The following is a 271,412-nucleotide window of genomic DNA, read 5'->3' as shown; positions in this document are numbered from 1 at the left end:
TCAGTCCTAAACAATTGATCAGACCATCCTGATCACTTTGAAATACTAAAAGTCCCAAAAATGAACTTTAGATACCATGTACATCCGTCCCTATCCTTTATTGACAATAGAGTAAGAAATCTATCAGGCCCTGTTCTTATTTTTTTATAAATGGACCAGATATTGACTCAATCTAATATAAATTCGTTATGGACAGACCAGGTCCAATCCAATATGTCATATTAGTCCATCCAGTCCATCCAAATTCAATATGTCTCCGTCCAAATGGATTTTGATTTGAATGGAGTCCAACCCAAAACCGGTCCATTGACACCCCCAGCCACAATTAGCCTCATAACAAACGTATAGCATGGTTTTGGTAGGAATGGATGGTTCTGCTCCATACACACTCATTTGAGTGCTTGATAATTCTAAATTAAGCAAGCGATCCCCATTACTGCTATTATAGGGGTAAAACGGTGAAAGAAAGACCAACTCAACTGGTCATTTGTTTTGCTTCTCAATATACAAATGAGTATGCTTAGTTACAATAGAAATTCAAATTTCAAAACATTAAGACTAGGATTACAATGTAGAGGCTAAACTGAAACTCTATTGAATCCTTGATTTACCTGATAAGGCAGCTATGCATGCTTATCTCTTAGGCTTACATGGTTCATCTCTAACATCCCCCTTCAAGTGCAATGGAGGTGGTCTAACCATAAGCTCTTTGGAGAGATCTTGAAAACATGAAAAGGGCGATGACTTGATAAAGATATTAGCTAGTTGCTTTGTGGTGGATATGTGTCGAACCATAAGAGAATCATTGTGACAACTTTTTGGCGAATGAAATGAATGTCAATCTCAATATGCTTAGTACGAGCATGTTGAATTGAATTTAGGGACAAATATGTTGTGCTGAGATTATCACACCAGAGAGTGGGCCTTTGGGAGGGAGGGAAACCCAGTTGTTGGAGTGACATACAAATCCAAAGAAGTTCAAAAGTCATGGAAGCTAAACTCTGATACTTCAAGTCAGTACTAGATCTAGCCACAGTAGGTTGTTTATGTGAGTTCTAGAGGAAATAAGATTTGGACCCAAAAAGATACAATAACCACCTTGAGATCTCGATCCATGAGGAAACTAGCCTAATCTACGTGAGAGAACGCATCAACAACAACAGAGGAGGAAGGACGAAAATTGATGTCACGGTTAATTGTCCCCTTGAGATAGCATAATATGTGCTTGACAATGGCCTAATGAATTGATGAGGGAGCCTTCATGAATTGACAAACCTTGTGGACGGAAAAAGATATTTTGGGCCTAGTGAGTATAATGTATTGGAGAGTACAAACAATGCTATGACAAGTGGATGGGTTTGAAAGTGGTTCAGAAAATGTGGCATCCGACCAAGTGGAAGTAGGCATAGGAGTTCAGAAAGATTTCACCTCATGCATTTGAGTGCATAGCAACAAGTCTTGAATGTACCTATGCTGACAGAGATGCATTCCAGATTTGTCACAATGAAGCTCAACGCCCAGAAAGTAATGAGTTGGGCCAAAGTCTCACGAAACAAAGTGAGATGATATTAATAAATAAGATAACTAATGGCAGTTGTGTCAAACCTTGTAAGAAGTATGTCATCGGCTTATACCAAGATAATAAGAACTGTAGAGCCATCACATTTAATGATTAAGGAGGTATCAGCTCTAGATTCATGGAAGACAATTGTAAGAGAAAAACATGAAGAGCGCGTATACGAGGCCCATAAAGAGACTTGTTGAGCTGGCATATATAGCGAGGATGACGAGGATCCACAAAGCTAACAGGTTGGTACATGTACACTTCCTCTTTAAGAAGTTCATGAACAAAAGCATTGCTGACGTCTAATTGACATACAATCCAATTGAGAGACATGTCTAAGGAGAGAACTATCTAGATTGTAGTGGCTATTACAACTAAGCTGAAAGTTTCATCAAAATCCAAACCAGCATATTGACTATAGTACTAGGCGTGCCTTAAAGCACTCAATGGAGCCATCAAGACACTTCTTAATGCTTTTTCTAAGTGGAGGGGGAAATAGAGACTAAGTATCATTTTGTAGTAGTGCCTTATATTCCTCAAACATTGCAAGAACCCATCTAAGACCCTTATGGGCTTGTGTATAGCATGTGGGCTCAGATTCTTCAAGCATACAAGTATGTATTGGCATAATGTGGATTCGATTTGAAGTTGTCACGTTGAGATTAATTTACGACCACCACGAGTGACGGTAGTTGGTGGTACCTCTGCAAGAGGCAATGAAGAATGTGTAGAAGCTGGTGTCTAGGAATCATGGCTTAGAAAAATAATTAGAGAAGCACCAACTGGTAAAAGAGGAGGTGCAGCAGAATCAATACGAGAGGCTCTAGACTCAGCAAATGGAAAATTATTTTCGTCAAATATCACATTGTGTGAGATATAAATTCTACCTGTGGGTATAGAACCTACATCCTTTGTGATATGTGCTAAAACCCAAATATACACACTCTAAAGATCGACAATTCAACTTAGTAGGAGCTATTGGCCATAAATTTGGATAACACGCACACCCAAAAGTACGAAGCAAGGTATTGTAATGCTATGGAGGACCTCATATGGAAAGTGCATACTTATAATTGATGACAGTAACCTACTAATGAGGAATGTAGCAACTACAAAGGCAATGAATGTCATTTATCAGTTGATTGTCTATGAGTAATATTTAGGGGTGTAAACGGTATTCGAAAATCTGATTTCGAATTTGATATTCGACATAATCGAATCAAATTTGGATAATTTGAATATTTAATTGGTTGAATTTAGAATTTGAATTCGGATATTACCTGATTCAATTCAAAAAATATCCAAATTTGATCGATTATTTAATTCTTATATATAATATATAAAATATTTTATATAATTTATATATAATAATTAAGTTATACAAATAATTTATATATTTATATACTTTATATCAATAAAATATTTATTTTATATATTTATTAATTATCTAAAACTATTAATTAATCGAATTCAAATTCAGATATCAAATTTTTTAGTCGAATTCGAATTCAGATATCGGATTTTTTAATCGGATTCGAATTCGGATATTACCTAATCCCTATACACCGCTAGTAATATTGGAAGCACGAAATAGAGATAATAATGGCGAATAATCTATGCCCTCAACACTTTGAAAGGTTTTCATCTTACAACTAAAAAAAGTTCTCATTACGAGCCTTGAAATTGATAAAAATGGAGGGAACTTGAGACTTATTTGTCATGGATGCAACCAAATAAACTTGTTGACTGCCTGCATCAATAAGCAATACATAGTAATGATACCCTTCAACTGTAGGAATTGGGACTGGTCCCCATACATCAAAGCAGATTAATTCAAGAGGCCCATTAATAGAAGAAGCGCTATATAAAATGGTAGACTATTGCTGTTTCCCATTGGACAAGAGCTACAAAAATGAAAATCATTACTAGAAAAAACTTGTGAAGTAACTCATAAACCGGGATGACCTAAGCATGGGTGTCATGTGATCTGGGAGGTGCATTCACCGGTCATGGTTGTACTTATTTGAATTGATAGACTTATCTGAAGTGGTGTTCAATTGGTAAATTCCATCCTTAACCGGACCTTTCATAAGAGGGTTCCCCGTCATATAGTCCTGAACATAGAAACCACTAAAACAAAAGTAGCACTGTTGTCTCTACAAAATTGAATCACTAATTAGGTACTCTTAGAATATATTGTTAAGAAAAAGAGAACTAGTAAATGTATGAAGAACTAAGGCTGCATTTGGAAGGAGTGTAAATGCAAAATTGCAGTGTGTAAAATTGTATTTCACCGGTTCAGAAAAATGTATAATGTTTTGTTTTTGCATGCTTGATTTATGTTCTTCATGTTTGGCACAAGATACAAAACAACGGTGTGTGCTTTTGCTACCATTTGGATACTTCAAGCGATGTAAAAATACTTTGTAGACTTGTGTCACCCGGTTTTGAAAATTAATTGACCGTTCGGTGACAACCGTTTGAAAATTAATCTCACCTGCCTTTCTCACAAAGCCCACCAACCGGAGTTCATTGATTGATCAGAGGATACCATTGATTGACCAGCCACAATCTCTCATCTGTCCTACATGCAAATGAGACATCTGCATCTTTTGCCACATATGCAGAGGCCAGCTTTATAATAAATATTAAGCTGGTCATTGGCCCAATAACCTATGTTGCTCAATGACCAGCTTATATCCCAATTTGTATGAATATCACTGAAATTTATTGAAATTCCACAGAAATTTCACTAAAATTCACTGAAATTTTAGATAAAAATTCATTGAAATTTCACATAAAAAAGGTACTGAAATTCCACACCCAAAAAAAAAAAATCTACTGAAATTGCACATAAAAATTAACTGAAATTCCACAAAAATATTCACTGAAATTTATACAGAAAAATCAACTGAAATTCAAGATATACAAGTATTTTATAGACTTGTATGAAAGCTTACATTGGACCACACGAGATAGTCAAACCACTGGAACTGAGAATTGGTAAATACTCCAAATAAATATCTTAGTATAGGCATTTTATTTATTAAATTATGCTTTTTTTTGTTAAGAGTCATTTTATATTTTCTCTCTTTACCCTGTACCCGATTTCCGGTATCTCATGATTTCAACAACTTCTTGACCAAAGCCTTCTCACAATTGTTAAAAAATGAGTAATGATTTTGTTAGCTATTCATTTATTGTTCAGCTACTCACTTCATCAATGCATCTCAAAACAGAGATGAATGCTACAACTTTTTATACCTTATTCAAGTGAAGATCATTTTATCCTTTTAACAGGTAGTACCTTAAGTTAAAAATCTTCAATTTTTAAGGTAGCTATTTTTTGGGATTAATTGTTGCTTGATCTAATGGTAAAACATTGAAAATATTGGGCTGAAAAGCATATGAATGGGGGTTCCAGATTTAAGGGCAGCAACTTTGTGAGAAAAAAGAAGGAAGAGAACAAAAAATAAACACTACTTGCTTGGTTGGTTAAGTAGTGTTTATTTACTAGTTTTAATTGTTGGAATGAACAAATTCAACTGGGGCCGAAGAAAGGCATGGGTCTAGATCTATTGTTTTAATTAGGGTCAGAGAAGATCATTGCTATAGTATTCCCCTGTCAATGAGAATTCGAGCTTTTATAGATAAGAATATTAAGAAAATAAAGGTTAGGGAGATGAGGAAGGTGTTATATCGGAGGGATGGGTAATATTCTTGGGCTATAATACAGAGGGGTGAGGGTTGCAGAAAAGAAAAAGTATAGTAATAATAATTATTATAATAGTAATAATTTAACTTTCAAATTTGGTCATGTCTAATCTGTATCAAGTATGATTAGAAATTAATTTAACCTTCAAATTTGGTCTAATTCAATTTCTGAAGTTGGATTAAAAATGCCAGCTACTAAATCAGGTTTGGCCACTTATTTCTAACCCTCCTATTACATCAGAATTAAATGATCCAGCCCAGACATCCGCTAGACATTGACATTTGACCCCCAACATGATAATGAGGAATGGATTGGTGTGGGTCTCATGTAGACTTTTGATGTTAATAACTGGAGTCAGTTATACATGAATTAAGAAAAGAATCACATCTTTTGTCTGACCCACTATGTAAAGCTGAATCTACGTAGTGTACTCCCCATATTTGTGACTTCAATACCACATACCCTAGATTGAGAGTCCTATGTTTATTTACAAAACAGATCTTTCATCCATTAAAATAGTTTTATTTTCTTGTTTATTGCAAGTTGAACTACTTACCTGGTTAAAGGTTTCTATAGTTGGTATTTAACAAGCGCTTGACCTCAATTAATGTGTCGAGTTCTCAGCTCACTTCGCTAAAAGCCGTTAATCGTTAAAATTGAGTTTGCTAGTTTTTCTTTACCATTTTTTATATAAAATAAATAAGATGAAAAACAATAAGTGCTTAAAATAATAAAGCGGGGTCCCTCTTAACATAATATAATTCTCAAAAACCAAGAAATGCATACAGGCGCCAAAAAGGATAAACATATAGATTTCAAGGGGGGAGGGGGAATAAAACACCAACCTGGCTCCACGCTGACTAGCCCGCGGCCCTATCCAGCCCAGCACCTCAACTTGCACCCGCACCAACCTTACTATACCTGGCCAATCTGCGATTCAACCTGGCTCCGTGTCCACCGTGGCACCTCAACCGGCACCCACACCAACCTTATTAGCTGGTGGCCCAAACTGCCTAGTCTGCAGTCTGACCTGGCTTTGTGCCCACCGTGGAATTGCAATCCACACCCATATCGTCCTGACTAGCCCATGGCCCGACCTCTCTACCCCGTTCAATCCACAGCTCGACCTGGTTTTATCTTAATATATTGAAAATAATAAACAAGGTAAAATGGAATTTATCGGTAATCGCTTTCTAAATTGAAAACTTGTGAATCTATTGTATTGTAGAACTAAGTCGTTCTACTTAGTCACTCTCCTTAAAACTGTATTTACCATCTACGATGCAGTCGAGTAATTGTAAATTGATCGTCAAGATAAGACAGTCCATAAGTCACTGATAGATGTACACTTGCACATACACACGTACATGCACACGCATCTACACCCCACCCCGCCCTAGCTCGGCCCAGCGCGCATGTGAAAACACTCAAATGATCAGACCGTCTGTAGTAGATTCTCAGTTCGGCCGTCTATAATAGATTTAAACACAAGCACTTGAGGCACCAACCGTAAACTACTTTGGTGCTGTTGTCATCAATCTACGGCCCAGCCCACGGGTTAACACTCAAATGTTCAGACCGCAGACGACTCCATTTGCAGTGTGACTAAACCCACTGACATCGTTAATCTCATATCTTAGTGTAAATGATGAACCTGTTATACTGACAAGACATTTCTTTTTCATTTCTCTTTGAGGTGCAGTATGAGACTAATTTCTTTTATTAATTCTTGCTTAGCTTAACCAAACCTTTACCTATTGAGATTAGAATTATCATAATTCATAGTGTCCACTTTTTCCAAATTTATTGAATGAAAGCAATCCATGTCTAATAAAATTCTTGTTCTTTACTTGCACTCAACAAAATCATTTTATTTGAGAACTTGTGCTCATTCATTTCGAAGTCGGAAGTCACAATTTAAACTTAAACTCTAGACCATATCTTACTCGCTATAGAAATTTAAATCTATAATTGACGTCGAATGCTTTGTAGAATATATATTTTATTGCTCTATCAAATGTGGCAAATAGAATATATCAACAAGCAAATTTAGCCCACCCAGAAATTTCCTTTAAATCACCCTTATTCCGCGACCACCCAGCCCGCAAACCCGCCTATTTAGCCCACTATGGCCCTCCTGCTCAATCTGTGGACCCACTCCAGCCATGTCCAACCCACAGCCCAACCCATCCCGTGACCCAGCCCAATCTAGCCCCCAGTAGCCCTGCCCAAATTTCCCTTACCACCACCACCTAGCCTAGCCCACACAGCCACTGCAGCTCCACCAGCACATGACATCGCCACTTAGCCTAGCCTGAGATCGGCTTCAATCAGTGCAAGGCCCGTTTGAAAGGTGTTTGAACAGTCTTTACAGCCTTGCATTAAGAATATCTCCCTACTTCTATATTTTATTTCATGGAAAAATATTCCCAATGTAAGACTATAATGGGTGTTAGAACAGGTTCTGCACGGACTGAATCCGGTTTCAGCCTAGATAGCACCCACGGCTTTGACCCAAGCTTGCGCCTGCACCCGCGGTTCTACCTGCCCATTGCACTTCCACCCATCTTAGCTTGTGACTGCACCTGCGGTTCTGCCTGCCTGCAGCACTACCACCCACTCTAACTCGTGCCCTGGTCACATCGCAGCCCACACATTCCTATAGCCTATACCCGCAGCTCTGGCTGCCCGTGGCATTACCTAACCCACACCTTTTCTTTGCATTATACTGATAACATTTTTAGTACCAGTTGTTCTTATTTTGTCTGTTTCCCCTGCGTTATCTTAGTAATAACATGTTAAGGCACTTTTATATAATCTTCTGTGGAACAACTTATAATTTTATCTTTAACAAATAAATTATTTTTCTCTTTAATATCATATTTGCTTTCATTATATTCTGAAACACATCAACGTTACTCATTGGTAATTAGAATTGTTCTAAGTTTTTTCCCTTTACACAAATTATTCCTGTACATACTATGTTTTAAAACTTAAATTTTAGCCCATTACAAATTCATTTTCATAAATATACAAGTTCAACTTCAAGTCCAATACAGTTTTAAATTTTAACACCATAACAAAGCGTTTAATATTCAAGCTTACTATTCTAAACACAAATCAGTAGTTTCTACATCACAATTCATTATTATTATTTTTTATTTATTTTTTTTTATAAATTCCACTATTTTTGTTAATTTTGTATAATATATAATTAATATTATTTTTTATTAATGTAGATCATTTGATCACATGTTGTATATGAGATGCATGAATCTGAACAAAGTGTGGATTTAACCACAATAGACCTTGCAAAACGCCTATAGGGTTGTGTAGTTTAGGGGGTGTTCTAAAGTGTAGATGGGAAATTGGGTGGTCTACACCATTGTGACAGGGACCAATCCACACTACACCCCATGTCCATAGTTATTCTGAACTATAAGCAGATTGTGTCGATTTGTCCAATCCACACCCATAGTGGCGTGGCAACACCTTTTGATTCTATGTAAGTCATATACAATTTATGAAGTGATCTACACAATCAATCATAAATGTCTAATTTTTATAATTTATATGGTAAATAAATAGGAAAAAGGCATCGGTAACTAAATATAAATCAATAAATATTAATTTTAACAAAAATAATAATAAAATAATTTAAAAAATAAAAACTATTATTTTATTAAAAATATTAAACAATTAATATTTTAAGCAAAGAATAACAAATTATTATAAGTATAGCATCAAATTATTTATGCAAACTAATCAAAAGTAACAAAAACGCTATGGTAAAACAACACAGTGGTGGGGAAGAGAGCTTTAGGCAGTGGAGAAGAACTTCAATTATAATATAGTAGGGTAAGAAAAAGTTGTGATGTATCATCTTATCAATAACAAATTCTGAAATAATCATGGACCGAACTCAACCACGAGATAAATGCATGGATGACATATTATGCACCAATCTCATCCATACCATACACATTGCTTGGTCACCATCCACCAGATGACCATTGTTTTGAACACCACCAATCTACCCATTTTTGTCTACAATGCAGAACAACTCCTATGTTGTGTGGCATGGTGTGGACTCATGCGGTGCAGATGAAAACACATCACCCAGTTTTTCATCTACACTACAAAACACCTCCAACTCTCTATTTAGCAATAAAAATGGTGGTGGCTATTTTGTGGAATAAAGAACTTAAAAACTTAGTGATTATTTTCTTGAGATGAAACTCTCTGTCTGTTCAGTATTTGTGTTTAGCTGGTTTGACATGTATTACATCATTATTTTTAATTTAAGAAATAAAATAAATAAACCACAAACATGAGAAGAGAGAGAGGGATCCATGTAAACATTGAGTTTATTTTGTCTCTTTGAATTGAGTACAGCCCTAGAATAAAAACTGAGTTTATTTTGTCATCATGACTCGTCAGTTTGTAAAATGAGGGGAAGCCTCAGAAAACAAGCATAAAAAGATCACAAGAAGATAAGAACAGAATTCCACGCTGATGTGTACAAGATATGATGCTTAGGATGGAGACACGGAGATTTTAACAACATCAAGAGACTTCTTGCCTTCATGACCCTTCCCAAAGAAATTTTTCATGTATTCTTCAACCAGAAACTCTCCGTAGTGAGCCACCCCATCCTTCTCTACCACTTGAGGTAGCGGCTTGATCTTCTTCGTTGGCAGGGGGAACACAAATACTGGGATTGACACTCGTGATTCTGCGTTTGTAGTCCGCACTCGATGTTCTGCACTCTTGTATCTTCCATTGCTTAAGATCTAAGAGAAGAATCAAAGACAACCATGTTAATTAATTAAGAATTTAATAAAAAACAGAGACACAGAGAGAGAGAGAAAGATTTACCTCTAAGGTATCCCCAACGTTGATGACCAGTGCTCCCGGGGTGGGTGGAATTTCTACCCATTCTCCCTTCTTTCTACCAAGTCTATCATCTTCCACCTTCACATACAGACCACCAATCCCATCTTGCAGCAATACAGTAAGGATGCCCATGTCGGAGTGGCGCCCAACTCCAACTGTGAGCTCAGGATTTGGACACTTTGGGTAGAAATTCATGTTGACCATCCTTGTGCCAATATATGCCTCAGTCTCTGTATGGTCCACTGTCACTCCAAGCCTTTTAAGCAATACTTCCAGTATCCTTTTCACCATCTTGGTTGATGCCTTGAGGTACTCAAGTGCAACTTCCCTGCAGATATAGAGATCGATTTCATGACGATGAGAATGATAAATCACTAACAAATGAAAGGGTAAAATATAGAGATGGACCATGTTTTAGGGGGTTTAGTGACAATTAGGTCCCCAAAATAAAGAACTACCTGTACTCAAATTTCAGCACTCTAATAGCATTCAATCAGTTTTGAACTTTTACGAAACCAATGTGCCCTCTTTCTTCTTGCATCTCTAAAACCCAACTTCTCAACTTTTCCTATATTCTTCTTTTTTTCCTTTTTTTTGGGCCTTTCTTGTCATTTGTCTCATTTTCTCTGATACACTCTCATAGATCAGTACTTAGGCTTGAGGAATTTGAAAAGGGATAATAGCATAAAAGGGCAATTTTGGTGTTTAATACTAATAAAAGTTATATTTTTAAAGAAATTTCAAAAATAGGTTAATTTTTTAAAAACAATATCAATAAAGGGCAAAAACACTATTCATCATCTTCTTCTTGCCATTTGTTCACCAGCGCCACCATCCGCCGCTACCACCCACCGCCGCCTCCGCCCATCTCTGTCTTCGCCTTTGGCAACGTTACGGAAGTGGCCGGAGGTAGAGGTGGCGGCAGTGGCGCTGGTGATCATTTCTCTGCCCAACACTGCCACCTCCGCCCACCTCCGCCTCCGCTTCCGATAACATTGTCGGAGGTGGGTGAAGATAGAGGTGGCAGCGGCGGCACTGGGCAGAAGAATGACCACCAGTGCTGCCTTCACTACCTCTGCCTCCGGCCACCCCCGACAACATTGCCAGAGGCGGAGGTGGAGATGGATGGAGGCGGCGGCGGATGGCGGCACTAGTGAACAAATGGCAAGAAGAAGATGATGAACAGTATCTTTGCCCTTTATTGATATTATTTTTAAAAAGTTAACATATTTTTAAAATTTATTAAAAATATTATTTCTATTGATATTAAACCCCAAAAGTTGCCCTTATACCCATTTGAAAATATAGGATAGCTCCTGTTAGACGGTTACAAATGAATGAAAGCTCCAGGACCTAATTTCACTATCCCCATAATACAGAATAGTTATCTGTGTTTTATCATATTGACGAGGTAAGATAATTAAGCTTACTTGCATTCCTCAGGCCAGAAGTTCAGAGCATCTTCATCGCCGCTGTAAGTCATGCTTATATAATCCTTCCACTCTAAAGCTTTCTCCGCCTCCGGTACAAAGCTGGTTCCATATTTCACGAACGGGCTTGGGCTTGCTCCTTTGAGATAAACAGCCTTCCTTTCAGGCGGCTGATTAAAGAACCGATGTGCTGCAACCTTGAGCTGCTCCAGCAATTCAACCTGCACACCATGGTTGATCACTTGGAAGAACCCAAGCGTCTCGGCAGACTGTCCTAGAAGCTCCACCACCTGATCATGGTTAGGCCCCTCGAGCTCCGACAGGTCAATGGGAGAAACTAGGGATGGTGGATATGATGGGTCTATGCCTTGTTTGACGATTCGTTCTTGTGGTGGTTGGATGTATTGATCAGGTACCGTGGTTATGCCGGAGTCCACCATGCCTTTCACTCCGTTGCCTTATCGAACTACGAAGTTGAACAGTTCGTTTCCAATATTCTCGAAGCTCGGAGCCATTATCTATACGGCTGTACCACGAGAGTGTATATTCCTTTGTCTGATTGATTCTATCGATGCAGGTTTCCTGCCAAGGATCCCAACTTTTGTAGTGGCTTCTGCTCATCAGCTTGTTAGCTATGTATAGATTATATTAGAAATAGAGAGAGATGACTTTGGACTTGAACAGTATATAAGAAAATGATATGCAACATTTTGTGATTGTCATGATGGGGCAGTTGATAATCTTAAAACTAGGAAATTAAGGAAAGCCAAATAAAATATTGGAGTGGAACTGTGCAAGTATGGAGAGAGATCTTATCTTCTCTTGTGGTTAGAGCTGGATCTGGTGAGCTCGTCTTACTTGGTTGTTGATTAAGGTAGTAATTTTGACGCCAACCCATTTTACCCACCCACTTAAAAGCCATCATACTAACCTACTAGATTAGTGAGTCAATATGAGTCGAGTCACCCATTTGAATATAGGGAAAAGGGTTTTGATAGTACCCATTTGGTCGTAACCACTAACTCATTGTCTCGTCAGAAACTCAAATTGAAATACCAGTAGTCTAAGAAACAGAATTTTTGGTAGAAAATAAAAAGACACAATCAATGAGTAAATAAGCAATTAACAAGTTAATAAATAAATTAACAAATGCATAAGAAAATAGATGAATTAATTGAAGTAATGGAGTCTTGGTAATAAATCAAACATAATCTTGGGTTTTGTAGGAATGAGGTTATTAAAATATAATTTATTAGGGATTAAACGATGTTGAAGTATTGATCAAGATTTGAAGCAACTGTCCTTCTCTTCCTTCTCCTCCTCCTTAACTCCCCTTCTTATTTTTCTCATTGTTGGTCAATCTCAATTACCATATGTCCTATTCTTCCTCCTCCCTGATTCCCTCTTCTTCTTATTCTTCTCATTGCTGGTAAATCAAGAAACAGGGATGTGACCACCGAAATAGGGGTGGAATGTATGCATTTTCTACAAAAATTTCTATCAATTTTCTGCTTTTATGCAAACCTAGACTGACATAGAGAGTCTAATGTTTCTTCTTGTTGTATTTTCTGCAATTTTTATCATATTCTACTATCTATCTATCTATCTATCCATATATACATACTAGGAATGACTCCTGTACTCAGGGCCACTAATATGAACTACTTTAAAATTTAAACTTTTTTAAATCATTTATATTAAAAATTTTGATAGATTTTTATTTGATTTAAGAGATTAACCATTTTTTTTCCAGTATGTGACCCCATTATGGGAATATGAGGCAGTCACACATATGTATCATTTTGGTTTTTACTTTTTTTTGTTTTATATGATAATATTATTTTATTTGAGTTTTTTTTTAAAGATTTTATTTGAGTTTCACTATTTGTCTAATAATTACATTTATATTTGAAATTCAAATAAAACTAACTATTGAAATCGGAAACTATAGACTGAAGTGGTAGTGGTTGTAGATAACGAGTCCGGATCTCCTGCCCATGAGAACTCTGCCCATATTTATCGGTGCCATACATGGAGAACATCTCATCTTCTACATAGTATTATGTATAGGGAGATGTTTCCAATTCACAGGGGGTAGGGTAGTGTATTGTGGGTTGGCATGGGCAGGTGATCGGACTTGTAGATAATCACTTCTACATTTTTTGCATTTTTTTAGGAATATGAGAATGAGAGCTTCCCTCTTGTCATGTATTTCTAAAGAACTATGTATGACCACTATTTTAGAGTGCCACATGTCTGAGTTAAAAACTTCATGTACTTTTTTCCAAAAGTTGAAATTGACATGTCTGAATGGTGGACTTCTGAGATGCTTTTTTCAAAAAGTTGAAATTGACATGCTTGAGGACCTTTAATATATATATACATATATATATATATATATATATATATATATATATATGGTAATGATAAAACATGGAATCTGAAGAATTTTTAGCAATTAAAATCCACCCGTTAATTTTGATAAATTCCACATGATTAATTAACATGTTTATGATTATATAGATAGATAATTAGATAGATAGAGACAGAGATATGGTTGATGTGCGTACAAATGCAGAATTCCAACCTAACAGGCATGAGGATTGAAAAAGTCGCATAGACAGAGAGAGAAAGATGACAAAGAATGAAGACCAAACAAATATGATGTGAAAGTTTCTTCTCTTCCAATATATCGTTGGTTGATTTTTCTCCTGTTTGAACAGTTGAGATACCATCTACATCTATCATTAAGAGATAGAGATCGACTATGTAGAGAAATTGAGAAATTAAGACCACATCTCACAGGAGCCCAGATCTACTGTCGCTTAGTAACCAATCACAAGTGAACAAACTACTTTTCAATAAGCTGGTTTATAGGCCCCGTGTATAATATGGTTTTCAAAAGCGGTTCCCTTTTCTCCAAAAATCGGATTTTTCCTTAAAATCGTTGATTTTGATCAACGAATCACTCAATCGGGTGATTAATCATTTGAACCATTTAAACGGTTTTGATTGTTTTTATTTTTAATTTTTTTATTTTTTATTAGAATGGCCGGGCATTTGGTTCAAACAGTCAGACCGTTCGACCCGGTAACCAGACCCTCGACTGGTTCGGTCACTGGGTCGGTTTTAACAACGATGATGTATAATGTTCAGTGAGGATGGGTTAGGTATACTTTAATTTCCTGATTTGTTTCTGTTTTTTTATACTTTTCTGGCGCGTTGGTTGATGTCTCGATGATGTCAAAAATTTTCCAACTCTTGGATACCTCAAAATACCACATTGCCTTTTATTTTTTTTTAATTTTTAGGGTAAATTGCTGAAACATCCCCTCACCATTGCTGAAATCCTTCCAATTATGCCAATTGCCCCTAAACTTTTTGACACTATTGCAAGAAAAGCCCCTCTGTTGGAATCCTCTAATTATAAGCCCAAATTAAAATGTGTAAAGTTACTATTGAGGTATTGAGGTTGGTTTGTAGAGAAAACAAAACAAAATAAAGAATGTAAAGTTGCAGCTTTACATTTGAATGATTAATATGAATGGCAAATTTAGAAAAAAAATTAATTTCAGAAAAAAAAAGAGATTAGAATAGTTTGGGTTAGAGATTCATATTAAGAGAAAATTTGGGAAATAAACATTTTGGTCAAAAGTAATGGGTATTTTGGACATTTTCATGCCTATTTTTAGAGGATTCTAACAGAGGGGGAATACTTGCAATTGTGATAGAAAGTTTAGGAAAGGTGATTGCAATTACCAAACTTTAGGGGACGTTTCGGGCAACAACCAAAAACTTTAGGAGAGGTTTTAACAATTTAACATTTTTATTCTTAGTTAGAAGGTTTAAAATTTTGATAAGATACGCCAGATACAGGGCATATCGTATCGTATCTTTGAAAAAACAGATATGGGATACGCATGGACATCAAACGTTTTGTCTTTTTCATACATATCGGACCTATATCGGAGGCGTATCGGGGTGTATTGGGGGCGTATCGACGAAAAAAATATGACCAAAAACTAAAAAAATTAAAAGGGAAAAGCAAACTTCTTTTTCCGAAAATAAGCATTTTTTCACCCCCCCCCCCCAAACGACTCTAAAACTCCAAACTTCATTCCTAGAGTGCTAGATTTGCAAAAGTTTGCAAGAAACAAGTGTGAATCGTTAATTTTTTTTTAAGATTTTTTTTTTAATTTTGAAAAAATATGGCAAAAATAAGTATTTTTTTCAATTTTTTATAATATCTTTTGATTTCTTTTTTCAACATTTTTTAACTGCCGTTGACCCAGACGGTCAGACCGTTCGGCCCGAGAACCATCCAGGCAACCGGTTTTGTTTTACCCCAAACCCAAAATCTGGTAAAAAAATGTTGAAAAAGTCAACAAACCATTGACCCAAGTGGTCGAACCGTCGACCCGTTTAATGGTTTTTGACTGTTTTTTTTTTATTTTTAATTATTTTTTAATTTTGTGTTAGAACGAACCGTCCATTCGAACCAGACGGTTAGACCGTCAACTCGAAAACCGGTGGCTAGAATGGTTCCGTTTTTGGGTTGTTTTTTTAAAATGTTGTTTTTTTTTCTTGTATGTTTAAATTTATGTTGATCTACATTTCTTACATTCAAAATCACAATTTTTTTTTTTTTGTGTTATCAGTAGATTTATGGAACTTTCATGAAGATATTTGGGGAAAATATAAATTAACAAAAAATTTGAAAATGTAATTTTTTCTCTACCTATAAAGACTAAATATGTTTTAGATGTATGGATTTATCTATCATATCCATGGACCAATTGAATTTTTTTTCTTTAATAACTACTTTTTGAATAATTATATAATGTTTATTTATTTTTTATAATTTTTGGAAATAATTAATAAATATTTATTAATTATATTTTCACATAGATGTTGTGCTAATGCATGTTTTATTTTGGATAGGAGAATTGGGTTTTTCCCATCCCATAAAACATTAAAACTTAAAAATTATAATTTATAAATTATAGTTAAGCATAGGATTTTTAATGAAGTTATAATTAACTACAATATATTTCTTTATAAAACCATTAAAATATATTAATTTAATATATATACATCTCATTCAGGTCTTATACTTAGTGTTGTTGATGTATTTTCATGATTTATTAAAGTATTTATAGTGTTTCCAAGCATATTTATATGTATCTTAATTTTTCTCTGATACACATGCGTATCCAAAACATATCCCAATATATCTCTTAAAAGTGCCTTTCTAATAGTACACTTGACATTTCCAATATTTTGAACCTTGCTTAGATAAGATAAACTATCCCATCTATAAGAGTTGGAATCTCTTTCCAACAAAATATGTTCTAACCCACTAGGCCCACCATGTATTTGATGGGTGGTGTCAAATTGTATTGATAGGGTATTGGAACGTATTTTGTTGGGAGGTCATCCGGACACCTTCCACACAATGGGTGTTTGGATTTTTACTGGTTTTTCACTTTCACAAATAAGGGAAAACATTAGCGGTTGGGAAAGTTCATGGCAAATTGGCATAACACATTAATCAATTGTTTGTCTTTTTGTTCAAAAGCAAAGAACGGTTGAAAGATTGTTGATGATATATTACATATTTAATTTATTTCATATGTGAATTCGTTATTGGATTGATAACTAATTGAAAACAACCAAATGGAGTGCACCATTCATTGGATGAATTATTCCAGCTCGTGATTGGAATTTTTGCGTTTACCAAAAAACAAAAAGATTGGAATTTCTGCTATGCCATGTCTGAATGAAGGATCGGCTCTTGAAAACAAGCATAAGACCTGCTTAGCTATCAATATGAACCACTTTGTTACATTTGTGAGGAATAAAATCAAACTTGACAGATTGAAATCCATGCGAGAGTCAACAATGGATGCTCTGATCTTCCAAGGAGGCTCCATGGTGTCCAACAATTGAGAGAGAGAGACTTTTCATGGGATAAAAAACTAAGAAACCCGTGCACCTTGCATGGGCATTATCTAAATATTTTTTTTTACTTTTTATTAATGATGGATTGCCTGAGAGAGGGAAATTTTTTATAGGTATTTAATTTAGTATTTTACAATCAACAAAGAGACTAATTGATCAATAATGATGGTTGTTAAATGATACTATTTTGTGGAGTAATAACGATGATGTATCTATCATTCTTGACGTCGTTAATGTCTTATAATGACGATTTTTTCTAAGCAGTTGCTAATAACGTAATTTCTTGTAGTGCTGATAAATGTTTATAATACAACAATCTGATTGGAGCTAAGGGCATTGAGAGGACTGAGTAATGCAAAATTGTGTCGGGAAATGGTATAAAATCACATTACTGTACTACTATATGAAAATAATGATAATGTCTAATGTTTAATGTGAATATAGATGCAGGAAGCCATTGTATAGATCAAAACATATACAAGGAAAAATGGGATGCCGATAGATGCAAAAACAACAAGGGCAACGGTTGTTTATCGAAATAGTAAATACACACACATATACAATGTTAATTATATGATTCAGTATGAAAACCTTGCATTAGCCTCCCAATAATTACATGTTGGTTTTGTATGAACAATTAGGAAATTTGGCAGCACAATGGGCCACATTTCCGCTACTTCTGGGGAAGAGGCCAGGCATGGCTGTCCTTCTGCAAAAGAATGATTCAGAGTATGAGAAATGAAGAAAAGCCCTGTGGAAGCATCCATGGTACATGGATCCCAAGATCCATTGACCAATATAATATCTTCATACACGTCAAGTAGGTTAATTAAGTTCATCTCCTGGCTTGGAGGCTGCTGGTCTAATGGATCAGCAAATTGAAGCTTGTAGTATTGGTTGGCTCTTCTAAGAACAACCAATGGGACCAGTTTATCAATTTTGTAGATTGCAGCATTTCTGGTATCCCAAATGGCTTGGATGATAGAAATGAAATATTTTCAAAATGATTTAATTTCGGATAAAGCATGTATGGATTCAAATTATTCCAAATCAAAATTAAGATAGTCATTGGCTTAAATCAATTAAACAATTCCTTTAGATATTGTTGCTTGGAAACCCTTTGTCAGAAAAACCCATTAAGAATGAACATCCTCTAATGCTTGTCTTCTCAAGAGATGCAAAGCATCTCAATAAATAACTAGATATCCATTGGCTTAAATCAATCAAAATAAATGCTTGCTTGGAAATATTTGCATTATTGGTTGGTTACAGTTCCATAATTCCCCTTTGGAATATCTACTGAAATAGAGTAGGTCCACTATACCTACACATTGGTTTCAAGTACTTCCCTACTTAAATCTTATTAAACTAAGCATAGAATACCAAATAAGAAAAAGAAAATGCAAGAATGGTGAGTACTAAGACTAACATTTTGAGATAAGACAACAAAAAATTCAGAAACCCTGAGTAGCTTTTCATCTCGTGTACTCAAATTCTAACCTCAATTTTATTTTAAAGATCTATTACTTTCACTACACCCAAGCTCAGATTCAACTCCAAGTCAATATGAGTCTTATAATAGCTCAATATAGCACACAAAGAGGATGAGGAATGAGTCAAAACCAAAATATTTTGATTGATTTTGTGCAGTTTCATGAAAATGAAGATTGTTATTTGAATAAGGGAGTGCACGTTAATGCTGGTTTGACCCACAAAATTAGTAAAAGAAAACCTAGGAATCAGCACCTAGGGTTCTCTAGGTGCTGATAGCTTCTTGAAGGAGTCAGCACCATCAAGAAAACTAGAATAACTTACAATATTAGAAGTAACTAAGACACTCAACCTTTATTACCTGATGTTGAAAAGAAATGATGAAAAAATGTGTCAAATGAGTCAAACCAACGTATTTTGATGAGCTTTTCATGGAAATGTAGTTCTTAATGAGGCACTAACTGTTAAACAATTTTGTATGCCCTTAACTTCAATCAGAATGATGTACTTTATGAGTTTATTGTAAATGAATAAAAGTGCATATTTGATTCATTTTCCCTTGGTATGTTTCTGTGTAATACCCTTAAACTGGACACTTAATGAGACTCGTATTAGTTTAGCATATTCACAGCCAGTGGGTACGTCTGGGGAGACCTATCCTGACAAGGCTGACACTGTGGTACCACCAAGTCGGTTGGGGTGGCATGTTTCAGCTACCAAGGTGAGACCCTAGGCACATATAGTGTAGGATTAATTGAATCTATGAACTGGACCAGATTTCTAGTATTGCCCTGAACCTTGGAGATTGATGGGCAAAACAGGAAAATTACACCCGACCCCTAGACTCAATTATGATACTGCACTAGGTGTTAGATTGGGCTGTCTTTGATATACAAATCTGTGAGATCCTTAGCGGGGGTCAAAACCTGGGTATGTTGGGACAGTCCGAGAATTCATCTGAGTGGGTGATCATAGTGACAAGATCAGTCCCTTTGTCGGACAAAGGTAATGATCGGGGATGCACTCTCATTGATGGAAACCAAGACTATCGGTAGCCGATTTCAATCGTTGAGATTTGTTTTGCAAAATATATTTTATATGAGAAATAAAAGTATATATATTATGGTTTCGAAATGATTTGCAAAAGGTTTTAATTCCCGGGATCCATGTAAGTGGAGAGTGCAACACTGTTCCTTGCAGCCGAGGGAGAGGTCATCTCTTGTCGAGCAGTGTTTGATCATTATGGGCTGAGAGGTTAAGTGTAAGACCATTGAGGATAATACCTTATGGGTTAATCTTGCATCTGCCCACAATCCCTGGGTATTATAAGGTGGCTTGACCCAAGGACCACTTAGGGTAAGTGCTGGGCCCATAGAGCCCATAAGATGGGTTTCAGGGGGTGCACTGTCCATAACAGTGTATTCGGCAAGGCCTTGTAACAAAGGCTGGGCTAAACCCATGTGGATGATGTGTAGATCAATGTTTGGGTCCACGCCATACAAGAAAGCTCAACCGGGCAGCAGTTTGAAAGGCTAAGTGAGTACATAACCTTAAATGGGCCTTAAGCCCATTTCGAACTGGGCTGATTTGATCAGTCAATTAATAAGGGGTGAATTCTGAGATGGATCAGCTGATAGGATTGATCATAGGCCCTATCCACTTAGAGAGTCCAAGATCTAAATGAGATTTAGATTTGGAAGCCTCCTAATTAGATTAGGAAATGGCTGATCTGATCTGTAGATAAGATAAGGGTTATCCCTTATCACTTAAAGGGACTTCTAATCCAAATATGATTTGGATCAGAAACTCCTAATGGGATTAGGAGCTGATCCCTTCAAGATTATGAAAGGAGAAAGGGGCGGCAACTATTATTGATTGATGTTCAATTCTCTTCAGAGCAAAAATCACAAGAAGAGAGAATTCTGCACCCTGCGAATACTCTCTTTCCGCCTCCTTCCTGCAGCCGCCACCTCCAGTAGTTCGATCTCCTACTCTCTATAGGAGTAATCAAGATTTGATCTTGATACCAATATTTTGGGGAAAAGATTGATTGGAGCTGTATTCACAAGCCATCATGTTGATTCTTGCAAAAGGTCAAGTTCTTTTGGAAGAACATTGTTGATTCTGCTCCATCCTGCACTGCACCATCTTCAGTGGGAGCAGATTTTGGATCCTTCCTTGGGCGTGAACACCTCCATTAGGAGATACTGTTTCTCTGTATCAGATACATCCTTCCTCCTACTCCTTTTGGTTCAGATCTGGTTTGGTTAACGGTTCAAGATTGATCATTGAAAAATATGTTTTTCTAAAATAGGGAATTCGATTCCCTGCAAAGATGGGAGAAATTTTTTGAAATTCGCCCAGTCCATTCCGCAACTTTTGGGCGTCCTTGTGATAGATATCATATCCCTTCAGTGGTATCAGAGCTATGGTTCAAATCTTGAACCAATTTTCTTCATATCTAAACCTGCGCAAATGGGCAGAAGGCGTTCTACCCGATTTGCGCAGATATGGGTTTTGGGAAATTAGTTCCCAAAATTGATGGGCAAATAATTTGAAATTAATTTTATATAAATCTGATTATTGATTAGAATAGTACTTTATGATTTTCTTGATTTATGGGTTGTTCATACAAAAGGAGATCGAATTCTTGGTTTGCACAGAGAACCTGCAAGATTTGCAGTTTCTTGATTTATTCATTACATTTGGTCTGTAAATAATTTTTTTTTTATTTTTAGACTCAATGTATTAGGTATTCGGTCTGATGTAATTATAATAGAAATTAGGTTTTCTATTTCTATTTAATTTTGGATCGAAGATGGCGGCGCATGGAAGGAGATTTCGCAGATGGGACATTCGCTACCTATGATTTGTAGTTTGTGAAACTGCAATCTATGATCTAACCTCTGTTTTGCATGATGGATTGTGCGAATAGCCCTGATTGACTGATTCTTGTTTTTGTTTTATCAATTCTTTAGTTTCAAATTATTTTCTTGAATTAAAGATTTAATTAAAGATCAAACCCTAGACCCATTCGAACCAAGATTGGTTCAAACTGTTTGGACCGAATCTAGGGTTTAATCAAGGCTGAAAGTCAGCCCTGATTTTCCCACTAATGGGCCTAAGGATTGATATTTAATTAAATGGTTAATTCGGCCCAAACTAAAAGGCCCGGTTTTAAATAGTTAAAACTGCTAAAAGCCCACTTAACACATAAAGCTATATGGGCTGAACCATTCGATCCATATACCTAGATAATATTAATGGTTAATATTATGGATTTAAAATGGGCTTCAAATGGGCCTTACAGATGAAAGGCCCAGTTTTAAATAGTTAAAACTGCTAAAAGCCCACTTAACACATAAAGCTATATGGGCTGAACCATTCGACCCATATACCTAGATAATATTAATGGTTAATATTATGGATTTAAAATGGGCTTCAAATGGGCTTTATAGATGATTAATTGATTGGATCAATTTATCCCTGCATGAGATGTATGGATGTGTGATGTGCTACGTACATGGGCCATAAGTGCTTGGCCCATTACCAATCGACAGTGGCTCTTGCGCACACCTCATCAGTGGATGACCTCCCTCAGTGGTGGGCCCCACACCTCATCAAAAAGTTGTGTGCAGAATCCTAGCCGATTAAGGCCCACCGAAATCTAACTTTATGAAAGTCAGTGGGAGCCACTTTGGTTTGACCTAAATCAAACTATGGTGTAATTAACTGTTCCCTCCAGCTAATATGAGTGCATCTGATAGGGAGATTCATATGATGAACTCTCTAAAGGCCTTCCATCATTAGCATGAGGATGGGTCCTTCAGTAATGAGGAAACGCACCAGAAAATGGGCTATCCATTTGCTGTTTGGTTTGTCTGAGTGTTTCATAAGATGATAGGGGCGTCATAGACCGATGTGGGAGGGGCTTCACCATAAAATGAGAACTCTCTCACGGTACCTTGACGTTCACAAATATGATGGGTAAGCACTCACTAGACAGAAAGGTTTACCTGAAAACGGCTTTGAACCTCGTTTGACAGAGGCCGAAGGGAAAACTCATGTGATGAGTGGATGTGAACCTTCACAGAAAGGTGGTGGGGTTATGCAACTGAAACAGTTGGCTCCATGCACTCTATGTGATTTCCCACATTTCCAGAGACAACCCGTAGTCTCCGTCACTGAGAAATGAGGGAAATCTCAGAGATGAATAAATGGAAATGGAACGTAGGTTAAAATCCATATCTATGTAATGAACATGAATCAAATTAAATTGTGGAATGATGTTTGCTCTTTTATCAGAAAATAACAAACAGATCATTTGCAAAGCTTCTTGACAACAACAAGCTTAAGGGCCCAAACTATGCCGACTGGTACAGGAACCTTATGCTGGTCCTAGCTTCTGAAAAGATAAACAAAGTGGCAAAGAATCCTGCCCCAGAGCGTCCAGGCGATAGGGCTTCTGAGGCTCGAAGGAGAGACTATCAGGAATGGGAGGAGAAAAACTCCCTTGCCCGGTGTTACATCATTGCCTCCTTGGACAACCCGATACAAAAGCAGTTCGATCAGATCGAGCTTACCAATGACATATTGGACAGTCTCAGGATGATGTATGAAGAGCAGAATCGTTCTACTCGACAAAAGGTCTTGAAACAGTTCATGACCGCACAAATGACCAAGGGCCAACAAGTTCATGACTATTGTCTTCGAATGATGGGATACATCAACGAATTGGAGGCTCTTGGATCCGGGTTGGACCTTGCAACCCAAATAGATGCTATCCTTAATTATTTGCCTCCTTCCTTTAATCTGTTCATTATGAACTATAACATGAACAAGTTGAATGTCAACTTGCAAGAGCTCAGCAATATGTTGCAAAGAGCTAAAGAATTGATTAGAAAGGATGAGCCTGTAGCTATGCTTGTTGAAGCTAGCAAGATAGGCAAGAGAAAGAGGAAGGCAAAGAAGCCTAAGAAGAAAGCCACTAAGGGTAAGAAGCAGAAGAAAGACAAAGCACCGGATGCCTGTCAGTTCTGCAAGAAGACCGGCCACTGGAAAAGGAACTGTCCTGCCTACCTGGAATCCAAGAAAGGTAATTTCGAAACTTGTGTTATAGAAACCAATCTGTTGGTGGTTTCTGCATCCTAGTGTATTGACTCCGGGGCTTCAACTCATGCGTGTAATTCACTGCAGGGGTTCAAGGTAAGCAGAATGCTGAGTGAAGGAGAAGTCACACTCTATTTGGAGACTACTGCAACTCTTGCAGCCGTGGCCATAGGAACCGTGGAGTTACTTTTTAGAGAAGGAACTATTGTATTGAGAGATTGTCTTTATATACAAAATTTAAGGAGAAATTTGATTTCTGTCTCAAAACTGTGTGCAAATGGTTATTCTATCTTCTTTTGTAATACAATTACTATTAAAAGAAATAACAGATTCATCGCATACGGGGAACTAGAGAACGGTCTCTATGTTCTACATCCTTCTCTAGAAACTAACATAACCGAAACTACGTCGGCTGAAATCCCCAAGAAGAGAGCCCGTGATACAGTTAATCCCACGTGTCTGTGGCATTACCGACTTGGCCACATCGATGTTGATGGAATCACAAGGTTAGTAAAGGATGGTCCTTTGGATTTTTTAACTGTAGAAGATCTTCCCATCTGTGAGCCTTGCCTACAAGGCTAGATGACGAAACGGCCATTTAACGGTAAGTCTGAAAGATGTACAGACACACTTGACCTAATACATACTGATGTATGCGGTCCCCTAAGTGTTAGGACACGAAATCAACACGTGTATTTCATCACCTTCACAGATGACTTTTCACGATATGGTTACGCATACCTAATGAGACACAAGTCTAAATCCTTTGAAAAGTTCAAAGAATTTAGACAAGAGGTCGAGAAACAGTTAGGGAGAGAAATTAAATCCATTCGATCAGATCGAGGTGGTGAGTATCTCTCTAACGAATTCATGGACTATTTAAAGGACAATAGGATAGTATCACAATTAGATCCTCCTGCTACACCACAACTTAACGGTGTTTCAGAGAGGAGGAATAGGACCTTATTGGATATGGTCCGGTCGCTTCTCATACACTCAGAGTTACCCACATCCTTTTGGGGTTACGCATTAGAGACTGCGATTTACGTGCTAAATCGAGTTTCAACCAAATTGGTTCCGAATACTCCATATGAACTTTGGACTAGAAAGAAACCAAGTGTCAAACACTTGAAGATTTGGGGTTGTCCAGCACACGTTAAAAGAACGAGTGCAGACAAGTTGGAATCAAAGACCAGTCATTGCCTGTTTGTAGGCTACCCAAAAGGCTCTGTAGGTTACCTATTCTATGACCCAAGTGAGCATAAAGTGTTCTGCAGTCGAAATGCACAATTCTTGGAAACCGATTTCATCTTAGACACCCATCGTCAGGAAATTGTTCTTAATGAGGAGAGCTCAGGAACAATGGGAGATGTCCCACAAGTTCCAGGTAGTGACCAACCTAGAAGATCCACTCGGGTATCCAAGCCACCAGTCCGTTATGGTTATGACCAGGATAGTTACCTGGTGGAAACCTTGACTAGTGAGGGGAATCCCGTGCCTTATGCGGAAGCTATGTTGGACATAAATTCCCAGAAGTGGGTGGAGGCCATGAGAGCAGAGATGGACTCAATGGAGACCAATGGAGTCTGGATTCTAGTAGATCCACCCTCCGGGGTGAAAGCAATTGGTTGCAAATGGATTTACAAGAGGAAGAAAGGCCTTGATGGTAAGGTTGAGACCTTCAAAGCTCATCTTGGGGCGAAAGGGTACACTTAGAAAGAAGGCATCGATTGTGAGGAAACATTTTTGCCTGTGGCCATGCTTAAATCCATTAGGATCCTGCTAGCTGCAGTAGCATACCATGATTATGAGATTTGGCAGATGGATGTCAAAACTGTTCCTGAATGGAGATCTTACTAAAGATATCTGTATGCAGCAACCGCAAGGCTTCATTGCTGCAGGTTAGGAAAACATGGTTTATAAACTTAATGGATCCATTTATGGAATTAAGCAAGCTTCTAGAAGTTGGAACATCCATTTTGACTCTGCTGTCAAATCGTTTGACTTCGAGTAGAATCCGGATGAACCATGTGTCTACAGGAAGTACAGTGAAGATAAGGTTACCTTCATGGTTCTATATGTAGATGGCATTCTACTCATTGGGAATGATGTGGGAATGTTAACTACGGTGAAAATATGGCTTTCACAGCAATTCTCCATGAAAGATCTTGGAGAAGCCTCCTATATACTGGGTCTTCGACTCTATAGAGATAGATCGAAGCGGATAATAGGATTATCCCAATCGGCTTACATTGACAAAATAGTCAAAAGATACAGTATGGAGAATTCCAAGAAAGGAAATGTTCCTTTCAGGCACGGAGTCACTCTCTCCAAGAATATGTCTTCCAAGATTTCTAAGGAGATTGATGGCATGAAAAACGTTTCCTATGCCTCTTCCGTAGGAAGCATCATGTATGTCATGCTGTGCACTCGTCCTGACATTGCTCAGGCAGTGAGTGTGGTAAGCAGATTTTAGGCCAACCCAGGGCAGGAGCACTGGACTGTTATGAAAAACATACTTAAGTACCTTCGAAGGACAAAAGAGTTTTGTCTAGTATTCGATGGTAGCTCACTACAGATCCAAGGGTATACAAATGCCGATTTCCAGTCGGATCCAGATGATAGAAAGTCTACACCTGGATATGTTTTCACAATAGGATCGTGTGCTGTTTGCTGGAAAAGCAACAAACAGGGGTCCACTGCAGACTCCACGACCGAGGCCGAGTACATTGCCGCAAGTGAGGCTGCCAAAGAAGCCGTGTGGATGAAGAAGTTCGTTCACGAGTTGGGAGTAGTTCCATCTAGCACATCACCCATCCCATTGTTGTTTGACAACAATGGAGCCATTGCTCAGGCTAAGGAGCCACGAGCCCACTCGAAGTCGAAGTACATCGAGAGAAAGTACCACGTACTGCGAGAGATTGTTGGTAGAGGGGACGTCCTAATTCAGAAGGTAGCATCAGCAGAAATTGTAGCAGACCCATTGACGAAGCCACTATCACAGAAAGTGTTTGAGAAAAACATGGAAAGCATGGGACTCCGACTTGTACCTGATTGGACCTAAGTGCAAGTGGGAGCTGTTAGACAGTTTTATATGCCCTTAGCTTCAATCAGAATGATGCAATTTATAAGTTTGTTGTAAATGAATAAAAGTGGATATTTGATTCATGTTCCCTTGGTATGTTTTTGTGTAATACCCTTAAACTGGACACTTAATAAGACTCGTGCTAGTTTAGAATGTTCACAGCCAGTGGGTCGGTTTGGGGAGACCTATCTTGACAAGGCTAACACCATGGTGCCACCAAGTCGGTTGGGGTGGCCTGTCTCAACTGCCAGGGTGAGAACCTAGGCACATACAGTGTAGGATTAATTGAATCTATGAACTGGATCAGATTTCCAGTATCGCCCTGGACCTTGGAGATTGATGGGCAAAACAGGAAAGTTACACCCAACCCCTAGACTCGATTATGATACTACACTAGGTGTCGAATTGGGCTGTCTTTGATATACCAATCAGTGAGATCCTTAGCGGGGGTCAAAACCTGGGTATGTTGGGACAGTCTGAGAATTCATCTGAGTGGGTGATCATAGTGACAGGATCAGCCCCTTTGTCGGACAAAGGTAATGATCGGGGATGCACTCTCATTGATGGAAACCAAGACTGCCGGCAGTCGATTTCAATCGTTGAGATTTGTTTTGCAAAATATATTTTATATGGGATATAAAAGTATATATATTATGGTTTTGAAATGACTTGCAAAAGGTTTTAATTCCCGGGATCCATGTAAGCGGAGAGTGCAACACTGTTCCTTGCAGCCGAGGGAGAGGTCCTCTCTTGTCGGGCAGTGTTTGATCATTATGGGCTGAGAGGTTAAGTGTAAGACCATTGAGGATAATACCTGATGGGCTAATCTTGCACCTGCCCACAGTCCCTGGGTGTTATAAGGTGGTTTGGACCAGGGACCACTTAGGGTAAGTGCTGGGCCCATAGAGCCCATAAGATGGGTTTCAGGGGGTGCATTGTCTATAACAGTGTATTCAGCCAGGCCTTGTAACAAAGGCTAAGCTGAACCCATTCGACTGATGTGTAGATCAATGTTTGGGTCCTACGCCATACAAGGAAGCCCAACCGGGCAGCAGTTTGGAAGGCTAAGTGAGTACATAACCTTAAATGGGCCTTAAGCCCATTTCGAATTGGGCTGATTTGATCAGTCAATTAAAAAGGGGGCGAATTCTGAGATGGATCAACTGATAGGATTGGGCCTAGACCCTATACAGTTAGAGAGTCCAAGATATAAATGAGATTTAGATCTGGAAGCCTCCTAATTAGATTAAGAGATGGCTGATCTTATCTGCAGATAAGATAAGGGTTATCCCTTATCACTTAAAGGGATTTCTAATCCAAATATGATTTGGATCAGAAACTCCTAATGGGATTAGGAGCTAGTCCCTTCAAGATTATGAAAGGAGAAAGGGGCGGCAACTATCTTGGTTTTGGGTATTGTTGATAGCTGGCTTATAGACGCCATGTATAGTAGTGTTCGGTCGGGATATACTTTAATTTTCTGATTTGATTTTATTTTCTTTTTCTTTTTTATAAGTACTTTTCCTCTTGGTTGATGTCTTGGTGATGTCGAAATTTCTCCCACACTTGGATACCTCCAAAGCCCACTTTGTTTTTTTTTTTTTTTTTTTTTCTTGCGTAGAAACAAACCGTCCCTTTCACATAGAAAAAAAACTTCAGCGGTTGGTAAAGTTATTGGCAAGTTGCCCCTCTTAGTATGGTGCCCCATGGTTTTTAAAACCGGCCCGGAGATCAAACCGGTAAGGGGTTTGGTTACCGGGTCAATAAAAATATCTAAAAAAACTAAAAAAAATAAAAACCAGTCAAAACTGTTTGAACAGTTCGAATGATTAACTGCTCGGATCAACAGTTTTAAAGGAAAATCCGATTTTAGAGATAATCGGAACCGGTCACCTGACCGATTACCGGTTTTTCCGGTCCGACGATTGGTCCGGTCCGGTTTGAAAACTATATTGGTATACAGTACTTTTTCAGATCTCCTTCTTCCTATTGCCATTTATATCGATATCCATTTAGTGTTTTCTTAATCGTTCTTTCTTTCTCCCATTGTTTTGTCATGGAGGATGAGGAACTCCTCCGAAATCCTTCGGGATTGATTTTATCACGTACTCCAAAAGTAGTAAAGGCATCTGAAGAAGATACTCTTCCATCTGAAGATGGTCAGAACGAAAATGTAGGAAAAGAAAGAGAAAGTAGGTAAATCTTTACAAACTTTATATAGATTTTCTTGTCTTTCCCTTTCTTTGTTTACCTTTTTCTTTAAATCAAACATAACTTTAGACTGCATTTGTTTGAAGTATAAATTCAAATTTTACATAATAAATGAACCGATTTTGTGAGGGATGGAAATTGGGACCGATTGATTTTGAAAATTTACACCGATCATGTTTAATTTTCTTGGTGTAAATTTTCAAACTGGGTCTCGACGGATGTTGGGTCTCGATGGAAAAAGGTGAACGGCCATTGATACGCTGCGGAGGCTCACGGGTGCGGCGATCGGTACGGCACCTCACATGAGCTACGTGAGAGTGGATCGCACACGAAACGCAGTCTTGCATCTTCCTCTCCCTGGTCCAGCGCTCCATACTCGTTGACTTTCTTCGATCCCAGAACACCCCTCAACTTCGTGCTGCTCCCTCCGTCTCGTCGCAATGGGGAACTACTTCCTCTTCTCTGCCCCTGATATCAATCCCTTCTTCCTCTTATCCGCATGGCACCAATTCAGAGTGTTGCCCATCATCCCCACTTCCCTCACAATCATAATCTTTCTCTTCTTCTTCTTTATTGTGGTCGTTGCATTAGTCAAAATCGAAATCGATGGGCAGATTGATGCATGGGATATGAAACCTGCGTGATGCCGGACAGTGCGGCCTTTTGAAGTGGAAGAGCGGCGTCTTGTCGGAGGAGAGCTCCTGCTCACCCTAACGAATGGAGTCGCGAGCGGCGGTGTTGCGTAAGCTCTTGATGTAGTTGGGCAGGATGCGGAGGTCCATCATAAGCCCTCGTTGGACAAATGCGGAGGTCCAGATGCAATACCGTTGCAGAGCAGTTGCAGAGGTCCATCTTCGCCATTTTCAACTGGGTTTCGGTAGATGCGGTGGTCCAGACGCAATACCGTTGCAGAGGTCTGTCTTCGCCATTTTCAACTGGGTTTTGGAGGTGTCAGAAAAGCAGTAGCAGTTGCAGAGGTAACCGTTGGACAAATGGGTCTTATCAATGAAGCGAACGAGGAGAGAACGGGTCTTACCGATGTAAAGACATGTAGCTAGAGACACGAGTAACCGTTGGACAAAGATATGCAGTTGGAAACGCGAGTAACCGTTGGACAGAGGAAGGTATATTCATCACTAATTTTCGATGAATAATATACTGACAAGAATAAAATTTTGTAAAAAGTACCAATCAGCCTAAATCAAAATTTGTTAGGCCCAAAGTAGGGGTTGAAATTCAGAACTGTGCATCGTATGTGTCCGTACTTTTCCGTAAAATTTTATATCGATTGATGTGACATATTAACACCTCTGTCAAATGCCTGTAAAATCGAATCGAGGTATAAAATGTACCTTGATTTGATTTTATACCTCTACCAAACGCAGTCTTAAGGATTTTTTTTCTTGGGCTGAAATTTTATTTGTCTTTTAAGTATTTGTGTTTAGCTGGTTTAACATGTGTGACATCATTATTTTTAATTTAAGAAATAAAATAAATAAACCACAGACATGAGAAAACAAGCACTGAATTTATTCTGTCTCTTTTGAATTGAGAAGATGAGCAGTTCACTGACTTACACTGGATTTATTTTGTCGTCATGAGTTTGTATATAAAATGAGGGGAAGCCTCAGAAAACAAGCACAAAAAGATCACAAGAAGATAAATTCAGAATTAACGGTGGTGTGTATAAGATATGATGCTTAGGATGGAGACATGGTGATTTTAACAAAATCAAGAGACTTCTTGCCTTCATGACCCTTCCCAAAGAAAATTTTCATGTATTCTTCAACCAGAAACTCTCCGTAGTGAGCCACCCCATCCTTCTCTACCACTTGAGGTAGCGGCTTGATCTTCGTCGTTGGCAGGGGGAACACAAATACTGGGATTGACACTCGTGATTCTGCGTTTGTAGTCCGCACTCGATGTTCTGCACTCTTGTATCTTCCATTGCTTAAGATCTAAAAGAAGAATCAAAGACAACCATGTTAATTAATTAAGAATTTAATAAAAACAGAGACAGAGAGAGAGAGAGAGAAAGATTTACCTCTAAGGTATCCCCAACGTTGATGACCAGTGCTCCCGGGGTGGGTGGAATTTCTACCCATTCTCCCTTCTTTCTACCAAGTCTAACATCTTCCACCTTCACATACAGACCACCAATCCCATCTTGCAGCAATACAGTAAGGATGCCCATGTCGGAGTGGCGCCCAACACCAACTGTGAGCTCAGGATTTGGACACTTCGGGTAGAAATTCATGTTGACCATCCTTGTGCCAATATATGCCTCAGTCTCTGTATGGTCCACTGTTACTCCAAGCCTTTTAAGCAATACTTCCAGTATCCTTTTCACCATCTTGGTTGATGCCTTGAGGTACTCAAGTGCAACTTCCCTGCAGATATCAGTTCGATTTCATGACGATAAGAATGATAAATCACTAACAAATGAAAGGGTAAAATATAGAGATCGACCATGTTTTTGAGGGTTTAGTGATAATTAGGTCCCCAAAATAAAGAACTACCTGTACTCCCAAATTTCAGCACTCTAATAGCATTCAATCAGTTTTGAACTTTTATGAAACCATTGTGCCCTCTTTTTTCTTGCATCTCTAAAGCCTACTGTTAAGTGAGGTCCTTGAACAGGTTTTATTCTCTAACGTGCCTCCTCACACGATAGTCCATCGGGCTTGAAGCTTAGGGGTGACGAAAACCGAACACTAAACCTCTTTGTCAAAGTGGTTCTAATAGATCCTGTTAGGCTGTTACAAATGAATGAAAGCTCCAGGACCTAATTTCACTATCCCCAAAGTACAGAATAGTTATATGTGTTTTACCCTATTTCATGTTTATCATATTGACGAGGCAAGATAATTAAGCTTACTTGCATTCCTCAGGCCAGAAGTTCAGAGCATCTTCATCGCCGCTGTAAGTCATGCTTATATAATCCTTCCACTCTAAAGCTTTCTCCGCCTCCGGTACAAAGCTGGTTCCATATTTCACGAACGGGCTTGGGCTTGCTCCTTTGAGATAAACAGCCTTCCTTTCAGGCGGCTGATTAAAGAACCGATGTGCTGCATCCTTGAGCTGCTCCAGCAATTCAACCTGCACACCATGGTTGATCACTTGGAAGAACCCAAGCGTCTCGGCAGACTGTCCAAGAAGTTCCACCACCTGATAATGGTTAGGCCCCTCGAGCTCGGACAGGTCAATGGGTGAAACTAGAGATGGTGGATATGATGGGTCTATGTCTTGTTTGACGATTCGTTCTTGTGGTGGTTGGATGTATTGATCAGGTACCGTGGTTATGCCGGAATCCACCATGCCTTTCACTCCGTTGCCTTCTCGAACTACGAAGTTGAACAGTTCGTTTCCAATATTCTCGAAGCTCGGAGCCATTATCTGTACCACGAGAGTGTATTAATTCCTTTGTCTGATTGATGCTAGCGGTGAAGGTTTCCTGCCAAGGATACCAACTTTTATATAGTGGCTTCTGCTCATCAGCTTGTTAGCTACACTTTTGACTAGGTTGTCTTGATGGGTTGTTAGATTATTTTAAAACCAGGAAATTCCGGAAAGCCAAATATATTTTTTTCTTTAATAAAACCAATATAATATTATAGGGCAGAAGCATGGAGAGAGAGAACTTATCTTCTCGTAGTTGATGATTTGCTCTTTTTTTTTTTTTTTTTGTCTTTTGATAGCTTAAGGACAACACTTCCGAATGGGCTTTTCATTAGCTATGTATGGATGGTTAATGTGGCTCCATGGTGACCTCGTCATTGTTTCTTTCTTTTGTATTTTTGCTTGGTTAGGTAGTCGTTGATGAAGTGGTAATTTTGACCCCACTCATCCAACCCAACCATACTCATGACCTACTTTAGTAACGAGTCAAAATGAGTGAGTCACCCATTTGGGTCAGGTGAAAACGGTTTTCGATGGTACCCATTGGGTTGTAACAATTAACTCATCTTCTCATCGTTTAGGATTAAAAATTCAAACGTTATTTGAAAAAACTTCTTTAACAATAGGGGTGCATTCGAACCGAGCCAAGTTGAATACCTTGGCTATTCGAGCATGGCTTATCGGAATAGTATTAAGCTTGAGCTTGATTCGAGATAGAGACTTGAGTTCGAGCTTGACTCGGTTCATAGCTCGCAAGTTCGAGCTCAGCTCGATTATAAACTAAGTTTTTTTTGGAAAATAAAAATTATATGTATAAAATTATTTTTTTTATTTTTCAAAAAAAATTAAGAATTATAAAAATCATTTACTATTATACATAAAAAATTATTTATTTTATTATATATATAATAAAATTAGTTATTATATATTTATATATGTATATATGTATATATATAATAAAAATTATTTATTTAATACTAGACTCGCAAGCCCCATGAATTATACTTCACTGGACTCGAAGCCTGATTATTTTCTATTTATAAAGAAAAAAATTCCAACCTGAACCCGGCCTGGCCCGGCCCCTGAACAGATCTAAATAGGATGACTGGTTATAGAGTTTCCAAAGCAAACTATGCCATTTGTTATGCAGTTGTATGCATTTTCTACAATAATTTCTATCAATGTTCTGCTTTTATGCAAACCTAGATTGACATGGAAAATCTAATATTTCTTCTAGGATGTGCATAATTCATGGCTTGAGAAAACTGCGTGCAAATGCATAATTCCAACCTAGCTAACAAAGCGGCATGAGGATGGAGAAAATCGCACAGGAGGCGAGGCGTGAGGCGTGAGACTAACTGTTCTTTCCTTTCCATGCATGTATATGGTTGGTTGATTTTTCTCTTTTCAATTTGAATGCCTCAGTCCAGAGATGACTACATTTTCTTCTGTCTAAAACAACGACGTGTTCATCTGTGATTGGTTACATAACTTTCTTCTAATTCCAAATATATGATTTTGGGTATTGTTGATAGCCAATTATATAAAAAACATTATCTAGATCCAATCGGACCCCAGGTTTTTGGGTATTGTTGATAACTGGCTTATAGACGCCATACATGGTGTTCAGTCGGGATATACTCTGATTTGATTTTCTTTTCTATAAGTACTTTTTGAGTTGTTGATTGATGTCTTGATGACGTTGAAATTTCTCCCAACTCTTGGATACCTCCGAAGCCAACTTTGTTTTTTTTTTTCTTTTTATTATTTCTTGGGTAGAAAAAACCGGATTTTTTAACTGATTTTTCACTTTAACATAGAAGAAAAAACTTAGGCGGTTGGTAAAAGTTATTGAAAAAGAATGGTTGGAGGATTGGTGATAGATATAGACATATTTAATTTATTTTATATATGAATTTATTAATTACTTAATTAATTAATTGAAAACAACCAAATGGAATAGATTATTATTTGTTGAATTATTCCAACTCGTGGTTGGAATTTTACTTGAGACATATGGGCCACTTTGTTACATTTGGGAGGAATAAGATCAAACTTGACGGTTTGAAATCCATGCACCAACATGCGAAAGTCAACAATGGATGATGCCCTGAATCTGAACTTCCAAGGAGGCTTCATGGTGTCTAACTGTCCATTGAGAAGATGTTGCTTAGTCGTGCATAACCTTTTATTATAATCCATTGCAATTGCCAAATCTCTAGCCAATAGTAGTGCTCGAAAGTGTTAGAGCCTCGTCTTTTTAACTTTCTTGGCCCTTCCCATAAACGATTGACTCCCATGAATCTGTGACGCATGGTTAACCCTAATTCAAGCCCCCCATGGACTCTTGTAGGGCACCATCAATATTGCTGTGAGCCCTAAGGCTTACACCACTAACTAATGGTACCTGCTTATAAAAATGTGTTCTTGGTTCTGTTTACCATGGTTTTTAAAACCGATTTAGAGATCTAACCGATCAGGGGTCCGGTTATCGGGTCAATTGGTTCAACCGTTTGAACTGAATGTTTGGCCTATAATGACAAAAAAATTAAAAAAATTAAAAAATAAAAAATGGTCAAAACCGTTTGAATGGTTCAAACAGTTAATCACCTGGTTTAGCGGTTTGTTGAACAAAATCAACGGTTTTGGGGAAAAACAAAACCGGTCACCTAACCAGTTCCCGGTTTTTCTGACCCAACTGTCCCATCCAGTTCGGTTTTGAAAACTATGCTGTTTACACTGGTCTCAGCCCTAAGTCAAAAGAGAAAGAGAAGAAGGATATGACAAAGTTTAAATTTTTGTTATATATCGGCCCATATCAATTGATACAGATCATATTGATGGATCATCGATACGCAAAATATAAGGAATTTCAGGGTAAGACCTGTTTTAGGGAGTAACCAAACCTTTAACCGACCCCTGAACATATTTTGAAAAAAAAAAAAAAAAAAAACAAAAGAAATATAAGTGTTGATACAAAGTCTGATACATCTAATTTGGCGTATCGGACTGTATCGAAGCTTTGAACGTTGAGTATGGGTATATACGAATTTGATTTGAATCCGACAGATCTATAAACCTTTATTTTATATTCAAATTCAATTAGATCAAATTTATCGAATATACCAAACAAAATGAAAGTGTAAAGAGGGTTTTAGAATCTTATTCATTGAAATTTGTAGAAAGAAAATAACGCTCAAAAACTGAAATTGGTTATCGTTCTAACATTTGGCATTCCATTTTGGCGATTTAAGGTCTAAGAACTAAAATAAGAAGAAAAAGAGAAAAATGAATGAGTAAAATCGAGGGAAGTCTGAAAGTTAAAATCTGATCGGCATTTGAGATTAGATTTGCTTCTATTTGAAAGAAAAAAAAAGTAGAATGATGTGCCGCTCTTTTGCTTCTTGTTTCTTTTTTTTCTTTTTGCAGACGTTTTGACAAAGGGGTTACTTTCTCTTGGATGTGGTATTAGTTTTCGATACCAGTGGGTGTTGCTTTACGTTTTTGTTGCCCATGGTTAAGTCTGATTGTGGTTTTCCGGCAGAAGCAATTCATGGTCAGTTTTATATGCAGTTCTCTGACGAATGCCATTTTGGAAAACAATTACAGTATCTGGCATCGGTTGTAATGTTTGGGGCTCTGTCCTCTTCTACTGATCTACACCAACCATGCTATTATTGGCTCTTTGCAATCTCTTTTAAAAACCTCTAATGTCTTTTCTTCGCCGTTTGTGATGGGTGGAGTTGTGTTGTTCTACTTCTATTGATGATTTTTTCACCTTTATTAGATTTCAGAAGTTCATTTGTTTTCCTACATCCATTTATATATTTTGTTCTTCTTGAGAAATTGTATTTGGGTTCTGATTGATTTTGTTGGAAATTCTACGTACTTGTATCAATTTCTTAAATGAATGAAATATGGTTTTAGCCTTAAAAAAAAAGGAATAAGTAATTACGACGGTAAGCAAGTAATAGGTTATCATAGGTATCAATTAAAAATTTATTAAATGTACAATTTTAGGTTGTATCTTACGTTAAGTTACAATTAAGTTACTGAGAACAAAAATGGAACCTAGTGCATAAGCGTCTAAGTAAAATACTAATATGGTAATATGTTAATATGTAATATATAATAAATTATGTTGTACATATGGTATTGAATTGAATGGGATTTTTCAAATTGAATCAAGGGTGATTCAAATTCGATACAAATAGATGGAATTTCAATTTGATAGTCATAAGGCTGGTTGAAATTCGATAAAATCAAATCGGATTCGAATTCAAATTGAAACAAAGTTCAATCCATTTGCATCTCTATATGGGTCATATTACTTGAATTGAAACAAAAGAGACAAGACACCTTTCAATAAAATAAGGTATAAAGACTAAAACGCCCTTGATTGCTGATTTTAAAATTCTCCTTTAAGCTAATCAATATATGTTATATAGTCCCCAGTTTGTTACATATGTAATCTATTCCTTGTTAATCACTCCTCCCTAACTTAACCCTTTTGTAAACAAAACTACCAATTAACTTCCACAGCCCACATGTGTTGAACTTATCACTCCACTAAGGACCTTCTCTCTTATAAAGTGATAATCAACCTCTAGTTGCTTTATTCTCTTATGGAAGACTTTATTAGGTGAAATGTGGATCATACTTTGGTTATCACAATACAATTTCATAGGGTTATTAATTAAGTACCCAATCTCTTATAGGAAGTCTTTCAACCACACTATCTCACAAGTAGTATGTGCTATGGCCCTATATTTACCTTCAACATTAAAATTCACTATAACTATTTGTTTCTTACACTTTCACGTCAATAAATTTCCTCCAAGAAAGGCACATACTCGTAATGCATATTCTATCAAATATTAAGCCTACCCAATTTACATCTGTGTAGCATTCTATTTCAAGGCTTCCTCTTAACTTGTACAATAATCGACAGTTAGAGCACTCTCTAAGTATTGCATAATTTGGAGGATTGCATCCCAATAAGGAACCCAAGGGTTCTGCATAAACCATAAAACCACACCAACTACAAAGAGATATCTGGCTGGGTAATAATTAGATCGTTCAACTAACCCACCAACCTTCTATATCTACCAAGATCATCAAATAACTCACTTGCATTAGTACTTAATTTGACATTTGGTTCCATGGGTGTTTTAGGTAATTTGGCACTTAACAATTTTGTCTCCTGTAACTACTCAAAAGCATACTTCATTTGGCACAAATTGATACCATGCTTTGACTTTACAACATCTATTCCCAATAAATACTTCAATTTACCAAGATCTTTTTTTTGAAAATGATTTTGCAGAAAGGCATCCAATTTATTAATTCCCAACCGATCATTGCTAATTATAACAATGCCATCTACATATACTACCAATAAAATCTTTCCAGCTTTAGAGTCATACTTGAATACCGAGTGATCAACCTAGCATTACCTCGTACAAATCTCTTTTACTACTTCATTGAATCTACCAAAATCAAGCATGTAAAGATTGTTTCAATCCATAAATTGCATTCTTAAGTCTACAACATAAGAAGATCACAACATGGTTGTTTATCTATATAAACTTCCTCAAGAAAATCACAACATAAGAAGGCATTTTTTATGTCTAGATAAAATAGGGGCCAGTCATACATAGCTGTTAAAGACAACAAAACAAGAATGGGAAATTGTCTAAAACCTACCATGAGTTTTTAGCATTTCTCTTATACTCACCACAACTTTTCAAAATGTCTAAAACTCACAATATCACTAACTTGACGTTAAATAGACTAATAGGTGTGAATATATTACTATTTTAAAATTCATAGTAAAATATAAAATATATACAAAATAAATTAACAGGTGTTTTAGACATGAAAAATAGGAAAAAGAATCGGAGAAGTACGAACAAGCCCAATGCAGATTTTTAATTTTCACTACAGAGCTATAAACATTCAAAATGACAACAACCCACACTCTATGCACCACCGTCTGCTAGTGAATTGGCATCAATTCCGAGTTGGCACCTACCCTAATAGTACTTTGTGCCTATGAATTCTGACCCTAGGTTGAACCGTCTTTCTCCAAAAAAAATTCAAAAAAATATTTTCAAATATAAAATACATAAAAACATAGAAATTACAAAAAAAATATAAAATTTCTAGAAATTGCAAACAAAATAAAAAATTATTTTCAAATTATAGAAATTACAAAAATTTAAAAACAAAATCAGAAAATAAAAATTATAGAAAAAACACAAAAAATTATAGAAAAACAGAAAAAATACAAATAAATAAAAAAATATATATACAGGAAAATTTATAGATTATAGAAAATACAAAATGTAAAAAAACAAAAATTATAAAAAAAAGATTGGAAATTATAACAAAATACTAAAAATGCAAAAAGAAAAAAGAAAATTGAAAACTAAAAAGACCATTTTTCCTCTAACTCGCCATTCAAAGGTAATTTGATCATGAAAATTGTTCTTTATGCTGTCATGAATACCTCTATTAAGAAGCATTAACAGTGCACTAACAAAAGGTGAGTTCATAGACTTACCGACTATATGATTTTAGATGATATAAAGGCATAAAACACCTCTGTTAAGAAGCATTCAATGAACAATTAATAAACCTTAGATGTAAAACACTATCTGATTTTAAATGGTATAAAGATGTTTTATTGTCTAAAGTTCATAGACTTATCGACTCCAGATAAAATTACTAGAATGAACAATTTATCTTTGACCTTCCTCCAATATTTGCTAAGAAGGTTAGAAATCACCTTCGAAACATAGGAGGCAGTAGAATGCTATATCCTTGTTATACCTATGGATATCTGGTCCAAGTAATTAAGTAAGCTAGACTAGATTTATGTAATGATTTATGCCTAAAAAGGCAAATTAAGAAAGAGAGAACTGACTCTAAAAGAGATTTAGGAGATTCCTATTACCAGTTTGGAATGGCCCCTGAGCCATCCCATTCTAAATCGGTACGCAGAAAGAAAAAATCAAAATTTTATAAAATGAAAGAAGAGAAGAAAACCAAGAAACCAAATTTCTCTAAAAGAAGAGAAAACAAAAGCCCCCTTGTTTCAAGTGTGGTAAAAAGGGACATTACACTAATAAGTGTTTTAAAAATACAAAAAAAGATTAATAAATTAGGAGAATCTGAAGAAGAAGATGTATCTGAGAGAAAATCTTCAACCTCTTCAAAAGAATGTTGCGCCAATGAGATATGCACTTGTAAAAATGAGACAAATACAGATGAAGAAGAATAAGGGGAAATAAATGTATTAACCCTGGATGAAGAACACCTCTTAATGATTCTAGATGAGATTCCTGATGAGGAATCAAAGAAAAGGCATTTGCTTATGGCCCTCCAAAACAAAGAAAAGGAAAATAAAGAAAAATCTAAAAGGCCATTCGAAGTAAAAAATATAATCTCATATAGTGAGATTATGAGAAAAGCTCAAGCAGGAACCTCTGAGCCCCCTTCTCTGAATGACTTTAGACAAGAGGTTAATGAGCTCAAAAAAGAAATCAAAACTCTAAAAGCCAGGGTTGATCAGTTGGAAGCTAAAAAATTCTAGACAGAATAGTCTAAAAAATCCTCTAAATTAGAATCCGTCGAATATATTAGAGATAACAAAGAGTTTATAGACTCTATTGAAGAGATCAAGTACCAAAAATGGTACTCAAAAGTCACCATTAGAATTAAATACTTCAATTTTTCAGTAATCGCCTTCATCGATTCAGGCGCAGACATAAATTAAATTAGAGAAGGTACAATACCTTCTAAGTATTTCGAGAAAACATCTCAACAGGTAAATGCTGCAGATGGAATAAAAATGGGGATAAAATATAAAATCCCTATAACCCATATCTACAATCAGGAAACATGCTTAAAATCTACCTTCCTTGTGGTTAAAGATTTAAAGCAAGAAGTGATTTTAGGAACACCTTTCCTATTATCAATTTTACCCTGCCAAATAGATTCAATAGGAATTACCACCACTATAGGTGAAATATCAGTCACTTATAAATTTTGTCAAAAACCAAAAGTATCCACAACAAACACCCTAAAAGAAAGTCTAAAGGGTAAAGTCAAAATTATCTCTAAACTACAAACAAAGATAAAAGAAAAGCAACTCATTAAGTCGCTAAATGAGCTAAAGACCCAACTGGAAATTGAAAATTTCCAAACAAAAATAGAAAAGGAGATATGCGTTGAAACTCCTAGCGCATTCTGGCATAGGAAAAAGCACATGGTTAATCTTCCATATGAAGAAGGTTTTAGCGAAGCCAAAATCCCAACAAAGGCCAGACCAATCCAAATGAATAGTAGATTATTAGAAATTTGTAAAAAACAAATCTAAGAATTATTAGATAAAGGTCTAATTAGACCAAGTCTCCATGGAGTTGTCCAGCATTCTATGTTGAGAATGCCACAGAAATAGAAAATGGAGTTCCTAGGCTTATAATAAACTATAATCTGTTAAATAAAGCTTTAAGATGGATTAGGTACCCAATTCCTAATAAGCAGGACTTAATAAATCGTTTATACGATGCAAAAATATTTTTCAAATTTGACCTAAAATCAGGTTATTGGCAAATCATAATAGAGGAAAAGGATAAATATAAAACCGCTTTTACAGTTCCTTTTGGGCATTATGAATGGAATTTTATGCCTTTTGGCTTAAAAAATGCCCCTTTAATATTTCAAAGAATTATGAATGAAATTTTGCACCCCATATACTCAATTTATAATAGTGTATATAGATGATGTATTAATTTATTTCCCATCACTAAAATCTCATTGTAAACACTTAAATATATTTTTAAAGGTGATGAAAGAAAACGGATTAGCAATATCCACCAGGAAAATGAAACTCTTTAAAACAGAATTTAGATTTTTAGGATATCAAATATCTACAGAAAGATAGCACCTATTCAAAGAGTGATAGAATCAGCTGATAAATTTCCTGACGAAATCAAAGTAAAACCCAACTCCAAAGATTCTTAGGTAGTCTAAATTATGTGGTAGACTATTATAAAGATTTGGATAAAAATTGCCAATTATTACAAAAAAAGACTTAGAAAGAATCCCCCTGAATGGAATGAGCAATTCACTAAAATAATGAAAAGAATAAAACAAAGGGTAAAAACCCTTCCTTGCTTGAATATTCCTCACCCTAAAATCCCAAAGATAGTAGAAACAGATGCCAGTGAACAAGGGTATGGGGGGATTTTGAAGCAAAATAGAGAAGGGAATGATGGAATTATTCATTTTACCTCTGCAACCTAGAATACTACCCAACAAAAATATTCCATTGTCAAAAAAGAAATGCTCGACATTGTCCTTTGCATCACTAAATTTCAAAGTGATTTGATAAACCAACATTTTACCTTACAAATTGATAGTAAATCAACAAAAGAAATTTTAGAAAAAGATGTTAAAAACCTAGTTTCAAAGCAAATTTTTGCCTGATGGCAAACGATTTTATTAGTTTTTTATTTTGATATTAAATATATTAAAGGTTCTGATAATGCTCTACCAGACTTTCCAACCAGGGAATTCCTTCAAGGTAATCTCATTAAAGATGGTCAGAAAAAGACCAAGTCTTCCAATAAGTCCTAATTCAAGGCAATCCAGACGGGCTAATGAGTCCAATCCGAGATCTTATCAGATCAGGTCGAGTTTTGGGACTAATCAATCCCCCTCTGTCTCCCTTAATCAGGGATCCATCTCCAGTTCTTGACGAGTCTAATTCCAACCAATATATCTCCAATTCATTAGAGTTCGTAGTAATAGTCTCTCGCGAAGAAGCTTCCTCCGTCTCTGCTCATGTCAAACCAGAATGGGCTTTGCAGCACTTGGCCCTCACAATCCTCGGCGGGCATTATTTCACAATTTGTGGCCTAATTAAAGACCAAAAATATTATGAGGAAATCCTTCTGCATATAGGCTAGACAAGGATTCAACATTATTTTAGAGACACAAACAAGACCGAACTAACTTATTCAAAGCTAGTAATAGTAAAATTTATGACAAAGACAACCTGGGGTGATTCCAGCAAGCCTAGATTCATCATCAAGCCTATTGATAGAAGACCTAGAATGTTCAACTACTGGGATTATCAAGACGCCTGGTATAATGGTTCATAAAATTTTCAAAAGATTTCTAAGGTCCATATCCCGATTGGGCCTATGTTTGGTGGACTACTTGGGGAGCATCAAACGATATATTTCCTTGTCTAAAACTCGCTGACAAATATAGAGATTTTGAAAAAGGAAGATCATATTTGGAATTCAATCATGTTAAACAATTTGAACTCTTTAAAATATTTCGTCTCCCTTGGATTCTAAAATGGAGTTACCATTTAGAATAAGCCAGTTTTGTCTTATTTGGATCCTTGAAATAAATGTTTAATTCTTGCGGATCTGGTATGTAGGAGAATTTCTTAATAAAACTTTTTATTTTTATTTTGCCCACAGACTATGAAATGATGCCCATCAAGGATTGAGAGGGATAATTGTTGTAGGGCTCCTTTCGGGTTTACGTGAGAGGAGACGGAGGCGGCTTCTTCGTGAGAGATTGTGACAACGAACTCTAATGAATTAGAAATATATTGGCTTAAATTAGCCTCTTTCATGACTGGGGATGGATCCCTAATTAAGGGAGATAACAAGGGGGACCGATTAGTCCTTGAGCTTGATCCGGTCTGATTAGATCTCAGATTGAACTCATTAGTTCCTCTTGAATGCCTTGAATTAGACTTATTGGAAGACGTGGCCTTCTATCGGTCATCTTGAATTAGATAACCTTGCAAGAATTCCCTGGTTAGAAAGTCTGGCAGAGTATTTTCAGATCCTTTAATATATTTAATTTTGAAATCAAATACCGATAAAATAGCCTGCCATCTAGCAAAAATCTATTTTAAAACTAGGTTTTTGACATCCTTTTCCAAAATTTCCTTGGCAGATTTGCAATCAATTTGTAGAGTAAAATGCTGATTTATCAAATCACTTTAAAATTTAGTGATGCAAGGAACTATGCTAAGCATTTATTTTTTGACATTAGAATATTTTTTCTAGGTGTCATTCTAGGTTCTAGAAGTAAATCAAACAATTTCATCTTTCCCGTCTCTTTTCTGCTTTAGGATCCCTCCATATCCTAATTCACTGGCATCGGTTTCTACTATTTTAGGGATTTTTGGGTGAGGAATGTTGAGACATGGAAGGGTTTTTACTCTTTGCTTGATTCTTTTCACTGTTTGAGTAAACTGCTCATTCCATTCTAGGGGGTTCTTCTTAAGTCTCTTTTGGAGCAGTTGTCGATCTTGAGCCAACTCTTTATAGTAGTCTGCTACATAATGTAGACTACCTAAAAATCTTTGGAGCTAGGTTTTTTCCTTAATTTCATCAGGAAACTTATCTGCAAAATCTATTACCCTTTGTATTGGTGCGCTTTTCCCCTTGGATATTTGATATCCAAAAAATCTGACCTCTATTTGAACGAGTTTCATTTGTCTATCTGATGTTGCTAATCCATTCTCCTTCATTATTCTTAAAAATATGTTCAAATGTTTCCAGTGGGATTTTATAGATGAGGAATAGATCAACACGTTATCTATGTACACTATTATAAATTGAATGTACAGGGTAATAGTCTCATTCATAATTTTTTGGAATTCGGAAGGGGAATTTTTTAGTCTAAAAGGCATTACATTCCATTCATAATGCCCAAAAGGAATTGTGAACGCTATTTTGTATCTATCCTTTTCCTCTATTATGATCTGCCAATAGCTTAATTTTAAGTCAAATTTAGAAAATACCTCTTCATCGTATAGACGATTTATTAGGTCCTGCTTATTAGGAATAGGGTATTTAATCCATCTTAAAGCTTTATTTAGGGGCTTATAATTTATTACCAATCTAGGTACTCCTCTTTCTATTTCAATCGCATTTTCTACATAGAAGGCAGGACAACTCCAAGGTGATTTGCTTGGTCTTATCAAACCCTTTTCCAATAATTCCTAAATTTCTTTTTTTACAGATTTCTAATAATCTATTATTCATTTGGATTGGTCTGGCTTTTGTAGGTACTTTTGATTCACTAAATCCTACTTCATACGGTAATTCTACCGTATGCTTTTTTTCTATGCCAAAATGCACTAAGAGTTTTAGCACAAATTTCGTTTGCTAATTTTGCTTGGAAATTTTCACTAATTGGGTTTTAGGTTCTTCTAGCAACTTAATCAGTTGCTTTTCTTTTATTTCTGTTTGTAATTCAGCAATAAGTTTAACGTTGCCTTTTAAACTCTCTTTTAGAGTGTTAATAGTGGAGGCTTTTGATTTTTGGCAGAATTTGTAGGTGATGGGGATTTCTCCTATAGTTTTTGTGATTCCTAATGAATCAATCTGGCAAGGAAGGATGGATAGTAAAAATGGAATCCCCAAAATAACCTCTTGCCTCAAGTCTTTTACCATTAGGAAGGTAGACTTTAGACAAATTCCTTGCTTACAGATATGAGCAACAGCGATCTTGTATTTTATCCCTAGTTTTCTCCCATTAGCGGCATTAACCTGTTGAAAAGTTTTCTCAAAGTATCTAGAAGGTACAATGCCTTCTTTAAGACAATTGATGTCTGCTCCTGAGTCGATTAGGGCTACCATAGAGAGGTTGAAATCCTTGATTCTAATGGTGATTCTTGAATACCACTTTTGGTTTTTTACTTTCTCTATGGAGTATATAAACTCTTTGTCATCTCCAATGAATTCAATGGGTTCTTGTTCTAATGATTTTTCTAATTGTTCTTCCCAAAATCTTTTAGCTTCTAAATGGTCAACCCTAATTTTTAGAGTTTTTATTTCCTTTTTCTTATAAGGCTTTACTTTCTTTTTTCTATAAGCCGATCTAGAGGTTGAGGAATCAGGAGCCATTCCAAACTGGTAACAGAAATCTCCCAACTCTTTTTTAGAATTGAATTTTTCTTTCTTAATTTGTCTTTTTAGACATAAATCATTGCATAACTCTAGTCTTACTTGATTTACTACTTGGACTAAATATCCGTAGGAGTAATTAGAGTAAAGGATTCTATCACCTCTTAATTGCCTAAGGTGGTTCCTAACCTTTTCAGCAAACACTGGTGAGAGCCCATAAATAAACTGTTCTTTCCAGTAATCCTACATTGAATTGGTTAGTCTATGAACTTTGGACAAAAATACATCTTTGTACCATCTAAGATCAGATGGTGTCTTGCATTTAAGATTTATCAATTGTTTACTGATCCTATCAGCCATGTTGTATGAATTTCCTATAAATTGACTCAAGATGTTGAGAATTAGGGTCATTACCACATCTGATATAGGTTGGCCTTGACTTAGGATCCTCTCACCATTTTCATCTCTCTTAACAACGTTAGGGATATAATCCTTTTCTACCTTTGTGAGATAATTGGTCCATCAACCTTTTAAATGTCCCATAAAGGATTTTGTAATGACTGTAGCTATCACCTTTATGTCGTTACCAGCCAATTTGCTGGCACTTGCATATATCGTCATGTGATGTATCATATCATGAATTTATTATTCAGACTTTCCATCTAAATTCCATTCATAGAATGTATTCCAATTATACCCAACTTGTGGTTTTATTGGTTCCTCAAATAAAATGTCTATTGGGGTGTTCCTATTGTAATAAGGCTTTTTACTTTGATAGGAAAGTTTATTTATCTCTATATCTTTTATAGATCTAATATCTGATATTGATTCATCATTTGATTCTTCACTCAAAAAATTCATTGAGTAGGAATCTGATGTCTTTTCTTCCTTCTCAATTTTGGAGGGTTTTGAAGTTTCTCCTCTTTTCCAATTTGATGATGATATCAATTTGGCAGATAATTCCTTATAACTTACTTTTGATAAATCTAGTGGGATTGTTTTGAGCCTCATATTTTCTGGGAAACTCGGTATTACTGTCATGGGTTTTTCTTTTTTAATTATTGTTCTAGATTTAGAAATTTCTAACGAACTTAATAAAGATTCTATTCTATTAGTTTGTTTACCTAGAACATTAAGGCATATATTTGTATAATTATTTTGTTCTATGATTTGAGAACAATGTTCTAGAGAAACCTTTTCAGATTCTTTTATTGGCATTAAATTTTTTATTGGATTTGTTATTAGCTCATCTTTTCCTATTTTTACAACTTCTAAAGGTGGATGGATTGATTCCACTATTTTCCCTATTGTTACTGTCTTCCAAGCTTTAGACAGTTTCTCTGTGACACATTGTTCCAATTCTTCCGATGGAGGCCTTATTTTCTTAAATTGTTTTTGTTTTGAAAACCAATCCCAAAATGGGATATTTTCTTTTAATTCTGTCATATCATCGTACCATAATTCTCTGATATGATCTCTTTCTTTTTTAGAAAACTTTTCAAAAAACCATTTTCTCTTTACTGGTTGTAAATTAAAGTCTAATCTAATGAGGTTTGTGTCTATTTGGAAATCTTTTTCTATTTCCAACATATTGATTTCAAAATCTGCCTCTGTAAGTTCATAAGATTTTACTGACTAGCTTTCTCTCTGGGTTGTATGATAGTCCGAAGATGGGGTATCTCTTATTAGTGTTTCATAAGTGGCATAGATAATGCCGGGAAGAGGACATATAGATTTTGTTAAATCTACAGATATCCTAGAATAAGCAGATCTTAAGTCCACTGGTTTAGAGTATGAAGGCTGCGAAGATGTCGAGGCTCTTCTAAACCTTAGTTCTACAGATCCGTTTTGCTCACTGAATATAGATGCTAACTTAGTAGATTCGATGGGTCTAGGAGTCTCCGCTGTAGTGATTAACCAACTATCCGACAATTTTACTTCCTTTCAAGTGATTTGCCTAGGAATTATAGCATTATTCCTAGCGTTGGTTTGGAACAGGGTAGCCATTCCCTTAGTTCCTGTTATCCTAGTATTAGGACAAATAGTATTCATGGTCTTAAAATAGACCATGTACACTAATGCTATATTTTTTTATCTTGGTCTCATGTCGAAACCTTAGGTCTGAAGACTGAGAGTTAAGGCTTCATGAATCCCAGGATCTGTTAGTGATACGGAAAAGTTTAGGAAAGCATTGAAGTAGATAGGCCCTTCATGGAGACTTCCTTCTATTACTCCTAATAAGGAGTCGCTGAATCTATTATGTCTAGAATCTGTCAAACAGGCTAAAGCAGTTGTTTGTAATCCCAATCTTGTTAATGGTTTTACGGCTACTTGTATTAGGCCAAAATGTATAAAATTACAGTCAGATTTTTTCTTGTAAGTTTCTATTATTTTCGTATCTATAAGAGAGAAGTTTTCTACTTCGTTACCTACGCTATTGTTCTTTCCATAGTCCTAACATTTAGGTCTGTCTTTAAACTAAACATTCCTCTTTTATAGATTTCAGAATGTGCAATTTTTGGGATGGTCTAGTTGTGCAAGGATTTCTCTATATTATCATAGTTTACTTCTTCTATATTTTTTATTGACAGCAATTTGGTTAAGGACGAGCTACTACCACTTTCTTCAGAGTTGTTGTTGGAGCTAGAGGCAGTCCTAAATAACTTTTTCATCTCATCCTTTTACTTCACCAAATACGGTCAATCAACTTAAACGACTGTCAATCTTCAGCCTACAATGCGACTACGACCTTGGTTCAAGGGTTCTAGCCTTGGTAAAAATGGCAAGTGTCTAGTCTGTCCAACTAGGGTTCTAGCCCAATGATATCTCCGAAGATGTTACAGTCTTTGGGTTCTAGCCAAAGGTTCTAGGACTCTTTCTAGTTGACAAAGATCCAAGTGGGGTAGAAATAGGTTCAAGCTTTCACAAATTGTTGAAGAAGATAGAGGGTTTGGGATCAATGGCTCTGATACCAAAACAGTGTAAAACAGTGAACAGTGATATGGAGATGGATCCGTCACTTACAAATTCTACCAAAAACCAAAGGCCTCCACTATTAACACTCTAAAAGAGAGTTTAAAAGGCAAAGCTAAGCTTATTGCTGAATTAAAAATAGAAGTAAAAGAAAAGCAACTGATTAAACTTCTAGAAGAACCTAAAACTGAATTAGAAATTGAAAATTTCCAAGCAAATAATAATAGTAATAATAATAATAACAATAATAATAAGAATAATAATAATAAGAAGAAGAAGAATAGTAATACTAATACTAATAGTGGCGGGAAGACAGGGGAGAGAGAGGAAGAGAGAGAGAGAACCGCTACTGCAATTTGCATGGTAGTGGCGAGAAGACAGAGGAGCGAGCAAGAGAGAGAGATAATGGGGAGGGGTATTTTTTACTTTAGACTACATTTGAAACATCTGAGCACGTTAAGTGACGGGCCTAAGTCTTAAAATTTCAGATCTGAAAATACTTTTTAGATCGAATTCAGATGCAATGCCAAACCAAGGTGACGTCTGAAAAGCAACATTTTCAGATTCAGATGTCTGAAAAGTGCAATAAATCACCACCTTAATATCTAGAGATAGAAAAACAAAGTCAATGGTAAGTTGAAAACACCTGTATATAGTATCATACATTTAATATTTGGCACTAGAATTAACATATGTGGTGGCGATTAAATAAATGTCAATCTAAAAATGCCACTAAATTTTAACTTTGTTGTAATCAATGAAAAATTCTCTTTTCAATTAAAACTTTGTTCTAAAAATGCCACTAAATGCAAATAATAATAATAATAAGAAGAAGAAGAAGAAGAAGAATAGTATTAATAATAGTAATACTATTAATAATAATAATAATAATAATAATAATAATAATAATAGTAATAGTAATAGTAATAATAATAGTAATACTATTATTATTACTATTACTATTACTATTATTATTATTATTGCTATTATTATTATTATTATTATTAGTATTACTATTACTATTATTATTAGTATTAGTATTAGTATTAATAATAATAATAATAATAGTAATACTATTACTATTATTATTAGTATTACTATTACGATTATTATTATTATTGTTATTATTACTATTACTATAATTATTATTATTATTATTGTTATTATTATTATTATGATTATTATTATTATTATTATCATTATTATTATTATCATTATTATTACTATTACTATTACTATTACTATTTTTGTTATTATTATTACAATGGCGTGAAGACAGGGGAGAGAGAGAGAGAGAGAGAGAGAGAGAGAGAGAGAGAGAGAATGGGGAGGGGTTTTGGTTCTAGGAACTAGAATTGACAGGTCGATTTCAGGTCCTGATATATGTCTCGATTATTATCGGTTTAGAATCGGTTCAACCCACTCTCGAACTAATTCATACTTGACCCAAGCTACATACATATAATATATATATAATATACATATAATATTTAATATTTAATATATATTAAACATATTTATTTATTTATTATAATTGGGACTATCAGGTTAGACCTGATTGCCTCAAGAACCAATCGGTTTAGTTTTGGTTCTAAAAATTATAGACCCTAACGAGTCCGGTTCAATTCTAGGTTCTCAATTTTTCATGTCGGGGCGGTTCTAGTTCTAGCCAATCCCGTCCCAAACCCAACTCGTTGACAACCCTACCAAAACCGAAACCCGACCTAAACTTGACTTAGGTCAAAGAAGCGATCTTTCTAATCTAATTCGAATTCAAATCCACGTTTATGAAATCCGATCGGATCAGATCTCCCCTTAAAAGAATCAAATTTGAAGATTCAGATATCTGAAAAGTGCAATCAATCACCACCTTAATATCTAGAGATAGAAAGACAAAGTCAATGGTAAGTTGAAAACACCTGTATATAGTATCATAAATTTAATATGGCACTAGAATTAACATATGTGGTGGGAATTAAATAAATGTCAATCTAAAAATGCCACTAAATTTTAACTTTGTTGTAATCAATGAAAAATTCTCTTTTCAGTTAAAACTTTGTTCTAAAAATGCCACTAAATGCAAATAATAATAATAATAATAATAATAATAATAATAAGAAGAAGAAGAAGAAGAAGAAGAAGAAGAAGAGTAATACTAATACTAATAATAATAATAATAATAATAATAATAATAATAATAATAGTAATATTACTATTATTATTAGTATTACTATTACTATTATTATTATTATTGTTATTATTATTATTATTATTATTATTATTATTATTATTGTTATTATTCTTATTATTATGGTTATTATTGTTTTTATTATTATTATTATTATTATTATTATTATCATTATCATTATTATTACTATTACTATTACTATTACTATTATTATTATTATTATTATTACTATTATTATTATTATTATTATTATTACAATGGCGGGAAGACAGGAGAGAGAGAGGGAGAATCGCTGCTGCAATTTGCAGTGGCAGTGGTGAGAAGACAGAGGAGCGAGAGAGAAAGAGAGAAAGAGAGAGAGAGAGAGAGAGAGAGAGAGAGAGAGAGAGAAGGGGGAGGGGTTTTGGTTCTAGGAACTAGAATTGACGGGTCGATTTCGGGTCCTGATATATGTCTCGATTATTATCGGTTCAGAATCGGTTCAACCCACTCTCGAACTAATTCATACTTGACCCAAGCTACATACATATAATATATATAATATTAAATAAATTATATATAATATACATATAATATTTAATATTTAATATATATTAAACATATTTATTTATTTATTATAATTGGGTCTATCAGGTTAGATTTGATTGTCTCAAGAACCAATTGGTTTAGTTCTTGGTCTAAAAATTATAGACCCTATCGAGTCCGGTTCAATTCTAGGTTCTCAAATTTTCATGTTGGGGCAGTTCTAGTTCTAGCCAATCCCGTCCCAAACCCGACTCGTTGACAACCCTACCAAAACTGAAACCCGACCTAAACTTGACTTAGGCCAAAGAAGCGATCTTTCTAATCTAATTCGAATTCAAATCCACGTTTATGAAATCAGATCGGATCAGATCTCCCCTTAAAAGAATCAAATTTGAAGATTCAGATGTCTAAAAAGTGCAATCAATCACCACCTTAATATCTAGAGATAGAAAGACAAAGTCAATGGTAAGTTGAAAACACCTGTATATAGTATCATACATTTAATATTTGGCACTAGAATTAACATATGTGGTGGCGATTAAATAAATGTCAATCTAAAAATGCCACTAAATTTTAACTTTGTTGTAATCAATGAAAAATCCTCTTTTCAGTTTAAACTTTGTTCTAAAAATGCCACTAAATGCAAATAATAATAATAATAATAATAATAAGAAGAAGAAGAAGAAGAAGAATAGTAATAGTAATATTAATAGTAATACTATTAATAATAATAATAATAATAGTAATACTATTACTATTATTATTAGTATTAGTATTACTATTATTATTATTGTTGTTATTATTATTGTTATGATGATGATTATTATTATTATTATTATTATTATTATTATTATTATTATTATTATTATTATTATTATTATTATTACTATTACTATTATTATTTTTATTATTATTATTACAATGGTGGGAAGACAGGGGAGAGAGAGAGAGAGAGAGAGAGAGAGAGAGAGAACCGCTGTTGCAATTTGTAGTGGTAGTGGTGAGAAGAGAGAGGAGCGAGAGAGAGAGAGAGAGAGATAATGGGGAGGGGTTTTGGTTCTAGGAACTAGAATTGACGGGTCGATTTCGGGTCCTGATATATGTCTCGATTATTATCGGTTCAACCCACTCTCGAACTAATTCATACTTGACCCAAGCTACATACATATAGTATATATAATATTAAATAAATTATATAAAATATACATATAATATTTAATATTTAATATACATTAAACATATTTATTTATTTATTATAATTGGGTCTATCAGGTTAGACCCGATTGTCTCAAGAACCAATCGGTTTAGTTCTGGGTCTAAAAACTATACACCCTATCGAGTCCGGTTCAATTCTAAGTTCTCAAATTTTCATGTCGGGGCGGTTCTAGTTCTAGCCAATCCCGTCCCAAACCCGACTCGTTGACAACCCTACCAAAACCGAAACCCGACCTAAACTTGACTTAGGTCAAAGAAGCGATTTTTCTAATCTAATTCAAATTCAAATCCACGTTTATGAAATCCGATCGGATCAGATCTCCCCTTAAAAGAATCAAATTTGAAGATTTCCTAATTCAAATCTGATCCGATCCATTTGCATCCCTATTAGTAACCACCACTAGGGGTGCAGGGGTGGAGCCCCGTGGCACTACAAACCCATATCCATCCCCTACGAGTCCAACCGAATACAAAGAGTTATGTAGTTTGAGATTTTTTTTTCTTTCATGTATATTTTTCCAATATTATCTGTCTATCTATCTATCTATCTATCTATATATATATATATATTAAAATTGGTATATGCAAGAAATCCCATTCTAATTTTCTGTTTTTTTGCATTTTTTATTTTTTTAATTCCACATAATTTGTGGGAAAAGCAATCAAGGGTGAGAAATGCTTGGGATTCCAAGACAGCTCCCACCCTTCATTTTCTTTTCCTTAACCATGAGGTCTCGAGGGAGGAAAAGAACACAGAACGAGAGAGTTCTCTCTCCCCTACATCTCTCTCTACCCTGGCATTCTCTTTCCTTCATCTTCCTCAATAACTATATCTTCTCAATGATGCTAACCTCCCTATCTTCCTTCCACACTTCTCTTCTTACTTCTCATGTCTCGGGAGGACAAGGGGGGGAGAAAGGCAGAGAGATCAACTATTTGTTCCTAGGGTTCAACCTTTAAAAGTTTCGTTCAATCGATTTGCATAGACAGAGTGGAAATTGGGTACAATAGAAGACTATCCACAATCAAAGTATAGCTTCACTACCATGACAGGGACTTATAATGTTTAGACTCTACAGGGATTCTAATCTTTGTGACTTATTTCCCTTAAACTGGATTGTACCCAATTCACTCCAATGACACAAATACAGCAAGTCACTCCACAATCTAGTTCATCAACTTGCTTACCTATGAGTTGAGGAATGCAAATTGTGGGAAACTATATGAGTTCAATCAAACTATTCAATCTAGCTAGCCAAATATGGATAATGCTTCATACTTTTCTAGGAATTCATTCAAAATGATGGACAGAACCAACTTATATTGAAGCCATCATGTTACCCCATAGCAACTTATATTCAAGTCATCATGTCTACAAAAAAATGGTAAGTGTTTAAAGTGATTTCTCTAGTTTTTTCCTACTTTCCTTTGTGTCTATATGCAAAATTAATTTTAATTTAAACTAATTACTTAAATCTATTAATTCGTATGCAGGTGTGATTTAGGAAGTTGGAAGTTCGGAAAACTAAGAGCAAAATCCATCTTTTGAACTTGGTTGGCTTTTCTCTCTCTGTTGGATGTTGGGATAACTAAGAGCAAAATCTATCTTTTCAATTTCTTTCTCTCTTATTAGAATACATTGTAACTTAGCTATTTAAACTAAATGATCAAGCATTCATTCTTTTGTAGTAAGGGTTATGGGTGCATTTGGTCTAATGAAATGAATTTTGCATGTATATTTATTTGCATATATGATTAAGGAGATGATACATTGCTTGAAATGCACTTGTTTCTATAAGAATAATTGTGGAGAAAACAACACCACTAATTGGAATGCAATAACCTCAAAGGGGTGGCATATGTTGACAAAACAACCCTTCATTAATTCTATGAAAATAGTTGCTATATTGATGGAAGAAACCATCACTAAATATATGAAAACCGTCACTATTGCAATATGTACCAACACTTGCCTCTGTTGGTAAAAGCTATACCAACGACTTTTTCGTCACTAATAAAGATAAAACCATCAGAAAAAAAATTGAAAACATATACAGTAAAAAGATTTTTACTGACAGAGATAGTCGTTGGTAAATTTATATCTATGGATGTTCTGTCAGTAATAAAAACATTTATGAAATCTTCACCGGTGGATGTGTATCAGTAAAACTTATACCAACGGGTTATTCGTCGCTAAAGGATGTATAAAATGCATTACTAAAGATCTCAACAAAGGTTTTTTTTTCATTTGTACCAACAGGTTAATGCCGTCACTAGTAATCCTGAGACCGTTGGTATTGCACATTGATATATACTGATGGATCCCAAACCCATTGGTATAACCTTATAGCTATGGTGTCTATACCTACGGATTGATCAGTCGTCGATATAAACACTTTGACCGTCTGTATAGGTCAAAATTGACCTATACCGACAGATTTTTATCTTTTACCAACATATTTAAGTCGTCGGTAAGTGTCCCTTATTTTGTAGTGGCTAGGTTTCATCTAGGAGAAGGGAGAAGATAATAATGGAGGTACGATGGTCAAGGTTATTAGAGGAATGGGAAAGTGAGAGTTATGAGGAAGAGGACAAATTGAATCGGTTTTGATTAGGAAGAGAGGGGAGGAAGAAGATGCAAGGTTACATTTAGTGTTGCATGATAGAGGGAGAACTAGGTAGAAGGGATTCTAGGGTTTTGGTTGTTGGAGGAAAGAGAGAGGACTACTAGGATTTTGATTGTGAGATGAAAATGTGAAAGGGAAAGGCTTGAAGGTTTGATGGTTATGGTGTTAATAAGGAGATGAGGAGAACAGAGTTCAGTTTGAGACTTTTTACCTAGCCGAATTGGAGTGCTCTTTATCTTCTTTCTTCTTTTCTTCTTTCTTCTTCCTTCTTCACATGGCCAAAAATGGAACTGGTCCTTTCTTTTCTCTTTTTTTTTTTTTTTGCTTGGTGGAAAATGAAGAGAGGGGAGATGGAGATTTCAGTTTGGATTTAGGGTGTGGGAGTGCTGTGAGGGAGAGAGAAGAGGGAGATGAGAGCATGAGAGTGGGAGAGCTTGGCTTAGTTCACTAATAAAGGAAGGAAATGGAAAGGAGAGGTGGAAGAAGATGGGGTTCAGTGGATCGTCATAAAAAGAGTATAAATTGTGAGAACTCAATTGGATCATCATAAAAAAAGTAAAATTGGCATGTTGAAAATCGGGCTAATTGTCATTCTACATAGTAACTCAGTCCAATACGCATTGAGTCTAATTTTCTTCAAAATGTGGAAAGAACCAATCTTTTTACATTTGAACTTGTGACTGGTTGTATGAAAGTGAAAACATTTTGTTTGGATAGATGAAGATAAAGAAAACTTCAAACCCACTCTATAAAATCTGGATGATCAAGCCACATGTTCTCAAATTTAAAAGGTCTTGGGATAATAATCACCACAAATTGTCTAAGCACCATCGGCTTATTATCTAACATAAAGAAAGATAGAGATTCTTGAATCATTTCACCAGCATGCTCCTCTTAATCTCCTAAATAGAGAACCCTATCCAACCTTCTTAGAATAAGTGGAGATTACCCATTCATCCAAGTAAACCTATAGCCTCTCAAAGGAGGATTGAATAGTCCATTCGTACTTCTTAAAATAACCCAAACTTTATTTTTCATCCCTCCCCCTTTCATGTCCATCACTTTTCTAACTTGAAATCCCCCCCCCCCACCAAGGACCTCCCCTCTCCTGCCTTGCCCCCTCTAGCTCCTTCTATAGTTCCACCCTTGTCCCTTCTACATTCAAACCATATACATTTGTAAATCCCCACTACCACCCCCCATCCACCATCTAAAAACAAATTGAAATGGAAAACCTTACTATTTTTTCAATCTTCATAAGGATCCTCATATCCCCCAAGAGGCCCACTACATTCACCTCTACCCATTCCCCACTATTGGATCCTAAATTTCATTCTCCATTATCATGTCAAAAATTTCCAACTTTGTTTCTTATAACAACACTACATTAAGAGTGTCTTCTCAAAAAAATATATATATATATTAGTAACAACCTCATTTCCTTTCCCAACCCTCTCACGCTCCAAAAATTCAACTTCATCTTCTAATCCTGCCTCCACACTCTGCCAATCGCCCCCCCCCCCTTCTTCACTCTTCGTTAACCTGTCCTTCCTTCCCTTCTCCTTCCTACTACACCTCTTCCCCTTATCCTTAGGTAGCCTTTTTAATGGGTTCTTCCCTTCTATTCCTCTCTAATTGTTTTATGGCCTTCCTCACTACCTCTTCTCCTCCTAGAAAAAATAATCCCAGTGTTCTACCAACCTCTATATTTCTCTCCACTAGCCTATCAATCCACTCTTCTTACTATGGGTTGCTCTCTTTTTTCTTCTCCTTCGACTTCTTGTGAAGTTTTTGTTTTTCCTTTTCCTCTGTCATTTCCCTTCACTTCTTTACCTCTATTTCCTTCCTCTTCTCAATTCTCTTCTTTCTATTATAGACTTTACTATTTTCAACCTTAGATATTTTCCCTTTTAAACCATTTCTCCTCCCCTATGGACATTTGATGCTCTTCCCCACACTTTGTTTTTTAATGTCCAAATCTCCCTCATCCAAAGAAGATAAACAAGATGGAGAATATGGGGAAGATAAAGAGGAAAGCGTAGCCAAAGTTATCGCTCCTATCTCACCACTTGAGCTAGTAGTCTAAGGACAAACAACAACAGCATCCATAGACTTTCCCTCCTCAATAGCATTGCAATGTTGCCAAATAGGATAGCATCCCTCACTAAGCTTTTCCTCTTCTCCACATTATTGTTCTCCATTTGAACTTTGACCTCAAGAGCTCTTCGAGAAGATGGAAAACCTTCAAGGTCAGATTCCTTATTTCAACTTTGATCTAGTACCAGGGTATTGTTTTCCACCACCGTTTCAAGGATTAGTGAAGAAACACCTTTGACTTCTTTCCTTCCCAAACCCCAATTTTCTTGTCATTCTTGTACTTAGTTACCACCCAAATCCAATCTTCCTTTTTGAGTTCATTGTTTATCGTTTGATTAGATTTCAAAGAGCTAAAGCCTCCTTCAAAGACAAAAGTCTAACCCCCAAATTGCCCATCACCCCCTTAAAGCTTTTTCCTTCACTTCTTTTGAAAACAACCAATAACCTCTTAAAGCGGTGGTCCTAACCCTCCATTTCTTTTGTGAGACATTACTGATTGTTGCTTGTTCCCCATCTCCTCCTTTGCCCCCCTGACTCTCAATCTCCCTTTGGATCGAACTCCTTACCACCCACCTATCTTCCCTCACTTGAAACATTCAAATCCCCCCTATCCACATGTAACTCCCCTACTAACATGAGAAGCTAGCTCATCATCTTCTTTTTCCTCCATATGACCTTTCGACTTCTCTTCCTCTTTCGTATTCTCCCCTACTCTAAAACCCGGTTGCCATTTGTCTCTCATCACCCCAAATCTTTCTCTCTTCACCCCCTTTTCTCTAGGAATTTTCATGTCCATCGGAAACTCCTCCCTATGGAAGGATCCATCAACTCCCTCTAGAATTAGTTTTAACTCATAAGTTTCTCCTGTGAATTTCAGATCCAATTTCTCTAAAGCATGGACAATATCCCTAACCTATACAAGAACCCTTTCCAAATCCAACTTCTCCCAAGTTTTGTTTTTGTCATCAAACTCATGAGTTTTCTATAGGAAGAAGCAATTTCTTCAAATGTAAGGATGCTCCAATCCACATGCATACTTTGTGCTTCTAGCTATCAACTCTCTAGTCGTCGCGAACCACTAGTCCAATCTCAAGTCGAAATGCCCCTCTTTTATTCACTCAGCTTCAAGAACCCATTCTGCGAACCCTCTGCTATGGCACATGAACAACAATAGCTCTACATTCAACTTCCTCACCCCCATCACCTTTTTTTATCAATACCAAAAGATTCATTAATTAAGAATAAAATTACAGAGGAGGGGAGCTAAAATGTCTTAACTCCCCAGAATAGTCGACATACACCCAAAATAACAAGAACAATTACAACTAAGCCCATAAAAACTCTTATTCACCCCTTGCCTAGTTAAACCATCTGCAAATAAATTAGCACTTCTCTTAACCCAATTGCATCAAACTTCAATTTCCTTAATAAGCTATTTAAATTTCCTCTTTTCATTATTGACATTCCAAAGCCTGGAAATGATTTCTTTTAGCCAATTCACTACAATCTCAGAGTCTCCTTCTATGATCAGTTTATTAACATTCAAATCTTTAGCCATTTGTACCCCTTCTAGAGCTACTAATGTCTTTGTACTCAAAGAATTTCCCACTCTGATTGGGCTAGAGAACAAGGCTATCACAGTCCCTTTTTCATCCCTTAGGACTCCCCCTATACTTGAGGGCCCTAGATTACCCATGCTGCTGCCATTAAAATTCGATTTGCAACTTCCTTCCATTTTCTTAGCAAATTATCCACTGAGAATTCTACAAACATATCAAGAGTTTTCAGCCAATGAATTACTCTTATACAAGTCACCTCTAACACTACTTCCAAGCTTATCTCCTTTTACTGAGAAAATCCTTAAATTTCTTCTTCTTGAATAGTCCAATATATAGAAATCGTAACACATCTCCACATAATCATCGCCCTTTTTGTTGGCCAATTGGAGGGAGGGAAAGTAAACAAGCTTTACACATTCGTTGCAAAGTTCCACTTGCACCCAAACAAAGAAGTAAACAATTCACAAATAGATTTTGCAAATAAACAGAAAATTAGTAAGTGAATACTAGACTCACACACAACTTTGCAAAGGATACACCAATGAGGAGGCAAACATCTGTTGGGCCTTTTTCTTTGAAGCAAATCTCCTATGTTAACTCTTTTTAGAAAGGCTTCCCAACAGAAACTCCCAACCTTTGGAGGAATAGGTTCACACCACACCTCCTTAACAAGGAAGAACAAACCAAGAAGAACAATTGGTTGTATTAGGGATTTAAAAAATGAAGCAACAGTAAAGGAACCCGAAGAAGAGAGGGTCCAAATTCTACTGTCTATCTTTAAAGGTTCCAGAAAAATCCCATTAAGGATGGATAGCAAAGCAAAAGTACTCTCCAATTCTATGTCTCTAATATTTCTTCTCAAACCCAAGCTCCAACCAAACCCAGAGGTCGAGTTAGAAGGTACAAGGAAAGTGGAAACTAGTTTAATCTTAATGGTAGATATAGCAAAGAGAGCTAGAAATTGGTCTTTTAGAGGATAATCCCCAACCCAAACATGTTCTCAAAACTTGATGAGATTGCCTAAGTGCAAACCATACCTGATCCATAGAGAAAACAGAGGCAAAATAGCTTATATTGCTTTCTAGGGTGATTCCCTTATAGTCCTTGCCAGAATCCCAGAGTCCATCCATTCTCAACAAGTCCATGAATACTACCCACCATCCTCACCCACAGCTTTTCTTTTTCTAATGAGAATCTTCATAGCCATTTCTCCAATAGTGCCAAGTTTCTCTTCCTTATATTCCTAATGCCAAGGCCTCCATCCTTCTTACTCATGCACGCCACCTCCCACTAACTCGATGGTCATTTTTCTCCTCCATTGGCTCCAACTCTTTCATTAATTTTCCAACTTACTAGCAACCCCTACCAGAATTTTAAAAACCGGCAAATAATAAATAGGTAGATTAGCTAAGGCAGACCTTATTAGGGTGATTCTTTTTGTATTTATACTAGAAACAGTAACTTCACTAAAAATTTCAAACTATATCAAAGTACAACTGTCAAATCCTATTATGAAGTTGACCCAAGTTACATACTCATTACAACACTACCCAAACATGTTCCCCCTTACAATCCCTTGTTTAACTAAGGTATCCACTAGTCCGTTAGCAGACCTTCTTGTCCACTTAAAGCACACACCAATCTCCCTCGTTATATTGATTATTTCTATTATCATTTGTCTATATTTCCATGCTCCCAAACAACCTGACTACATCCACCCCATTAACAGCTTAGAGTCCCCTTCAATCTCCATTTAATGCAGCCCCATTTTTTGGCATATCTTATGCCTTGAAATAAAGCCATAACCTCTGCTCTTAACAAGTCCCCTCTTATTGGTCCTAAAAACATGGCAACTGCCTTCCCCATCTCTAAATACCCCCCCTAAACCCAATGGGTCCAGATTACCTATAGAGTTTCCATCAGAGTTCAACTTTATGCTTTGGAAAGTAGGCGGGGACCACATTTCCTATACCACAGGCTTTAGGGATATATCACCTACCACCTCACCCAAACTTCTATAGTTGTCATCAGCTGAAAAGTCCTTAAACAATTCACTTGTTTTCAACCAACGAATAACCTTAAATTGTTATTCTTTCTATAATTTCCTCCTTAAATCTTTTAGTATTCTTCAAGATCCTATTATTTCTTTCTTCCCATACTGACCAAAGAACAATTGGTCTTGCAGTTCTCCACATGATTTTGTCATACTTATTTCGTTGCTTGTAAAAGTTTGGGTCAAAAAGGCTTATGATGTCTAGGGGAGGAGTCCACCTATAACCAAAGAGATAAGAGAAGCAAGACCAAATAAAATATACAAAAGGACAAGATATTAAAAGGGGTGTGATTGTCTCACCAAAACCCTAGTAGAGATTACAAATATGGGGTGAAAGGCAAATGTTTGGACTTTTTCTTTGCAACAACTCTAGAGTAGTGAATTTTTGGAGTGCAACCTCCAAACAAAAAGCTTGAATTTTTGGAGGTATAGGACTACGCTGGACATCCCTTGTTGGAAAATTTATTAGAGGATTGAATGACATTATAAAAAGATGCACAAGTGAAGACACCAGAGGGGAAGGGTTTCCAAATTCTACTATCCAAGCAAGATTGATCCAAATAAATTGACCCTAAGAGAACAACACGTTCATCCACCATCTCCATTTCCGACGCCCTTAACCCTATCCTCAATCTCAAATCCCATGAATTATTAATGAAAACATAAGAGATTACTTTTTCTTTGTTGCCCAAAAGGGAGTAAAAGGTAGGGTACTTATCTCTAAGTGAAAACTCACTAACCCAAGTGTCTTCCCAAAACAACACTTATTAGGGTGATTCTCTCTCCAAGAAAAAGATAATTTTTCTTCCAAGAGGCAAATCTCTCCACAACCAAAATCTAGAACCCTCATTTTTTAGGATTATCTTCTAGAGGCAAGCCAAGGTAGTTTATGGGCCAATTAGATACTGCAAACTGCAAATTATCTACATACTCAAAATTCACTAAGGATTATCTTCCCCTCCCCCAGGTTCATTCCTACTATACAACATTTTTCAAAATTCACTTTTTTTTATCAGTATTTTTTTTCAAAATTCAAAATTCACTTTAAGATTTGACATTTGCTCAAAGAGTTATAGTAAGCTTCAAATTCCTAATTCAATTGAGATCCCCTCTATAAAAAAAGTATTGTATCATTTGCAAACTACAAATGTATAAGTGGTATGTTTTCTCTTCCAACTCTAGATTCCTTGATTAAATTCCTAGAGTTTGCTCTAGAGATTAGTCTCCCCAACACTTTTACAATCAAGTTAAACAGAAAGGGAGAAATGGGGTCTCTTTGTCTTATACCTCTCAAGATTGGCAAGAAGTCCACCACTGACCCATTCACCAAAATAAAATAATGGCAAGTCCTAATGCACCTCATTACCCACCTGCACCATTTACCTTCAAACCCAAAATTGATCATCACCTCCAATAAGAATGACCAATCTACCAAATCATAAGCCTTTTTCCAAATCCAACTTGCAAACCACCATTTTTTCTTTGATCTTTTAAAATCCTCAATACTCTCATTTACTATAAGAATTTGATAAGTTATTTGCCTCCCCCTCACAAAGGCTCCTTAACTATAAGGGACAACACCTTCGCAATAATCTTACACAGACTATTTACTAGGCTGATTGGTCTATAGTCCGTCAAATGGTTTACTTCTATCTTCTTGGGAACTGAGGCAATGAAGGTGGAACTTATCTCCGTGTTAATCACTCCTCTACTATGGAATTCCTCAAGCACCAAAATTAAATCATCTTTCAAAATCTCCCAGTAGTCCTAATAAAAAGCCATTGTAAAGCCATCTAGTCCTAATGCCTTTGACTTATTCATAGAAAACACTACTTCCTTTACCTCCTCCAAATCAAATTTTCTCTCTAGCCATTCTCTTTCCTCTATACTCAAGTTCGTCCATTCCAATCCCTCAATCCATACCCTATTATTTAGTAGTCTTCTAAAGATAGATCTAAAACGATCCACAAAAACCCTAGCAATTTCTCTCTGATTGGATAGTGTTACCCCTTCAACTTCCAGGCTTAAGATGAAATTTTTTATACTTCTTCCATTTTCCGCAACATGAAAGAATTTAGTATTCCTATCCCCCTCTTTAAACCACTTACATCTTGATTGTTGCCTCCAACCTTCCTTAAGCAGATAATACTCTAATTATTTTCGTAGTCTCCATTTTTATTCCTTATCCTCTTCTATAAGACATCCCCTCTCTTCCTTCAAATCCAATACTTCAATTTGTGCAATCATAATGTGTTTTCTTTCTTCTAGCCTCCCAAACTCTAAGAGATTCCATTCCTTGGTTCTATCTTTTAGATATTGGAGCTTCTTATGGAACCCCATTCCATTCCATTCAACTACAAGATTACTCTCTAGCCAACATTTTTAACTTTGTTAATAAAGCTCGAGTGACCTAACCATATGTTTTCAAACCTAAATGGAATAGATCCTACATTTCCCAATTCTTCCTTACAAATCACAATAGGCCAATGGCTTGATATTACCCTTGAATGAGCTCTAGAGGTCAAGCTCCCCCAATGTTCTTCCCAGTCATTTGGAAAAATAAATTTGTCCAACTTAGAGAAAATGGGATTCACTTGAAGATTGGACCAAGTAAAAATTCTATGTGACAAAGAGATCTCTTTAAGCTCAAATGCATTCACAAATTGGTTAAACTTCCTCAGGCTTGTAGTCACCCTCTGCCTAGGATTATTTGTTTCTTCCAAAAACCTGATTACCATTAAAATCACCTCCTAAGCACCATGGTCCTTCCCACATTCCCTTGACATCATCCAATTTTTCCCATAACTTCTTCCTCTCTCTATAGTCATTAGGCTCATAGAAATTTGTTAATACCAACTCATATCCGTCCTCCACCTACCTAAACTTTAAGGGGATTGAAAATTGACCTATCAGTTTCTCCAAACCTATGAGTACCTTCCTAACACCCACCTAAAAGACTTTCATCCTCTCTTCCATCTTGTCTACCTTCCTAGCATCCACAACAATCTTCTTCACGGTGTCTTCTCTCCTCATTCTTCCCTTCACAGCTCAAACTTTGTTATTGGACTATTGTTGCGCTTTAAACTACTACCTGTCAATGTTTGATAAATTATTTTGCCTCTTAAGATAAGTGTGGTGATTACCTTTATGGCTACATATGATTTTGTTCTTTCGAAATCACTTCTTCTCAATGAACATTGAAGGGAGGGATGGACAGCATTAGCTTTCCTTAGCTACACCCATTTAGATGGTCCATATTATTTGGAATGGTCTAAGCCTCTAAGGGCATTAAACTTTACATCGTTGCAAGGAGGAATGCTGGCTATATTAATGGCATGGCCAAAGAACCTAAAACTAGGAATGCTCAACATAAGAGGTAGGATTAGGAAAACAACATGCTTATGCCCTAGCTCATCATTTTAATACAGTCACAAGTAAGAAGAAACTTTGTGGGCAAATATAAATTATAAGATTTGGCAAGCAAGGTCCACTTATTTTGAGTAGGGGAACTATGCCAAAATCTATCAGTTATAAGCAGAACCCTTGGTTTATAAGCAAGGTGATAGGAGTTTATATACTTGCTATTATGCCTTAATATTTGTATGAAGGGATTTAGACCATTAACAAAGCATTGATTGGAAGAATGAGGAAGACACCAAGGTTTACAAAATGCCGGTATCACGACAATAAATCTTTGTGTTCCAAATAGGTTTGAATTGGGGATGGCAATTTCGTGGGAATTTTTTAGTATTCGACCCGTCCCGACCCTAATAGGACCCGTTTATCAAAACCCTATAGGGTTTGGGATGGGTTTGAGATTTTAGATTAAAACCCTATAGGGTTTGGGACGGGTTTGAGATTTTAGATTAAAACCCTATAGGGTTTGGGACAGGTTTGGGTTTTGAATTTAGGGTATCTAATAACCGATACCCGGGATGCATAAGTATGAACCTATTAATCTATTATATTATATATCATGCACAAATTTATAAATTTTAAGTACTAAGATAATTATTCTATTATTAGTATTTTATTTGTATAAATTTCTTGGGACTAAAATCATCATTTGATGTAAATTTAGATTTCATAGATTGTTTATTTCATTTAGTTATAAAATGCTAATTTTAAATATTATTCTTTTAATTTTTAGTTGGAATTGTTAATCATATAAATGTATTGATTGTTTTGATGAACACAAAAGTTAATAAAATCTATTTTATTTCATTAATTAACACAAAAGGCAAGAAGTCTTAGTGGCTTAAAGTAGTGTTAAGAGATTTGGCACTATCATTAATTGATCCGGGTTCAAAACACACTATAAGCATTAGGAAGCTTTTTTTAGTAGAAAACGTTTGGTCAAGGGGTTTAACGATCGGGATGGGTTTAACGGGTTTGGGACGGGATGGGTGATGAACACACAATTTACCTATGAGGTCTTTGCATGGAGTTTTATGCCGGTTTAATTAAATTTTGCCATATTTTAGCTTGATTGCAAGAAATATTTCAGGGGCAACCAACTCGAAGAAAAGAAGGCAAAAAGCAAGAAAAGAAAGCCAAAATTTTATCAAATTCAGCCCAGCCCAGCCATAAGAGAAAGGGAGTATCATTCGGCCCAAGTAGTGCAAGCTAAATCTTTGGGAAATCCCAAGGAAAGAAGCCTAGCAATAAGGAAATTTCGGCCCAACAAATGGGAGGCCCATTTTCAGCCCAAAGAACAGCCTAGAATGCAACCAACATGTGCTCAAAAGCAAGCTAAGTTGCAGCCCAAATGGAGCTAGGGGCGACAACTCATAGAAGTTTCTTGAAGAGAAGGAATGAGCATTCTAGAAGGTTCAAGAGGGGTGTAATACACCCAATTCTAGAGGCTTCAAGAAGAGGCAAGAGCTTCCTTGAAAGCCTATATAAGGAGGCCTCTAGAAGGGGGAGAGTGTTCATTTGCCCAAGTTCAAGGCTCTCCATTCCTTTGGGGTTCGAATTCCTTGAAGAGAAGAAGAGAGAAGAATGATCTAAGCGCAAGAAGAAGGGCTGAAGAGATTCAAGCAAGGAAGAAGAGAAGAAGGTGAATTCGAATTTGGGGAAAATTTGATTGAGAGATCCTTTGTTCTATTTCTACTTAGTTTTCATTCTCTTGAGTTCAAATTCAGCTTCTATCTATGTAATTTTCTCTTCCTCTCTTTCATTCTTGTTGTAATCAATGCTACAAAATTTCAGATTAAGTAATCAAATTTCTTTATCATTCGAGTAGACTAGATCTCTTCTTGTTGTTTCTTGAATAGAGTGTGAATTCTAGATCAGATTGACCGATTTTATCTCTCACAAACTCAGATTTGAAATCTCGGATCTGAGATTTACAAGATCTGAATTGCTTGAGAAAGAATTCAAATCTTCAATTTTCAGGTTGGCCGATTTGATCTAATGCTTGGAATTTCTAGAGTGCTTGAGAGAGACTCTAGGAATTCAGATCTACTATTCAAGATCTGAATTGCATGCAAGGTTAGAGATAACTTGCACAATTCAGTTGGTAATCAATTCAGATTTGAATCGATGCCCTTGATGTGTTTGAATTAATGCATGCATGAATGATTAGATCCTTGATAGAGATATAAGGATCATCATTCATGCATAGGATGAACATGCTCTTGAAAAATGTTGTTCATGACCTTGGGATTTCACCAAACCAAGGCTAAATCATGGCATATTCGAATGAGTTAAGTAGTTTGGTTGCCGAATCATGAAATTGGATTTGCTTGCTTACTCTTTTAACTTGAATAGAAGGTATTTGAGCCAATGCGTTTTAGTTAGATTTTAGCTTAGGATTTTCATTTTTTAATAGAGTTATGATATTTTGTTAATCAGTTAAGAATTGGCCAATTTAGTATTGATAGTTATTTCCTAAATCCTCGTGGGAACGATACTCTATTCACCTCTTTACTACTTGAATGGCTAGTGCATTTGCTAGTGTCACATTGAGCCATACCAACGGGTTTGAAAAATTAAGAGGAAAAGTTAGACAGGTTTAGGACAGGTTTGGAATGAGGGATACATAGGTGGGTTTGGGAATGGGTAGGGCAATTTGCACGGGTACCCTACCCGTTGCCATTCCTAGGTTGAATCCTATGAACGAAAGTACTTTTATTAAATTATATTTATAAAAATACTTTTGTGAAAGCACTTTCACAAAAGCACCTTTATAAAAGCACTTTTATAAAAGTAATTTTATGAAAAGTACTTTTATAGAAACACTTGTGAAAGTACTTTACAAAAGCACTTTTATAAAAGTATTTTTTTATGAAAGCACTTTAATAAAAGCACTTTATGAAAACACTTTAATAAAAGCACTTTATGAAAGCACTTATATAAAAGCACTTTATTAAAGCACTTATATAAAAGCAGTTTTACAAAAGTACTTTTAGAAAATTCAACTAGGGATAATTTTATAAGTGGTATTTTAAAATTCAACTAGGGATAATTTTGGAAGAAAAAATTGAATAAGTACTTATACAATAAGCACTTAAAAAAAAGATGAAAAATTGGGCTTAAAAAAGAAGTCCTTATTTTTAATATAAGCACTTATTTCAGGTTCATTCCCAAACACCAATAAGTGCTTAATGGTGTGATCCCAGCCCAAATAAGCACTTATTTCAAATAAGAACTTATATTTAAGCACTCACAAACATGGCCCGGGTATCACATAGACCAATATGTAGCCCTTAAAGTATGCCATCCAAGACTTCCTTAATAGTAAGAAGGTGATGCCCCAAAGGTGACTCAGCCCAACCTCACCTCATAACCTCTTTCAGCCTATAATCAGCTACCAACCCTCAACATGGTGAAAGTATACATACCTGTGTATACTTGTATTGCTATGACTTGGCTGATTAATGTCTACATATTTACTAAGCTCAAAAACATGTAAAAGACCAAAACACCATCAATTGCTACTGTTCAAGCGAACAATTAGGGGTGTATTAGTTATTTGCTTATTATGTGTGAGGAGGGTGTTGGGGCAAAATTGCCAAAAATAGTAAAATAAGATTAAAAAAACAAAAAGATATCCCTATTTTGCGATATGAAAATGTTCCCAAGGTCTGTTATCCAATGAAGTACAGGTGTTTATTCAATTTATTTGATACAACACTACAAAACCCGATTAATGAATGAAGATATCAACTGCCACATCCAATATCAGATCACAGATTTAGATATAATTAGTTCACAGCATCAAACCTGCAATCTCTAACTTTATCTCCTAAAGTTTCACTTTGTGGAAGTTTGCAAGCAACCATGCAATCCTTCGACTTGTATTGACCAAGCATTTCAGCAACAGTTCTGCAACGACATTGATTACCAGGTCGTAGCACATCTCCATAAACAGCCATTTCGATAATGTCCAGCTCCTTGTCTGCAGGATCAACTAACGTTGGTATCAACCACCAACCACTTATAATAAACAGAACATCTAGGGGGCATCAGCCAATGATTGGAACATCAAAGGGGAATTTGGAAGTCACCTAGAGCTAGATCATTTCACTTTAGCACCAATCACCAAAGCATCATTCCAATTTTAAGTTTGCATTTTCTCATATCATTGCAATGCATGAGTTTTAGAATCCGAAATAGAGGCATCATCATGATACTTAATGGTATAAATTGATCCATTTCTTAACAACCAAGGATGGCCTCATTTCAATTTTTGTAAGCATTATTTTTTTTTTTTTTGATAAATGTTGTTAGAATTATTGTTATCACCCATAATTTACACAATGAAGCTGTATTTTCAAATGCCATTAAAAATTTACATTCCTTGTATCTACTAAATGATATACAAGTAAATCATAGTCATTCCCCATGTGGGACCTCTGGCAAGAGATAAACACTTGCATCAGTGCAAGGTGCAATGGACTGCTGTCTACATTGTTCTGTTGTGTTCATGAATTAAAAGTTTCCACCTATTAGATCTCCAAAGAAAATAGTATCGAAGTTCAATGATCAAAAAGTGTTAAATTTATAGCACTTCTTTTGGATTTTCTAACAAAGAAGGCAAAATGGGAACAAGAAACTAAATGATCATAATTATCCAATTGAAGAAGCTCAGAGTTTTCTAGTTCCCCTATCCTATCCAAACCAGTTTTCTGAAAAGCATACGAGGCATTTATATACATTCGCTATAATAGGAGCTGCACAGAGATAGGCAATGCACTGACTCTATTGTAAAGTGAAATAGAAGTTTCTGGTGACTTCCTACTCACCTCAGGAGTCCACTTCAAGGGAGACTTGGCCTCCTGAACCAGTCATCAGAGAGAGAGAGAGAGAGAGAGAGAGAGAGATGGAAGGAAAATCTTCTTGCCTTCTCATTCCCTTTTTGCCTTATTTATACACTGCTATTACATTCTGTAACAACTGTTTACAGCAACAACAGATACTGGACCTGCTAAGTGGCCCCCTGGCATATACATTCTTGATGGGCCCCACAGGCCCGAGTTGACTTTTACCCTGCTCATCACTCTTACGAATCCCACCCCCTCAGGAGCAACCGTGTCCCGAAGGTTGAGATGACTGAACTGCCACAGCATCGCATGGTAGTCTTCCCATGTGGCATCCTCAACTGGAAGATGTTTCTAAATAACCAAGGTTTGCTGGATTGTCGCATTACCCTTCTTAATCATTCTGTAATCAGCAACTTGAGCTGGTTCTGGCAGTAGGGTGCCATCCTCCAAGAACTCTGGCAATGTTTGTGAAACAGGAGCAATGGGCCCCAGATGTTTCTTTAGCAGGAAATCATGGAAAGTGGGGTGCAATTTGGATAAGCCTGGAAGATCAAGCTTGTAGGCAACTTTCCCACCTTCTCTAGGATATGAAATGACCCAAAGAATCTGGGGACAAGCTTCTGGAACTCCTTTTGGCCAAGCTACTCTGCCTATAGGGGCGAAGCTTTAAGTAAACCCAATCGCCTACCTCATAAGTCACATCCCAATGCTTCTTATCATAATTCATTTTCATCTTCTGTTGCAGCACGAAGCAAATGGGTTTTAAGGTCCCTAAGGACAGAATCTCACTGAACCAAATAGTCATCCACCTCAGCCACAGCAAGGAGGGCATGCCACGCCCATAGAGAGCCTTGAATGAAGAAGCCCGTAGTGATGCATGGTACAAGGTATTGTACCAATACTCCACTCACTGCAACCATTTGAGCCACACCCATGGGCAATCACTTGTAAAAAAATGAAGATAAGTTCCCAGCATACGATTCACCACCTCGGACTGGCCATCCATTTGCAGATGGTAGATGGTCGAGTCATGGAGCTTGGTCCCCTGGGCCTTGAAGTATTCATACCAAAATTTGCTCATAAAGGCCACGTCACAATCTGAAATAGTAGAGCTAGGTGTCCCATGAAGACAATAACCTGAATAAAGACCTTAGCCACTTGTGCATCCATATATGGGTGTGGCAATGGTGCAAAGTGTGCATATCTTGAAAGTCTGTCAACAAGGACTACAGTGACTATCTTACCCGACAAGGCGGGAAGGCCCATAATGAAGTTCATCATGACTTCATCCCAAACATGCTGAAGAAGAGGAATGGGCTGAAGTAGGCCAGCTGGTGTTTGACTATCATATTTGTGTCATTGGCATATTGAACATTGAGCTACACAGTCCCGTATATGCTTCTTCATGCATACCCAATAGAAATGTGAAGCCAGCCATCGGTAAGTATGCAAAGCTCCAGAATGACCACCACCAAAGGAAGCATGGAACAGCTCCAATAGGACCAAAATGTGGGCTGAATGTGAGGGAATAACCATCCTCCCGTTAAACATAAGAACATTGAAAATCGAATACCCAAGCAGATGGTCCTTGCCTTGCATAAGCTGAGTTTTGATTTTGGTTAGGTGTTCATCTTGAGAAGCTTCCTCCCTCAACTAACCAGCCAAGAGGTACATGGGCCGAGACATGAACAAGTGGCTTAGTTCCTAATGCCGCGACAGTGCATCAGAAATCATGTTAGTTGGGTCTGGTTAATATTCAATTGTAAAATCAAAACCCAACAATTTATACCACCACGGCTGTTGAACCTCTAAGAGACCCAGCTGCTCCACCAAATGTTTTAAGCTTTTGTAGTCTATCCGAATAGTAAAAATTGGCAGCCCAACAAATACCCTCTCCATTTCTGAACCACAAGGACAACAACCATCAACTCTTTCTCAAATGTTGATTTCCCTTGAGCCAGGACTGAAATGGCTTTGCTGAAATAAGCCATCGGCTTCCCTTCCTAAAGTAAAACAACCCCTAAGCCCATGCCTGCCACATCTGATTCAATGACAAAATCCATGGAAAAATTCGATAATGCCAAAACCAGAGGAGTAAGCAACGCATGCTTCAATTTATGAAAGTACCATCTCAGCCACTTTATACCACTCTAAGTTGTTCTTCTTTAGTAATTGTGTCAAAGGAGCAACAGGAGTGCCATAGTCTTTTATAAATCGACATTAATATCCTGTGAGGACAAGAAATCCCCTAAAATTCTTAATGGAAGTGGGCCATGGCCAGTCCAACATGCATTGAACTTTTTCTACATCTGCTGTCATAGTGCCAACTGGGACAATATGGCCAAGATAGTGGATCTTCTTTTTTCCCAAAATCACATTTGGATACCTTGGCATACAATTGGTTGACAAAAGATATCCAGTGTGGTACGTAGGTGCTGCACGTGAGAGGCCCAATCCTCGCTATACATGAGGATGTCTTCAAAAAACACCAGTATAAAGTTGCCACAAGAATGGCCAGAAATTTTCATTCATTAGTGATTGGAACATGGAGGGTGCATTAGTGATGCCAAATGGCATCACCAAGAATTCATAATGGCCCCCTGCGTCCAAAAGGCCATCTTATAGACATCATGACTCATGAGGATGCACTATAATCTGATGATAGCTTGCCCTAAGTCCAATTTAGAAAAAAATGGTAGCCAACCCAAGTTCATCAAGTAACAAGCCGATAACTAGAATAGGAAATCGATCCCGTACCATTATTTTGTTCAAGGCACGATAGTCTATACAGAAGCATCAAGTCCCATCTTTTTTTCAACTATAAGTACTTGGACTGCACAAGGATTGGTATTAAGTTGGATCATACCCTTGTCTCTAAGCTCCTTTACCATTTTCTCAATCTCAATCTTGTGATAACATGGATACATTCGTCGGTGCTGCCTCCAACTGAATTTAGTGATCCTGTTCTCTTGATGGTGGCAAGCCCGCCAGTTATTAGAAAAACATCTGAGTACTCTTTCAACAGTAGCTAGAGCTCATTCTCCTGATATTCTGAAACATCTACAATCCCTTTATTAGAAAGAGTTGGGCCCAGGTGATTGAGGCCCAGACTCATAAGAGCGGTGTCTATTTCCTGGTAGCAATCCTTGAGCATGGTCTGCAAATGACTCTGGTGGGTTGGGCTTGGCCCACCCCTTTGAGGTGACATGGTTTGCTTCTGGAAGAATTCCATGGTAAGCTTGGCCCAATCATGTGTCACCGGTTCCAATTCACTCAACCAATGGGTTGACCCATAGAAATCCAAAGGATGAAGATCCATCCAGAACTCACACCCCTGTGTGAGCAATGCCACCTTGGCACAGTCCCCATCACACCGAATACCTCCACCCTTTGCCACGTGTAGAAAGGAGGTGGTGGGTTACACAGATAGCCCCAATTGTTTGGCGAGCATTAGAGTAACAAAGTTTAGGGTACTCTCGTTGTCAATGAGCATCGATACATATTGGCTCATAATCCGGCCTACTACTCTCATTGTCTTGCTCGAATGGAGACCTGTAAGGGCCTATAATGAAATGTTCAATCTTAGCGAATTCAATCACCTGTTCTAGTTTGTCAAAGTCCTAGACAACTCCCCCTCCCCTTCTTCTTCAGAGTTTGCCCATAAAAAAAAATACTTGTTGCCTCTTACACTATTGGTTAAGAGAGCTCCTCTCATTGCAATTATAGCAGAGGCCTTTCCCCCTACGATCCTACATCTCTGATCATGACAACCACTTAAATAGAATCGCCTGAGCCTAGGGTACTAATTGTTTTCTCCCCTATATCTCCGACCAAATAGATGGTGTCTTCAAAATCGGATCTAATTGTTGACTCACCTTCCTTAGTCCATTAATCCTCTCTTCATAAAGCCTAGCTAAGCCTACAGCAGCAGCCACCATATAAGGCTGCATCACCTTCACCTGAACCCAAAGATCCTCCCTAAGGCCCCCCAACAAGACAACTGACAAGAGACTTTTAGGGCAGCCATGCACTCTTGTCATAGCTGCTCAACCTCCACTTGATACTACTACACCATCCTAATCTATCAAATCTTTGATCAATGCCTCATTGAAGTCTTCAAATGAAGAAGGCTCAAACCTCACACAGAGAGCTTCCATGAAATCATTCCAAGTCAACTAAGTCATGATCACCTATATCACTAAAACCAATGGATCACTTCTCCTTCAATATACACTAAAGCCATTACTACCCATCGGTGACCAGCAATCTCTTGGAGTTCAAAGTATTTCTCAGCACAGTAGATCCAAGATAGAGGATCTAAGTCATTGAACACCAAAAAATCCACTTTTACTGCACATGGGTAACTCCCACCATTCCTTCTCGCACTACCTTGGCTGGAGTCTTCACCGTCATTTTCCCTGTCATTTGCAATGGTAGTAAGCTTCTCACACCAGGCTACCACTAGTGCCAAAGCCTCCTTAATGTCCTTGAGATTGCTTGCAAACATGTGCGGATCCACCTCGATATTCTCAGAGAGAGAGAGAGAGAGAGATAGAGAAAGAGAATTGGAGGGAAATTCATATTGACTTCTCATTCCGTTCTCACCTTATTTATAGATTGCAATTACACTCAATTAAATTTGTTACAACTACTTACAACAATAATAGATATTGGACTTGCTTACGTGACCCCCTCACATATACATCCTTAATGGGCCCACAGGCCTAATTAGGCTTTTACCCTGCTCATCACTCTTACTAGTTTCATATACCATACTATAACATATTGTTAGGTTACTACTTAACACAAGGGAGTTTCGAGAGTCCCAATGTCCTATATACAAGGAAGAGGGAGAGAGAAGGGAATTAGGCCTTATATAGGTTTACATCCGTAGCATAGCTAACACAGACATTGGACGTACTACTCCACTGATGGCATGGTCCCCAGGTATAGAATTTGTTGTAGCGAGAGAATTAGGCACCCCTTACTAGATTGGGCCCAAGCTGTTGTGAGCCTCACAATACCCCCCGCCTAAAGGTCAGCCTTGTCCTCAAGGTTGATATGAGGAAATTCCTTTTAAAATTGATCATAATTTTCCCATGTTGCATCCTCTAGTGGAAAGTGAAGGATGGGAAGAACTTGTCTGTAAGATTGATTTGGAAATGGTTTATGATCTAGTGGATTGGGGTTCCTTGATGGAGGTAATTAAAAACTTTAGATTTGGAGATAGATGGTGTAAGTGGATCTACGGGTGTATTAGCACTTGGCACAATTCTCTTGGTAAATAGAACTGTAGTGGATCATTTCCCAACCCATAAAGGAATTAAACAAGGGGACCCCCTTTCCCCGTTCCATTTTACCTTAATTGTAGATGTTCTTGGTAGAGGAATCTCCTGGGGCTGATTCGAGGAATTTGGTAAGGGATGGAGAATTGGTAGGGAGGGTGTGCTAATCACTCATTCACAATTTGTTGATGATACTATTCTTTTCTGTGAGGAAGGTGATTTCAGGTGGGTTAGAAATTTGAAATTGGTTGTCCAACTCTTTAAGAAAATGTCAAACTTAAAGGTTAATTTGGACAAAAGTTGCATTGTGGGGATGAATATGGAGGAGAGAGAGATCTTAGAAAGTGCCAAAATTTTAGGTTATGCAGTGTCTCAATGGTCTATGATCTATTTGGGACTACCTTTGGGGATAATCTGAGGAGTAGTAATTTTTGGAATTCAATTGTGAAGAGATTCATCAAAAGGTTGGATTCTTGGAAGAAGAGCTATTTATCCTTGGGAGGTAGGACTACTCTGATTAGGTCACCCTTAGCCATCTTGCTTGTGTACTATATGTCTATGTTCAAAATTCTATAGGAAGTAAGCAAAAGATTGGAAAAATTAATGAGAGATTTCTTATGGGAGCCAGGGGAGAAGAAGGATCATTGAGTTCTCTGGGAGGTGGTGAGTAGAAGTAAGAAATTTGGTGGTTTACGTGTTGCAAATATCTAGAAGAGGAATGTGACCTCGTTCGGAAAATGGTTATGGAGATTGCTAGTAAAAAGAGACAAATTGTGGGCGAAGGTAATATTAAGCATTCATGGGCTTGCAACTGATGGTTGGAACATTGGGGTGGTGACTAAAGCAACAAGAGCATCACCTTGGAAATCTATCCATGTCATCCTTCCTGTGTTTTAGCCTTTTATTAGGTATAACTTGTGTTCTAGAAATCATGTTAAATTTTGGGAACACATTTGTTTGGGTAACTCACCTCTGAAGGAACAATTTCCATCTTTATTTAACCTCTTTAACCACGAGGAAGAGCATATTTCTACTTTCTTGGTTCCCTCTAGCTCAAGCTCTGGTTTTGATTAGAACTTGAGTTTTACGAGGGGTCTCAGAGATTCTAAACTAAGTAGCGTCATGGATTTGCTTCAACTTCTAGAAGGAGTTTTTTGAACCCTTCTGAGTCGAATAGTAGGATTTGGACTTTTCTTTCTTTAATTCTTTCTTCAGTGCTTTCTTCTTTCAGCTTTAATTCAACCCAAATGTTGGGCTGCCTTTTCCCTATTAAGGAGGTTTGAGTAAGCCTATTCCTCCTAGGGTTGGTGGATTTTGTTGGGAATTTTTCTTGGAAAAAATTAACAGTTGTGATTTACTCCAAAGAAAGAGATGTAATTGGTGTTTGTCCCCCGCATTGGTGTACTCTCTGTAAGACTAATGGTGAGACTTGATATCACTTGTTAGTCTCTTGCCCTTTTGCTTATGTTATTTGGGAATTGTCCTTTTCTTTGTTCGGGTGCAAATGGAACCGCCCACCAAATGTACAAAGCTTGTTCACTTCTACCTTTGTTAGTTGGCCAAAGAAAAGGGGAAAACTCTATGGAGGTGCACAAGAGTTGTTGCTTGCTGGACAGTTAGGGAAGAAAGGAATCAAATAACGTTTCAAATAAGGAGAGAAGCAGAGAAACACTCATTGAAACCATCAACATTAGAGTGGTCCATTGGGTGAAGTCCATGAGTTACTTTGAAAATATAACTACTGTTGACTTACTTAGGAAGTGGAAGGAAGTGGCTGGTCCAGCACCTACAGAGATGTAATCAGGCCTTCTTGGTTCCCGCCTACTCGTGGTTTTATCAAGCTGAACTTTGATGGAAGTAGAGAAGGGAACCCAGTTCCCTTTGGCATTGAGGGTGTTTTTCAAAATGATGGAAGAATTATTGTACTCTACTCAGGTCCAATTGGTGTTGGTGATTCATTAAGGGCTGAAATCAAGGCTGTGATGGAAGGTGTACATAGAAAAAAGGAATTGAATATCAGGAGGCTGATTGTTGAAGGTGATTCAAAGTTGGTGGTGGGCTGACTGCAAAAGGAGGCAGCTGGATGGTGGAACTATGTTAATGAAAGGAGGTTCAAGTCTTAAGAGAGTTTACTTCTCTCCTTGGTGTTCTCTTGTATTTTTTTCTTTTCCTAATGAAATAATTGATCAAAAAAAATCTCATGGCAAGTTGTACCAAAGCACTAGTGCTTCTTTGATAAGTTTGTGGCCTTGTTTGGTCCAACATATGTATTATCTTCTCTGGTGTCACCTCCAACTGACCATCAGCAGTGAATTCAGGAAGTGTAGAGCTGCAAATCATGTTTCCACTGATATATTTCCTAAGGAAACATGAAAGACAGGGTAGAGCTTAGATGTTGAAGGGAGCTCTAGCCTGTAAGCAACTTGCCCAATTTGTTGTAGGATGGGAAATGGGCCAAAATATTGGAGTGCCAGCTTGTGCCAAGACCTTCAAATCACTGAGGCTTGGTAGTAAGGCTGTAAGCGAATGAATACTAAGTCGCCAACCTGGTAAGAGACCTTATGTTTTCTGTCATAACTACTATTCATGATCTTCTAGGTGCGAGCCAAATTGTGCTCGAGTTCTTGCAAGATCAGATTTCTTTAAGGGAGTTGTTCATCTACTGATGCAACTGTAGTGGAGCCTTTTTCATAAGGGAGAATTGTTGGGGGATCCCATTCATACAGGACCCAGAAAGGTGCCATCCCCACTGAGACGTGAAATGTGGTATTATACCAAAGTCGGCTCATGGTAACCATCTTACCCACAACTTGGGGTGCTTATCGAAGGTAAGTCTCCAAACATCTGTTGACCACCTCTATCTGTCCATCTGTTGATTGGACCAGTTGGGTACCTTGGAGATGAAAACTTTCCGTCCAAAATTGGCACATGAAGGATGTAACTCGATCAGGCACTATGGTTCAAGGTACACCATGAAGTTTGATGACTTCATTGACTAATACTTCTGCTACCAAAGAGGCCGAATATGGGTGAGGGAGGGTGGTAAAATGGGTGTGCTTGGAGAGTTGATCAACTATGACCATGATAATTGTTTTCCCAACTGATGACAGCAACCCCAAAATGAAACCATTGAGCCATAGTTGTGCGGGTATGGGCAGCAGCTATAAGACCCCCAAGGAAAGTTGGTGAGGTACTTTGGCTGCAAACAAGCTCCACAAGCTGCCACAAAAGGCTGGACTGACTTCCGTATTCCTACCCATAGTAGGGACTTAAAAGTTCGAAGGACTCCTAAGTGCCCTCTGAAAGCTGAATCATGATACAGTTTGAGTAGTTCTGAAGTAAGGGATTGCAGGTAACACCATTCTCCTCTTGTAATATAACACATGCCCAACATTGAATAACACAGCACTGTGGGTGGGTCTTGGACCCATTGGTCCTTGATGATGCCCAATGCCAATTGGTCTTAACATCCTTCCTTGGGGCTTCAAGCAAAGGGTAGATGGGCTGGGTGACTGTCATGGACTGAAGCCCAATGCTACATGAAAGACCATCAGCTGCTATATTAGTTGGCCCTGCCCTATATTCAATCTGGTAGTCATACACCGTGAGCTTAGAGGCCCATTTCTACTGTTCAGGCATCAAAATCTGCTGGTCCATGAGAAATTTAAGGTTGCGTTGGTTGGACCATATGGTGAAATAGCGTCCAATTAAATACAAGAGCCACTTCTGAACTACTAAAATAATAGCCATCAGCACCTTCTCATATACCAATTAAGGTTGAGCTTGCAGAGATAAGGCTTTACTAAAATAGGCCAACAGTCGGCCTTCTTGCATCAATACAACCCTGACCAGCTAGTCGTGGCATAAGATATCCAGAGTGGTCCTGAGACACTACAAATGCCTCTCCCAATCTTGGCTATAGACTGAGATGTCATTGAAGAAAACAAGAATAAATTTACACAAGGCCTAAATATGTCATTAATAAGAGCCTGAAATGTTGAGGGGGCATTGGTCAGCCCAAACAGCATAACCAGAGATTCAAAATGTCCACCATGTGTTTTGAAAGTGATCTTTGCCACAACACCGGGTGTACCCTTATTTGGTGGTACTTGGATCTCAGGTCCAGCTTAGAGAAGACAGTAATGTACCTCAATTCGTCCAATAATTCATCTACTATGGTATGGGAAAGCAATCCCTTACGGTAATCATGTTCAAAGCCCAAAAGTTAATGCAAAAATGTCATGAACCATCTTTCCTTTAGACTAAGAGGACAAGCGACGCAAATGGGATGGGTTGTGACTAAGTTGTATCAATCCCTTGTTCAGAAACTCCCTAACCTATCATTCAATTCCCAAGCCTGCTAATACCTCAGCCCTCGAATGTCCCACTCTGGTTGGGCCAGAGAACATGGCTATCACATTCCATTTTTCATTCCTTAGAATTCCCCCAATACCCGAGGACCCTGGATTTCCCATACTGCTACCATCAAAATTCAGTTTGATAAAGCCAAGAGGTGGAGGGTTCCAGTCGGAACTTGAGGCCTTCTTAACTGAGGCTGAACTTGTACCCCTTCCAGGGCTGCTAATACCTCAGCCCTCAGAGAATCTCCCACTCCGATTGGGCCAAAGAACATGGCTATCACATTCCCTTTTTCATTCTTTAGAACTCCCCCAATACCCGAGGACCCTGGATTTCCCATACTACTACCATCAAATTCAGTTTGATAAAGCCAAGAGATGGAGGGTTCTGGTAGGAACTTGAGGCCTTAACTAGGCTGAACTTGCAATTTCTTCCCATTTTCTTAGGAAATTATCCACTGAGAATTCTGTAAACATATCCAGTGTTTTCAGCCAATGTAAACATATCCAGAATTTTGGCAGTTTTGGAAGGAGTACAAAGAGCGAAGGAGTTAAACACTAGAAAGTTGATTGTTGAAGGTGACTCAAAGTTGGTAGTAGGTTGGTTGCAAAAGGAAGAAAATGAATTTCGGTGCTATCTTAATGAAAGGAAGAAGTTTAAGTGGCTGACACAAAACATGGAAATAAAACTGCAATGGGTTAAAAGGAGTGCTAATTCTTTTGCTGATGTACTAGAAAATTCAAAGTGGACCAAAGGGAAGTGGAGAATTCGGAGGGGATAACAGAAGCTTTTCTTTCTTTCTTTAGAAGCCTTTACTCTAAGGAAAGAACTTTGCAGCCACTTCTTGAGGAGTTGGGAAGGCTCAAGCCTGCCTTTAGACAAGAAATCATGGTTGGAAATAAGTTTCGAAGAGACAGAAATCAAAGAGGTAGTTTATAGCATGGATGGAGACAGGGCAATTGGGCCAGATGGGTTCCCCTTATTTTTTTTCTTTCAAAAGTACTGGGATATTGATAAAGAAGATCTAATAGAGTTTTTCAAGGATTTCCACTCCTCTACCATTATAAACAAAGGCATAAATTTTACCTTTCTTTGCCTCATCCTTAAGAAAAGGGGAATTTTAGAGGTCAAGGACCTTAGACCAATAAGCTTGGTAGGAAGCATTTACAAAATATTGGCCAAGGTGCTAGAAAGGAGGCTCAAAAAAGTCTTAGGAGATCTAATATCCCCAAATCAGTTTGTAATTGTCAAAGGAAGACAGCTTGTGGACAGCATCCTAATCACAAATGAATGTGTGGAGGACAGATAAACTTCTACGCAATGTTTTAAAATGCGGAGGCATGACGTGAGGCATTCCACTACCTAGAGGCATGAGGCGTAGTTCAGAACGTAAGAGGCGTAAGCCTCCTTGAGATGCCTAGCCCAGCTGGCTGCATGAGACTCTATTAAGGCTGGAGTTTCAGACCTTTTTTTGCCTGACTCTTGGAGGTCAATGGAGTTCGGTGCACTGTTATAGCACTATTCTGATTTCTGTTTTGCCCAATGACTAAGAAGAATCAGAGATACTTGTTCGATTGAGGTTTAGGGTTCAAACCTCAGATTGAAGGTGGCACTCAGTATTTTCTGGGTAGTTTTTTGACTTCTTTAGAGTTCAACTGCAAGTGGAGAGCATTCAGGGATCTCTGGAAGTTGCAGCTGAAACTTCTATTGTGTTCTCCTCTGTTTTCTTGGGTTTTTCCTTGTTGGAACAACCAGTTTTGTGCTGCAGCCGATTGGTTACAGCTTGACTGCTGATTTTTTTAAAAGAACCATCTCTCTATTAGAAAAGAGATGGGAAGTGTGATATCTTGCTCAGTCCAGCATGGAGAATATTGGAAATGAGTTTAAATCAATAGGAGGACTTGTAGGGGCTGGTAGTGTGACACACAGCAACTCCTTCCAGAATACAACCATTAAGTTTGATGGGACAAACTATCTCGAGTGGGCTCAATCTGCAATGATGGCCATTGAAAGAAGGGGTAAGTTAGGGTATGTAAATGGTGACACTAAGATGCCAGCCAAGGAAGACCCTTCCTATGCAAAGTGGGTTCAAGAAAACTACCTAGTCGTGACTTGGCTTTGCAACTCAATGCAGCCTCATATCAGTAGAAACTATCTTTGGGTAAAGATTGCCAAGGACATCTGGTATAATATGAAGGAAACTTACTCTCCGTTATAAATTTCTACCAAGTTGGTTTAAATTTTATAGCCAAGAGTTTCGTGTGAATTTTTATCAAATTGATGCAATGATTTTTTAACCATACCAAGTCGGTTTCATGTAATTTTATACGATCTGATTAATACCATATAAGTGTGTAAGAAAATAAAAAAGAAGAAGAATGAGAGAGGGAACGGGAGAGAAACTAAGGGAGAACGATGGAAATTAAGGGAGAATGAGAGATCGACCAAGAAAGAGAATGGGAGAGATTGAGGGAGAATGATAGGTAGAGAGAGGATGTGAGAAATTGATAGAGAGAACATAAATACGGAAACCAAAATTCATTTTTATTTATTTTTAAATCACACAATCATGAGCAAAGAGAGATGACTATGAGAATGAGAGAGTGGGAGAGAGAGAGAAGGAGGGGGAGAGAGAGAAACTAAAAACCCTTTTTTATTTTCCAATCACTCAGCATTAAAGGGCAATTTCAGTATAAGTTTTTTCTTGTGTCCAACATGGATTAAGAGTCCCATGTTGGAAACAACCATATAAGCCTCAGATGACATGGTGAGGTTTTTATAATTTGAAATGTAGAGCCAATTGTTAGAGTTTTGTTGGTTTTTGGACCAACTTATAGCCTAATTTTAAATGTAAAACAACCAGCTCTAACTATAATTTTCCTTAATTTAAAACCAATTTGAAAGCAAAGCTATTTTCTTATCTAGATGGTGGGTCAACGATCCAACTTTTCAAAGAAACCCATGAGCTGAAAATTGAAGTGGCAAATCTGAAACAGGGGGAGAAACCTATGTCGATTTACTTCTCAACTTTGAAGTCTCTATGGCATGAAATTGATCACTTGGAGACAATTGAATGGGAAAGTCAAAAGGATGCAGTAACATATAACAAATTAGTGGTAAGAAATAGGGTTTTTGAATTCCTTGCAGGGCTGAATTCTGAATATGATAAAGTGAGATAGCAACTTCTTAATAGGGAAAGTGTTTCCTTGTCTCAAGCATATTCTTTAGTGCATAGTGAGGAGAGCAGGAGGAAATTTATGCTACAAAATTCCCAAATTGAATCAGCCTTAGCAGCTATGAAGCCAAAGCATTATGTTGATAAGGAGAGAGAGGTGAGAAAGGAAGAAAAAAAGGAGATCATTTGTTACTATTGCAAGAAACCTAGACACACTGAAGAGACTTGTTGGAAGCTTCATCCTCAGTTGGCACCTTCATGAATTAAGAATAAGAAGGGAAATGCAAATGTTGACATTGCTACAGATGTTTCATCCTCTATTGGTGCTATATTTACTTCCTTTGATGCTTTGCCTACTGTCAAGACAGTCTTGACACAGTTGGAGAATGAAGCTGGCATTACTAGACCATCTCAGTCTACCCCATGTCCTTCTACCTCCACTCCAGCTTTTGCACACTCAAGTACAAGAGCTACTGCCTATCATGCCTTGACTCCAGGTAACACTGATCTTGTTTGGATAGTAGATCCGGGTGCCTCTGACCATATGACCAGTTTAACCTCACTATTTTCTTCTTATCATTTGTCCTCTAGAAGAGACAAGGTCTCTATTGTTGATGGCTCTCTTGTTCCCATCTTTGGCAAAGGAGACATTAAAGTGTCCAGTGCACTTTCCTTATCATCAGCTTTACATGTGCCCAAACTTAGTACTAGCCTACTTTCTATTAGTAGCATTACAAAAGGTCAGAATTGTTCAGTGACCTTTTTCCCTGATCATTGTGTTTTCTAGGATCTGGTGACAAAGAAGGTGATTAGAACTGGCTATCAGGCGAATGGGATCTACTTGCTTGAGTATCCACTTAGAAGAAATAAAGGAGTTGGAAATCCTTTTCTCTCTAAGTTTGTGAGTTATGCTTTGGCATAATCAGTTAGGTCATTTGTCTTGTGAGTCTTTAAGAAGTCTTTTTCCTGCTTTGTTTGAACCAGTCCAAGTGTGCAGTCTAAAGTGTGAAAGTTGTGAGTAGGCAAAACATTGTAGATCAATCTATACTTTGAGTAATACAAGAAGCCTTGTTCCTTTTGAAATTGTGCATACTGATTGTTTGGGGACCATATCATATCACTGCTATAGGGGGATACAAGTATTTCTTGTTATTTGATGATGATTATTCTCGTTTCTCTTGGGTTTATCTTATGTGTAACCATGATGAAGTCCCTATTTGACCTATGCTTTTCATCAAATGGTTCTCACTCAATTTGGGGTTAGAATCAAATCTTTTAGATCTGATAATGCCAAGGAGTACTTCACCAAATCATTGAACCCGTACTTCCTTGAATATGGGGTTATTCACCAGAGCACCTATCCTCATACCCCACATCAAAATGGAGTAGCTGAGAGAAAGAACAGGCACATCCTTGAGGTTGCAAGTAGCATTATGCTAAATTTAAATGTCCTTATACATTTTTGGGGGATGCAATTCATATGGTTGTGTATCTCATTAACCGAGTTCCTTTATCATATTATATCCTAAGAAAGACTTGTTAACCATCCCTCTTAAAGTCTTTGGGTGCACATGTTTTGTTCAAATCTTGGGGCCTCGTTTTAAATTTGATCCTAAAGCTTCCAAATGCATTTTTCTTAGTTATGCACAAAATCAAAAGAGATATTGTTGTTATGACCAAATTTCTAGCTCTTGGTTTGTGTCTATGGATGTTAACTTTTTTGAGGATGTTCCTTATTATCCGGGGGAGAGATGAAAGAGGAAATGTATCAAGAGGATCATTCTCAAAAATGTAAGGAGTTGAAGGTTTTCCATAGGAGGTGGAGGCGAGTTGATTTTGGTGCTCTTGGTCAACCCAAGCCAGTTCCCATTTCCTCTGCAACACCTGATCCAGATGCTACATCTTCACCTTCCACTCCTAAGACTACCACCACGGATCCATTGCCTTCTACTGATGATCTTGACCTTCCCAATGCAGTCTATAAAAGGGAAATGGAGATGTACCACATTCACTGTGCACTGCACATCTCAATTTTTCTCATATGACCACCTTTCACCATCCTATAAATCCAATTTGGCATCCATTTCTACTATATCCGTTCCTAAAACTGTGCAGGAACCGCTCTCGATGCCTAAGTGGAAGGATGCTATGAAGGAGGAAATGAATGCACTCATATTAAAAGTGAGACATGGGAGTTGGTGAATCAACCTGAAGGAAAGAAACCAGTTAGGTGCAGATGGGTGTTCACTGTGAAGCATAACACAGATGAATCAGTTGAAAGATAATAAAGCTCGTCTTGTTGCAAAGGGTTATACACAAACCTATGGATTTGATTACTCTGAGATTTTTGCACCAATTGCTAAGATAAATACTATTCGTGTTCTGTTCTCTCTGACTGCAAATTTTTATGGCTCATGTTTCAAATGGATGTTGATGTAGGCGCATGTGGCAAGGCCTAAGATGGCGCCACATGGCACCGGCCGGATGCAATCCTAGTCGTCCATTTGCGAGCTCAAGTATAAATTAGTGTGTCACTCCCTAAGTAAGCTATCTTGGCTTCTACTACTCTCAAGCTCTCTATGAAGGGATGAGAGATCCATCGTATGGACGACCAAATCTTGTGGAATAAGGTGGGCGAATTTCAAAAAATTTCTCTCCCTTCAACTGGGAATCGCATTCTCTATTTTAGAAAATAATATTTTCAATGATCAATCTTGAACCATAAACTGAACCAAATCTGAATAAAAGCAGTAAGGGAGGATTATACCTGATACGGAGAAATAATATCTCCCAACGAATGTTTTCACGCCCAAAAAATGATCCAAAGACTACTCCCACTGAAGATGGCGCAGTGTAGGATGGAGCAGAATCAGCAGTGTTCTCTCCAAGAACCTAATCCTTCGCAAGAAATAGCAGGATGGCACGTGAGCACAGCTTCCTATCAGTCCCTTCACAAGAAACTGATGTCAAAATCAAATCTTGATTTCTCCCACTGAACTGGAGGTCGAACTGGCAGGTGAGGCGGCAGCAGGAAGGAGGTGGCAAGAAAGAATTTCGCAGGGATGCTTAATTCTTCCTTCTGTGTTTTCAGCTCTGAAGAAGATGTGAATATGTGTCTTCTAAAGGCTGTCGCCCCCTCCTTTTGTAACCTTAAAGGGATCAGCTCCTAATCCCATTAGGAGTTGTTGATCCAAATCATATTTGGATCAGACATCCCTTTAGGTGATAAGGGCAAACCCTTATCTTATCTGTAGATTAGATCAGCCTTCTCCTAATCTCATTAGGAGGTTTCCAGATCTAAATCACATTCAGATTTGGACTCTCTGAGTGGATAGGGTTAAGACCCTATCCTATCTGCTAATCCATTCCCGGAATTCACCCCTTATTTAACTAATTAAATTAGCCCAGTTCGAAATGGGCTTTAGGCCCATTAAGGTTATGTGCTCACCTAGCCTTCCTAACTGCTGCCCAGTTGGGCTTCCTTGTATGGCGTGGGACCCAAACATTGATCTACACATCAGCCACATGGGTTCGGCCCAGCCTTTGTTACAAGGCCTGGCCGAATACACTGTTATGGACAGTGCACCCCCTGAAACCCATCGCATGGGCTCTATGGGCCCAACACTTACCCTAAGTGGTCCCTGGGCCAAGCCACCTTGTAACACCCGGGGACTGTGGGCATATGCAAGATTAGCCCATCAGGTATTACCCTCAATGGTCTTACACTTAACCTCTCAGCCCATAATGACCAAAACACTGCCCGACAAGAGAGGACCTCTCCCTCGGCTGCAAGGAACAGTGTTGCACTCTCTGCTTATATGGATCCCGGGAATTAAAACCTTTTGCAAACATTATTGGAAACCATAATATATATACTTTTATATCTCATATAAAATATATTTTGCAAAACAAATCTCAACGATTGAAATCAGCTGCCGGCAATCTTGGTTTCCATCAAAGAGTGCATCCCCAATCATTACCTTTGTCCGACAAAGGGGCTGATCCTGTCACTATGATCACCCACTCAGATGAATTCTCAGGCTGTCCCAACATACCCAGGTTTTGACCCCCGCTAAGGATCTCACTAATTGGTACATCAAAGATAGCCCAATCCGACACCTAGTGCAGTATCATAATCGAGTCTAGGGGTCGAGTGTAACTTTCCAATTTTGCCCATTAATCTCCAAGGTCTAGGGCAATACTGGAAATCTGGTCCGGTTCAAAGATTCAATTTATCCTACACTGTATGTGCCTAGGGTCTCACCCTGGCGGCCGAGACAAGCCACCCCAACCGACTTGGTGGCACATCAGTGTCAGTCTTATCAGGATAGGTCTCCCCAGACCGACCCACTACTGTGAACATTCTAAACTAACATGAGTCTCAATAAGTGTCCAGTTTAAGGGTATTACACAGAAACACACCACAGGAACATGAATCAAATATGTACTTCATTCATTTACAATAAACTCATAATGTACATCATTCTGATTGAAGCTAAGGGCATACAAAAACTGTCTAACACTTTAGCACTCAGGTGACCTCGTCTAAGCCCTCTCTACTCAAGCCTCGTCCGACCCCTTGCTACACACTTGACTAACTTGACTGTCGTAATCTCTGCCCCTGGGATAACACACGGGGCCTCTGACGTGCTCTCTTGTTCACATGTCGGACATTGAAGCCCTCGAATACATCAATCGTTGGACATACTGGCCCTCGGCGCTAAGGAAGTGAAGTTACCTTGTTGCACTCAGCCCATCCATGGCAGCAACAGATGTCAAGAATGCTTTCCTCAATGGTGATTTGCAGGAAGAAGTGTATATGGAGTTACCTCCTGCTTTTTATGATACAGATGCAGGCAAGAAAGTTTGCTAACTCAAGAAGACATTGTATGGTTTAAAGCAATCTCCAAGGGCTTGGTTTGACAAGTTTAGACTTGCTCTAGAGAAATTTGGGTATATGCAGGCTCACTCAGACCACACACTTTTCATCAAGAGAGGTGATTCCTCTTTTCATCAAGAGAGTTTGAAGTGAAAGATTTGGGTCATTTCAAATATTTTTTGGGAATTGAGATGGCTAGATCTAAGCATGGTATTTTCATTTCTTAGAGGAAATATGTCCTTGACCTTTTGGAGGAAACAAGAAAATTAGAGGTTAAACCTGTAGATACTCCCATTGAATTGAATCAAAAGATAAGTGCAGAAGAAGGTGAACCTCTTGATGACAAGACCATGTATGAACAGTAGGTAGGGACTCGGCAGACATTTCTTATGTTGTCGGTAACCACTCATTTGTTAGCAGTTGAGAGGATCCTAGCATATCTCAAGAGGTGCTCAGGTCATGGAATACTCTTCAAGAATAATGGTCATATGAAGATTGAGGTGTATACTAATGTGGATTGGGCTGGATGTGTAGATGAAATCTGGTTTCATGGCGAAGTAAGAAACAAAATGTAGTGGCTCATTCAAGTGCTGAAGTCGAATACAGATCTATGGCTCATGGAGTGGCAGAAATTCCATGGCTGAGATCTTTACTTGAACTTGGAATTGAGTGTGAGAAGCCCTTAATGCTATATTGTGACAATCAATCTGCTATTAATATTGCCCATAACCCAATACAGCATGACAGGACGAAATACATTGAGGTGGATCAACATTTTATTAGGGAGAGAATAGCCTCCCAAGAAGTGTGTTTGCCATATATCGCCTCTAATATGCAGATTACTGATCTCTTCACCAAGGCAGTCACTAAAGTCAGGATGGAGACAAATTTATTGAAGTTGGGAATGTTCAATATCTATTCCCAACTTAAGGGGGAGTGTAGAGATGTAGACAAGGATACTTAGTTCTTTTTTTATATGTGTTTTATACGCAAAAATATACTTCCCATCTTTATTTGTAATTGTTCAGGCTACTGTTCTTGTTTTTCTCTTTGTCACTGTTGATAGAGGTACTTTTGTCATTGTATCATCTTTTTATTAAGTTAATATAAAAGCCAATGAGGGGGGTGGTAGAACCAATTCATTCTGTTCTTTTTCTTTTCTTTTCTTGAACAGGTTTCAAACTAAACCTAGGACTGATACAGGTATATTTAAAGTCCCTTTAAGAAAATCTGGTGCAATCACATCCCTTCTAGAGTGTATGTCTAAAGAGAATAAACACCTGCGATCTCCTTCAGAAGAAAAGTTTGGGAAGATTTTACATTTCTCCTCATGCTTGTTGTTTGTGCTTGCAAAATGGAGAAACAGCTGACCACCTACTTATCCATTGTAATTTCACTCAAAAGGTCTAGCTGCATTTCTTAAACCGATAGGTTACCATTGGGTTAACCCAGAGCATATTCAAGACTTTGTTCATCAGAGGCAAGGTTGTAGCCTAAGCAAAAGAGGCAAAGCCTACTGGCAAACGGTGTTACATACAGTTATATGGGGAGTTTGGGAGGAAAGAAATAAGCAATTATTTGAAAACAAGATCAGAACTCTAGAAGAGTTAATTTCAGACATTACCTATCTCTATAACTTTTGGGCTGCTAATCCGGAGCTGTTCCAAAGTCTCTCAATCAATGACCTTAACAGAAACTTACAAACCAATCTTTTCTTCCCTCACTCTACTCAGACTTCGTTAAGACATCCAACTTTATTCAGTGAAGGAGGGATGATTTTACATTTTGATGGGAGTGCTGTAGGCAATCCAGGGTTTACTAGAATTGGGGGTATCGTAAGGGATGAAAGAGGTAACATTTGCTGGGTTTTCAGTGGACCAATCGGTTTTACTGACTCAACTAAAGCTGAAGTGTTGACTGCTCTCACTGGAATCAGAATAGCTAAAAGCTTGGGTATTTAAAACCTTTCCATTGCAGGGGACTCAAAAAATACCATCAAATGGTTAAGGAGCAAGGAAGGGGGTCCGTGGAGGTTAAGCCATTATCTGGCAGAAGCAAGGGATTCCTTAGACAGCTTAAATGCAAACCTGTTTTGGATCCCGAGGGAACTTAATCCTATCACAATGGCTTAGCTAAATTGGATGCTTTCTTAGAAAATCTGTATAATGATAGGATTCCTCCTTTGTAATCTTTGGGGTTTTCCCCTGCTTTGTACATCCTCTCATGTACTCCCTTTTATTTTAATGAAATCTGGTTAAACTTTTCTCAAAAGAAAAAGAAAAGAAAAAACAGGGGTGGGACGAGGTCAAATGTTCTAGGCTGATTTGTAATTTTTTGTTTTATGGGGAGGAGAGTTAAGAGAATTTATCTCTCCTCTACTCTATTTGTACTTTTCTTTAATTTGTAATAAAATGTTGTAGTTATTCATCAAAATAAGTGGAATTTTCTTGATAAACAAATTGTCCCTTGTGAAATTCTTCATGAACTAATTTCTCGTTTAAGGAAACTCATTACATCATCTTGTGGTTTGGATTTGCAATATTCTTTCATTATCCCAATGAAGCTAACAACTAAACAAAAACATATTGATGAAACACTTTAATTCAATAACAAAGACTAATGGGTGAAAAGGGATTGAAATAAAACCAAAATGAGAAAACATACCAGTAAACTTCACATCACAAGAGAAACCTTCCAATTCAGTTCTATCCACCACTGCTTTATCCGATTTAAACCGGTTGACCCTGGTTTGAAGAATTTGGCAGTTCTCTGCTATAGATTCCCCACCTACGACATAATTCAATTTTGAGAAAAAATCCATAATCCAAAACTATAATAAAAAAATGTCGCTGAATAATAAGAAAATAAATCAAAATTCTAAAAGTAACAAGTAGAGCCAAAACCAATATGAAATAACAAAAAGAAAAGAAAAGAGAAAGTTGCTGAATAAGAAAAACCATACCCAGGAAAGAAATTAATCAAGCAAAGATCGAAATTAATACATCAGACCAGCGTTTGAAAAGAAAAACTATCTGCCTAGAAGTTACTATTCAAGTCAATATAAAATGTACAAAGAAACCACAATTATCGACAAAGATTAACAGCCTAATAATACCAGACCTAGAATAAGAACAATTAACTAAATATCAAAATAAAACGAACAAAAAAACAAAAGTTTAAAGTTCGACAGAAAAATCAAATACCCAGAAAAAGATAGTGGCTAATGCAAATGAAACCGCCACAAATAAAATGAATGGGATTACAGAGTACCTTTCGAATATGGTACAATGTGATCGTACTCGAAACAAAGACATCCCTGGCAATTGCAAAACCTCTTGCAGACGATGTTACCAGCGGCATCATATCGCCACCGTTCAGGGTGGCGGCCGGGGACAACAGAAGCTTTGGCCCAGCACAAGGCCTTCGTCTTGGCGTCGAAGAACCTCGGCCTCTCCTCTTTGTTGTCACTGACACTACTATTTGAATGCCTAGGCGAACTCATCCTCGCAAAGAGAAAATGGGGAAATCCTAAAAAATATGATACAAAAATATATCGCCTCCGCTGTGGTTTCTCAAGCTTCAAGCTCTCCACCCAACGCTCACCGGCGAAAGCGAGTTAGCGAGGTCTCTGTGAGTCGCCGGTGAGTCTTCTCTTACTCCGTACAGCGACACAACCGTAGTCCCAAACTCCCAATTACAGATTCAATTTCAACGTGTTTAGATACACCAGAAATCCTAAGCGTGAGACAAGCTGGTAATCATCATATCGTTGTTTTTAACCAACTTTAATGATTGTTTTAAAAGAAAGGCATAAGCCTCAAGTAAAACTGATTATTTGATTTAATGAAAAAAAGTGATTCATTTTTTTAGTTTAAGATATATGAAAAAACACTTCAATAATTATTATGAACCAAATAAATAAAAAGTAAAAATGAAAACCAATTAGAAAAATCAAGTTCTCTTAGTGTTTTAAGAGAGTTTTGAATACAAAACAGGCTAATCCAGTTGCTTCTTTTGGATATATCAAGTGATTTTTCTTATTATTCTTATTCTAACATCCTAGGCTTCCTATTTTTCTCATTTCTTTTTCTAATAGATTTGTTTTCTTTTTATTGATTTTCTTTTGTATTGATAAAATTAACTAAGTTATTTCTTTCTTCTAATACCATAACTCTAAAACTTATTGTTATTAGTTGATTCATTATTATGTTATTTAATGCTTAACTACTAAAGCTCATTGTTTATAAACTTTTATTTTATTGGAGATTTATACCTTCTATCATTTTAACTTGGTATATTATATGGTATTTTTATTAATTTATGAACTTTAATTAATTTTATTCTTAAGCTTTGAGGCTTTGAGGCTTATGCCTCACCTTTTTGGGCCATTACACTTCAATAATGCCTTTAGCCTTTTAAAACCTAAAGATTAGGGCCATTAGGTGTTACAACCAAGCAAACGTTGAATACAATTATGGCTAGGTTGTTTTGACATTAGTCTGGTTCCGGTCCAAGCGAAGGCCCAAGTTGGAGTGGGTCTAAGGTTGGCCCTTAATCCCGAGATAGGATTAATTGAATGCTTTAGTTGTTTAGCAGGCTATGGAACCAATGATAAGAATCCACACCAGTCTTAAAATACATGGGGCTTACAATCATTCAACCTTTTAATATGGGGCCCATGTATTTTATCACTAGTGTAGAGTCTTATCATTGGTTCCAAGCCTATTGAATAGGCGTTCAACTAACCCGAATTCCTTAATCCTACCCAATTCAGTTAATTTATACACCTATCTTTTAATCCAAGAAATTTAATAAGAAATAAAGATATTTAGTGGGAGAGGGTTATGAATATTAATTTTATTAAGAAAGATTTTATTAGAAAAGAGTATTTATAGCTTTTAATTGAAGAAATTAAGACATGAGAAGAGGGTTTTATGAGGAGACATAAGAGAATTTTAGCTTTAAAAAAAGGCACAATAGGGTTTTTAATATTTCACATGCGTGGAGAACAAGAGACTCCATGTGAGGCCTCTTATGAGAGACCCTTGACCTCTATATTCCTCTTTCTATATATACAAATAAGTTTTCTTTAAAATGGTTTAGAATTGAAAATGTGTGATGTTGATTCAAATACAAGAGTAGGTTTAATCGTTTAAGATAAAAACTATAATATCTTTGATAGTGAGAGATTCCCTAGCTAGGTGTAGCTAGATGTAGTACTCTCATGGCGTTTGCATGGTTTTTTATTTCAGGAAATCCCATATGATTGGATTCATTGGGTTTTGCTTTTATCAAATTCATAGGGGTTTTGATTCTTTTAAGAAGCCTTTCAGAAAATGAAGGAGAAACAACAAGCACTAAACAAGATCTTAGATTGCTATAAGCACAAAGGCTGTAGACAAAGCACCTAGCCACACATTGGGAATATCTCCCATAAATGTGTGTTAAATTCAAGGGGAAGATGTTCCCAACAGCTAGATTCCCATGCTTTTATGGTCCATGGAGAGTTTTTAATTGAAGAGAATCCCATCACAACAAACAAAGAGAACAAGCAAAAACTAAAACACTTGATATTCTGAACACTAATAGTTTGTTTGGTTGCCTCAATTGGGATGAGAAAGGGTAAAATATTCACTCTAGATTCTTCCTTTCTTGTGTTTGGTTTGGGAGAAGTAGTGAGACACGATGAGAAGCGGAAATAGGTGCAACCCCACTAAGAAGCGGAAATACTATGAAGCCGATGAGAGAAAATTGTTAAAGGAAGCAATTTCTCATCGTCTCAACCAAGTTTCAAACCCCCAACATTCAAAACTCCACCGTCTCCATCATTATCTTTGGCGAGGTAGGTCATCGGAACATTTTTTTCTTTTCCATTTCTTCTCATTATGGCATTCTTTTTTGATTTTTCTTGCTCTTGACCTCATTTTCGTTTCTCCAATCAAACTTTACACCTCCAACAATCATAGCTCCACGATCACCTTCTTTGTCTCCCACAAGTAACACCATTTTATTCTGCCATTTTTTTCATCCGATGAATTTGTTGTTATAGATCCAACATGTTTGTGTTTTTTAGATCTATAACCCTTGTGCTAGATCTGCTAAACCACACTGTTGTTTTTTTATTTTTACACTCTTTAAAGGAGTCTCAAGTATTCCTTTTATCTTGCTCCCCATTTTTTAGATTTTCTAAATCCCTATAATAGATCTATCGATCCCATATGTTTTTCATTTTCATTTGTTGAATCGGTTTCTTGTTAGTTCTACTAAACCCCTATATAACAAGTTTGCTAAACCTTTGTATAAAATTCAATGGATATTGATGTTGCCAATCTTCTAGGTTGAGAGAATGCCAAGAGTTTCAGGGGCGTCAAACAGTATATCTGACCCCCACCCCAAAGAGCCTATATATCTTATTAGTTATAAGTATTTACAAAGAGGCCCTTGAAGGGCTAAAGATAAAAAAGGAATAATTACAAAAATTCCCTTGGAGGTTGAAAGATAAAAAAGAAAAAGAATGCTATGGTACAACAAGGACCATAGAACAACATTACACCAAGTATCTCTACACTCCCCCTCAAATTGATGCTGAGACATAAGCATCAATTTGCCCACAAGAAATAGATGCCTCGATCTCGTCATAGGCTTCGTAAGAATGTCAACAATCTGTAAGTCGGAAGCTATATGAGGAAGGGAAATAGAACTAGTAAGAAAAAGATCCCTAATGAAGTGACAGTCCACCTCAATGTGTTTAGTTCTCTCATGAAATACCAGATTAGATGCATCTTGATAGCACTAGTGTTGTTAGCATAGAGAGGAATAGGCGTAGGGAGGTGAACACCAAGATTAACAAGGAGAGATTGAAGTCAAACAATCTCACTGCATGCCGATGACATAGCCATGTATTAAGCTTCTATAGATAACATAGAAATTGTCTATTGTTTCTTACATTTCCAGGACATAAGGGAGTCTCCCAAAAAGACACACCATCCGATAGTAGACTGTCTAGTGTCAAGACAATCTGCCCAATTCAGCATAAGCTCTCAACTAAAGAGGAGATGAAGAAGAAAAAAATAGTCCTTGAGACAAAGTGCCACGAACATAACGGATAATCAGGTGGATAGCAATAATGTAGGGTTGACATGGGGCTGAAATGAACTGGCTAACTACCTGAACTACAAGGGAAATTTTTGGATGAGTAATGGTGAGATAGGTGAGAGACCCAACCAATTGTTGATATAGAGTAGCATCAAGAAGCAAAGCCCCATTAGATTTAGACATCTTGACATTGAGTTCCAAAGGTGTATCAATCTGTTTGGTGTCTGGAAGACCAGCAAGCTTAATAAGATCACATGTATATTTGTATTAACAAACAAAGTAACTACGATTGCTACGATGAACTTCTAGCCCCAAGAAATAAGAGAGCCCAAGTCTTTCATATGGAAGGAACTGTAGAGAAGAGACTTAAGTTATTGGATTCCAACCTCAACATCCCCTATCAACATCTTGGAATTTCTCAAACCAAGCATGGGGAGCATGTTTGAGACCATATAAGGATTTCTTTAACTGACAAACAAGAGAGGGATCACCACTGTGTCTAGGAGGAGGCTTCATGTAAAATGTCTCCTTCAAATTGCCATGAAACAAGCCTAGATTTGTACCGGTTCAACAAGCCATTTGACTTCAACTTAACTGTGTAATCCCAACCACTTCCAATAATTGAAGCATCTGAGGGAGGAATTACCAAATCCCAAGTGTCATTCTCCTATAAGGCATGAATTTCTACATCCATTGCATCTCTCCAAAGAGGATTGGTAATGGCTTACTTATATGAGCAAGGAATCTCTGTGATAGATAACACAACAGAAAAAAAGCTATGGTTTGAAGGAAAGCCATAGCGATCAAGGGGTCGAGAAATATGAGAGGAACGATGAAAAGATATGGAAGGAAGAGAATCTAAAGGAACATCACTTATAGGAACATTAGTGGGAGCAGGATCCAAGCCAGGAGGAAGTGAAGTTAGAGGCGTAGGATCAGGGACATGTAATCTTCTACAAGAAAAGAAAAGAAAATCATTCACACCAGTAGGAGGAGAAGCATCCTATGAGTCAATATTCTACAAGAAAGAAATATATGGAGTAGATAACTTTGCAACAGCAACAAAAAATGAGATATGCTCAAGGAAAACAACATTTTGAGAAACATGAATACGATGAATAGAGGGATCATAACAAAGAAATCCTTTGTGATCTGAACTATATCTCACAATGGCACACATAACAAACTGAAAAGATAACTTAGAACATTCATGAAGAAAGAGGAAGGAGATGAACAAAGCAAAGACACCCAAAAACATGGAGGCTAGATAAGTCTGGTTAATGGCCAAATAGTTTCTAGAAAGGGGACATATTAGATAGAATTAATGAGGGGACATAGTTAATCAAGAAAACAACAATACTGGCGGCCTCCACCCAAAAGGAAGAAGGTGCAAGAGATTCTTGCAGTAGGGTTCTCACAACAGTAAGAACATGGCCACTCTTGTGCTCTGCCATTCCATTCTGTTGAGGTGTATCTGGACAACTTCGTTGAACCTGTATCCCATGACTTATCAAGTAGGTTAAGAAATCTCCATCAATGTATTGTCCCCTTGAATTTGAATGGAGAATACATATATGAGACTGAAACCGGACTCATATCATAGTATGAAAAAGCTAAAATGTAGGATATACTTTAGATTTATGTCTTAGAAAATTAGTCCATGTATACATAGTGCAATCATCAATAAACAAGATAAAGTACTTGTATCCAAGTCGAGAAATAATAGATGAAGTCCAAACATCACTATGAATAATCTCAAATGGTGAGGTGGCATGCTCAGATGTGTGGGAAAAGGGTAAAGTGTGACTTTTACTTAAGCAACAAGAAACACATGAGATATCAAAAGTACTTAAAGAAGGAATTTTATTTTTAATAGAACCAGAATCATACAAAAATTTCAAGTTTTAATAGAACCAGTCTAGGGTTTGATTTTTAATTAAATCCTTAATTCAAGAAAATAATCTGAAATTAAGTACTGATAAAAGAAAAAACAAGAATCAGTCAAACAGGGCTGTTCGCACAATCCTTCCTGCAAAACAGAAGTTAGATCACAGAATGCAGTTTCACAAACTGCAAATCGCAGATAGCATTTCTCTCATCTATGAAATCTCCTTCTCTGTGCCGCCAACTTCGATCCAAAATAAAAATAAATAGAAATCCTATTTCTATTAATAACTACATCAGATCGAATACCTATACATTGAGTCTAAAAGAAAAAAAATTATTTACAGACCCAAAATAAATCAAGAACTGTAAAATCGCAGGCTCCCTGCGCAAACCAAGAATTCGATCTCCTCTTGTACGAACAACCCATAAATCAAGAAAATTATAAAGAATAATTCTAAATAATAATCAGATTTATTTAAAAATAATTTCAGATTATTTGCCCATCTGTTTTGGGAACAAATTTCCCAAAAACCATATCTGTGCAAATTGGGTAGAACGCCTTCTCCCTAATTGCGCATGTTCAGATCTGAAACAGAATGGTTCAAGATTTGAACCATGGCTCTGATACCACTGAAGGGATGAGAGATCCATCCCATGGACGCCCAAAGATTGTGGAATAAGGGGCGAATTTCAAAAAATTTTCTCTCCCTTCAACTGGGAATCACATTCCCTATTTAAAAAATCATATTTTCAAGGATCAATCTTGAACCTTAAACTGAACCAGATCTGAACCAAAAGGAATGGGAGAGAATAATACCTGATATGGAGAAGTAATATCTCCCAATGAAGGTGTTCACGCCCAAGGAAGGATCCAAAGACTGCTCCCACTGAAAATGGCGCAGTGCAGGATGGAGAAGAATCAGTAGTGTTCTTCCCCAAGAACTCTATCCTTCACAAGAATCAGTAGAATGGTACGTGACCGCAACTTCCTTTTCAATCCTTTCTCAAAGAACTAATGTCAAGATCCAATCTTGACTTCTCCCACAACTAGAGATCGAACTGGCAAACAGGGCGGCAAGAACAGGGAGGCGGCAAGAGAGTATTCGCAGGGTGCAGAATTCTCTCTTCTTGATTTCAGCACTAAAGAGGATCTGATGTATCTCTCGTTGGTCTCTCTTCAAGCTGCCGCCCCCCTCCTTCTTTTTTGTTAAATTAAAAGATCAACTCCTAATCCCATTAGGAGGTGCTTATCCAAATCATATTTGGATCAGCCTTCTCTTCTAGTGATAAGGATAAACCCTTATATTATCTGCAGATTAGATTAGCTTTATCCTAATCCCATTAGGAGGTTTCTAGATCTAAATCACATTCAGATCTGGACTCTCTGAGTGGATAGGATTAAAACCCTATCCTATCTACTAATCCATCTCAGAAATCGCCCATTTAATTAACTAAACAAATAGCCCAGTTCGAAATGGGTTTTAGGCCCATCAAGCTTATGTGCTCACTTAACATTCCTAACTGCTGCCCAGTTGGGCTTCCTTGTATGGCGTGGGACCCAAACATTGATCTACACATCAGCCACATGGGTTCGGCCCAACCTTTGTTACAAGGCCTGGTCGAATACACTATTAAAGACAGTGCACCCCCTGAAACCCATCGAATGGGCTCTATGGGCCCAACACTTACCCTAAGTGGTCCCTAGGCCAAGCCACCTTATAACACCTAGGGACTGTGGGCAGATGCAAGATTAGCCCATCAGGTATTATCCTCAATGGTTTTACACTTAACCTCTCAGCCATTAATGATCATACATTGTCCGACAAGAGAGGACCTCTCCCTCGGCTGCAAGGAACAGTGTTGCACTCTCCACTTATATGGATCCCGGGAATTAAAACCTTTTTGCAAACAATTTAGAAACCACAATATATATACTTTTATATCTCATATAAAATATACTTTGCAAAACAAATCTCAACGGTTGAAATCGGCTGCCGGCAGTCTTGGTTTCCAACAGTGAGAGTGCATCCCCGATCATTACCTTTGTCCGACAAAGGGGCTGATCCTGTCACTATGATCACCCACTCAGATGAATTCTCGGATTGTCCCAACATACCCAGGTTTTGACCCCCGCTAAGGATCTCACTGATTGGTACATCAAAGACAGCCCGATCCGACACCTAAGTGCAGTATCATAATCGAGTCTAGGGGTCGGGTGTAACTTTTCAGTTTTGCCCATCAATCTCCAAGGTCCAGGGCAATACTGGAAATCTGGTCCAGTTCAAAGATTCAATTAATCCCATACTATATGTGCCTAGGGTCTCACCCTGGTAGCTGAGACAAGCCACCCCAACTGACTTGGTGGCACATCAGTGTCAGTCTTGTCAGGATAGGTCTCCCCAGACAGACCCACTGGCTGTGAACATTCTAAATTAACACAAGTCTCAATAAGTGTCCAGTTTAAGGGTATTACACAGAAACATATCAAGGGAACATGAATCAAATATGCACTTTTATTCATTTACAATAAACTCATAAAGTATATCAATTTTGATTGAAGCTAAGGGCATACAAAACTGTCTAACATTTATAACTTGAAATCACAAGGATCCCTCTAGAAGGCAAAGTTGGTTTCCTTTAAAAAGGTAACCATCCAAAATGTTGAATATATCATTTTGCCCAACTTTGCAGTCATCCCATATCTTATCAAAGTAAGGGTCATTCCTATAATTTTCAGGTAAAGGAGTAAACCTAGTTACTTCAAAGGATAAAGTTTTCAAAAGACGAACCTTTTGATTGAGTGCATCAATTACTTTACTCTTAGTACCTGACTTGTGATAAATTGCAAATGTATACTCTTGGAGGAAAGAAACCTACTTGGCATGTCTTGCATTGATATTATTTTAAGCACTCAGAAAAATGAGAGCTTTATGATCAAAGTATAGTATAAACTCTTTATGAATGAGGTAGTGACGCCAGAACCTTAAAACTTGCACTATAGAATAAAATTTAAGGTCATATGTGGAAAAATGCCTTTTGGCTTAAAATTTAGCTTTTCGCTAAAGAAAACTATTGGGTGTCCCTTTTGACTAAGACAGCCCCAATTCCTACATCAGATGCATCACATTCTACTTCAAATACATCCTTAAAATTAGGTAAGGCTAGGATGGGTGTCTCAATAAGCTTTCTCTTGATTAGATTGAACCTATCTTCGGCTTCATCTGTCCAAACAAAACTTTTAGACTACATGCAATTAGTTATAGGGGCAATGATTGTACTAAAATCCTTGATGAATCTCTTGTAAAAAGTGGCTAGGCCATGGAAGCTTCTCACTTTCATTATTGACTTTGGGGTTGGTCATTTCACAATGGCATTGACCTTTTCATCATCAAAATTTATACATTGAAATAAGACAACATAGCCTAAAAACACTATGTTATCAATCATGAAGGCACACTTCTTAAGGTTAATATATAGCTTTTCATTGTGTAAAACTTACAATATTTGTTTCACATGGTTAATATGCTCACAAGGTGAAGAGCTAAATATAAGAATGTCATAAAAATAAACAACCCCAAATTTTCCAATAAAAAGTCCTAAAACTTGATTCATTAACCTTATGAAAGTACTACGACATTAGACAATATGAAAGGCATGACTAATCAGTCATAAAGGACACTCCATGTCTTAAAAGTAGTTTTCCATTCATCACCGGGTTAGATACAGATTTGATAGTATCCACTTTTAAGGTTAATTTTTGAAAATACTTTGGCCCCATGCAACATATATAACATGTCATTAAGCCGAGGAATAGGAAAATGGTATTTAACCGTTATCTTATTAACCACTCGACTATCTACACACATCCATCTTTCTTAGGTGTAAGAAGTGCAGGTATAGCACAAGGGCTGAGACTTTCTTGAATAAACCTCTTATTTAACAATCCATTTACTTTCCTTTGAAGTTCAACACGTTCTGTTGGACTCATATAGTAATGGAGTAAGTTTGGTAAAGGGGCACTAGGAACTAAGTAAATACGATGTTGAATATCACACATGGGTGATAATTCACTCAAAAGCTCCTCAAGTGTGACATCTTGAATTCTCTAAGGAGTTCTGTTAAACATTAAGGTATTTCTTCTCTCTTTTCCACTCTAATGAACTCTTGGATTACAAGGGCATAAGCAATAGAACTTTTTTTAAGAGTCTTCAAATTGTTTAAGGGATAAAAGATTGCAATTCTCATAGTTATTCTTAAAGGAATTTCCTTCAAAGGAGTCAAAATATATTTCATTGAGATAAAGGAAATAAATATTCTTCCTACCATCATATTGGACCTTTCTATCATATTGTCAAAGATTCCCAAATAAAAAATGGCATGCATCCATAGGCAATGCATCACATCAAATCTCATCATTTCACTTCCCTATTGAAAATTTTATCAAACACCATTCATTAATTAGAATTTCACACCCTTTCTTAAACCATGAAATTTTAGATGGCCTAGGGTGTTACTTACATTTTAAATTTAGTTTCTCAACTTTCCTAGCCACCATATTTTCACAATTCCTTAAATCATTTAGAATTAAGCACTTTTTACCACAAGTAGTGTAAAAATTATGGAATATATTACCACACAACCATTGGGCATCCTCCTTACTTTTAGGGGTTTTTGGAATTTGTCTAATTATAAGACTCTTGGTGCCACTATCAGGGTCACATAATTCCTCACTAACTTCATTTTCATCTTCAGTAGGGACAACTTCTTCATCATTTTCACTTATTACGTTCAACCGGTTATCAAGTTTTTTATAGGGACATTCATAAGCTAGATGCCCTTTCTTTCCACATCGGAAATACTCTTGTTTGGGCTTCACTGTGACCATTTTCATGTTCCTTCAAGCCCATCCCATTTTGTGGATTTGGTCGATCAAGTGTTTATGTCATTATTTTTCTTTCTTTAGAAGCCCCAAAAGTGGTTTTCTCAACTCACGTAAGGAAGCCCTTTTTAATTTCTCTTCTGCCTTCAAATCCATTTGTTAGGCTTCTTCAAGACTACCTTAGTGGTGTAAAATTATTTCATCTAGAATGGATAATTTTAAACACTTAAAATACCTTGCAATTAATTGGTCATCAATTTCTTGTAAATTCACTCGACTTAAACATTTATAAAGTTCTTCGATATAATCATAAACACTTTGATCATTATTTTGGTGGAGAGGATGAAAATTTTGATATATAATTTGAAAATAATTAAGAGGGAGGAACTTTTTGGAAAATTTGATTTTCATTTTGGCCCAAGTATTAATTCATCGAATTCCTCTCCATTCGTGACTTAGTGGTATTGTTGCCACTAAACTAAGGCATGCCCTTTGAGTTTTGTGGCAACAAATTTGACTTTTCTCTCTTCTAATAATTCTTTCCATTCAAAGTAAGTTTTTAAAAATGCAATCTAATCACAATAAAATTCAGGACCGACCTTATCGTCAAAGTTAAAAACATCAACATGAATGTTCTTGTCGGTTCTTTCTAAAGCACATACAAGTTGATCCATATCCCAAGAATGTCATGAAGGTGCTGATTTTGGTATTGCTACTCTAGTAGAACTTGATGTGTTGAAATGGTCATCCTTATTAGATGCAACCAAATCTTCGAAGGTTTGCTCCATGAATAAGGTTAGACAAGTGGGATTGCTTGTAGAGGCTTGCTTGGGAAGTATACGTAGCATCTCTTCCATCATGCATTGAATGGCATTATAAGATTGCTTTAATTCATTGACTTCTTTCTATAAGTAGGCATATTTTATTGGAACCTTGCATTGATTCTTAGGCCAACCTCTTGGCATGATGTCTCGCTTCTTTGAAAGGTACAGATATGCAATCGGTTCTGTTGACTGAATTTTTTTTCACTTATAAACTTTTATAGAAAATTCTAATTGACAAACTTATTGCATTAGAAAGTAGACCAAAAGAGTTTTCCAACAATATATGAAATAACCCAATTTAATGAAGATTTCACTACTGATCATTTGACCTATTTTTTAGAATTGTAATACTATTTCTGGATGAAAAAAAAGAGTAGAGCAATGATGTTGTAAGCTCTAACTCCACCTGCTCTAATACCAATTGTGAGGAGAGAATGTAAAAGAAATTTGCTCAAAGAATTGGAGAAAAGAAGGAGATTTGATGAAACTCTATTACTTTAAGATGACTTACAATATGATTCTACAAGGTTGGGGAATCATTCACACAAAGAGATGACTCTCTCAACTCTTGAAGAAAGCTCTAGGCTTCTCAAAACATAGGAAAGAACTTAATGCCTCTAGCTTGATATTACAAGGCATTATATAGACAACAAAAATTAGTAGTTGGAGCATTTAGTGTAAAACTAACCGTTAGAGCATTTAATAAAACTAGCCATTAGAAATCCACTAACAAACTAGTTCTTTGAGCTTTTAATGAATTAGCTTTTAAAAGTCTACAAATAAATAGCAATATGATTTTATGTTTCTCGGACCATGATAGTAGATTGCATCAAGATTGAGCATGAAGAGCAATCTAATGGATTTCTAGTAAAAGAGCAGTCCTTGGAGTAGGCTAAGATGAGGTTAAAGTTGGAGTGTGGCCTAAGGTCTAGTACTAAGCAAACTTGACTGATCAATGGTAGTAGTAATAGGAGCAGGTTGGTGGGGAATATCAAGGACTAGAGGAGTATCAAGGGGAGTAGAAAACTAGAGAAAGTTCAATGAAATCATGAAATATCAGTCTTTGCCAGTGTTTATGCATAGGAAGCTATGCCCAAGTTTGAGGGATGGGAGAAAAACATCAAAGATTAAAATGGCCAATCCAACCACAAATAAAACAAACAATCAGAAGAGATTCATAAGAAAAGGTTACCCAGTTTTCTGCACTAAAAAAGGCTCTAGAGTTCAATGGAGACTCCATGGAAATAAGAACTTTAGCATGTACAAATTGCTGCTCAACCATGAGCTGATTGATTAGACCAAACCTTTTAGCTAGACAATGCCCAACAAAAGGGATGTCATGGATCTACACCCAAATCTCAGTATTCTAAAGCACCTAATAGTGGTCTTTCCAGTTCCCATTCTTTTAAAATCATTTAGAAACCATGGGCGAAAGAGTTAGACAAATCGGCGAAAGGAGGTGAAAGCTATCAAATCAAGTCAAAAACTATCAGAGGGAGTCCAAAAGCATTATAGCTCTTGAAAATCCAAGGGCACCAAAACTTTAACTAGAAAGGGGCGCAAAATCCCACTCAACAACTAAGAGCAAGGCAGAAAAGCTAAGCACAAAGAACAACCAAGGGAAAGAAAATAATAACACATAACTAATTACTCTATTAACAAGCTCATAAAAGAACAAGCCTGAACAAACAATCATAAGGATAATTAACAAACAAGTGGAAGGCAAAATTAACAAATAAAACAAAAGAAGAAAAGGAAGAGCAAGTAAGCACTTAACAACCATAAATATACCAATCAAATAAAATACAACGAGAGTAGCAACTCCCCTGTGAGAACAACACCATCATTAATAACTTCTATTCTTTTTTCAACCATCATTTTTTTATATCTTTTGAAGGGCTGCACAATGGAGTAGTCCATCCCCCAACCCATAGAGTTTGGATCATCGTCCAATACTATTCGACCACATCATATTCTCCTACTCATTTTGAAACTAACAGAATTAGGATGCTAGTGGTAGTGTGGCCGTCAGTTTTTATCAAATTTGTTTAACCCCTCCTTTTCATTCCATTGTTCCCGCTGAGAGTTCTCTTCCTCCCCCTCCCCTTTCCACCCATTGCCCCTTCACCTTCACATACATCTGAAAGCGGATATCTCACTATCTTCGGAGATGAAGCTGCATCTGAGCCATTGTAAGTCCCTCTCTCTTCTCTTCTCCTCCCTCCCCACTGACACGTTGCATCATGATGCGAATCGCAACCCAACCCTATCATTGCAACCTTCTCTGGTGCTGTACTCCAACCAATTCAGGAACCCTCCTTGCCATTGCAACCCTTGCCAATGCTATATATCGGCCAACTCTTTAACCCAACCTCACCCTTATAACTCTCGTGATTCTTATTTCAGCCACTTCAAGTTTATTTACATGCTTATTTTTATACTTTTTGATTTAATATATTGTGTGTTGTAATCTATGCCTGTTCTTTTTTACATATTCTAAACATGCAACCCACTTCATGTTTATTTACTTGTTATATTCTTTTGATTAATGTGATTTAGTCTATGCCATAAAGAAAAATCCACTAAAAATAAGGAAGAAAAATGATAGGGGTAGATGGTATTTTCTTGTTTACTCTCGTTAAGCCATCTATCACATGAGCTTCCTATAGGGGTAGACGGTATTCTTCTACTTTCGAGTTGAGAGTTAATGCCATGCTTTAGAGTTTAGGGTCCATTCCTTCATTGATTACAATATAAGCTTCGATTTGCTTTATTTATGTTTCAGACTTTTAGTTCTGAAGAATGTTAAATGGTTAGAAACATAGATTGAAGAATAATTGGATCTTCTTTTCAAGTTTGGGGAATATCATAGAAGTTTTCTATCAACATGGTCTCTATATTGCAAATGGGATGAAAATCTCACAATTGAAAATTGAAACCTTATAGAGTTACATTCCATAAATTCTGTGTACATTGTATAGAACTAGATTGAAGAGAAACAGATGGGAACAACTCTCTTCCCAATTTCACAGCCTTGTCTTCTATATGTGCATACCATGCATCTCTCTCTCCCCTCTTTTTCTTCTCTCTCTCTTTACTAGTTATAAACTCATATGACTTGGACCAATCATCTCATCTAATTATAGAATAGGGGGTGTAGATCTAAAATGTTTTTGTTTCCATTTGTTCTACAAATTGCCACATCAATAAAAATTAAAACATGTTCTTGAACTATATTTTGTTTTGGGATCAAACAAAAAATAAATTGGTATATTCCAAAAAAAAAACAATTATGTTTTCGGAACATAATTAATTGTATGACAATTATATTTCATATTATTTATGAAAGACGAAAGATGATGAGATAAATTAATTGTATGACAAAAATATGTTTTTCAAACCAAAAGAGAAAGATTACAACTTTTTTAAGAAATAATTTATTTTCAAACCAATTGGTTTTTTTTGGAACTTAGAATAAGAAAAACTATTCACATCGAAGAACACCCCTTAAATCATCTGAGAATATGGTATCAAATGTTTATCATTGATAAAAATAAACAATTCTATTGAAATTATGACAGTTTGAGATTGTGTCTTCTAATCTTATCATGGTGTAAAACTATGCTGGCATTTAGCATGGATAGTCTCTTGATTTAGACCCATTCACTTGTGCCGCCGGAGCTCTCGATCACCATTCTAAAGCTTTACTTTGTACACTCAATAAACATAAATGAAAGTAAGTTTATGTGCCATAAAATTTGCATTTCATAAAAGATAAAAGAAAGTAAGTTTATGTAGAAATAATGAAGGTTCCAAAGAAAGTTCATGATGGACAAGTGACTTTGGCATCATAGATCCAAAAAAGAAAGGTAATGTTATGTATTTTACAATGAAAAATGTATAAATGAAAGGGCATCATTGCTCAACAATTAGAGTTCAAGTCACAATCTCCTCAATTTATTTACAATGAAAAAGGTATAATGTTATGTATTTTACAATGAAAAATGTATAAATGAAAGGGCATCATTACTCAACAATTAGAGTTCAAGTCACCATCTCCTCAATTTATTTACAATGAAAAAGGTATAAATCTAAGGTTGCCTTCTTTGTTTTGTACATATTGTGCTGGATTGGGCCCTTTATTGTCATATAATCATGTAAATACAACATGGCTATATTGCATATCAGTTTTTCTTTTCTTTGGTAGCAACTATGATTGGAAACTACATTTAAGACTGCATGTGTCGTGGTAATTGTATAGATATAAGCAATGGGCTAGTTTGGTCACTTGGCTCGGCCCATATCACCTAGCTTGAAGTAAGATAAAGCCCATCTTGGGCCAAAATTAAGGCCCAATTTTAGTTCATGTTGTGATCTTGCAATAAACAACTTATCTAATTTTACATGTATACTTTATGTTTTGAATATTATGCACTTGGTGATTCATTTCCAATTGATTATCTCTAATTGTTTATTTCTTTTTTATCTAATGATATATAAGTTGCTAGATATAATATGGTTTTTCATTCATCGACAAATAGACCTAATAGTGTGCCACCATTGAAATGCAAAATGCATCAAAGAAATTGTGTTATATTAAAGTCTTTATCTGATGATATATAAGTTGGTAGATATAACATGGTTTCTCATTCATCGACAAATAGATCTAATAGCGTGCCACCATTTTAAAGCAAAATACATCAAAGAAATTGTGTTATATTAAACTTTATTACACCAAGGAATCTGGGCACGCTTTTCTATAGATGTGTAAGTCTCACCTTAATCTGTAAAGATTCAAATTTATAGTTAGATCTTATTATGATTATTTAACAACTATATTGTCATTTTTATTTGTAGGAAAATCGTGGATGTTCCTTATTCAAATGGTATCAACATCTTAAAGAATTACCAAATGATAAAAAATCATGGATAGTACAAGATGATGGTTCAACAGTAGATTTGCTTCAAAGAGATGTATTAAATTAGATAAGAATGGATTGGGCATTTTTTAAACACAAGATATAGTTGGAATTTATCAAGATTAAAAACATGTTAACCATGCATTTAGTAACATTATTTGTTTTGTTAGTTTTAATTGTCATGTTGCTCTTTTGTTTGTAGTCTAGGATAGATCTTTGTATTAAGTTTTATATTGACTTAAACAGGGGGACATATTCTATCTAAACCAACTTTATGCTTTGACTCATTATGTGTATAAAGTTTTTTGTATAACATGAGGGGAGAGAGAGAGAAAGAGTGGGAGAAGAAGAAAATTTGATGGTTTTTCAAAGTTGAGTCTTCCTAACTGATCCCAAAAAGTAATGGTTATTTAATTTCCATTTTTATATCAAACAAATAACTGAAACAATTAAGTATTAAAAAACATAGTTGACTTTTTATTAAGCAATGAAAAAAGTAATCGGCCAGTCAAAGCTATTTTGAACTCAATGAATTGGTCTGATGTTGGAAATTTTTTTAAATGATAAATCAAAATGGGGGGTGAAATTTTTTTCATTTAAGTGCTTGGAATTCATTGGTGACAAAACAAGACCTCTTTCTTAGGAGTAGTAAATGCTAAACAATGATATATTTGTTCACACTAAACAGAAATGTGTTGTGATAATGTCATGCGCTTATGTTTGTTATTAGTTCAGGCATTATGATTTTGTTATTATGATTTTATGTTTGGAATACCTTACCATGTGTCAAGTATTAGTTCAGGTCAACCATTGGATTGATTTGGAGAGTTTGTCCTACCAAGATTCATTGATGTGCTACCAAAGAAGATGGGGTAGCTTGTCACAATTGCTAGGTTAGACCTAAAGGACAGGCAATGTGTGTTTGGATGAAATAGTAAAATTGAACTATTTTCCAGTTATGCCTTAGACCTTAGAGATTAGTGGGAAAAACTGGAAAGTTACACATAACCCTTAGACTTGATTATGGTATTGCACTACGTTTTAGATTGGGTTGTCTTTGATATGCCAATCAGTGAGATCCATCAAGGGTCAAAACTTAGGTATATTGGGGCAATCTAAGAATTCATCTAAGTGGGTGATCATAGTGATAGGATCGGTTCTTTGTCAAACAAAGTGAATGATAGGGCTTACACTCTCTCTAATGGAAAAATAAACTCCCAATAGTGGATTTCAACTATGTTTGAGATTTGGTTTTGCAAAATATATTTATATTATATATTATGTTTTATGAAAAATGTTTGCAAAATGTTTTAATTCCCGAGATCTATTTGAGCAGAGAGTGTGCCACTATACCTTGTAACTAGGGGAGAGGTCCTTCACTGTCGGGCAGTGTTGTGATCATTATGGGCCAAGAGGTTAAGTGTAAAAGACCATTACAGGGCTGATTACCTGATGGGCTTTATCTTACCTAAGTCCATTATCCTTGGATCTTCATAGGATGGCTGAATTCAATGATCATTTAGGTGTAAATGTTGGTCCCATATTGAGACTATAGTGATGTGTTCGGGGTTCACTACGTTTAGTAGTAAATTTGACTAAGCCTTTTCATAGAGGCTGGGCTGAACCCATGTGGACTTATGTGAGGTCATTGTGGGGTCCTACTCTATACAACTCAGGCTTAAGTTTGCCATGGAAAATCTTGGGTCATGAGCCTTTGAAGGAAATGGGCCTAAGGCCCATAATTAATAAGATTAAGCAAGTTGTCTTGTCATGTGCTCTAGGTCAAATCCGAGTTTGGAAATGGGTATGGAGCACACATCCTCTTAAGAGGATAGGAATTATCTCTTAATAGAGTCCAGATCCAAATTAGATTTGGATAATCTCCTAATTTGATTATGAGAGTGCTCCATAAGGGGATAAAAGAAGAAAGCAAACTAGACTTTAATACCACTCTCTTCTTCTCGATTCTTCTCTTTTGTCTTCCAAGAAACCCTATCATGACCTAGGCCTTTAAGAACTGATAAAGATCAGTTTTCTTTTGATTTTTTCAAAAAAAATTAGAGGAATTTCAGGCTCACCTTCCCCAGTTTGATCTAAGCAGTTGAGTTGTAGTTTTGTTGAAAATTATGTTGCTGAATCAACTTCACCTATACAATACCTTTAGAAGATACTTTGTGGCATAAAACAATTCCTTCCCTAACCATAAAATGACATTTTTCCTAATTAAGAATAAGTTTAGATTCCTCACATCTTTTAAGCACCAAGGACAAACTATGCAAATTTCATTGAATGAAGATAAAAAAACAGAGAAATCATCCATAAATATCTCCATAAAATCATCAATGAAATCCGAAAATAAACATCATGCATTTTTGAAAATTAGCAGGGGCATTGCACAAACCAAAAGGCATTCTCCTAAATGCAAATGTTTCATAAGGGCATGTAAAGGTAGTTTTCTCTTGGTCTTCAGGAGCAATGAGAATTTGGTGATAACCCGAATAACCATAAAAAAAACAATAAAATTCCTTACTAGCATGTATTTTAATCGTTTGATCAATAAAGGGAAGGGGGAAATGATATTTTCTAGTAGCATCATTCAATTTCCTATAGTCGATACATACCCTCCAACCTGTTACTGTCCTTGTAGGGATTAATTCATTATTTTCATTTTCGACTACAGTGGTTCCACCCTTTTTTGCCACAACTTGCATAGGACTTACCCAAGAAGAATCAGAGATAAGAAAGATAATACCTGAATCAAGCCATTTTATCACCTCTATCTTTACTACATCTTTTATATTAGGATTTAAACTCCTTTGGGGCTATACCATAAGCTTGAATCATTCTTCCATCATGATTTTGTGCATACAAATTAATGGACTTATTCCTTGAATGTCGCCAATGCTCCATCCAATCGCCCTTTTGTGTTCCCTAAACACCCTTATCAACTTTTCTTTTTCAAGACCTATCAAGTAAGAAGAAATAATCACAAGTAAGGTAGATGAATTCCCCAAACAAACATATTTTAAATGCAAAAGAAGATGTTTAAGTTCAAGAAAATGAGGCTTTTCGATTGATGGCTTGGCTTTTGAAGAAGAGGAAGAAATATCCAAAGGCAAATATTTTTCTCTTTTTGTCATCAATCCTCTTTGCTTTTCTCCCAAATAGCTTATGGCCTCCTTATGTCTCTCATCTAAAATTTATTCATTCACATTAAAAGAGTTAGCAATGCAATTTTTGATAGGATCATCTAAACTAAATGCTTGAAATTTTCTTTCTACCAAATCATCAATGCAATCTATCATTAAGACTTCTTTTTCATCATTAGAATGCTTTATAGCCTTAAACACATTAAAAATAACTTCATCATCATTAATCCTAAGGCTAAGTTTTCCTTGTTGGACATCAATTAAAACTCTTCCTGTCGCAAGAAAATGTCTCCCAAAAATTAGGGGCATATCATAATCATCTTCCACATCCAAAATGATGAAGTCAACAGAAAAAATAAATTTATCTACTTCTACCAAAACATCTTCCACTACTCCCCTTGGATATTTAATACTTCTGTCAACCAATTGTAGAGAAACAGTGGTAGGTATTGGCTCCTTCAACCCAATCTTCTTGAAGATAGAAAATGGCATCAAATTATTGCTTGTACCAAGATCACATAAAGCCTTATCAAAATTAATTTCGCCAATGGTGCACGAAATAGAGAAGCTCCCTGGATCCTTGAGTTTTGGAGGTAATTTATTTTGTAGGATTGCTGAGCATTCCTCATTAAGTTTTACAATCTCAAACTCCTCCAACTTTCTTTTGTTTGAAATTATTTCTTTCAAAAATTTGGCATAAATTGGCATCTGAGAAATAACACCAAGAAGAGGAATGTTAATATGCAACTTTTGAAACACCTCTAAAAATTTAGCAAATTGCTTATCCAAATTAGCCCTAAGAAATCTTCTACGAAAAGGAAGAGTGGGTTTGTAGGATTTTAAATTAAGAGTAGAAGAACTTTTCTTTTTCTCCATTGATGACTCATAATCTTCTTCTTTGGCTTCAAGGTTTTGGCTTTCTTCTTCTTTTACTTGCTCTTCATCTTTTTCTTCTTTTATAAGTTCTTTTCCACTTCGCTAAGTGACGGCCTTTACTTGTTCCTTAGGATTCTTCTTGGTATTGCTGGGTAATCCCCCTTGTGGCCTTGCCGAAATTGCTTGAGCAAATTGTCTAATTTGAGTTCCTATCCCTTGAATTCTTGCCTTCGTACTGTTGATAAATTTTTCCATCATATCCTCTAAATTTGGCCTCTTCTCTTGTGGATTTTGTTGTTGTTATTGCTGAAAGCCGGGATGCGCTCTTTGCTGGTTATTACTCCAAGAAAAATTTGGATTGCTTCTCCATCCTAGATTGTAAGTGTTGGATTAGGGATTGAAATTGGACATATTGCCACTATAAGCCACAAAATTAGCATGTTCAAAAGAAGTAGAAAATGGATTTCCTACTTGACAGTCTACACTAGCGTGACCCCCTTGCCCACAAAGCTCACAAGAAGGAAGGGAACAAAAGAAATACTCATAGATGAAACCCCCAAATTTTCTAATTTCTTATTTAATGCAGCAAGTTGAGCTGATAAAGCAGTGATAGAATCAACATTATAAATTTCAACTCCCTTTTCATTTACTCTCTCATTGCCCCATTGATAGCTATTGGCCGCCATCTCCTCCAAAAGTTCATATGCTGCTTTGGGAGTTTTTCTCATAAGGGTACCACCTACAACTGCATCTAACATTGAACGATTAGATTGATTAATGCCATTATAAAAATTTTGCACTTGCATCCAAACATGTAGACCATGGTGAGGACACTTCCTAAGCAGTTCCTTAAATCTCTCCCATGACTCATAAGGTTTCATTATCAAATTGAGAAAAAGTTGTTATACCATTCCTTAATTTAGCCATTTTATTGGTGGAAAATACTTAGATAAAAACTTTTGTGCCAAGTGATCCCATGTAGTAATTAAACCTGCAGGAAGAGAGTTAAGCCAATCTTTTGCTTTGTCCATTAAGGAGAAAGGAAATAACCTAAGTCTAATGGCATCATCACTAACTCCATTATGCTTAAAAGTATCACATATTTCAAGAAAATTAGCAATATGAGAGTTAGGGTCAGCATTGGGGTCAAAAAATTGCACACTCATTTGGATCATCTGAATAATTGTAGGTTTGATCTCAAAATTGTTTGCTTGCACATTCGGCCTCCTAATGCTTGATGTAGTACCATCTAGAGTAGGTATTGCTGGGTAATCCTCCTTGTGGCCTTGCCGAAATTGCTTGAGCAAATTGTCCAATTTGAGTTCCTATCCCTTGAATTCTTGCCTTCGTACTGTTGATAAATTTTGCCATCATATCCTCTAAATTTGGCTTCTTCTCTTGTGGATTTTGTTGTTGTTATTGCTGAAAGCCGGGATGCGCTCTTTGCTGGTTATTACTCCAAGAAAAATTTGGATTGCTTCTCCATCCTAAATTGTAAGTGTTGGATTAGGGATTGAAATTGGACATGTTGTCACCATAAGCCACAAAATTAGCTTGTTCAAAAGAAGTAGAAAATGGATTTCCTACTTAACAGTCTACACTAGCGTGACCCCCTTGCCCACAAAGCTCACAAGAAGGAAGGGAACAAAAGAAATACTCATAGATGAAACCCCCAAATTTTCTAATTTCTTATTTAATGCAGCAAGTTGAGCCAATAAAGCAGTGATAGAATCAACACTATAAATTCCAACTCCCTTTTCATTTGCTCTTTCATTGCCCCATTGATAGCTATTGGCCGCCATCTCCTCCAAAAGTTCATATGCTACTTCGGGAGTTTTTCTCATAATGGTACCACCTACAACTGCATCTAACATTGAACGATTAGATTGATTAATGCCATTATAAAAATTTTGCACTTGCATCCAAACAGGTAGACCATGGTGAGGACACTTCCTAAGCAGTTCCTTAAATCTCTCCCATGACTCATATAAGGTTTCATTATCAAATTGAGAAAAAGTTGTTATGCCATTCCTTAATTTAGTCATTTTATTGGTGGAAAATACTTAAATAAAAACTTTTGTGCCAAGTGATCCCATGTAGTAATCAAACCTGCAGGAAGAGAGTTAAGCCAATCTTTTGCTTTGTCCATTAAGGAGAAAGGAAATAACCTAAGTCTAATGGCATCATCACTAACTCCATTATGCTTAAAAGTATCACATATTTCAAGAAAATTAGCAATATGAGAGTTAGGGTCATCATTGGGGTCAGAAAATTGCACACTCATTTGGATCATCTGAATAATTGTAGGTTTGATCTCAAAATTGTTTGTTTGCACATTCGGCCTCCTAATGCTTGATGTAATACCAACCAGAGTAGGTATAGCGTAGGAGATCAATGTCCTTGGATTATTTTGGTCTTGAGCCATCTTGTTCTTTCTCTCCCTCGTTCGCTTTTTCAAAGTCCTTTCGATTTCTTGATCAAGGGGTATTAATTCTCCACCACTAGTGCATGTCTTGCATTAGGAACCTTCAAAGAAAAGAAAAAGAAAGAAAAAAAATTAAAAATTTCCTAAAAAATTTTATAAAGCCAAACTGAACAAAAATTGAAATGGAAAATTTTAAATCCAAAAATAAAATAAATAGATGTTCAATCTAAGGCTAATTCAGGTAGTTTTGATATGCAATAAACTAGTCCCCAGCAACGGCACCAAAAACTTGTTGTGTGATTTATGCACAGTTAATTCAGACAAGTGTACCTCAGTCAAATGTGCATATAATGATGAGAAAAGTGTCAATTCCATAGAGACTAAATCACGGTACCAAATCAATTTTAAACTAACCTAAGTTGAACTCGTGAATCAATTGAATGAATAAAAACTAAAAGAATTAATGCAAATCCAAGAACTTAATAAAAACTGAATTGAGGGACGAATGCAACTAGGCTTTAGATTTCATTAAATCAAGGTTATATAATTATCTATTTAATCCAACTGAAGACCGAAATTACCCTAAGGTATATTAAAGTTATTTGCATGTGATGGTGGATTTCCTTAAATTAATTAATAAGCTTTCTCAAGTCATATTAATCCTTTATTAATCCAATTCTGCCATCAAATTTCTAAATGATTGTCAAAAAGAAAAAAAACATTAATTTCTTTGGAAACCTCTAATCGTAGAAGGGGATTTGACTCACTAAGCTTCCTTGATTCTCACACATGAGCTAATCATCTTTCGATATCATAGTCTATCATGCAATTTTTATTGCCTATGAATCTAATTCATAACAATCATTTGGTCAGTCGTGCATTAATTATCAAATCATTAAAAGATTGGCCAATTCTTTTAAAGCATTAAGCATAGCAATAAAAATTCCTCATACAAATATTAAAGGTATTGAATTGAATTAAACAAATTATTATATAATCTTAAGATCAAAATCCATTTAAACCCTAGGTAAGAGAATTTAGTTAGTCATTATTAAATTCAACATACACAAGAAAATTAAAGGGAAAACACAGCAAGAACACATCAAAGAATGAATAGAATAACAAGAAAACTTTAGTCTTTGAAGGTAAAAGACAAGTGCAGCAACTAAGCCTTTCTCCCTCTTGAATTCGGATTCTTCCTCTCTTTCTCTGGTGTGCTGCGACTGCTTCCTCTTCTCTTCTCTGCTAAATTATTTCTAGGGATGTTCCCCTTTGCCTTGACTCTATGGTCATTTTTATAGTGCAGCCTCCCTTCAATTGCTTCTCAATGCAGTCTCCTAATTCAACACGAATTAGGTCTCTTAGTCTTTATCTCAGTTGAATTCCTATCTCTTCTGCATTGTCAATTGCCAGACTTGAAACTTGTAGCTCAAATTGCACTTTGTTGGCAGAAAAATTAGGTTGAATGATAAACACAAGAGTTGCATCCCTATCTCTTATCTTTAATTATCCGTTTGAATCACCTCAATTCGAGTTGTAGGCAGAAAATTATGCCCAAAATATAGAAACTATATCAAAACAGGAAATTTCCATATTTTTGTGCATACATATCAAATTCGATTTCAATGGATTCTCTCCTTCATGGCTACATCATGGAGCATCATTACTGCATGGTCCTTCCTCTATGATTATCTTAATCAATAAAATCGAACTCCTCTTAAAATTGTACAATTAAGCTCCAAATCATCTTGCAAGAAAATTTCATCATAATTAGTGCAATACCATGCTAATTCCAAAAATATTATTACCCAAAATCATCAAATTAGAGGTATGAAAATATGTACAAATATAGGCTTATCAAAAAGATGGGGAGACTACAGTAATAGCGTAGCACGGCTGGCACCGTGGAGTCAGTGTATGCCGCGGGGTTTGCCAAGTCATGCCGATGTGGCCGGGGTGACCGAGTGATGACTGGAAGTCCACGTGTATCTTAAGGCCAACTCAGCCATGACCCGAACACCACTCCCCCAGTTCTGAAGTCGAGGATTGAAGTGTTCGGCCGAGGTGTAGCGCAGTAGGTGAAAGGGATGGTAGGATCCATCGTATGGACGCCAAAATTGTTGCGGAATGGGTGGGCGAATTTCAAAAATTTCCTACCTACCTTCCAACTAGGAATGGGTGGGCGAATTTCAAGAGAGGACCTCTCCCTCAGCTACAAGGAACAGTGATGCACTCTCTACTCATATGGATCCCGGGATTTAAATCCATTTGCAAACATTTTGAAACCGTATACAACTATATATCATATATATAAATTTTGCAAAACAAAATTCTAACGATTGAAATCAACTGTCGGCAGTTTGGTTTCCATCAGAGAGAGTGCATCCTCGATCATTACCTTTGTTGGACAAAGGGGCTGTTCCCGTCGCTATGATCACCCACTTAGATGAATTCTCAGACTGTCCCAACATACCCAGGTTTTGAGCCCTGCTAAGGATCTAACTGATTGGTATATCAAAGGCAGCCCTATCTGACACCTAATGCAGTACCATAATTGGGTATAGGGGTTAGGTGTAACTTTCTAGTTTTTCCCATCAATCTCCAAGGTCTAGGACAATATTGGAAATCTGGTCCGGTTCAAGGGTTCAAGTAATCCTACACTGTGTGTGCCTTGGGTCTCACCCTAACAGCTGAGACAAGCCACCCCAACAGTTGGTAGCACACCAGTGTCAGCCTTGGCAGGATAAATCTCCCCAGACTTATCTAATGGCTGTGAACATTTAAAACCAACACAAGTATCATTTAGTGTCCAGTTTTAGGGTCTTACACAGAAATATACCATACAACATGAATCAAACATGTACTTTATTTATTTACATTAAATATCAAAAGTACATCAAATCAGATTGAAGCTAAGGGCATACAAAAATTTCTAACAGCAGGATGCTTTGTTCCTCGGCTGAGGAACTCCAAGTTGATGTCTAGTTGAGCGTATGGTTCACTTAGTGTTCCTTGGTGCATGCCAAAATTTGGGATCCATGCAATTTGGGTTGTGGCTGAGGAGTCCTTCGATTGTCAGAATCGAAACTTCAAGAACTCTAGTTTCAGAATCCGAACACCACTCCCCTAGTTCCGAAGCCGAGGAGGGGGAGTCCTCGACCGAGGTATTGCACTATCATTTAACCAAGCCAGGCACCGAGGAGTCGAGTTGCTCCAAAGTCTAGGCCTCCCTGATGCTCGGTGGTGCTATGTTGCGGAAGGGCTCTTCATTCTTCGACTCGGGTATTGCACGATCATTTAACCCAGCTAGGCGCCAAGGAGCTGAGTTAAACTCTGATGTCTGGGCCTCCCTGATGCTTGGCGGTGTTGTGATGTAGAAGGGCTCTTTGTTCTTCATCTAAGGAACTTATGCTTGAAATTTCAGATTCTGAACACCACTCTCCCAGTTTCGAAGTCGAAGGGTGGAGTGCCCGGTTGGGGTGCAGTGCGGCCATCTTTGGATGAGGTTCGTCGTTGGGCATCTTGAGGAGATCCGAGAGGCTAATTGGACCAGTGGTCCTGGGCGGACCATAGGTGTCCGCAGCGTTGGTTGAATCAGCGCTTCAGGATGGACCGGGGTAATTAATGTCTTTATCGTTGCTTGTCAAGACCATCACTTCAATTCCCAAGGCCTCGCGTGTGTGGTGGTAGTCGTGTCGATTGAACTTCCCGAGCTTCGTCAGAGCGGCGCTTGATCTCCACCATTGATTTGGCTTCAATTCGCGCTTCTAGAGGTTATAAGAAGCAGAGGAAGGGCATTCCTCCTTCGCCATTTGTGAGAGGAACTTGCTTAGATAGCTTAGCGTGGGGTTGTCAACGTTGCTCGGATTTTGTTTTGATTGTACGACTTCAAGTCTTGTAAGATGTCTTCCCCATCTTCTTGTTCTTCTTGTTCTTCTTCTGATTCATCTTCCAGTTATAGTGGCTCAAACTATGAGTCTGAGGTCGGGGACTTTGAGGTTGTCAAGGTCGAGGAGGCAAAGGTTGGCCCTTCTAGAGTGGAAGTAGAGCTTTTCGTTTGGGTTGGTCATCGGTTCAGCACCACCCCTGCGTTTTGACCCCAATGGATGCTCTGTCGGGTAAGGTGTGCATGTACGAGAGCAGTTTGGAAGTCGGGCTGAGGTTTCCTCCGAATGAAGGGGTAGATGGGGTGTTTGGATGGTATCGAATATTGTCGGTGCAGCTGATGCCGAACTCCTTTAGAATTTTGTTCGACCTTGTGCCTTATTGCGTAGTTCATGACATCGAGTTGACCCTAGGTATGGTGAGCTACCTCCTCCAACTGAAGCTTCACCAATAAGGCTACTCTTACTTCTCGGCTAGGAAGAACGTCAAGTATTGGTCAAGGCCCCCACCTCTGTGAAGCATTGGAAGGAGACCTTCTTCTTTGTGCATTGTCCCGAGGGCCTCCCCTTTCCGGCTGTGTTGCAGCTCTCGAGGATGAAGGTGCCATAGCCTAAGTGGCCTATGCTTACCGGGGAGGAGAGGTTGGCCCTGAGCATGATTGGTGAGATAGACGTTGTGGCGTACACATGCTCTAAAATGTTGATGCTCACTAGATTAATGCGCAGGGGGGCCGGTCTATTTTTGGTGCTTTGGTTTACTTATAAAATCCTCTTTCCCCCTCTTTTTTTCTTTTTGATCTTGTGCTTACTGTTGCCATTCCGCAGTGCAGGTGTGGAGATGGAGAGTGAGGAAGAGATTGTCCACCGAATGAAACAGAATCGATAGAGGTAGAACTGAGCTAGTGTGTAGCCGTAGGTCCGCCTAGAGGTGGTTCTCCCACTGGGGTCTTCGGAAAGGGTATCCCGTTGCCAAAAAAAGGTTTTGCAGCGGGGCAATGATGACGAGGATGTGGTAGTGGTGGATCCGGAGGATGTTTGCCGGACTGTCATGCCTTCGCACACTGAAATTGGGGGCAGCAACTTGGCCATCCACGTGCCGCGATGGTTGGTCCTTAACAAGGATGGACTTAAGATGATTGGGGTTCTTGAGCAGCTGCTCCACGGAATGATGATGACTTCCATCGCTCGATAGGCTGAGGGCATTGGAAGTGGCACCTTAGAATGCTCACTCATCCAGGCAACGGCTCAAGTAAGTCATACTTGCTTCTATTGTTTTAAGTATGTTCCTTCGTACTAACATCGTTCTTTGTCTGCAGAATGCATGCCCGGTAATTGCTTTGGTTGACCAACTCTTGGACTTGTGGGGAATGTACAAGAGAGAGCACTCTGAATACTTGAAGGCTCAACTGGCTAAATCGGTGGTGACTCAATACAAGGACTCGATGGAATACTGACAAGAGATGGATCAATATGCCTCGAGCTCTTACGAGGTGGGGTTTAACATTTTTTGGTGGAGGGCGTTGCGCCATTGTCTGGAATTGGCTGAGATTGCGTAGACTTGGGACACTTATGACGATGAGACACCTCCCACCCCGGACAACCTTGTTGATGAGGAGGGCGATGGGTACGAGGATGGTGAGGAGGGAGATGAGGCTGCTGATCACCCCGCTGGGGATTGAGTTGTCGTAGGGTTTCTATCGTTTCTTTTATCCTTGTAACAGCTCTTGGTATGCCGAGCCTTGAAACTTGTACTGACAATGTTAACTTAATGAAAATACTCTCTTTGTTTCAAACTAGCGCACCACTTCTCTTTCTCTCTCTCTCTCTCTCTCTTGTTGGGTTCCTCGGTCTTGTTGTAGTCGAGGTCTGTGGCTGGCCGAGATCTTCAGTCTCCAGTTAGTTGGACCAAAGTATGTTCCAAGCTCTCATCTTTGGAATGCTCAGTTATTGGTCTCGGGAGCTTTTTGGCTCTTCGAGGGCTGGCTGTTGCTTGGCTAGTTCTGGTCTAACCGTTAGTCAGTGGGTGTGTGGAGTTTAATGACCACCCTCAGGCCTTGATGGGCGGGGGCATTCTTCTCCACTTTAGGCTCAGGCCGTAGACAACCGAGGCAGTTTACTTGGTCGGTGATATGCTACCGAGCTACGCATCGTGGGTTCAAGCCACGATGTGCATGGTGCGGGGGTGTGTGCAGTGTTGCATATTGCATGGTGTGTATTGAGTTATGCACGTATTGCATGGTGTGTGTTGTGTAGCTTACGTGGTGTGTGTGTAGTGTTGCATCGTGCATGGTACGGGTTTGTTTGGTTTTCCGAGCAATCAACATATGGCTTAAATAAGATACTCTTCATTAACATCGAATCACTGATTGTACATTCAAAGATTCCCTGTGTTCCAACTTCTTAGTATTGGTTGGCCAATGAGGTCTTCGAGTCTGTAGGTGTTAGGTCCAAGAAATCAAGTGATTTTGTATGGCCCTTCCTAGTTTGGTATGATCTTACCTTCTCCTAGCGTGGGCACAATGACTTTGCGGAGGATGAGGTCACCTGTTTTGAACTCACGTCTTTGGACTTTGGAGTCATAGTATTTTGCCATCCTCTACTGCTGTGCTACCATTTTGATGTGTGCGCTATCCCGGGCTTCTTCTACCATGTCTAGCTCTGCACAAAGGTTCTCGTCATTCTGGTCTTCATCGTAAAGCTCGATTCGAGAGTTAGGAAGCCTATTTCCACGGGTACCATGGCTTCGGCCCCATAGGTCAGGCTAAAGGGTGTCTCTCCTATAGCCATCCGTGGAGTAGTCTTATATGCCCAGAGTATGCTCAGTAGCTCGTCGACCCACCTTTCCCTAGCCTAGTCCAGTTGGGTTTTTAGGCCACACAATAAGGTTCGGTTGGTCACCTCGATCTGCCCATTGCTCTTGGGTCGATGTACGGTGGTAGTTTGGTGGTCAATCCTCATGTTAGTGTAGAGAGCCTCGAATTTTCAGTCGATGAACTGCGTCCCCGTTGTTTGTGATGAGGACCCACATAATACCGAACCGGCAAACAATACCTTGCCAAAAAAAGTTATGGGCATTATGCGTGGTAATGCATGCCAGTGCTTCGTCTTCCACCCATTTGGTGAAGTAGTCCACTACCATTAAGAGAAACTTTTTCTGTGCAACTGCAGTGGGAAAATGACCAAGGATGTCCATGCCCCATTGTGCAAATGGCCATGGATTGGTAATCAACATCAAGGGAACTGCGGGCTAATGATGAAGGTTGGAATGTCGTTGACAGCTATCACATTTCCACACAAGTTGGGTTGCGTCTTGCTTCATGGTCGACCAGAAGTAACCTTGCTAGAGTGCCTTGTGTGCCAGGGTGTGCGCGTTGGGGTGGTATCCGCAGATGCCTTTGTGGATCTCCCTAAGGACGTAGTCCACCTCAGCTGGAGGGAGAGACTTCAGGTAGGAGAGAGTATGCGAGCAGTGGTAGAGCTGACCTTGGATAAGGCAGTACTGGGCTGACCTGCGCTGGAGCCTCTTTGCTTCTGTCCGGTCTTCTGGAAGTGTGCCTTCCTGAAGGTACTATGTGATGGGGCCCATCCAGGATGGGTCATGTTGTATAGGGAGGATGAGGAGAGCCATCAATGCAATGCTCGACTAGGCCAGCTTGTCCAACCACATCATTGTGTCGAGGTCAATTTTTGGGGAGCTAGCTAACTTTGACAACGCATCAGCTTGTATGTTTTCGGCTCAGGGAATCTGTTGGATGCTGAACTGCTCGAGCCGCTGAATGAGCTCCTACACCTTCTATAGATAGCTTGTCATTGTGGGTGTCCGTGTCTCGAACCGGCCAAGGATCTGGTTGACTACCAGTTGGGAGTCGCTGAAGGCTTCAATTCTCTAAGCTCCCAATTCTAGGGCAAAGCGAAGTCTGGTGATAAGGGCCTCATACGCAGCTTCGTTGTTCAATGCTTTAAACTCGAACTTGAGAGCATGCTCCAACACCGTGTTATCCGGGCTGAGGAGGATGAGGCCTGCCCCACTACCTTGCTGATTTGATGAGTCGTCCACATGCAGAGTCCATACTTGTGGCGACGGGGTTGGGGTCCTAGGTGGCGAAAGTGCATTCAGCGATAAAATCAGCCAATGACTAAAGCCTTGATCGTGAGTTGGGGTGCATAATTAATGTCGAACTCACTCAGCTCCATGCTCCACTTGATTAGGTGGCCAAGTGCCTCTGACCTCTGGAGAATCTACTTAAGGTGCTGGTCGATGAGCACCCGAATGCTGTGGGCCTAGAAGTATGGCCTGAGCTTTCTGGTCGAGGTGACCAATGCTAGAGCCATTTTCTCCAGGTTGGAGTATTGGGTTTCCACGCCGTTGAGGAACTTGTTGGTGTAGTAGATCAGCTATTGTACCCGGTCTTCCTCTTTGACTAGGACTGAAATGACGACCACATCCCTGACTGAGAGGTAGAGCAACAGCTCATCCCCTAGGCCTGGTTTGGTGAGGAGAGGTGGCAAACTCAGATACTGTTTTAGTTCTTCAAAGGACCATTTACATTCCTTGGTTCATTGGAAGTCCTTCGGACGTTTAAGGGCTTTGAAGAAGGGCAGGCACTGGTCTACAGATTTGGACATGAATCTACTAAGGGCAGCTATTCTCCTAGTGAGGCGTTGCACTTCCTTGTGAGTCCGAGGTGATTGCATATTGAGGATGGCCTATATTTTCTCTAGATTGGCTTCGATTCCCCTTTGTATCACCATAAACCCTAGGAATTTTCCAGAGCCGACCCTGAAGGCACATTTAGATGGGTTTAGCTTCATCTTGTACTTCCTAAACGTGTCGAAGACTTCTTTTAGGTCGGTAAGGTGATGCCCGGCCTTCTTTCTCTTTATGAGCATGTCATCAACATAAGCTTCTATGTTTCAGCCGAGCTGATCCTTGAAGACCTCATTCACCAGCTCCTGATAGGTAGTACTGGTGTTCTTGAGGCTGAAAGGCATCACCTTGTAGTGGTATAGTCCGCGGTCGGTGATGAAGGTCGTTTTCTCTTGGTCATCTGGGTGCATCCGGATCTGGTTGTATCTTGAGAAGGCACCCATGAAACTCAAGAGTTCATGCCCTGCCATTGCATTGACGAGCTGGTCAATCCTTGGTAAAGGAAAGTTGTCCTTGGGACAGGCTTTGTTTAGGTCGGTGAAGTCGATACATATCCTCCACTTCCCATTGGCCTTCTCCACCATCACCATGTTGGCCAGCCAGTTGGGGTATTTCACTTGCCGAATGAAGCCGGCATCGAGCAACTTCTGCACTTCATCAGCGATCACTTGCCCCCGTTTTGTAGAAAAACTCCTTTTCTTCTGCTTGATAGGTCGGTAGCACGAATCGACATTCAAGTGGTGTGTGATTACCTCGGGGTCAATCCTCGGCATGTCTGCTGCCGACCAAGCGAACATGTCGGTGTAATCCCTTAATAGTTGTATTAGTTCCTCCGTGAGGCGGTCATTTAAGAGAGAGCCAACCTGGACCGTCCTCTCGGGGTCATCCTCATTGAGCGGCACCTGGATTAGATCTTTGACAGGTTGGCTGCACTACGTCTTCAACTCATCCCGCAGATCGTAGGCTTCGGCCATCAGTGTTTCCACGGTTGGGCACGATCCTTGGAAGGAGGTCAAGTAACATTGTCATGCAGTCCTCTGGTCCCTGTGTGCTAATACCATGCCATACTGGGTGGGGAATTTTACCGCAAGGTGGAAGGTGGAGATAGAGGCTCATAGAGAATTGAGGGTCGACCTAGCGAGGATGACGTTGTAAGAAGTTGGGCAACGAACCACGATGAAGTCCACCCTAGTCGTTGTAGTGATGTCTTCATTGTTATACAGTGTATGCCCTTAGCTCCAATTAGAATGATGTACCTTATGACATTTAATGTAAATGAATAAAGTACATTTTTTATTCATGTTATCATGGTGTGCTTCTGTGTAATACCCTTAAACTGAGATTCGTGTTAGTTTAGAATGTTCACAACCATTGGATAAGTCTGGGGAGATTTATCCTACTAAGGCTGACACTAATGTGCCGCTAAGTGTTGGGGTGGTCTGTTTCATAGTGACAGAATCAGCCCCTTAGTCGGACAAAGGTAATGATCGGGGATGCACTCTCTCTGATGGAAACCAAGACTGTCGGCAGCCGATTTCAATCGTTGAAATTTGTTTTGCAAAATATATTTATATAAAGTATATATATATACATATATTATGGTTTCAAAATGTTTGCAAAAGGTTTTAATTCCCGGGATCCATGTGAGCAAAGACTGCAACACTGTTCCTTGCAGCCGAGGGAGAGGTCCTCTCTTGTCAGGCAGTGTTTGATCATTATGGGCTGAGAGGTTAAGTGTAAGACCATTGAGAGTAATACCTGATGGGCTAATCTTGCATCTGCTCACAGTCCCTGGGTTTTTATAAGGTGGCTTGGCCTAGGGACCACTTAGTGTAAGTGTTGGGCCCATTAGGAGCCCACATAATGGGCTTCACGGGGTTCATTGTCTTTTCAGTGAATTCGGCTAGGTCTTGTAATAGAGGCTAGGCTGAACCCATGTGGCTGATGTGTAGATCAATGTTTGGGGCCCATGCCATACAAAGAAGACCAACTGGGCAGCAATTTGGAAGGTTAATGAGCACATAGACTTATTGGGCCTAAAGCACATTTCGAACTGGTTTAGTTGGACTAATTAAAGAGAGGGGCGGATCTGGGATTGGATCAGCAGATAGGATAGGGAGTTATCCCTATCCACTCAAACAGTCCATATCTGAATTTGGATCTGGAATCTTCCTAATGAGATTAGGAGAGAGCTGATCTAATCTGCCGATAAGATAAGGATTTATCCTTATCACTTAAAGAGAGTACAGGTTCAAATAAGGATTTGAATCAGGAAACTCCTAATGAGATTAGGAGCTGATCTCTTTAAGGCTATAAAAGGAGGAGGGGCGAACCATTCAGATCATCCTAGCATCCCCAGCATCTCAGAGATAAGATCTCATATTACATAGAGAAGACAACAATAGTGTGACTGCGCCATCTTCTCCCTGCGTTCTCCTCTAGTTGCCACCTGCTGCCAGTTCAATCTCCAATTTTGTAGGAGCGATCAAGAATAGTTCTTGATATCAGTCTTTAGAGAAAGGCTGATCTAAGTCGTGCTCACAACCTCCATCGAATTCTTCCTGAAGGATTCGGTTCTTGGGAAGAACACTGTTGATTCTACTCCACCCTACACTGTGTCATATTCAGTGGGAGCAGTCTTTGGAGACTTCTTTGGGCGTGAACATCTTCATTGGAGGATACTGTTTCTTCGTATCAAGTATATCCCTCTCCTACTGTTTGGGTTCAGATCTGGTTCGGTTCTTGGTTCAAGATTGATCCTTGAAAAATGCAGTTTTTCTAAAACAGGGAATGTGATTCCTAGATGAGTGAGAGAGAAATTTTTGAAATTTTGCCCAACCTACCTGTAGGGTTTGACCATCCATATGATGGATCTCTTATTCCTTCCTTCATCCCCAATTAGAAGGGGAAGGGTTTTCCTCCCAGTTGGCATGAGGGACTCCCCGGAGAAACCCATCAGGGGAGTGTTGATCGGGGCGAGATGACTCTTGTCGATGCTGAGCTTGTCGAATTCTTCTTCGAAGAGGACGCTTGCTGAACTGCCTGTATTAACCAAGATGCGCTGCACCTCAAAGTTGGCCACTTCGGCTGTGATCACTAGGGCATCATTTTATGGAGTCTGCACCCCCCGAAGGTCATCCTTAGTGAAGTTGATTGGATCTTCTTGCCTCTTCTTTTGTCCTCGGTTATCGACTTCGCACAGTCGTGCATATTTCTTGCGCCCCGAGCTGCTCTCTCCTCTCGCGGTGATCTCTCCTGATATCACATGGATCACGTCGGCAGGAGGAACTCGGGTGGCAACTGAGCTTTCTCTGCGCATGGTTCTTCTTGTGTTGGCTTCTCGTTCTTGTCGATGAATCCGCTGAGGTACCCGTTCCTGATCAGGTCCTCAATGTGGTTGCGGAGGCAAAAATAGTTGTTCGTGTCGTGGTCGTGGTCCCTGTGGAATTCACAATACTTGTCGTGGTTCCTCTTGTTGCCTTGTGTTTTCATCTTTTTGGGCCACTGGACGTAACTACAGTCACAGATTTGCATCAAAACTTCATACTACAGTGTATTCAATGGTGTGAAGTTCCAATAGGTCAGCCGTAGTGTGCACAGTCTACGATCAGACCGTCGTTCCTGCCTCTTATGGTCCCGATCTAATTTCTTTGACTTTCACTCCTCTGTGTCTCTCCTCTTCTTGTCGAACCTTTCTTCCTTGTCTTGTAGTTGCGCCTGTGCTTCTTTTGCTTTGATGTACTTCTAGGCATGGCTCATTAGCGCGACTGGTGTTTGCGAAGGGTTCTTGGAGATGGAGAAGTTGAAAGGCGAGGGGCAGAGCCTGTGCTGAATAGCGGTGACAGCCACGAACTGGTTCAGGTTCCTGACCTATAGTGCTTCTTTGTTGAATCTCGCTAGGTAGTCTCTAAGATATTTTGTCTTCCTCTGCTGCACTTGCATAAGGTTGGCCGAAGTCTTCCAGTGCTTCTGGCTTGCTGTGAACTATGCGCAGAACTAGGTCTCCAATTGCTCCCATGATGCTATGGAATGTGAAGGTAGAAAGGAATACCAGGTTAGGGCCGGACCTGTGAGGGTGGTCACTAGGGCTTTGCATATCAGGCCCTCGAAAGATACATGCAACATCAGTTGAACCTTAAGTGCTTCAATGTGGTTGGCGGGGTCAGTATTCCCGTCATACTTATCGAGCTGAGGTGCTCGCCACCTTGTGGGAGGCACCTCGTCCATGATCTCTTAGGCGAATGATGGTTCCTTGGCGGTTGGTGCGGCTGGCTGCACGGGCTGATTTACAGGTGGTGCCATGCTCCTCTGAACTTGGCTACACTCCAACTCCTCTAAGCGTTGTTGGAGCTCTCGGATCTCGACATCCCTATTGTCCGGGACTGCGGTACACTTGGATCTTTCCTTCTTGGGCCGTGCGGAGTGGTATTTCACCGAGCTGGACTCAACAACGAAGACCACATGAGGTGGCATCCACTTGCGGAGCCTCTCTTTAGCGAGGATCCACATGGTTTGATGCATCTTACTGTGGTGTTGGGCTCGCAAGAACGAGCTGTGGAGGCAGACTTCCTTGCCATGTCTTGCTTCTCATGGTTGGGCCGATGGATTTTGGGGTCCTCGAGGTGAGGGTCATCCTTTGTACGCATCAGGGCATGAGGGGGGATGGCCTGGAGGGTGGTGCTGTGGATCCTAGCGTCTGCATTATCTCAAAGATCTTATCGACCTTCTCTTGCATTGCCCGGAATTGCGTGGGATCAACTACGACTAAAGGCTGCAGGATTTATTGGTGTGGAGGGTTGTGATGCCGAAACTCCCGAGATGGGGATCGACATGTTGATCATTCAGACTGGTTCTTGGGCATCTTGATCGCTTTCTTGATTGCACGACAAGGGAGAAAAGATTTCAGGAATGACTTTTTGTATGTTTCCCACAGACGGCACCAATCTAATGCTACTCAATCCGAGGTGGTGCATGAATTGAGGAGAGCAACCGGATAGTCTTTGCCAACCGAGCGATGCCGAGGTGGAAGGACGAGGCCTTGTTTCAAGACTTGTGATCAAGAAAGGGAAGTCAAAGGCCTGAGGAGTTATCCTTGAGGAGTTATCCCTGGGTAGGCACTCTGATGCTCAAGTCAGTAGAAGGTAGTCGATGGTCGGACCAAGCAACAAGGGTGTTGATCCGAGCAGAGTAACAGTTTGGGTGCTAGAAATTGGAATCCCTTACCTTGAGCGGAGAATACCTTTTTATAGCCGAAGGTCCATGTCCTGGTCGAATTGGGCTTCCGAGGTTGCTGGGATGAGGTTAGCCATCGAGGTCCTTGGGATAGAGTCCTATTCCCTAGCAGAGTTGTCCTCCTCTCTCCTCCTATCCATGGTTGTACTTATCCGAGTGACGTGTAGCCGATGTGGCTGAGAGGGTAAGATGGGGGGCTACAGTAATAGCGTAGCACAGTCGGAACCGCAGAGCCGGTGTATGCCGCGGGGTTGGCCGGGCCGTACCGACGTGGTCGGGTGTGACTAGATGGCCACGTATCTCTTAAGGCCAGCTCAACCATAACCCGAACACCTTTCATGCATATCATTTGCATTGGGTTCGGGTTGATCTTGACTTTACCCACCAAAACCAAGTCAAAACCGGCCCAATCCCTACTAGCCCGTGTATCTAGTTCAGCACTACGAGACATACCAAGGGGGAGGGGAGGGGGTCTGGAATTCGGGTCCCCTGACCGTACGTTCAATAGTTTTCCCAAGAGGATACCCATGAGGTCACACATAGGAAAAACAAAAAAAGAGGTTTAGTATTTAAGCAAACTCTCTGCAATGACCTATCATGGAGGTTAGGGTTGCATGGGTGGGAACGATGGAATGAAAATGAGAGATTAAACAAAATTTGATAAAAACTGACATCCATCCTAATTCCGTTGGTTTCACAATGAGTGAGAGAATATGACTATCCGAACAGAAAATTTCACTAGTTTTAAGCTGATGTCCATCCTGTCCCTAGAGGAGGGACAGACTATTGGAACTCCAACCCATAACCCCTCCAAGTTAGGTGGGGACAGGATTGGATCCCAAGTCTCTACTGCTACCCGCAAGACCTCACCGATCAGTTAATTGCATCTTGCAATAGTCTCCATTCTGAATAAGCTGTGTTACGCGTCCGACTTGCACCGCATTTATTACGATTAGATTCATCGGAAGTCTAAGTGGATAGGTATATCTAAGAAGTCCATCAATAAAACTCATCACTGGGTAAGTTTTACCCTTCGTGCAACATACAAATTTTCAATTTATGAAACTTTATTTAAGTTTTCACCTGCATGCAACAAACAAATTTTCCAAAGAATGCCTTTTTTTTATAGGAGGAGGTCACGAGAAATATCCATTCTTCCACTGCCTCACCTGATAGTATATTCGTTGTCTCCGTATGGACCGTATCGACCTATAATGCCGTGGACACAGACAACCAACCATTTGACGTCTGCTATAATATTGTCTGCAATGATTCCAAACCGACAAACATTAAAAAGAAAACAAAGACAACCATTTCAAACGTGGGAGTACAGAAGTAGAGAAGCTTTAATTAACCACTGCCTAAGCAGTGTTTGGTAAGCGTTTACAGGTCTAAAGGCCGCATTTCCAGTAAGGCCGGCAAAGGCGGTTCAAAGTTCAAATGCGCTTTTAAGTGCTCTGCTCTTTCAGATTCCCACTAGTTGGGTGCTCTGTGTATCTTTTGCAAAGTCAGTCATTTCATTTCTCCTCCTAAAGTTACTATTCTTTCTTTCAATGTTATTCTCCATTTTGGCATAAATTTGTTTGAAATACATGATTTCTGTTAGGTGGCAGATTTTTTTTTTTTTTTTTCACTCTGTAACTCGATTTTCTTCATAGTAGAGATATCTTCCTTGGTTGAAAGAACAAAATAATCAAGTAGCTGAACCTTAAGCTTCTCTTTTATAAATTTATCCTTCTACTTTCAGTTTCCTTTTCTTGATTCCAACTGTTTAAATGGTAGATCTTTTGTTAAATATCTACTAAAGGCCCAGCTTGGCTAGAGTGTCTGATTGATTACAGTAGTTGGATGTACCTATTCACTTATGGCAAATATGCTCTGTAATCTGTATGTTATATGCGTACCAACAAATTACTGGTCATTTTTTTTTTCAGGAGAAAATGGAGCAGGAACCAGTTAATGTGAGTGAGTTTCAAAAATTGGCTAAGCAAATTCTTCCAAAGATGTACTACGACTTCATTACTGGTGGAGCAGATGACGAGTACACACTGCGGGAGAACATTGAAGCATTTCGTAGAATTACGTAATATGTCAGACTCCCTTTTTGTTGTTTAATCAAATGGAATTCACTATTTTACGATTAGCTTAATGAATTCTCAGATTTCGGCCAAGGGTTCTTGTTGATGTGAGCAGAATAAACCTCTCAACTACAATACTTGGTCATAAAATATCAGTGCCAATCATGCTTGCTCCCACGGCAAGGCATAAAATAGCTCACCCTGAAGGTTAGAATCCCCATGGGATGATTCTTCCATTAGTCTCCATTGTCAATCTTGATTCCAAGTTCTACTTTGTCAAACTTTCTTTTCTCAGGAGAGGTTGCAACAGCAAGAGCTGCAGCAGCATGTAACACTATTATGGTATAAGATGATCCTATTGTTGAAGTCAACTTCTTATTTAAATATGTGAATGTTCATGCTGTTTGAGCTATAGGTATTATCCTTCACATCGAATTGCACATTGGAGGAGGTCGCTTCAAGCTGTGATGCTGTTCGGTTCTTTCAATTATATGTATGCTATCCTTAATAAGTTTCTGTTATTGTACGAAATTTGGCTATTTTCTCAACAATATTGTGGTAGGCTTACTAATGTCAATTTCTGATAGGCTAGAGTTACAGTTACTAGGAACTTGAGTGATCCAGTTTTCCTGAATGAATAGGTATTAAAAAGACGGGACGTTTCAGCTCATCTTGTGCAGAGAGCTGAAAGTAATGGGTACAAGGCTATTGTTCTAACAGCTGACAGACCACGGCTTGGTCGAAGGGAGGCAGATATAAAAAATAGGTGAGGTTTCTGTTTAATTTGTTCATCCACTAGTTTTGGTAAGTTGGGTGCAGCCTAGTGAAAAAGATCATGATTACCCCAGCATATGGACCTAAGCTGTCTACTTAATGTTCTTTCTGTCTGGTAACTTTGTTATTGGTGTTTGTGCCTTATTATTAGGAGTGCCCCTTTATCAATTATTTATTTTCTTTTGATGGGGGTTTAAGTGTAAGAGCTGCCACTTTGTGCAAAAAAAAAGCCAAAGGTCAGGTCCATATTCTGTCCACCCCTTCGAAGACCCTAGATAGCTGGGACCAACATTGGGTTATGGCCATTTTTTGATGGAGGTGCATTGGGATCCAAAATCACTGTCCAATCCAATTGAGGATAATTCAATGAAGTTTGCCATAAAATAAGATCATCCTCCAACCACCAACTTTAAAACATTATTCTGGGACCTTCTGCAGACTGCTTTTACCCAAGGTGAAGATTTATGAAGGACTGATATCAACCAAATCTCATTCTGTGAGTAGAATGCTTTTTCATATCACTACACTCCTTTTACCGTTCAAATTATACTTGTACTCTTAGATTTAGAAAACTTATCAACATGTTTGTGAGTTCCACATGCTATTATACCTGTATGGTCCTCAGTTGTGGTTGCCTAACCTTTAAAATATCTTGTATTTTTGAGGACATCTTCAAAGATATCATTGGACTGATGAGTCCCATATGAAATAATTTGTGTACATTTTTCTTTTACAATATAGCTTTTGTTTCTGATTTTCGTATAGATAGTTATAAATTATTTTATTTTATTTTTTATTAATAGCCGGTATACATTTCATTGATACTATCTGAGATATACAGTTATATACATTATGGTGTATAGCCTTTCTCTCTCATTCTTTACATTAGAGCCAGTTCATTGCTGCTCTTTCCATTATCATCTGTTTGAGCTAACTATATGACACCAGAAAAACTTCCTTTACATTAGAGTGTACCTGTTCCAGTGCAGTATCCTGTTTACTTGCTCTCGAGCTCTGCAAAGGAGTTTGCAGACCTGGGGATCCAAGGGAGTTCTACTTCTATGGTACTATCCAGCTTTCTTGCTATCATGATTTGATATCCAAGGTGCCAAGGCCATTCCATTTCTCCTTTCAGCTAGTTAATGATTACCCATGAATCTCCTTCTATGATCAGATTTTGAGGCCTTTTTCCATGCCAACCTAATTCCTTGCAACAGCTAGCAATTTTGCTCTTATTGAGTTCTACACATTTATCGGGCCTGAAAATTTCAGATGCCACCTCTATGGTTTCTGGATACATCACTAGTGCTTGATTCACTTGGGTTTCCGATACTATATCAGAATTCATTTTCATCATATTTTGTGGTCAGGGTATCCAAGTAATGATACTTCTGTGCCTCCTAGTAGATGTTGATGCCACTACTAGCCACTCTAAGGATATTCATCTATGGTGAAACATTGAAACTCCATGGTATTAGTGCTGCAAATGTTATCCATTTATCTGAATCTGAATTCAAATTCATCCAGTTGAGGGTGATCTGAATTCATTCATTTATTATTGGATCAAATATGGATTCACTCCTATCCGATTTGATATTCCAATTAGATCCAACTTAATATATAAGCTTATGTATACTTAAAATTTATATTCCATCTGTTAGTAAAGTTGGTTTGAACATTGTGCTTTTACTAAAGAGTAATTGGTTTAAGTTTCAAAAAATTTATTTCCAATCTATTTTGTTCACGATATACAATATTTGTTAATAGAAAAGCGATGAGATGAAATTTACAGTGGCCACCCCTCCATTGGGAGTAAATTTTAGGGTTTGGAAAAAGTCATTTTGTTAATAATATATAACATTTTGATCATTTTTAGTTTAATTTATTAATGTTATTAAATATCAAATTGCAATCTCAATTTGATTTGCATGTGAATATAAATGAATCAAATTTGAATCCTCTTTATGTCCAATTTGATATGATCCTTTTGCAGCCCTACTGTAGAGATGATTTATGTTTCTTACATCTTTCCTTTTTTTGGATCTTGGGACCACTCTTTTATGTTGTAACTTATGTATACTATTCTTTTGTTTTATTCTTTCTTGTAAGAGAAGGACACAACTGCCATTTCCATAGCCTTGTACACTTAAATATAATATGATCATTTCTGGGCGTGTGACTCAAGAGAACACACCCTTCCATTTCCTAGTTCTTCTTCTTTGATTTGAACTGAATTGACATGGTATTAGAGCGGGTTTTTTCAACCTGTTCTTGATTGAAATCTGTTTTGGCTTGTGAGATCGACCCATCTACTTCAACTTTGGATCTCTTAGGTTGCTGTACTGATTAGCACAACTATGTTGTTCTTTCTCTGGAAGCAATAGGGTTTCCTCTCTCTCTCAATCAGATACTTCAATCGCTGTGAGACTTCATATCTGAAGTCGCTCAGGTCAGATTTATATAGATCTACAACTTAGTTCTGATTCAGATTACATTTGAAGGGTGTTTTGCCCTTCTTGTTCAGCAGTCCAGGAAACTTGCCTTTTTTGGACTGTTATCAGTTTGAAAACTTTGTGTGGCTGTTTTTTTATTGGGTTTTGCTTCCTCCTTGTGGCATGTGATTGGACACACATCTTCCATCAAGTTTTGTTTTCATTTGGACCTTCGGCTGCCCTACTTTCCTAAGTTCTTTGTTTCTTAGTTGCTGAAATGGCCATGGAGAAAAGGGATATTCTACCAGTAAAGTTCAATGGGACAAACTATGCCTTCTGGAAATTCTATTTCCAGTTCTATGTTGACTGAAATGGTCTATGGGGATTTGTGGATGGTTCCACAAAACAACCCGATGAATCTAATTCCAAGGGGTTGAAACAGTGGAAGATCGACAATGCCAAAGTTATGTCTTTCTTGGCTCTGTTGAAACTGAGATTGCTATTCCATTGAGAAGTTATCAGATTGCCAGTGAGATGCTCACCTACATGGAAGAAGTGTACCAACTTTCCAACATCTCTCGTCAGTATTAAATTGAGACAGAATTTTTCTCTTACAGTCAGGGTGAGAAGAAAATACAGTACTATGCTGGCTTTGTGAATTTGTGGACAGAATATGAATTGGTTCACATGGGTGAAACCACTTTTGCTTGTTGCATAAAAAATCTGAAAGAACATTTTGATAGGAGGAAGATCATGCATTTCTAATGCATCCGAGATTGTAAGTTCCACTTTTGCTTCTTTTAATAATGTTGATAAAGCTTGCATTTCTTATTGCATGAGTAAAAGCCATGTTTACCTTTTTCCTAATGTTGTTGAACATGCTTATGTTCCCTTTAATCTAGTACATAGTGATATTTGGTCATCTCCAGTTGTTTCCAGGTTGGGATATAAATATTTTGTTACATTTATCGATGACTGTACTCGCTTTATCTGGATATATTTTTTGAGAAACAAATCTAAAGTTTTTTCTATCTTTAGATCTTTCTTAGCAAACATTGGGGGTTCTCCATTCAGACTCGGGGGGTGAATACCTTGATGGAGACTTTCAAAACTTTTTGAGAGACAATGGAATTCAATTCCAGATATCTTCTCCTAGCACTCCACATCTTGAGCATAGTTTGGACCCTTCTTCATGATTCCCATGTTCTTACTCCATTTTGGGTGGAGGTGGCCAGCACTGTTGTGTATCTTATTAACATTCTTCCTTCATTTGTCTTACATAATACCTCTCCTTTCCAAAGCTTGTTTCACCATCCACCTGATTTTTCTATACTTCATGTCTTTGGTTGTGTGTGTTCTGTTCATGTTCCACTACATGAGCGCACAAAGCTTACTCCCCAATCAGCAATGTGTGTTTTTGTGGGGTATAGCCCTGATAATAAGGGCTTCCTTTGCTATGATCCTCAGTCTCGTTGAGTTTGTGTATCCCGCATTGTCATCTTTCTTGAAAACATTTCCTTTTTTGCCCACATTGTTAAGTTGCCTACTACTTTCATTTTGATGTTGTATTCTTTTGACTTTGTAGATTCTTCTAATTCACCTCCTATTCCAGAATTGCTCCATGTCTATTCCAAGAAGAGGCTAGCTGCTTCGTCTCCTATCGCTCTGCCCCCTTCATCACCAGAAGCTGATCCATCATCTCTAGCCATGAGTTCCTCTTCTTCTCTTGATCCTGTAAGTACACTTGCACCTATCCATGATCCCCAACCGTCCTTCGGTCCCCCTTTACGTCATTCATCTCGAGTTTCTCGCCCTCTTGACTGCTACGGTTTTCCATCAAACATAGCTCATTCTCTGCTGTTTTGTTTGTTACAGATATTCCTACATCACACCAGAAGGCTATGACTGTCCCACATTGGAAAGAAGCCATGGATATTGAGCTCCAAGCTCTTATTTAAAATGATACTTGGGACATGGTTCCTGTCCCTCCAGATGCCTCTCTAATTGGAAGCAAGTGATTATATTTAGTGAAACTTAATTCTGATAGGAGCCTTGATAGATATAAGGCACGTTTGGTGGCATAAGGATATAAGCAGGAGTATGGGATAGATTATGATGAGACACTTGCCCCCGTAGCTAAGATGACCACTGTTCATCTATTGTTGGCTATGTTCTGCAATTAAACACTAGGAGATTCATTAGATGGATGTCAAAAATGCTTTCTTACATGGGGACCTCAAGGAAACTATTTATATGAAGCCTCTACCGGGATACTAAGATGGTTTTCCCTTGGTTGTTGACTTAAAAAGTCCTTGTATGGTCTTAAACAAGCCCCCAGGGCATGGTTTCATAAATTTTGTTCAGTGATCACAGATGTAGGATTCACCCAGAGCTCTTCAAATTATTCATTGTTCATATCGAGACGTCCCCAAGGAATTACACTATTACTTTTGTACGTGGATGACATTCTTATTACCGGTGATGACAGTCAGGGTATTTCCTCTCTGAAACAGCTTCTCAGTCAGTCCTTCAAGATGAAGGACCTTGGTCATCTCACTTATTTCTTGGGGTTAGAAGTTACTGACTCTTCCCGTGGGTATTTTTTTAATCAACACAGCTATGCAATTTGCAAACCTGAGTGATGACAAATAGGTTAACACACCTCTTGAGATGAATCTGATGAAGGGAAGGGAGATCCATCATATGGATGGCCGAACCATGTAAGGTGGTTGGGCGAAATTTCAAAAAAATTCTTTCTCTCTTCAGGGAATCGTATTCCCTGATTTAGAAAAACTGCATTTTTCAAGGATCATTCTTGAAACAAACCGAACCAAATTTGTAACCAAAATGAGGAAGGGATATACTTGATACGGAATCCACAAACATAGCTCCCAACGTAGGTGTTCACACCCAAAGATGTCACCAAATCCCACCTCCATTGAAGATGACACAGCTTAAGATGAGGTAGGATCAACAAAGCAGTTATTCAGCAAGAACTGCAATCCTTTAACAAGGTCTTAGACAGTTTTGTATGCCCTTAGCTTCAATCAAGATGATGTACTTTATAAGTTTATTGTAAATGAATAAAAGTGCATATTTGATTCATGTTCCCTTGGTATGTTTCTGTGTAATACCCTTAAACTGGACACTTAATGAGATTCGTGTTAGTTTAGAATGTTCACAGCTAGTGGGTCGGTCTTGGGAGACCTATCCTGACAAGGCTGACACTGTGGTGCCACCAAATCGGTTGGGGTGGCCTGTCTCAGCTGCCAAGGTGAGACCCTAGGCACATACAGTGTAAGATTGATTGAATCTATGAACTGGACTAGATTTACAGTATTGCCCTGGACCTTGGAGATTGATGGGCAAAACTGGAAAGTTACACCCGACCCCTAGACTCGATTATGATACTGCACTAGGTGTCGGATTAGGCTGTCTTTGATATACCATTCAGTGAGATCCTTAACGGGGGTCAAAACCTGGGTATGTTGGGACAGTCTGAGAATTCATTTGAGTGGGTGATCATAGTGACAAGATCAGCCCCTTTGTCGGACAAAGGTAATGATCGGGAGTGCATTCTCACTGATGGAAACCAAGATTGCCGGCAGCCGATTTCAATCGTTGAGATTTGTTTTGCAAAATATATTTTATATGAGATATAAAAGTATATATATTATGGTTTCGAAATGATTTGCAAAATGTTTTAATTCCCGGGATCCATTTAAGCAAATAGTGCAACACTGTTCCTTGCAGCCGAGGGAGAGGTCCTCTCTTGTCGGGCAGTGTTTGATCATTATGGGCTGAGAGGTTAAGTGTAAGACCATTGAGGATAATACCTGATGGGCTAATCTTGCATCTGCCCACAGTCCCTGGGTGTTAAAAGGTGGTTTGGCCCAGGGACCACTTAGGGTAAGTGTTGGGCCCATAGAGCCCATGAGATGGGTTTCAGGGGGTGCACTGTCCATAATAGTGTATTCGGTTAGGCCTTGTAACAAAGGCTGGGCCAAACCCATGTGGCTGATGTGTAGATCAATGTTTGGGTCCCACGCCATACAAGGAAGCCCAACTGGGTAGCAGTTTGGAAGGCTAAGTGAGTACATAACCTTAAATGGGCCTTAAGCCCATTTCGAACTGGACTGATTTGATTAGTCATGGGGCCAATTCTGAGATGGATCAGCTGATAGGATTGGGCCTAGACCCTATCCACTTAGAGAGTCCAAGATCTAAATAAGATTTAGATCTGGAAGCCTCCTAATTAGATTAGGAGATGGCTGATCTGATCTGCAGATAAGATAAGGGTTGTCCCTTATCACTTAAAATGGACTTCTAATCCAAATATGATTTGGATCAGTAACTCCTAATGGGATTAGGAGCTGATCCCTTTAAGTCTATAAAAGAAGGAGGGGGGCGGTAGCCTTTTGACATGCAACCAACACATTCTTGTCTTTAGAGCTAAAATCACAAGAGAGAATTCTGCACCCTGCGAATACTCTCTTGCCGCATCCTTCCGGCAGCCGCCGCCTCCAGCAGTTCGATCTCCTGCTCTCTACAGGAGTAATCAAGATTTGATCTTGATACCAATCTTTTGGGGAAAAGATTGATTGGAGCTGTATTCACAAGCCATCATGTTGATTCTTGCGAAGGGTCAAGTTCTTTTGGAAGAATACTGTTGATTCTTCTCTATCCTACACTGCACCATTTTCAGTGGGAGCAGATTTTGGAACCTTCCTTAGGCGTGAACACCTCCATTGGGAGATACTGTTTCTCTGTATCAGGTACATCCTCCCTCTTACTTCTTTTGGTTCAGATCTGGTTTGGTAGTGGTTCAAGATTGATCATTGAAAAATATGTTTTTCTAAAATAGGGAATTCGATTCCTTGCAAAGATGGTAGAAATTTTTGAAATTCGCCCAATCCATTCCGCAAGATTTGGGCATCCATATGATGGATATCCCCATCCCTTCACAAGGATCATGCAGGGGATGTGAGCACAACTTCAGATCTGATTTTTCTAGTTAAAATCAGAATCAAGAACAATTCTCGACCAGTCCAAGACTATGGAGATCGAACTGGGTAGGGCAGAAAGAACAGAGGAAAGAACTGGATTCAGCAAAAGTGTTTAACAGAAGGATTTCGCCCACTATTTATAACCTCTCTGGATCAGCTTCCTAATCCTATTCGGAAAGGGTTCTTTGATCAAAGTTTTTATTTGGATCTGAACTCTTAAGTGGATAAGACTTATCTTATCCTCTTGTTGATACATATCCAGATCTAAGCCCAAATTCTACCTTATTTAATTAATCAAATTATCCCAGTTCGAAATGGGCTTTAGGCCCATTAAGTTATCAAGCTCACTTCCCTTTTAATTTACTGGCTAGCTTGTCTCTCTTTGTATGGTGTGGGACCCTAACATTGATCTCCACAAAAGCCATATGGATTCAGCCTAGCCTTTGTTATAAGGTCTGGCCGAATTCACTACTGAAGACAGTGAACCCCTAAGCCCATCAGTATGGGTTCTTAGTAGGCCCAACATTTACACTAAATGGTCATTGGGTCCAGCCACCTTATGAAGTCTTAAGGACTTTGGACTTAAGTGAGATTAGCCCATCAGGTAAAACCCTAAATGGTCTTACACTTAATCTCTTAGCCCATAATGATCAAACACTGTCTGACAAGAAATGACCTCTCCCTCGGCTTCAAGGTACAGTGTCACACTCTCTACTCAGAATGGATCCTGGGAATTATAACCTTTGGAAACCTTTTTCATAAAAACATAATATATATATATCTTTGTATAAATATATTTTGCAAAACAAATTTCAAACACATTTGAAATCCACTACCAATAGTTTAAGTTTCCATCATAGAGAGTGTTGTCCCCGATTATTCACTTTGTCCGACAAAGGGGCTGATTCTGTCACTATGATCACCCACTCAAGTGAATTCTCAGACTACCCCAACATACCCAGGTTTTGACCCCCGCTAAGGATCTCACTGATTGGCATATCAAAGATAGCCCAATCTAACACCTAGTGCAATACCATAATCGAGTCTAGGCGTTAGGTGTAACTTTTTAGTTTAGCCCATCTGTCTCCAAGGTCCAGGACATAACTGGAAAATGGTCTGGTTTAGATTTTCAAACAAACCCACACTACATGTGCTTCGGGTCTGACCCTGGCAGTTGAGACAAGCCACCCCAATTGACTTGGCAACACATTAGTGTTAGCCTTGGCAGGATAAACCTCCTCAGGTCTATCCAACGGCTGTAAAGATTCTGAACTAACATGAGTTTCATAAGTGTCAAGATTAAGGGTATTACACAAAAACACACCATATATAATATGAATCAATTATGTACTATTATTCATTTACAATAAATGTTGAGAGTACATCAATCTGATTGGAGCTAAGGGCATACACTGTCTAACATCTGAAACCTTCGAAGGATGATGGGGACCCCCTAGCAGACGCTACTCTTTATCGACAGCTTGTTGGTAGTCTGATCTACCTCACCATGGCACATCCAGATATCTCTTATGTTGTCCAAGTGGTTAGCCAGTTCGTCTCTTCTCCTCGACAACTGCACATGACTGTAGTCCTTTGTATTATCAGATACATTCGTGGAACCCTTTCACATGGCATTTTCTTTCCCGCATCTCCTTCTCTTGGCTTATCCGTCTATGCAGATGCTGATTGGGAAGGATGCCCAGATACTAGATGCTCCACTACTGGTTGGTGTGTTTTTCTTGGTGACTCTCTCATATTCTGGAAGTGTATAGAGCAACTGACTGTTTCCAAGTCCTCTATTGAGGCTGAGTATAGGGCTATGTCATCCGTTTGCAGTGAGATTATATGGCTAAGAGCCCTCCTTGATGACCTTGGCATCTCCTTGTCATCTCTAGTTCCTATTTATGCTAATAATGTGAGTGCTATCAAGATTGCATCCAACCCTGTCTTCCATGAGTGGCCAAACATATAGAGGTTGACTGCCGCTTCATTAGAGATCAGTTTTCTGCTGGACACATATCTTTGTCACACGTATCTTTTGCCCCAACTTGTTGACCTATTCATAAAGGCTATAACCCATGCTCGCTACCAGTTTCTAGTTGACAAACTGATGCTCGTACCTTGGCATCATTTTGAGGGGGTGTAGAGACTGATTTATGTCTCTTACATCTTTCCTTTTTTGGCTCTTGGGACCACTCTTTTATGTTGTAACTTATGTATACTATTCTTTTGTTTTATTCTTTCTTGTAAGAGGACAAAACTGTCCTTTCCATAACCTAAAACACTTACATATATAAGATAATCATTTCTAGGCGTGTGACTCGAGAACATACCCTTTCATTTCCTAGTTTTTCTTCTCTAATTTGAACTGAATTGACACCTACATGGTGTTTACCCAATTTATCACCCATATTTTTATCAACCTCATTTGGAAGTTATTTTATTTTGTATTTGAAGTTATAATCTTGATATAATTCTTTACTCAACTCAGCCTCAATCCAACTATATGAAACCTATAGCTGAGCTGAGGGTACTAAGGTGGATAAATGTTAAAACCAGAGAGGGTAGGGATTTAGGATGGTCAATTGGACTGGATTTGATCCAATCCAATCCAATCCAATCCAATCCGATATTGGTCCATTTACAAATGGATTAGACCCAATCCAATCCAAACCCATACAAATCAAGTCCAATTAAAATGCAAATGGACCGGATTGGGTCCAATCCAATCCAAAGTGAATCAAACACCAAAATAACATGGGAAATCCAAAAAATATATAAAAAAAACTACAACACCTGTGACAATCCAATCCAGTCAAATTAAAATGCAAATGGACCGGATTGGGTCCAATCCAATGCAAAGTGAATGAAACACCAAAATTACATGAAAAAACCCAGAAATATTAAAAATGCAAAAACATCTGCTGCAATTCCAGTCCAATCCAATTAAAATGCAAATGGACCAGATTGGGTCCAATCCAACCCAAAGTGAATGAAGCACCAAAATCACATGAAATAAACCCATAAAATATAAAAAAAATACAAAAACATCTGCTGCAATTCCAATCCAATCCAATTAAAATGCAAATGAACCGGATTGAGTCCAATCCAATTCCAGTTCTCCTTATTAAGAAAAAACTCATCAATAAGACAACTTTGTACTTTTGCAAGTGTTCCAAGCTGCTGCAAAACTCTCAAGCTTGTCATAACTGTTAGATGCTGAATCTAATGCCCTGCAAGATGGATCAAAAGATTGAGAACCAGATTCAAGGGATTCTCTCCTTCCTACAATACAAACCATTCACCCTTCAAAAAAAAAAAAACACAGGTAAAAGGATTAGGTGAAACCTGCCACAGTGGATGATCCTTCAGAAGAGAGATCACAATTATCTTCCTGCTGACTGACAATAACAAATGACTCGGGTATTTGAACAACATGAGCATTAACAACCATTAAAAATAAAGTCAAAATAACAACAATGGAATCAAGTGGAGGAACTAAGGCTTTTTCCAATGCTAGTTAGATCCTGTCAAATGTAACTATGCTGAGACTTAAGTCAGCTAAACAGATGAGACAGTGACCCCCACCACACAGTGACCTGAGAGAAAATCCATTTCTGCCACCACCAGCCAACTATAAGTTCAAGTTGAAGCCCATTTCTGCTTAAGTCAAATGCAGATGAAACAAAATGTCATGCTTATAAAAATGGAAATCTATATTGGGTCAAGGTTGCTGACAGATGTATTCTCAAGACTGAAGTAATAAAGTAAACTTTTAACTAATGATTTTCGTAAAAGATCCAAACCCAATGAACATGACAAACGGCAAGGAAAAGAGAAAAATACAAGCACATCTGAGACATCTGATGAAAAAGGTGCTAGAAATAAATGAAAATAATACAAAATAATAAGTAATATGACTATGGCTTCAAGCAATTATAAATCAAATTTGAGATGTTGATCTCCTTCTCCTACACTACATAAAAAGGGGTAAAAACTAAATTGCAATAACAATTGTAAATAAAATGTGGTTCAGACTTCTTAACCATAACAAAAGATGATTGAGTGTAGGGCTGAGTTCTGCAATTGCTGGCAAAATGAGATGACTGCAAGAAACAGTAGGATGGGTTATGGGGCGGAAACAGATGTAAGAGTGGAGAAGGTAGAAAAGTTTAGAAGAGACTATGTGTGGAACAATTTTAGCTGTTACATGTTGGTGGAAAGGTTTGCTTTAAGGAGAATGGATGGAAGTTTGTTGCTAACATATGATTTTAGGCATACACATCATATCCAAAGCAGATGGGATGAACTCTGTGCAATTCTATCAAGTTGCAACATTAAATGTATATCACCGTGTTGATGATGCATCAGGTTAACTGGAAAATGTTGAGTTATATAGGTATTATCAGCTTGACAGGATGCAAGTGCATCTCCATTGGAACCTTTAACTTGTACCTTTGCAGGCAAGTATCAGACCTAACATTCCATGTCAACTGCTGACAATCCTCCATCCCATGTATAAATCTGAAAATCTGTAAATTTGTAAATTATATCTGCCCCTCTTCAAACCTCCCATTCATGTGTGTTATGGGATTAAAGAGGCATTGGGACTTTCTATTGTCTAATGGTTAAAAAGTCTGAACTCAACCCTACAACCAAGCTTGCTGTCTCCTCTGCTGGATTTTCTTTCTCAAGCTTTCTTTTTCTCCCTCCCCACCTTTGATATATCTCCATATTTCCAGAACATACAGAAGCCTATCATTAATTTCTAGTTCATATATATCCTAAAAGTTGTTTAAGTGATCAATATACATCGAGTTGCCAAACAGAAAAAAAATCCTACTTAAACATAATGTCTGTATTTTAAATTGCTTATAGGAAGAGACATTATCTCCATCTTCTTAGACCATATGGAAGCTCATCATTAATTTTTCAGTTCCTATATCCCTAAAAATTATTTCAGTACTCAAAATATATGAACATGCTAAAGATACAAAAGTTTCTCCTTCTTAATCTGTAAGCCAATTCCTTAACACCAGAACAACATACTTCATTTCTATGGAAAAATGGCATTTGAAGTTTTAATGTACCAGCCATCAGAGGCATTGAAAGTCTATAAAATTTCAAAATGAAATCAGAGAACCATTTCTTGAAACCTGAGGATCCAAAGCAAACAAGATGTATTAAAACACTTACCAACGAGAAAATGTAACCACACAGGCCCCTTAATCCACCTTTGAACAATTGTAATTGCTGCAAACGGAACATAGATGTCAATACAAACTTAGACAAGGACTGACATTTCAAATGGTTAAGCACATAATCTTCCACAGGCTTCAGATACAAATTATGACATAATCCAATTAATAGATCACTGTCAAAAGTAATTAAAGAAAGTAGAAACCTGGACAATCTTCATTGAAAACAAATTGCGAAGGTAATTATAACACTACTGTTTCTGCTGCTGTTACTATTACCATATTATTTTTTGCCAAATCAAAATCTTCAAAAGGATATAAGTGAACAATGTAACTGATAGTACTCAATCTTCAGTCCTCCATTTACCACCAATGAAAAGAATAAGTACACACTAAACAGACCATTGGTCCCAAGTTTTTTGGATAAATTTGTACAGATAAAACAACAAACAGGTAACCCCCAAACAATGAGAAAGAGCCAGAAATAAAAGTGCATGTCAGAAATAATTCTAGCCATATAATCTGGGCCGTTAGGCTTGGACATTTCAATTGGGACTGAACCATTTGCAGCTTTGCAAGACTTAAGGTCAGCAAAATCTTTAAATTCAAGTGGAAGGATACACTAGAGTTGCGGTCAGCTGGCTTAGAGAACAAGGACAAGAACATTGACAGCACAATCTGATTCTAAGGGAAATTAAGTGTTTCACAAGGGAGGCAAACATAGTGAATGGGCTTGCTGACACTTTAGCCAAAAAAGTACACAGAAAACATTGACAGCATAATCTCTCTCTAACCACATCATTAATGGAGAAATATCTAGACTCCTCTCTAGTGTTAAAACTAATAAGCCCTCATTTTTTTTTTCAATCAATAGCATGATCAAACAGATTTTATTAGAAATATAAACCATGCTGTGGCAATATACAGAGATGGGCAAAACCATATACAACAGCATAGAGCTGAAAAACTAAAACTGGCTGAATCCTTCTTATTCATAACCTATCCATACTTCTCCAATTCATTCCTCACTATTGTTGCTGCAATGGACTCTAATCAACCTAGGAGAGAGGTCCTGAAGGGTCATTTCCCTTCTTGTTCTTAACCCGAGCTGGTATGAGATGAGGGTAAAGTTTCCAACAAGTGTCTCTAGTATGCTTAGTCTTCTTGAAATAATCAAACACCAAGTTCTTCTTGTCCTCCCTCCTAGCCTCACCACTCCCCTTGTCTCCATTTGGCTTAGATTTAACTATACCAACCATAGCTGACTAATTAATCCCAGGCTGTCTCAACATGACATTCATCTTTCTCTCCTCTCCAGAGACAAAGGCATAGGCTTGAGAAAGAGTTACACTTTCTCTAGAAAGGAGGTGTTGCTAAGCAATGTCAAATTCAGGGTTCAACCCAACCAAGAACTCAAAAACCTTTTTCTTTTCTACCAACCCCTGATAGGTTGATGCATCCTTCATACTCTCCCAAATCACTGTTTCTAAGTGGTCGATCTCTTGCCAAAGAGTTTTCAGTGTGGAGAAATATGTGGCAAGAGGTATATCTCCCTGTTTTGTACTAATCACCTGATTCCTTAACTGATAGGCTCTATCTACATTTTGTTTCTGGGAATAGGTTTCAGTCACTTCATCCCAAATCTCCTTTGTAGTATTAGCCCACAAGAAATTTTTACCAATATGAGGTAACATAGAGTTACATAGCCAAATCATCACCATGTAATTCTCCTATACCCACTAGAAGGGATTTGTATCAAGTTTCTTCTCCTCCCCAGTGATGTACTAGAAACAAAGCGAGTGCTACAAACCAGATTAAAACAGCAGTATCCTTTTTCTGTTGAGTCATATCCCAAAAAGACATACTTGTGTGCTTTAGACTCAAACTTATGTCTTTGATGACTGTGAACATGAACATAGCAAGTGCACCCAAATGATAAAAAGAATGAAAAAAATTGCCAGATTGCACAATATGGAAAGGAGAAACATATCTTTTATTACTCACTGGAAAAGATTGTCTTCAATGTTTTGCAAGTTCATATGACTCACAATGAAGATTCGATAGGGATATTCCCTTAAACATTTTTGGAAACAAATGACTCAAAGTTGAAAAAGACAAATGACCAAATCTGAAATGACATATCATGACTTTATTAACTAACTCTGATAAAATAGACTCTGAAGCTACTCCATTAGGTAATTCAGGATTTTGATCATATACATCCAGTAAGTATATCCCATTCGCCTCATGTCCACTCCATTAGGTGCTTTCCCATACGACTGCTTCCATAACATCTATCTCCTGCCATAGTGACTTCAACATCAAATAGTAGACAACCACATTGTTCTCCCTTTGTTTTAAATTTTTTACATCGTTCTTCAGTTTGTAGGCCCTTGCAACATTTAATTTTTAAGAGTATGTTTCTATAACACTCCCAAATCTCCTTGGCTGAAGTCATCCACAAATAGTGTTGACTTATGTGGGGTTGCATCGAATTTACCAACCACCCAATAACTGCATAGTTATCTTGTATCCATTTCTCATATGTAGGATCAGTCTCTTCTGGCATCATCTTACTACCCATGAGAAACCTTAGTTTACCTCTACTACAGACATGGATCTTAATAGATTGTGCCCAAAGAGGCTAATTTGTTCCGTCAAGTTTAATTGTAGTATCTCCTATTAGAATGGAATCTATAGGACCAACCCCCGACATCGGGATCTGCTTCACCTCACTTTCAGATTGCTCCATCAATCAAACGAAGATAAAAAAACAATGTTTCCAACCTTTATAGACCTAACTAAGGTCAGTCAGGCACTCAAAAGTCACAAAACTAGGGTTTCACTATACTTGGCCTCCAGGGAGAAAGAAATAAGAGGTATCCGCTCAAATCAAAGCTATCCAAACCACTTCCAACTGCAGCCGCCCACTTTTGGAGATAAAAAGGAACCCTCTAAGCCTTGAGTGCCACATCCAAACAGCCTCTTCAACCCGTGACTAAGGAAACTGATGAGTTACCGCTCACCTCGGAAGCCCCTTCGAGGGTGGCTTAACCTCCTGAAATAAAAGATGAAGGGGAAGAAGAGAAGGGAAGGTAGGAAGAGGATGGACTCAGAGAGAGAAAAACGAAGGGATATTCATTCACACCTTTCATTATATGATTATGGCCTTATATAGCTGGCCTATAGGTGTAGTCATAGAGGGAATATCCTCTGATTGCAGGGTAACTAACTCTGGAAGATATCATGGAGGGAATATCCTCTGGCTGCAGAGTAACCAACTCTAAGTCTAACTAACTCTGGGTCTCTGTCGCGTGTCCTTTCAGTCTCCTTGTGAACTGCTGATGGGTGGCGGTCTGCTCCACTCCCATAGTTGGGTTCGGGTGGAGTGTTTGGGTCCCAACAATTCCTCCCTCCTTAGCATTGACCTTGCCCTCAAGGTCTAGGTTTGGAAACCTCTCGTTCAGCCTTAGATAAGGTTCCCAAGTGGCGTCTTCTGGAGACAGCCCAACCCATTCTACCTTGGCTTCTGCCACAACCTGCCCACCTCGTCAAACCCAACGGAAATCCACAGGATGAAATTCAAAGTTTGAAGGGCTTCCTTGCCACTCAGTTCGAAGTGAAAGATCTAGGACCCGCCAAATACTTCCTTGGAATTGAGGTTGCCCGATCAAAAAAGGGTATCTTCATCTCCCAAAGGAAATATGTCTTAGATTTGCTTAAGGACACTGGAAAGATTGGGGTTAAACCAGCTGACTCTCCCATTAACCCCAACCATAAGTTAAGTGACAGCCAAGGTGAACCTCTTAAGGATGTGAAGCAATTTCAGAGGCTTGTAGTGAGATTGTTGTACCTCTCTATGACTCGTCCAGACATGGCATATGTTGTTGGTGTCCTCAGCCAATTCATGCATGCACCTAGGTCCACTCATCTTGAAGCAACGGAGAGAATACTGCGGTATCTTAAGAAGTTCCCGGGTGCTGGCTTATTATTCCAGAAACATGGACATTTGAGAGTTGAAATTTACACAGATGCGGATTGGGTTGGATCTCAAAGTGACAGAAGGTCTACTAGTGGTTACTGCACCTTTGTAGGAGGGAACCTTGTTACTTGGAGGAGTAAGAAGCAAACCGTGGTAGCTAGATCCAGTGTTGAAGCTGAGTACCGTGCAATGGCACACGGAGTAGCCGAAGGTATGTGGATAAAGAATTTATTGGGAGAGTTGGGTTTTCCAGTAGATAAACCCATGACTCTACTCTGTGACAACAAGGCAGCTATAAGTATCGCTGCCAACCCGGTACTACATGATAGAACAAAGCACATTGAAGTTGACAAGCACTTTATCAGAGAGAAAATCATCACAGGCGAAGTATGCACTCCATACATCAGCTCTGAAGACCAACTAGCAGACATCTTTACAAAAGGGCTAAACCATTCCAGACACCAAGGTCTCTATGACAAGTTGGGCATGATTGATATCTATGCCCCAACTTGAGGGGGAGTATTGACAGGTGTATTATATGTATTGTACACAGGTTTAGTGCCGCATGGGTATTTTTGTAATTTTGTAGACCTATTATGTTGTATGGCCAGTATAGTATAAATACAATGCTTCACTCGACTGAAGCTGTTTTTTTTAGGCCTTAACTCAGTAGCCTCCTCTTCTACTTCTTCCTTCTTTCCTTTCTTCTTCTCCTTCTCCTGCTCAACAGAGGGAATATCCTCTGGTTGCAGAGTAACCAACTCTGAGTGTAACTAACTCTGGGGCTCTGTCGCGTGTCCTTTCTATCTCCTTGTGAACTGCTGATGGGTGGTGGTCTGCTCCACTCCCATAGTTGGGTTCGGGTGGAGTGTTTGGGTCCCAACAAAAACTCTCTAGTCGACTAGGGTTTTGGGAAAAAATAATCTGCAGTCCCACTTTCTTGGCGATCTTTGGCCAAATTCAAACTCTCCAAACCCTCTACCAACTAGGCAAACAAGATCTCTAAATGATCAGCAATTTATCTGTCCATACACCTTTCGATTAGAAAAAAGAAGTGTGGGAAAAAAAGGAAAAAAGAGAAAGGCGAAAGGGCGACTTGCTTTGATATGAAGATGTGATTCAAACCAATAAAATTAGCAGAATAATTTGGATTAAAGCAAAAGAAAGTAAGGAAGAAGAAGAAGGCAACAAGAAGAAGAAGGAAGGTTGGAGAAGAAAGGAGAAAGAAATTAGCAGTTCGATAATCTCCTCTTTTCCCCCAATAATCTTTTATTAAACTTAAGTTACATAATTTACAAGTCTGCCCTTAAGTAGGCATCCACATCAGCACTATACTTAGAAAACATAAACAAGAGCTAAAGGCCCATAAAGAAAAGGCCCAATAGGAAAACAGAACAAGAAAGAACTAATAAGAAAGACACTAATGGGCTAAGGCCCATTTGGCCCAGTCTCTCTACAGTTTCTAAGTGGTTGATCTCTTGCCAAAGAGTTTTTAGTGTGGAGAAATACGTGGCAAGAGGTCTATCTCCCTTTTTTGTACTAATCACCCGATTCCTTAACTGATAGGCTCTAGCTACATTTTGTTTTTGGGAATAGGTTTTAGTCACTCCATTCCAAATCTCCTTTGTAGTGTTAGCCCACAAGTAATTCTCCTGTACCCACTGGGAGGGATCTGTATCAAGTTTCTTCTCCTCCCCAGTGATGTACCCTAGTTTCTCATGAGCACCAATGGCCATGATGGCTGATTGTGCCCATTCTAGGTAATTTGTACCATCAAATTCCATACCCAAAAATATCACTACTACCTCCAACACCCAGACCCATGTTACCGGTGGATTTCTGCCCAGTACTCCAACTCTCCATTGTACTTCAAATAGTTCAAAGGCAGGAAATAATTAGGTAGAGAACCTCCAAGATCAAATCGATCTCACACACAAAGGTAGCAGATCTTTCCAGAAGAAGAAAACCCTATCTGGAGAGAAATCTCTCTCCTCCCACTATCTCCCACTGGAGAGAAATGTGAATCGGTCACTCTAGAGGGCCTAGAAAATCCCAGAAACCTAACCACTCCCTATACAAAACCTAGAGAAGTCCAATAATGCTTGAGTGCCCAAGATCGGACCAAAATTGAAGAGTCCAACTTGACTAGGACTCTTCCCAGCATTCCAGTTCTTCCTGATTTTGATGCCAAAACATAGATCACCCTTCTTATGACTAGAAAACACCAAAAAACTCCAAGAACTAGGCAATCTGAAGTAGATTGATCAGCCCTTTATCTCCTCATGCAATGGGCTGATCTAGGACTGCATGGAAGAACTCCAACAAACCATAGCTGAGCTTTGATACCAAGTAGAAAACTGCTGAAATAAAAAACTGTAAAAGAAAAAGAATATTTCTTGGAGAAGAAGATAAGAAAGGAGAAAGAGAATATAAGAAATTTGAGAGATAAAAGAGAGCAATAATGCTAGCTGCCCTCTTCACTATTATTTATAGTCTAAAATAATAAAGAGTACAAAGACAAATATGCCCTTATAGGGCAACTAACACAAAAGAACAGCATAAAACACTTGAAAGAACTGCTCAAAAAGGACCCAACAAGAGTGTTGTGGTCCCCACTTCCTATCTAAACAACAAATATTCAAAAACTACCACTGTAAACTGCATAAACTGTCTAAAACCTCAACACTCCCCCTCAAGTTGGGAGTAAATGTCACACATTCCCAACTTGCATAGATTTTGTTCAAGCTTGTTCTTTGCAACCCCTTTGGTGAGGGCATCAGCCAACTGTAGTTCAGAGAAGACATAAGGCAAGCAAACTTCTCCAGTTCCACAATTCATGACCAACTGATATAATTCTCGTAGAACCCCAAAAGTGAAACAGATTTAAATAATTCAAGAAACAAAGTTTTCAAGGATACAAAGAATAAATGGCCAAGTCTAACATGCCAAGACTTAAGGATTCTTTATTTAAAGAAAAAAACAAGACTAGAGTTGCTAGATCAACATTCTATAACATGCTAATATAAATAATTTAAAAAATAGATTTCATTTGCTTTATGAATTCTGTCAATTGTCTTCCTTGTATCAAAGCCCTAAAAAATACAATAATGATAGTAGAAGATGAACTGTAATCAGTCTTGAATCCTAATAGGTTTTATGTTTACAAAACAGAAGAAAAGGAGAGAAAAGGAGAGAGAATAGAAGAGAAACAAGAGAACACAAATGGTTGAAAGGAAGGACAGATTCTTACAGATCTACCGCCGCCACTTTCTTATTATTTATAGGTTATGTTTAGTACATAATGGAAAGGACAAATCTGCCCTTAGTACTTACATAATAAATAAAGTAAATAAAAGCTGAAATAAATAACAACTGAGTTAACAAACTGACGTTACTATAACTAGAACAAATAACTACACATACTGTCCTATGAACACAATGGGGCCCACATCAGTGTTCTCTACACTCCCCCTCAAGTTGGAAGTAGATATCTATCATTCCCAACTTGGATAGGTCTGTCTCTAACTTCTTCCTTGGTACAACCTTGGTGAGGATATCCGCGAGCTGCATATTAGATGTGATGTACGGAAGACACACTTCTTGTGATGTGACCCTTTCTCACACAAAATGTCGATCAACTTCGATATGTTTAGTTCTGTCATGCTGCACTGGGTTGTGGGCTATATTAATAGCTGCCTGATTATCACAATACAACATTAAGGGCTTTTCATAGTCAATACCCAACTCTTCAAGTAGTGACCTCAGCCACAAGATTTCAGCCACTCCATTAGCCATTGACTTGTATTCCGCTTCAGCACTGGAGTGGGAAACAACACTCTGCTTCTTACTACTCCAAGAGACAATGTTACCTCCCACAAGGGCACAATATCCAAAGGTAGACCTTCTGTCGTCAACACTCCTAGCCCAATCTTTATCTATATAGACTTCCACCCTCATGTGATTATTGTTCTTGAGCAGTATACTTCTACCCGGGCATCTCTTCAAGTATGCTAATATTCTCTCTGCCGCAAGAAGATGAGAAGTTCTAGGGGAGTGCATGTACTGGCTAACAACACTAACTGCATAGCTGATATCCGGCCAAGTGAGGCAGATATATAGGAGTTTTCCAACCAACCATTGGAACATAACTTTGTCTTCAAGAGGCTCCCCTCCCTCTGCACTAATCTTGTGATTTTGTTTGATGGGTGTATCAGCCGGCTTAACATCCAACTTTTCAGTTTTCGCCAATAGATCTAGAACATATTTTCTCTGAGAGATAAAAATCCCCTGCTTGGATCTAGCAACCTCAATACCCAAAAAGTACCGTAGTGCACCAAGATCTTTCACCTCAAACTCTTGATGGAGCTGTTTGAAGGACTCAATCTCATGACTGTCAGTTCCTGTCACCACAATATCATCAACATATATTGCAGGTAGTGTCAGAGAGGACTCCACCCTTTTGATGAATAGTGTATGATCTGACTGGGCCTGTATATAACCAAACTTTCCAAGGGCTAATCTGAACCTATCAAACCAGGCTCTAGGTGACTGCTTCAAACCATACAATGCCTTGTTCAGTCGGCAAACCTTCTTGCCTGTCTCTGTATCATTGAATCCAGGAGGCAACTGCATGTAAACTTCTTTCTGTAAGTCTCCATTCAGAAAGGCATTTTTAACATCCATCTGAAACAGGGACCAAGAATGATTTGCTGCAAGGGATAACAGAACTCGAATGGTGGTCATTTTGGCTACTGGAGCAAAGGTCTCCAAGTAGTCTATACCATAAGTCTGAGTGAACCCCTTTGCAACCAGCCGGGCTTTGTACCTTTCAATAGAGCCATCAGCATTATGCTTCACACTGAACACCCATCTGCATCCCACTGGTTTCTTTCCTTTTGGTAGGTCAACAAGTGCCCAGGTATTATTCTTCAACAGGGCATCCATTTCGACTTGCATTGCATCTTTCCATTCTGGAACTAATAAGGCTTCTTGCACTGTTCTTGGAATAGGGACATCGGCAATGGAAGTGAGATATGTTGAAACTGAAGAGAGGAGAGGAGACTTGTGTGTTTCGGCAATGAAGGTTCTGAGAAGAGTATTTCAAACAGTCTCTATCTCAACCCTCTAACACTGTTTTATTAGATATTTTGAGTAATTACAAGGAGGCCCTTAGTTGGGCAGAATTTACAAAGAACTTAAAAAAAATAACTTAACATTGACAGGATGGACCCAAAATAACAAGAAGAATAAAACAACAACCTATGGGCCATTCGGCCCATCTTCTCTACACTCCCCCTCAAGCTGAGCATAGATGTCAATCATGCCAAGCTTGCTGGTATCATGCTGAAGTTTTGCTCTGGGAATGCCTTTGGTAAGAAAATCTGCCAACTGTCCTTCAGATGTGATGAAAGGAAGACACACTTCACCCGAAGAGACCCTCTCCCTAATGAAGTGTCGATCAACTTCAATATGCTTGGTTCTATCATGTTGCACTGGGTTGTGAGCAATGTTGATGGCAGCCTGATTATCACAGTATAACATCATTGGCTTGTCATATTCAACTCCAAGTTTTTCCATCAAAGATTTTAGCCATAATAATTCAGAAACCCCATGTGCCATGGCCCTGTATTCTGCTTCAGTAGAAGACCGAGCAACAACCGATTGTTTCTTGCTTCTCCAAGAAACAACATTACCAGCTACCAAGCTGCAATACCTAGATGTAGATCTTCTGTCATCAATGTTCCCGGCCCAGTCAGCATCGGTGTAAGCTTCAAGTTTCATATGACCATGCTTGGCAAACAGAATACCCTTTCCTGGGGAGCCTTTCAAATAACTTAGGATTCTCTCTACAGCTGCCAAATGAGTGTCTCGAGGAGCATGCATGAATTGGCTAATGCAACTGACTGCATATGCAATATCTGGCCGAGTCATGCATAGATACAAAAGTTTCCCAAGAAGTCTCTGAAAGATTCCTTTGTCTTCTAACAATGTCTCTTCTGAGGCTGAGAGTTTATGACTCATATCAATAGGAGTAGCAACTGGTCTAGCACCCATCTTTCCAGTTTCAGAGAGCAAGTCAAGAACATACTTTCTTTGGGAGATAAGGATCCCATCCTTGGATTGAGCCACTTCTATGCCAAGAAAGTATCTCAATTCCCCCAAATCTTTAATCTCAAACTCTGTATGGAGAAAAGATTTTAGATCTTGAATTCCTGAGGCATCATTACCCGTCACTACAATATCTACATACACAATGAGGTATACTGCCAGAGGTCCACTCCTCTTCACAAAAAGAGTATGATCGGACTGTGTCTGCACATAACCAAAGTTAACAAGTGCTGTTCTAAATCTCTCAAACCATGCTCTAGGGGACTGTTTTAGTCCATAAAGAGATTTCTTCAGTCCGCATACCTTCCCTTTTATATCAGTTCCATACATCCCTGGAGGAAGAGACATGTAAACCTCCTCATGTAATTCACTATTCAGAAATGCATTGTTCACATCCAATTGATAAAGGGGCCAGTCAAAGTGAGCAGCTAAAGATAGAAGAACCCTCACAGATGTCATCTTGGCAACAGGTGCAAAAATCTCTAAATAATCAATCCCATATGTCTGTGTATAGCCTTTTGCAACCAGCCTGGCCTTGTACCTTTCAATGGTACCATCAGCTCTGTATTTGATAGTAAAGACCCACTTGCAACCAACAGAATCCTTCCCTTCAGGCAAATCCATCACTTCCCATGTGTCATTCTTGTGTAGGGCATCTATTTCAGATTTCATAGCATCCCTCCATTCTGGAATCTTAAGAGCTTCTGACACTGACCTGGGAATAGAATGAGAAGCAACAGAAGAGAGATGGGCAAAATATGGAGGTGAAAGCAAACTGTAAGAAAGGTGCTTGGAAATGCAGTGTGCAGTGCACTTCCATTTTCCTTTTCTAACAGCAATGGGAATATCAAGGTCAAGGAAGGATGAATCCAAAGGTGCTGAACCAGTACCTGTTGTCTCTTCTGTGACTGTAAGTGTAGGAGGCTCATGTGTTGTAGGAGAAACAACCTGCACATTTCTGGATCTTTGCCTTTGATACACCTTGGGATTGAGGACAGGACGAGGAGGTAGGGTACAAGGACAAGGAGAATGGAACAACTGATCCAACTTTGATTCATTTGAGGGATAGGCAGACACATCAAGGGACTCAACAGGGACAGGAAGAGGAAGAGCAAACACCTGTGTCAAATTCTCCCCCTGTGGACAATGTCCTTCTGGAGAGGAACCATAAAAAGGGGAAGACTCATCAAAGGTGACATCCATTGAGACATACCGATTGCCAGACTTTGGATCAAAACAGCAATAACCCTTTTGTTTGGGGGAATAACCATGGAAGATACACTTTTGGGCTTTGGGTTCAAATTTATGCCTTTGGACACTTGGAACATGTACATAACAGGTGCAGCCAAAGACACGAATAGGAATAGGAAAAAGATCTTTGTCCGGATGAAGAAGAGCGAAGGGAGACTTAAAACCCAAAACCCTGGATGGCATGCGGTTTATGAGATAGGTAGCAGTAAGTACAACATCACCCCAAAACCTGGTAGGAACATGTGAGGCAAATAAGATACTTCTTGCAACCTCAACAATATGCCTGTTTTTCCTCTCAGCAACCCCATTCTGTTCTGGGGTCCTAGCACATGAGCTTTGATGAATAATTCCCATGTCAGAAAGATAGTAGGATAGGTTTTTCTCAAAGTATTCTTTTGCATTGTCTGATCTGAAGATTTTAATCCTGGTATCAAATTGGGTTAGAACAAATCATGGAATTGTTTTACAAGTCTCGGGACTTCATCACTGGATTTCATCAGGAATATCCAAGTGAATCGTGAAAAATCATCAATAAACAGGATAAAATATTTGTAGCCACCCATGGAGGGTAAGTGGTAAGGCCCCCACACATCAGAATGCACAACATTAAAAGGAACAGAAGATCTTTTATCTTTTCAAAGGATACTTGCTTCTACAATGTTTTGACAATTCACAAGACTCACAATGAAGACTGGGCAGACTAATTCCCTTAAACAGTTTAGGGAATAGATGACTCAAAGCCAAAAAAGACAGATGACCAAAACGACAATGACACAACATAATCTGACTAACAGACTCTGAAGAGACAGATCCAAGAGCAACATTCCCAAGATGATCAGTGCATTGTCCCAGAGTATCAAGCAGGTATATTCCGTTCGCCTCATGGCCACTCCCAATCACCTTCTGAGACTCCAAATCCTGAAAAACACAGTAGGAAGGAAATAAGGTTACACAACAGTTTAGTGACTTGGTTAAACTGCTCACAGACAACAAATTTGTATTTAGTTTAGGTACATGAAAGGCAGAAGGCAGGTACAAGGAATCTGTAGCCTTGATGGTTCCCTTACCAGAGATAGGGACAAGTGAACCATCAGCTAAAGTGATTTTATCACGTCCAGGAAGTAAGTCATATGAAACAAATAAGGTAGACAGATTGGTCATATGATCAGAAGCACCTGAGTCAATAATCCAAGGTATCTTGAGATTACCTGAAGAAGTAGCATGATTAGCAGAAGCCCTTATACCTGAATGAGCAAATGCTGAAGTAATAGATTTTCCTGAAGGGTTGGTAGCAGAGGTCACATCACCCAGCTGATTGATCATCTTCCCAAACTTTTCATATTCTGCTCTCATGGCTGCCAACTGTGCAGAAGCATACATCTCTTCACTATCCGGCCCGGCAGCTACATTTGCACTTCCTGATCTTTTACTATCATATTTTTTCTGAAACCTGATGGGAACAAGGTTAGGATGTAACTTCCAGCACTTGTCTTTGGTGTGCTTCGGCCTCTTGCAGTACTCACGTACAACTTCTTTCTTTCCTGTGCCACTAGAAGTTCCAACATTCCCTTTAGGTTTAATCCCCATATTGGCGAAGTGATCATTAATATCAGCCCCTTGAACCTGTACAGCCCTCCTGCTCTCTTCACTACTCACCAATGCATAAGCTTGTGACAAAGATACACACTCCTTGGAAAGAATATTCTGTTTTGTGATATCATATTCCGGGTTAAGTCTGGTTAAGAACTCAAATACCCTGTTTCTTTCAACCAGTTTCCTGTAGGTCTCTGCATCATTGGTGGTGTCCCAGGTTACAACTTCTATCAATTCTATTTCTTGCCACAAAGACTTCAAAGTTGAGAAGTATACAGATAATGGTTTCTCCCTCTGTCTCAGATTCTTCACATCACTTCTCAACTTATAGGCTCTAGCCACATTTAGTTTTTGGGAATAGGTTTCAACAACACTATCCCATATTTCCTTTGCTGAATTCATCCATAGATAGTGCTGGCTGATCTGTGGTTGCATTGAGTTCACAAGCCACCCAATGACAGTGTAATTTTCTTGCATCCACTTCTCGTAGGATAGATCATCTTCTGGGGGAGCCTTCTTACTCCCGGAAATGAATCCCCACTTTCCTCTACTACAAACATGAATCTTTACTGATTGTGACCATGCCAGATAATTAGTTCCATCTAGCTTAACTATGGTCACAGTCAATAAGGAATCACTTGGAGTCCCCTGACCCAATCCATATTCAGCACCAGTTTTGTTTTCAAACTCTGAGGAGTACATCATGTAAACACTCCAAATATGATTTCAGATGATTTCTACAAGTATGCTGGATAAGAGCAAGCAATAACTGAGTTCAGCCGACCACAAGGAGACAACACACTGAGTTCAGCCGACCACAAGGAGGCAACACACTGAGTTCAGGCTTCAAGAAGAAATTAGAAACTCTTAGGCACTGTGCACTTAGCCGAAGTACCTTTTCAAGGTTGTACACTCAGCCAAGAAGAGTAAGTACCAATCGGTATTGCTGAATAGGCCTTTTCACAAACACAGTGTGGGCAATAGAGACAACCCCACTGTCAAAGAAGAGAAAAGACCCCAAAACCTGTTCGTACAGCTCTCTGAAAATAGCCGAACAAGAGTAACAATACACAGCCTTGTTACAAGGATGTTTCGGCAGATTTTAACAGTCCAAGAAGAAGAGAAAAACAGCCCAGAAATTTCTGGGTTAAACCAGATTTAATGGAGATGAAGGTAGTACAGAACAGCTAGGATTTTAGAACACTTCAACAGTCCAAACACAGTCGAAGGTAATGTAAAACAGAACCAGAAAACTGAGCACAACTTACAGTTTGAGCTTCAGCAGTCCAACTTACAGTTCGAGCTTCAGCAGTCCAAACACAGTCGAGCTTCAAAAAAAAAACAGAACCGAGCTGTTCCCCTTCCCTTTTTTTCTTCTTCTCCGATTCTTCCTGGTCACCGAACCCCTTCTCCAAGAGATTCTAGTCTTGGGCTTGTTCAATGACCTCCAAGAATCAGGCAGTACGTGACTAAGCCTCCAGCCCTAGGACGTTCAAGTTCAGATATGCTTTGATACCATGTTGAAACTGAAGAGAGGAGAGGAGACTTGTGTGTTTCGGCAATGAGGGTTCTGAGAAGAGTATTTCAAACAGTCTCTATCTCAGCCCTCTAACACTGTTTTATTAGATATTTTGAGTAATTACAAGGAGGCCCTTAGTTGGGCAGAATTTACAAAGAACTTAAAAAAAATAACTTAACATTGACATGATGGACCCAAAATAACAAGAAGAATAAAACAACAACCTATGGGCCATTCGGCCCATCTTCTCTACAAGATAGGACCGGTAAGATGGAGACAAACGATCATAGGATAAGAACTGTGAGATGCTATGAGCTGTAGAGGTGGTGCAATGTCGTTTCCCTTTGCGAATGGCAATAGGGAGATCAAGGTCATCCACAAGAGGGGAAGTGACAACAGTGAGAGGTATCTCAGTAGGCTCTGGATCTGGAGCCGCGAAAGGAACTGGAGCTGGCCGGGACTGCCGATGACTAGGATCAACCTTCCTACATCGCCTGTGATAGACTCTCAACTCCGGCTCCCTCTGACCACCCTCATCACTACAGCCTTCATTATCCAGTGGAATAGGTAAAGGAACAGCCCCACTTCCACTCTCACTGCTCTCCCCCTGAGGAAAGAAACTCAAAACAACCCCACTCTCACTGCTCTCCCTCTGAGGAGAAACCCTGGGATAATAGGGTGTCTCCTCAAAGAAGGTGACATCCATGGAGACAAACCGTTTCTCTAAAACCAGATCATAGCAGCAATAACCCTTTTGAGTTTGTGCATAACCAAGGAAAATGCATTTGGAGACCTTAGGTTCAAACTTGGAATGATAAGGCCCGAGAAGCTGAACGAAACAGGTACAACCAAAGGTTTTAAGGGGAACAATGAACAACTCCTCTTCTGGGTATAGAAGGGAAAAGGGGGTTCTCATATCAAGAACCTGGGAAGGAACTCGATTAATGAGATAAACTGCTGTGAGGATAGTATCACCCCAGAAGCGAATAGGTACATTGGAGGTATACATAATGCTTCTAGCCACCTCCAAGATATGCCTATTATTCCTTTCGGCAACACCGTTCTGCTGTGGTGTATAAGGGCAAGTGCTCTTGTGAATAACTCCATGGCTAAGAAGGTAGGAGGTCAATGGATGAGCAAAGTATTCCTTTGCATTATCAGATCTAAGGACTTTGATTTTGGTCCCAAACTGAGTGAGGACCATCTGATGGAAGTTTTGGGTCAAAGCAGGAACCTCATCCTGAGAACGCATAAGATAGACCCAAGAAAAACGGGTATGGTCATCAACAAACAGTAGAAAATATCTGTTCCCACCCATAGAAGAGATATGATATGGCCCCCAAACAACAGTATGCACAATATCAAAAGAGGAATTACTCCTTTTATTACTTAAAGAATAAGAGGTTCTACAATGTTTGGCAAACTCACAACTCTCACACCTCAACTTTGATAACTCAACAGACTTAAATAAAGCAGGAAACAGACTCTTCAAAGACTTAAAAGACAAATGACCTAATCGGTTATGCCAAAGCATAACCGAACTCACAGACTAGGAAACAAAAGACTTCTTATCCACTGACTCCTCCCGACGAGAACCCTCTCCAAGCAGATAGATCCCGTTCGTCTCACGGCCAGTCCCAATCACTTTCCTCGTCTCCAAATCCTGAAAAACACATCAGTCAGGGAAAAAGGTTACTGAACAGTTCATGTGTTTGGTAATACTACTAACTGAAAGTAGGTTAGTATCAAGCTTAGGAACATGGAAGACAGAAGATAAAGAGATAGTATCCGATAGCTTGATGTCCCCCTTGCCCGAAATGGGAACAAGAGAGCTATCAGCAATGGATACTCTATCTCAGTAAGAGGACAAGTGATAAGAAGTGAACAAAGATGGCAAGCTAGTCATATGGTTAGATGCACCTGAATCTATTACCCAACAGTGGTCATTATTACTTGGAGCTAAAGCATGGTAAGCTGAGGCTCGAGTACTTGCAGATGTGGCAGGAGTTGATGGTAACGGAGATGGCTGAGCTGAACTCCCAACTTCCTTTTTCAACTGTATGAGGGCAGCCCGAACAACAGCTAAAGTCTCTAGGGATGTGCCTGATGAGGATGCTGAATCAGTGTTCCCGACCACATGAGCATTACCCTTCTTATTTCTTAGTTTTGTTGGGACCAAGTGAGGATGTAGCTTCCAACAAGTATCTTTTGTGTGCTTGGGTTTCTTGCAATGTTCACATACCTTATCCCGTTTATCTTCCTTTTTCCGGTCCCTTTCTGAATCACCCCTGGCTTAGGTTTAATAGCTGTCAAGGCTGGGAAAGAGGGCTGAGGCTGCATCATGACTTTCCTCCTGGTCTCTTCACTATGCACCACGGAGTATGCTTGTGAAAGGGTCACACTATCTCTTGTCAATATCTGTTGTCGCACAATGTCATATTCTAAATTCAAACCAGCCAGAAACTCAAATACCCTATTCGTCTCGACTTGCTTTCTGTGAGTCTGTGCATCTTTGGTACTCTCCCACTCAAGGGTCTCTAGATGGTCAATCTCATGCCACAAGGATTTTAAGGTAGAGAAGAAGACAGAAACTGACTTCTCTCCTTGTTTAAGGCTGTTCACCTCACACTTCAGTTCATAGGCTCTGGCAACATTAAGGGGTTGGGAATAAGTTTCTTTCACAACATCCCATATCTCTTTGGCCGTCTTTGCCCATAAGTAATTTCGGTTGATATGTGGCTGCATAGAATTACATAGCCATGCCATAACCAAATAATTCTCTTGAACCCACTTGGTGTATGTTGGGTCTTCGTTGGAAGGTTCTTTCACATCTCCCAAGAGGTAACCCAGTTTTCCCCTTCCTCTAATAGCCATCATGGCTGATTGAGCCCACTCCAAATAATTTGACCCATCAAATCTCATAGTTGTAATCTGAAACCCGGTTTCAGATACACTACCATAACTGTGGTTTCCAAAACTACTTTCTCCCTGACCCTTAAACTCCATCTTCTATCAAGATTTAGTGGCTACAAACTGTTAGAGTCACTATACCAGAAAACAGAGTCAAACAAGCAGGTCTGAAAACTGATCCGAAACCAACACAAATCTGATCTGATCTGAAATCTGGTCTGATCCGAAATCAGACCTGAAACCAACCCAAATCTGATCTGAAATCAATTGCCTATCACAGTATAGGCAAGGAATCAACTCAAATTTGATCTGAAATCAATCAGCATGCATAGTACCAGGCAGCCTGTCAATCTGAGATGCTATTTTTTTTAAATCACTACTGTGGGGTCCACTGCTGTGAGAGCAAAATTAGGGTTTCAATTGTGGGTCTGAAATAAGCACTCAGCTGCACTCTCCAAGCAGTCCGCACAAGTGGGACTTGTCGTAGGGCAATATGAAACCCTAAAAACTAATCACCTCTGAGAGGGAAGGGGTTCGGCCCAACAATCAAACCCTAGAAACAGACTTAAACACAGTTCGGCAAGTCAAACCCTAGAAACAAACTCGAACACAGTTCGGCCCCTACTTCTAGATAGGTCCAACCTATCTCGACTAATTGCAGTCTCTGAAACTCAATAAAAAAAACTTACTTATGTACCTCAGTTTACTATCTTCTAGGGTTACCTGAACCCTAACCTTCGCTGCTTCTTCCTGATTACCAACTCTCTGCAAGCTGCGGCAAGTCTTCAACTATTGTGAACCTCTCCTGGTAATCTCCAAGATTCATCCACCAAATACTTCTTCAAAGCTTCCAGCCCTAGCTAGTCCTCATGTGGTTGGCTGGACTAGACACACATGAGAAGCCCTAGATAGGCTCTGATACCAAGTAGAAGATGAAAACTGTAATCAGTCTTGAATCCTAATAGGTTTTAGGTTTACAAAACAGAAGAAAAGGAGAGAGAATAGAAGAGAAACAGGAGAACACAAGTGGTTGAAAGGAAGGACAGATTCTTACAGATCTGCCGCCGCCACTTTCTTATTATTTATAGGTTATGTTTAGTACATAATGGAAAGGACACATCTGCCCTTAGTACTTACATAATAAATAAAGTAAATAAAAGCTGAAATAAATAACAACTGAATTAACAAACTGACATTACTATAACTGGAACAAATAACTACACATGCTATCCTATGAACACAGCGGGGACCACTGCAGTCGGGCCAGTGGGGCCCATATCAGTGTTCTCTACAATGATGGAAAATGTTACACAGTAGTTTAACTGTTTTATAAGATTACTCATACTAAAGAATTATTGGGCAGTCATCCCATTCATTAATATTTATCATATGAAATAAATGAAGAACATACCCTTAACATAAATAAAAATACTGAAAGATACAGATACTAAATAACTCAACATGTATGATATCCTACCTATCATTCATCAACTACATAACCATGATCTCCTGTTTCTTACACGGCTAATGCAATGGACAAGCACATACAAACTGTTCTTAAGCCATTACTTAGATTTATTTATTTTTGATTGGTAGTTGCTTAGTTTTTTCTCACTACTTGTTCATATTTATGATTTTCAGTGTTTTTGTATTTATTTTGAAATTATTTTCTTGCTTCTGATAAACTAGCAGATGTATTGAAGATCTAGGTCTTTATTCTATTAACCTTTGGATAAATAATGTCTAATTATTGTTCAATGATTAAAAGAAAATTGAAACAAATTTATTCCATAATTACTTGTCTCCTTCTATAAAGAAAGGAAAAAGGAATTATTTCATCTTTCATTTTGTTGCATTTTTTTCTTACAATTTCAGGGAAAAGGTTCTGATCTTGAATCTATAGCTTCTGGAATTATGGATGCTTCTTTTACTTGGAAGGTATTAACTATCATCCAATGTATCGTTTGATGGTGCTTATTTCTGATTTCATGGAATCATTGTTTTGGGATAATTTGTTCAGATGGGAAAGGATTCAAGCCACATAGGAAAGAAAATTATCTGAATCATACCATCATAAGCATCTAAGCCTTGTCTGAACTATATGGGATTGGATACATGAATTCTGTTCTACTATCTATTAGTGCCATGGCCGTTGTTAAACCATGGGCCTTTAAATCATTTCTCACTACCTCAACCCATGTCATGGGTGCTTGTTTCTGTGAATGCCCTTGCTTTACATTTTAGAATTATATGATCAATTACTGGTTAAATGCCATCAACTTAGAGACATAACATGATCAATATGTAGACTAAAATGTTCTAAACCAGTAGCTGGACTCGTGGTGGCTTAACTTGAGAAGGTTGACATGCAAATAACGCCTTATGAGAAGGGACAATATGTAACTATTGTCAAAGTTGTGACTCAAGGTATGAGCAACGGATGTTTATGAAACATTGAACTAGACCCCTTCCAGATGACTCCTAGACTTTATGATTGGTGGAGTGTCTGGATTGTTGCTTGTGATATGTTGAGAGGCATATGAATGAGACAAGGTAGTAGACTGGACTGGACTCTTGGGTGCACGACCTGTGGAGACTCCAATGGATCCCAACATCAAGTTTTGTGATGATCAAGGGGAGTTAAATGGTAATCCATGAAGATACAGGAGACTGGTGGGCAAGTTAAACTACTTGACAATCACAAGACCCAACATTTCATTTGTTGTAAGTGTTGTTAGTCAATTGATGCAGAATCCTAGAATTCCACATTGGGAGGCTGTGGTTAGAATAGAATAGTCAGGTACCTGAAGGGAGCACCTGGACATGCATTGTCAGACAAGGCACATGGTCATTTGGAGGTAGGGGTGCAACTTGGGCAGGCTTGGGTTGGGCTTTTGTCAAAATTGAGTGGGCTTGGCCCAAAGCTTGAGCCTGAAGCAATGTAAAATGTTAACTCAAGCCAACCCGAGTTGCACCCTTATATAGAGGTTGAAGGCTACATTCATGCTGGTTGAGCTGGTTCTCCTGGAGACAAGAAATCCACTACTTGGTACTGCACTTTTGTAGGAAGCAATCTTGTCACTTGGAGGAGTAAAAACAAAGTGTAGTTGTATGGATTAGTGTTGAAGCTAAATATAGGGCATTGACATACACTACATGTTACTTTGTCTGGTTGTGACATCTCCTACATGAACTTGGATATAGTGCTTCAACTCCAATGAAGCTTTGTTGTGACAACTAGGCTGCAGCTCATATTGCTACATATCCAGTTTTCCATGAAAGAACCAAGCATATAGAAGTAGACTACCATTTTGTTCGGGAGAAGCTACTAGATAGTACTATCACTACCATGTTTATGCAGTTAGAAAGTCAATGGGCAGATTTGTTCACTAAGTGTTTGAATGAAGTGAGAGTGACCTATCTTTATAACAAGCTGGGGATGTATGATATACATGCTCCAGCTTGTGGGGGGAGTGTTATTTTTTTTTCAGCAAAAGAATATTTTATTAAAATATTAGGAAAGCTTAGTAAAATAGCTTTGGATAATCAACATCTCAAGATGCAAAAGTTTTACACTAAATCCCCAAAAAGTTGATGTCTGTCAATCCCTTGTTTTGCTAAAGAATCTGCCATCCCATTATCCATTCTTCTAAACCAATCAAAGGAGGTATTTAACTCCCTTGACAGACATTCTATTTTCCTATAAACATACCTATATATCCATGGAACCTTGCACAAGCCTTTTTCCTAAGCGTTTATTGGCTCTGAGTCCCCCTCAACTTCAAACTGAAACCAGCTTGCTTTGCTAGTCTTAGGCCTTGTGGTAGGGCTATCAATTCAGCTTTCATAGAGTCTCCCACTCCAATAGGTCTTGAGTATATAGCCATTTCTTCCTGAGAAGCCTCTAAATACTCCCCACTAGCCCAGGGTTGCCCATAAAACTCCTGTCAAAGTTTAGCTTTAATGTATTGTTTGGTGGAGGTTTCCATTCCATAATTAACCTATCTTTTTCCTTAGAAGAATTTGCAACTTCAGCCCATGTTCTTATTATATCATTCACCGAGAAGTCCTGAAACAATTCCAATGTCTTTATCCAATGTGCCACTTTAATCTTTATGGTATCTATTAGTAGAAATCTGCTGAATTAAAAAATATGAAAGAAAAGTAGTTTCTTGAAGAGAGAAGGAGAAGAAGGGAAGAAGAGAAGTTGAAAAGAAAAGAGAGCAATAATCTGGCCGCCCCCTTCACTTATTATTTATACTAAAAATAATAGAACAGTACAAAGACAACTATGCCCTTATAGGGTGGCAAAACATAAAACAACATATATAACACTCAAAAACATGATAAAATTTGGACTTACATAACTACTTTGGTCCCCACCTCCTATCTAACAACTAACATAAAACATCTACTTAGAAAAACATCATAAAACTGATTAATCTTCAACACTCCCCCTCAAGTTGGGAGTAAATGCCACACATTCCCAACTTGCGCGGATCATGTTCAAGCTTGTTCTTTGCCACCACTTTAGTGTGAACATCAGCCAATTGCAACTCTGAAGAGACATAAGGCAAACAAACTTCTCCGGTTGTTACCCTTTCTCTTATAAAGTATCTATCAACTTCAATGTGTTTTGTCCCATCATGCTGAATTGGATTGTGGGCAATATTGATTGCAACCTGATTGTCACAGTATAACATCATAGGTTCCTCTCCTTTCACCCCAATCTCACTCAAAAGAGATCTAACCCAAAGAAGTTCTGAGACACCATAAGCCATGGATCTATACTCAGCCTCTACACTTGACCTTGCCACAACCGCTTGCTTCTTACTCTTCTAGAAGATCAAGTTTCCACCTACAAAGGTACACACTCCTGATGTAGACCTCCTGTCATCTAAGCATCCTGCCCAGTCTGCATCTGTATAGGATTCTAGCTTCAGATTCCCATGATTTGAGAAAAGAATGCCTCTGCTAGGGTGCTTTTTCAGATATGCAAGTATTCTCTCAATAGCTTCCCAATGCTGAACCTGAGGTGCATGCATGTACTGACTCATAACACTAACAACATAAGAAATATTTGGTCGTGTCATACACAAATACAATAGTCGGCCCACTATTCTTTGATATCTCCTCACATCCTTTACCAATTCACCATTCACACCATTAATTCTGTGGTTTGGACCAATAGGAGTGTCCGTTGGTTTGGTCCCCAGCTTCCCAGTCTCCCACAATAGGTCAAGTACATATTTTCTTTGTGAAATGAAGATCCCATGCTTGGATCTTGCAGCTTCAATCCTCAAGAAGTGTTTGAGCTCACCAAGATCTTTGATCTCAAATTCTTGCTGCAATGATTGTTTGAGATCATCAATCTCCTCCAGATCATTTCCTATCACCACTATATCATCCACATATACAATCAGAATTGACACCAGAGCATCTCTCCTCTTCACAAAGAGGGTGTGATCAGACTATGTTTGTGTGTATCCAAAATGGATGAGTGCCCCTCTGAACCTGTCAAACCAAGCCCTAGGTGATTGTTTCGGTCCATACAGAGAAATTCTGAGTCTGCCACCTTTCCTTTACCAACATTTTCATAAAAAACCTGTTGGAATGTCCATATATACATCCTCCTATAAATCACCATTGAAGAAGGTATTTTTGACATCAAGCTGGAACAAGGGCCATGAATAGGTAGCTGCTAGAGATAAAAGGATACGATCTGAACTCATCTTAGCTACTAGTGCAAAGGTTTTCAGATAATCAACACCATAGGTCTAAGTATACCCTTTTGCTACCAACCTTGCCTTGTACCTCTCTATCTTGCCATTGGCCTTATACTTCACTGTGAGAACTCACCTACATTTGGCTGTCTCCTTGTATGGGGGGAGATCAACTATTTCCCAAGTTTGGTTTTTGACCAAAGCTGAAAGAATGGTAGGATCCATCTAATGGACGCCATAAAGGTTGCGGAATGGGTGGGCGAATTTCAAAAATTTCCTACCTTCTCCCAACTGGGAATCATATTCCCTAAATTTAGAATACAATATTCAAGGATCCTACTTGAACCATAATCAAACCAGATCTGTACCAAAAGATAAATGGGAGGAATATACCTGATCCGGAGAAGCAGTATCTCCCAAAGTTGGTGTTCACGCCCAAAGAATGCTCCAAGATCCGTTCCTGCTGAAGATGACACAGCTGTGAATGGAACAGAACTAGCAGGGTGCGTCCTACACACTGGATCCTTCACAAGAATCCTCTGGAAGTACTAAACACTGAATCTTTTTCAGTCTTTCTTGCAAGACTGATGTCAAGAACAGATTTCTTGACTTTCTTTTCTGCAAAGATCTAATCTTGCAATGGTAGATGGCGGCGGCAGGAGGAGATCTCCAAAACGAAAAAGGCTGAACTGCTTTTTCTCTTTTTCTGGAGAGTATGAGATCTGATCTGAATTCGCAGGAACCTTTCTTGCGATTTTTCTTGGTTCGTTTTTCTCCTCCTTTCTTCTTGATTAAGAAACCTCCTTATTAGGAGTTATCCCAATCCAAATCAGTATTTGGATAGGGGATAATCTTAATCCTATTTGCAGATAAAGTTAGCTTACTCCTGATCTTATCAGGAGGTTACCAGATTCAAATCTAATTTGAATTTGGTCTCCAAGAGTGAATAAGGCAAAAGGCCCAATCCTTTTACTAACATTAATCTCAGATTCGCCCCAAGGATGGGTGATCATATCAGCCCACCTCGAGATGGGCTTCTGGCCCATTAAGTGTTCAGTGTCTAATTACTTTCCAATCTGCTGCCCAGTTGGGCTTCTTTGTATGGCGTGGGACCCAAGCATTGATCTACACACCAGCCACATGGGTTCGGCCCAGCCTCTAAAACAAGGCCCAGCCGAATTCACTGAAAAACTCAATGAACCCCTTGAGTCCATCATATGGACCCTATGGGCCCAACACTTACATTAAGTGGTCCCTGGGCCAAGCCATCTTATAAAAACCCAGGGACTGTGGGCAGGTGCAAGATTAGCCCATCAGGTATTATCCTCAATGGTCTTACACTTAACCTCTCAGCCCTTAATGATCAAGCACTGCCCGACAAGAGAGGACCTCTCCCTCGGCTGCAAGGAACAGTGCCGCACTCTCCTCTCACATGGATCCCGGGAATTAAAACCATTTGCAAACAATTTGAAACCGCACATATATATATATAAATATATTAATTTTGCAAAACAAAATTCCAACGATTGAAATCAACTGCCGGCAGTTTGGTTTCCATCAGAGAGAGTGCATTCCCGATCATTACCCTTTGTCCGACAAAGTGGCTGATTCTGTCACTATGATCACCCACTCAGATGAATTCTCAAACTGCCCCAACATACCCAGGTTTTGATCCCCGCTAAGGATCTCACTGAATGGCATATCAAAGGCAGCCTGATCCAACACCTAGTGAAATGTCATAATCGAGTCTAGGGGTCAGGTGTAACTTTCCAGTTTTGCCCATCTATCTCCAAGGTCCAGGGCAATACTGGAAATCTGGTCCGGTTCAAGGATTCAAGTAATCCCATACTACATGTGCCTCGGGTCTTACCCTGGTGGCTGAGACAGGCCATCCCAACACTTGGTGGCACATCAGCATCAGCCTTGGCAGGATAAATCTCCCCAGACTTATCCAACGGCTGTGAACAATTAAAACTAACATGAGTCTCTATAAATGTCCAGTTTTAGGGTTTTACACAGAATTAAACCAAACAATATGAATCAAGCATGCACTTTATTTATTTCCACTAAATAACAAAAGTACATCAAATCAGATTAATGCTAAGGGCATACAAAACTGTCTAACAGTTTTGACATCAAGCTGGAACAAGGGCCATGAATAGGTAGCTGCTAGAGATAAAAGGATACGATCTGAACTCATCTTAGCTACTAGTGCAAAGGTTTTCAGATAATCAACACCATAGATCTAAGTGTACCCTTTTGCTACCAACCTTGCCTTGTACCTCTCTATCTTGCCATTGGCCTTATACTTCACTGTGAATACTCACCTACATTTGACTGTCTCCTTGTCTGGGGGGAGATCAACTATTTCCCAAGTTTGGTTTTTGACCAAAGCATCCATCTCATCTTGCATGGCCGTTTTCTACTCAGGTTTAGAGAGAGCCTCAGTAACATTCCAGGGTATAGACACAGAATCCAGGGAAGAAAGAAAAACATGGTAGTAGGGTGATAAGGCACTATAGGAAAGATGGTGTAAAATGCAGTGGGTTGTATACTTTTTCTTCCCCTTACGAAGTGCAATGGGAAGATCAAGGTCAATGGGATCAGCTGCAACAATGGTGTTAGGGACAGGAACATTATCATCAGAAAACATAATAGGCTTAGGCTCAAGAGGAATACCTGGAAGTGTATCTGTCGAATCTGGAATTTCAAAAGGACTAATAGAGAGTGGTGTGGGTTGAGGATGTGTGGAGTCAACCATCATCTGTTGGCATTGATATTTCTGTGAGGTTGCCTGTAGTGGCTCAGGTAATGAAACTGGAGGTGCAGGTGCTGGCTGAACTGATGTAGGCACCAAAGAAATAGGAAGAGGAACAGATTGTGAGTTCTCCTCCCCAAAACTCTCCCCCTGAGGAGAACCACTTGAGAAGAAGAATGTGGATTCAAAGAAGGTAACATCCATAGTGACAAATCTGCTCCTCGACACTACGTCATAACAACAATACCCCTTTTGGTTCTGAGCATACCCAAGAAAAACACATTTCTTGGCCTTAGGATCCAATTTCTTGCGATGAGGGCCAAGGATGTGAGCAAAGGAAATACATCCAAAAACCCTCAGAGGTATGTGAAATTATCTCCCCATCTAGAAAAAGAAGACTAAATGGCACCTGAAACCCCAAATTTCGTGATGGAACACGGTTAATCAAATGCACAGATGTAAGAACTGCATCTCCCCAGAACTGCATAGGAACTGAAGCATACACCATAAGACTCCTTGCAACCTCCACAATGTGTCTGTTTTTCCTCTCAGCAACTCCATTCTGTTGCAGCGTATATGCACAACTGCTCAAATGAGCTACACCATGTTCTAAGAGATACGTGGTCAGATCCTTCTCAAAGTACTCTCTGGCATTATCTGATCTAAAAGCCTTAGTTCTCACTCCAAATTGTGTGAGAACCATCTGGTGGAACTGTCGTACCAAGTTAGGAACCTCGTCATGTGATCTTATCAAATATATCCAAGAATATCGTGTATAATCATCCACAAACAAGAGAAAGTAACGGAATCCTCCCATGGAAGGGATATGATATGGCCCCCATACATCAGTGTCAATAATATTAAAAGCAGAAGTACTTTTATTACTTGGTTTAAAAGACTGTCTACAATGCTTTCCTAACTGACAACTCTCACACTCCAAATTAGATAACTGAATAGACTTAAACAACTTTGGGAAAAGACATTTCAAAGAACTAAAAGAAAGATGTCCCAAGAGATTGTGCCAAAGCATAATCCGGTTCACCGACTCTGACGGTAGACTTCATTCATCTCACGACCACTCCCAATAATCTTCTTTGACTCCAGATCCTGCAAAATACAATTACCAGGAAGAAAGGTTATGGAAAAATTCAAATTTTTTGTAAAAGAACTAACAGGTAGTAGGTTGGTATGAAGTCTAGGGACATGTAAAGCAGAAGACAGAGTTATATCATTGGTCACTCTAACTATCCCCTTCCCAGCAATGGGCATATGTGAACCATCTGCTGTAGAGACTCTATCTCTACCAGAGCACAACTGATAGGAACTGAAAAGGGTAGGGGCATTAGTCATGTGCTTAGATGCTCCTGAGTCTATAATCCAAGGAGGTCCCTCCTTACCTGAAGTGGATGCAAGATTTGCAGTTGCATATGAACTACCTGTATGTGCAAAGGAAGTGGTGTAGTTGGTTCCTGCATTCTGCTGTCCATCTGGAAGGCTAGAGAAAGGTGAATCTTTCTTACTCATAAGCTGTCCAAATCTCTCCAATTTTGTTCTCACTACTGCTACTGTAATGGATTCCCAATCTGTTTGGGAAAGTGGGGTCAAAGAGTCTTTTGTAGTGGCTACATTTGCATTTCCCTTCTTGTTTCTTATCCGAGCAGGCATAAGATTTGGATAAAGCATCCAACAAGTGTCCTTGGTATGCTTAAGCTTCTTGCAATAATCACACACCAAGTCCTTCTTATCTTCCCTTCTAGTCTCACTACTCCCCCTGTCTCTATTCGGCTTAGGTTTTGCTGTACCAACCATAGCTGACTGGTCAATCCCAAGCTGTTTCAACATTACATTCCTCCTACTCTCCTCTCTAAAGACAAAGGCATAGGCCTAAGAGAGTGTCACACCCTCCCTAGAAAGAATATGCTGGCTAGCAATGTCAAATTCAGGGTTCAGCCTTACCAAGAACTCAACTATATTCCTCTCTACCAGTCTGTGATAAGTTGCTGCATCATTTACACTTTCCCATACCATAGTTTCTAAGTGATCTATTTCTTGCCATAGGGTTTTCAGCATGGAGAAATACACAGCAAGAGGTTTTTCTCCCTGTTTCATACTTATCACCTGATTTCTTAACTGATAGGCTCTGGCTTCTTTTTGCTTCTAAGAGTAGGTTTCAGTCACTCCATCCCAAATCTCTTTAGCAGTATTAGCCCATAGGAATTTTTTTGCAATATGATGTAACATAGAATTACATAGCCAAGACATTACCATGTAATTCTCCTGCACCCATCGGGAAGAGTCTGTATCAAGTTTCTTCTCCTCCCCAATGAGATACCCTAATTTTCTACGGGCACCAATAGCCATCTTAGCTGATTGTGCCCACTCCAAATAATTTGTACTATCAAGTTTTACTATAGTAATGATCCCAGACCCAAAAATAACACTACTACCTCCAACACCCAGTCCCACAGTATCGGTAGATTTCATCTTGGTATTCCAACTCTCCATCTTACTTAAAATAGCTCAACAATAAGAACAAAATAGATTGGAGACCTTCAAAAAATAATTTAATATCACATACACAGAAACCAATCCTTTCGGAATAAGAAAACCCTAGCTGGAGAGAAATCTCTCTCCTCTCCATGCCTCCCAACAGAGAGAAGAGTGAATCGATCACTTCTGGAGACTCACAAAATTCCAGAAACCAATTTGCCCTCTTCAAAAAATCAAAAGAAAACTAACAATACATGGGTGCCCAAGATCAGACCAAAAACAAAGAGTCCAACTTTTTTGGGACTCTTCCCCGCACTCCAGTTCTTCCTGATTTTGATGCCGAACAGTAGACCACCTTCCTGATGACTAGATCCCACCAAAAAATCCAAGAACTGGGCAATCTATAGTGGATCGATCAACCCTTTACTACTTCATGAAGTCGGCTGATCTAGGGCTGCATGAGAATGCTTCAAGAAACCCTAGCCGATGCTCTGATACCAAGTAGAAATCTAATGAACTAAAAAATATGAAAGAAAAGTAGTTTCTTGAAGAGAGAAGGAAGAGAGAAGGAAAAGAAGAGAAGAAGAGAAGTTGAAAAGAAAAGAGAGCAATAATCTAGCTGCCCCTTTCACTTATTATTTATACTAAAAATAATAGAATAGTACAAAGACAACTATACCCTTATAGTGGGGCAAAACATAAAACAGCATCTATAACACTCAAAAACATAATAAAATTTGGACTCACATAACTACTGTGGTCCCCACCTCCTATCTAACAATTAACATAAAACATCTACTCAGAAAAACATCATAAAACTGATTAATCTTCAACACTATTAGTTTGTGGGGGAGTGTTGAGAGGCCTGTGAGTGAGGGCATTAAGTCTTTATACTTTTTTTTATGTTAAAGTTAGACAAGATTATGTATCTGCCCTTGTTTAGTTGTTCCTGTCCCAACTTGATCAGGGCAGATTAGTCATTGTAAACTTCTTGTTATATAAAAGAAATCTAGTCACTAGGGGGATAGATTACTTAGTTCTCTCCTCTCTGTTCCCCATTCTCTCTTCTTTCATTATCTTCCCTTTCTCTTTTCTGCTATTTTTCTACTATTTGAGCTGAAATACCATTTACATGATCCTCAGACTTGAGAATGGCATTTATCTTGTTCTGGACTCAGTTGCATTTTACATCACCAACCAGTAATCTTAATTGGCAGACATACTTGGTTTGTTGGTGCATTCAAAAAAAGAAGTAGAGGCAAATGATCATTGTCATAGGATCTGCCACTCTATTACTAGAGAGAGTACTCTGGTATGTCTTATTCGATGGATTTCCTAAAAATCTTGGCAGTAGGTGATTTTAAAATGGTTTTGAAATCTAGTTTTGCAAAACATGTAAATACCTAAATATATGTATTAGTTTTCTAAAATATATGCAAAATTTTTTCTATGGGATTCCATCATGGCGGAGAATAGACACTAGATGTTCTTATGGGATAAGTGTTGAGTATTATGGGCAGAAGGATTGTAGTGAAAGTATTCAATTGGATTTGATATTTGTTGGATAACATCCAGGTTGGACTGACATTGTTGGGCCTTGTGGGTGGCTGCGCTAGACTCATTGTCATGCAGCTCTACAAGTATACTAAAATATACTTGTGAGTGGCTGCGCTAGACTCATTGTCAGCTCTACGTTGCCATGTGGCTCTCCTACATTGAGTAGGATTCAGTTTACACCTAAATTTGAATTGGTGCATTGCCCTATGCCCTTAATTAGTTTGAATTTGGCTTCAATCTCATTCAAACTGGGATGTTGGAGAAATTCTAATGTCAGTTGATCTCAGCCTCTTCAGCATGATGAATGTTGGCTGTTGAATAGGGCTCATTGCCCTAGATAAGGTGTGTGATTGATTTGATCAATTAAGACTAAAATAAACCATAAGAGTGAGAGCCAAATTTGAATTGAGTGAAAACCCTAGTTTCTAACGGTAAAAAAGGGCAACCCAGTGTACATGGCTCCTGCCAATGTGGGGTTTGGGGAGGGACAGATGTACATAGCCTTAGCTCTGAACATACAAAGAGGTTGTTTCCAAGATTTGAACCCTGGTTACTGAAAGAATGGTAGGATCCATCCAATGGACGCCATGAAGGGTGCGGAATGGGTGGGTGAATTTCAAAAAAAAAATTTCCTACCTTCTTCCAACTGGGAATCATATTCCCTAAATTTAGAATGCATTATTCAAGGATCCTACTTGAACCATAAACAAACCAGATCTGAACCAAAAGGAAACAGGAAGGATTATACCTGATCCGGAGAAACAATATCCCCCAAAGTTGGTGTTCACGCCCAAAGAAGAAACCAAGATCCGCTCCTACTGAAGATGACACAGCTGTGGATGGAATGGAACCAGCAGGGTGCGTCCTACACACTGGATTCTTCACAAGAATCATCTGGAAACCTTGAACACCGAATCCTTTTGTCTTTCTTGCAAGACTGTTGTCAAGAACTGATTTCTTGACTTCTTGTTGCTGCAAAGATCCAATCTTCCAACAGGGAATGGCGGCGGCTGGAGGAGGAGAAGTCCAGGGACGAAGAGGGCAGAAGTGTCTCTTCTCTCTGAAGTCTGTGAGAGATCTGATCTCAATTTGCAGGATGTGTTTCTTGCTTACTCAAACCCCTAGTTCAAAATCTGATATTTCTGCTAGGGTTTTCTCCTCTTTCTTCTTGATTAAGAAACCTCCCAATATTTTTGGGAGTTATCCCAATCCAAATTAGTATTTGGATAGGGGTTAATCTTAATCCTATCTGCAGATTAAGTTAGTTAACTCATGATCTTATCAGGAGGTTACCAGATTCAAATCTAATTTGAATTTGGTCTCTTAGAGTGGATAAGGTTAAAGACCCAATCCTTTTACTAACATTAATCTCAGATTCGCCCCATGAACAGGTGATCATATCAGCCCAGTTCGAAATGGGCTTTTGGCCCATTAAGTGTTCAGTGTTTAACCAATTTCCAATCTGCTGCCCAGTTGGGCTTCTTTGTATGGCGTGGGACCCAAGCATTGATCTACACACCAACCACATGGGTTCGGCCCAGCCTTTATTACAAGGCCCAGCCGAATTCACTGAAAGACTCAGTGACCCCCTTGAGCCCATCACGTGGACCCTATGGGCCCAACACTTAAATTAAGTGGTCCCTGGGCCGAGCCATCTTATAAAAACCCAGGGACTGTGGGCAGGTGCAAGATTAGCCCATCAGGTATTATCCTAAATGGTCTTACACTTAACCTCTCAGCCCTTAATGATCAAGCACTGCCCGACAAGAGAAGACCTCTCCCTTGGCTGCAAGGAACAGTGCCGCACTCTCCACTCACATGGATCCCGGGAATTAAAACCTTTTGCAAATCTTTTGAAATCGTACATATACATATATATATATATATATATTAATTTTTGCAAAACAAAATTCCAACGATTGAAATCAACTGCCGGCAGTTTGGCTTCCATCAGAGAGAGTGCATTCCCGATCATTACCATTGTCCGACAAAGGGGCTGATCCTATCACTATGACCACTCACTCAGATGAATTCTCAAATTGCCCCAACATGTCCAGGTTTTGACCCCCACTAAGGATCTCACTGATTGACATATCAAAGACAGCCCGATCCGACACCTAGTGATGTGTCATAATCGAGTCTAGGGGTCAGGTGTAACTTTCCAGTTTTGCCCATCTATCTCCAAGGTCTAGGGCAATACTGGAAATCTGGTCCGGTTCAAGGGTTCAAGCAATCCCATACTGCATGTGCCTTGGGTCTTACCCTGATGGCCGAAATAAGCCATCCCAACACTTGGTGGCACATCAGTATCAGCCTTGGCAGGATAAATCTCCCCAGACTTATCCAATGGCTGTGAACATTTAAAACTAACACAAGTTTCTATAAGTGTCCAGTTTTAGGGTCTTACACAGAATTATACCAAACAACATGAATCAAACATGCACTTTAATTTATTTCCACTAAATAACAAAAGTACATCAAATCCGATTGAAGCTAAGGGCATACAAGATTGTCTAACAGTTACCCAGGTTGCAATGCAGAAACCCAACTGTTGTGCTAAGGCCTACCCTCAAAAACCCTAGTTTCTAACAGTAGAAACCATAATTCATTCTCAACACTTTGAAAGTGATTTGGACAAAGGGGCAACAGACGTTGAATCCAAAAGGAGAAGTTGTGCCACTTACAACTCAACTTGATCAAAGGATGCAAACACCACATAGAGCTTTTGCACTTGTGGAAGTTTTATCTCACAAGTATATTTTAGTTTTAGTAGATCAATTGATCAAATTCCAAGGGGGTTTCTTCCAGAGTCGTTTCTGGGCAAGGGAGATATCTCTCATGAAGATATGCATCTATATGACAGACTGAATTTTATGAAAATTTGGACATGCACAATGCTTCCTCTAATTCTCCCTTCAAAGATGACCAAACCAAAGCAAGGAGATCCCTTGCCTCCTTTCTTGTCTACTCTAGTAACTAATGTCCTAAGTAAGTTAATTGTGAGAGATAACAATGGTGATTTGATCAAGGGTTGGAGAATTGGAAGAAATGATGTTGCAGTTAGGGCTGCAAGTCAGGTTGCCTGACCTGAAAAATTTTAACTACATTAGGCTCAAGTTAGGGTTCAGTCCTATTGAAAGTTTGACAAATTTCCAACCCAACCCAATGCAAGTTGCACCACCAGTTGCAATTACCCACAGTTTTCCAATAACTTTATTCTTTTCTATGAGGAGAGAAATGGAGGGACTAAGAACCTACACTCCTAATGAATTGCTATGAGAGGCTATCAAACTTGAAAGTCAATTTTGATAAGATTTGTAGTGATGGGGTTAACATGAGTGAGGAAGAAGTAAGAAATGTTGCTATGAGACTTGGTTAGTAATTGGTCTATGAGGTACTAGAACCTTCCTTTAGGTGGCAATCCAAGATCACATGAATTTTGGAACCTAGTTGGAAATGTTTTCCAGAAAGATGACAATTTGGAAAAAAGAACTATATCTATTTCGGAGGAATAACTATCCTAACATATCCTCTTTTGTCCAACCTCCCCATCTATTGCCAAATTGCTTAGAATCCTAGTATGAGTTGTGTTAGAGTTGGTCAAGTAAAGGTAGCTTAGTCTTTTAATTATGTTTAAGTTATCTGGTGATGTGGCAATTCTGTTTTGTATTTTTTAATTCACTTGTCCCATACTTAAATAGGGGCATATTTGACCTTATACCCTAATTCTAATATAATAGAGATTATGGTCGTCTAGGAGGGTTAATCTCTCTAGTCCGACCTCATATTTGACCTTCTTCTTCTTCTTCTTCTTCTTCTTCTTCTCTCTCTCTCTCTCTCTCTCAGAACTGAACTTATCTGAACCATTGAAACATGGTATCAGAGCCATAAACACAGGAGAAGGCTGTGGTTTCAAGTACCTGTACACTACTAGGAAGTGTACACATTGGGGCAGGGAAGGACATTCAATTAATTTCTGTTATGATCTACATGGCCCACCCTCTACATGGGCTAATCATGCGGTTGCTAGTGAGGGTGATGTGAGTGATAATCAACAGACATATCAAACACCTTCCACATCTACATCTACTTCCGAGAAAATGATGAGTGTACCACGAGATGAGTATGAGAGATACCTTCAGGCCACTTCACAACATACCACTGCTACTCTTTCACACTCAGGTATGGCCTGTCTGGCATCCAAACCTTCTCATTGGATTATTGATTCTAGAGCCTCTGATTACATGATTGGTACTCCAGGTGTATTTTCTTCCCTCTCTAAAACTTTCACATCACAAACTATCCTGGCTAATGGTTCTTCTTCCCCCATTTGTGGTGTTGGTAATGTTGGCACTGCATCTCTTTCTTTATCATTTGTTCTATATGTGCCTAAATTTCCATCCAACCTCGTGTTAGTTAGTAAATTAATTAAGGCCCTTAATTGCTCTATCACATTTTACCCTTCATCTCGTGTTTTTTAGGATCTCAAGATAGGGAAGAAGATTGGTGGAGGGCATGAGGCCAGTGGATTGTATTATCTTAATGGTGGTGGATCTTTAGTTGCACTTTAAACTTCCTTAACTTCTCTCCAATGGCATTGTCGGCTGGGACATCCATCTCTCAAGGCACTCAAGCTACGGGTTCCTTCTTTGAGTCATTTGTCTTCTTTACAGTGTGAGTCGTGTCAGTATGGGAAACACCATTGGATTTCTTTCAGTCCCAGGGTTGATAGTCGTATGTTGAGTCCTTTTGCTTTAGTCCATTCAGATGTTTGGGGTCCGATTAAAATTGAGTCCTATAATAGGTTACTGTTGGAATGTTAATTTTATTTTCTTATGTTTGTATTCGGCTGAATTAGGGTCCGTTTGGACTAGTTAAAGTAGTTTTTTCTTTTGTTTTTTATGTTGTAACTTAAGTAGGGGTGTAAGGGTCCTTTCCCTTCGAATTATGGTCCCCCTATATATATTAAAATAAACTGGCGCCACCAGTCATGTTAGTTGATTCCAAATCTCTCTCTTCTCTTCTCTCTTCTCCCCTCCCTTCCTCTTCTCTTCTCCTTCCTCTCTTCTCAGTTCAGCTTCTAATATGGTATCAGAGCGGTTCTGCTAGGCCTATGAGCAGATCGAACAAGTTTCAACCTGCTGTCTTCTTCAACTGAGATCAAAAGTACAGACCTACGACTGGTACAGGTTTTTTCTAGTATTTTTTTATCTTGGTCGTGTACCAAGAAGAAACCATATGAATCCAGACTGCTGAATGTTTTCTGAGAAGCTGTGAGGTTTGAACCTCTTTTTTATGGATCGTGTGATCCCATATCTAAGAATTCAGATCTGTAGGTCGTGGATGACCTGATTTTTTACCCCTTGTGGTGTAACTATACTGGTTTATGATCCCTCCTAGCAGTCGATGTGTTTGGGTGGTCTGGAAGTTGGTGGAGTGTGACTGCTAGGTCAGTTCAGCTTTGAGATCAACCTAAAATCTTGCCTTTTATGGACAATCTAAGCTGGTTTGTGGTTAGATTGTGTCCAGATTGTAGTGTGTGCATGTGGGCTTCATCCTAGGTGTGTTTCCAGGACTGTTTTTTGGTGATGGGAGGGATCATAAGGTGTGTGTAAGGTCTGAAAGTTGTTTGAATTATGTCCTCTAAGAATTCTGCAACTTCAGGAATTTTAGGTCAAAATGGAATGAGTGGGGGGATGGATATGAGTTTCCCCATGGCTGTAATCCCCTTTGATGGACTGAACTATCTTGGATGGTCTAGGGGAATTAAACTTTATATTACTGCTAGAGGAAAAAATGGGTATATTAATGGTAAAGTCAAGGAACCAAAGACTGGTATTGCTGAACATGACAGATGGGACCAAGAAAATAGTATGGTGATGCCATGGCTCTTGGTTTCCATGCCGCCACAAGTAAGGAAGACTTTTATGTGGGCTGAAGCAGCTTGTGAAATATGGGAACAAACAAAATCTACTTATTCAGAATAGGGACACTATGCAAAGATATATCAATTACAAGTTGAATCCTCCACTTGCAAGCAGGGGGAGAGGAGTCTCTCGGTGTATTATTCAGATCTAACATCAATTTGGAAGGAACTGGATCATTATCAAAATGTGAACTGGAAGTGTGATGAGGATGCAAAGGCCTACAAATCACTTGTTTCCCAGCAATGGGTGTTTACTTTTTTTTTGGGGTTGAATCCTACATATGAATCCACGAGGGTACAAATCTTAGGAAGTAAGAACCAGCCTTTAGTTCAAGAAGTTTATGCTTTAATTCAGTCTGAAGAGAGTAGAAGAAGTGTCATGAATTGTACAGAAGGGGAACAGATTGAACTAGCTGTCTGAGGGGGTATAAGTTCAAATGTTAGAGGTTCTTTTAAAAAGGGTGATTCACAGAAGAGAGTGGATGACAAAGACAAACTTTGGTGCACTAATTGTCAAAAGTCCAGGCACACTAGAGACACATGTTGAGATCTTCATGCAAAGCCTAAATGGGCTCAGGAATTGAGTAAGAAGTCTGATTCGAGTAAGAAGCCAACCCAGCAGAGTCAGAAGAAATATAACTCAGCAAATGTGGCATCTCAAGAGACTAGTCCCATGATTCCACAAGAGTGACACTCTGGTTCTGACCCCAAGGAAGAGATCATCAACTCCTTTCGTGACCACTTGGAATTTATGGTAGGACACTTTGCCAGATGGATTCTGACTCTACTCCTTCTACCTCCTTACATCAGGTAACGTTGCCACTACTTTCCATGTGTCATCTCATACATCTAATTCCCCTTGGATAATCAATTCTGAAGCCTCAAACCACATGACTGGTAAGTCAAATTTATTTCAAGCATATAACCTCCTCTCTGGGAGAGATAAGGTGAGACTGGTTGATGGATCTTTTCCCGCCATAGCTGGTCAAGGGACTACCTCCCTTCCTCTTGGTCTTACCCTCTCTAATGTATTGCATGTTCCTAAAATCTATCGATTTACTTTCCATTAGCAGTATTACTCATTCCTTGAATTGTTCAATGACCTTTCCTTCTTCATGTGTGTTTTAGGATTTGACCTCGAGGGAGACGATTGGTAAAGGAAGCATAGCGGATAGCCTCTATGTGTTGGAGAATAAAGCCGATCTTGTGGCTATAGAGTCCTTAAGTTCTTCTATTGAGAGTCATGCCTATTTGTGGCATAATCGTCTTAGTCATCTTTCATTTGAGTCTTTAAAACTTATGTTTTCTTAGTTGTTTAAGTCTTTGTCAATTAGTAAACTGCAGTTTGGGGCCCCATTTCTCTACCTACTAAGATTGGATATAAATATTTCATTACTTTGATCGATGACTACTCTAGATATACTTGGGTTTATCCTATGCGATCTAGAGATGAAGTGCCAAAGATTGTGAAAAAACTTTCAACGAATGGTTTTCACTCAATTTCAAACTAAAATTCACATTTTCCAGTCGGACAATGCAAAAGAGTACTTCCATAGTGATCTCGCAGAGTTCTTTGCTTCGTGTGGATCCCTTCATCGAAGCTCTTGTGCTAGGGCACCTCAACAAAACAGTGTTGCTGAAAGGAAAAATCGTCATCTACTCGCGGTAAACTTGATCCCCGTGCCATTCCTTGTGTTTTTCTTGGTAATCCGTTATCTCAAAAGGGTTACCGTTGCTATGATCTTGGTTCACACAAGTACTATGTCTCCATGGACGTATCATTCCTTGAGAGTCAACCTTTCCTCTCGGTTTCTCCTTAGGAGGAGAGTAGGGTTGAGGAGAAACACACTCAGGTTCAACTACCTCCTCTTCCTGACCCTTCTCCATTTCGTGTCTTCCTTCACCGCCATAAGAGGTAGCAGAGTTCAAGAGTCATGGAACCTGAAACTATGCAACCAATATCATCGGACTCTCTAGAGGTTGTAGAGAACACTGATGTGGGCCCCACAGCTATGGTCCCACTGTGTTTGTAGGGTAGAAGGTGTTCTAGTCTTCCTAGGGATGGTTATTGGTCATTTAGTTGTTTTAGTTGTTATTTATGTCAGTCTTATTTTTGTTCTATTTGTTATGTAAAGACTAAGGGCAGATATGTCCTTTCCATGTAATGACATAACCTATAAATATTAATTAAAGTGGTGGCGGCAGATGATTATGTTTCTGCTCCTCCTTTTTCAACTCTTGTGTTCTACTGCTTCTCCTCCCTCTTCCTCCTCTTTTCTCTTACTCTTTTTCTTATTTTCGAACCTGAAATCCATTAGGGTTCAAGACTAATAACAGTCATGAACTTCTACTTGGTATCAGAGCTAGGGTTTCTCATGTGAGTCTAGTCCAACCGACCACATGAGAAACATCTAAGGCTGGAAGCTGAGAAAGTAGAGTTCGTTGGTTGGTTCTTGGAGATCTCCAGTGGATTAGCAGCTGTTTGAAGAATTGCCACAGTTGCAGCGAGTTGATGATCAGGAAGAATCAGAGAAGGCTAGGGTTTGGGTAACCTTGGAAGGTAGCGACATCTTATTTAACCCTAATTTTGAGACTTCTGGTTCTTGACCGAAATGGAGTTTAAGAATCAGGCAGAAGGCAGTATTGGGAACAACAGTTATGTGGTATGTGGGCATTGTAAGAAACCCAAACACACAAAAGAAACATGTTGGAAGCTACACCCTTATTTGGTCCCGGCAAAGTTAAGAAGCAAGAAGGGTAACGTTCATGTGGCAGTGCATACTAATTCAACGTCCTCGTCTGGCACAAGAGGCACATTCTTAGAGACCTTAGCCGCAGTTCGGGCTGCTCTTATACAGTTGGAAGGGGAAGTTGGGAACTCAGCTCAGCCGCCGCTGTCACCATTAGCCCCTACCACATTTGCTTCTGCACATTCAGGTACTCGAGCCTCAGCTCCAGGTACCACTAAACCCTGTTGGGTAATAGATTCAGGTGCATCCGACCATATGACTAACTTGCCTTCATTGTTTACCACTTATCGTTTATCTTCTGGTAGGGATAAAGTATCTATTGTTGATGGCTCTCTTGTCCCCATTTCTGGCAAGGGTGACATCAAGCTATCGGATACCATCTCCTTGTCTTTTGTCTTACATGTCCCTAAGCTTGATACTAACCTTCTCACAGTCAGTAGTATTACCAAACACATGAACTGCTCAGTAACCTTCTTCCCTGACCGGTGTGTTTTTCAGGACCTGAAGACGAAAAAGGTGATTGGGACTGGCTGTGAGACGAATGGGATCTATCTACTCGGGGTGAGTTCTCGTTGGAAAGAGTCAGGGGATAAGAAGTCACTTGTTTCCCAAAGTGTGAGTTCGGTTATGCTTTGGCATAATCGATTGGGTCATTCATCTTTTCGATCCTTAAGGAGTCTGTTTTCTAATTTGTTTGAGTCTGTTGAGTTGTAGCTATGAGTTTGCTAAACATTGTAGACACTCTTATTCGTTGAGCAATAAAAGGAGCAATCGTCCTTTTGATCTTGTGCATACGGATGTTTGGGGGCCATATCACATTCCTTCCATGGGTGGGTACAAATATTTTCTGTTATTTGTTGATGACCATACCCGATTTTCTTGGGTTTATCTTATGCGTTCACGAGATGAGGTTCCCGCCCTAACCCAAAATTTTCACCAAATGATCCTAACCCAATTTGATGCCAAGATCAAAGTTCTTAGATCTGATAATGCAAAGGAATACTTTGCTAAGTCATTGGCATCTTACCTTCTTACTCATGGGGTTATTCACCAAAGCACTTGCCCTCATACACCTCAGCAGAATGGGGTTGCAGAAAGGAAGAATAGGCACATCTTGGAGGTGGCTAGAAGCATTATGTTTACCTCCAATGTCCCTATTCGCTTCTGGGGTGATGCTATCCTCACGGCGGTATATCTTATTAATCGGGTTCCTTCCCGAGTTCTTGATATGTCATCTCCTTTTTTCCTTCTATACCCAGATGAAGAGTTGTTCACTATTCCCCTCAAAACATTTGGTTGTACCTATTTTGTTCAGCTTCTCGGTTCCCATCACTCCAAGTTCGAACCCAAGGCCTCCAAATGCATCTTTCTTGGTTATGCACAAACTCAAAAGGGTTATTGCTACTATGATCATGTCTCAGGGAAGAAGTTTGTATCCATGGATGTCACATTCTTTAAAGAGACACCCCACTATTCTTGGGTCTCTCCTCAGGGGGAGAGTAGTGAGCGTGGAGATATGGTTCCTTTTCTTCAGGGGGAGTGCAATGAAGGCAGGGTTAATACTTTTGGGGCTGTTCCCTTAGCTATTCCAGTGGATGATGAGGGCTGCAGTAGTGAGGGTGGTCAGGGGGATCGGGAGTTGAGAGTCTATCACAGGCGATGCAGGCAGGTTGATCCCGGTCATTAGCAGTCCCGGCCAACTCCAACCTCTTTTGCAGCTCCAAGTCCAGATATTACAGTCCTAGGGCCCACAGAGACTCTTTCCATTGTTGCTACCTCACCCCCTGCAGATGACCTTGACCTTCCCATTGCCATCCGTAAAGGAAAACGGCATTGCACCACATCTACAGCCCACTGCATCTCCCAGTTTTTGTCCTATGATCGCCTATCTCCCACCTATAGGTCCTATCTCACTTCTGTTGCTAATGTCCCTATTCCAAGGACAGTGCAAGAAGCCCTATCAGTCCCGGAGTGGAGAGGTGCAATGCAAGTTGAAATGGATGCCTTGTTGAAAAATAATACTTGGGAGCTAGTTGACTTGCCCCAAGGAAAGAAACCAGTTGGATGCAAATGGGTATTTACTGTGAAGCACAATGCAGATGGTTCCATTGAGAGGTATAAAGCTCGGCTAGTTGCAAAAGGGTTCACTCAAACTTATGGTATAGATTACTTGGAGACATTTGCCCCGATAGCCAAGATGACCACCATTCGGGTTCTATTATCTCTTGCAGCAAGCTACACTTGGGCTTTGTACCAAATGGATGTTAAAAATGCCTTCCTGAATGGGGACTTGCAGGAAGAGGTTTACATGCAGTTGCCTCCTGGATTCTATGATACAGAGGCAGGTAAGAAGGTCTACCAGCTCAATAAGGCATTGTATGGTTTGAAGCAATCACCTAGAGCTTGGTTTGACAGATTCAGACTAGCCCTTGGCAAGTTCGGTCATGTACAGGCCCAGTCAGATCATACACTGTTCATCAAGAGGGTGGAGTCCTCACTGACACTACTTGCAATATATGTTGATGATATTGTGGTGACAGGAAATGACAGCCATGAGATTGAGTTCCTCAAACAGCTCCATCAAGAGTTTGAGGTGAAAGATTTGGGTACACTACGGTATTTTTTGGGTATTGAGGTTGCTAGATCTAAACAGGGGATCTTTGTCTCCCAGAGGAAATATGTTCTAGATCTGTTGGTTGAAACTGGAAAGCTGGGTGTCAAACCTGCAGATACACCCATTGAACAAAACCACAGGATTAGTGCAGAGAGTGGGGAGCTGCTTGAAGACAAAGTTATGTTCCAGCAGTTAGTGGGAAAGCTCCTATATCTATGCCTCACTCGGCCAGATATCGGTTATACAGTTAGTGTTGTCAGTTAGTACATGCATTCTCCTAGAACCACGCACCTTCTAGCAATAGAAAGAATACTAGCATACTTGAAGAGATGCCCGGGTAGAGGTATACTGTTCAAGAACAATGACCACATGAAGGTGGAAGTCTATATGGATGTCAATTGGGCTAGGAGTGTTGATGACAGAAGGTCTACCTCTGGATATTGTGCTCTTGTAGGAGGTAACCTGGTCTCTTGGAGGAGTAAGAAACAGAGTGTTGTCTCCCGATCTAGTGCTGAAGCTGAGTACCGGTCAATGGCTAACGGAGTAGCTGAAATTCTCTGGCTGAGATCACTACTTGAGGAGTTGGGTATTGAATATGAGAACCCCCTGATGCTGTATTGTGATAATCAAGCGGCTATTAATATAGCACACAACTCGGTGCAGCATGACAAAACTAAACATATTGAAGTTGATCGACACTTTGTACGAGAGAGGGTCTCATCACAAGAAGTGTGTCTCCCATACATCACCTCCAACATGCAGCTAGCAGATATCCTCACCAAAGTTGTACAACGAAAGAAGCTAGAGGCGGATCTATCCAAGTTGCGAATGATAAACATTTATTCCCAACTTGAGGGGGAGTGTAGAGAACACTGATGTGGGCCCCACAGCTATGGTCCCACTGTGTTTGTAGGGTAGAAGGTGTTCTAGTCTTCCTAGGGATGGCTATTGGTCATTTAGTTGTTTTAGTTGTTATTTATGTCAGTCTTATTTTTGTTCTATTTGTTATGTAAAGACTAAGGGCAGATATGTCCTTTCCATGTAATGACATAACCTATAAATATTAATTAAAGTGGTGGCGGCAGATGATTAAGCTTCTGCTCCTCCTTTTTCAACTCTTGTGTTCTACTGCTTCTCCTCCCTCTTCCTCCTCTTTTCTCTTACTCTTTTTCTTATTTTCGAACCTGAAATCCATTAGGGTTCAAGACTGATAACAGTCCTGAACTTCTACTAAGGTAGATCCTCCTCATTAGCTAGGTACACTTGTTCCCATTGATATGCCTGAACCTCTTAATATTGACCCTCCTGTTGTTAATGATCTAGATGTTCCTATTGCTAAGACAAAGGGTGTTAGATCTTGTACTACTAATCGTCCTATCTCTCACTTTGTGTCCTATGGTCATATTTCACCTTCATACCATGCATTCCTTTCCTCTATTGACAATGTCTCTGTTCCTAAGAATGTGGCAGAAGCTTTATCAAAACCTGAATGGACATATGCAATGAAGGAAGAAATTAATGCCTTACACAAAAATGGCACCTGGGAGTTAGTGGATCTTCCTGAAAGGAAGGAACCAGTGGCTTGCAAGTGGGTATTCATAGTAAATCATAGAGCTGATGGTACAGTAGAAAGGTACAAAGTTACATTGATAGCTAAAGGGTTTACACAAGTGTATGGAGTAGACTATGCAGAGACCTTTGTTCCAGTAGCCAAGATGAATTCGATTAGAATCCTCCTCTCACTGGCAGCTAACCTTGATTGGGAACTTCATCAATTGGATATCAAGAATGCATTCTTGAATGGTGACCTAGAGGAGGAGGAGGTTTACATGGTTCAACCTCCAGGTTTCTATGCCAAAGGTAGTGACTATAATGTGTGCAAGTTAAAAGAATCATTATATGAGTTAAAGCAATCACCTCGGGCTTGGTTTAGTAGGTCTCATTTAGCAGTACAACAGATGGGATTCAAACAATGCCAGTCAGATCATACTTTGTTTGTGAAGAAAGGTGACAGGAAAATTGTAGCTTTAATTGTTTATGTTGATGACATGGTAATCACCGGAGAATGGAAAACTGAAATAAAGAAGCTGAAGAAATTCCTAGCCACTCAATTTGAGGTGAAAGATCTAGGCCCCTTACACTATTTCCTTGGAATTGAAGTTACTCGCTCGGAAAAAGGGCATTTTTATTTCCCAAAGGAAATATGTACTAGATCTATTAGAGGATACAGGCAAGTTGGGAGTGAAACCAATTGATTCACTCGTTGAACCCAACCATCAGCTAGGAGACAGTCAGGAGGAGTGTTTGAAAGGTGTGAAGAAGTTCCAGAGACTTGTAGGGAGACTCTTATATTTGTCTATGACCAAACCTGATATTGCCTATGCAGTGGGTGTTGTTAGGTTGAAGGTTTTGTATGTATGGATGGTTCGGCTGATAAGAGTTCTTATTAGCCTGTATTTGAGTTTAAGTTGTTATGTATTGGGCCTGTGTTAATGGGCCTAAGTCTGTTTAGTGTTTTAAGTTGTCTGGGTGTCCCATCACTAATCAGGGGCATCCCAGTCATTTCATGTAACATTGTACTGTACTTTAATATAAATAACAGTGCTGTCGACTAGGAAGACAAGCTCGACATTTTCAGCATCTCTTCTTCTTCTCCTCTTTTCTGCTACTTCGGCTACAGTAGTTTAGCTTTCATGGTATCAGAGCATTAGCTTCTTCCTGGTTTCAGCCGGCACACACTCTCTTCTCTTGCTGTCTTTTCATTTTCTCTCTTCCTTTTCTGGGTTGCTACAGTAAAGACCTAGGGGTGTAAGAGAGTAAAGCAAGTTCGAACCTAGGGTTTCTCTTGGTTGTAGGACTCGAGGGAAGTAAGACCCAGAAGTAGATGTCCTATTAGGTTATTTCCAGCAAATAGTAGCTATTTGGCTACTAAGAGAGGTCTGTATAGGACAGACCTAGTTGATGACTGATTTCAGCAGTCCTAGCACTAGCCGAAAGGGGGAGAGCTTCCTCTACAATTGCAGCTTCGGTGCTCCAGCAAGACTTGCACAGACTTAGCTTCTTCTACAGAGCCTCGAACTGTTCACTTGCTACTGTTGCAGCCCCGAACTGTTCACTTGCTACTGTACCCGAACTGTTGCAGTTTCGGTTCAGCCCAAGTGAAGTCTATCGAGTGTTCTACCAGCACTGTGAACACTTCTACCAGCATAGCAAAGTGGTAAACAGCTCCAAGTTCAGGTTGTTTATCAGTCCGAAATCCCTCACCACTTCTGTGAGATTACCTAGGGAGCTGCCAGCTCCAGATTGTTCAGCACTGTGAACCCTAGTTGAGGACTGATGTCAGCAGTCCTAGTATTGGCCGCAAGGAGGGGCACTCTCTTTACAGTTGCAGTACTCGAAGTTCAAGTGGAGTCTGCATAGCACAATAGTTGAGAATCCTTAGCTTCAGGTCGGTTACCTGTCCAGAACTCCTTGCTTGCTGCTGTAACTGAACTGTTTCAGAACTGTGACAGTCTCGGCAAGTCTGAAACTGTGTCGAGTGCTGTCAGAACCTGCTGTGATCATTTCGGCTAATTAGAATCTGCTCCAGAACTGGTTCAGAACCTTCAGAACTGCTTCGGCTAGTCTTAATCAGTGTCACCTGCAGAGTGGCTGCAGTCAAGATGTCTTCAATACCCAGAGAAGTTTCTTCTAGAGATAACAGACCTACAGCAAGTGAGAATCTTGTCACCAGCAACAATGATGACAACTCACAAAATACACCAATAGTGTCTCCTTCTCCTATGGGACAGGTTGCTGATTCCTCTAGAACTGGTACTTTGGGCTTCACTGCTAGCGAGGTAGAGGACCTTAGTAGGGCATTGGCCCGTCTAAGGAATAATTCTTTTGCTTCTACATCTCTTGCCAGATCAGGTACAGCCTCTGCCTTCAGTGCCACGGGATCTATTGACTCTACTTCTTGGGTTATTGATTCCGGTGCAACTGACCACATGACACATATGTCTTCCCTATTCTCTTCATATCATTTGTTGTCTGGAAAGGGAATGGTTGACCTAAGCAAGGACCTCTCTCTTAAATCAGTTTTGCATGTTCCCAGTCTCACCTCAAATCTTTTGTTTGTTTCAAAGCTTACCAAAAATTTGAACTGTAGTATAACTTTTTTTCCTACTCATTGTGTCTTCCAGGACAGATTGACAAGGAGAACGATTGGGTGCGGTCATGAGTATGGAGGACTCTACTACCTTGATGCAGACATCGGTTCAGCCTTACAAGCATCTGCTGGTAGTAGTCCGGAGAGTGTGGAGTCAAAAGCTAAGTTGCATCTTTGGCATGCTAGACTAGGTCATGTGTCTTTCTCCTCATTAGAAATGTTGTTTCCCGAACTGTTTAAGGGCATTTCAAGTCAGAGTTTAACCTGTGAAGTATGTCAAGTGTCAAAACAATGTAGAACTGTGTATCCAACTTCCAGTAATGATATTTGTGCTCTTTTTTATTTGTTTCATTCTGATGTCTGGGGCCCTTCACCCATTGTTTCTTTTGATGGCTTCCGGTACTTTATCAGTTTTATTGACCACTACTCTCGATGCACATGGATTTACCTGTTAAAAGGACGGGATGAAGTACCACGGATAACTATGGCATTTTGCAAGATGGTTGAAACTAAGTTTAATAAAGTTGAAAAATAGTCCTAGAAGTAGGGACTGTGTTGGAAACAAAGAAAATTAGCAAGAGAAGATTAGAGAAGATTAGAGAAGAAGAGAGAGCTGCGGCAAGAAGGGTTAGAGGATGAGGTGTTCGAACTTAACCTCCCTCTAACACTCTAATACTCTTTTATTAAGTTAATCTTTTAGTAATTACAAGAGAGGTCCTTAGTTGGACAAGAAATTACAAAAAAAGAACATAAAAGAGTATGGGCTCAGAATAAGGCCCATTACAGAGAAGAACATAAAGATAATATACAGTAACAGCCTATGGGCCATTCGGCCCATCTTCTCTACACTCCCCCTCAAGCTAAGCATAGATGTCAATCATGCCCAGCTTGCCAGTGTCATGATGAAGTCTTGCCTTGGAAATGCCCTTGGTGAGAAAGTCTGCCAATTGTCCTTCAAAAGTAACGAATGGAAGGCACACTTCTCCGGAGGAGACTCTTTCTCGAATAAAGTGTCTATCAACTTCAATATGTTTGGTTCGATAATGTTGTACCGGGTTGTGAGCAATGTTGATGGCAGCCTAATTATCACAGTACAACATCATGGGTCTGTCATGATCAATCCCAAGTTCTTCCATTAAGGACCTTAACCACAACAATTCTGAGACCCCATGTGCCATGGCTCTATATTCTGCTTCTGCAGAGGATCTGGCCACAACAGATTGTTTCTTACTCCTCCAAGAGACAACATTACCAGCCACCAGACTGCAATATCCTGAAGTAGATCTTCTGTCATCCATATTTCCAGCCCAATCAGCATCAGTATAGGCTTCAAGTTTCAGGTGGTCATGCTTGGTAAACAAGATTCCTTTCCCTGGAGAGCCTTTCAGATAGCACAAAATCCGTTCTGTTGCTGTCATATGAGTATCTCTAGGAGCATGCATGAACTGGCTAATGCAACTGACAGCATACACAATATCTGGTCTAGTCATGCACAGGTACAGAAGCTTCCCAAGAAGTCTCTAAAAAACCCCTTTGTCTTCCAACAGAGTTCCATCTATAGCTGAAAGTTTGTGACTCATATCAATGGGAGTTGCAGCTGGTCTTGCACCTAGTTTTCCAGTTTCAGACAATAAATCAAGAACATATTTCCTTTGGGAAATAAGAATCCCATCCTTGGATCTGGCAACTTCTATGCCAAGGAAGTATCTCAACTCCCCCAGATCCTTAATCTCAAATTATGTACGGAGGAAAGACTTAAGAGCCAGAATGCCTGAGGCATCATCACCAGTCACTATAATGTCATCAACATACACAATGAGATACACTACTAAGGATCTACTTTTCATCACAAACAGAGTACGATCTGACTGTGTCTGAACATAGCCGAATTTAACAAGTGCAGCTCTAAATCTCTCAAACCAGGCTCTAGGAGATTGTTTAAGACCATAAAGAGATTTCTTCAATTTACATACCTTTCCTTGCATATCTTTCCCATACATCCCTGGGGGAAGACACATGTAGACTTCCTCATGTAAGTCACCATTCAGAAATGCATTTTTTACATCCAACTGATAAAGAGGCCAATCAAAGTGAGCTGCCAGAGATAAAAAAAACCCTCACAGATGTCATCTTGGCAACAGGGGCAAAAGTCTCCAGGTAGTCAATCCCATATGTTTGTGTGTAGCCTTTTGCAACAAGTCTAGCCTTGTACCTCTCAATAGTTCCATCAGCCCTGTATTTAATGGTAAAAACCCACTTGCACCCAACTGGATCCTTCCCTTTAGGCAAATCCACCACCTCCCAAGTACCATTTGCATGTAGAGCATCCATTTCGGTTTCCATGGCATCTCTCCATTCTGGAATCCCAAGAGCCTTTGAGACAGACCTAGGAATGGGGTTAGAAGCAACAGAAGAGAGATAGGCAAAGTATGAAGGAGAAAGGAGTTGAAGCAGTACATGTTATCTCATCTGTGATTGGGAATGTATGAGCTTCATCTGTCGTAAAGGAAACCACTTGCTCATTCCTGGATCTCTGCCTTTGATACACTTTGGGATTATGGATAGGGCGAGGGGGTAAAGAAATAGGGTCCCTAGGACAAGAGATATGAAGTGATTGATCTTCCTTTGACTCATTTGGTGAGGATACAGGTTTGTCAAGAGACTCAACTGGCAGAGATCAATGGCTTGCTCTAATACCACATGAGGGACACGCCAAGCAATGGCCTGCTCTGATACCAAGTTGAAAAACTGTGTTGGAAACAAAGAAAATTAGCAAGAGAAGATTAGAGAAGATTAGAGAAGAGAGAGCTGCGGCAAGAAGGGTTAGAGGATGAGGTGTTCGAACTTAACCTCCCTCTAACACTCTAATACTCTTTTATTAAGTTAATCTTTTAGTAATTACAAGAGAGGTCCTTAGTTGGACAAGAAATTACAAAAAATGAACATAAAAGAGTATGGGCCTAGAATAAGGCCCATTATAGAGAAGAACATAAAAGATAATATACAGTAACAGCCTATGGGCCATTCGGCCCATCTTCTCTACAAATAAGAAGATTAAGCAATTCAGATCAGACAATGCTGCTGAATACTTTGAAAAATCCTTGAACTTATTCATGGGAGATGCTGGCATACTACATCAGTCATCCTGTGCTTATACCCCTCAGCAGAATGGGGTTGTTGAGCGCAAGAATAGACATATATTGGAGACAGCTCGAGCCTTACTATTCCAACACAAAGTCCCCAAGCAATACTGTTCTCAAGCGGTTCTTACTGCATCATATCTGATAAATCGGATGCCACCTAAGGTGTTGGGTATAAAAACCCCTTTCTCTGTTTTGTGTGCCACTCTTCCAGTTTTTTCCTTTCCTCCTCGAGTCTTTGGCTGTATATGTTTCATACATGTAAAGGATCCAAAGAAGACTAAACTGGATCCTAAGGCTACAAAGGGAGTATTCCTGGGGTACTCTTCTACACAAAAGGGTTACAAGTGTTATGACCCTGTCTCCAAGAGAAAGTAAGTCACCAGAGATGTGGTCTTCTTTGAGTCTCAACCCTATTTTCAGTCTTCTCAGAATCCTCTTCAAGGGAAGACTAGTGGGATGGAAGAGGATTCTCATTCTCCCTCCTTTTTTGTTCCCCTATCTACCTCGGATCTTCCATGGAAGAGGATTCTCAATCTCCTCATTCTCCTTTCTCCTAACTTCTTCATTCCTCACCAGATAATAAACATGGTGTAACTCGGGCAATTCATCTCTCCCCAGAATTTGTGACCTTATACCCTCATACACTGGGTCCAGACCAGCCAAGAACTTGAAGTCTCTGCTCTCTTCAATCTGCTTATCATGTCTCTCCTTGTCCCTAGCATTTTCCCAATCTAATATCAAGTGATGGTCAAGTTCTTCCCAAAGACCTTCCAAAGTTGCAAAGTATGTTACAACTGTCATATCACCTTGCCTTAAGGCAGCAATGTCTTGATTCAATCTGTAGATTCTAGCATTGTTTTTCTTCTGTCCATAGGTCTTAGACACCTTTTCCCAAATCTTGGCTGCTGTAGGAAAGTGATGAACAGTCCTGGCAACCCGAGGAGTCATAGAGGCAAGCAACCAGGACATAACTGTGGCATTCTCCTTGCGCCACACAGCATAATCTGCACTGCCAACCTCAGGTTCCTTCTTGCTCCCATCTAGGTAGCCTGTGAGATCACGGGAAGTAATAAACAACATTGCAGAAACGGACCACTCCCTGAAGATTCATCCAGCAGCACACTTGTAATCTACAGGCTGTGCAGATTAGGGTTTTCCAGATTTGAAGACCTTGCCGCAGGTCTGTTATCCCTAGAAGAAACATCTCCAGATGTTGAAGACATCTTGACTGCAGCCTCTGTGTAGATGGCACTGATTTAAGACTAGCTGAAGCAGTTCTGACGCAGTTCTGAAAGTTCTGAAGCAGGTTCTGATTAGCTGAAGTGGTCACACCAGGTTCTGAAGCAGGTTCTGACTGGCCGAAGTGACCACAGCAGGCTCTGACAGCTCACAACACGGTTTCAGACTTGCCGAGACTGTCATAGTTCTGAAGCAGTTCAGTTACAGCAGCAAATGAGGTTTTCTGGGCTGGTAACCGACCTGTGCTACGCAGACTCCACTTGAACTTCGAGTACTGCAACTGTAAAGAGAGTTCCCCTCACGGCCAACACTAGGACTGCTGAAATCAGTCCTCAACTAGGTCTGTCCTATACAGACCTCTTTTAGCAGTCGAATAGCTGCTAACTACTAGATACTAGTAGGACATCAGCTTCTAGGTCTTACTTCCCTTGCGCCCTACAACCAAGGGAAACCCTAGGTCAAACCTTGTCTTGTTCTCCTGCAACCCTAGGGTTTCACAGCAGCAACCCAGATAAAAAAAAAAAGAAGAAAGACAGCAAGAGAGAGGAGATGGCGTCGGCTGTAACCAGGAAGGTGGTCAATGCTCTGATACCATGAAAGCTGAACTACTGTAGCCGAAGTAGCAGAAGAGAGAAGAAGTAGAAGAGATGCTGGAATGTCGAACTAGATGACCCAGTCGACTGTACTATTATTTATATTAGTGTATCGTACAGTGTTACAGAAAAAGACTGGAATGCCCCTGATTAGTAATGGAACACCCAGACAAGTTAAAACACTAAACAAACTTAGGCCCATTAACACAGGTCCAGTACATAATAACTTAAACTCAAATACAGGCTAATAAGAACTCTTATCAGCCAAACCATCAATACATAAAAAAGCCTTCAACCTAACAGACCATACTCGTGCTTGTTGGGTCTATCTCTTGAAGAACAAATCTGATGCCGGGTATGTGTTTCAACAGTTCCATAAAATGATAAAGAATGTGTTCCAATGCAACATTCACATACTCTGTACAGATAATGGAGGAGAGTACTTTGCACAGATTCTTGGAGATTACCTCATTCAGAATGGCCTATTTCATCAAAGCTCATGTACATCTACCCCACAACAAAATGGGGTTGCAGAACGAAAAAATCGTCATTTGTTGGAGGTAGTTCGACCACTCATGTTTGCTAGTGCTGTTCCACATCATTTTTGGGGAGAATCTGTATTAACTGCTGCCTATTTAATCAATAGACTTCCACCAAAACCCCTCAAATTCTGTACACCAGTCAGTTGTCTCCAAAAAGAATTCCCTCATATTCGCTTACTCAACTCTCTCCCACCAAAAATATTCGGGTGCTCTGTGTTTGTTCATAATACCAGTCCTACTCGAGGAAAACTTGATCCAAAGGCCATCAAATGTATCTTCATAGGATACTCTCCCACTAAAAAAGGATATAAATGTTACAATCCTGTCACAAAAAAATTCTATGTATCCTATGATGTTACATTCCTAGAAGATCAATCCTTCTATTCCCATGATTCTCTTCAAGGGGAGAACTTAATTGAAAATAATCATTGGGACCTTCGATATCTCTTCCTGTGTCTTTGCCCCAGGGCATTTATCTAACACTCACAGGGCATTTGTATCTCAACTTGATAATGAAACAATTCCTGCAAATATATATGATGCCTTGAGAGATTCAAAATGGAAGGCTACTGTTTTGGAAGAGATGAAGGCACTAAATGACAATAATACATGGGAAGTTGTAAACATGCCTGAAGGGAAGAAATTAGTGGGCTGTAAGTGGATTTTTATGGTGAAAGTAGGCTTGGAAGGGAAAATAGTGAGATACAAGGCACGTTTGGTTGCTCAAGGGTATACGCAAACATACGGGCTTGACTATGAAGAAACTTTTGCACCAGTTGCAAAATTGAACTCTATACGGGTTCTCTTATCTATGGCAGCCAACTTGGATTGAGAATTGCACCAAATGGATGTTTCAAATGCTTTCCTGAATGGAACTCTTGATGAAGAAGTTTGTAGAGAAGATTGGCTGAATGGCCCATAGGCTGTTTATTCTTTCTTATTATTTATGTTTTTCTGTAATGGGCCTTATCCTAGGCTCATCCTGTCTATATTATGTTCTTTGTAAATTCTTGCCCAACTAAGGACCTCCTTGTAATTTTTCAAATCTATCTTAATAAAATAGTGTTAGGGTGCTGAGAGAGAGTTAGGCTCGAAACTCTCACTCTCAAACCCTCATTGCCGAACTCTCAAGGTCTACTCTCTTCAGTTTTCTTCATGGTATCAGAGCAGGCCTGAACTTCAATATTCTAGGGCTGGAAGCTTTAGCTCGTGTTGCCTGATTCTTGGAGGTCATTGGAAGTGCCCAAGACTCGAATCTCTTGGAGAAGTGGTTCGGTGGCCAGGAAGAATCAGAGAAAAAAAAGAGGAAGGGGAACAGCTCGATTCTGATTTGAAGCTCGAAATTGTAAGTTGTGCTCAGATTTCTGGGTTATTTTTTTGGTGTTTTTGGACTGTTGAAGTGTCCGAAATTTCTGGGTTGTTTCTGTACAGCTTTCAGCTGCCCTTTAATCTGGTTTAACCCAGAAATTTCTGGGCTGTTTTCACTCCTTCTTGGACTGTCAAAACTGCCAAAACATCCTTGTATCAAGAGCTGTGGATTGTTTCTTCTATTTGGCTGTTTTGGGGGACTGTACGGACTGCTCTTGAGGCCTTTTTTTCTTTTTTGACAATGGGGTCGTCTCTATTGCCCACACTGTGTTTGTAAAAAGGCATTTTCAGCAATACCGATTGGTATTCACTCTTCTTGGCTATTTCTTTGGTGATTACCTTGAAGTCCCAGATTTGAAAAGGAACTTTGGTTGAGTGCACAGTGCCTAGAAGCTTCTATTCTTGAAGGCCGAACCAATCTGTTTTGGTGACTCGTGTAGAAGTTTCTGCTTCAGTCTTGGTTCTCACAACTTTCGGGTGTAGTTTGGCCTTGTGTATTGCCTTCTTGAGGTCGGTTGAACTCAGTCCTTGCTCGTCCTCATTCAGTATACTTGTAGAAGTCATCTGAAATCATATTTGAAGTGTTTACATGATGTACTCCTCAGAGTTTGAAAACAAGAATGGTGCTGAATATGGACTGGTTCAGGGGACTCCAAGTGATTCTTTATTGACTATGACCACAGTCAAACTAGATGGAACTAATTATCTGGCATGGTCACAATCAGTAAAGATTTATGCATGTAGTAGAGGAAAGTGGGGGTGAAGGGATAGGAAATCCATCATATGGACGCCCAAAGATTGAGGAATAAAGGGGGCGAATTTCAAAAAATTTTCTCTCCCTTCAACTGGGAATCGAATTCCCTATTTAGAAAATCATATTTTCAAGGATCATTCTTGAACCATAAACTGAACTAGATCTGAACCAAAAGGAGTAGGGAGAGATAATACCTGATACAGAGAAATAATATCTCTCAATGGAGGTGTTCACGCCCAAGGTAGGATCCAAAATCTGCTCCCACTGAAGATGGCACAGCGCAGGGTGGAGCAAAATCAGCAGTGTTCTTCCAAAAGAACTTGATCCTTCTCAAGAATCACCTGGACGGCTTGTGAATACAACTCCCACCAATCTTTTCTCCAAAAGATTGGAATCAAGATCCAATCTTGATTTCTCCCAAGGAATGGAGATCGAACTGCTGTAGGCGGCGGTTGTAGGAAGGAGGCGGCAAGAGAGTATTTGCAGGGTGCAGAATTCTCTCTTCTGTGATTTTAGCTCTGAAGACAAGACTATTGCCGGTGGTTGTCTGTTGTGTCTAAAGGCTGCCGCCCCCTCTTCCTTTATAGACTTAAAGGGATCAGCTCCTAATCCCATTAGGAGTTGCTAACCCAAATCATATCTGGATTAGAAGTCCCTTTAAGATAAGGGATAACCCTTATCTTATCTGCAGATTAGATCAGCCATCTCCTAATCTAATTAGGAAGTTTCCAGATCTAAATCTTATTCAGATCTTGGACTCTCTAAGTGGATAGGGTGTGGGCCCAATCCTATCAGCTAATCTTATCTTAGAATTCGCCCCTTAAGTGACTAATCAAATTAGCCCAGTTTGAAATGGGCTTAAGGCCCATTTAGGATTATGTATTCATTTAGCCTTCCAAACTGCTGCCCAGTTGGGCTTCCTTGTATGGCGTGGGACCCAAACATTGATCTACACATCAGCCACATGGGTTCAGCCCAGCCTTTGTTACAAGGCCTGGCCGAATACACTGTTATGGACAGTGCACCCCCTGAAACCCATCAGATGGGTTCTATGGGCCCAACACTTATCCTAAGTGGTCCTTGGGCCAAGCCACCTTGTAACACCTAGGGACTGTGGGCAGATGCAAAATTAGCCCATCAGGTATTATCCTCAATGGTCTTACACTTAACCTCTCAGCCCATAATGATCATACACTGCCCGACAAGAGAGGACCTCTCCCTCGGCTGCAAGGAACAGTGTTGCACTCTCTCAAGTATGGATCCCGGGAATTAAAACCTTTTGCGAATCATTTCAAAACCATAATGTATATACTTTTATATCTCATATAAAATATATTTTGCAAAACAAATCTCAACGATTGAAATCGGCTGCCAGCAGTCTTGGTTTCCATCAGTGAGAGTGCATCCCTGATCATTACCTTTGTCCGACAAAGGGGCTGATCCTGTCACTATGATCACCCACTCAGATGAATTCTCAGACTGTCCCAACATACCCAGGTTTTGACCCCCGCTAAGGATCTCACTGATTGGTACATCAAAGACAGCCTAATCCGACACCTAGTGTAGTATCAGAATCGAGTCTAGGAGTCAGGTGTAACTTTCCAGTTTTGCCCATCAATCTCCAAGGTCCAGGGCAATACTGGAAATCTGGTCCAGTTCAAAGATTCAATTAATCCCACACTGTATGTGCCTAGGGTCTCACCCCGGTAGCTGAGACAAGCCACCCCAACCGACTTGGTGGCACCACAATGTCAGCCTTGTCAGGATAGGTCTCCCCAGACCGACCCACTGGCTGTGAACATTCTAAACTAACACAAGTCTCATAAAGTGTCCAGTTTAAGGGTATTACACAGAAACATACCAAGGGAACATGAATCAAATATGCACTTTTATTCATTTACAATAAACTCATAAAGTACATCATTTTGATTGAAGCTAAGGGCATACAAAACTGTCTAATAGGGGTTCATTTCTAGGAGCAAGAAGGCTCCCCCAGAAGATGATCCATCCTATGAGAAGTGGATGCAAGAAAATTACACAGTCATTGGGTAGCTTGTGAACTCAATGCAGCCACAAATTAGCCAATACTACCTATGGATGAATTCAGCAAAGGAAATTTGGGATAGTGTTGCAGAAACCTATTCCCAAAAACTCAATGTGGCCAGAGCATATAAATTGAGAAGTGATGTAAAGAATTTAAGGCAAGGGGAGAAACCTCTAGCTGTATATTTCTCAACCCTGAAGTCTCTATGGCAAGAGATTGACCTAATAGAAGCTGTAACTTGAGACACCACCAATGATGCAGAGACCTATAGAAAATTGGTTGAAAGGAGCAGGGTGTTTGAGTTCTTAACCGAACTAAACCCAGAATATGATATCACAGAACAGAATATTCTGTCTAAGGAGTTTGTCTCATTGCCACAAGCTTATGCATTGGTGAGTAGTGAAGAGAGCAGAAGGGTCGTCCAGGTTCAAGGGGCTGATATTAGTGATCACTTTGCGAATATGGGGGTTAAACCTAAAGGGAGTGCTGGAACTTTTGGTGGCACAGGAAAGAAAGAAGTTATATGTGAGTACTGCAAGAAGTCGAAGTACACCAAAGACAAGTGCTGGAAATTACATCATAATATTGTTCCCATTCTGTTTCAAAAAAAATATGATAGTAAAAGATCAGGAAGTGCAAATGTAGTTGTCGGGCCAGATAGTGACAAATACTATACTGAAGAGATGTCTACTTGTGCACAGTTGGCAGCCATGAGAGCAGAATATGAAAAGTTTGGGAAGATGATCAGTCAGCTGAGTGATATGACTTCTCCTTCCAACCCTTCAGGAAATTCTGCTTCTTCTACATTTGCTCACTCAGGTATATGGTCTTCTACCAATCATGCAACCACTTCAAGTAATCTCAAGATCCCTTGGATTATTGACTTAGGTGCTTCTGACCATATGACCAACCTTTCTACCTTGTTTGTTTCATATGACTTGCTTCCTGGACATGATAAAATCACTTTAGCTGATGGTTCACTTGCCCCTATCTCTGGTAAGGGAACCATCAAGGCTACGGATTCCTTGTTCCTACCTTCTGCCCTTCATGTACCTAAACTAAATACAAATTTATTGTCTGTAAGTAGTTTAACAAAGTCACTAAACTGTTATGTGACCTTTTTCCCTTCCTACTATGTTTTTCAAGGATCTGGAGTCTCAGAAGGTGATTGGGAGTTGCCATGAGGCGAACGGAATATACCTGCTTGATACTCTGGGACAATGCACTGATCATCATGGGAATGTTGCTCTCGGATCTATTTCTTCAGAGTCTATTAGTCAGATTATGTTGTGTCATCGTCGTTTTGGTCATCTGTCTTTTTTTGCCTTGAGTCATCTATTCCCTGAACTGTTTAAGGAAATTAGTTTGTCCAGTCTTCATTGTGAGTCTTGTGAGTTATCAAAGCATTGTAGAAACAATTATCCTTTGAGCAATAAAAGATCTTCTTTTCCCTTTAATATTGTGCACTCTGATGTGTGGGGGCCTTACCACTTACCCTCCATGGGTGGCTACAAATATTTTATCCTGTTTATTGATGATTTTTCTCGGTTCACTTGGATATTCCTGCTGAAATCCCGTGATGAAGTTCCAAGGCTTGTAAGACAATTCCATGAATTTGTTCTAACTCAATTTAATACAAGGATTAAAATTTTCAGATCTGACAATGCAAAAGAATATTTTGAGAAGAACCTATCCTGCTATCTCTCTGACATTGGGGTTATTCATCAAATCTCCTGTGTTAGGACCCTAGAACAGAATAGAGTTGCTGAAAGGAAAATTAGGCATATTGTTGAAGTTGCAAGAAGCATGTTATTTGCCTCACATGTTCCTACAAGGTTTTGGGGTGATGCTGTTCTTACTGCTACCTACCTTATAAACCGTATGCCATCCAGGGTTTTGGGGTTTAAGTCTCCCTTCAATCTCCTTCATCCGGACAATGACCCTTTTCCTGTTCCTCTTCGTGTCTTTGGCTGCACCTGTTATGTACATGTTCCAAGTGTCCAAAGGCATAAATTTGAACCCAAAGCTCAAAAGTGTATCTTCCTTGGTTATTCCCCCACACAGAAGGGTTACTGTTGTTTTAATCCAAAGACTGGCACTCGGTATGTCTCAATGGATGTCACCTTTGATGACCTTTCTCCCTTTTATGGTTCCTCTCCAGAAGGACATTGTCCATAGGGAGAGGATTTGTCATAGGTGTTTGCTCTTCCTCTTCCTCTCCCAGTTGAGACTTTTGATGTGTCTGCTTCTCCTTCAAATGTATCAAGGGTGGGTCAGTCATTCCATTCTCCCTGTCCCAGTGCTTTTCAACCTCTACCTCCTCGTCCTATCCTCAATCCCAAGGTGTATCAAAGGCAATGATCCAGAAATGTACAGGTTGTTTCTCCTACAACACATGAGCCTCATACACTTCCAGTCACAGATGAGACAACAGGTACAGTTTCAGCACCTTTGGGGTCATCCTTCCCTGACCTTGATATTCCCATTGCTGTTAGGAAAGGAAAACGGAAGTGCACTGCACACTGCATTTCCAAGCACCTTTCTTATAGATTGCTTTCACCTTCATACTTTGCTTATCTCTCTTCTGTTGCTTCTAACCCTATTCCCAGGTCTGTGTCAGAAGCTCTTAAGATTCCATAATGGAGGGGTGCTATGAGATCTGAAATCAATGCCCTACACAAGAATGACACATGGGAAGTGGTGGATTTGCTTAAAGGGAAGGATCCAGTCTGTTGCAAGTGGGTCTTTGCTATCAAATACCGAGTTGATGGCACCATTGAAAGGTACAAGGTCAGGCTGGTTGCAAAAAGCTATACACTGACATATGGGATTGATTATTTGGAGACCTTTGCACCTGTTGCCAAGATGACATCTGTGAGGGTTGTTCTATCTTTAGCTGCTCACTTTGACTGGCCCCTTTATCAATTGGATGTGAACAATGCATTTCTGAATGGTGAATTACATGAGGAGGCTTATATGTCTCTTCCTCCAGGGATGTATAGAACTGATATGAAAGGGAAGGTATGCAAGTTGAAGAAATCCCTTTATGGACTAAAACGGTCCCCTAGAGCATGGTTTGAGAGATTTAGAACAGCACTTGTTAACTTTGGTTATGTGCAGACACAGTCCGATCATACTCTTTTTGTGAAGAGGAGTGGACCTCTGGTAGTATACCTCATTGTGTATGTAGATGATATTGTAGTGACTGGTAATGATGTTTCAGGAATTCATGATCTAAAATCTTTTCTCCATACAGACTTTGAGATTAAAGATTTGGGGGAATTGAGATACTTACTTGGCATACAAGTGGCTCGATCCAAGGATGGGATTCTTATCTCCCAAAGGAAGTATGTTCTTGACTTGCTCTCTAAAACTGGAAAGATGGGTGCTAGACCAGTTGCTACTCCTATTGATATGAGTCATAAACTCTCTGCCTCAGATGGGACATTGTTAAAACAAAGGAATCTTTCAGAGACTTCTTGAGAAACTTTTGTACCTATGCATGACTCGGCCAGATATTGCATATGCTGTCAGTTTCATTAGCCAATTCATGCATGCTCCCCGAGACACTCATATGGCAGCAACAGAGCGAATCCTATGTTATTTAAAGGGCTCCCCAGGAAAGGGAATTCTGTTTGCCAAGCATGGTCATATGAAACTTGAAGCCTACACCGATGCTACTGGGCCGGAAACATTGATGACAGAAGATCTACTTCTGGGTATTGCAGCTTGGTGGTTGGTAATGTTGTTTCTTGGAGAAGCAAGAAACAATCGTTGTTGCTCGGTCTTCCGCTGAAGCAAAATACAGGGCCATGGCACATGGAGTTTCTGAATTATTATGGCTAAAATCATTGATGGAGGAACTTGGGGTTGAACATGACAAGCCAATGATGTTGTACTGTGATAATCAGGCTGCCATCAACATTGCTCACAACCCAGTGCAACATGATAGAACTAAGCATATTGAAGTTGATCGACATTTCATTAGGGAAAGGGTCTCTTCGGGTGAAGTATATCTTCCTTTCATCACATCTGAAAGACAGTTGGCAGATTTTCTCACCAAAGGCATTCCCAAGGCAAAACTTCAGCATGATACTAGCAAGCTTGGCATGATTGATGTAGAGAAGATGGGCCAAATGGCCCATAGGCTGTTTATTCTTTCTTGTTATTTATGTTTTTCTGTAATGGGCCTTATTCTGGGCCCGTCCTGTCTATATTAAGTTCTTTGTAAATTCTTGCCCAACTAAGGGCCTCCTTGTAATTATTCAAATCTATCTTAATAAAATAGTGTTAGGGTGCTGAGAGAGTGTAGGTTCGAAACTCTCATTCTCAGACCCTCATTGCCGAACTCTCAAGCTCTCCTCTCTTCAGTTTTCTTCAATTGACATCTATGCTCAGCTTGAGGGGGAGTGTAGAGAAGATGGGCCGAATGGCCCATAGGCTGTTTATTCTTTCTTATTATTTATGTTTTTCTATAATGGGCCTTATTCTGGGCCCATCCTATCTATATTATGTTCTTCGTAAATTCTTGCCCAACTAAGGGCCTCCTTGTAATTATTCAAATCTGTCTTAATAAAATACTGTTAGGGTGTTGAGAGAGAATTAGGTTTGAAACTCTCACTCTCAAGGTCTACTCTCTTCAGTTTTCTTCAAAGTCTACATGAAGCTGCCTCCTGGCTTCAAAGACAAAGAAAAACCAGGATCAGTGTGTAAATTGAAGAAGTCTCTATATGGGTTAAAACAATCTCCCAGGGCATGGTTCACTCGATTCAGCATAGTTATGAAAAGATTTGGATACACACAAGGACAGGCAGATCACACCCTATTCATAAAACAGCCAAGGGATGGAAAAAAATCAATCTTGATTGTGTATGTTGGTGAAATGGTAATCACGGGTGATGACAATGATGAGATTACGAATCTCAAGGGCCTACTACAATCTGAGTTCAAAGTTAAGGATCTTGGAAAACTTCAGTATTTCCTTGGGATGGAAATTGCTAGAAGCAAAACTGGTATTTTCATTTCTCAAAGAAAATACATCCTAGATCTGTTGAAGGAAACCGGGAAGCTTGGTTGTCGTCTAGCCAGCACTCCACTGGAGAAGAATTGGAAGCATAAGATCTCTGAGAATGATCCTCCAGCTAACAAAGAGAGATATCAACATCTTGTGGGAAATCTAATCTATCTATCACTTACTAGGCCCGATATTGCCTATAGTGTTAGCATAGTTAGTCAGTTTATGCATGCTCCAATCGAGAGACATCAGTGTGCTATTGATTAGATCCTTAGATATTTGAAAGGAACTCCTGGCAAGGGTATTGTTCAAGAAAAGTGATAACCGGTTAGTTGAGGGATTTGCAGATGCTGATTGGGCTGGTTCGGTTAAGGACATTAAGTCTACTACAGGATATTGTACAAAGGTTTGGGGGATTGTTGTTACATGGCGAAGTAAGAAGCAAACTGTTGTGTCCAGAAGTAGTGCAGAAGCAAAATACAGGGCAATTGCACAAGGGATTTGTGAGTTAATATGGCTTGAACGACTACTGTCAGACTTAAATGTTCCACTTGATAGTCCAATGAAACTGTGTAGTGACAGTAAGTCAGCAATAGCAATTGTACACAACCCTATTCAACATGATCGAATGAAGCATGTTCGCATTGACAGAAATTTCATCAAATCAGAGATCGAAAGTGGAAAAAATTGTCTATCCTATGTGCCATCTGGATTACAGGAAGCAGACATCCTCACTAAACCATTACTTAGGGTCAGGTTTGAGACAAATGTATCCAAACTGGGAATGATTGATATACATTCACCAGCTTGAGGGGGAGTGTTGGAAAAGGATGACGAGGATTATTCCTTGTGGAATCCAAGTCAAAATCTTTCCTATTTTTTTTTAGTTATTTATTTTCTTATTTAGGCTGTGATTATTTTCCTTTTTTAGGCTGTGATTTAGTTTCCTTTTTTTTCTTTAGGCTAAATTAGTCGGTTAGTTTCCTAGAATAGCTCCTAGATTGATTCTTAGAAGTTGTATATATTTGTACAGATCTTCTCAATGAAATTAGAACAGAAATCTTCAACCATTTGTTTCTGTTTTCATATTATACATTTGGTCTTTATAAAGTTTTAATGAAATCATGTTATTTATCAAATAAATAAATAAATAAATAAATAAATAAATAAAAATAATCTCCTCTTTATATGGCATGAAGGGTAGAGAAGTACAAAGAAACAAACTTCTCCCGCTAAGATTACTCACTTCATGACACAACTTGTAGATCCTGGAGGCGTTTTGGACATAGGAATGGTTCTCATATGCTTGATTACATATCCCTTAGCTGTTGCTAGGAGCCTAGGAACATATAGTTTCTAGTTTATGTGGCTCCATGAAATTTGATAACCAAGGATGTACATAAGGTTTTTCTGCTCCCACTTTGAATATGTCATATCATTAGTCCCAGGCTGTTTAAAGAATCTCTGTCTTAAAATTCAAGAAAAAAACATCATGAATATTCCCCTAAATCTGAAACTTCTCAGAATCTAGGACATGGTTGACCATATGGTTTGACACCATCTGTATGGCCAATGACATCAACAGGGCTTGCAATGATGTACAATGAGTAGAAGGCTCCTTTTCTATTTCCTGCTCTGATACTAAAGCTGTGTTTGCTTGTGTTGCAAAATGCAACGTATTATAGTAAATGAAAACAGGTGTGAAAACCATGAAAGTAAATCTGGTTCAGCCATGCACTGGTGTTTGTACTCATCTTGTTTGTTTGTTTAGGCTCAGTTTGGAAGGAGTAAAAATACAAATATGTAGAGTGCAAAACCATGTATTTTGTATTATTTAGTATGTATTTGTACTGGACATATTTGTATTTGTACTCCTTCCAAATGGAGCATCAGGGAACAAATATGGGTAAATTTTTCCACCCATTTGTTTAGACAAAAGAAATAACAGAGAAAACAAAATTTCAATAGAAAATGTCCACAAGTCATTGACTAATTTACATCAATCACGGGTTGTTAAATTTACATCAATTTTGAGAGAACATGAATTTCAATGCATGTTTATATTCTTTTTCAAGGGAAACTTGTATCTCAAACAAATAGACACAAAACTGAACCAGAATGCACATTTCCATTGGTTCAGTGTTTTCATCACAGAAAAATGTAAATTACAAATATTAATATATCTTGAATGGAGAAGGGAAAGAAAAGTGGAAAAGAGAAGATAATAGGAGAATAAAATGGAGATTTTGATGAAAGTGCAGATAGATCTTGGTTGTCTAGTCAATCTCATTATATGATAAATAATGAATTTACATTATTTTTTTTCTATATTCAACTATTGCATTATAGCACACTTTTTTTTTTCTGATTCATTTGATATAATATAATTTTATTAGCAATAAAAAAAAGATTGGCTTACAAGGTCAGCACAACCATTGCAGGATATTGGATGGTTGAAATCTGTAACAAACTTGCCAATTCTCATTAAGGGGGTGATCACAGCAGAAGATGGTATATCATGGATTCAGTGGATCCACATTTATCTCATCATTTTTTTAATACTATTCATTATTTCATCATCATCATCATCTAAGCCTTGTCCCAACTATATGGGGTCGGCTACATGAATCTAACTTCACCATTCCATTATGTTCAATGCTATATGTGGAAAAATAAAGAGGAAGAGAAGAAGAAATGAAGAGGGAGAGAAGAAGAAATGCTTCTGTACTGATAATGTGTTGAAAGAACATGTTGAGCATACAGCTTAAATAGAAAAATATACAAGAGACAAACTCCTAGGATCTCTCTCAATTACTCCTAGAATCTCTCTCAATTAGGGATTGATTAAATCTTTCCCTTAATCCTAGGATATGACTTTCCTAAATTTATTCAAATCTGTGATCAATCAAATCAAATTTGTAATCAATCAAATCATTCTAAATTTGCAGAAAATCATATCTTTCTTAATTTGCTGCAAATCATATCTTGCCGACACTATATCCATTGTTAAACTATGGTCACTTAAATAATTTCTTATTACTTCCACACAAATTCAGTCTTCCCTAGCTCTTCTAGCCCCTTCAACTTGTGACAGGTCACTTTTTTCTAACAGGTGCTGTAGACGGCCTTCTATGAACGTGACCAAATCATCTTAATCTATTTTCTCTCATTTTGTAACCTACTAGGGCTACTCCTAGGTTCCTTCTTATGACTTCATTTCTAACCTTATCCCTTCTATTTTTACTAGTCATCAATCTAAGCATTCACATTTTCTACCACTCATTTTTTTACATGTTGTTTCTTTACTACCCAACACTTTGCTCCATACAACACAGCTGACCTTACAATTGTTTTATAGACTTTCCTTTTAGCCGAAGTTGTACTCGCGTATCACATAAGACTCCGTATGCATCCTTCATTTTGTCTATCATGCTATAATTTTATGGGTGACATCCTTCCTCAATCTCTCCTTTGCTATGAATTATTGAACCAAGATAATAGAAGAGGTCACATTGAGTTATCTCTTGGTCTCCAATCCTAAGTGTACCTTGATTTGCAGTCTTATTATTATTTATTAAACTTGCATTGCATATATTCTATTTTAGTCCTTACTTTAAAACCTATTGTTTCTAATGCAATTGTCCATAAACATAATTTTGCGTCTAATCTCATTGGTTTCATGAAAGAATACCATGTCATCAGCAAACACTTGGCACCGTGGGACCTCCTTTTGAATGTGTTTAGTCAATTCATCTATGATTAGCACAAATAAATAAGGACTAAGTGTTGAACCTTGGTGAAGACCCACTGTAACTATTGAAAGCTTGTATTTTCCTAAGTATAGTACTGCAGGGGTACTATTGTACTTTTACCCTTTTATTTTTTAGTTGTTGTCGCCCTAGTATATATAACAAAATAGCTGGCGCCTCCAGCATGCTTTTTGACTCTCAATCTTTTCCCTTCTCTTCTGCTCTCTCTCTTCTCTCTATCCTCTCTCTTCTCCTCTTCTCTTCCAACACTGCACTGATAACATGGTATCAAAGCAGGACTGTTAGATCCAAAATGTTTGCTGAAATAGGGCTGTCGAATGAGAGTAGAAGAGGAAGAGAAGAGGAACAGAAATGAAATGGGCGGCAGTAAATCACATCGGCCAGCCCTAATCTATTATATATAAAGGCATTACATAATGTTACATGAATGGACAAGACTGCCCCTGATTAGTGATGGGACACCTAGTCGAAATAAACATTAAGTAAGATTAGGCCCAGTAACAAGGCCCACTAACTAATGACTTAAGACCCAACAAAAGGTAAACATACAAACTAAGACAGCCGAACCAACACTCCCCCTCAAGCTAAGCATGGATGTCAATCATGTTTAGCTTGCCAAGTAAGTCCACGAATTTCACTGTAGCTAGCCCTTTAGTCAGAACATCTGCAATCTGCATCTCGGAGGGAGTATAAGGAATGCAGAGTTCTCCTGAGACAATTCTTTCTCTAACAAAGTGACGGTCTATCTCAATATGTTTTGTTCTATCATGTTGCACTGGGTTATTTGCAAAGTTGATGGCTGCCTTGTTGTCACAATACAACCTGAGAGGGCACTCAATCTTTATTCCAAGTTCACCAAGCAGGATCTTCAGCCATAAGAGTTCAGCAACACCATGAGCCATAGCTCGGTACTCAGCCTCTGCACGAGATCTTGCAACCACATTCTGTTTTTTACTCCTCCATGTAACTAAATTTCCTCCAACAAAGGTACAGTACCCAGAGGTAGACTTCCTGTCCCCAACAAAGCCAGCCCAATCTACATCAGTATATCCTTCAACTTCAATTTTACTGTTTTTCCTGAACAGAATCCCTTTCCCCAGGCAAGACTTCAAATATCTGAGGATCCTTCCACAGCTTTCATGCGAGGGATCTTAGGAGTGTGCATGAACTGACTGACAACATGTACAGCATAAGCAATGTCAGGGCGAGTAAGGGACAGGTAAATCAACTTCCCCACCAGCTTTTGGTATCTTTCCTTATCAGGGTAGTCCTCTCCTACTAACACCTGTAGACCATGCTTCTGTTCTATTGGAGTATCGGTTGGCCTACACCCCATCATGCCTGTCTCTTGAAGAAGATCAATGATGTATTTCCGCTGACATATATAGATGCCCTCTTTGGATCTTGCAACTTCAATCCCAAGAAAGTATCTCAGTTGGCCCAGATCTTTGATCTCAAATTCAGCAAACAAAAACTCCTTTAGTCTTTTAATCTCTTCCTGATCATTCCCTGTAATTACCATATCATCCACATAGACAATAAGTGCCGTAAGTTTGCCATTTCTCTTCCTTGTGAATAGGGTATGATCTGCTCCACTTTGAGTGTAACCCCCTTTCTTCATGACTCCACATAGCTTCTCAAACCAAGCTCGAGGGGACTGCTTAAGGCCGTAAAGGGCCTTTCTCAGTCTACATACCTTCTTGCCAAAGACATAACCTGGTGGAGGATCCATGAACACCTCTTCATGCAGGTCGTCATTCAAGAAAGCATTCTTCATGTCCAACTGATGTAGCTCCCATGAGAAATTTGCAGCTAAAGATAATAGAACTCGGATTGTGTTGAGTTTTGCCACCGGAGCAAAAGTTTCTTTGTAGTCAATCCCTTCTTTTTGAGTAAACCCTTTTGCTACCAGTCTAGCCTTGTACCTCTCAATGGATCCATCATCTCTGTGCTTCACAGTGAACACCCACTTGCATCCAACAGTACCTTTCCCTTCTGGTAGATCCACCAATTCCCAAGTCCTTGCTTTCATTAAGGCTTTCATTTCTTCATCCATAGCCTCTTTCCATTTTGGGTCAGATACTGCCTCAGTATACCTGGTAGGAACATGCACAGAAGATAGAGCAGACACAAAAGAACAATAACGAGGAGACAACTGTGAGTAAGACACAAAATCAGCAATGGGGTATTTGATAGTACAAGAACGAGTAGACTTACGAAGGGCAATAGGAAGATCTAAGTCAGAGGAACTGATAGGATTACCTTGAGTTTCTGAGACAGGTTGATCCGAGTCCAATTGGTCGCTGTCATGAGTTAGAGGACCCTTCTTCCTTCTGTTGTAGGTGATTCTGATATCTCTTTGCAGCTTGCCGGAGTCTTCAGTAATATTTGCAACATCACTAGTAGTAGCTGGTACAATGGGAGCCTCACTAGATTCACCCGGGATACCACAACTAGGTGGATCAGGAGGAGAAGATGGAAGACCTGAGGTCGAGAGAGGTACAAAGAATGGGGAAACAGAAGAATCCTCTTCCATCCCACTAGTCTCCCCCTGAAGAGGATTCTGGGAAGAGTGAAAATAGGATTGAGACTCAAAGAATACCGCATCCTTTGTGACATATTTCTTCTTATTGACTGGATCATAACACTTGTATCCCTTTTGAGTAGGGGAGTACCCCAAAAAGATTCCCTTTGTAGCCCTAGGATCCAATTTGGTCTTCTTCGGATCCTTGACATGTATAAAGCATACACAACCAAAGACTCTCGGTGGAAGAAAAAAGTCAGGAAGATGGGGGCAAAGAACAGAGAAAGGAGTTTTCATCCCCAATACCTTGGATGGCATTCGATTTATTAGATATGATGCAGTAAGGATTGCTTGAGACCAATAGCTTTTAGGAACTTTGTGCTGAAATAGTAAGGCTCGAGCAGTCTCCAATAGGTGCCTGTTCTTGCGCTCAGCAACCCCATTCTGTTGGGGGGTACTAGCACAAGATGACCGATGAATCATTCCAGCATCCTCCATAAACAGATTCAAGGACCTTTCAAAATATTATGCAGCATTATCTGACCTGAATTGTTTGACCTTCGTACCAAATTGTGTTTCAATCATTTTGCAAAATGTCATGGTTACCCGCGGCACTTCCTCTCGTGCTTTTAATAAGTATATCCATGTGCATCGAGAATAGTGATCAATAAAGCTGATAAAATATCGAAAGCCATCAACAGAAATAATGGGAGAAGGACCCCAAACATCAGAGTGGACTAAGTCAAAAGAAGCTCGAATTTCATTACTTGAAGTTGAATAAACAGTTCTACATTGCTTTGATAGTTGACAGACTTCACAAACTAACTCTTGACTTGAAACACTTTTGAATAGTTCTGGAAACAACACTTCCAATGATGAAAAAGGTAAATGACCTAGCCTAGCATGCCATAGATGTAACCTAGCTATTGACTCCACATTGGACTGACTACACGTAGCAGATGTTTGCAAGGCCGAACTGATGTCTGCATTAAGGTAGTAGAGACCTCCACAGTCATGACCACTCCCAATCGTTCTCTTCGTCAAACTGTCCTGGAAGATACAGTGAGTAGGAAAAAAGGTTATGCTACAATTCAAATTTTTGGTATGCTTGGAAACAGATAAGAGATTTGAAGAAAGATTGGGAACATGCAAGACAGATTTTAGTGAGAGGTCCTTGCTTAGGTCAACCACTCCCTTCCCAGAGATGGTAGAGAGAGAACCATCAGCAACCCTCATTTTATCTTGGCCAAACATTAAATGATAGGAAGAAAATAGAGAAGACATGTGTGTCATGTGGTCAGTTGCACCAGAATCAATAATCCAAGAGGCAAGATCAATAGAACTAGTAGCACTAAAGGCAGAGACAATACCTGATCTGGCAAGGGAGGAGGATGGAAGAGAATTGGTCCTTAGACGGGCTAGGGCCCGGCTAAGTACCTCTACCTCATCGGCAATCAAACCCAAGGACTCGGTTCGAGGGGAATTAGAAGTCTGTCCCATGGAAGAGGAAGTAACTATAGATGTGTGTTTTGAACCATCATCACTTTGACCCATAGCCAAATTCACACTTGCAGATTGACCCTTCTGATGCTTCTTATCTTTCCTCAATGCAGCTGGCTTCAGATGCGGATGGAGAACCCAACAGGTCTCTTTCACATGCCTTTCCCCTCCACAGTGGGTGCACTTCAGATGTCTCTTGTCAGAGTACCTGTTTCCCCTTTGATTTGTAGAGATTAGGGCCAAATGCTCCACAGGCTATTCAGCTAGCTTTGTTTGAGTATCAACCTGCATCTCTTTTCTTCTCACCTCTTCATTCCTCACAAGGTAGTAGACATGATGTAAGTCTGGCATTTCATCCCTTCCCAGAATTTGGGATCTTATGCTCTCATATATAGGATCTAGGTCAGCAAGTAACTTAAATGCTCTACCCTCTTCAATTTGTTTGTCATGCTTCTCTTTGTCTCCAGCACTCTCCCAATCAATGATAAGGTGGTGATCTAACTCTTCCCATAGTCCTTCTAGTGTAGCAAAATATGTTGCAACACTCATATCTCCTTGCCTCAAAGCAGCAATATCTTGATTCAATCTGTAAACTCTGGCATTATTCTTTTTCTGCCCATAGGTTTTAGAAACCTTTTCCCATATCTTGGCAACCGTGGAAAAATGTTGAACAGTCCTGGCTACTCTTGGAGTCATTGAGGCAAGTAGCCAGGACATAACTGTAGCATTCTCTTTGCGCCAAGTTCCATATTCAGCACTTCCCACTTCTGGTTCCTTCTTCTGCCCGTCTAAGTAACCAGTGAGTTCACGGGATGTGATGAAAAGCATGGCTGAGACAGACCATTCCCTGAAGTTGTACTCATCCAACAACACACTTGTGATCTGTAGGCTATGCAGATTTGGATTCTCCAGATTAGGAGACCTCCCATAAGCCCTAACATCTCTAGAAGACACTTCCCCGGATATCGAAGACATCTTCACTTACTTGTAAGTGTCAAGACTGTAACTGCAATGTATAGAGAACTGTTTCACACTTACGGAACTTGCTGCACTGTGAACTCAGTCCTGAGAACCAGACACAGAGCTGAAACACTGCACACTGTGCCCAAGTTACTGCTGTCACCGAGTACTACACTGCAACTTGCTGTGTTGGCTTCTACTGTGTGCTAAACACTGCTGCCGCTGGTTATCACTTCACCCACGAACAGTTCTAGGACTGCTGAAATCAGTCCTTCCGCCTAGATCTGTTTTACACAGATCTATCTTAGCCGAATGGCTACAGTCTGCTGTACTGTGTCTATTAGGGCATCAGCCTCTGGGTCTAACTCCCCTTGGGCCCTACAACCAAGGGAAACCCTAGATGTAGGTCTAGCTGTGTTCTACGACCAACCCTAGGGTTTCTTTGCAGCAACCAACAAGAAGAATTGGAGAGTTACCTGCGAGTAGAAGAAGATGCGGCTGCTGTAACCAGTCGTAAGATCAGTGCTCTGATACCATGTTTGCTGAAATAGGGCTGTCGAATGAGAGTAGAAGAGGAAGAAGAAGAGGAACAGAAATGAAATGGGCGGCAGTAAATCACATCGGCCAGCCCTAATCAATTATATATAAAGGCATTACCTAATGTTACATGAATGGACAAGACTGCCCCTGATTAGTGATGGGACACCTAGTCGAAATAAACATTAAGTAAGATTAGGCCCAGTAACAAGGCCCACTAACTAATGACTTAAGACCCAACAAAGGGTAAACATACAAACTAAGACAGCCAAACCAACACAAAAGAATAAATCGAGCACAACTTCCCTATCTTCTCCATTCGCCAGATGGAAGGAGAACTACATGGTTATGTCCTGGCTTTTAGTGTCTATGCAACCCCAAATGAGAAGGAACTTTATGTGGGATAAAACGGCAAATGAAATCTAGGAGCAGGCAAAATCAACCTATTCTGAGTTGCGTCACTATGCAAAGATTTATCAATTACAGGCAGAATCATCCACTTGTAAACAGGGGGAGAAGTGTCTTCTATGTACTACTACGACTTGACCTCTGTCTGGAAGGAGCTAGATCGTTATCAGAGTGTGGATTGGAAGTGTGATGAAGATGCAAAATTATACAAGAAACTTGTATCTCAGCAGAGAGTGCTTGCTTTTCTACATGGCTTGAATCTGGCATATGAATCCATTAGAGTTTAGATCCTAGGTAGCAAGGATCTTCCCTCCATCCAGGAAGTTTATGCTCTTGTACAATCTGAAGAAAGTAGAAGGAACTTGAACAGTTCTGGAGGGGATGCAGTTGGGTTGGCAGCAAAAAGGAAGTGTGATTACAGGTGGTGGGAACACTTTTAAGAGAAGGGACTCTCAAAAAAGGGCAGATGGCAAAGACAAACTATGGTGTATTCATTGCTAGAAACCTCGACCCGCCTGAGATACATGCTGGGATCTCCATGGGAAGCCAAAATGGGCTCAAGATTTGAATAAGAAGCAAAGTTCAGATCTGAACAAAAAGTCATGACAGCCAAGTACAAGAAAGAACACTATGGCAAACATGGCCTCTTAGGAAAATCAACCCCCCATTACTACTGTGACACTGACTCACGTCTCTGGATCTGACCCAAGGGGGGATATTATTAATTCCTTCCATGACCACTTAGAACTCTATGGTAGAGCAATTCGTTAGATGGATGCTCCTCCCTCGATGTCATTTGCGTCTACATCAGGTAACTCTGCCACAACCTTCCGTGCTACATCTCATACCCTTGACACTCCCTGGATCATTGATTCTAGAGCGTCTAAACATATGACCGGTGCGTCTTACTTTCAAACCTATCACCTCCTTTCTGGAAGAAACAAGGTGAGACTAGCCGATGGATCATATACTACCATAACTGGTCAATGAACCATTTCTCTTCCTTTTGGCCTTACAAATTCCTTAAACTGCTCAGTTACCTTTTCCCTTCTTACTGTGTGATCTAGGATCTGGCCTCGGGGAAGACAATCGGTAGAGGATGTATGGTGGTTGGACTTTACATGTTGGAGAATAAGGTTGGTCTTCAAGTCATAGAGTCTAAGAGTCAGTCCTGTAAGAGTCAAGTCTATTTATGGCATTGTCGTCTTGGTCATTTATCTTTTGAGTCTTTAAAGTGGAGTTTCCAAAATTGTTTATGTCGGTGTCAGTTTCAGATTTTTCTTGTCAAACTTCTCAATTGAGTAAGCAATGTAGAACTCATTTTCCCTCAAAGAATAATAAATCTGAATTTCCTTTTCACATTGTTCATTCTGATGTGTGGGGCCCGATTACTTTACCATCTGAGAGTGGCCACAAGTATTTTATTACCATTATTGATGATTATTCTAAATATACATGGGTATATCCCATGCAGACAAGGGATGAAGTACCAAAAGTTATCCAAGACTTTCAGTGGATGATCTTCACCCAATTTCAAACTGAAATCCAAATTTTTCAATCAGATAATTCCAAAGAGTATTTTCATAGTGATCTCATGGAATTTTTTGCTTCATGTGGTTCACTTCATTATAGCTCTTGTGCCCGAACACCACAACAAAATGGTGTTGCCAAAAGAAAAAACTGACACCTCCTTGAAGTGGCCTTGGGTTTACTTATCCATATAAATGTCCCAAAACGATTTTGGCTTGAGGTTGTCCTTTATGCTACCTATCTCATCAACCGTATGCCCTCTAGTCGGTTAGAGTGCAAAGCCCCACATCAGCTTCTTTTTCCTAAGGCTCCCCTTCTTTTCATTCCTCCTCGTGTGTTTGGTTGTCGTTGTTTTGTCCAAAATCCGTCTCCCACTTGTGGAAAATTAGACTTTCGTGCTATTCCCCGCATCTTCCTGTTAGACAGTCTTGTATGCCCTTAGCTTCAATCGGATTTGATGTACTTTTGTTATTTAGTGGAAATAAATTAAAGTGCATGTTTGATTCATGTTGATTGGTATAATTCTGTGTAAGACCCTAAAACTGGACACTTATAGAAACTTATGTTAGTTTTAAATGTTCACAACCATTGGATAAGTTTGGGGAGATTTATCCTGCCAAGGCTGATATTGATGTGCCACCAAGTGTTGGGATGGCTTGTTTCGGCCATCAAGGTAAGACCCAAGGCACATGCAGTATGGGATTGCTTGAACCCTTGAACCGTACCAGATTTCCAATATTGCCCTAGACCTTGGAGACAGATGGGCAAAACTGGAAAGTTACACCTGACCCCTAGACTCGATTATGACACATCACTAGGTGTCGGATCGGGCTGTCTTTGATGTGTCAATCAGTGAGATCCTTAGTGGGGGTCAAAACCTGGACATGTTGGGGCAGTCTGAGAATTCATCTAAGTGAGTGATCATAGTGACAGGATCAGCCCCTTTGTCGGACAATGGTAATGATCGGGAATGCACTCTCTCTGATGGAAACCAAACTGCCGGCAGTTGATTTCAATCGTTGGAATTTTGTTTTGCAAAATTAATATATATATATATATATATGTATATGTACAGTTTCAAAAGATTTGCAAAAGGTTTTAATTCTCGGGATCCATGTGAGTAGAGAGTGCGGCACTATTCCTTGCAGCCGAGAGAGAGGTCTTCTCTTGTCGGGCAGTGCTTGATCATTAAGGGTTGAGAGGTTAAGTGTAAAACCATTTAGGATAATACCTGATGGGCTAATCTTGCACCTGCCCACAGTCCCTGGGTTTTTATAAGATGGCTTGGCCCAGGGACCACTTAATGTAAGTGTTGGGCCCATAGGGTCCATGTGATGGCCTCAAGGGGGTCACTGAGTCTTTCAGTGAATTCGGCTGGGCCTTGTAATAAAGGTTGGGCCGAACCGATGTGGCTGGTGTGTAGATCAATGCTTGGGTCCCACGCCATACAAAGAAGCCCAACTGGGCAGCAAATTGGAAACTAGTTAAACACTGAACACTTAATGGGCCAAAAGCCCATTTTGAACTAGGCTGATATGATCACCTGTTAATGGGGCGAATCTGAGATTAATGTTAGTAAAATGATTGGGTCTTTAACCTTATCCACTCTAAGAGACCAAATTCAAATTAGATTTGAATCTGGTAACCTCCTGATAAGATCAGGAGTTAACTAACTTAATCTGCAGATAGGATTAAGATTATCCCCTATCCAAATATTGATTTGATTTGGGATAACTCCCAAAATATTGGGAGGTTTCTTAATCAGGAAGAAAGAGGAGAAAACCCTAATAGAAATATCAGATTTTGAACTAGGGTTTTGTATGCAAGAGACACCTCCTGCGAATTGAGATTTGATCTCTCACAGACTCCAGAGAGAAGAGACAGTTCTGCCCTCTTCGTCCCTGGATTTCTCCTCCTCCAGCATCCGCCATTCCCTGTTGGAAGATTGGATCTTTGCAGCAATAGGAAGTCAAGAAATCAGTTCTTGACAACAGTCTTGCAAGAAAGACCAAAAAGATTCGGTGTTCAAGGTTTCCAGATGATTCTTGTGAAGAATCCAGTGTGTAGGACGCACCCTCCTGGTTCCGTTCCCTCCACAGCTGTGTCATCTTCAGCAGGAGCGGATCTTGGTTTCTTCTTTGGGCGTGAACACCAACTTTGGGAGATATTGTTTCTCCGGATCAGGTATAATCTTTCCTGCTTTCTTTGGTTCAGATCTGGTTTGATTATGGTTCAAGTAGAATCCTTGAGTAATGTATTCTAAATTTAGGGAATACGATTCCCAGTTGGAAGAAGGTAGGAATTTTTTTTTGAAATTCGCCCACCCATTCCGCACCCTTCATGGTGTCCATTAGATGGATCCTACCATTCTTTCACTTCCTAGGGTATTCTTTCACTCAAAAGGGATACCATCGTTTTAATCCTGTTTCTCGGAAGTTTTATGTTTCCATGGGTGTCTCTTTCTTTGAGAGTGAGCCTTTTTTCCCTATTTCTCCTCAAGGGGAGTGTAGGAATGAGGAGAAACTGGTCTAGCTCCCTCTCTGATCCTCCTCCTTTCTGTGTCTTCTTTCGTTGTCACAAAGGCCAACCAAGTTCAAGAGCTATGGAGAAACTAGAAGCTATACCTCCAATGCCATCTGTTAGAATACACAAATCAGGGGTATTTTGGTCATTTGGGTTTATCTATTTGAGAGTGAAAGGTCTATTTTATTTAAGTTTAAATTATGTGTCCCATCACTTATGAGGGACAATATGTCTTTCTTGTAACTATGTTATTGGACACAAATACAAGTGGGTCGGCTAGAGGTGTATTGATTTTCCTAATCCGACCGAACCCCTCTTCTTCTTCTTTCTCTTCTTCTCTACTTTAACCTAGAATCGAATAGGGATTCTACATGGTATCAGAGCAATAAAACCTAGTCCTCTTTTCCCTTTTTTTCTTTCCCCATTGTTTGTCTTCTTCCTGGGTTCGCCGCCAACTATTTCATCTTTCTTCGATTTTCTTCTAGCCTGAGTGGAAACTCAACAAGAGGCCAAAAAAGGAGTGGTCGTTTTGTGGTTCTGGAAGTGAGTATGCCTCCAGTTACTGTGGTGGTGGTCGTTGCGGTTGTGTACTAGATGCCCTCTATTCTGTGATACGAAAAGGGCTGTTTGTGGACAGGTATGAACAGTTTTGTTTTTTGCCCAAATAGTAGACTGTAAATGCTGTGTTTTGGTTCAAAATATTTTTTTTGTGAAGGCTTGAAGTGATTAGTATGCATATCAGCCTTGTTCTTCTCTGTTTTTACCTCAAATGTGTGCTGAAAGTAGAGTTTTTCGACTGCTGAAGTTCACGACAGCAGTGGTGTGGTAGCGGTTGTATTGTGTTGAATGGTGTGTGGGTGATTCTGAATAGTTGAAAGTGAAACCTTGTGTCGTGTGGTGGTGTTTATACTGATTTCTGTGTTTGGTTTAATGGCTGAGTGACTTCAGCCCTTGTATTTGGTGTGTGAATGATTCTGCAGTGTGCAGTACAGGTGTTTGATTTAATGATTGAGTGATTTCAGTTTTTGTATTTGATGTGCAATGTGTATTTGAAGAAGTTGGTGGTGCTGAGAGTGAGATAAGTTTTGTGGAATGCATGAAGTTGTGCTGAATATTTGAAGGTGAATTAGTTAAGTGGCATCGATTGGAGATGGGAATGACAATAAAACAGGTGTTATGATTCCTCCAGATTACCTAAATGTTCAAATGAATTAAGTTGAATGGTGAGAACTATGTACCATGGGCAAAATCCGTGGAGGTGTTTTTAAAGGCCAAGAAAAAAGTAAAACATGTGAGAGAGGAGAAACCCTCCTCTGATTCTCCGGGGTTTAGTGACTGGGAACAGGAAGATGCACAAATAATGACATGGCTGTGGAATAGCATGGACAAAAAATTAGCGTGAACTTTATGTTCCTAGATACAACTAAAGAAATCTGGGATCATGCTAAGAAACTGTACTCCGGACAAGACAATACAACTAGGGTGTATCAGTTGTACTAAAAGTACTTTAATTTGAAGCAAGGCAGTCAAAGTTTGGAGGAATACTATGCAAGTTTGAGGAATATCCGAAATGAGCTCAATGTGTATCATCCTCTGACACAGGATGTTCAGATTCAGCAACAACAGCGTGAGCAGCTTGATGTGACAAGGTTTCTGGTGGGCTTGAAGGCTGAATATGAGCCTGTCCGTGCACAAATACTGGGGGGTCTGCTCTTCCCTCACTTGAAGAAGTTTTTGCCCGTCTCAGGAGGACATCTATTGAGTCTATGGAGCATTCTTCTCTCTCAAACAGATCTAGTTTTGTGGTGACTAGAGGAGGAGGCCGTGGAAATAGAGGTGGTGGTGGTGTTTGTGGCCTTCCAGGTAACCGTGGTGGTCCCATGTTTCACCGTGCTGGTGGCCGGAGTGGAGGTCGTGGTAAAGGAAAAAGTAATGCCCCTAGGAAGTGTACACACTGTGGATTAGAGGGGCACACGGTTAATTTCTGCTATAATTTACATGGTCCACCCAACACTTGGGTTAACCATGCTGTGACTAAGGGTAGTGGTACAATTACTGAAAGTCAGCAAACTGACCCGATTCCCTCCACATCTACTGGTGCTTCTGGAAAGGAGATGGTGAGTATACCCCGTGCAATATAAGAGTAGGTCCTTCAGACATCTTAGTAGAACACAGCAACCCTTGCCCATTCAGGTATGGCTTGCTTGGCTTCCAAGCCTTCACCCTGGATCATTGACTCCGGAGCCTCGGACCATATGTTTGGGACTCCTAATGTATTTTCTTCTCTTTCTCGGTCCTCCACATCTCAAACAGTTACTCTTGCTAATGGTTCTACATCTTCCATATGTGGTGTTGGTGATGTTGATCTCTCCTCCTTGTCTTTATCATCTGTTTTATATGTTCCCAAGTTCCCCTTTAACCTTATGTTTGTTAGTAGATTAACCAAGTCACTTAATTGTTCCATAACCTTTTATCCCTCTTCTTATGTGTTTCAAGATCTCAAGACGGGGATGAAGATTGGTGGAGGGCATGAGGCTGGTGGATTGTATTACCTTGATGGTGGTAGCCCTCCAGTAGCTTTTCAGTCTTCTCTTACTCCTCTTCAATGGCACTGCAGACTTGGTCATCCTTCTCTTAAGGCTCTGAAGTTGATGGTTCCTTCCTTGAGTCATCTTTCATCTTTGGATTGTGAATCATGTCAGCTTGGGAAACATCATAGTCTCTTTCAGTCCAAGAGTTGATAGTCGTGTCTCGAGTCCTTTTTCTTTAGTTCATTCTGATGTCTGGGGTCCGATCAAAGTGATGTCATACAATGGCTATAAGTATTTTGTAATTTTTGTTGATGATTTTTCAAGGATGACATGGATTTATCTTATGAAAGATCACAATGAAGTGTTTTCTATTTTTCAAAAATTTTATGCTGAAATACGTACCCAATTTGGTGTTCATATTAAAATTCTTCGCTCCGACAGTGCCAAAGAGTACACCTCAATACCATTTCAGCAATACTTAGAGCACCATGGGATAATTCATCAAGCTTCTTGTGCCTACACCCCACAACATCTCCTTGAAACTGCTCGGTCTTTGATGCTTAATATGAATGTCCCAAAGCATTTTTGGAGTGATGCTGTCCTCACATCTTGTTTTCTCATCAATCGGATGCCCATGTCCATCCTTGGAAGTCAATCCCCCTTCTCGGTGTTGTTTCCCACCTTGTCTCCGTTTCCTCTCACCCCAAGAGTCTTTGGATGTGTTTGTTTTGTTCAAAACTCAGGGCCTGGTTTAGACAAGTTAGATGCACAAGCTACTAAGTGTATCTTCTTTGGCTATTCAATGACTAAAAAAGTGTATAAGTGCTATAACCCTAACTTCCATAAGTCATTTGTGTGTTCCGATGTCACCTTCTTTGAATCAGTTCATTTTTTCTCGAATACTGTGGTTTCTTCTCCTTCCTCTGTAGTTCCTCTTCCTGTCCTTGTTGTGGATCCCCTTCCCGTGGTTCCCATTCCAGTTGCAGATTCACCTCTCATGCCAGTTACTACTGAGAGGCCACCAATCAAACACATGTATACTTACAGAAGAGCATCAGCCCCTCCTCCAATTCAGCCCTCGTCGACAGATCCTGCCATTGCTTCTTCTCCCTTAGACCTTGATCTTCCTATTGCTCTGCGGAAAGGTAAACACACTTGTACTTCTCATCCTATTTCACACTATGTTTCAGCTGCTCACCTTTCTACTTCTCATCGCAACTTTATATCATTGCTATCATCTGTTTTCATTCCCAAGACTGACCAGGAAGCCCTTATCTCCCTAGGGTGGCGGCAAGCCGTGGAATAGGAACTCTCTGCTCTACAACACAATCACACGTGGGAACTTATTGCTCTTCCTCTTGGTAAGCATGTTGTTGGGTGTAGGTGGGTCTACACAGTGAAGTATCTTCCTGATGGCAGTGTGAAGCGATTGAAGGCCAGGTTAGTGGCCAAGGGCTATTATCAGCTGTATGATGTGGACTATATGGAGACATTTTCTCCTGTGGCTAAAATTGGTTCAGTTCAGGTGTTGATTTCATTTGCTGCCATGTATGATTGGCCTCTTGTGCAACTAGACATCAAAAATGCTTTCCTACATGGTGATCTCATTGAGGAAGTGTATATGAAACAACCGCCAGGGTTTGTTGCTCAGGGGGAGGATGGTAAGGTTTGTAGACTCAAAAAGGCAATTTATGGACTGAAACAATCTCCACGCACATGGTTTGGGAGGTTCAGTGAAGTAGTGAAAGAATTTGGGATGAAACAGTGTCAGGTAGACCATTCTGTGTTCAACCATGACTCAAAAGATGAGAAAATCTTGCTAGTGGTGTATGTGGATGATATTGTCATAACTGGGAGTGACAGTAACGGGATTGACATGCTGAAAAATTCCTAAAGGACCACTTCAATACGAAAGATTTGGGTAAGCTGGAATACTTCCTGGGAATAGAAGTTGCAAGGTCAAGGCATGGAATTAACTTATGTCAAAGAAAATATGTTCTTGACCTAGTTGAAGAAACAGGACTGTTAGGTGCTAAACCAACAGATATTCCTATGGAACTTAATGTCAAGTAGTGTTGATGCAGGTGAAGAGTTTGATGATCCTAGAAGATACAGGAGGTTGGTGGGAAAGTTGAGTTATCTGACTATTACCCGACTAGATATATCATTTGTTGTGAGTATGGTGAGTCAGTTTATGCAACATCCTTGGATTCCTCATTGGGAAGCAGTTCTAAGGATTGTTAGGTACCTGAAGGGTGCTCCAGGTCGTGGTTTGCTATACCGAAGTGGAGGGACTTTTGAAATAGTAGGGTATACAGATGCTGATTGGGCTGGTTCTATATCAGACAGGAGATCAACTACAGGGTATTGTACCTTCCTTGGTGGCAATCTTGTAACTTGGAAGAGCAAGAAACAAATAGTAGTGGCAAGGAGTAGTGCAGAAGCTGAGTACAGAGCTATGGCTCATACCACATGTGAACTAGTATGGTTGAAGAACTTGCTACAAGAGATGGGGTTTTCGGTTGACAAACCCATGAGACTATACTGTGATAACCAAGCTGCTGTTCACATCTCTTCCAACCCAGTCTTCCATGAGAGAACCAAACATATTGAGGTCAACTGTCACTTTGTGAGAGAGAAAGTGAAAAGTGGAGTGATAACCACATCTCATGTGAGCTCAGGAAAGCAGTGGGCAGATCTCTTTACAAAGGGATTGTCTCGGGGCAGAGTAGATTATATTTGTGACAAGCTGGGACTATATGACATATACTCTCCAGCTTTAGGGAGAGTGTTAGAATACACAAATTAGGGGTATTTTGGTCATTTGGGTTTATCTATTTGAGAGTGAAAGGTCTATTTTATTTAAGTTTAAGTTATGTGTCCCATCACTTATGAGGGACAATATGGTCTTTCTTATAACTATGTTATTGGAATAAATACAAGTGGGTCGGCTAGAGGTGGACTGATTTTCCTAATCTGGCCGAACCCCTCTTCTTCTTCTCTACTTTAACCTAGAATCGAATAGGGATTTCACACATTCAAACTCCCTAGGGCGGATCATACTCACTCAGGTATCTTGGTTCCTATCGATGTCCCTGACCCTATTGCTATTGATACCTCTTTTGCTAATGACATTGACCTTCCTATTGCTCACAGGAAAGGTGTTAGATCTTGCACCACTAAACACCCCATTTCTCACTTTCTTTCCTATGAAAACATTTCACACTCTTTTCGGGCCTTTCTCACTTCCATTGACAGTGTTCCTATCCCTAAGAATGTGGTAGAAGCTCTTTCAATACCTAAATGGACAGATGCTACGAAGGAAGAAATTAATGCTCTACTTAAAAATGGCACATGGGAAATAGTAGATCTTCCTAAGGGAAAGGATCCAGTTGGATGTAAATGGGTGTTCATAGTCAAACATAAGGTTGATGGCACTATGGAAAGGTATAAAGCTCGTTTAGTGGCAAAAGGGTTTACACAAGTGTATGGAGTTGATTATGTAGAGACTTTTGCACCCGTTGCCAAGATGAACTCCATTAGAGTCATGTTCTCCCTTGCTACTAATCTTGACTGGGATCTACATCAGCTTGATATCAAGAATGCATTCCTGAATGGTGACCTTGAAGAGGAAGTTTACATGGTACAACCCCCTGGTTTTCGGGCTCAAGGCAATGAACAGAAAGTGTGCAGGTTGAAGAAGCCTTTATACAGGCTGAAACAATCATCGAGAGCCTGGTTCAGCAAGTTCCATGCAGCGGTTCAACAGAAAAGATACAAGCAATGTCAATCTGATCATACATTGTTTGTGAAAAGAAGGGAAGGGAAAATTGCTGCTCTGATAGTATATGTTGATGATATAATTATCATTGGCGATTGGAAGGATGAAATCCAAAAGTTGAAGATTTTTCTTCCTATACAGTTTGAAGTAAAGGATCTAGGTCCTCTAAGATACTTTCTTGGAATTGAAGTTACTCGCTCACAAAAGGGTATCTTCATTTCCCAAAGGAAGTATGTCCTAGATCTACTCCAGGTTACAGGAAAATTGGGAGTAAAGCCAGTTGATTCCCCTATTGATCCTAACCACAAATTAGGTGACTGCCAAGGTGAACCTATCAAGGATGTGAAATGGTTTCAGAGACTTATAGGAAGATTGTTATATCTTTCTATGACCCACCTCGACATTGCTTATGGAGTTGGTGTTCTTAGCCAGTTCATGCATGCTCCCAAGACCACTCACCTTGAAGCAACAGAAAGAGTTCTCAGATATCTTAAGAAGTTCTTAGGCACTGGTTTGTTGTTTCAAAAGCATGGACATCTGAAATTTGAAGTGTACACTGATGTAGATTGGGCAGGATCCCTAAGTGACAGAAAGTCAACTAGTGGCTACTATGCCTTCATAGGAGGAAACCTAGTTACCTGGAGATGCAAAAAGAAGAATGTGGTAGCTAGATCCAGTGCTGAAGCTGAATATCGGGCAATGGCTTATGGAGTGGCTGAAATTATGTGGCTAAAGAATCTGTTGAGTGAGTTGGGTTTTCCAATGAACAGACCTATGACCCTATTATGTGATAACAAAGCAGCCATAAAATTGCTGCTAATCCAGTGCTGCATGATAGAACTAAACACATTGAAGTCGACAAACACTTTATCAAAGAGAAAGTTATCACAAGGGAAGTGTATACTCCTTATGTTAGCTCTAAGGATAAACTTGCAGACATCTTTACAAAAGGGCTACACCATTCATGGCATTATGACTTATGTGACAAGTTGGGCATGATTGACATCTATGTCCCAACTTGCAGACATCTTTTCCTAAGTATAGTACCGCAGGGGTACTGTTGTACTTTTACCCTTTTATTTTTTAGTTGTTGTTGCCCTAGTATATATTACAAAATAGCTGGCGCCGCCAGCATGCTTTTTGACTCTCAATCTTTTCTCCTCTCTTCTGCTCTCTCTGTTCTCTCTCTCCTCTGTTTTCTCCTCCTCTTCCATCACTGCACTGATAACAGTAACTATAAAATCTGATGTCTCTCCCACATGATGTTTTAAAAAACGACCCAAAATGGAATCACTTTTGCCTCTAGGTCATGGATTAGCAGTTTAACCATCTGCATTGACCTGTAATGTCATAATAATGATAATGTCTTGAATAAACAATTGGTTCAAATTGCATCAGAAGTAGATTGTTATTGATTACATCTCAGTAAACGAATTTGTTTGTTTGTTTCTTCTCTTTTTTTTTTTTAAGATAAGAAAGGATGATAAGTGTTAAATGAATTTGCTTCTTCATTTCCTTAATTGATTACATCTCGGTAAAGAACATTTATGACGAGAGAGAGAGAGAGAGAGAGTTTGTTGCCCATTCATTGATTTGAACTGTTATAAATGAGACAGAAATGGTTTGCTGCCATTTATTAATTTAAATTCAGAAGTCAAAAGATCAAATAATGCCACATTTTTCAAAGAGAAATGCCCATGAAACGTCATCTGGGTCAAACAATTTAACAGTTTGAACTACTAGGTCAATCGTTTATTGAACATTTCAACTGTTTTTTTAAATGCTGGGTCATATCATAAACAAATCAGATTAATGACCTGTTTCCAGGTTGGACAGTTAAACCATCTGGGTAAATGAGGGTTTGAAAACATTGCTCCCACGTGAAGAGTAGAAAAGTGAAGGAGACGGGGATGGAGCAAGAGCAAGAACAAGAGTTCCAAAGTATGGAGAAATGGAGGTTGAGGGTGGAGATAGAGGCAAAGAGACTTAGTATGGAATTCTTAGAAGCTGGAAAGACGGGTCTAAAGATTAGGGAAGTTGGCAAAGGAATGGTTTTGGGAAAAGGGAAAGTGATTGTGTGGTTGAAGGGCTCCATTGAGATTGTTTGTCTAGCAGCCAGAAAATCGAAGTTGTAGAACTCTCTACACACATACAAAAAAACCCCTTCTTCAGTCACTCGATAGGGGAGAGAAAGTATGAACAGGTAGAGTTGTAAAACAGGCCAAGCCACCCATGGGAGCCACGACATGACCCTTGGGACTGGGCTAGAACAAGGGTTTTTGGCCTGTGGCATGGCCCGACACATCATTTAATCATTTTATAATAGCATTTTTTCAATTCCATTTAATCATTTTATATTTTTATTGTATGAATTGATTATTCATATGGAATAAAATTTTAAGATGATTTTATTTTCAAATTTTTGTTGCAATCATTGAATTTGTCATTTTCTCCCTCAACTTTTCATTATTTTTTTATAATATTTTGAATTTTTTATCTTTTATAGTGAAAACAAAAAAAAGAAAGAAAATAAAATAACATGGGTCAGCCCAGCCCAGTCTGGCCTAAGGCCCGTGGGCCACAGGCCTGGGCTCGTGTTGGGCCCCAACCCCAACTTGAACGGGCCGCACGGCCCGCTACAGTGCGGGTGGCATGAAAGTGTGGCATTACACCACTATGAACAGCCTCCGGATCTGCTACCCACTACTTGTTTCCACCTCCCTACCCATGGGACATAACATCTACTCATTGGGAATATCTCCCTATGAATGAAAAGGGAGATATTCCTAAAGGAATGAGAGATCCATCATATGGATAGCCGAACCCTACAAGTAGGTTAGGCGAAATTTCAAAAATTTCCTCTCCCCTCATCTGGGAATTGCATTCCCTGTTTTAGAAAATCTGCATTTTCAAGGATCAATCTTGAACCCTAAATCGAACCAGATCTGAAAACAGAAGCAGGAGAGGGATATACCTGATACGGGGAAACAATATCTCCCAATGGAGGTGTTCACGCCCAAGGAAGGAACCAAAAACTGCTCCCACTGAAGATGGCGCAGTGTAGGATGGAGCAGAATTAGCAATGTTCTTCCAAAGAACCAGATCCTTCACAAGAACCAGCTGGACGACACGTGAGCACTACTTCCAATCAGCCCTTTCACAAAGGACTGATATCAAGAACCGTTCTTGATCACTCCTACTGTCGTGGAGATGCACTGGCAATGGCGGCGGTGGCAGGAAGAAGGTGGCAGGGAGAAATCGGCGTAGTCTTACTAGAAGTTGTTTTCTCTCTTCTGTAATCTCTTCTCTGTAGGTGAGAATGTGATCTTCTAATAGGCTGCCGCCCCCTCCTCCTTTTATAACCTTAAAGGGATCAGCTCCTAATCCCATTAGGAGTTGCTGATCCAAATCATATTTGGATCTGAATTCCCCTTAAGTGATAAGGATAGACCCTTATCTTATCTGCAGATTAGATCAGCCCTCTCCTAATCTTATCAGGAGGTTTCTAGGTCTGAATCTGTATTCAGATTTGGACTCTCTGAGTGGATAGGGATAAGACCTTATCCTATATGCTAATCTAATCTCAAATCTGCCTCCTTCTTTAACTGATTAAATCAGCCCAGTTCGAAATGGGCTTTAGGCCCAATAAGTATATGTGCTCACTTAGCCTTCCAAACTGCTGCCTAGTTTGGCTTCCTTGTATGGCGTGGGACCCAAGCATTGATCTACACATCAGCCACAAGGGCTCGGCCCAGCCTTTGTTACAAGGCCTAGCCGAATTCACTAGAAAGCCCAGTGAACCCCTTGAGCCCATCACATGGACTCTACGGGCCCAACACTTACACTAAGTGATCCCTGGGCCAAGCCACCTTGTAACACCTAGGGACTGTGGGCGGATGCAAGATTAGCCCATCAGGTATTACCTTCAATGGTCTTACACTTAACCTCTCAGCCCACAATGATCAAACACTGCCCGACAAGAGAGGACCTCTCCCTCGGTTGCAAGGAACAGTGTTGCACTCTCTACTCACATGGATCCCGGGAATTAAAACCTTTTTGCAAACAATTTGAAACCGTAATATATATATTTATATCCGTATATAAAATATATTTTGCAAAACAATTTTCAACGATTGAAATCGGCTACTGGAAATCTTGGTTTCCATCACAGAGAGTGCATCCCCAATCATTACCTTTGTCCGACAAAGGGTCTGATCCTGTCACTATGTTCACCCACTCAGATGAATTCTCGGACTGTCCCAACATACCCAGGTTTTGACCCCCGCTAAGGATCTCACTGATTGGCATATCAAAGACAGCCCAATCCGACACCTAGTGCAGTATCATAATCGAGTCTAGGGGTCATGAGTAACTTTCCAGTTTTGCCCATTAATCACCAAGGTCCAGGGCAATATTGGAAATCAGGTCCGGTTCAGGGTTTCAAGTAAACCTACACTGCATGTACCTCGGGTCTCACCCTGGTAGCTGAGACAAGCCGCCCCAACACTTGATGGCACACCAATGTCAGCCTTAGCAGGATAAATCTCCCCAGACTTATCCAACGACTATGAACATTCTAAACTAACACGAGTCTCAATAAGTGTCCAGTTTAAGGGTATTACACAGAAACACACCACTATAACATTAATCAAATATGTACTTTATTCATTTACTATAAATGTCATAATGTACATCAATCTGATTGGAGCTAAGGGCATACACTGTCTAACAATTCCCAATGTGTAGTTGTTATATCCCACGGGTAGGAATGTGGGAACAAGTAGTGGGTAGCAGATCCGAGCCCCTATGAACAGGTATATGGAATCAATTTTTCCTTGGATTATGGTGATTTAGTGATTTAATTTAGTTTATAGGTATGTTATTTAATTGCATAAATGGTCGGTTAGCAATTTAAGTGTGTGAAAGTAGTTCTTTTATTGTTTTTATTTTTTTGTTGTAAGTGTTGTCTAGCAGTTTGGCCCTTGGCAGTGTAGCACTAGTGAGTGGTGACTAGTAGTTTTTTCTTGGATTGCAATTGGAGTGAAATCAACTTTATGGTTTCATCTAATAGTGAGGTTAAAATCTGATGTAGGGTTACCACAGGACTATACGACTGTTTAAATGACATCTATCAAACTTAATGGTCTCAATTATGTACCCTAGTCAAAGTCTGTTGAGGTATTTCATCTTGCTAAAGGTGAATTAAAATATGTTAAGGATGGCAAGCCAAAAATGTGGATCTGATGAGTACAATGGAACAATATGGAGAATCACAGTGGTGTTGATCTTATGTTTCTGGACATTTCTAAGGAGATCTAGGATCATGCAAAGCAACTTTATTTAGGACAGAATAATATAACAAGGACATACCAACCATATCAAGATTATTTTACTCAACATAGTGGGAAGAGTGTAGAAGAGTATTGTGTAGCCTTGAAGAGTCTAAGGAATGAATAAATTTGTATCAAGCCGTGTAGAAGGTGCAATAGGAACAAAGATAACATATGGACTAGATTGCTGTCTGGGTTGAAAGCTGAATTTGAACCAGTGCATGCTTAAATTCTGGATAGTAGTGGTGTAGGTGGGGTAAGGCTTGTGTGAGGAGCGGTCTCTTTGAAAGATAGAGAGAGGCCTATGGCTTGGGAAAACGAGCTTGCTGGGGATTGAGGATGTGAGGGGTGAGGAATTAGAGAGGGTACCCAAGAGTGTTGGGCACTAAATGCTAGGGATCAGATGAATTCTAATACGAGGAGGATCTCTATTTATGAAGGAGATCCCGAGATCCTAAAAGGTAGGGAATAAAGGTATTTGTGACATATCAGGAAAGGGAATATTTGATTCATTGTCAATTATTGAGTGCGCTATTGGGGTTTCGCCACGTGTCTCATGAGGATCTTCTAGAGGATTGGCTTTCCTTATCCTCAAGATCCCTCATTACTCACGTGAACTACTCCCTTTTTTGCGCATTGCAACAAATCTCTCGTGGCATCGGTGACGTCACCATTTGACGGGCGGCACTTAGTTGGCTCCACGTGGAATTTCACTGCATCCTTAGTTGTCGTGGGTTCCACGTGTCCCCGGGCATACATGGGCCTTTCCATGGGCTCAGCTTGGGTTTGTCCTAGCCCGGGCCACGAGCAAGTTTGCAGGCTGTGAGTTCATTGCACGCCTTAGCAGATGTAGCTTCATCACATGTTCAGGTGAGCTTGGGGCTCTTGGAAGGGTTCAGCTATGGTTTCTTTGGGTTCTTACGCTAACTTGCCTCGGTGATCCGTGGGTTTATCGCGATTATTGTGATACATATTGCGAGTTCATCGCAAGGATGCTGGTGTACTGCGGGTTCATCGCCTCGTTGAGGTTGGTTGTGAGCTGCTCGCGTGCACTTTTTGTTAGACAGTTTTGTATGCCCTTAGCTTCAATCAGAATGATGTACTTTATGAGTTTATTGTAAATGAATAAAAGTGCATATTTGATTCATGTTCCCTCGATATGTTTATGTGTAATACCCTTAAACTAGACACTTAATGAGACTCGTGTTAGTTTAGAATGTTCACGGCCAGTGGGTTGGTTTGGGGAGACCTATCCTGACAAGGCTGACACTGTGGTGCCACCAAGTCGGTTGGGGTGGCCTGTCTTAGCTGCCAGGGTGAGACCCTAGGCACTTACAGTGTAGGATTAATTGAATCTATGAACTGGACCAGATTTTCAGTATTGCCCTGGACCTTGGAGATTGATGGGCAAATCTAGAAAGTTACACCCGACCCCTAGACTCGATTATGATACTGCACTAGGTGTTGGATTAGGCTATCTTTGATATACCAATCAGTGAGATCCTTAGCGGGGGTCAAAACCTGGGTATGTTGAGACAGTCTGAGAATTCATCTGAGTGAGTGATCATATTGACAGGATCAGCCCCTTTGTCGGACAAAGGTAATGATTGGAGATGCACTCTCACTGATGAAAACCAAGACTGCCGGCAGCCGATTTCAATCGTTGAGATTTGTTTTGCGAAATATATTTTATATGAGATATGAAAGTATATATATTATGGTTTCGAAATGATTTGCAAAAAGGTTTTAATTCCCGGGATCCATATAAGCGGAGAGTGCAACACTATTCCTTGCAGCCGAGGGAGAGGTCCTCTCTTGTCGGGCAGAGTATGAGCATTATGGGCTGATAGGTAAGTGTAAGACCATTGAGGATAATGCCTGATGGGCTAATCTTGCATCTGCCCACAGTCCCTGGGTGTTACAAGGTGGCTTGGCCCAGGGACCACTTAGGGTAAGTGTTGGGCCCATAGAGCCCATAAGATGGGTTTCGGGGGTGCACTGTCCATAACAGTGTATTCGGCCAGGCCTTGTAACAAAGGCTGGGCTGAACCCATGTGGCTGATGTGTAGATCAATGTTTGGGTCTCACGCCAAACAAGGAAGCCCAACTGGGCAGCAGTTTGGAATGCTAAGTGAGTACATAACCTTAAATGGGCCTTAAGCGCATTTCGAACTGGGCTGATTTGATCAGTCAAATAAAAGGGGCAAATTCTGAGATGAATCTGAAGGGATAGGAAATCCATCACATGGACGCCCAAGATTGTGGAATAAAGGAGGCGAATTTCAAAAATTTTTCTTTCCCTTCAACTGGGAATCGAATTCCCTATTTAGAAAATCATATTTTCAAGGATCATTCTTGAACCATAAACTGAACCAGATCTGAACCAAGAGGAGGAGAGAGAGATAATACCTGATACAAAGAAATAGTATCTCTTAATGGAGGTGTTCACGCCCAAGGTAGAAACCAAAATATGCTCCCACTGAAGATGGCGCAGTGCAAGATGGAGCAGAATCAACAGTGTCCTTCCTAAGAACTTGATTCTTCCCAAGAATCGCCTGGACGGCTAGTGAATACAACTCCTACCAATCTTTTCTCCAAAAGATTGGAATCAAGATCCAATCTTGATTTCTCCCAAGCAATGGAGATCTAACTGCTATAGGCGGCGGCTGCAGGAAGGAGGCGGCTAGAGAGAATTTGCAGGGTGCAGAATTCTCTCCTCTGTGATCTCAGCTCTGAAGACAAGACTGTTGCTGGTGATTGTGTGTCTAAAGGCTGCCGCCCCCTCTTCCTTTTATAGACTTAAAGGGATCAGCTCCTAATCCCATTAGGAGTTGCTAACCCAAATCATATCTGGATTAGAAGTCCCTTTAAGATAAGGGATAAACCTTATCTTATCTGCAGATTAGATCAACCAGTTCCTAATCTAATTAGGAAGTTTCCAAATCTAAATCTCATTTAGATCTTGGACTCTCTGAGTGGATAGGGTGTGGGTCCAATCCTATCAGCTGATCTTATCTCAGAATTCGCCCCTTAAAGACTAATCAAATTAGCCCAGTTTGAAATGGGCTTAAGGCCCATTTAGGGTTATGTATTCATTAAACCTTCCAAACTGCTGCCCAGTTGGGCTTCCTTGTATGGCGTGGGACCCAAACATTGATCTACACATCAGCCACATGGGTTCAGCCCAGCCTTTGTTACAAGGCCTGGCCGAATACACTGTTATGGACAGTGCACCCCCTGAAATCCATCAGATGGGCTCTATGGGCTCAACACTTACCCTAAGTGGTCCCTGGGCCAAGCCACCTTGTAACACCCAGGGACTGTGGGCAGATGCAAGATTAGCCCATTAGGTATTATCCTCAATGGCCTTACACTTAACCTCTCAGCCCATAATGATCATACACTGCCCGACAAGAGAGGACCTCTCCCTCGGCTGCAAGGAACAGTGTTGCACTCTCTCAAGTATGGATCCCAGGAATTAAAACATTTTGCAAACATTTCAAAACCATAATATATATATACTTTTTATCTCATATAAAATATATTTTGCAAAACAAATTTCAACGATTGAAATCGGCTGCCGGCAGTCTTGGTTTCCATCAGTGAGAGTGCATCCCCGATCATTACCTTTGTCCGACAAAGGGGCTGATCCTGTCACTATGATCATCCACTCAGATGAATTCTCGGATTGTCCCAACATACCCAGGTTTTGACCCCCGCTAAGGATCTCACTGATTGATACATCAAAGATAGCCCGATCCGACACCTAGTGCAGTATCATAATCGAGTCTAGGGGTCGGGTGTAACTTTCCAGTTTTGCCCATCAATCTCCAAGGTCCAGGGCAATACTGGAAATCTGGTCCAGTTCAAAGATTCAATTAATCCCACACTGTATGTGCCTAGGGTCTCACCCCGGTAGCTGAGACAAGCCACCCCAACCGACTTGGTGGCACCACAGTGTCAGCCTTGTCAGGAGAGGTCTCCCCAGACCGACCCACTGGCTGTGAACATTCTAAACTAACACGAGTCTCATTAAGTGTCCAGTTTAAGTGTATTACACAGAAACATACCAAGGGAACATGAATCAAATATGCACTTTTATTCATTTACAATAAACTCATAAAGTACATCATTTTGATTGAAGCTAAGGGCATACAAAACTGTCTAACAGGATCAGCTGATAGGATTGGGCCTAGACCCTATCCACTTATAGAGTCCAAGATCTAAATAAGATTTAGATCTGGAAGCCTCCTAATTAGATTACGAGATGGTTGATCTGATCTGCAGATAAGATAAGGGTAACCTTATCACTTAAAGGGACTTCTAATCCAAATGTGATTTGGATTAGCAACTCCTAATGGGATTAGGAGCTGATCCCTTTAAGATTATAAGAGGAGGAGGGGGTGGCAGCCTTTTGACATGAGCTGATCACAAAAGGAGAGAATTCTACACCCTACGAATACTCTCTTGCAGCCGCCACCTCCAGTAGTTCGACCTCCTACTCTCTACAGAAGTAATCAAGATTTGATCTTGGTACTAATCTTTTGGGGAAAAGATTGATTGGAGTTGTATTCACAAGCCATCCTGTTGATTCTTGCGAAGGGTCAAGTTCTTTTGGAAGAACACTGTTGATTCTGCTCCATCCTGCACTGCGCCATATTCAATGGGAGCAGATTTTGGATCCTTCCTTGGGCGTGAACACCTCCATTGGGAGATATTGTTTCTCTGTATCAGGTACATCCTCCCTCTTACTCATTTTGGTTCAGATCTGGTTTGGTAATGGTTCAAGATTGATCCTTGAAAAATATGTTTTTCTAAAATAGGGAATTCGATTCCTGCAAAGATGGGAGAAATTTTTGAAATTTGCCCAGTCCATTCCACAAGATTTGGGCGTCCATATGATGGATATCCCATCCCTTCACTTTTGTGGTGTTAATCTTGATGTTTGGTGTTCTCTAAGGGTCTGAGTGAGGGCTACATACCTACATTAGAAGAGCTTGATGTTTGGTTCATCGCAAGGATGCTGCTTGCATGCTCAAATTCTAGATAGTAGTGGCATCCCATCTCTCTCAAAAGTGTTTTTCCACATTAGAAGAGCTTCTAATCCATGGAATGATAACACTTCATGTCAAAGAGGTCTTCTTTAGCCGCTAGTAGAGGAGGTGGTACTCGTGGTAGAGGAGTTGGATGTGGAGCTAGAGGTGGTTGTGGTGGTGATATAAAAAGAGTAGAGGTAGTACATCTCTATGGTGGCATTATCTGATTTTTTTCTCTCTTTCTATGCTGAGATTCAAGATTACTTTGGTGTTTTTATTAAAATGTTTCATTCTAGTAATGCAAAGGAATACTTTCAAGGACCCTTTTAGTTGTTTTTGATTCTCATGGAATTATCCATCAATCTTATTGCTCACACACCCCAATAAAACAATGTGGATGAACAGAAGAATACACTTGCTTGTTATAGTTTGATCTCTCTTAATTCAAATGTTTGTCCCTAAAGTTTATTGGAATTATGTTGTGATTACGTCTTGCTTCCTTATAAATCGTATGCCTTCATCTGTTCTTAGTGATGAGTCCCCTTTTTCCTCATTATCTCCTTTTCCTTTTCATCCTTGTATCTTTGGTTGTGTCTGTTTTGTTCCCAGATTTGGTCCTGGGTTGGATAAGCTAGAACCTCATGCTTTAAGTGTGTCTTTTTGGGATATTCTCAAAACCAAGAAGTTTATAAATGTTATAGTCCTTCCCTTCGTTTATATTTTTTCCCTTTCAAATGTTTCATTTTTGAGAATGTACCATTTTTTTCTGCAACAATTTCCCATATCTTCTCTTCTTTCGCTGCCTCTTCGTCTTCCTACTGCAGAGGTTTCCTTGTCATCGATTGATCCACTGGCTCCCACTGTTGAGGCTACTCCGTGAGCACCCATTCATAGAGTGCATGCCAAATGACCATGGGGAAATTTTCTCTAGCTCCAACTTTTGCCAAGCCATGATCCACTTTACCCTCAGTGATCCAACTGACATCGACTTTCCCATTACCCGTTGGAAAGGTAGGTGTACTTATACTAGTCATCCCATTTCCTGTTATGTGTCATTTTCTTACTTATCTCCCTCCTACTAGTTGTTTGTCTCTTCTTTCTTCTGTATCCATTCCCCGTTTTTTCCAGGAAGCCCTTGCCTCACTAGAGTGGAAGAAGACAATGGATGAAGAGGTTTATGCTCTTAAGTCTAACCACATCGAGGAACTCACCTCCTTGCCTCTTGAAAAACAACTGAACAAGTCCGTGGACCTTCTAACAAGTGATAAGGGAAGTGGAAAAGGTTGCAAGGAAGGTAAAGGCTGAACTCAAATGGGTTAGAAGGAGTGCAAATGGAATAGCTGATTATCTTGCTAAACAGGGGGCTTTGAGGCAACAATTGTTTTGGGCTGCAATGTAAAGTGGGACAGAAATTTGTAATAGTGTGGGAGCTTTAATCCCATACACAAAGCTGTAAAACCTTATTTTAACCCTAATTTCAAATAAAATTCTCTTTTGCTGATCAAAAAAAGACAAACAACTGAACAAGTGGTAGGATGCAAATGGGTTTACAAAGATGTGTAGGTTAAAGAAAGCAATTTATGGTCTGAAGTAGTCACCTTGTGCCTGGTTTGGGAGGTTCAAGAGTTTGGCTTATACCGATGCAGTGTTGATCATTTAGTTTTTAGTAGAGATACTTTATCTAGAAAGGTTATTTTTATAGTATATGTTAGTGACATCATTATTGCAGGAAGTGATACTTGCGGAATTGGTGAATTAAAACAGTTCCTATAGCACAAATTCCAAACCAAGGAGTTGCACCAATTAAATTACTTCCTATGAATTGAGGTGGCAAGGTCTAAGTGGGGAATCTCTCTTTCACAACAAAAGTACGTACTTGATTTGTTAGAGGAAACACAGTTACTAGGAGCTAAGACAACTGAAACTCCTAATGAGCCGAATACCAAGATCATTGATAGTAAGGGGAAGCTGTTGGAAGACTTAGAAAGCTGTAGGAGGCTGGTTGGAAAACTTATCTATCTTATTATCACTAGACCAGGCATTTCATTCAGTGTGGGAGTACTTAGCCAGTTTATGTAAAACCCAAGAACTAGTCATTGGTAAGGAATTGCTAGAGTTTTATGATACTGAAAATGTGCTCTAGGTAAAGGCTTGTTATAAAGAAAGGAGGAGAATTGGTATTCAGATGAAAATTGGGAAGGATCAGTAACAAATAGGAAGTCCACCATAGACTACTACACTTTTATTGGTGGAAATTTAATTACTTGGAAGAATAAGAAACAGAGTGTTGTAGCTAGAAGTAGTGCTAAAGTAGAATACAGAGTGACAGCTCACACCACTTGTGAGCTGGTCTAGTTGAAGCATTTGCTATAGGAAATTGGAGTGGAGGTAAGCCTATAAAATTGTTTTTTGATAACCAAGCTACAATTCACATTTCTTCCAACTTGGTATTTCATGATAGGACCGATCATATAGAAATGGACTGTCACTTTGTAGAGAAAAGATTACTAATGGAGAAAAATAGTTACCCCATATGTGAGGTAATATCAATTGGTAGATCATTTCACCAAAGGACTAAGTTGTGCACATATAGAGGAAAATTAATTTTGTTTCTAAACAAAATTAATACTTGTGGTAACTTAAAGAGGACAAAATCATTTTGGTACATCTCACCATATATTTGTCTCCTCTACAAAGCAAACAGGGAAAGCGCATTTAACTTTCTAATCTCCTACCAAATTGTGTTTACTATTTGGACTTTCTTTCTCTTATAATTTGGTGGCATCTGATCAATTCCAGAGGATTTAAGGGCATTGCTTTATTGTTCACACTTCAAGGATAGCACATTTTTTAGTAACAAGGAAAGGTTTTTTGAGGATACCATTAGACGGTATCTCCATCAAATTTGTTCAATGGGTGAAGACATTGGATATTTTTCACCTTTTACAACAAATGCTATCATTAAAACCTGGAGACAGGTGACTGAGTCTTCTTCATCAAAAAAGTCCTCATTGCTAGATGGTTCCCTCTTAGACCAGGCTATATAAAGTTTAACTTTGATGGTTGTTGTTTAGGAAATCTAGGCTTGGTAAGCATTGGAGGCACATTCAGATATGAAGAAGAAAACATCACTACAATGTCTTCAAGACCTATAGGGAATGGATATTCAATTAAGGAAGAAATGTGGGCAATCCTCCATGGCATAAGAAGAGCAAAAGCTTTGAACATCAGTGACCTAGTGATTGAAGGAGATTCAAGAGTCGTGACTGGGTGGCTGAGTGGAACCTACAAAATTTCATGGAAATACAGATATACTATTCAATAAATCAAGAAGATGATAGAGGAATTGAGGGCTATGGTGAAATGGATACCACAATTTATTAATGGACTAGCAAATGGATTTGAAAAACAAGTGGCAATGAGGGACAACATGTTTTCGGGCCAAGTTATGTAAAATATTTTGTATTAGTGATCTCTTTTTTTTTCTAGGTTGGTGTTATCTGAGGCTAACCACTCTTTGAGGTGTAAGACAACCTCTATTATTTTTCCAAAATTATTAATAGAACCTCTTGAGGGCTGCTCATAAAAAAATATATATATGATTTTTTTTTGAAACTAAAAAACATATGATGTCTCCCCCACAAGTTTTCAAACATTAGTTTTTGCACCTCATACATAATCCTTACTTTAGGTCCACTTACCGATTTGGGGTTCCTTTCTCTTCCAACCCCCCATATTACCTCCCTAGTGACTCTATTCTATGCTTTCTCTAGATCAATGAAACCATATGGAGACCTTATTTCTTCTCTCTAAACTTTTCTATAAATCATCTTAATAAAAAATTGGCTTACATGGTCGATCTTCCTATCATAAACCTAAATTAGTTTTCTAAAATATTTGTTTCATGTTGTAATGGTTGGTCAATTATTCTCTCTCAAAGTTTCATAGTGTGGCTCATGAATTTAATTCTACAGTAATTGTTACAATAACTTAATTAGCCATAATAAGCCGACCTCTCCCCTACCTTTCATCATTCCTATTAGGATACAGTAATTTTACAAAGGTATATGTTACTTTAAATATTATTTGAGTTATTGATTCCTCCTCCACTAGCACCCTCTACATGTTCTTCATTTAATATTTTTTCAAAATATTTTTCCATCTTCCTTAATTTCCTAATTTTTTATCAAGACTCTTTTATCTTCCTCTTTAATATATCTATATTGATTTAAATCTCTGCATTAAATTTGGCTTCACTCGCTTTCTTTTTAATTTCCTTTTGTTGAAGTTTGGCCTGCCCTAGAAGTTTGTTTTGTTTATTAACTGAAAAGTAAAGTAAACAGCAAGAAGGAAGAGAGGAAAGAAGAAGGAAGAAAGAGGAAGAAGGAGAGAAAAGGTCTAGTTCGAATTAGGAAAGTTAACCCTTGTTTCGGCCAGACCTGTAATTATATTATTAATATATTTGGAAAAGACATGAGTGCCCTTATTTAAGTAAGAGGCACTCGAACTAACATAATAGTACACCTCAGCATTCTCAACAGGTACAAAGACCAAAGTACCCCTTCACTAACGCTCCCCCTCAAGATGGTGACTATATATCATATAATCCCAACTTGTTACACATGTAGTCCTCTCTCCCCCGACTCAAACCTTTTGTAAACAAGTCTGCCCACTGGTTTCCTGTATTAACATATGCAGTCTCTATCACTCCATTCAGCACCTTCTCCCTCACAAAATGACAGTCAACTTCGATGTGCTTGGTTCTTTCATGAAACACTGGATTGGAAGAGATATGAATCGCTGCCTGATTGTCACAATAGAGCTTCATTGGAGTACTGATGTCATATCCTATCTCCTGTAGAAGGTTCCTTAGCCACACTAATTCACAAGCAGTATGTGCCATGGCTCTATATTCTGCTTCTGCACTGCTTCTTGCCATAACCGTTTGCTTCTTACTTTTCCACATTACTAGGTTACCCCCCAGAAAGGTGCAATAGCCTGTCGTAGACCGTCTATCAGACATAGAACCTGCCCAATCAACACCGGTGTATCCTTCTACTTCCAGTTTTCCGCCACTTTTGTACAGCAAACCACGACCAGGAGCTCCTTTCTAATACCTCACAATCCTTAGCACTGCATTCTAATGTGGGACCAAAGGTTTCTGCATGAACTGACTCACCACACTAACCGCAAATGAAATATCTGGCCGAGTAATGGTTAGATAGTTTAGTTTGCCTACAAGTCGTCAGTATCTGCCAGGGTCTTCAAATACTTCACCTATATCACTGCTCAACCTCATATTTGTTTCCATAGGTGTCTCAGTCGGTTTAGTACCCAAGAAACATGTTTCTTCCAGTAAATCAAGCACATATTTCCTCTGACACAAATTAATGCCATGCTTAGATCTTGCTACCTCTATGCCCAAAAAGTATTTCAATTTGCCAAGGTCCTTTGTCTGAAAGTGTTCCTGTAGGAATGCCTTCAATCTGCCAATGCCCATTTTATCATTCCCAGTCACAACGATATCATCTACATACACCACCAGTAGTATTTTGCCTACCGGAGAGTCATGACTGAAGACAAAGTGATCAACTTGGCACTGTTTCATACCAAACTTCTTGACCACCTCACTGAACCTACCAAACCATGCTTGAGGGGACTGTTTAAGTCCATATATAGCCTTCTTAAGTCTGCATACCTTACCATCCTCCCCCTGAGCAACAAACCCTGGTGGTTGCTCCATGTATACTTCCTCAAGCAAATCACCATGTAAAAAGGCATTTTTGATATCTAGCTGATGTAGAGGCCAATCATACATAGCCGCAAGGGAGATGACAACACGAACTGAACCTATCTTAGCAACCGGGGAGAATGTCTCTGTGTAGTCAATGCCATAGGTTTGGGAGTACCCTTTTGCAACCAGTCGCGCCTTCAGGCGCTCAACACGTCCATCTGGCAAGTACTTAACGGTATACACCCACTTACAACCGACAGCCTGCTTCCCAGGAGGAAGAGCGGTGAGGTCCCAAGTGTGATTATGATGGAGAGCAAGAGAGCTCTTCTTCCATAGCACGACACCACTCTGGAGAGGTAAGGGCTTCCTGGACATCCTTAGGAATAACCACTAAGGATAACAAAGAGATGAACTGGCGATGGGAGGCAGAGAGGTGAGTAAGTGAAACAAAATTGGAAATAGGGTGAAGGGTGCAGATGCGTTTATCTTTCCATAAGGCAATAGGAAGATCAAGGTCGGAGGCTGGTGTCGGATCTGGAGCTGGATCTGTCGACGGTGATGAAGCCGAAGGAGTTGCAGCCGGTACACGTGGGCGATGTGTACACGTGACGGATAGGTGGACGGTCAACGGACGATGGCACCGGAGGCAAGGACTTAGGCACGACCGGAACCAGAGGAGGAGGATCAACCACAGGAAGGGAAGAGGAGGAGGTGATGTGGAGGATGCAGCATCACCGGACCCCACGAAGAAAGGAGTAGACTCGAAGAATGTAACATCAGCACATACCAAGGAACGACAAGAACTGGGATGGTAACACTTGTACTCTTTCTGAATCCGGGAATAGCCAAGGAAGATACACTTAAGGGATCGTGCATCTAACTTGTCAGTCCCAGGACCCAAATTATGGACGAAGCAAACACACCCAAATACCTGAGGAGAAAGCGGAAACGGAGACATGTTGGGGAACAAGACACTAAATGGAGAGCGACCATCAAGAATAGACGTGGGCATCCGATTAATTAAGAAACAAGAGGTGAGCATTGCATCACTCCAAAAAGGTTTGGGAACATTCATGTGGTGCATGAGTGAGCGTGCCGTTTCTACAAGATGTCGGTTCTTTCTCTCAGCAACCCCATTCTGTTGTGGAGTGTAGGTACATGAAGTTTGGTGTATAATGCCATGTTGGTCCAAGTATTCTTGAAAAGATGAAGACAAGTATTCATGGCCATTATCAGAACGGAAAATTTTGATGTGAATGCCAAATTGATTGCGGATCTCAGCATAAAATTTTTGGAAGATGGCAAATAATTCACTTCTTTCTTTCATTAAATAGAGCCACGTCATTCTTGAAAAGTCATCAACAAAAATTACAAAATATCTGTATCCATTTTATGACATCACTTTATAAGGACCCCAAACATCTGAATGAATTAAAGAAAAAGGACTTGACACATGGTTATCAACCCTAGAACTAAAGGGAACACGATGGTGTTTCCCAAATTGACACGACTCACAATATAGAACAAAAAGTTGACTCAATGAAGGGACCAAGGACTTTAGCACTTTCAGTGAAGGATGACCAAATCTACAATGCAACTGGAGAGGAGAAATAGATGACTGAAGGGCCGTTGACGTTCTTCCACCACCATCAAGATAATACAGTCCACCGGCTTCATGCCCTCCACCAATCTTCATCCCCGTCTTGAGATCCTGAAAAACACACATAGAAGGGTAAAATGTAATGGAGCAATTAAGGGACTTGGTCAGCTTACTAACAGACATAAGATTAAATGGAAGCTTAGGTACATATAAAACAGAGGATAGGGATACAGGGTCTAGGTCAACATTACCAACACCACAGATAGATGATGTGGAGCCATTAGCAAGGGTAACAGATTGTGATGTTGAGCAATGAGTGAGAGATGAAAACACACCTAGAGTTCCCGTCATGTGATCGGAGGCTCCAGAGTCAATAATCCAGGGGTTGGGTGTGGATGCCAAACAAGCCATACCTGAGTGTGCAAAGGTAGTTGTGTTCTGTTGCGACATGGATTGAACAATCCTTTCACACTCATCACAAGGAACACTCACCATCTCCTTGCTTGGACCATCTGAAGAGGTAGAAGGCATATGGTTAGCTGACTGGTTCTCCTGTCTAAAGCTAGAACTGGTGTCACTAGTCATGGCATGGTTGGCCCACGTCGAGGGTGAACCATGTAAGTCATAGCAGTAGTTAATAGTATGTCCATCCAAACCACAATGAGTACACCTGCATGGACCCGAGCCACGTCCTCTACCACGAGCTCCCCCTAAATCTCTGCCTCCAGTACGACCACCACCACGGATATGTGTAGATCCAACACTACCACTCCGGCCATACACCGGACCACTACTGCCACCACGGCCAGGCTGGGCTCCTCGAGCTCCACTTCTGCCGCCTCGACCTCTTGACACTGCAAATGCTAATTTATCTGAGATATTAGAGTTTTCCATAGATCCAATGGAAGTCCTCCAAAGACGAGCAAACACCTCCTCTAAAGATGGAAGGGCAGATCCTCCTAGTATCTGGGCTCGTACTGGTTCATACTCAGACTTCAGCCCCACCAGAAACTGAGTCACATCAAGCTACTCTCTCTGTTGTTGTTGAACTTTGACATCAGAAGTGAGAGGATGATAGACATTTAACTCATTACGGATATTTCTTATACTAGCATAATACTCCTCAAGGCTCTAATTTCCCTGTTGCAGATTAAAGTATTCCTGATACAATTGATATACCCTAGTTGTATTATCCTGACCTGAATACAATTTCTTAGCATGATCCCACACCTCTTTGGCTGTGTCAAGAAACATGAAGTTCACACTAATTCTGGGTTCCATACTGTTCCACAACCATGTGATGATCTGTGCATCTTCCTGTTCCCAGTCTTCGTACTCTTGAGAATTAGTGGGGGGTTTCTCATCTCTTATGTGTTTTACCTTCTTCTTCGCCTTCAGAAAAACCTCTACAGACTTGGCCCAAGGGACATAATTCTCTCCATTCAGTTTAATGGAGGTAATTTGGACAATCCAGGTAGTCGGTAGATATCATCACACTAGGTTTACTATCACTGTTATCTGCCATTGTCGAATTCCCTTATCACTGAATCCCGAGCACTACACACTGCACACTGCACACAGACACTTTACCGAAATCTACACACTGATTTCAGCAATAATAAAGGCTAAAGCCACACTTGTAACACCACAAACCCTACTCCACAACTACCGGAAGTTTCACCATTAAGTAAACACTACTTCCCTTCGAATCACACACAAACCAGCATAAACCCTATCATACTGCAATCTGAAAATCCATCATACGATCTGTACCACACCTTCTCATGTGTTCCATAACAGAAACTATGCATAAAAAAAAACTCACCTCATTACCTTAAGGCCAACCACACGAAGGAATGAAACACCACTGCACCACACGTACCAGCCCTACATTAATTAGGGGAGGGTTTAGAAACCACAGCAACCAATCACCAACAACACAACCGGAGGAATAGAAACCTCCAAGGGAAGAGGGCGATCACTCCTTTTCAGCCCTTTTCCCAGTCTCCAACCAATGGCTGAGAAATCCAAGGGAAACCCTAGTTCGAATGCGCAGAAAACAGAATTCTAGCAGGCCTGATTTGTTTAATGATGCTCTGATACCATGTTGAAGTTCGGCCTGCCCTAGAAGTCTGTTTTGTTTATTAGCTGAAAAGTAAAGTAAACAGCAAGAAGGAAGAGAGGAAAGAAGAAGGAAGAAAGAGGAAGAAGGAGAGAAAAGGTCTGGTTCGAATTAGGAAAGTTAACCCTTGTTTTGGCCAGACCTGTAATTATAATATTAATATATTTGGAAAAGACATGAGTGCCCTTATTTAAGTAAGAGGCACTCGAAATAGTACACCTCAGCATTCTTAACAGGTACAAAGACCGAAATACCCCTTCACTAACACCTTTTTTATGATTTTATATTTTTCTAAGTTTTTTACATTTTGTCCTTTGCCAATTTTTATAAAATACTTGTTGTATTTTGGTTATACTTTTATCATCTTCATTCCACCACCAAGTTTCTTTATCATTGTCATTTTCCTTTATATTCTCCTAAATGTATTTTCCTACTTTTTTATATAGTTGGCTATTTCGAGCCACATATCATTAGTTTCTTCATCTAAATTCCATTTTCCTTCTATTGTTAGTATGTCTCTAAATTGCACTAGTTTTTCTCCTTTTAGATTTTCTTGCCTAATTCTTGTACACATATTTTCCACTTTATAATTTATTTTTTAACATGCACTTCTACAACCATTAGTCTATGTTGTGTTGTTAAGTTTTCCTCTATAATAACCTTGTTGTTTTCTATATCATTCTTCTGTTCTCCTACTAAGAAAAAAATCTATTTGACCTAAGTTTAATCCACTTTTAAATCTTCATCATTTTTAAAATATTTTATACCAATCATGCCATAAGAATTTGAATTATAAAATTGTATCTCTTGTTTGATTCCTCTCCTCGAACTCAAACCCTCCATGCACTATAACATAACTTGCATTTCTTTTCCCATGTGAATAAGTAGATTAATCCTATTCAGTTCAAGTTCAACGTAAGAAGAAGAATTGTCCCTCATTACAATGTATAATGCTGAATTACAAAAGATAGAATTGTCCTTCATTAAGGATGGGACACATAACTTAAACTTAAATAAAACAAACTATTCACTCTCAATTAGATAGACAAAAGACCAAAATACCCTTGTACTGTCAACTCTAACACTCCCCCTCAAGTTGGAGAATATATGTCATAAAGTCCCAACTTGTCACATATGTAATCTACTCTACCCTGAGACAGCCCCTTTGTAAATAGATTTGCCCATTGGTTTAACTCACATGAGCTGTAGTTATCACTTCATCGATCACTTTTTCTCTTACAAAGTGGCAATCAACTTCAATATGCTTTGTTCTCTCATGGAAGATTGGATTAGAAGAAATGTGTACAGCAGCTTGATTATCATAGTATAACCTCATGAATCTGTCAACTGAGGACCCCATCTCTTATAACAAATTCTTCAGCCATACTAGTTCACATGTAGTATGAGCCATAGCCCTGTACTCAGCTTCTGCACTGCTCCTTGCCACCACTATTTGTTTCTTGCTCTTCCAAGTTACCAGATTGCCACCAAGGAATGTACAATATCCTATAGTTGACCTTCTGTCTGATACAAAACTAGCCTAATCAGCATCTGTATACCCTTCTATCTCAAGAGTTCCTCCACTTTTGTATAACAGACCACAACCTGGAGCACCCTTCAAATACCTAACTATCCTTAGAACTGCTTCCCAATGTGAAACCCAAGGGTGTTGCATAAACTGACTCACTATACTTACAACAATGATATATCTGGCCGTGTGATAGTCAGATAGTTCAATTTTCCCACCAACCTTCTATACCTTCCAGGATCATCAAACTCTTCACCTACATCAATACTCAACTTAGCATTCGGTTCTATAGGTGTTTCGACTGGTTTGGCACCTAACAGCCCTGTTTCTTCAAATAGGTCAAGGACATATTTCCTTTGACACAAGTTAATTCCATGCCTTGACCTTGCAACTTCTATTCTCATGAAGTATTTCAACTTACCAAGATCCTTCGTGTGGAAGTGATTCTATAGGAAGTTTTTCAATCTGTCAATCCCATTTCCATCACTACCAGTTATGACAATATCATCCACATACACCACTAGTAAGATTTTACCATCTTTTGAGTCACGGTTAAACAAAAAATGATCTACTTGACACTATTTCATCCCAAAGTTCTTCACTACTTCATTGAATCTACCAAACCACGCACATGGAGATTGTTTTAGCCCATAGATTGCCTTTTTAAGTTTACAAACTTTACCATCCTCCCCTTGAGCAACAAATCCTAGGGGTTGCTCCATATATACTTCCTCAATCAGATCACCATGCAGGAAGGCATTCTTGATGTCTGGTCGCAAGAGAGGCCAATCACACATTGCTACTAATGAAATTAATATTCAAACTGAGCCAATTTTAGACACAAGAGAGAATAGCCCTTGGCCACTAACCTGGCCTTTAATCGTTCCACACTACCATCCGGAAGATACTTCACTGTGTAGATCCACTTACACCCAACAACATCCTTATCAGGAGGGAGAGTAGTAAGTTCCACGCGTGATTGTGTTGTAAAGCAAACAATTCCTCTTCCATTGCTTGTCGCCACCCTAGAGAGATAACGACTTCCTAGACAATCTTGAGAGTGGAAATAGAGGAAAGTAAAGATGTAAAATGACGATGGGAAGCAGAAAGGTAAGCAACTGAAACATAATGAGAAATAGGATGAGATGTGCAACTACGTTTACCTTTCCGCAAAGCAATAGGAAGATCAAGGTCAAAAGGAGGAGGTGCAGCTACAGGATCTGTCAACGAGGACTGAACTGGAGGAGGGGCTAGTGCTCTTCTGCGAGTATACACTTTTTTGATTGGTGGCCTCTCAGTAGTAACCTACACTAGAGATGGTGGGGATGGAACAAGAACCACGGGAAGGGGATCCGCAATCGGAACAGGAACCACGAGAAGGGGGTCTTCAACTGGAACAGGAAGTGGAACCACAGGAGCAAGAGAAGGAGCCTCAGTACTCGAGAAAAATGGGACTGACTCAAAGAAAGTAACATCCGAACACACAAAAGACCGATGGGAGCTAGGATTATAACACTTATACCCTTTTTGGGTCCTGGAATATCCAAGGAAACTGCATTTGGTAGCATGTGCATCTAACTTGTCTAAACCAGGTCCTAAATTTTGAACAAAGCGAACACAACCAAAGACTCTAGGAGTAAGAGAGAATGGAGAAAGAGTAGGGAACAAGACTGAGAAAGGTGATTGACTTCTGAGGATGGACATGGGCATCCAATTGATGAGGAAACATGATGTCAGGACAGCATTACTCCAAAGACGCTTTGAAACATTCATATCAAGCATAATGGACCGAGTGATTTCAAGTAAGTATCGATTTTTCCATTCAACAACTTCATTCTGTTGTGGGGTATAAGAGCAAGAAGTTTGATGAATTATCCCATGATGCTCTAGTTATTCCTGAAATGGTGTGAGGTGTATTCTTTTGCATTATTTGAGCGGAGAATTTTAACACGAACACCAAATTGAGTACGTATTTCAGCATAAAATTTTTGAAAAATATAGAACAATTCACTTCGATCTTTCATAAGATAGAGCCATGTCATCCTTGAAAAGTCATCAACAAAAATTACAAAATACTTATAACCATTGTATGACACTACTTTATTTGGACCCCAAACATCTGAATGAACTAAAGAAAAAGGACTCAAGACACAACTATCAACTTTTGGATTAAAAGAGACTCTATGGTGTTTCCCAAGCTAACATGACTCACAATCCAATGATGGAAAATGACTTAAGGACGGAACCAACAACTTTAAAGCCTTGGAGAGATTAGTGACCAAGTTTGCGGTGTCACTGGAGAGGAATAAGAGATGACTAAAAGGCTACTACTAGGCCACCACCATCAAAGTAATACAATCCACTTGTCTCATGCCCTCCACCAATCTTCATCCCCGTCTTGAGATCTTGAAACACACAAGAAGAGGGATAAAAGGTTATAGAACAATTAAGTGACTTGGTTAATCTACTAACAGACATAAGGTTAAAAAGGAATTTGGGTACATATAAAACAGAGGATAAAGATAAGGAGGTGAGATCAACATCACCAACACCATAAATGGTAGAGGTAGAACCGTTAGCAAGGGTAATTGTTTGGGATGTAGAAGACTGTGAAAGTGAAGAAAACACATTTGGAGTCCTAGACATATGATCCAAGGCTCCAAAGTCAATGATCTAGTGTGAGGGTTTGGAAGCCAAACAAGCCATACTTGAATGGGCAAGAGTAGTTGTATTCTGCTGAGAGGATGTCTGAAGGAACTTCTCATATACCTCATGTGGTACACTCACCATTTCCTCCCAGAATCACCAGTAGATGTGCAGGGGGTCTAAACAGTCTGCTAGTTTTCACTAACTGTACCACTGCCAGTAGTCACAGCATGGAGTGTTGGGTGGACCATGTAAATCATAGCAAAAATTAATGGTATGTCCCTCTAATCCACAGTATGTGCATTTCCTAGTTCCATTACTTCTTCCTCTACCACGACCTCCCCTAACTCTTGGCCTCCACTGCGGCCACTAAAACGATTAAACATAGGACCACCTCAGTTTCCTGGAAACCCACGGCCGCCAGTTCCACCCCCTCTAGTTCCACGACCTCCCCCTCTAGTCACCACAAAACTAGATCTGTCCGAGAGAGAAGACTCTATAGAATCAATAGAAATCCTCTGAAGACAAGCAAACACTTCTCCAAGAGAGGGGATAGAAGACCCTCCCAGTACTTGTGCTCGAACAGGTTCATATTCAGCCTTTAGACCCACTAGAAACCTTGTCACATCAAGTTGCTCTCGCTGTTGTTGCTGAACTTGAACATCTGGTGTTAGAGGATGATATACATTAATCTCATTACGGAGATTTCTCATGTTTGCATAGTATTCCTCCAAGCGTTGATTACCTTGCTTCAGATTAAAGTACTCTTGGTAAGGCTGATATACACTAGTGGTATTATCTTGGCTGGAATAAAGTTTCTTAGCATGGTCCCAAATTTCCTTGGCCGTATCTAGGATCATAAAATTCATACTAATTTTAGGTTCCATGCTATTCCACAACCATGTCATAATCTGTGCAACCTTCTGTTCCCAATCACTAAACCCTAGAGAATCAAAGGGGGGTTTCTCCTCTTTCACATGTTTTACTTTTTTCTTGGCTTTTAAAAACACCTCCACAGATTTGGCCCATGGCACATAGTTCTCACCATTCAACTTAATAGAGGTCATTTGAACATTTAAGTAATCGGGAGAAATCATAACACCTGCCTTATTGTCACTACCATCTCCAATTGACGCCATCCTAACCAATTCACCTCACTTCACAAAGAAATCACTATTATAAACAAAGTAATCACCTTCTACTATTCAGCACCACACCACACACTACTCAATAAAATATATTTATGACCACACTGCTACTGTCATGAATGCAGCATTCGAAAACCCTACTTTCAGCTCACATATCCAGGCATAAACAGAAGGAAAAGAGGTTCATATGCATACCTACCAAACCACACTGCCACATGAATGAAATCCAGACCAAAAGGAAGCAGCCGCAGTCCACTACTAGCTGAATAGGAATTTCTGTTCACACCTGTTCACAGTCAGCCCTCTTCGTGCCATCGAATAGAGGGTATTTAGTACACCACCATAACGATCACCACCACAGAAACTGGAGGCATATTTACCTCCAAGAACAAAAAATGACCACTCCTTTTTGGCCCCTTAACAAACTTCCAATCTGTTTAGGAGATATTCAAAAAAAAATCTGATATGGCGGCAATCCCAGGAAGGCCAAAATACCCTTGTACTGTCGACTCTAACATCCCACATACCCATTTAGATTTCCTCTAAAAATCTTTCCTTCACTTGGAATTTCTTGGATTAGCCTTTCTAAGTTTTCCCATTCTTTTAACATTTTCATCTAAACCCACCTAAGATGTATAAGCACTAATTGTGTTAGTGATTTCCTCCTTAAAATAAGTCTTATTCTATCACCAAATATTTAATTTCTTTAACCCTTTCTTTTCCTTTATTTAGTTTCCCGCAAGCATGCAATATTAATCCTTGTCCTCTTCAATGCGTTTACTAATTCCATGATCTTTCATGTTAGTTCCTATATTCCAAGTGCCTAAACGAAGTTGAGTTTCTTGAACTAACTTCTTTACCCGTCCCCATCCAAAAGGCTATGGAACCCTTTTGTATTTAATGCCACAACCTAGCATTGTTGTGGTGGGTCACTTCCCGGACCACCCTAGCATACCTTTGATCACTTAACTTTACCTTAAGCAAAAGTTTAGTGCTGGCTGCCCAACTTGGCACACCCCTCCTTTCTCCAGGCTTGGGATCAGCAATGTAAGACAAGCTCACACTAGCAGAGTTTCTAATCATCATCATCATCTTCATCTTTCCCTAGATAGTGATAATAATCATCTAGGAGAGGAAACAACCATGGAAGTCATCCTCATTAGTTAATCCATGCTTATGTTTATCTTCTTGTTTGAACTTTCATCTTTCCCTAGAAAATAAGCTTATTTGATCATTTATAGCCTTTGATTTGTTTGTCTTTCACTTTTTTCTGTTTCTTCTCGTTATTCTTTTAAATTATAAAATACAAGTAGCTTCTCATTTCCAGTCATATTAAAAAGTGGTTGATGAAAATTTTGAGATTTTAGTATGGAAAAGGATTTTTTTGTATTTTTCCTGAAGTTGAATGGGCTTTTTTAATGACTTTATTGAACCATTTATAGCTATAAAAGCTGTGGAAGTAGGAGTTGATGGGATCATTGTATCTAACCATGGAGCACGCCAGCTTGACTATGTACCAGCCACCATCTTTGCTCTAGAAGAGGTGATGCTTTGTTTCCTTAGATGAGAATAATTAGAATTAAGCAAAACCTCACTTACTCTAATGGCATGCTCAGTTTCACCACCATATAGCTATTTTCTTGGCCTTTTGGCATGTGTGTGACCAATGTGGCATATTTCCTGGATTTGACAGATGCCGATTGATTAAACTGGTACTTAAAGTAGTAAAAGCTTACTTTTTGTTCCAATATTACAGCATATGTAGTAAACTAATAATAAAATGAATAAATTATAAGATGAAAACTGTATTTTAACTTTATGCCATTAAATGCTTTATCAAACTTTAAAAAAAAAATGCTTATGTGTTGTTCTCTTGTCAAAGTCTTGTAATTGTTATTCTTCCTATCAATGTTACTTTCCAAAAGGGATCACTAACTGCCTTTTGAAACAAAAAATATGTAGAAGTTTTCTAGTAACAGAAAATTGCAAACAAAAAGGAAAAGGAAAGAAAAGAGGAAGAGAAATAGAGGAGAGAAAATAGTAGAATAGGGTTGTTTTGTCTTGATTCAATGCCCTCTACCATTATCTTTTATGTGATACGATAAACCTACAATGATGCCCTTAATCAGGTGGCTACTAGGTATCCCAAGTACAAAGACTAAAAAGCCCTTCCTTTGCTAACACTTCCCCTCAGGATAAGCATAGCTGTTATACATGCCCATCCCGCAAAGATTATCTTCAGGATTCATCTTAGGAACTTTTTAATGAGATAATCATCCAGTAGGTTTCTATATTTTACAAATGTTAAACAAGCCTCACCACTAGCAATACGTTCTTGTTAGTGTATATCAACTTCAATGTGTTTAGTCCAATCATACTGCACAGGATTGTGAGCAATGTTTATTTTATCTTGGTTATCACAATATAACTTCCTAAGACTTCCAAATTCGAACTCCTATCTCATGTGAGAGAATCTTCAACTAGTGTAACTCAGAAACATTGTGGTCCATAGCTCTATGTTTTGCTCCTGCACTAAAACGATCAAGAACAGACTATTTCTTGGACTTTCAAGAGATAAGATTATCACCAGAAAAGGTGCCATAAGATTCTATCACAATCCACTGCAGATGGATAATTTCTTTGAAAAAAAATACTTCCAAGCATCTAGTGTTTTCTTTTGACGGACTGCAGGTTGACCATGTATGGATGTTGACATCATTTGTATGGACAATGATGTCAGCAATATCTTGGGAATAGCACAAGCAACAATACTCTGGTACCAAGCTTACCTGATATTTGAATGCAATTGATTGAATAAAAATTATGTGAAAATTTGAAAAGAAGAAGAGAGAAGAAAGGTTCAGAGAAAAACGGTTTAATCTATCATGGATTCCATGCCCTAGTCATTGGTATTTGTATTATAATAAGTTATACAAAAACTCTTCTATAGGTACCCCATTCTTTTTTATTATAATGACCAAAATACCATCAATAAATGTACTATCCACTTGACAAAGACTAAAGCAATATCTCTTGTTTTCCCTTTTTGGGATGGTTGCTGGGGTCACAGGTGGTTAAATCTGTTGGGAATAAAGTTCCTGTTCTCTTTGATGGAGGAATACGCCGTGGAACAGATGTTTTCAAAGCTATTGCTCTCGGTGCCCAAGCTGTTCTTGTAAGTCTTTTTTTAGCCTCAATCTTAGCTTTGTGTTTGCAAATAATTGAATGTTGGATATCTAGCTTTACAGTACTTGGATGCTGGTATTCCTCAGTTTCCTTGCTAAAACGAGATAGCAAATACATCTAATCTTGAAGAAAGTCAATATCACCTTTTTCTTATATGCTCCATAGTAATAAAGATTTTTCTACAGTGACTTTTCCACAAAAACAAGGGGGAACTGGTACCATCTCTGAAGATATGGCAATATGGGCTGACCAATTGAACAATCAGTATCAATGCATGGCTTCAGTGTGTGGACAGTATGAATGTCCATCATCATGAAATACTCCTAAATAATACTATAAAATTACATCTATAATTATACATTTCTGTTGGTCTTTTTATTATTTGGGTATTCCATTATGTGATACCCCATTTTGTTACAATTAGTAATGTAGCCAATTTGTTCCGTATTAGTTTTATGATTTTGTCTATATTTACCTTCTCATAGGTGGGGAGGCCTGTGCTCTATGGGCTAGCAGTCAAGGGAGAACATGGTATAAGACATGTCATAGAAATGCTGCGGGATGAGCTTGAGCTGACCATGGCCCTGTCTGGGTGCTGCTCTACCAAGGAAATTACTCGGAGCCACATACAGACACAGCATGAAAGATTGAAGTCATTGCTATAACATTGGTGATAGGATGAATTTACCAAAAACATTAGTAATAGGGGGAGAATATATCCAGGTCATTTGCTTGTTTCACCACAGAGTGTCTGAGCTTATTGGAAAGAAAAGAATCCATTTGCTCAGATCCGCCATCAGATCAACATTTTTGTGTTGCTTAATTGACTAGATTACTAGATTTCTGTTCTTGAATTCTTGAATGAAACTGGAATATATTGATTTTGTATTGTGAGGAGCTTATTGAAAAGAGGTTGGGCTCAAATGGAAGACTTATTGTAACCACTCATTCTGCTCTCTTTCAACTCCACAATACTTAATGTCCAGGATGTATAATAGAACAAATGGTGATTGCTATCTGATCAGTGTCATTTAATTTATACATGAGATCAAACTGACCCATTGTATATGAGAGAGACATTGATTTTAATTGCTCCATAAGGAGGTTTTTACCAGCAACTGTAGGTTCCACAGATATCCCTGTGGCACTGCGGTTAATGGAAGCCCAGAATAAGGTTTAAGTGTGCATGAAATTTCAGTATGATGTATGATCTGAGTGGGATTAAATGGGGTACCTTGAAAAATAAGTTCATTTTATGGCCATCCAGATATGTCCTAGAAGCAACCATCCCAGCAGACCATGACTCCAGAATAAGGTTTCATGGTGTTTTGAATTGTAAAACACTACAACTTTTTAGTCTTTTCAAATTTATTTTCCAGTTTATTACTGTATTAGTAGGGTTAGTCATTTTAAAAGATCAATTTAGTTTTATTTTTTTATAGAATTTTTTGAAATTTTGTAAAGATGAAGGCACAATACGTCATTTTCGTTTCAGTCTATTTTTCTTCTATTTTCTTTTTAAGAAAAGCCATTGGCTAATTCAATGAGAAGCATCTTTTGACAGAACAGGTACAAGGAAATCTGGGGGCATAGACCAAGTGCAAGTTCTGTTCTAATAACAAGCCTTATTTGCAATTATATGAACAATCATGTTACTTGTACGATGAACGGAGATAGAATGAGAAGAAAAGCTCTGCAAAAGTCTCTTGCATTCGGTAGTGCATAATGTAACTGCCAAGCAATGTTTTCGAACCATTGTTGACCCGGACGATCGGACCGTTCTGGCAACCAATTCCATTTTACCCCAAACCCGGCATTTGGTCAAAAACTGTTGGATTAGTCAATAAACCGTTGACCAGGATGGTTTGACCGGTAAACCATTCGACCCGGAGAACAGTTTGCTGCTTAGATCTCAGATCTGATAAATCTTCTCAGATCTGAGAAATTTATGAGATTGAGAAATCTCATATCTGAGACTGGAACTCCGTCGCCGCTACAAGCCTGCAAGTCCTCCCCCTCTTCTTCTTCTTCTTCTTCTAAACTCTTTCAGTTCAGCTGACAGTTTTCCTTCAAGTTTCAACCCTTATTTTCTCTTATATACTATGCATCTTACCCTAATATTCCAATCTAATGGGTAAGATGCTCAAACCGCTTGAACCATTTGACCCAGATGGTCAAACCACTGACCCGGAAACCGGTGGCCAGAATAGTTCCATTTTCGGGTCAGTTTTTAAAACCTTGCTGCCAAGAAACCTCAACATGAAATGAACAACCTTTGCCCATCCTCATCAATAAGCAACTCATCTACACCTAATTCTGAAGCAAATTTGATACTTTCTAGAAAAGCTTGAGCTTCAACTAATGTAGTCCATTTTACACGATTTTAATGCCATTAGATAAGTCATCAAGCTTTCTACCTGACCAAGATCTTGCAAATCTATTAAGGTCATATTATTGATGAGTGTTAGTTTGTCACAAGATTTGGCCCTTCCTCCTTTGGATCAGTATTGGGATTGTTTTCAATTTATTTATTTTAAGAGTTAAAAAGTCCTATATATATATATATATATATATATATATATATATATATATATATATATATAGATATACTAGGAGGGACTTTTGCTTTGTTAAGCAAATGCTAAATAATAAAAACACATAAAGAGTATACAAATTTTTTATATTTTAACTTTTTAAATAATTAATAATTATATTTTATATACTACTTTTAATAATTTTTTTATAATACAAAAATAACAATAATTAATTTCAGCTAGGGTTGTTCATTAAATCAATGAAATTGACCAACTTGACCCAAGTTGGTCGGTTTATAGTATTTTCAATTGGCTTTGGTCCAACAATTTCCCAAATTAATACGGTAAAGTGGGAAATTCTCATATTCCTTAGGATAAGATTTTTATATAACTAATTAATTTTTTTAGTTCACTTTTTTAATCATACCAATATAATTTTTTAAATTTAAATTTAATTTATAAGTTTAAATCTTTTGAATTGACCAACCAAAATGAAAATTGACCCAAACCAATGCAACCAAAGTGTCAACACCCGATTTTTTGCTAGGTTCGCCACCTGAACCTCAAATTTACCCCAAACACCTGATTATACCCTCCTAGTCCCTCTGAAACACCTAAGAATTACAACTTTCCGCCCCAAAGACCCTAATCCACTATTAAACCCATCTGATACCAATCCAATGGCCCCTGATTAACCCCCATTTACACCTTAATCCCCATATCAGACACCACCATTAAACTCAAGACCTTCCAAAATACCTACCCAACAAATTTCAACTCAAAATTCTTCCATTCACCATTTCATCAAATGAAGATTCCATTTTGACCCCTCTCATCAGTTTAAACACTTGGAACCCAGATTCCCTTGATCATAAAAATATCTGAACTGATCAGAACACACCATTAAACTTTGGATACACCAAAGCACCTACCCATAAAGTTCCAACCCAAGATTCTCCTGTTTACGCTTTCATCAAACCAAGATTCAATTTCGAATCCCCTCATTAACTCAAATTTCTACGATCTTAACCCCCCTCAATCAATCAGACATTACCACTAGATCCCAATGACACCCTAAAATACCCACCTATAAAATTTCAGCCCAAAACACCTTTGTTTTCCCTTTCATTACACTAAGATTTCATTTCGAGGTCACATATCAATTGAATTAAACCCTTTTCTAGATCTTCCTGATCTGGGCTCGATTGGACCAATTTGACCCCGTCAATCAACTCAGAATGTCCCAAAACCTCACCTTGCCAAATTTCAGTAAAAAATACACCCATTTACCCATCCATTTGGAAATATTTTTTTCGGCTAATCTCACTAGCCTACATACACAAAACCACTCTCTGCAGTTAGACCCATCTCAACCCTCCTTTTTTTACCCAAAAATCCACACCATTGAACAAGAGCCCCTAGCTTGACCCCTTGAACCAGTTTTGATCCTACTCAAAAAATTACAAAAATGCCTTGAAGTTCACAAAATTATGAAAATACCCCTAGGATCAATATAAATTTAATTGGATGCTTCTAATTGCTCATATCTCTAGAATACACTGTTCACCATCATCTCTCCAGCTCAAACCATCAGAGGCGGAAGCGATTTCCCTCCTCCCTGCACCAGACTTCTTTCCCTTTCTCATTCTTTTTCTTCTTCTTATTTTAATTTTTTCGCTCTTACTATTCAACATCACTATTCATCATCTTCTTCGTTAAACAACGATGGCTCTCCATTTGGTACCATCTGATGTTTTGTCTTTCTTTTTCTCTTTCTTGTTTGATTTCTAGGTTGACATTAAATTTTGTGTTACATTTCCATCATTGATAAAATTATTTCTTATGTATAAAACCTTTTTTTGTTCAATATAATGAATGCACAATATTATATTAGACATGTACCCAATATTTTATTTTTTATAAATATATAACATTAGATATGTGCCCAAAATTTTCTTTATCTTTTTTTTTTTTTTTTTGTGATTCTTTATATTTTCTATTATTAAAAATTTTATATTTGACTATGGCATCATTTCATTTCTAGGTAGATTTTGAATTTGGCATTCCATTTTAATCATTAATAAAAATATTTCTTACATATCATAGTTATTTATTTTATTTTTTATTATTTAATTGTGGAATTATTTATTAATCCATTTAACCCCAAATGGTCGAATTGCTTACCCACCACCAGGAGGGAAGAAGATGGTTTTGTTTTCAAATTACTTTCAAAATATTTATTTTATACTATTAAAATTAATATTATGGATTTAATTACAAGAATTTAATGATGAGAAAAATATATCTTAAATATAGGATTTAATAAGAGAAATAGGAAAATATTTTTATTTCCAATTGGTTTTAAATTTTACATTCCATTTCCATCATTAATAAAAATATTTCCTATTTATCATACTTATTATTGTTTAATATGTATATTAAAAATGTTCCCAAATAATATTTATTAATAATAGTTTCACTTATATCAATTAATAATCCTAGAAAATAAATAATATTTATTAATAATAGTTTTAAAATCTTAATCTATATTTATTATATATGTATATATACTAAAATTACTATTTATTGTATTTTAAGTGATTATTTATTATTTTTTGATAAATATATTTCCAATAATTATGTATAAATCTATTTTTGTTTTGTTATTTAACAAAACAAATCAATAATTATTGGAGATCAAAACTATGATATATCTAAAATTCAAGTAATTAATATGAAGGAAAATTTCTCACATGTGCTTAATTATTAGTATAGATAAAAAGTGAGGGATAGGATAAATATGAGTTATAGATAATGTAGAAGAAAGTGGGGGATATTGGTGCCATTTGTCAAAGTGGGGGAGAGGATAAATAGAAATTACAGATAATTTAGGAGATAAATAGGAAATAGAAACAATTTAGGAGAAAGTGGGGGATAGTGATGCCACTTGGCTAGACACTAGAAAAGGAAATCCCTCCTTATGTGGAATTCAAAAATAAATAAATAAAAAAAAATGGCAAATTTAAAAGGGGGTTTGGAGGAAGGAGAATTATTGTTATTAAGTGTGGTAAATGAGAATTATTGTTATTAAGTAATGATGATGAAAATAGATAAAAATACAAGGAAAAAGAAGAGAATTAATGCTTAACCTATGACTACGCATTGTTCAAGTCAAAAGATTAAATGGTTCAACTGGCGAGGTCATCACTAAGTTGTTAAAACAGGGCATTCAGTGGAGCTAATTAATCTAAGATCTAACCTCATACAATATCCATATTAAGTGGACCAAACCTAGACTTAGAAATGTGTGTGTGTACACGCACGCACACATGCGCATACACTAGTGGGGAATATATGATGCACAGGCATTGTTAAACAAAATCCAAGTTGAAGGACCCTTATGACATTTTCACTTGGGCAAAACCAAACTGATTATAATCCAAACATTATTTTTGGATAATGGGGTAATGTATTGTTAGATAAACTTGTATTAATTTTTATTATGGTTAGATAAATTGTTGTTAATTTTCACTATTCTATATCAATTTTGAATGAATCTTATTTTTTGCTAATTTTTATTATATTTTATTCATTTTCATTTATTATAAATTATATTTAAATATAGATGCACCATGCAATTAATAATTTCAAGTTGAACGGCTAATTTAAAACATCTAATGAAATAGTACGCATGTATACTTACTAATACTTCTTAACTTGTTATAGTATTATTTATTAATACTTGCTTTAATTTTCCTGATTTATCTTAGTAATATTTTATTTTGAATAACTTGATGCATTGGCATTAGATACTATTAATTATTAATTTTTTACTACTATTATACATCTAAATATTTAATTAGTTTAACAAATTAACATGGCAGAATTTACGAATCTCCATTTTTGTAATTAAAAGCTTGCTTTGGGAAAATTATTTACATAAAAGAAAGAAAATTTCAGTAATTCAAATTGGTTTTACACTTGACTATCATCATTAATCACGAAGATACCATAGAAATTGAAATTTGCCCAATATATGTAGAGGCATTATTGTAATTATATAAAACTATTTTCAAAATTTGTCTTAACGGGTTCCCTGATAGGGACTTCACTCCCCATTCGCATTCATATCTCTGATCAAGTATCCCAATTATTCCTTTTCCTTGCTGGAGAAGTCCCTTTCCCTGGCTCAATTAGTTTAGGGAGGCCAAATACTAGCAGTTATCCCAGTTAACTACATTAAGTTGGGTTATGTTAATTTCATTTGATTTTGTTAATTTATCAAATTAAATTGAATTAATTAATTTATCATGTTAGGTCAATTTACTAATTTACTAAATTGAATCATGTTAAGTAAATTAGGTCCACTTAATATAATAATTAGTTTTACATTTATCAAAAAATAAATAATTGAAGAGAGAGAGATAATGGACTAATGCAAAAGGAGAAAGATATGTTTATAAATTTTTTAAATAATTAATAGAAGGGAAAGTGGGGGGTGGGGGGGGGGGGGGGGTGGGGGGGAGATGAGGGGATGAGTGCAAATGTGCAATGATGTGGAGAGAGAGAATTTAAATGGAATGGAATTAGAATTTTTCTTAATTAATGTATATTAGTTTTTACAATTTCTAAATAGTGTTTTTTATAGAATTTAAATGGAGAGAGAGAATTTAAATGGAATGGAATTAGAAATTTTCTTAATTAAAACTAGTATTTTTATAAAATTCATTATTTTCTTAATTAATGTATATTAGTTTTTAAAATTTCTGAATAGAATTTAAATGGAACGGAATTAGAAATTTTATTAGTTATAACAACTAATAACTATTAGGAGATTATATAATTATTTTTAGTTATAATAAGATTTTGTAATCAATTATTAATTTTTATTATTTCACTTTAATTGTTTATCTTGTTTTATTATCTATTTTTTCTTATTAGTATAATAGATATTTTAGTTATCTTATTAGTATAGTAGATATTTTTATTATTTCACTTTAAATGTTATTCATTTAATATATTTTTCCATCCTCCTTAATTTCCTAATTTTTTATCAAGACTCTTGGATCTTCCTTGTAATGTATCTAAATTAATTTAAATATAAGCTTTTCTTTTTTATGAACTCCATTGTCTTCCTCTTTAGTGTCTAATTTATAATATTATTCATCACATTGTTTCAAAATTGGACGAGATCGGACGATCGGACCGAAAAACTAGTAACTGTTTAGGCCTCCGGTCCTGGTTATACTGAAAACCGCTAACTCATCGAAACCTATTGAAAAAGTTAGAAAAGTACTGACCCAGGTGGTTGAACCGCTAAACCGTTCGACCCGTGAAATGATTCACGGATTTATAATTTTGAATTTCACTGATTAAAAAAGCAATAAAAGCAAAATAAAAAGACTAACGTGTCCCCGACCCCAATTCATTCATGAGCTAGGATTAGAATGAAAATGAGTTTCGTTCTAACTCTAACCCTTCCCATCTCTGATTTAAAAATTTAAAGAAACAATAAAAGCAAAAAAAAAAAAAAAGTAAAATCCATCGACGACGATTTTTGTGAGCCCAACACCATTTCCACTGACAAGCTTTCTTGCGAGCTCTTTCTTCTCGGGAACATCTCGAAATCGAGCGGGCAGCAAGAATAAGAATCAACCCATCCTTAAACTATTCGCATGTAGTCGGCATTCTAGAAGCGAAGCTTCCCAGCCGCCTGCCTCCTTGTGTGGAAATGCTTTTCATGATCTTTAGCTCTTTCCCACCAGCTCGTTCTCCACTAGGCATCTACGCGTAAAGAAAGTCAGTGAGTGCTTACTAATAGCGAAAGGCTAACATCTCTCCGTCAGAAGGCGAACATCAGGTAACTTCGTGCTTTTATTGTTTTTGCTTCTGGAATCTAGTTTATGTTTTTTTTTTTATGATTTTTGTTTCTCCTTTTGAATTCCTATTGATATTTTTGTGAGCCCAACATTTTTTCTTTTGAATTCGTATGCATTCACGTAAAATTTTTGGGATTCCATACTATTTTACAAAGATTCTCTATTTTAGTACTCTTTGTTTAATTACTTGCATAATTAGCAACAGAGAGTCACATATTCACATTTGCTTAATTAATCTTGCTTCATTATTTTTTTTTTCAATCCTTGCATATTTGCTATGCCAAACAATGATGATAATGATGTTGTTTATGAATGATAAAATCCCTTTTTTATTTTCAATTAATTAATCAAATGGTGCTTATTTGCTTAAATTTAATGCTTCTTGATTCTTATTCTTGATTTTTGTATTATTATTAATTTTTTCTTCTTGATTCATGCATGGATTTATTGAAGTAAGATTACATTGCTTATTTGCTATGTCAAAGAATGATGATGTCAAAGAAATGAAGAATGATAAAATCTCTTTTTATTTTCAATTAATTAATCAAATGATAATTATTTGCTTAAATTAATAGCTTCTTGATTATTAATTTTTGTATTTTCAGAACATCCTAATTTATGTTTTTTTCCGTATTTTTTCTTTATGTTTTGAATTTTTTGTGTTTTTCTGTATTTTTTGTATTTTCTATGTGTTCTGTACTTTATTATTTTTGTATTTAGATAGTTTTGTTTTTCTGTGTTTTATTTAATTTTATGCTTTTTTGTTATTTATAAATAATTTTTATTTGTAATTGATTTATGATGTCATAGGTCAACCGTTAGACCTAACAGTTGAACCGTCGAACCAGAAAATGGACTCCCAACTGGTTATGTTTCTAGGTAGGTTTTAAAAACCATGGTTCATAATATAACTTAAATTTAGCATCACTGACTTTCTTTTTAATTTCCTTTTTTATGATTCTAAATTTTTTTTCTAAATATTTTACATTTTGTTTATTTCCCAATTTTTATAAAATACTTGTTATATTTTGGTTATATTTTTATCATCTTCATTCGACCCCCAAATTTCTTTATCATTGTCGTTTTCTTCTATATTCTTCTAAATGTACTTTTCCTACTTTTTTTATACGTACCATTAGTTTCTTCATCTAAAATCCATTTTCTCCTTTTAAATTTGCCCACCTTAGTCTTGTACACATATTTTCCATTCTATCTTTTATTTTTTAACACACACTTCTACCGGCATTACTCTATCTTTTCATCACACACTTTTAATTTTTACACCGATGTTATCAATTGTATCTCTTGTTTCATTCCTCTTCTCAAACTCAAACTCTCAAGGCATTAGTTATCTTAAAAAACTCAATGCAGTATATCATTAACTTGCATTCTTTTCCCACACGCCCATTTACAAGAATAAGTAGAATAAGTAGCAAATTGCACATTGGTGGTGATACGGGGTTTGGGGAAGAGACGGGTAACCACTAAGCTAGTTTTGACTTGTCGCTATTTGGTGCGAGCTTGAAGGAAAATTCATTCATGTTCAAACGCAGATGATCCGTCCTTGTGGTAGCCCTATACAACGGAAGCCCTTCAAACGTTGGCATTCATGGAGGAGAGGATTGGTTGATGACTTTTGAGTTGTTGCAACTACATTTTGTATTTTCTTCTTCTGCACTTTGGATTGTAGACTTTGGTAGGAATTTCTAAAACCGTGATATGTCTTCATTGGATCGAGATAAAGCTCTTGGAAATAATCGGCGTGAAGATGTCAACTGGCTTTTTTTCCTATCCGGTTCTGAACTTGTAAGTGAAAATTCTATTTCCTACTTTTTTTAATTAATTAATACATTATTTCATTTTCTTTTTTGTAATTTTGCTCGGCTGTTTCTATCTAGAAAACAGATGCAGTAATTGGGCCTATAGTTTTCTAAACATGCACTTGAGGATGGTAGGATCGAATTAATTTATCTTGCCTAGGGAATGGAAAACCCGAACTTTCCCCAACATGAGTCTGCTCATGAGTTGCCAAGTAGAACCAAACTGAATACCCGAAAGGGGATGTACATGAAGAAGTATATATGTTACTGCCTCCATGATTCTGTTATTCAGGTAATTAGAGTAAAGTTTGTTGACTAAGAAAATTGATTTAAGGATCGGTGTAGTTGCCTAAGGCCTGGTTTGATAAGCATGGAAGAGCAGTGTAACATTTTGTCTTTGTCCAAACTCACCGACAACAATCCAATCGAGATTGATAACATGAAAAAGTTCATGGCAATGGAATTTGAAATTAAAGATCTTGGCCATCTCAAATATTTCTTGGGCAGAGAAGTTGGTTAATTGAAGAAGGGTACCTTCACCTCACAATGCAACCATGTGTTAGACCCTTTGAAGGATATTAGCAGAATAGGGGTCAAACCAATTTCCATGCCTTTTGATCAAAATAACAGGATAAGTGCAGACAATAGTGCATTGTTGAAAGATAAGGAGCAATATCAAAGGCTGGTTGGGCACTTATTTATGTATATCATACATGACTAAATATTTCATATGTAATTAGTGTGATTAGCTAATATATGCATCAGCCTAGAGTATCCCATCTTGAAGTGGTTGAGAGGATCCTTAATTGTATCTCAAGGGAGCTCTAGGAAAAGGAATCTTATTTACTAATCATGGTCATTCAAAATTAATAATCCCACATCGATGTAATCTTCAAGTTGATATTAATAAAATCTACTTATACTGATAAAAAAATCAGTCATTTAAAATTGAAAGCATTTAGTGATGTAGATTGGGCAGGATCCCAGATGACAAGCATTCTAATTTTGGCTATTGCACGTTTGTCACATGCAATCTTGGTTCTTAGGGAAACAAGATGAATTTAGTTGTGGCTAGGTTAAGCGTGGAAGCAGAATATAGGTCAATGGTTCCTGGAGTGTCAAAACTACTCTGGTTGAAGGTTCTATTAAAAGATTCAAGAGTTGCATTTGAGCAACTTGTGGTGTGATTATACTGTGATAGTCACACAGCCATAAGCATTACTCACAATCCATTACAACGTGATGGACAAAACATATTGAAATCAATTAACATTTCATATTTGAGAAGGTGGTATTTGGTGAAGTTTGTTTGTCCTTTGTGTGATTTGAAGATCGATTAGCAGATGTTCTCACAAAGGGGTTACCTGGTTCAACATTTACTCTAAGCTCGAGGGGGAGTGTAGGAAGAATGGTTTAGATGAATGTGTTACACATGTACTAATGGAAATATGCAAACACCATGCATGTAATGGAAATATGGAATATAGACAATATTAATCTGCAGAAATCTCAGCCCCTGAATCTTCTTCAACAAGCACACCAATGGGTACCAGTGTCTGGGCATCTGGACTGATTTCCTTCCAATTTCAGAATTCTTCCAACTACTTCTTTATTATGTAAAATGAGCAGGAACAAATAAGGGTGACCATTTGGTTTATTTGGATAAAAACCGAACTGAATAAAATGAAACCAAATTAGGTAATACCAAAATAACTGAACCAAATTTCATTATATATATATTATATAATACTAGTAAATATGCATGTGTGTTGCATGTGGCAATTTCAGATATCATTAATAATTTCAATATCCTTATTCCATTTAAAAAAGGATAAATAATCAAAGCATGGTGCGCTAGTGGATTTAGTTTTTACATTTCATTTTCATCGTTAACAAAGTACTTATTTATCAAAATATTTTTATTTAATATGATATATATAATATTAGAGATGTACACAAATTTTATAGACATTTTTTTTGTGCTTCCAATGTTGTTTATTTCAATATATTTTTTGAGTTTTTTCTATATAATTATGACATCATATGCTGGCCTATTTTACTTGAAAAAAAAAACATTCGCATTTTTGGGTAACTTTAAAATTTTTATTCCATTTACATAATTATTTCTAAAAATGATTCTTGTTTGTCACACTTATTTTTGTTTGATATGATAAGTTTATAATTTCTTAAATATGTCAAAACTTTCTATAACTTTTATTTTTTTGCATTTATATCTATTTTTTAATTTTTATTATTTAATTATGGCATTTGTTGAACCCATTTACCCAAATGATTGAACCATTATGGTGCAAGTCTAGTAGGCTGGACTGAATTTAAGCTTAACCCAAACTAAACCCTATGCATTGGACCTAAAGCTAAAGTCAAGCCTGATCTGTCCAACTTGGGTCAAACCTGCATTGAAATTTGATATACATGGGTTAATTTTCGATATGGGTTTGTTTTGATACACCAAGGTTAATTTTGAATTCCCCTACAACTACCATCAAAGTTGAGTTTGATGAGTCCATTGGTTAGGGGAGTCAAGATTGTGCAAGCCCGATTATTCAGTTGGGTGAGTTCATTTATGTGATTTACATATTCTGTATGTTGGGTGATTGGAAATGATCTAAGACTAGTATTGTCCAACAAGAAAGATACACCCTCAAGCAAGATGAGTGTGTCAAACTGCTATGTTCAAGACAGTAGGAATCCTAGTTGGACTAGGACCTTGGTGGATAGTTACACTAGGATTCTTGTATAAGTCCTTGGGTAATATCAGGATGAGTATTGGAACACTTTTGGTTGAACTGGGACTCCTGATGAAGAATACTAATTGCACTTGGACAAGTCTCCTAGGGTTGTCCTAGAGTATCCTAATTAGACTAGGATCTCAGTACACTCCGGTGGGCATTTGCAGTATTTTGCTTTTAAAGAGTTTTAAAAGGTTACTTATTCATATGTATAGATAATTATTTTGAAAAATATTTTGAAAATTGATTTTTAGAGGTCTCAGTTGAAAAAGAACTCTTGGATAAATCCCATAGGATGGTGATAAGTTTAGACATAACAATTCCTAGTGGTATCCTAATCTGATTCTAACACTATTGTGTAGGAGGACAAAACTAAGTTTTCACTCTGCATGAAAGGGCCATAGTGATCATTTCCATGACCTTAAGGATATAAGTATAAATGTATTGTTGGGCCTCTGCAATTTTAGGACGTCTTTCTGATCCCAACCACTGATTAGAGAGAATGGAATGGTGATTCCAATATAGGAGCAAAGAGGTAGGGTCCCTCTTTCTTAAACCCTAATCATTAGGAGATGAAAACCCTAACGGATTTCACACCCCCTTATTGGCATCACAGGCTCTCTATATAACAATTTAGAGCCCTCAAGATGTGTTGTTCGACCAGCTCTAGGAGAGATAATCATACAAGCTTTAGAGGTTCCCAGTAGACCTAACTTTGAGTGCAAGAGTTGCATTAGTGTGCTTACTAAAAAATGGGGAGCAATGTGACTTTCACTAGGGATTGATTGGCCTTTGGATTATGAATGCTTGAAGATTTTTCAGACTTAATTTTTTATCTCGAATCAAACATGTGGCTAAACAAGAAAAGGTACATTTAATCATGGTTATGAAAACCGGACCTAACTGGATGGTTGGACCGGTTGACCCAGGAACTGGTCATGGGTCCTGGTTCGGATTCGAACCCCAAAACCGTCTAACTCAGGTTTGGACCAGATGGTCGGACCGTTTGACCCAGGAACAGGTGGCCAAAACAGTTCCCTTTCCAGTCTGTCTTTTAAACCCATGCATTTAATTTGATTGAACTGAAATGATCAGAAAAGAAAATTTGGGTCTTCGGTCAAATTGGTTTTATCCTTATTGGTTTTTCCTGCCAGTAGGTAGGCTCCTAGGTGATGCCTTACTTATCGTATAACTAGCTTAGCAGATGTCTAAACAAGCATTTAAAATGATAGGTTCATTGTTGTTGGCTTCGAATTTATGCCATCTATTATATCTTCCATTAGAGTAATATAAAATAATCAGTAAGGCTCTACCATATTGTACACAGATCCCTTCTTACATCCTTATTCATATTATGTCTGCATGTGTACTATTGGGTAGTTGAAGAATCCAAAGGTAAATATGACTATACCATTCTCTGTCGATATGGATTGACAATTAAATGTTTTACCAAAAAAATAGTGATTAATTTCTACATGAATTCAGATTTAGTTATTTATTGGTGTCAAGGTTTTTTAAAGAAAAATCTCCCATGTACTCCTAAATATCTTAACTTTTGGGTAGTTGAAGAATATATAGAGAGAGATGACTATTGCCCTTCTCAGTCCACATGGATTTATACTTATTTTATGAAAACGTTTGGTGATTATTTTCTACATTTATTCAGATTTAGTTATTTATTGGTGCTATTAGTTGTTTAAAGAAAAATCTCCCTTGTACTGCACTGCTAAGTATCTCCACTTTTGGATAGTTGAAGAATCTATAGAGAGATGATAATTGCCCTTCTCAGCCCCAAAAAAAAATTTGGTGACTATATTTCTACATTAATTTTCATTTGAGTTATTTATTGGTGTTGTCAGTTGCTTTAAAAAAGAAAACTACTTTTGTACTGCTGAATATTCTAACTTTGTTGTTGCTTGAGTAGGATTTAGATTTTATGCATTGCAGTAGCTAGTATTTAACTTTGTTTTCTCGGGGCATTTGCTTAGGGTTCATTTTAATTGAATATCTCAAAGGACAATTTCAGAAATCATCAGTTGTTTCAGCCATGAATGACTCTTCAACATTTTTAGATGATTGCAATTTATCAAGAGATCTCAAGGGCAGCCCCAGCTGTATGAGTAGAGAAGAAATAGTAGGATTGGTTAATGTCATTTCAAGGAAAAAAACAAAAGAAAGGCAAGCACAAGCTGTATTTATTTGGATCACTAAGATATCTCTCTTTCTCTCTCTCACTCTCTTACATTGCTGAGGTGGTGTATCCATGCATTTTATACTGTTTGGTGGTGTTCAGTAATGTCTTTTTTTCAAGCCTTGATTGTGGGATGGTTTTATTGGTTTTCGTCACTTAAAACTAGGCTCTTTTTTATTGTTTTTTGGGGTTATCTATCTTTATTCTTTTTTTTTTTTTGATAAATAGTTCTATGCATTTCAATGAAGAGATAAAACACCATGCTGCAAACAACAAATGGCAGCAGGCCTAAGTACATGAAAGCTTTTCACGACAAAGCCTCAATATAACAAAGATAAGCAATAAGAAAATTTTACAAAACACACCGGCCCTGGCCAACCCCAATTAAGAGACTCATTCCCTACCCCAGCCCTTGCCAATGAATATGCCATCATATTATGCACTTTTAGAGCCCCATTTAAATGAGATGTTCAATGTAGCACCTAGGATTTGGCCAGGCTCACCAATAGCCTGAACTTCCATGGAAGTTGTTCATGTGTCTACTGTTTGGAGGGATGGAAATCTGATCAAATATGGCAAAACCTGTTACAGTTGCTGGCCAAATTTAAAAAAAAAAAAATCCAACCCAACTTGAGAACCGGTTTCTCAGTATTTTGACATATGGAATTTTTTAATTGATCTTGCGTTGAATTGGACGAGATTTGAAACTAAATTATAACTAATCATACATAATATGGAGACCACAGTATGTAGCTCCTAGAGTGGTAGTTCATGCCCAATGTCAAACCCAAATCGGCCTCCAATTGAAGATGGCAGTGTCAAGGGTGAAGCTGATTCAGCAATGCCTTTGTTGCAAAATTGATCTCCAATCTGGCTTGGACTTGTTGTAGCAGTGTGAGCTTGATTGTATTTCATGTTTTTCCTAAAAATAAACAAAGGACTGATGAATTTCAGCCCCTGCCACAATTGGTTCAAGCTAGGGTTTGTTGGCTGCAAAGGGAGAAGAGAAGAGAACAAGAAGGTGGAGGGAATAGACTGAATTGTCCCTCCTCTCTTACCCTTATATAGAGCACTCTTCTAATCTTATTAGGAGCTGATCCAAATCAGATTTGGATCAAAACTCATCCTTAATTAGATTCGCATTATCTTCTTAAGAGAATGAATGATCTATGCCCAAACCCATACCACATGATAACTTAAGTTGTCATGTGATTACTTAACTAATTATGTTAGTAATGGGCTTACTAGGCCCATTTTCTTTAATAGCTCACTAAGTTAGGCATCGCAAGGCCACATAGGCATGAGCATTGTATGGTGTGGGCACCATAGAGGTCTTACACAAGCCCACATGGGTTCAACCCATCTCTAGAAAGAGATAGGCCGAACACACTGCACAAAGGAAATGAACCCCTAAGCCAAACACATTGGGCTCAGTTTGGGCCCATTACTTATGTCTAAGTAATCCTTGGGTTTAACCACCTTATGAGGCCCAAGTATGATAAACTCGCGTGAGATTAATCACATCAGGTATTTCAGCCCTTCAATGGTCTCTTGCCCTTAAGCTTTCAGCCCAACTTCACCATTTGTTATTCTAAAGGGATCTATTGTTATTGAATCACATTCTTTATAATTGAAGAATTTGTCACTATAGACCATCCTATAAAAATGTTATCAACTGAATAGTCTTTGAATAACTCAATCAATTTCAACTAATGTATGACCTTAATAGCTATGCAATCAATTACCTGCTCCTTGGATCTTTCAATCCCTTGAAAAATTTTATTATTCCTTTCTTCCCAAATTGACCAAAGGATAGTTGCTTTTGTGATTCTCCACATTACTCTTTAAGCTTTATTGACAACACCTTAGCCACTATGTTGTACAAACTTGTAGTAAAAGACTTGTAAGCCCAAATTCATATGTGAAAGTAACACCATTACACTTATGAACCAATGACACAATGTAGCATTCATCCCTTCCCCACTTTTCCTCTTCCAAAAAATTCTTCAAAAGCTCCCTTTAAACCTTCTTTGATGATCTACCAACACTCGTAATAAAATGACATAGTGAAACCATCCAGCCAAAGGGCCTTATCCCCATTCATTCCCATCACTGCCCTTTATTTCCTACATGGAGAAAGGTTTCTCAAGGTCTTTAGCCAACTCCTGTGATATTATGGCCCATTGCACCCCTTGTGATGGTCTATATTTAGGTGTTAATTTCTTTTTAATAGAAATTTAGGTTTTATATGTCTTGTACAGAGCAACCTTATGCATGCCCCAAAATGTCTTTAGCAATGTCTAGTATCATGAGTTTAATGATGATTTAGATTTTGTAGGACTGCTCGGCTGAATGACCTTAGTCAGTTAGTTGTTACATCCTTTATTTTCATGTTAATGGGCCTCTCACTTGTAAGTCTGTTAATACTTTTATTACATTCTTTTGTACAGCCGCCCTATTAAGGGCATCTTGGTCATTTATGTAATCACTTGAGATTTCCCATCTTTCCTTCTTTTGCTTTGATTTTCTTTATTTCTTGCTGTTATTTCTCTTGAATAAACTCCTACTTGTTTTTTTCTTCTTGGTACCAAAGCAACCCTACTAATGGATACAATGGTTTGGAAAAGAACAAAAGATTCTAAAACATATAGGAAACCGATGGAGAGAAATAGGGCTTTTGAGTTCTTGGTACAACTCAACCTTGAGTATGATATTACTGGCAAAATATTCTAGCCAATGATGATTTAACTTTGCTGCACACATATGCTATGGTTAGTAGTGATGAGAGTAGGAGGTAGGTACAGATTAGGGGGCATCACATTTTGATCACTTTGCTAATGTTGGAATGAAACCTAAGGCAATTGAGGAGAAAAAGAAGATTGTGTTTAAATATTGTAAGAAGCCATAACACACTGAAGATACTTGTTGGAAGTTAAATATGCATCTTTTTCTAACCTGATTTAGAAATCAAGATAATGATAAGATTGGAAATGGGAAAGGTGGGAATGCTAATGCAGCCATAGCTCCAAATAGTGAGAAGAGGTCCAGTGACGAGAAAATTATTGCTAGCAGTGATGGCAAAATTGAAAATTATGGAAGGTTGATTAAAACACAATTGTAACTATTAGCTCTTTAGGCACATCAACTTCCCCTACTTTTGCAAACTCAAATATTCGCACCTCTATCAACCATGTAATTGTCTCAGGTAACCATAGGATCCCATGGATTATTAATTTTGGTGTTTTTGATCATATGACTAGTGTCTTTAACCTTTTTACTACTTATTAGTTATCTTTTGGCCATGATAAGATTACCCTAGCTAATGGCTATCTTTCCCCTGTTTCTAACAAGGGAGACATTAAAACCTCAAATTGCCTTATCCTCATCTTTGCTCTTCATGTCCATAAACTAAGCATTAACTTTTTGTTTGTTAGTAGCTTGATTAAATATCTAAGTTGTCACATAATCTTTTTCCCTTCCTATTGTATTTTTCAAGACCTATAATCATGGAAGGTGATTGGGAGTGGCCATGAGGCAAATGGGGTCTACCTTTTGAATGCTACTAAACAAAGCCAAGGACTACATTTGAAAATTGTTTTGGGTCTACTTCAGAATCCATTAATCACATTATGTTATGTTATTTCTGCTTAGGCCATTTGTCTTTTTCTTCATCGAGTTGTTTATTCCCTAACTTGTTTAAAGGAATAAGTGTGTCAAGTCTTCATTGTGAGTCTTGTGAATTCTCAAATCATTGTGAAAACACTTATCCATTGATCAATAAAGGGTCTACTTTTTCTTTTTACATTGTGCACTTTGATGTGTAGAGGCTTTACCTACCTTCTATGCGTGAATATTGATATTACATTTTATTTATTGATTTTTCACTGTACACTTGGGATATAATTGTTGTGCTTTCGTGATGAAGTCCCCAAGATCGTGAAACAGGTTCAAGGATTTGTTCCCACCCAATTTAATACTTATATCAAAATATTTTGATTAGATAGTGTTAAGGAATATTTTGACAAGTCTTTTTTTTTTCTTATCTTGCAAAGTTTGGGGTTATTCACCAGGGTTTCTGTGTTTATACTTCGTAACAAAATGGAGTGGCTGAATAGAAAAACCGTCATGGTGTCAAAGTGGCCAGAAATTTATTTCTTCCTTTTGCGTCCCTATAAAATTTTGGATGGTTGATATTATTACTGCTATGTATCTCATCTCATTACAAAGTCTTGGGTTTGAAATCTCCTTTCAGCCTTCTTTTCCTCAACACATATTTTCTCCTTTCATCTATGTGTCTTTCATTGTACTTGTTATGTTCATATTCCCAATTCTCAATGACACAAATCTGAATTAAAAGCTCACGGATGCATATTCCCTGGGTATGTGGTATGCCTCCACACATAAGAGATATTGTTGTTTTGATTTCATTAGTGGCACTTGTTTTCCTCCATGGATGTCACTTTCACTAAGTCTATTCCTTTCTATAGTATTTCTTCTCAGTGGAGCAGTCTGTTGAATTGTTTGATCTCCCCCTTCCAGTCCCGATTGTCTACATGTGAAGTTCCTCTTAGTGGATTATCTTCTCCTCCCACTACGATTTCCACTCCTGTTCCTGCTCCTCCTCCTCCTCCTCCTTCCTTTGTTATTCCTACTATTTTTCAGAGGTGGTACACTAGTACCAATGGCAGAAATCCAAGAATGAGCAGGCATCAAGGCAAGGCTAGGTGACAAGGGGGCACATGGCAATAGATTTAAGTAAAAACATATATCCTAAGAATGTTCCCTAGGTTCCATTACCATATTTCCTTAATAATTATCGATAATCTTCATAAGAAAAGTATAAACATCTTGTTAAAGAATAGAAAATCAACATGTGAAGTTCCTCTTGGTGGGCCATCTTCTCCTCCCATTATCATTTCCACTCCTGCTCCTGCAACTCCTCCTCCTCCTTCCATTGTTACTTCTACTATTATTTAGAGGTGTACACTGGTACCAATGGCAGAAATCCAAGAATGAGCAGGCATGGTTTTCAAGGTATCAAGGCAAGGCCATGTGACAAGGGGGCACCTAGGCAATAGATTTAAGTAAAAAACATACATACTAAGATAGTTCCCTAAGTTCCATAACCATATTTCCTTAATAATTATCCATAATCTTCATAAAAAAAAAGTATAAATTTCATGTTAAAGTATTGAAATCAACATGTTCATGAGAAGAAAAAGAAGAAAGAAAAGAAAATTCAAAAAAAATATAGGGGTTGAACTACTACTCTTGTTATAATAAAAGAAGAAAAGAAAAGCTGGAAAAAGAAGAAGAAAATGTGTTGATTAGACAAAATTTCAAGTTCTTCCATCTTGGATCAGGTGTTGAAGTCTTTGAGGGTTCAAAACAGAATGTTTCTGTTGATTAAACACTAAAAATAAGAAAATAAAAAAAAGAAATAAGTATATAAGCACACGAAATGAACATTTTAGTTTAGATGGGCCCAGGGACCACT

At 38.8% G+C, this 271,412-nt stretch overlaps 5 protein-coding genes, 2 long non-coding RNA genes and 2 other non-coding genes across 11 annotated transcripts; 5 read left to right on the top strand and 4 right to left on the bottom strand.

The window, feature by feature from the left end:
* Positions 1-9,628: 9,628 nt before the first annotated feature.
* On the bottom strand, positions 9,629-12,224 carry LOC148846312 (scopoletin 8-hydroxylase-like). The gene is made up of 3 exons (XM_088953403.1): positions 11,606-12,224; positions 10,158-10,503; positions 9,629-10,072 (listed from the first exon to the last, which is right to left on the bottom strand). Exons 1-3 carry the CDS (start codon positions 12,043-12,045, stop codon positions 9,815-9,817), a joined length of 1,044 nt encoding a protein of 347 aa, XP_088809529.1. The 5' UTR covers positions 12,046-12,224; the 3' UTR covers positions 9,629-9,814.
* Positions 12,225-30,971: 18,747 nt separating this feature from the next.
* Positions 30,972-32,911, bottom strand: LOC148846311 (scopoletin 8-hydroxylase-like). Its single transcript, XM_088953401.1, has 3 exons — positions 32,341-32,911; positions 31,507-31,852; positions 30,972-31,420 (listed from the first exon to the last, which is right to left on the bottom strand). The coding sequence occupies exons 1-3, from the start codon at positions 32,853-32,855 to the stop codon at positions 31,163-31,165; spliced, it is 1,119 nt and encodes a 372-aa protein (XP_088809527.1). The 5' UTR covers positions 32,856-32,911; the 3' UTR covers positions 30,972-31,162.
* Positions 32,912-68,083: 35,172 nt separating this feature from the next.
* Positions 68,084-90,823, bottom strand: LOC148846310 (HNH endonuclease domain-containing protein). The gene is made up of 3 exons (XM_088956379.1): positions 90,284-90,823; positions 89,678-89,800; positions 68,084-68,450 (listed from the first exon to the last, which is right to left on the bottom strand). The coding sequence occupies exons 1-3, from the start codon at positions 90,513-90,515 to the stop codon at positions 68,257-68,259; spliced, it is 549 nt and encodes a 182-aa protein (XP_088812505.1). The 5' UTR covers positions 90,516-90,823; the 3' UTR covers positions 68,084-68,256.
* Positions 90,824-109,817: 18,994 nt separating this feature from the next.
* On the bottom strand, positions 109,818-113,067 carry LOC148846307 (uncharacterized). Its single transcript, XM_088955959.1, has 5 exons — positions 112,752-113,067; positions 112,274-112,509; positions 111,634-111,727; positions 111,158-111,393; positions 109,818-110,474 (listed from the first exon to the last, which is right to left on the bottom strand). The coding sequence occupies exons 1-5, from the start codon at positions 113,065-113,067 to the stop codon at positions 109,818-109,820; spliced, it is 1,539 nt and encodes a 512-aa protein (XP_088812085.1).
* Positions 111,459-111,563, top strand: LOC148846309 (small nucleolar RNA R71). Its single transcript, XR_016102769.1, has one exon. It is a non-coding gene; the product is annotated as a small nucleolar RNA R71 (small nucleolar RNA).
* Positions 112,575-112,681, top strand: LOC148846308 (small nucleolar RNA R71). The gene has a single exon (XR_016102760.1). It is a non-coding gene; the product is annotated as a small nucleolar RNA R71 (small nucleolar RNA).
* Positions 113,068-127,512: 14,445 nt separating the features above from the next.
* LOC148846305 (peroxisomal (S)-2-hydroxyacid oxidase GLO4-like) lies at positions 127,513-251,759 on the top strand. Of its 3 annotated transcripts, none has more exons than XM_088955001.1 (13): positions 127,513-127,850; positions 127,961-128,338; positions 128,766-128,914; positions 128,992-129,116; positions 129,205-129,251; positions 129,325-129,402; positions 129,551-129,675; positions 130,122-130,179; positions 161,558-161,620; positions 204,789-204,858; positions 248,998-249,098; positions 250,626-250,730; positions 251,227-251,759. In XM_088955001.1, exons 3-13 carry the CDS (start codon positions 128,772-128,774, stop codon positions 251,404-251,406), a joined length of 1,095 nt encoding a protein of 364 aa, XP_088811127.1. In that variant the 5' UTR covers positions 127,513-127,850; positions 127,961-128,338; positions 128,766-128,771; the 3' UTR covers positions 251,407-251,759. The 3 variants fall into 3 exon arrangements, with proteins under 3 accessions (XP_088811127.1, XP_088811128.1, XP_088811129.1); XM_088955002.1 differs by having other exon boundaries at positions 127,528-127,850; positions 127,961-128,365; XM_088955003.1 differs by lacking the exon at positions 127,961-128,338 and having other exon boundaries at positions 127,678-127,850.
* LOC148846306 (uncharacterized) lies at positions 133,713-134,315 on the top strand. Its single transcript, XR_016102228.1, has 2 exons — positions 133,713-133,849; positions 133,991-134,315. It is a non-coding gene; the product is annotated as an uncharacterized LOC148846306 (long non-coding RNA).
* A 6,943-nt stretch (positions 251,760-258,702) lies between the features above and the next one.
* On the top strand, positions 258,703-266,100 carry LOC148846304 (uncharacterized). The gene is made up of 3 exons (XR_016102581.1): positions 258,703-259,135; positions 260,708-260,960; positions 265,713-266,100. It is a non-coding gene; the product is annotated as an uncharacterized LOC148846304 (long non-coding RNA).
* Positions 266,101-271,412: the final 5,312 nt, after the last annotated feature.

This window comes from Nelumbo lutea, chromosome 7 (genome assembly GCF_056320005.1).
Source record: "Nelumbo lutea isolate HS-2025 chromosome 7, American lotus-T2T, whole genome shotgun sequence".
NCBI lineage: Eukaryota > Viridiplantae > Streptophyta > Magnoliopsida > Proteales > Nelumbonaceae > Nelumbo > Nelumbo lutea.
This window is presented reverse-complemented; position numbering and strand designations above follow the sequence as displayed.

Excerpts from the sequence above, each read along its gene's own strand:
- LOC148846311 (XM_088953401.1), bottom strand. The coding sequence starts at position 32,855 with ATGGCTCCGAGCTTCGAGAATATTGGAAACGAACTGTTCAACTTCGTA. Across the intron at positions 31,853-32,340 it reads TTCTGGCCTGAGGAATGCAA|GGAAGTTGCACTTGAGTACC; the intron begins GTAAGCTTAATT and ends TGATATCTGCAG. Across the intron at positions 31,421-31,506 it reads ACGTTGGGGATACCTTAGAG|ATCTTAAGCAATGGAAGATA; the intron begins GTAAATCTTTCT and ends TTCTTCTTTTAG.
- LOC148846307 (XM_088955959.1), bottom strand. The coding sequence starts at position 113,067 with ATGGCTCAAGACCAAAATAATCCAAGGACATTGATCTCCTACGCTATA. Across the intron at positions 112,510-112,751 it reads GCTTAACTCTCTTCCTGCAG|ATGCAGTTGTAGGTGGTACC; the intron begins GTTTGATTACTA and ends GTTCAATGTTAG. Across the intron at positions 110,475-111,157 it reads CTTTTGTTCCCTTCCTTCTT|ATGCCAATTTATGCCAAATT; the intron begins GTGAGCTTTGTG and ends GTTATTTCTCAG.
- LOC148846312 (XM_088953403.1), bottom strand. The coding sequence starts at position 12,045 with ATGGTGGACTCCGGCATAACCACGGTACCTGATCAATACATCCAACCA. Across the intron at positions 10,504-11,605 it reads TTCTGGCCTGAGGAATGCAA|GGAAGTTGCACTTGAGTACC; the intron begins GTAAGCTTAATT and ends CTATATCTGCAG. Across the intron at positions 10,073-10,157 it reads ACGTTGGGGATACCTTAGAG|ATCTTAAGCAATGGAAGATA; the intron begins GTAAATCTTTCT and ends TTCTTCTCTTAG.
- LOC148846305 (XM_088955001.1), top strand. The coding sequence starts at position 128,772 with ATGGAGCAGGAACCAGTTAATGTGAGTGAGTTTCAAAAATTGGCTAAG. Across the intron at positions 128,915-128,991 it reads GAAGCATTTCGTAGAATTAC|ATTTCGGCCAAGGGTTCTTG; the intron begins GTAATATGTCAG and ends ATGAATTCTCAG. Across the intron at positions 129,676-130,121 it reads GAGGCAGATATAAAAAATAG|ACTGCTTTTACCCAAGGTGA; the intron begins GTGAGGTTTCTG and ends GACCTTCTGCAG.
- LOC148846310 (XM_088956379.1), bottom strand. The coding sequence starts at position 90,515 with ATGAGTTCGCCTAGGCATTCAAATAGTAGTGTCAGTGACAACAAAGAG. Across the intron at positions 89,801-90,283 it reads CATTGTACCATATTCGAAAG|GTGGGGAATCTATAGCAGAG; the intron begins GTACTCTGTAAT and ends ATTATGTCGTAG. Across the intron at positions 68,451-89,677 it reads TTGTGATGTGAAGTTTACTG|ACAAGGAGCTGGACATTATC; the intron begins GTATGTTTTCTC and ends TTGATCCTGCAG.